The sequence below is a fragment of the Micromys minutus genome, assembly GCF_963924665.1.
Source record: "Micromys minutus genome assembly, chromosome: 15".
Lineage (NCBI taxonomy): Eukaryota > Metazoa > Chordata > Mammalia > Rodentia > Muridae > Micromys > Micromys minutus.
Window position 1 is genome coordinate 20,130,147 of NC_137984.1, and position 288,358 is coordinate 20,418,504.

Below are 288,358 nucleotides of genomic sequence, written 5' to 3' on the forward strand. Positions count from 1 at the left end.
CCCTTTAATCCCAGCACTTGGAAGGCAGAAGCAGGCAATTATTCTGTGAATTAAAGGCTGGCCTTGTCCATATATTGAGGTCCAGGCCAGTTGGAACTCCATAATAAGACCCCATCTCACAAACAAGAAAGCAAGCAAACTGCAACAAAGCAACAACAAAACAAACCCCACTCCCCACAAACAAAATGCTGTTAATCACAGGGTTTCACTGAAAGCTGGAACTCAATTACTAAGCAGTCTATCATATCCCTCTCAAGCATTCCAATAGACCAGTCCCAGAAATCTGAATTAGACAGAAGCATAAATAGAAAGAAAAAAATCAAACACAAATTATACTTGGAGGAATGAATGAAACAGTTTCAAGAGGTAAAGTTTCAAAGAATATGGGCTCAGTGGTTAAGCCACCAGAAGAGGCTGGGAAAGGAGGACTATGGAATCAGACCCATAAAACAGGAGTAGGTTGATGATGCTGGGCTCAGAATACAAACCATGCTTAACATGTTTAAAGGGATGTAAACGGATAGCGAGGGTACATTATTATAAAATATGAACAGGTAGAAATAAAGAACAGTGAATTATCAAACTGAAAAATGCAATAACTGAACTTGGAAATGCCAGCAGGAAGAAAATGTGATGCTGGAGGCTCAAACTCAGCTCCAGAGACTCAGAAGGAAAAGGGTCAGAGCCCTTTGGGGATGGGATGTAACAATTTGCTTTGTTTTCTGAGAATGAAGGGTGTCATGGAATTGTAAGGAGGAGGTAGGGTGGGTAGAGACAGGAGATTTCAACAAAGACCATGTGGTATATTCATAGGATGGAGTCTTGCTTAGTCTAAAAGAATAAATTCTGTCCTTTGAAACAACAAAGATTTAGAGAACATTAAGTGAAGAGTAGCCTTGTCTAGTCTGATACTCTACACTCTACCCTGTGTATTAGCTTTTATTCTTAAACTGGCACAACCCAGAGTACCTGGGAAAAGGGAGCCTCAACTGAACAGTTGCTTTTATCAGATGCCATGGTCATGTCTGTAAGACAATGGCCTAATTAATGGTCAATGTGGCACAGTCCAGCTCCTAGAGGCAGCATCATTTCCTGGGCTGGTGGGCCTGGACTGCATAAGAAAGCTAGTTGAGCAGGAAAGAGTGAGCAAGCCAGTACGCAGCTTTTCCTTGTGGTTCCTGTATCAGATTCCTGCCTGTGTATTAGCTCTGACTTTCCCCAATGATGGATCATGATTAAGAAATGTGAGCCCCCCAATAAATTCCTTTCTCCACAGGTTACTGTTGGTCACAACATTCTTATCATAGCAACAGAAAATCAAACTAGAATGTATGTGAAATCTAAAATAATCCAGCTTAGCAAAGCACAGAGTTAAAGGTGATTACAAAGGCCGAGGAAAGCGTAGGAGAAATGATCAAAAGGTGGCTAAAGATGGTCCATTGGAGGTGTGTGTGGGAAGAGGTTTTAGTACATTGCTTTGTGACTACAGTTAACAATAGAGCATTGTACGGTGAAAAGTTGCTAGGCTGACATATTCCAAATGTTCTAATAGCAAAAGTGGTTTGATTCAATAATCTGAATTGCTTTAATCAATTTGCATCTTTTTCATGAGTCATAACCTTCCTTTGTATTCTGTGAATTTATATAATTACAAATGGTCATTTTGCATTTCTTTTTATAAAAAAGGAATGAGATGGAGAATAAAAACCACTTCATTAAAGCAAAACCAGAGTTTATGCCAGTATCTCTTCATGCAGAAGGCAAAAAGAACCTATGCTCTAGGAAGGGGAAAGAAAAGCTAACATGTTATATTGCCTAGTATGATAAGCATTTTAGAATGCTGTTCTGAATCAATCTCCTTCATAATAACAATAAAATATTTTCAAATATTAGAATTTCAAATTAATACAGCATGAATTAATTTGGTTTAATCATTTATCCTGTGAGTTTACATTTTGTACCACCATTTAGGTCAAATGTCAATCACTGGGATATTTGATAATAGAAATCTTTTACTAATCCATGCAGGCTGTGTGGTGTCATATAAAATTATTTTGTATAGTTCGATTTGACAGTTTAAAAATAAGAAACTAAACTTCAAATCTAAAAGGCTGTGGATAAATAATGCTACCTAGTTTCTCCGTTTATATAAATGGAAACATTTGGTTCATCACAGTATCAGATAACACAGTTTATACTACAGATCAGTTCTATAGTCAATTCTATTATAACTTCAACATTTACATCTAGAGTAAGTGCTGACTGCTTAACAGGCTCTGTGTTTTCTTATACATTAAAATTAACAATAGCAAACTTGAATATGAGCAGTCTTACATAACAATTAATTGTGTTCCATTGAGCTGTAGAATACAAAGGTATAAAGAACATTTATGAATGATTAAATGTTGAAGGGAACTTGGGACATTTAATCTTTTGCAAAACTCATTTAATGCAAAGGTACCGTGGTGATGCAGGCATCATCGATATTATACTTGAAGAGAACAATTTCATACAGCATAACTCGTGGGATTTAATTTCCCCTTCTCTGGAGAACTGGAAGTTGTTAGACTGTCCATAGCTGGCACACTTTTCTGGCACTACATAAAACCATATTAGAGGATTTCAGTAACTTAAAAAAAAATCACCCTGGGGCAAATTTATTACTGGGAAAGCACATTCACTACAAATGATAAAAATAGTAGTAAGTACAACTTGAAAACGCTATTTTACCTTATCCTGAAATGAATGCCATGACATTTTTTACACCACCACGATGCTTTATTTTATGACAGATTTTGTGACCCAAAACAAACTGGATTGATCGCAATCAAACATAAATTTGCCATTTTCAAACAAACAAGAATAGTGGTTGCATTTGTGTGGCTATAACAAATCACAAGGCTCAGCATGTGCAGCCTTACTCTGCTAAGCTTCTCTGCCACCCTCTCAGCTTCTCCAAGATTTTGCCTTGTACCTAAATGAGACGTCAGATTTCGGATGCTGAATGCCTAAACACATACGACTGTAGTTTAGCCCTATAGGCTTGGTTTCAATTATTTCTAAATCAAAATAAGTTAAAAATATAATCAGTAGTAGCTTTATTTCATTAACTGCAAAATATCTGCCCGGACATTTGCTTACTCCGAGTCCAAATGGCATAATGTAAGTCTTCAGCTTTTTCCCTCCTTTGAAAAACGTTGTTTTCCTCTTACCATCTTCTAAGAAGCGATCAAACCTAAATTCCTAGAAGGAACAACAGATATTGTTAAAATTAAAGTTTTACTACTTTGAGTGAAGTTCACAGGATAGTTTTTTTTTCCTAAAATACATACACCAGGAAGTAAAACATGAATTTATGAAAGTCATACTCAAACTCTCAAAATATTTAAATGTTAATAGGAACATCTATATCCAAATACCTACAGCACTTGCTCTTCTTGGCTCACAATTTTTTTTTTGTCTTTTCTTATCTGGTATTCTATGCTGTTAAGAAGTACTGAAATCTTGATAATTAGTAAAGAAAAACATTTCTTTTGGCTCATGATTCTGGAGTCCCAAAAGTCTAAGAACCTAATGATGGCACCTTGCGCTGTTCATCAACACAGAAAAACACAAGACATACAACGCTCAAATTACAGTGACTTCACTAAGTTTTCTAAGCACAGAGAGGTTACATCTATTTCCATCTCTGTCTTTTATTATATATATATAATGGGTAGAAGGGTTCTCCTATACTGATGCTGCAATTTCTACTATGAATTAATGAATCCTAGCAGCCATGGTTTGCTATTCATTGATCCTCTCAACTAGCTACTGATGGATGAGTACCATGAATTTAGGATTCTGTGTTTATATTTGGATTAAAGAAACAGGAAATAATAAGATTCAACAAAGCCCAAGTAAAACCCTAATCTGCAAAGCAGATTTTGCTTTTTTTTATGTTAATTCAAATTCCTCCTATATCATTTCTATTAGAGTATACTCTGCTTGGGTTAATTCTATGTATCAGAAATTTCTGACATATATTTATAAAGAAGTTAAACTATTTACTAAAGAAAATTACAAACCTCATTTATTTAGGGTAGATGATCTGCACTCTTAATTTTGCTATGCTGTGAAAATGGTCCTGTTCAACTCTTATTTGAGTGTTAAAGGGTTTTAGTGACCTTATTTTAGTCCATTGTGAATTAAACTTTCAATTAAATTAATGCTCATGGTTTGAGTTTAAATGACCAATTATTTTCAATGGAGCTCATTAGATCTGTTTAACCACCACTTTGATATAAACTACATGAAGTCAAATGTAGAAAGTAAGTAGGTCAGACCTAACACATTGACAGTTATGGCAAAACTCTATAATGTGAATAAATTATGATCACATTACAAATGTTCAAATCATTTTAATGGCAAACTTGGTAAGTTTGGGACAGTCATTTATCTTATCAGCATTTGGTTTACCACCATTTATCCAGAATATTTAGCATTTAGTTTCAGTATTTGAGCTTTAAGACTGCACAGTTCCTACTCCATCCCATCTTTCAAGTCTATAAAATAATGTTGGCAAAATTATTTAGCACGTGATAGTTGTTTTTTTAATTTCTTAACAAGTGTTACTTTAAAGAGATTAGAGTAGATGTGTATTTTATCACTGTTGTGGAATGTATCTGAACAAAAGCAACCAATGCAGAACTGAAAGTATCTGTTCATTCCTGCAGTTAATACCATGATAGTCTCTGGAGACATACAGTAGTGTGTCTAGTAGCACATGGAGTTCTCTGCTGATGAACATCTTTCATCTCTGTGGCCCATCCCTGCCTCCTGAACTGAGTGCTAAGCCTTCCTGTTTGCACTCTTAGCACTTCTTAGCACTCTTCTCTCGATGACCAGTCTAAGAAGGCTAGTGTTCTTCCCTAGACCTTTCTGCTTAATAGCTTTCTATCAAATAGCTTGAAGAAAATTGAACATGAAACACAGCACTAGAAAAAGTTTCACCATAGTTCTGGGTTTTGCTCCAGAAACAGCAAAATGGGAAACTTAACATGATTTGTAGCTTCATTGTATTGAAATAATGTAAAATAAGCCCCAAACTTCCATGGCTGACCAGGCGCTCCTAAGTGACCTCAATGGTTGTCCTGTGAGAGGCAATGGCATCTCCCTCAAAATTGTATCCTTCTTTACTTTGCTCAGAAGAAATATCTCAAAAATTCGTATTTTATGCTTTATTTAGTAAAACTAAAAGGAAAAGTATCAGTAGCCTTTGTTCTGCGACCATTGTCATGGAAACATAATTTCAAATAATGTTTGGAAGTAAATTTGAATAAAAGTTATTTCCAGTTTGTTCCACTGCATATGCAAAACCTGGACAGGTCCTCCTTAAGAAAGCCTACTGTCTCCACCAGGGATTTGGTTTAGTCTTGCCCCTAAAGGGATGCGTGTGATGATCTCACCTGAGCTTTTTGGGATAGCAAAGATAAGCAATCTCCACTTAAACTTGGTATTGATCACAATCAATTAAGTCCTCTAAGAGACTTTAGGGTGTTGGAAACAGGACTGGTTGTGGAAGACACTAAACGTGCCTGGTGTCTGATACTTACTAGGTATTCACCAAATTGCACCGGGGACAGGAATTTGAAGCAATCTGGCCAGTGTCACAAAGGACCTCGAAAAGTCCTTTGCTTGGAAAGAAAGCCAAACAGAAAACAATGGTTTGTTATCAGTCTTTCCCTGCACCATCCTGCAGAGGGGATAACAACTAGAACCCTCTCACAGAAGATGGTGGAGCAAGAGGGGATTCACTTCTCACAGCCTGCAGTACAATGGAACTCTCTTAGCAGGGTTCCACATATGCTTGTGGTACTAATGAGAAAATAAGACAAACGTCTATTTTTAAACAATATTCATGTTCTTGAAGAAAGGCTAGGCTCTGAGCGTGAGTGTGAGCACACCCAGAATGCCAAGTCGCTGGATATTTAGGGTGTACTAACAGCAGAGATGGTACAACGCTGAAGCCCTTGATGCCCAGTTCGGATAAGAGAGACACTTTTCTAGGCTGGCTCCAAACATACAGAGATCTGCTGGTCTTTGGTCCACCATGCCTGGCCCTAACACTTGTAGTGAATACTTTTGGCTGTTAAATTCTTAAGGTTATAAATCAGATTTAAACACAAAAGAGCCATGGGGTCGAAAGGGTGGGAGGGAAAGCACAAAGCAAGGTGCCTGTAGAAATGGTGGCAATTCTGGTAAACAATTTTTATTTGATGACAACACCAATTCCTATTTAGCTCTCAGGACATAAATAATAAGCTCTGCCACTGATTGAATAATCACCAAGAAAACCATAAGCAGAAGTGAGAAACTGCAGGGAGAAGCGGCGGCGTCTTAGCAAAGATTTTTCAGATTTAGCTTCAGGTGTTTCGTTTATTGCTCCTATACTAATAACTCTGATTTTTGTTAGTCACCAGTTTAGTAATGAAGCTTGCCCTCTGGAGAATGCTGAAGCTCTGCTCCCTCTCGGCTGTCATTGTTTGCGCAATCCTTCTCCTAAGAAACCATGGAACACTTTCCTCTCCCAGCAAGACATTGGCTTTTCTGGTTAAATACATACAAATTATGTCATCGTTTTTGAAGTCTGTCCTCTCATTAATTTTCTAATATTATAACTCGGGCTGGCTGCAGAACTTGTGCCTTAAAAGCTGTATATTTAAAAGTGGTTCGTCGATGAGACATTTAAGAAGTGCACAGAAGTTTCCTTTTCCAAAGGTGATCAGTAAATATTAGAAGTCGCAGCTTCCCTTTATACCAAGCAGAAGCAGAACGTGACTGCACTCAATTTGCATGCAGGGGGTGACTCTCTGAAGAGGTATTAAGGGATGAACCTGGGTGGATTAATTTCCAGTCTTTGATATTCATTAACTCCAGCTTCAGAAAAAAAAAATGCAAGGAGATGACACAATTACCCTGGGAGCTTCACCCGGCGCAGCAGCTATACAATGTGGAGTCCACAGTACTGTGCTGACTGATCAAACAGGGCACACACCTTTAGCTAAAAGGGATTAACTACTATTTTGTCCTAACTATAGTGGTGAGGGCACATGACTTCTGGAGTCGGCTTCACTTTGGAAGTACTTAGCAAACTAGTCACCATTATTTAACCTTTAGGTCACATATCAATAGCTGGCTCCCTATGGGTTTTAGAAATCCCTAGTCAAAAAGATTCTAACTCAGTGGTTAAAGGTAATGGTGACCAAGCAAAAAATGTCCATTTTTTTTTAAATTAAATGAAGCAACATTTAGATTTATTTGAATTTTTGTGCACAGATCACATAACTTGTCAAAGTCGGATTCTTATGGAAAAATAAAATAAACTTCTGTGGAGGCAAAAGCCTTCTTATTAGAGAGAGAGAGAGAGAGAGAGAGAGAGAGAGAGAGAGAGAGAAAACCAACCCACAAGTCATTACCAAGCTGCCTCAAATCTCCAGTGGGAATGAGTGAAGGGTGAATAGGGTGAGCTAGCTTATTCATCAGCAGTGACTTTTTAAAAAATCATTGTTTTATTTCATTTTTGTTCAGCTTTTGCCTCACTGTAAGTACTCAAGGTCACTTATAATAATAAACACAGACTTTAAATTAGTAACCTATAAATCAGGCCCAGAGCAATAAGATCCCGTGTAGAAAGTCGTGGCCAGGCATAAAAGTAGAACTTAAGTGAACTCCTAGAATTGTTTCTTTTTTTTTATTGGATAGCTTATGTATTTATATTTCAGATGTTATCCCCTTTCCCTGTCCTCCTTCTCCCATCCCTCCTCAATGCTCCTCCTTCCACCCACCAGCTCTCACCTTCACACCGTGGCATTCCCTTACACTGTGGAAACAAGGCTTCATAGGACCAAGGGAAAACCATCCATTGGGGGAAAAACCCCAGCATTTTCAACAAATGGTGCTGGTTCAACTGGCAGCCAGCATGCAGAAGAATGGAAATCAATTCCAAGTGAATTAAGGACCTCCACATAAAACCAGGCACACAGAAATTAGTAGAAGAGAAGAAAGTGGGGAAGAACCTAAGACACATAGGCACAGAGGAAATTTTCCTGAACAGAACACCAATGGCTCATGCTCTAAGATCAAGAATCAACAAATGGGGCCTCATGAAATTGCAAAGCTTCTGTAAAGCCATGACTTTCAAGATGCTTATTTACCTTTGGAGCCTCAAAGACTTCCGGGTCATTGTGTATTATTGGAGGAAAGACTGCTACGAGGTCTCCTTTCCGCAGATAGTAACTAGTGCTCTCTAAGCTGAAATCCATATCCTCTTGCACTTCACGGATGACACTGGAGTATGAACATAGCCTCAGAACCTCAAGAATAGTGCTTTCTGAAAGAAACAAGCAGGAGTTTCCATCAGGTGAGGGAGTGCTCTGTGTGAAAGACCAGGATAAATCCTGACCCCCTAACAGGTAAAGTAGAAGACCCCTAGCAGATAGAGTAGAACCAAAAATGTAGGATAGCAGGATCAGTGACTCTGTTTCAGAAACTGACTAAACATAAAAACATAGAAGTTAAATAACACATCATAAACAATCTTGAGAAACAGGATGTTCCCCTTGCGATTCATCACTGGTAATTTTCACCTTATAAACCATCTTGAGAAACCAGGTATTTCCCTTATGATTCTTCACTGGTATTTTTGGTATTGTCCAATGATGTGTCCCCCCCTCCCCCAGGTTGTGGTTTTCTTCCTTTAAAACCCCCTTCTCCCAATCACTAATGGTCAGACTCCTCTACTCCTGCACAGAATATGAGTCTCGACCCCAGTGCACTGGCTAATAAAAAAAGAAAAACCTCATGTAATTGCAGCAAGGACGGTCTCTTGTGAGTTCTTTGGGGATCTTGTGAGTTCTTGGGGGATCGTGTTATCCTGAGACTTGACTGAGGGTCTCCCCTCTGCGGGGAAGGGGGTCTTTCATGTGAAGGTTCGCAGTTACCTGTTAGAACTCATGACCAACAACCTCACCAGGAAGTGAACTAATTTCTTCACATTCATTGCAAAGTAAGAGAAATTCAATGAGGCTGTGGGTGCTGAGGGGAAAGAACCTGGTGGTTTTGACGCAGCATCTTTGGGGATTTACAGGCAGGGGTAGGTACACTGTTTACGGACAGAGAAAAGAAAGATTGGTCTCCAGGAAAGGACTGGTCTCTCAGGGACACAAACATAACAATAAAGTGAAACTATATCCCTTCACAGCACACTACTGGACAGTTACTTCACCGGTCTGTAGAGCAATGTTGCCTTTAAAGCCACGTTTAGCTAATTAAAAGCTCCTAGACTGTAAGGTAATTATAGTAGGTGCATTTGGAGACAGCTTAACTCTTAATTTTTCTTATGCTAGTTGTAAATAAAATGAGTCAGCATTTGTTGGAAATTTTCCAAAGGGGAAAAAATTTTATATGATTTAAAAGAAAAGCACATTTTTCTCAGGATCCAGGGAGAATAACATTTGCCATCATATCCTGGAAGATTCCAGAAGCCGAATGTCCTTTCTTTCCCAGTGGCCTTCACCTTTTGCTCCTAGCATGGCAGATTTTATGGCTAATTTCCGGCGATTTATCCTGGCAGTTTGAGGAGGAATTCCTTTGGGAATAATATGCATAATTTGCATAAATCATTCTGATAGCGTGCATATCAGTGTGTAGCTCCTGTCTAGAGCTGCATCTCTCCCTTCATAATCAAAACTGACTATGTTTCCACCAGCGTGAATGGGTCCTGGAATATAAAGCCTGATTCTTTCTAATCAGCAATGTGAAAGAACGCCAAATGGAGCTTCCCCCCTTTCACACGATAATAAATGATTGTGTTTATGACTTACAATTTAGAAACCTCACACACATACACACGTTCAGAGGCTAGTTTCTGGGTGCTGAGCACAGGTTTGGCACAGCCCGTCCGTAGTTATTTGATTATTAAAGGCAGGCCCATTAGAGTGGGCTTGTATACAGTAAAACATAGAAATCAATATTATTTTAGTAAGATTTAAACCTAGGAACAGCTTGCAGAGGGACAGGGAGGAGCTTTGGGTGCCTTCTCCCAGGAGGGTTTTCCTTGAGCACACATTTGTCTAAAGAAATGAGGCTTCGGTCAACTCCGTGTGGGCAGTGCGGTGATTCAATGTGACGTACAGTGAGACTGTGCATATTCTCTTAGACTGCCTTCGTTATTATAATCAGGCAGAGTCAAATCGGTTTGCTGGTGATGAGGCCAGAAAAGAACTTGGGTTGTGGAACATGGACTTTGTCGCGGATAGCCACAAGGCACCTTACGAGACAGATTTCAGCTGGCCGGACACCAACAACCAACATTGCTATGGTGAAAATCAAGGCCAGGCTTCCCATGTCCTGCTGCTGGTCCTGTTGGACCAACAATAGCATCACATCATTTTAACATGTGGTATGAAATAGTAGCTGACATATGTAGTTGTTCTGTTCACACAGCAAGTCCAGTAGGGGTGTGGGAAGAGAAAACACAAAAGCAAAATCATGCTTGGGGTGGCTGCTGTGTCAGGGTAGGCATTTAACAGTCCGAATGACACGGTCATATCCGATTGGCTGGTGTGCTCTCGGGAAGCATGGCAGCTTGTGCTACTGCAGTATCACAAATGACAATTGGGCAAGCATATCTTATGCAGAAGTTAATCACAATAATGGAGCTGAAAGTGTGGCTCAGCAGTCAGATCGTAAGTGACAAATCTGTTTTACCTTCCAGTACCAGTTATGTGTGCAAGACGAGGTTGGCTCTTGCTCTGAGCGATCATGCCGATAATCATTAGGCGACAAAAGGAATGACTTGTGTTATTATCACCAATGGAGAGGCGAGCTTATGGGGTCTGCAGTACAGCCTAAAGACAGAAAAGCCAGCAGCACTTCCAGCAGCCCCAGAATGAATGTGGGCAGAGCTATATGTTGAGAAGGACGACAAGGGCACAATGAAAAAGCTGCAGTTTCTCCTTGTAGTTGTCATAGTTGAGCAGACACCAGCCAATGCCACTGACAGACCAGCTGGGCCCTGGGAGGACTTCCATGCTACACCAGGAGGTACAGTAAATTATCCTGCGCGGTAGAGCAACATCTGTTTCCATGCTAGTGCCGAACAAACAAGGCAGTTTAAAACATACCAAGGGATAACCAAGCAACAAATGAACATGACCCTCATTTTTCCCTCCCTTCTCACACTTGAGGTGCTAAACCTCATTGTGCAAGCATTCCACGAAAGAGACGCCAGGTTTTTTATTGGATAAGGTGTTGTCAGAGAGATTTTTACATATTTCCAAAATGGAAGGGGGGGAAAGCTTATAGTATTTTTATTCTTAGAATTGTCTCCTTTCTATCTTCATTTCCTTTATACTAAAGCTAGCACTTGGTTCTCAATTCGCTCTAGAATTTAAAAAAAAAAAAAAAAAAAAACAACAACTTTCCATATACTTATAAATATTCAGTCTTTAAACCTAATTTGCTATACTTAGTTCACATGCCTTCAAGCATTTGTCTTCCAATTCCCACTGAATAAATGCGTACTAATGAGAACTGAGCAAGCTGCTGAAGCCAAGCTGGGTGACTGGGGTCTGGCCTGCCACCAGCTTGTGATAGGCGGGCAAATTGAGTTAAAATGAAAAGTCTTGTCAGCTAAAATTCAACATGGTAGCCAAACAGCAAGCTGTCAATCATCCATCCAAAACAAGGGACTATAGGTAATAAAAGGTCACTGTGGATCATTAGTGCACACTTGGCTTACATACGGAAGTTAATTTTAATTAAACATGATCTCTATCTGTAAATGTTTTATAAAACTTATTGTGCATAATGGATTGCTAATTTATGTAAGCATTTAGCAGGTAATGGGACCCTCTAATTATTAGACTATAGTGTAAGAAATGGCTATAGAGAATGCAAATATTTGGGGGATAAATCTACACCAGGCATTGCAAGGTGCCAGCAGTCTTAGCTGTGCTTCAGACTAGGCTGCTTGTATGCTGTCAAGAACTGAGTTTTACTGACGACCATCTACAAGACAATTGGGTCCCAAAATTTTCATGATGAACTCACAATTATGAGCCTGCAGTGCCTTCTTTACCTGGTCAGGAGGGGGGGAAAAGTGTCTTTTTTAAGATAGGAAATTAATATGGTTAAAAGTTCCATCCAAATAAGGAAATGGGCATGTTTCAAGCTGTGATGCTTTACAATCCAACTGGCTGAAAATGAAAAATTAAGGGAAATGCTTGTAGGAAAAGGCACATCCGCTTTGTCTTTGGAATAATTCACAGATGATGCCCATTCGTAAATTGTGAGTGCCAAAGCAGATCATGATAATCAATAAAGCCGGCTGCAGTGCAAACACAGATAAGCCTACGCACATTTCTGCCTCATACTTAAGCCATGTCTGTATATGTGGAATGAATACACTGTGACATGCCTGGGCTGTTAATTTGGGTCACTTTAATGATTGGTGCAGGCTGGCGTGCCACCTGATTAGCCATGGTGATCAGGGGATAGTGGCGGTGGCAATGGCAGCAGTGAAAAGAACAGCCAGCCCCGCTGTGGTCACTGGCGCTGAACACACGAATGGTCTTAAAAAGAAAATGGCCAGGAACAGGGAAGAGGTGGACGTAACAATCCTGTTTTTTTCCAAGGTCTGATGAAATGTAGCCTGAGTTGCACACACACACATACACACACTCTTGGTTGTCTAAGACAGATAAGAAAGTTAAAAAAAGAAAGACATTGTGATAATTAATATATAATTCAAAGGAAAATCATAAGTTTTTGGATCAACAATTGTATATTTGAATAAAGTTAAAAATAAATCCGAGTCAGTACAAATGCCTACCTTCACGCTGCATTGCAGAAACAGGCTTCAGTTCCTGCTATTTATGGTTTCTGCTATATATTTATATACGTGTAAGTTAAACATTCATATGCTCGACAGAATTTTGTTCAGGTCTTAGTCTGCTCAAAGCACTGGGACCGAGTGGCCGGAGGAGAGTGAAATGTAGTGTGTGGATTTGACCTGTACGTATGCAGCAAGCTGAGGAATCAACACATAGAAGCAAGTGGCTTCTAAGACAGTACTTTAAGATGGTTCTTTATTAATCTGTTTAGTGTGTGTGCATGGGAGGGTGGTGTGTATGAGAGAATGCACACACGCACACACAAACACTGTGCACAGGTGACCAAATGTGTGTATGTTCAAAGGTCAACCTCATGGAAGTTAGGTTGTCAGGCTTGCTGGCAGGTGCCTGTTACAGCTGAGCCCACTCTCTAGACCCAAATCTATAACTCTGGAGATTGTATACCTCACTTCTTAAATTGACAGAGACCATAAGTTTTGATATATATATATATATATATATATATGTATGTATGTATGTATGTATGTTTTGTATGTTTTTTTTTTTTTTTTTTTTTTTTTTTTTGGCTCCATGGAACAGCTCTAGCAGCTAAACCAGCACATGCATTATTGCCTATTTTCTGAGGAAATCTCAGAACTATTAGTTTACCATTTTGACTTTCCAGTTTTCTTTTCAGTGTATTTTTTGAGGCATAAGGGGCAGGACACAGAACCTCATACATGATGGGCAAATACTCAACCCCTTTTTTATTTTGCTTTATCTTGTCTTTTTAAAAAAAATGATTCTGGGGATTGACCCCAAGGCATTACAGATACTATATAACTTCTCTAGCACTGAGCTATAATTTGTCATTTTTATCCTTCCCTCTCCCCTCCCTCCTTTGCTCCCTTCCACCCACACTCCCACCCTTTCTTCTCTTTGACAGGGTCTGGCTTTTTAGCCCAGGCAGGCCTTGAACTCATGATTCTCTTGCCTTTCTCTCAAGCTCAGGCATTACACCTCATGTCATTCCCTTGACTGATATGCACAGTTTCTGAGTTATTAACTCACAAAAAGCTATTTCTCACATTGAAAAGTTTTCTTCCCTTTAAATTCTTAACCTTTGAAAAGAAATCAAATTCTGCTTCCAATCCATTTATAACCCCTAAAGTACATATGGATATTTTATCATTTCTTTAGGTGTAGGGGCAGTGCTTTTGTGTATGCTAGCAAGATCTCTAGCCCTGAGATACACCCCAGCCTTTATTAACCATTTTGTATTCCTCTGTCAGGGACAATATGACATATTTGGTAGTCCTCTCACAATGTGTCACAACTACAAGCACTGCTTGAGTTGGAAAAGAGAGAAGTGGTTCTGTTTTCTGTGTCCCAGACAGCACACTTCCACTGGTGTGTCACATGGGGAGCAGATGAGCAGTCGGTATTTGAAATCACTTAGCCACGTCTCCTTTTGAGGCACTCCAATATCTCAGAGATTACCAGCTACTCTGGCTGCCTGTTAGAATCATGGGGGATTAGTAAAAAGAATAATAAGAAGTGTAACATCTTCATCCTAGATCAGTGAAATCAGAACCACAACATTAACCAAAACCTTGAAATGAGAGGTGCTGAACCTTAGCCACATAATAAAATCACCTGGGGGGCTCTTAAAGCCTTCAACCCTCACTACAGAATGATAAAACCAGCCTCCCTAAGGACCAGACCAGGGCTGAGTATTTTAAAGCTCTCCAGATGATTTCAGGGAACAACCAAGTGGAGAGCTGTGGCTTGGAGCTGGGTTCTGCCAAAAATCCTCAAAAATTCCTTTCTGTCCGAGTTTACTTTTTAACATTCATGTGATGAATTTACTTTAATTTTCATTAATGTTACCTTCCAATCAGCTTGTATTTCCTTCATGAACCCCTTAGCTTTGTATTAAAATGCAAAATTGATAGTGAAGTTAGTACTCTTCAAAGATGTTTCCCTATATTATACATAAAACCTTATTGCCTATTGTACCTTTTTCTTCAGTTGAGATTTTTCTCACAGGAGACTCATGATACAGTATAATCAGAAAGCATTTGCCTAGCAAATGCAGAGGTCCTGGGTTCAATCACCAATATGGCAAAAAAGAGAGGAAATAATTCTAACACGAAGTGAAATTCATACCTTCTGTATTTCCTCATGAGAATAGTTTGGTAAGGTTCACAACCACCTCACTAATCTAAATGCCTATTTTTCACCCTAAACAATTATTTTATAATACTGAATCCTGTACATGTTGTATAAAACATAGTGGCTGTTTCTTGAACAATTTTGCTTGAGGTTAACAGTGATTTCCATCAAGCATTAAAGCCAACAGCCTGCCTCTGAGTTTGCTACTGTATCACTGCATGGTTTGTATTTAATTCGTACTGACCCTGCCTATGCAGTAATCAAATGAAAATACTAACTAAGCTAAGATACACAAATCATTAACACAATGTTTAGTATTTGGCGAAATAGTTGGTAGGAATATAGATCGGAAATAGAGTGCTTAGTTAGTACTGGTTTAATCCCTTGCATCATTACAACTGAACAAAACACACTCTTGTCCTAGGATCTTATCCGGAGGTTAAAATCTCTATCACAACCTCAAAACTTGCCTAACCTTTCCCAAGCTTGTCAACATAGACACGGTGGTAGATGGCTTGGAAAAGTTTAAATATAAAACTTTCTATTAGTATGGTCAATTAAAAAATAACCTGAGATAGTGATATCTCATGAGAAAAATACAGGTATGGCTATCAGAATCCAAGTGAAAATTCCTTCCCTCTCATGGGAACATTTTCATTTGTAAAAAGACTGATAAGATTTAATGGCAGCTACAGTCCCTGTGAGCACCTTGGTAAAAATCATATGGAGTAACTAAAGCTACTTTGAAATATTTAACAACTAATATGTATAGCATGACCTATACTTATTATTGTTTATTATTAGACATTTAATTTTGCAGCTTACCATTCTATTTTTGGGTTAAATAAATATCAGATAACTAAGCTAAACAGGCCTATAACCCCTACTGAAATAGCAGTTACCAAAAGTCTCCAAACAATAAAAAGCCCAGCCTCAAATGATTTTAGTTCAGAATTCTACCAGATTTTCAAAGAAAAGTTAAGGCCAATACCCCTCAAATTATCCCACAAAATAGAAATAGAAGACTCATTGTCTAATTCATTTTAAGATAGCATAGTTAACCTTAAAACAAAAACACATAAAGACCCTCATAAGAAAGAGAATTACAGACCAATTTCCCTTATGAATGCAGATGCAAAAATTCTCAGTAAAATACTTGTAAAACAAATTCAAGAATACATAAAAAACATCATCAGCACATGATCATATAGACTTCAGTCTGGAAATACATGAATGGTTCAGCATATGAAATCTATTCTATGATCAGTCAATGTAATCCATCATAAAAACAAATTGAATGAAAAACACCCACATGGTCATCTTATTAGATTCTGAAAAAGGATTTGACAAAATCAAACATCCTTTCATGATAAAATTTTGGGGAGATCAGTGATACAAGGGACATACTTAAATTATAAAGGAAATTTACAGCAAACCCATATCCAACATCAAATTAAATGGAGAGAGTAATTACACTAAATTCAGGAACAAGGCATGGCTGTCCACTCTCTCTAGATCCATTCAATATAGTACTTGAAGTTATATCTAGAGCAATAAGATAACTGAAGGAGTTCAAGGGGGATACATTGGAAAGGAAAAAAAAGTATTTTTATTTGCAGATGATATGATAGTATACATGAGTGACTCCAAAAATACTATCAGGGAACAACTATTAGCAAAAACCACATCCAGTGATGTGGCTGGATACAAGATTCACTCAAAAAATCAGTAGCCCTCTTATATACAAATAACAAATGGACTGAGAAAGAAATCAGGGAAACAACACCGTTTGCAATAGTCACAAACTATATAAAATATCTAGGGTCAATCAATCCTAACATAGCAAGTGAAAGGTTTGTCTGTGACATCAGAAGATGGAAAGGTCTCCCAAACCCAGGATCAGTAGAAATAGCACAACAAAAATGGTCATTTTAACAAAAGCAACACTGCCATGTTTTTGTGTTTGGGACACAAAACCAGCCCACAGGGAGCTGATCTCCCAGGAGTACTATTGCACCTAAGCCAACAGGTGAGACCCAACTTTCTCTTCACTGACTGTAGAAAGAGAGACCCACCAGGAACTCACAGGGCACAGAACTCATGGGAATGCTTGGGACTGGACCCTTCCTGTCTCCATCAGCACCCAGAGCTAGGGCCATCTCACGCCCATCAGGACCCAAAACCTGCCTGAAGAGAGCTGTTCACCCAGGAGCACTCTCACTCCTATGCACAGTGGCTCACAGGTCCACAGGAGGGACAAGCTCCAGTCAGAGACAGCAACACCAACTCACATTGCACATATCAAGATGGTGAGAGGCAAGCACAGGAACCTAAGCAACAAAAATGAAGACAACCTGGTAACATCAGAACCTAGTTCTCCCATAACAGCAAGTAGTGGATATCCCAATACACTGAAAAAGCATGATTTGGATTTAAAATCATATCTCACAATGCTGACAGAGGACTTTAAGAATAACATGAATAACTCCCTTAAAGAAATACAGGAGAACACAGGTAAACAAGTACAAGCCCTTAAAGAGGAAAAAAAAAAATCCCTTAAAGAGCTACAGGAAAACTCAACCAAGCAGGTGAAGGTATTAAGCAAAACCATGGAGGATCTAAAAAATGAAAATAGAAACAATAAAGAAATCACAAAAAGACATAATCCTGGAGATAGAAAACCTAGGACAGAGATCAGGAGTTATAGATACAAGCATCACCAACAGAATACAAGAGATAGAAAAGAGAATCTTAGGTGCAGAAGATACCATAGAAAACATGAACACAATGGTCAAAGAATATGGCAAAAGCAAAAAGTTCCTAACCCAAAACATACAAGAAATCCAGGACACATGAGAAGACCAAACCCAAGGATAATAGGAGTGAAGGAGAGTGAAGATTGCTAACTTAAAGGAACAGTAAATATCTTCAACAAAATTATAGGAGAAAACTTACCTAACCTAAAGAAAGAGATGTCCATGGACATGCAAGAAACCTACAGAACTCCAAATGTATTGGACCAGAATAGAAATTCCTCACATCACATAATAGTCAAAACACCAAATGCAAAAAACACAAAAGAATATTAAAAGCAGTAAGAAAAGTGGTCAAGTAACATATAAAGGCAAACCTATAAGAATTACGCCAGACTTCTTAACAGAGACGATGGAAGCTAGATGATCCTGAACATGTCATACAAACACTATGTGAACATAAATGCCAGCACAGATTACTATATCCAGCAAAACGCGCAGTTACCACAAATGGAGAAACCAAGATATTCCATGACAAAAACAAATTTACACAATATCTGTTCACAAATACAGCTCAAAAAGAACAATAGATGGAAAACTCCAACACAAGAAAAAAAAACACACACACACACATTAGAAAAAGCAAGAAAGTAATCCTGCAACAAAGCCAAAAGTAGATATCCAAACAAACACAATTCTACCTGTAACAACAAAAGTAACAGGATACAGAATCATCATTCCTTAACATCTCTTAACATCAATAGATTCAATTCCCCAATAAAAAGATATAGACTCACTGATTGGATGTGTAAACAGTACCCATCATTTTGCTGCATACATAAAACTCATCTCAGTGACAAAGACAGATACTATCTCAGAGTAAAAGCCTGGGGAAAAAAAATCTTCCAAGCAAATGGTCCCAAGAAACAAGCTGGAGTTGCCATTCTAGTATCAAATAAACTTGTCTTAAAACCAAAAGTTGTCAAAAAAGATAAGGAAGGACACTTCATACTCATCAAAGGAAAAATCAATCAAGAACTCTCAATCCTGAACATCTATTCTCATTTTGAATAACAAAACTCACACACCTATGATCACTTGATCTTTGACAAAGTAGCTAAAAACATTCAATAGAAAAAAGACAACACTTTCAACAAATGGTGCTGGATCAACTGGCAGTTAGCAAGGGCAATAATGCAAAATGATCCTTTCTTATCTCTTTTTTCCAAGCTCAAGTCCAAGTGGATCAAAGACCTTCACATAAAACCAGGTACACTGAAACTTATAGTAAAGAAAGTGGGGAAGGGCTTAGAACATATAAGCTCAAGGGAAAACTTCCTGAAGAGAATACCATTGGCTTATGCTCTAATATCAAGAATCGACAAATGGGACCTCATAAAATTCCGAACTTTCTGTAAGGCAAAGGACATTGTCAAAAGGACAAAATGGCAAACAATAGATTGGGAAAAGATCTTTACCAATCCCACATCTGATAGAGGGTTAGTATCCAATATATACAATGAATTCAAAAAGTTAAACTCTAGAGAATTAAATAATTCTATTATATAGCTATACAAAGAATTCCCAACTAAGGAATATTGAATGCCTATGAAGCACCTAAAGAAATGTTAAACATCCCTAGTCATCAGGAAAATGCTAATCAAAACAACCCTGAAATTCCACATCACACCAGTCAGAATGTCTAAGATTAAAAACTCAGGTGAGAGCAGATGCTGGTGAGGATGTGGAGAAAGAGGACTACCCCTCAATTGTTGGTGGGATTGCAAGGTAGTACAACCACTCTGGAAATCTTTCTGGTTGTTCCTCAGAAAACTGTACAGAAAACTGAGGATCCAGGTCTACCACTACTGGGTATATTCCCAAAAGCCGCTCCAACATACAAGGACACACACAGCACTGCGTTCTTCGCAGCCTTATTCATAATAGCCAGAACCTGGAAAGAATCTAGATGTCCTTCAACAGAAGAATTGATACAGAAAATGTGGTACATGTACACAATGGAGTACTACTCAGCTATTAAAAAAATGACTTCATGAAATTCTTAGGCAAATGGATGGAACTAGAATATATCATCCTGAGTGAGGTAACCCAGTCCCATGGTATGTACTCACTGATAAGTGGATACTTGCCCAAAGCTTTGAATATCCAAAAAACAATTCACAGACCATATGAAGTTCACAAGAAGGAAGGCAAGAATGCAGATGCTTCAGTCCTTTCTAGAAGGAAGAACAAAATACAGTAGGAAATACAAGAAGCAATAGAGAAGAGATTGAAGAAGAGATCATCCAGAGACTGCCTCTCCTGGGGATCCATCCCATATGCAGCTAGCAAACCCAATCACTTTTGCTGATGCCAAGAATTACTTACTGGCAGGGGCCTGATACCAATGTATCCTCAGAAGCTCTACCAGAGTCATAATGATACAGCTAAGCATCAGATTGAGCATGGGGACCCCAATGGAGGAGCTAGAGAAAGGACTGAAAGATCTGAAAGGGTTCTTCCCATGGGAAGAATAATATCAACCACCACCCTCCCCCAGAGCTCCCAGAGACCTCAACAGCAACCAATTAGTATACCTGAAGAGACCCATGGCTCCAGGAGCATATTTAGGAGAAGATAGCATTGTCTGGCATCAATGGGAGGAGAGGCCTTTGGTCAAGTAAAGGCTGGTTTTCCCAGTATAGGGGAATGCTAAGGCAATGTGGTGAGAGTGGGCTTTTGGGAGTTGGAGCATCTTCATGTAAGCAAGAGGAGAGGAGAGCAGTTATGGAAGAGAGTGTGAAAAGGAATAACATTTGAAATGCAAATACATAGAATATCCAATAAAATGAAAAAACAATAACAAAAAAACAAAACAAAACAAACAAACAAAAATCCAAAAGCAATCTATGGACTCAATGATTTTTCTACCAAAAGTCCACCACAATTTTTTAGACCTTAAAATGACAATATTCAACTTGATCTGGAAAAACAAAATAATCCAGGACAGCTAAAACAATTCTGAACAATAAAAGAGCATTTGGAGTTATCAGTGTTATAGTGTTTATGGTACTTACATAACAGCAGACATGCTCATCAAGTTGATCAATTGAATTGATTCAAAGATCCAGACATAACTCTACATACTTATGGACACCAGATTTTTGATAAAGAATTGAGAAAGCCCCAATGGAAAAAAGAAAGCATGTTCAACAAATGGTAGTCTAAGTCGATGTTTGGATGTAGAAGAATGCAAATCCATCTTTATCAACCTGCACAAATCTCAGATCCAATTTTATCAAAGCCCTCAGCATAGAAACAGATAATCTGAACCTGATAGATGTCAATGTAGGGATGATCCTTTAATATATTTGCACAGGAGACATTTTTATAAACAGAACACCAATTGTGCAAGCACTGTAATCAACTGTTAATAAATGGGACTTCATGAGATGGAAAAGCTTCTGTAAGGACACCAACCATTAATAGAACAAGACATCAGCGTACAAAATGGGAAAAGATTTGTTTTATCAACTCCACATATCATAGAGAGTTAATATCTACAATACATAAAGAACTCAAGAAACTAGGCATTACCAAGCGAAATAATCCAATTAAGAAACTGGGTATAGACCTAAACAGAGAATTTTCATTAGAACAATCTCAAATAGCTGAGGAACACTTAAAGAAGTGTTCAATATCTTTACCCATGAGGGAGATGAAAATTAAAATTACTTTGAAATTTCATCTTACAGCTGTCAGAATAGATAAGATCAGTAACATAAGTGACAGCTCATGCCTGTGAGAACGTGGAGCAAGGGAAACACTCCATTACTGCTGGTGGGAGTGCAAACTTGTACAGCAACTATGGAAATACATATTGTGTTTCCTCAAAAAAATGAGAATCGATCTACCTCAAGATCTAGCTATACTACTACTCTTGTGCATATATCTAAGAAATAGCCCATCTTACCCCAAGGACACTTGCTCAACTACGTTCACAGTGGATTTATTCATAATGGTAAGAAATGGGGGTAGGTCATGACACAAATTTCGCCCAGAAGGGAAAGTTGAATAGATTTTGTCGGTTGATTGGGTCAGATAGGAATGGCAACAGGAAGGATCAGGTAGCAGATGAGGGATGAAGGGAGACAGTTTGAGTAAAGAAGACTGGGATAGGTGGGCATTTAGATAGTGATGTGCAAGCCTAGTGCAGTGGAAACTTGCTGGAAACTGTGAGGGTGACCCTTGTGAGGACTCCTAGTATTGGTTCATTTGGAGCCAGAATCAGCCATCTTCTGTAATCAGGCAAGGCTTTCAGTGGTGGGACTGGGACACAAACCCAGCCACAAAGTCCTTTGACTTGTCTTGCCTGAATGGTGTACTGGGGCAAAGGTGGCTCTGAGCTTCTGGGGGTAGCTAAGCCAAAAGAGATCCCATGCCTAACCCGGCGTGATTGGCCAGGATTTAGAAACTGGATGGCTCAGTGACCTAGGGCAGAACCAAACACAACTGACAATGGAATAAAATAAAATAAGATAAAAGTCAATGAAATAATTCCCTGTGATGTTCTGCTATGCTCACAGATTGATGCCTAGCTCAGTTCTCATCAGAGAGGATAGATACCTTCAGCACCTGACTGAACACATACAGAAACCCACAGCTAAATCTTAGCACTCAGGGAAGCCCACAGAAGATGAGAAAAGGATTGTGGCAGGTAGAGGTGTGGAGGACTCCCGGAGAACACAGCTCACAGAATCACCTAAACAGGGCTTATGGGGCTCACAGAGACTAAAATATCGGCCATGGAGCTGTAAGGGTTTGTGCTAGGCTCTCTGAGTAGATGCTGTGGTTGTGTAGCTTGGTATTTCTGTGGTACTCATACCAATGGGATTGTAGTGTCACTGGTTCTTTTGTCAGCTCCTTCAGGACCCCTTTCCCTCCTACTGGGTTACCTGACTCAGCCTTGACGTGAGGGTTTGTCTAGTATCATTCAATCTTGTTATGACATGTTTGGCTGATATCACTGGAAGCCTGGTCTTTTTTGAAGGGAAAAGAAGCAGGAGTAAATCTCAGGGAGAGGGATAATGGCGGAGGGGGTGGACTAGGAAGAGGGGAAGGAGGGGAAGCCCAGGGTTGGACGTATTTTGTGACAGAAGAATAGACCAAACAATAACAACAACAAATGTGACAATACAATGACTGATGATGACACTGTGCTATTTTCATAGATCAATAGCTTATTCAGCCAGCATCAGAGAAACTTCCTTCTGCAAGCAGATTGGAGCACAGAAATTCACTGCCTGACATTATTCAAATAGAGGCCTAGGAATACTCAGTCCTAAGTGGCATGACTCTAGTAAGCCTTTCCCTTAGAGGCCAGGGTACCTTGGAAAAGAGGAGACAGAAAGAATGTAAGAGGCAAAGGGGATAGAGGACACTAAGAAACCTAAGATCTCTAAATCAACAGGATCGACACCTAGGACCTCTAACTCAACAGGATCCACGCAGATCTGAAGCCATAGAGGCTGAAGCAGCATGCCAGGGCCTGCGTGAGTCTGTAACAGGCCTTGCAGATGTATCATGGTTTTCAATTTAGTGGTTTTTGTATAGGGTTCCGAGTGTGTGAATAAGTGGGTTCCTGTTTCCTCTATCTTGAGCTCTTTTTGTTCTTCTTTAATTTTGTTTTGTCAAATGTGTTAAGCCTTGATTTATCTTATGCTACTGTCTTATTTTATTATTATCATCCCTTAGACACCTCTTTGTTTTCTAATGAGAAACCTAAGAAGATTGTATCCACATGGAAGGGAAGGTGGGAAGTAACTGGGAGGAGTTAAGGGAGGGGAAACTGTCTTCAAGATATACTGTGTGAGAAAACAATCCACTTTCCATTAAAAAAAAAGGAAAAGATTTAGGTGAAAATAAATACATATTAATAATCTGTAAAAATAAGTGATTGTAAACAAATAATTATAGTTATCTGTTTACTACAAGAAGATTTTATACTTTACAGGACCCACCAAGCATTAATAACACAATAAACATTTTGCCTTGTTTTTAGCTATTATTAAAAATAACTTTATTATAACAAAATAGGATATGTAGCCAACTTATTTTTAACTTGTGCCTACCTACAATTATTTCTGCAACTACATAAACCAATTAGAAATTGTCAACAAAAAATAGGCTTAAAAATTACCTAGTAAATTTGGTAGGTAAGCACTGCAGGGTCATCAGGCTAGAGTTATTATCGTGTATGATTTTCTCATTTAAAAAAGGATGACAGAGTTTATCCAATTTCAGTTCCATAACTCTTTCTATCACCATGTCCACAACGTGCTCAATTTTAGGCCATGCCACTGAACAAAATTAGGTACCTGCAGTTTTCCTGACCTGTTTTGAGTTACAGTACATCTGTCTTGTGTTTTTAATGGGTGGCATTGTACGTGGTAATGTGTAGAGTTACTATTGCTGAAGGGCGAGTCTGATTGCCACGTTCATTCATTCATACTACAAAAGTAAGAAAATACCATGAAGTTTGTAGAGATGCTATGCAGGTCAAACATTTTGATGACATCACAAGATACTATTTATTGAGTCTTCTATATTACCATATTCATATACTTCTAGTAAATTATAGGTAGTATCCAGGAAGACAATTTTTTATCAGGTTGTCAAATTTTCAGTAGTGAGCTTTTATCTTTCTCTGCTTTAATATTTTCTTAATTGTCTCCCTATTTGCATTATATTTATGAAGTCACTTTAAATTAGTCCATCAGCCTATGACAGCCTCCCTTTCTTTCCCATATTCCCTTCTCAACTCTGTTTCATAATTTCTTTGCTCATAAGCAACAGAACCTCTACAAAATAAAAATCTTTTTCTGTACTTTTTAAAAACTTCCCTTCCTAGGTATAAAGCACAGCATTTGTTTAATTCCCTTTATTCTAGTAATGATAAAACAAAAATATCCTTTAAAAATGAATTGTGTTCAAAACACATTGAACTTACAGAAGCCTGCCTGTCATAACTGTTGTCTTAGAGACTCCCAACAGCAGCTGAAACAAGTGTAGAGACCCACATGCAAACATTGGACAGGGTTTTGGGAGTCTTATGGAAGAGTTAGGGGGAAGTTTTGGGGGCATAGGAAGGGATTGAGACTCCACAGAAAGGCCAATAGAGTCAACCAACCTGAACAGTTGGGGGCTCTCACAGACTCAACTACCAATCAAAGAACATACACAGGCTGGACCTAATCCCCTCCCCCCAGCACAGGTGTGCTGTTCTGTTTTCATGTGGGTCCCCCCAACAACTGGAGGTGGGGGCTGTCTTTAACCCTGTTGCCTGTCTGTGGATCCTGTTCCCCTATCTGAGCTGCCTTGCCTGGCCTCAGGGTGATAGGATGTACCTACCTCTGCAGAGCCTTGGACCAGTGTGGGAGGAAACCAAGGGAGAAAAAGAGGGGATGTTGGGGGAGGGACTGTGTGTGGGGGGACCAGGAGAGGGGGACAGTGATTGGAATATATAGTGAATAAATAAATTAATCAGTGGAAAAAAGAATTATTTCTTTCAAAAAAGAATGCAAAAGTACAAGCAGTATATTTAATGTGGTATATGGAGGCATGGTATGGTATATATTAGTCATGTTATTTTTTTCTTTTTAGTGTACATTATGTTCTTCTGACACAGAGATTATTGCTTGAACTATAAATGCAAAGGTTACATGGTGTGTGAAAGTTTACTCCAGTCTGACTAATCCTTTTATCTCATGATAGAAAAAAAATACACTTATTTCCTCAAAGTATAGACCTGTATCATATATTTTTGCAATAAATGACACTGATTCTTCTGGCTACTGGACTGCCAGGAATATGGCTGGCTATTGATGGTGCTGCTTTGGCGAAGTTTTTTAGGATTTTTTTTTCCTGATATTAGTCAGAGAGAGCCCAAATTAAAGATCTCTGTCCTTAGGTCCCTGTCCTTGGAGCTCAGGTAACCCTTGGTTAAGAGGCAGAGGAAGAATTGCATTTTCCAGAGGAGTAGAGGATACCAGGAGGATATTGTCCACAGAATCAACTCATCAGGGCTCATACAAGCTCAGAGAGAGGAGGCTGCATGGATGGATGTCCTGCACTACGGCCTCTGTGTACATGCTGGGTTTGCTTAGCTTGGTGTTTTTTTGTGGAACTTGTAATAGGAACGGAGTGTCTCTGACTATCTTGCCTGACTGTGGGACTATTTTCCTATTGGTGGGTTATCTAATGCAGCCTTGACTTGAGAGTTTGTGCCTAGTCTTACTGTATCTTTCTGAGCCATATTTGGTTGATACCCATAGGAGGCCAACTCTTTTCTGAAGAGAAATGGGGGAGAGAGAAACTTGTGGGGGTGGAGAGATTGTGAGGAATGGAGGGAGATGTAATGTATAAATGTCGAATTAAAAATAAAAGATTTGTTGTTTCTATACATTGGGTAAGCATGAGAGAGCTATGAATTTATGAGGTCTCCAAGATAAGAGTCCCTAAGTCTAGCTGTCGACTTGAATAAAATGGAATTACAAGTTCAGAACTTGCCATTTCTTCTTGTCCAATAAAACTGTACTGTCTTGTTTTGTGTGCCAACTTGACACAAGCTGGAGTTATCACAGAAAAAGATGCTCTGTTGAGGAAATTGCATCATGAGATCCAGCTGCAAGGCATTTTCTCAATTAGTGATCCACAAGGGATGGCTCATTGTGAGTGCTCTCATCCCTGGGCTAGTTGTGGATTCTTTAAGAAAGCAAGCTGAGCAATCCAGGAGAGGAATCCAGTAAGCAGCATCTCTCCATGACCTCTGCATCAGCTCCTGTCTCCAGGATCCTGACTTGCTTGAGTTACTGTCCTGATTTCCTTGGATGATGAACAATAACGTGGGAATGCGAGCTAAATAAACTCTTTCCTCCCCAACTTGCCTTTTGGTTATGATATTTTGTTCGGGAATACAAATCCTGACTAAGATAAAAATCTAAGCATTTCTCTCTTAACAATGCCACTTTAAAAACAACCTTTTATTTCAGTAACAAACAGTTGCTCTCTAGCAATAAACAGAGAGCCGATGAATTTCAAGCAAATTGTTAAGAGCAATAATTATGTACAGATTATGAACACAGTCTTTGGAGTTCCTTTGCATTATTTTTTGATCTTCTTGTTCTTAAAATGAAAGGGTAATTACCTGGACATATGAAAAACTCCATAGATAGTAAATTAACTCAGAAATACTACTCACCCAAAGAATAGAGGACTACCCATATTTTACAGAAATTTTGTGTATTAGGTCCTTCTGCCCCTGCCCCCAAAGAATACTAGCGTTTTGATAATGTAGGGAGCATCTTTTTTCCAAACATGTATTTCTTTTGTAATTCTTTCAGGAACATGAGAGGTGATGCAGTAATGTAGAAGTGATGACTACAGTATAAGTCCGAGTGGCTGCGGTTGCCCTTTTGATAGGTCTCTGCCTGCCCAGTGAGAACCACCTCTGAGATACTTGGGGCAGTCCTATTAGTGCTGAGAAGCATTCAGTGTGATTGAGACTATTGGGACCTGATATCTCTGAATCTTCTGAGAGAAGGGGCAATCTATTTTATGTGTAACGAATTCGAGGCCAACACAGGCTAAAATATTAGTCTTACTGAGCCAAATTGCTGAGAAATAGAAAACATAAAAACAATGCAGTTGTTCAAGGGAACTGAGAGTATTATATTTTCAAGAATCACATAAGATGACTCAGACTACAGAGGGAACCAACATGTATTGGTACAGATTTTATCTTGAATGGTTTAAGTTCCCCACACAATAGTAAGAAGCAGCCTGAGCAAACTGGCAGGAAAGGAAGAGTACACCTTTAGCAGATCCAGGGCTCGAATCACGTGTAAAGCTGATGAGTAAAAACAAAAGGCAAACCGTGGGAGGAACTGAACAGCCAACCAGTATAGGCCACTGGTATATTTACCACAGTGTTCCCTTCATTTCCTAAAACAGTGAGAATTTTGTGAACATACAGATCTTTGAAGGAAGCAGTGTGCAGCTCTTCTGCTTGCCCCTCCCTCTACCTTCCTCTCCTTCCTTACACAGCTCCTCACCATTCATCCCTCCCTTCCTTCCTCTCTTTCTTTGCTTTGCCCGTTTCTGCCTGAGTGTTTAAACCACTAATCTACAAAGAAAAGTATTTTAACTAAGATGATAAGAACCGTATGCCCCAAGCTATATGAAACACCTCTACCTGTGCATGAAATGCAGGAACCATTTTAAGGAAGACTAAGTATTTGTGCACGTTGCCTCTCTGAAACACTGTTCTGTTCAGCCATGGAATTCTTCTGTGTCAAGACAGAACAGCAGTGTTTGGGAGGCATCCACAGACCAACAGATGCTCAGAATCAATTGACATAATAGGCACACACATTTTTTCCCCCAAATAATTGCAGGGCTTTGGTTTAGCCCTTTGCATACCTTGCATAGTTAATTAGCTAGGCCTTAATGTTTACATGCAATGAGAGTATCTACAGCTATAAACTATATAATTTATAATTGATGTAAATGGGGTGTTATTATGTCAATTAGGCAGCTGTGTCCTCCACCTCTTGGTAAACAGCTATGAGTGATAAACTGAGTTTGCAGAGAGCTACCTTCTTCTCTTCATAACAGATAAAAATAAATTACCCAGGCAGACCAAGCTGTCCAATTGTTCTCTGGTGAAGTGGACAGAAATTCCAGGTCCTTTCTTTTGACCTGTTGACTGCAGGAAGCTGTCAATTTCGTCACGCAGGGCTTCCATAGCTTCTGGATGCCGAAGAAGATAATACATTGCCCAGAACATAGTTGGAATGGTGTTTGATAGAGAGGCCCAGAGTAAGCCAAGATGATGTGCTGGGAGAGAATAAGTGAAAAGGAAGATTAATAGCGTTTATTACACTGATTAGATTTGCAGTGTGCTAATTAAAAGATGTTAGGACACGGACCCAGCCAAGGATCAGTGCATGCTAATGAGAACCAATAGGCTTCTGAAGTCTAATTTTCTGCTTAATGAGAATAGTTTAAAATGTAATGCATGTTGCAGAGGGGGAGGGGAGTTCAGGAAGGTGGGGATGAAATAAGAGTAAATGCTGCTTAGTTATACTCTTTCTCATTATCATCATTAAATATCTTGTTTTACCACCTCAGCAAAAAAAAAAAAAAAAAATCAATTATCACAGAAGGTTGTTTCAGAATAAAACATTTTATCATTAGCCAATTAGAAAGAGCATAAAAATTTTTCAAGGACGTCATTTTATCTTTTTTTTTCTCAAAGGTCTCCTGTAAATTATTTCATTTTAGCGAGTGAGCCTTTGGTGCTTTCTTACCTCCTATTTCAAAATCTTCACAATAGTATTTTTTCAGCATAACTTGCCTCTCCTGAACAATTTCTGACTGTCTTTGCAGATGAGCTAGTTTCTCTGGTGTGAAGCATCTTATAATTTTCTTCTGCATAGATACTGCATTTCTCAGAAGCTGAATAGGTATGTCTGATACTAAGTATGGGAAAAGGTCGTCGAACTTTAAAAAGTCATCCCTCAGCTCACTGATAATTTGCTTTGTGTTCGCAGTAAGACTTTTTCCATATAGAGTTGTGAACGTGATCTCAAATACCAGTGAGCTGCAGAATGCAAATATTCCTGCCGTATTCCAATCTGTGGATTTCAGCAGTGGGGACTCAAATACTTCTTTTACTTCTTGGATCATGGTTTCCAGAAGACCATCCAAAGATTTGCCTTGTAAAAGCAGATAGCCTCTGTGAATGTCATCGTTGAGGTCATCATTAGTTAGCAGCTTCTTGACAGAGAAGGCTTTCACTGATAATCTTCTGCTGAACTTCTCAAAGCTCAGCTGTTTGGGGTTTTTCATTACGTATTGATACTGGAAAGGGTTCAGAACAAATGTTATATACTTCCCTAAAAAAGAAAAGAAAAGAAAAGAAAAAGAATGTAGTTTATTTGATAGCAAAATCAAATGTATACCTGAAGTCTGCAAATATGTAAATCAAAATTAAAGACATTATTAAGAAGTTAACAGTTTGATTAAAGAATATTAATGAGATCCATCTTACTCAAAGGGCTACTAAGTCCCCTTTGAAAACAAAGAGGTAACATGAAATTTCTCTGGAAGCTTTAATTTCTAAACCTCACTGTTCACTATGGCCAGTCTCTCAAAGGTGGCAAAAATGTCAGGGTTCCGAGTGGAACCGTGCATCTTCTGCTGAGAGAGCTGGAGAACGGAGAGAGCCGAGAAGCCAAGAGTGGACACAGGCTAATCCCTGGCTCCTTGCCCAGCCTCACTCAGTTCTGGCTTCTTTACTTCAGTACTGCTTTAAGGTGCATTTTATTTGATTAGAAATATCATATCAGTGGCATGCAATGGGGGCAGTTAGTAAGTCTTTCCTTTCTAAAAACACACACTACAGACATTTAAATAATTCTCAGTGTCCATGTTTAGCTATTTCTGCCAGTACTTCATTCTCCCTGTCTCTGTCTCTCTTCTCTCTCTCTCTCTCTCCCCGTGTGTGTGTGTGTGTGTGTGTGTGTGTGTGTGTGTGTGTGTGTGTGTGTGTGTGTGGTGAGCTTATAGTTTTCCTAGATGAACACTCCCCCTCATGATTACTGGTAATTCCAAATACATTACAAAAATTAATCAATGTAGTACAAGAAAAAAAGATTCAGAATCATTTTCAACAAAATCCTAGAGACAGGAAAAATGTGTTTTTATTTGAGTATTTTTAAAAACACAGTTTAAATGTTAAGTATATATGAGAATATCTGTTTGTTGTGATTAATTTTTCTCCAACTGAATTTTATCCAACCCATTTTCCTCGATTCATTTAACAGGGCAAGGCCATGCAGAAGGGAGGGAGGTCTAGAACAGCCACTCTTCCTAGTTGGATACTGGCTCTGCCTTCTCCTACTGGAGCAAAGTTTGTTGTCACTTATTCTTTGCGTAGCCTCAGGGAGGGACACAAAAAGGACCACACTGTAATTGGGCACTTTGAACCACTCTCTTTACCATTACAACTTTATTAAAATTCCTAGCATCTGCTCAACAAAGAGTTAATGTGAGTATTCAAATTAACAAAATCAGAAATTAAAGTGGAGACATAACAACTGAAACTGAGGAAATTAAAGAAATCCTCAGATCCTACTAAAAAAGCCTATACAAAACAAAGCTGGAAAATCTGGAAAAAAATGAATGAATTCTTAGACAGACACCAGATACTAAAGCTAAACCAGGACCAGATAAGCAATCCAAATAATCCCATAACACCTAAGAAATAGAAATAGTCATCAAAAGCCTCCCAATCAAGAAGAGCCCAGGTCCAGGTGGGTTCAGTGCAGAATTCTATCAGACATTTATTGATGACCTAATACCAATACTCTCCAAACTATTCCACAAAATGGAGTCAGATGGAACACTACATAACTCATATTTCAAGGCCACAATAAGCCTCGTTCCTAAACTACACAAAGACCCTACAAGGAAAAAGAACTTCAGACCAAGCTCACTTTTGAACATTGATGTAAAAGTACTCAACAAAATCCTTGCAAACCGAATCCAAGAACACAACAAAATGATCATTCACCATGATCAAGTAGGCTTCATCCCTGGGATGCATGGATGGTTTAATATATGGAAATCCAGCAACGAAATCCACCTTATAAACAAACTTAAAGAAAAAAAATCACATGGTCATCTCACTAGATGCTGAGAAAGCATTTGACAAAATTCAACACCTCTTCATGTTAAAAGTCTTGGAAAGAACAGGAATCCAAGGCCCATACCTAAAAATAATACAAGCAATATACAGCAAACCAACAGCCAACATCAAACTTAATGGTGGGAAACTTGAAGCAATCCCACTAAAATCAGGGATAAGACAAGGCTGCCCACTCTCCCCATACCTATTCAAAATAGTACTGGAATTCCTGGCTGGAGAAACTAGAGAGGAAAAGGAGATCTAGGAGATACAAATCAGAAAGGAAGAAGTAAAAACATCACTCCTTGCAGATGACATGATAGTGTACATAAGTTATGCCAAAAATTTCACCAGAGAACTTCTACAGCTTATAAACAAGTTCAGCAAAGTGGCTGGATATAACATTAAATCAAAGAAATCAGTAACCTTCCTCTACTCAAAGGACAAACATGCGGAGAAAGAAATTAAGGAAAACATACCCTTCACAATTGTCACAAACAATATGAAATACCTTGGGGTGACTCTAACTAAGCAAGTGAAGTACCCATATGACAAGGACTTCAAATCTCTGAAGAAGGAAATTGAGGAAGATCTCAGAAAATGGAAAGATCTCCCATGCTTATAAATTGGAAGAATCAACATTGTAAAAATGGCCATCTTACCAAAAGCAATCTACAGATTGAATGAAATCCCCATCAAAATTGTAACCCAACTCTTCATAGAGTTGGAAAGAGCAATGTGAAATTTCACCTGGAATAACAAAAAACCTAGAATAGAGAAAGCCATCATCAACAAGAAAACATCTGCAGGAATCACCATTCCTGACCTCAAGCTATATTACAAGACTATTGTGCTAAAAACTGCATGATACTTGTACAGAGATAGACACATTGATTAATGGAATAGAATAGAAGATCCAGAAATGAGCCAGCACAGATATAGTCACTTAATTTTTGAAAAAATAACTGTAAATATTCAATGGAAGAAGGACAGACTCTTTGACAAATGGTGTTGGTCCAACTGACACTCAGCAAGCAGAAGAATGAAAATAGACCCTTTCTTATCTCCTTGTACAAAGCTCAAGTGTAAGTGGATCAAAGATCTCCACATTAAACCAGGAACACTGAAACTATTAGAAGAGAAAGTAGGGAAAACCTTAGAACTCATAGGCACAGGAGAAAAATTTCTGAACAGAACACCAATTGCTAGTGCTCTAAGGTCAAATATAGACAAATGGAACTTAATGAGAGTGAAAAGTTTCTGTAAGGCTTAGGACACTGTCAAGAAAACAAAATGGCAGCCAACAGATTGGTTAAAGATCTTTATCAACCCCACATCTGTTAGAGGCCTAGTATCCAAGGTATACAAAGAACTCAAGAAGTTAAACACTAGAGAATCAAACAATCCTATTAAAAATGGGGTACAGAGCTATACAAAAAGTTCTCAACTGAGGAATATTGAATGGCTGAGAAGCATATAAGGAAGTGCTCCACATCCCTAGTCATCAGGGAAATGCAAATCAAAACAACCCTGAGATGTCACCTCCCACCATCCAGAACAGCTAAGATAAAAAATTCAGATGACAACAGATGCTGATGAGTATTCAGAGAAAGAGGAACACTTCTTCACTATTGGTGGGGTTGTAAACTGGTAAGACCACTCTGGAAATCAGTCTGCCATTTCCTCAAAAAATTGGACATAGTACTACCTGAAGACCCAGTTATTCCACCTCTGGGCATTTACCCCAGAGATGCTCCAACATACAGCAAAGTCACATGTACCACAACGTTCATAGCAGCCCTATTTATAATAGCCATAAGCTGGAAAGAACCCAGATGTCCTTTAGTAGGTGGATGGAAACAAAAATTGTGGTACATTTACACAATGGAGTACTACTCAGCTACCAGAATCAATGACTTTATGAAACTCCTTGTAAAATTGATACATCTAGTGAATATCATCTTGAGTATGGTAACCCAGTCACAAAACAACAGACATAATATGCAGTCACTGATCACCGTATACTAACCCCAGAAAGCTCTGAGCACCCTACAAACAACTTACAGACTATAAAAATTTTAAGAAAAACGAAGGCCAAAAAAAAAAAATATATATATATGCTTAGTCTTTACACACCAAGAAAACTTTGACTATTCCCAGGTACATATTGTTTTACATGTACTTTATTCTCATCGTAACGAGTAAGACTTTAATGCACTCTATCAAGCCTTTAAAATAATAAGGAATGACAAAAATATATTCATATACTTTTATGCAAACATTCTTTTAAAATCTGTACCTTTACCTGTTTTTTAAAATAAAGTTGTTCCAAGAAAACATCTGTGGGAATCACGAACCTCAAGCTATATTACAAGGAAATTGTGCTGAAAACTGCATGGTACTGTTACAGAAATAGGCATGTGGATCAATGGCATAGAATAGAAGTTCCAGAAATGAGCCCTCGCGTATATGGTCACCTGAATTTTGACAAAGGAGCTGTAAACATTCAATGGTAAAAGGACAGACTATTCAACAAATGGCGTTGGTCCAACTGGCACTCAGCCTGCAGAAGAATGAAAATAGACCCTTCCTTATCTCCTTGTACAAAGCTCAAGTGTAAATGGATCAAAGATCTCCACATTAAAAAAGATACACTGAAACTATTAGATGAGTAAGTAGGGAAATCCTTAGAACACATATGTACAGGAGAAAATTTCCTGAACAAAACACCAATGGCTCAAGCTCTAAGGTCAAAGATTAGCAAATGGTACTTAATGTGATTGCAAAGTTTCTGTAAGGCTAAGGACACTGTCAAGAAAACAAAACAGCAGCCAACAGAATAGGAAAAGATCTTTACCAACTCCACATCAGATAGAGGCCTAATATCCAAGGTATACAAAGAACTCAAAAAGCTAGATACCAGAGAATCAAACAACCCTATTAAAAATGGGGTACAGAGCTAAACAAAAAAAAATTCTTAATTGAGGAATATCAAATGGCTGAGAAACATCTAAGGAAGTGCTCGACATCCTTAGCCATCAGGGAAATGCAAATCAAAACAACCCTGAGAGTCCACCTCACACCAGTCATATTGACCAAGATCCAAAACTCAGATGACAGCAGATGCTGGCGAGGTTGTGGAGAAAGAACACTTCTCCACTGTTGGTGGGGTTGAAAACTGATACAACCACTCTGGAAATCAGTCTGGCGATTCCTCAGAAAATTGGACATAATACTACCTGAAGATCCAGCTATTCCACTTCTGGGCATATACCCCAGAGACACTCCAATATATAACAAAGATACATGCACCACAATGTTCATAGCAGCTCTATTTATAATAGCCAGAAGCTGGAAAGAACCCAGATGTCCTTCAGTAGATGAATGGATACAAAACTTGTGGTACATTTACACAATGGAGTACTACTCAGCTATCAGAAACAATGACTTAACCAAATTCTTAAGAAAATGGTTGCATCTAGAGAATATCATCCTGAGTCAGATAACCCAGTCACAAAAGAACAGACATAATATGCAGTCACTGATAGTGGAATGCTAACCCCAGAGGCTTGGACTGCCCCAGAAAAAACTCACAAACTGTGTGAAGTTCAAGATAAAAAAGATTATGCTCAATCCTTACACACTAAGAAAATGTTGACTAATTCCAGGTTACATCCTGTTTTACATGTAATTTTTGCTCATTGTGACTAGTAAGGCCTTAATGCAGAGTATCAAACCTTAAAAAAAAGCTTAACAATTTGTACATTTATGTTTGTTTTTTTTAAATAAAATTTTTCAATTAAAAAAAGACTATAACATGTAAAATAAAAATAAGTTTTTCCTTCCAAAAAAAAAATAAAGTTGTTCAATTGGAAAAAGAAGAAACAGTGATTGGGTACATCTAGATTTCTGTTGTCTATAAATCATTAGAAATGGACATTCTTTTTAGTGTTCTTTCTCTCCTTTTCTACCTTTTCCTCCTCCTTCTCTCCCTATCTTTATTCCCCTTATCAGAAGAAAATATAAAATTTTGAGCAAAACTAAAAATGGGAAATAATTGGTTCAAATAACAAACCAAAGTAACATCTTGTAAACACTGGTTAGTTGACTTGGTCTGTGTGCTGTAGGGTGTGCAGGTAGGGTGTGTGTGTACCACACTGTGCCTGTACAATTTGGTTCTCAGCTTTCACCTTGTTACTTCTGCTTTGTAGGGCAGGCTGATTGACCAGTTAGCTTCCTGGAGATTTTCTTTGCCTCTCTCACTGTCTCTGTCTCTGTCTCTGTCTCTGTCTCTGTCTCTCTCTTTCTCTCTCTCTCTCTCTGTGTGTGTGTGTGTGTATGTGTGTGTTTGTATATGTGTGTGTGCCTGTGTGTTGTAGATACATTTGTAGTATGTGCACCTACATTTTCAACTACATGTGCACATGGAAAACAGAAATCAACACCAGCTGTCTTCTTCAATCACTGGACATCTTACTTTTGAAGACAAGATCTCTCACTGGATCTGGGGCTCATTAATTCATGTAGGATGGCTACCCAGTGAACTCCAGGAAATCCACTGTGTCCACACACTTACAGACACACTTTTCACACCTTCTTCTTTATAGAGGTGTAGAGGATCTGAAACCAGGTTATTGGCTTGTGTTTTTGGCATGGTACCAACCGGGCATCTGCCAAGCCTACTAAGTTCTTTGAAAGGACCATCACTGAGAAGTTCAAAGTCGCTTCTCAGTCTAGGACCTCCACCTTTCTCCCTTCTTCTAATGCTAATTTTCTCCTCTAATAAGATGCTACCTTCCTGCCTTCTGCCTTCAATCTTTCTGAAGGAAATGTGTATCACTTTAGAACTAGCTATGTTTTCTGGATTTTACTTTTCAAGTTGGTTTGGAAGTACCAATAACCCTGTAGATTTTAGCTGGCTTTCCAACTTTTAATCTTCAGTATAAACAATTTAAGCTAAGTTTTCCAAAATTAATATTAATTTAAACCATCTGTCCACCATCTGCTAATGTGAGATGTAAAACCAGAGTTTCTTTGTGTTCCCTAATCAGACAGTTAGGAAAATACATATACATTTATAAAATGAATTTAAATTTCCAAACAAAGGGATTTCTTTGAAAAGTTATCTTGAAGGCTATGAATGCTCAAAGAGAAATTTACTTTTTCTTCGTGCGATATTATGAAAATGAATACTAAGTGTCAACAGGCATGCTGCCTCTTACACAGAGATACTAATGTACAAACAATATTCTTTGCAATGTTTTCAACGGAGAGAAGAATGCTGTCAGAAATGAATATAAAATATTGATTTTAAAAATTGCAAAGTTTGCATTTGCCTAAAATGCAAATGTCAAATGAGTTCCATGTCTGAAAAGATACAGTATAAAATAATTTTCTGCCCGTTAATTTTGAAATCGGACCAATAAGTTTAATATCTTCCTTGCCAACTATTTTGTTTTTCTTCCGTGTTGTGGAACTGACTGGGACTACTAACTCCAGCCTCCTTAGATAAAACATATATTCTGATATCATTTCTTTAGGAAGCCAATGCTACAAAATTTAAAATAATTTTATAAATGTGCTTGACATCTTATACCAAGATGTCTGGCTTTTAGATGGTAAGTGAGCTTGGCTGTTTTCATGTTAAAATTGGCAATAAGTAAACATGGGTCTAAGAATTCAAGTCAGTTCCTTAATCAGTGTGTGTGTGTGTGTGTGTGTGTGTGTGTGTGTGTGTGTGTGTGTGTGTAAAAAGATATTTTAAATAAATTTTCTAAAATTGTAACGTGTAAGTAAGGTAATGTAGCAGATTTGAATGTTGACCTATTAGCATTAGTTGGGCAGCTAACTTACTTGTTAGGAATGATCATCATCCTATACTTAACCCCTTCATTAGTGAGATTTCTCTAGCAGTTGACAATGGTGTATAGAAGAGCTTCTCTGGTGTGACATTTAGGGAAAATGATTCCATTGCACTAACACAAAACCAATTAGAGAACTATTTTCTGTGGAAAATTACATATTTATGTGGTTCCTCATGGAAAGCCATAACTTTTTTTTTTAAATTAAGGTGACAATTGTGTCCCTTGAGACTTTTGGAGAAAACAATCATTATCTTGACCTGCAAAAACCATACACTCACTAATGTCACATGACAAGTGCAAGGGTAGACAACTTTACCCTTCATTTTTAAAATAAGTTATATCACAAACTGAGCATCAAAACTGTATATTCACAGGGCTTCTCAACAGGGATGTATTCACGGTCATATAAAGCATAGGGGGGGCCATCAGAGCCTCTTCACTGGTGGATCTTTACTTCCTAATTATCAACATAAAGATGACTAAATTATTTAGGCAATCAGTATTAGGTTTCTTAGAATTTAGGGTTTACAGTCATTGGTAAGCATGGGTTGACTGCTTTTGTTTGCTTGATTTTTACATGTGGTCATGTGTTTATGTGCACATCTATATGCCGTGTGCTTATAAAGAATAGAGGTTAACCTCAGTCATTGTTGCTCAGATGCTGCCCACCATGCTATTTGAAAATGGTTCTCACCAGGATGGGAACTGGCAGATGGGGTTCAGCTAAATGGACAAGGAACCCCATAGATCTGTTTCTCTGTCACTTCTTCCCATATGTTGGGATAAGTACATCGCATCATGCAGCATGTACTTTTCCAACTGACCTATTTTCTCGAGGCCCCTCTTTTGGAGAATAATATGTTGTTATTGATGGTTTATCTCTTTCTTTGTTTGTTTTTGTTTTTGATTGCTGTTTGTTGGTTTAGCAGATTTTTGCTGGCTGACCTCAAACTTGAGACCTCTTGCTTAAATATCCCAAGTGCTGAGAAACACACACACACACACACACACACACACACACACACTGATTAAGGAACTGACTTGAATTCCTAGACCTATGTTTTTTTATTACATAGGTAATGTAACCAATGCCCATCCACTTGTTTGAGTAGGGTAAAAGGAATGCTTACAATGATAAGACTTTGCCAAATAGCTCAGCCAATGCCCTCAGCAGCTGGCTGGTCCATGAAGTCAGTCCTGCCCTTCACCATGTCAGAAATTCTAAGAACCCCTTTGGAAGATGTTCACCACCATCCTGAGGAGGATCCCACAGCTTCTCTTACAAAGGTGTAATGCCAACTAGGCTTACCTCAGAAAGGCATAATTCCTGCGCTTTATCACATTCATGTACACTAACAGTATCAACAGGGTCCTTCTCAATTCCTCAGAAGGTTATTAACGACCCTAGGAGAATTCCCTTAGCAGATAGGGTCTCTTCTCCTAATAGGGCACTTCGTCTTCAAAACAGAAGGCAAGGCCTTGAGGCTATAGGTACCTTACTGCTGTTTTAAGGAACTTATACTTTACAAATCACTTCCCAGGTAGATACAAGGAAAGAAATATCAGAAACATAGAGAGAGGGAAGGAAGAAAATAATGTGGTTTGGAGAACATCTTGAGACTATTCCTCTCCCTCACCCATGTGGATTAGCGTGAGCACAACCGGAACCTGTGAAGCTTTTGTCCTTCCATATTCAGTTCTTCCTGGATCCTGGGAGGGCTATATGTATCCCTTTTCTTCCCTTTGGTCTTTCTTCCAGCATATCCAAAACACAGTATAGATTGCAGAAGGGATGCTTAGGAGACAGGAGGGTCAAGGCAGTATGGTTTTATGAAGTGTGTTTCTTTAGCTTGAGAAATCCCAGTTTCCTTCTGCCACTCCCTTTCCACCCCAAGGTCAATTAGTCAAGATTTGATATAATTTAAAATATAATAAAAGTGTTGATGATAATATCAATATATGCAGGAGATAATGTTTCATATAATTCCACTCCTATTATAAGAAAAAAAAACTGACAAAGAGATGGTAAACACACTGCAGGGTGGGGTCAAGATGGGAGTGAACTGGACGGGGGTCTTGGGAAGATCATATTACAATGCTTTAAAGTTGTATGATTGTTTTCATTTCTATCTTTTTAAAATTATAGTTGATGCAATTATCATGGGAAAAGATTTGTCAGCTGTAAGGGGAAAGAATAAGTTGTAATAAAACTAATCTTGCCTGTTCAAGAATGAATTAAAATTAACCATGTGGATGAGCCAATCAAGTTGGAGCTCTATCTTTTTATTACTTGAATGGTACATTTATATGGTAGTCATGATGTACTGAAGGTTGCTGCTGATCTTCAGGACATTAATTACTGGCAGAAGACTGCCCAATTCTCTAGGAATAGAATAGGGCAGATGTACAGAAAGACATACTGGTATGGAAAGACATGCATCCATAAGGTTCATGAAAGATACTCAGAGTCAATAGAGGAACCTGAGGGTCCACATGTAAGAGAGTTGGAAGCAATTGGAAATTTTAGGAAGACAGGACTTCAGCAAGGCACTAAGAGAAAGGGGCTAGTTATGCTCACCCTGACTGTGAATGAGAGAACAAAAGGCTGGTTACCATTAGGGGGACTCTGGAAAATAAGGTCCTAGAGACAACAAAGGCAAGTCACTCTCTGAAAATATCTAGGAGACAGAGATAAAGATAGATAAAAAGTATAGAAGAGAGACAGAAGGAAGAAGACAATAATGAAGGGGGAAAGAACATGGAGAGGGGAGGATTAGGGAATGAAGAAGTAAGGAATGGAGGGAGGGTGGGACAAGGGAAAGGGGGAAAAGTGGGGAATAAAGGTAGAAAATAATAAACGTGAGATTGAGAGTGAAAGAGGGAATGTGTGTGTTGAACATACAGAATGAAAGTAGGAGACTTTTAATGATTTAATGTGGTTTTAAGCTAAGGACAAAGATCCCAAACAGAAGAAATAAAAGCATGAGAGGAAGAACTTGTGATGTGACAAGAACAGTCATGGAGACAGGTATGTCTTCCTTTTAAAAGCGTTATGAAAAGTGTGAACTACTCTGAAATTTACTCCAGACCAGTGTTTGCAAAGCAGGGAAAGAGAAAGGATGATGTGGAAAATTCAGACATTCAGATTTGTGAAACCGTCCTTTATGACCCTGTACTGGCATGCATGTGACATCATGCTTCTATGAAAAGCCAAAAAACATAAGAAGCAGATTAGAATGCAGATGGGGGACTGTGAATGATGCACCCCCATGAGCACATCAGCTGGTATTGATTACCATACTCAGATGAGATGTGATTAGCTGGGGATCTGTGACAGGAAGATCATGGACATGAGAACTCTGAGCTGTCTGCTGAACTACCTTTTACTTCTAAAATTGTTCCATAAGGGAAACACACACACACACACACACACACACACACACACACACACACACAGACCTCACATTCTAGCTCTTAAAATAATTCTCAGATAACCTAAAGTAATCCAGAATAAATCCACATGAGGTCCAGAGAGTGGCTTCTTTAGGACTTGTTGGAGGCTTGTGTAACCAGGTCCTCCCTGCGCTACACACTGGCCATTCTTTGTATTTGCTCTGCAGTGCTGGACGGATGCTTCACATCTTCCCCATGAACAAATGTGAAGACAGCAAAGTGCAAGCAAGAGTATGACACATGCAGAGTACTCAGAGCTTCTTACCCCCAAGCAAGACAGTGAAAGTGTCACCGTGTTGCTTTTGAAGAGTTTTCAAGAAAGTTATCGGATCCTTCCGGAATTTCAGGGCCACGCCAAGATAAGGAAGCCAACCTTTTATCAAGGGAGGTTCACGAGGGCGCCTATGAAGAGAAAGGAAGAAAACTGAAATCATTCTCACTTTATTACCTCCAGGTTATTAATGCAGTCTAAGTGAATCATAAATTGTGCAGCCTCCGTCGGTTCACCTCATCACTGATTCTTACATCACCACACTCCATGCTTACGAAGCCCTTTCAGCTTGTGTGGATATGTGTATGTCCTCCAGTTCCTTTTCTGTTGAGCCTTTTTTCTCATAAGGATTCAATAGCTGCTTGAGAGCTGAGACACTCTGATGTGTTTACCACATGTTCAGTTTTCTATCAGAATGCCACTGTACACCTGATGGGTCTGTGGCTAAGAGGAACAATAGGAAACCACATTAACTCTTGGAATTTATTTGGAAAATTGTCAGTTTGATAAAATGCTCATTTTTTTAAGGCCACTGTCTGACGTTTTGGTCCTTCACAAGTCATTCTATAAATGTTACCTACTAAATCTAATAAGAACTAAATTTGGCTCTATTATTTATTTTTTTTGTCGGTATATGGGTGTTTTGTGTGCATGAATGTTTATGTACTAAGTGACTGAGGAAGTAAAACGATGGCATTAGACATCCTGGAAGTAGAGTTAAGGACAGTTGTGAGCCAGTCTGTGGGTACTGGAAATTCAACTGGGGTCCTGTGAAAGAGCACAAGTCCTTGAGCTTTCTCTTGCAATCTTCATCCAACTAAGTTTTAAGTAACATTTATTCTTGATGGTTATGCATTTGGAGAGTGGGATGGATGTTCTGGATTGTCCACTTGACACACCTGGGATGACGAAAACTTAGTTGAGTAACTGCCACCATGAGATTAGCCTGTGGGCTTATATGGGGGGGGTGTTTATTGATAAATGATGGAAGAGGGCCTAGCCCCCAGCTGCGAACTGTGTTACCCCTGGGTAAGTGTTCTTGGATATTGTAAGACGACTAGCTGAATCTCTGCCCTAATCAGCAGGGTGGTGGGCAAGCTATAGTCTTCTTAAATTCCTACTTGAATTCCTGCCTGATTTCCCTGGGTGGACTATGACATGGAATTTTAAACCCTAAAACCTCTTCTCAGCCAAGTTGGTTTGGGTTAGAATTTTATCTCAGCAACAGAAAGCAAACAAAAAAAGGTACTATGGAATAGGTCAACTTTAGGCTAGAATTAAACTGCTTATTAAAAATGTATTGCAATTTCTGATGACTATTTCATAGTAGCATGGTATGTACAGTTATGAGAACTCAGTCATTTAAACCCCAATGTATGTTGAAACACATCTTCCTACAAATATATGGTATGCTTTCATCCAATCTTAATAAGACTCTATTACATTTTTGTATGATGAGGCATTAGGAAAACGGTGCACTGTGGAACCTGAAGGTTTTCGAAATACCTTAGTGCATTTTATACATTACATGGAAGTTTGTTCTTTACAGTGAACATGCCATATGATTCATTGTTGGTGTTTTCTATTAATTTAATTGGTCAAAGTGTTTAGAACCTGATGGAGGCTTTAGTGTACTTTCTCCTTTATGTAGCCTCTCTTGGGTTTTAGATGTTAAGCAATTTGCCTAAAGGTGTGTGTCTGCTCAAGAACTTCATGTAAGTTAAGGAGCTGCTCAGCTATACTTTCAACCATCTAAGAAAATTAGTCAATCCATGAACCCAATTAAACATCCCAACAATGCAGCTCTCTGGATGAGGAGTGAATGGACACACAGTAACCACAGTGCAGTGCAAATCCCAGAGCTCCTGCCGTGCTCTGGGTGTTAGATGTCACGAAGTTTAGCTGCCAACGTTTACCAGCTATTAGCCTGACTAAAATTACATATGCAGAAGAGTGACAATAACTTAACTTAAAAAATATTTTCACTGAGAACAATAAAGGTGCCAGTATAGAGTTTAGGGTATAACTTGGAACTCGAGCACTTGCTTGGTTTTTATGCACGAGACTCTGTATTTGATTCCTTACACCCCACAAAGAAAAAGAAACCCACGTTTCCTCAGCATGCTTTTCCTGACTTTTATGCTTTGTTATTATTTTTATGAATTTTATTGAAATAATGAATATGAATAGAATTCTCTTATATGTTTTACTAATAAAGAAACTTTTAAATATGTGAAGCATCCCTTAAAACACTATGGCTTAAACACTTTCTTCTTTTTGATTTCTGATATTAGCAAACTTGTATTTCAAATTTTCTTTTAGTCACTTATCTGGTGAATGCAATATGATAAGATAAAAAATAAGGCAAGCAGAATAATCCTTTCTTTGTTTTTATTCTGGAAAGGTTCAAAACAAATATTCTACTTTCTTTTGGTCCTTTGATCCATCTGGGAGACTATATGCTTCATTTTGATCAATCTCAGGTATGACTAGCTTAGATCTAATTAAAGGTCAGAATTATGGCCATTTCAGCAACGGTAGCTGTAGTTCCCATATAAAAATCTTAGTCTCCCACACACCGATACACAGTAGACTTAAACAAAATATAAACAGAAGATCTTCCCAGCATGCTTTTGTGGGGGGGGGCATAGGATCAAAGTAAAATCTGAGTTGATTTTGCTTTCACTACATGAAAGGCATTTTATTTTATATGTAATTATGCCACTGTTTAAGTCCATATGCAAAGACGTGACGTGAAAATGTGACGTGAAAACAAGTCACACTGCAGAAAACATGGATCATATTATTCACATGTTTACACTGTTCTCTCTCTTTGAAAATTTTTAAATTATATGTTTGAGATGGGCTGGTCGAAGTCAGTGTGATCTTACCTCTGCTTTCTGATATCTGTTCTGCAATTACAGGCATATAACACCAACTCCTGGATAACTTTTGATTTTCCTGAATACAGTCATTATCAACAATGATTGATTTTTAAAATCTTATGAAATATAAGGTAATTTTAAAGAACACTGTTCCCATTGACTTCATATTCAATTTATATGTGTACATGCACAGTCATAGTTCAGTGGTTGGTGTCTTCTGTTCTCCACCATATTTTTTGAGATAAGGTCCATCCTTGATCCCAGAGATTACTCACTTTCTAGACTAGCTGGTGAGTAATTTTGAGGGGGGACATCTGATTGGCTAGAGTACATTGATTAGCTGGTCAAAAAATATGGTCCACCATAGTTTTTGAGATAAGGTCCACCCTTGATCCCAGAGATTACTCACTTCCTAGACTAGCTGGTGAGTAATTTTGAGGGGGGACATCTGATTGGCTAGGACATTGATTAGCTGGTCAGTAACTTCCTGAGGGCCAACTGCCATCCCCACACACTATGCATTCAGGGCTTGGGTTTATATAGAAGCCACCATGCCTAGGTTTTTACATGGATGTGGGGTTCCAAACTCAAGTCCCATGATTGTTGGGCAAACACTTTATCTACTAAAGTATCGTCCCAGCCAGTTTCCCCCAAATTTTACACAAGAAGAAACCACACATTTGAGTGAAGAATGAGACTTCTGTTTGTTCACTACTGCTCCGGGACCATTTAAAGTTTATCAGCATTATAGTTCAAAGCATTTCCTTTGACAATACTATCTTGTTTCCTTGATCTACTTTTACTGTGTCTGGTTTAATATCATATTATAAAAAGGATTTAGTAAGGCTTTTTGTCATATTCTAATTTAGTACAGCTAATGTCATCTTCTATGCTGTCATTCAACAAAAAGCTGTAGTCTTCATTGGGCTTGCACAAGATAGACGATGGGAAGCAGAAATCCAAGTCAATATTAGCATTGTTCAGAATTAGGGAGCCACATTTGCCATGTTATTGTTACAGACATGGCAGGGTCATCATTTCTCACAGCTGTATTTATTCTGGCAGCAGTAAGCTTAAGATTATTAAGCACCTTGTCACAACTGTACACAGTTACAAGCAAAAAGATAGACAACCTATTCAAGGCAGATAATAGAATCTATCTTTATCAGTACATTTGTAAAAATTATGTAAGGAGGAAAAATATCACCATAGTGGTCCAGAAAGGCCCACTAACTCATGGCAGAGGGCAAGTATTGCTATCTTTCTTACTCATGCTCCATGACTTTGAACATGAATTACTCATTGCTCCCTGATAAATGAGGATGTAGGATGCTCAGTGCCATGTGTGGCTAATAAAATTCTAAAGCTGGAGTGAACCTGGACCTGATGTTCTGAGATGTAGTTTAAAAGTCGATAGTTCATACTATTTCTTGATCTCACTTTAATAGTACATACAATTTCCAATCAGGATTTATAGTAAGAAAAGAATATAGGAATCCTAATGACTTGAGATTTTAAAGTCTCCCCCAGGATCAAATTCAAGTCACAATTATGCACACACAATTTTATCAGCTCTTGGGATTACTTCTTTAGGTGTTAAGCCCATCTTAAGATCTGTCACAAAAAATGTCAAGTTCAAAGTTATCTGAAAATAAATATTGGAGAATAATACAAATACAGCATACAAAATGTTTCAGCCTTGTCTTTTTAAATTTAAAGTCAAACATACTTACACATAATATTTGAAGTTCATCTTTATTTTACATATACAGTCGAGTACAGCGACTAAAATATTTGGTTACTACTGTTAGGGCTGAAAAGATGGCTCAGTAGTTAAGAGAACTTGGTGTTCTAAAAGGGTATTCAGATTAATTTTTCATTACCCAAATTTAACTCATACCCATCCGGAGTTCTAGATCCAGGGGATCCAAGCATTCTCTTCTTGCTTTCACATATGTGTGTGTGCACATATATAAAACACTAATCCACATAACAGTAAATAATATTTTTGAAATATTTTGGCTACTAAATGTATATTGTTTTCTTAAAATCTAGTTATTTTATAACAATCTATTCTCATCAAAGCAATTTCTTAATCTGGTATCTTGCTATAGTCATCGAAGGTTAGGTGTCAGAGTCATTGTAACAACTTTCTAAGTTTATAAAGCACCTTTTAACATCAACTCAAAGTAGAAAAGATTTTATGTTGATTAAAAATCATTAAGAATTCTTTGGATTAGGTGACCTAGTATTTATATCAGTATCTTAACATTTTCTGTTCAAAGTTAAGAAGTGTGTGTGTGTGTGTGTGTGTGTGTGTGTGTGTGTGTGTGTTCCATAGATCAGAGACAAAGGACTAATAAGCAAGGAGGTTCTCTTTGACATGATCTTGGGGATGAGATGGCAGTGGAAATTCTAGATTCATTGAGAAACAAACGATTAAAAATGGCATGTATTCTAACAATTTGTTCCGGTGTTTCTCAACTTTAGCATCCTTTTTTTTTCTTTTCCAGTGGCTGCCATGGTTACCCAAGTTGGTTTACTTGAAACTCTTTGTACCTCACTGTTCTTATTCCCTACTTTATCACATTTCTTCAGTGTTGCAGAGGTTTCGGCAATGATGGCTCCAAGGCTGAGAGCTATTGCTAACTTTGAACCAAATTATTGGTGAACAAGGCACCCTTAAAGGTGCTTCATTTTATCTTATCTTTGCTTAGGGGTTTTTGAAAGCAAGTTTATTGGCTGAGGTTTTCTTGCTCATGAAATTTATAACTGAATTCTTATATTTTTGGTTGTGAGCCTAGCCTTTAACTGTTGAACTCTCTCTACAGACCTAGAATGGAATTCTTAAAACACTCTCCTCATGGATTTCTTCTAGGCAAAGGTACCTCAACACATTCAAACAATTTCTGATCATCAAGATAAGAGATTCCAAAGATGAAGTGAAGAAAGGGTGCAGCCAATCCCATGTATACCTCGAGTCTAGGCAGAACTGAAAAAAACAAGAACAGCAGTGCATTGCTTTGGCTGAAAAAAAATGAGGTTGGTGTTTGGACACTTTAGTAACTGATACACTGATATAAAGTTCAAAGGGTTCAAAGATCTTGCCATAAAGGTACCTTAAAGAATCCAAAGAAATAAGTATATACACAACTGAACTCAGACAGTAGAATGGAAGAGGGTGACAGATATCTCTAAATTATAATTCCTATTTATACAAAACAGATTAAATTTGAAACCATAGGGAGTGACCTTCTATCACTGAAAACTGAGTCATTCCCACTTTTAGAAACAATAGTGGCTCTTGTGAAATGGAGAAGCAAAGATCCATTTTATTTTGTATATCTGACTTATATTAAGTCTAGTACGCAACGTAAAGTCTCAGTTTCTTTCCCAATAGAGTATTAACTTTAACTTCTTAGCAGCACACATGGACTAAGAGAGAGGGGTACATAAAGCAGAGCTGGTTCCACTGCTGTTCCTCTGCTTGCAGTTGATTGTGAGTGTGGTGTCCGCCCACTCTTTCTGTAAGCAGTTTAGCTCTTAGCCCTTCCGCCTTATTCTCACCCATTCTGGAGATGCCCCATCATTGAAGAACCTTTCCATCCTTTGAATCATTGGCTAACTGAAACTGTTGAGAGTTTGGGTACCCATGAACTTAAGAAGTTCATATGAGTAAGTAAAAAGGACACTACATAGAAAGCTGACCTCAGGAAAGGGCTATAAATCTTTAGAAACTTTCCAGTGTGTATTTGATTATTGTGATGACAATCTCTGATATGTGGTCTAAGAGACAGTGATTGCTTTAAAAGAAAGTGAATAAGAAGCTGGGTACCTGCCTATTAAGTGGAAAACAGAAAAAGAACCTAGCAGGAAGGTCTCCCAATGGAAACCTGAGGCTCCCTAAGGAGAGTGGACTAACAGACAATCTGCAGGAGAGAAATGAGCAATCTTCAATTCTGACAAGTTGTTCATTGGTTTAGGGAGTCATATGTCTTTTAATCCGAGGTCACTCAATAAACGTATGATAGCATAGAAAGCTCTGCCAATGGTGGTCTGGAACATGAAATTAAAGCGGTGTCTAGTATTCAGTGGTGTTTGGAACAAAGCCAGATTACACATATGGGGCACAGAATACAAGTGAGACTTAGAATTCCATAGACTGTGAGCAAGAGAAGGCCTTCTCATTACCTCATAAAGAGTCTTCTGGCCTTCCATGTCCTATCAGGGGGCTCGTCCCTAAAGAATTTCCTCATTCTCATCAGTCATTACTGTCATGTTCTCAATTCTCAGAATGTATGAGCCTCACTTCAGCACTTGGCAAATCACAGATTCTCAAATAAGGTCTGTTGATTGAGAAAGAGCATGCACATTCTGATGTATTTACAACCAGTCTACTTCACTGTTCTAATGAGTCATTAGTTGATTATTACCCAACTTAGCAAACACTTATTGGAAAATATGAAAACAATTATTATAAAAGCTGTCTTTGGTACTTCTAGTTTCAGGTGTAGTATGTAAAAATACAGGGAGATGGTATACCCATCTTCACAAAAAGAACACGGAACAAGCTCACAGGCATGTCATAAAGAAGACTAAGAATAAGCTAGATTAAAGGAGGAAGAAAAAAAAACAAAGTTCTGAGGGGCACAACACTAAGGAGGTATTCATAGTTCTATCCAACTATTAGTAGATACGAATGATATTGTATATGAAATAGCTAAGAATAAGGAATTAGCTACCAAGACATTGAACTAATAGTTTATAGCCTTCTAATACAGAAAGTACTACTCTAGAAAGCATTACTAGTGAGTTCTAATTATCTGAGGAGGAAATGATTGATTTTCTCTATACTTGATGCTAAATAATAGATGGAATATCAAAACAATACAAAGAAATTATGAACATCACAGCAATCAATACCTTATAAATGAGTATGATAATGTTCTCAACAAAACAACTGTCAAATAAATTCAACAAGTATTAGCCATCCTGAGCAGGTTGGACTCCAAGCCTTCAAGCTTGGCTCAACATTCAAAGTCGTCACTGCATCCTATTACATCAACAAGTTAAAGCAACTAATTCAGTGGTCAAATCGATATGTAGAGACAAAAAGCTGTTTGGCAACATCTAATACCAGTCTCTGTCCGTTCACATGTAAAAAATCAACTGCAAGTGGATAAAATACTTAAAAAAAAAGTTTCTTGAGATTTGTCTTGTCATTTGTTCCAGAGATTTGACACTAAAAGCACAGGCAACAAAACCAAGAAGTAAACAGAGCACAGAAAACCAAAAAGCTTCTACATGTCCAAGAGCAAAATCAGAATGGAAAAAAGCATTTACAAATTATGCACCTGATACAGAGCTTGTCTTCAGAAGCTATATGGAATTCTTACAATTTAAAGTGAAACTTAATTATCCTGTTTAAAAAATCCACTGGGGACTTGTAGAGGCATTTGTCCAAAGAAGACATACAAATGGCCAACATGCATTTAAAGAAAGGAATTAAAAAATGTAAAACAAAACAAACAAAAGCAAGCAAGTGAGCAAGCAAACAAATAAAAACAAACCTAACTTATTATAAAATGTCGCTTCATCTGTTAATGAAAGATAACCATTGCTGTGACTTTGGAGAAATTAAAATCTTTTCATATTAATGTTACAAATGCAAAAAAATTGAAAATTCCTCAAGGTAAAAAGACATTTACCAAATGATCCAACAATCCAAAATGTTTATTGAAAACAATAAAATTAGAATCTTGAAGAGATATTAACACCTCTATGTTCATTCAAAGGCTAGTTACAATAGCTAAAAGATGAAAACAAGTTCAATACACACTGACAGATGAATAAAGAAAATGTAGAATGTGCATGTGGATCTTATACAAGACTGCTTACCCTGTAGAAGGAAGGCAACTGCAGTATGGGACAATGGGGATAAACCTTGAGATCATTGTGTTAAATGAAATAAGCCAGTTACTGCAAGAAAAACCATTGCATGGCACTCTGTATGTGAGCTATCAAAAATGGCCAAATTCACATAAGCAAAGCTAATAATTTTGGTTATTATTACTGAGATAGGGGAAAACAAGGAAGTTATAAATGAGCAAAAGTAAAATTCAAGTCAAACAAAACTATCACAACCATTTTTAATTCTAGTTCCAGGGGATATGTTGACCACTTATGGTCTACATAGACACCAGAGATACATGTGACATACATATATACATACAAGCAAAGCTCATACATGAAATAAAATCAATAAAATATAAAAGGTAATGTTATAAAAACTAGTTGATTTTTTATAAACATGAAACAAGTAACTGATATTTGAATTTAAAAATATAGTATCATTTATATTAGTACAAAATGAAATATTATGCTTAATTTACTACAAATATTCAGACTTAGGTATATGTCAAATACATATAAAGACTATATGAGAAAAGCTCAGATCTGGATTAGAAACATCCTTAAGTCCCCAGTGAATTATCCTGTAAATATCAACAAATAGACTTTCAATTTTGCCTGGAAAAACAAATCACCCCAAATAGTCAATGCAATCTCGAAAGAGAACAGAATAGGATGACCAGGACCACCTGGTTTCATGACAACCTAACACTGCAGTAACTGAGACAGTGAAAGAACAGTAACAGATAAGAAAAGAGTAGGAAATCCAGACATAGACACACAAACAGAATCAAGTAGCAAACATGGATCAATGGAGAGAGGGTAGTTTTTCAACACAGCATATAACAGCTGTGATTTTATGTGAAATATGAGTGGAAGACATTTTCTATACCAATGAACTCAAACAAATGAGAGCCACAATTGCAAACTGAAAAAATTTTTAGAGAATAACATTAAAGAAATGGAGGTGACCCCAGGTTTGTTGGTAGGCTTTAGATATAACACTAAACATTAAGAAGTTGGAAATATTTTGAGGACAGTTATTTATAACTTAAAAAGAACTGACTACTTTATTTATAGTCATTATGAGTTCCTTAAAAGCCAATTACTACAGCTTTTCTAACTCAAAATGAAAAGGTCAGTGAAGCATTCTGTAGGGTTTAGTATCAAATGAGGTTGATATTAATAGCTGTAACCTACATATTGTTTTTTAAATAATGGTCAGAAAAACTAAACAGAGGAAAGGACTGTGTATCATCGCTGTCCTTGGCAAGACCACTTTACTTTCTTCTCATAGGGAGTTTCAGCTTCAAACGTGAGACTGGACTGGGCCGAGGTTTTCCACTTTTAGTTCAGAATGCTGGTTTCAGCCACCCAAGAATATCTAACCAAAATCATAATATTTCTTGAGTTACAGTTCTAATATATTATTTCTCAGATGTCTTCATTTATGAGTGTATATGCATATATATCTATCATCTATCTATCTATCTGTCTGTCTGTCTGTCTGTCTGTCTGTCTGTCTATCTACCTACCTACCTACCTACCTATCTACCTACCTACCTACCTACCTATCTATCTATCTATCTATCTACTATCTATCTACTATCTATCTATCTATCTATCTATCTATCATCTATATCTATTTTCTATCTCAGTTCACATCAGTGCTGGAGCTATAAGTACATACACCAACTCTCAAGATACTTTTGTAATGTTGGTTCTATGTGGTGAACTCAGGTTCGTTAACAATTGAGCTATATCTCAAAATAATAATTTTTAGTATTTTTCTCATTTTTTTGTATTTTCCTTATTTTTCATCCATGTGTATATGCACACACACATAGTGAAGAATTCTGTAGGGATTAGTATCAAATATATAAACACTGTACATAGTATACATATGTACATATATATAGTATATGTGTGTGTGTGCTCATGTGCATGTGTATCAGGCATGTATGTATTTGTCTCTGTATATGTCCATGTGGGTGAACAGACACAATATAGTGGCCAAAGGTTGACATCATGTTTCTTCGTCACTTGCTGTCCCTCCCATTATTTAAGTCTTGTTTTCTAAGTGAGCACAGAAATGGCTCAATCAGTGAATCAGTGAGCTCTAGGGTCTCCCCACCATCCGCTGGAGTTACATAGAAACACTCTGTATTGATTTTTACGTCCTTTGGCATTCCCAACATTAATTAGCAAGTCTCAAATTTCTCCACAGAGGTGTTTTCTTCTCAGTTCTTCTCAGTGCTGGGGCTATAAGTACATATGCAACTCAGACATTTTTGTAAAAATGTTGGTTCTAGAAGGTGAACTCAGGTTCTTTAACAACTGAGCTATATCCCCAGACAATATTTTTTATTATTCTCCTCATTTTTCTTGATTTTCCCTTATTTAACATTACTGTTACTTTTTGTTTTTCCATTTTCTTATTTATTTTCTTTTCTCTTTTTTATTAGATACTCTGTATTTATATTTGGGATGTTATCCCTTTACCCCACCTGGCTCCCATCTCCCCTCCCCCTTCAGTTGCCTTCACAAAAGTGAACTCCCTTCTGATCTGCCTCTCCACCCCATTGCCTTGTTATTCTCCTACATTGGAAAAATGTTCCCTCTCTGGAACAAAAGCCTCTTCTCACAATGATGCCAGACACTGCTATCTTTAGCTACATACTCAACTGGACCAATAGGTCTTTCAAAGTGCACACAAAGGTTTGTGTTTTACTCCATGGGAATTTTAAAGGGTTTGTTTGGTTGATAGTGTTATCTTCCCATGAGGTTGCAAACCCTTTCAGCTCCTTAGGTCCTTTCTTTATCAACCTCACTGGGATCCCGAGTACAGACCGATGGTTAGCTGCAAGCATGCTCAGCTGTATCTATATGACTCTAGCTCAGTACCTGAGGCGCATCTCTGTCTGGTTCCTGCCAGTAAGTACTTTTTGGGACCAGCTATCATTCTTGGATTTGGTGACTGCATATGTGGTGTATCCCCAGGTGAGGCAGCTTCTGAGTGATCTTTTCTTCAATCCCTGTTCCTCTATTTGACCTTGCATTTCCTCCCATGATAGTTTTGTAAGTTAATAGAATTTGTTGTCATTAATTTTCCTATGGAATTTTGACTAGATTCTATTATGGTACAGAGGTTTTAAAGGTAGTATTTGAAAATGATTTTAATTTCCAGATGATTTCTTCTTTCCTTCCTTTCTTTTTATTATTGGATATTGTCTTTTCTTACATTTCAAATGTTATATCCTTTTCCAATTTCCCCTCTGGAATCCCCTATCCCATACTCATTCCCCTGTCTCTATGAGAGTGTTCCCCTATCCACCAACTCTGTCCCTTCTCCCTGCCCTGGCACTCCCCTACACTGGGGTACTGAGCCTCCACAGGGCCAAGGACCTCTCCTTTTGGTGATACCTGATAAGGCCATCCTCTGCTACCTATGTTGCTGGAACCATGGGTTCCTTCATGTGTACTCTTTGGTTGGTGGTTTAGTCTCTGAGAACTCTGAGCTGGGGGTGTGGGGGGAGATCTGGTTGATTGATATTGTTGTTCAGATGATTTCAATCTTATCACTAGATTTTCTGTTGGTTTGCATCTAACAAGACCATTTTTCTCTATAAGTAAAGACACTACTGGACTTGGTGTTGTTGCTAAAGAGAAACACTGCCCCAAACTAGTGCCTCTAGCCTACTAGTAATAATACCTTTGCCAAGGTGAAGTTATCCCAGGATACCCTGACTATAAAGATCAGTATCACGGGTTTGCAGAATTTTCCATTCCCTAAAGACTATCATGTAAAGTTGATAATCATTCAATACTGTGACTGAAGAGGCATGATATTGTTTCACAGAAGATGCTAGAAAAGCAGATGTATTTAATAGGAACATAAGTCAAAAAGGAAGAAAAGACCCCAAAGAATGTCTACATGTAATGTTTTCTATGCACTACAACCAGAGACCCTGAGCCTTGAATGCGTTATTCAACACTAACTTTGTAAAGTGGGTATGTAGAACCTGAGGTCTTCCATTTAGTCAGGCCATGGGATGCTTGCTTTTTGATGGGCAGAACTTTAAAAGCAGAGGCAGAAACAGCGGGTAAATGGATATAGCATCTTCCTTTCTCTTCATACATGGAGATTGAAAGTCTACTATAAAAGCTACTCATCTGCAATCCCAGCCAGAATGACACTTAAAAGCAAATCACCACAGAGATTATTTGCAAGGTATAGTAGTTTCTAAATACACACCACTAATGTCTTACTAGAGCCATCCCCTGACTTGATAATCACCATAGTCAATGGTGTTCATGGATGTTGGTGTGATGCAGAGTAAGGAGAAGAAATATGCCATGCAGAATGAGGGTGGTGGTGGTCCACCCTGAATCCATATCCACACATGAGGCAAAATTTCTCAGACATTTAGGGTCTGTCAATATTCTTAAATTTTTGTGTGTTTTATCTGCATTTGTAAGTATATATTCCTTATGTGGGTCTGGTGCCTGCAGGGGTTGAAAGAGGGTATTTAAACCACTGGAAATATATTGGTGTTTGGAATCAAAACTAAGTCTTCAGTAAGATCAAATGCTCCTAACTACCAAGCCTAACCCCACACTACACTCCTGAGTGAACTAACTGAAGCACTAACTCCAGAAACCACAAACTAAAGACACTCTCCTAAATACATACTTGCCAACAAAAGTCTGATATCCTCCTTGAGAACTGAATAGCCTTTAGTTTTAGGTGGTGAAGTTAAGGGACATATTCACTGACATGTTCTAATCTGCAGATGTCAAAAAAAGTGCCTCTGAAGAGTAGATGCTACTTCAAAGGACTCCCTCAGCTTGAAGGTTCTTATGGTTCCTCAATACATTAAAGTTACAATATTTGGGAAAGAATCATACAGGACTGTTACTTTCTTTTTAGTCCAATGTTATTTTATGTAACATGAAAATGATAATATAGTTTAGAGTGAAATTCATGTTAAAAATAAATACACTTTACTAGTAAATTAAAGATTGATTCCAAAGAAGCCTTGTCCATTTCTAAAGTGGATGAACCAAGAATCAATCTAAAACTTGTAGTAAGGAACATCAAAATCAACTGAACTCTGAGAATAGAAGGCAGATGCTGAGGCTAGAGGCTGTAACTCAGGGTGGATCCAGGTGATATGTTAATGGGTCTGGAAATGTCACATTAAACAAAAGCCATGGAAGGAGGCATTGATTCATCCTGTCTCTTTAAGGCTTTACTCAGAGAATGAAACCTCGGATGCAGAACACCCAGTCTCCCCTCCTTCCTAAACCTCACGCTATCTCACCTGTACTGGTAGGGAATGGTTTGTTTTGTCCTTCAATATGCGTTCATCACATATTCTTTAGGACTTGTTACTCATATAAACACAAATAAACTGCTAAATACCTGTTTACCTCAAGAATAAGATCAATAATCCCTTTTCACAATGAACATTATTCCAACTCTGTCTTGAAAATTGTACGATTCATTAACATAAATAATCTCAATTGCTCAATTGTGTCCCATGGTTAGCATTCATCTCCTCTGCCCAGTCCCATAATCTTACAAATTCACTTGTGTTATGTCATCAACATCTGGTATTCACACAATCTCTGCTTCATAGCAAATACATGGAAAATTCCTCTATAATACACATCACTTTCCAGGCTGTTTAGATTATTTGACTCTGTTCTTTGGTGATATCCACATACTCTTCTAGAAAGATCTGTTCTGATGCAAAGGCCTTCACTGTGGAAAGGTTTTGGTGATGACTTGAATTACTGGATGTAATGGCCCAATGGCAAAGATGCCCACAAAGTAAGTGCATCTCATAAAAGCATTCTGTGTGAGGCAAGTAAGCAATGCTGAATAGTCAGACACCTCCGTCATTGGCGTGCTGTCTGAGCAAGTCCATCTTCACATGCCAGACTGCAGCTTCCACTGCCTATGTACTAACTGGAACCTCAGTCATCAGTCTATGTGTGCAACCCTGTGATCTAAATAACACTCTATGTAGTGCATGCTTTGTAAAGTTGACACCACTGGCAGCTTTATACTACTGCCTCAACAGAGTGAGGAATTTGCAAGTGCTTCTTTGCATAAGAACCTGGACCTCATCAGTATCAGATTTCACTGAGAAATCTTATTGAGGTCAGATTTTTGTTTGCTTTTGCCAAGGAGGAGTTCCTAGAAGGACATATGAAAAAATTCAAGTCTTTTCCTCTGTCTCTGTCAGTCTCTCTCTGTCCTCCTCTATAAATAAATACATGAGTAAATATATAGTTTCATAAATATATATATTTGGTGCTAGATATATGCAGAAAATTTTACTTAAAACTGGACCCATAAGCTATAAGGTAGTGAATAAACATACCACTAAGGTGTAACTCTTACTTCAGTTTGTTTTTTGACACAGTGCCATGCTATATATCTTTGACTGGCATTGAAAACAAGATCCCCTTTCTTCTGCATCTGAGCCATAGTTCAAGCCTTCATGCTTTTCCCTTGTCTATCACTACGAAAGTCCATCGGCCTCCTGATTATTTACCACACTAATGTAGACTATTGCATGGTTTAGTACACAGACTCTTCCTAAAAGCTAAGTGATTGACTAATCTTTGCTTCTGTCTCCTAGTTTGTGAAACTGATCTGCCGTAGTACTTTCTTTGTGAGAATCAAATATGCTGGTGCATGTAAAGAATAAAATAAAATGACGTGACCACAGTACAAATTCTGAGTGTTAGCTGTTGCATTAACACTGTCCTCGTGTGAACATACCATCTCACCTCTCTGACTTCTTCCCAAACGTCACTAGTACAATACCTGTATTCAGCATCTTTCCGCCTCATTCACAGAGACATGTCTTCTTTTGAATAATTTAGATTTTGATTTATAGACCCCATTTATGATTGGCTGGGCAGAGCATGTCAGGCATAGAATCAACTACTCTTTTGAAGGATGTTTAATGTGAAAAGTAATTTTTTTTGGTATTCTTTCAGCAAATTATACCCTGAAAGAAGTAGCTCAAAGAGCACCAGATCTTAGAAACACAGCAACCAAGACAGCCAACTTCAACCAATCCGAAGAGGAGGAATCGATTCATAATTGAAAGTTATTTTAACACTTTAATAAAAACAGAAAACCATGCAGCTGACTTTATAATTTCTGAGATGATCAGAAATTTCTCTTACAGATGAGATTTGATTGAACTCCATAGCAAAGATATCAATTACATTAACTCATCACCTCTTATATTTGATTAAATTATCTGATTAAAATATTTAACATAAAAGTAGAAATTAGAATTTTGTGAAAACTAAATTATAACAAGACTAGTTTAGAGAGTCTGAGCAATGGCAGCAAAAAGATAAATGTTGTTTTTAATACAATAAAGGGAACTGTATAAATGCAGGGTCAAGCAATCAAATGACATTTTTTTGACCTATGTCAATGAGGACATAAAGTCCCTGTGCTTCAAGACAGCACTCAAAACAACAGAATCACAGGTTTCCGCATTTGCTGTGGTGGCAACTAAAGACAAGCCTAGTTCTGATCAATCTGACCTTACAACTTAAAGAAATCATTTCTTCAGGTCTCTAGTTGGAAGGGAATTTAGCTCCTTGTGGCTTCGAAGGCTTTTTGGCAGGAGTGTAACAGGGCTGGTGACATCCTGTCATATTTAGAAAGCAGGGACAAAGATAGAGTAGAGATTGAGGAAATGACCAACTAATGACTGCCCCAAACTTAGACCTATTTCATGTGCAAGAACCAATTCCTGGCACTATTATTGATACTCTTTTGTGCTTGTTGACAGGGACCTATCATAGCCATCCTCTGTGATGCTCCACTCAGCATCCAATGGAAAGAGATTCAGAGATTTATCCCCAAACATTAGATAGAGCTTGGGGAATCTTACAGAAGAGTTAGAAGGATTAAGGTACCCGAACAGGACGGGGATTCCACAGCAATGCAACCAACCTGGACCCTTGGGGGTTTGCAGAGCCGGAATCACCAACCAAAGAGTAAGCATGGACTGGAAATAGGCCTCATGTTGCTTGCCTGCCTGAGAATGCCCTCCCCTAAAAGAACATCTCTGGCCTCACTGGGAGAGGATTCACCTAGTGACCTGATGTGCAAGGGTGAAAGTGGGTGCTTTGTATTAAAATGTGTGTGGGTGGGGGGGATGGCACCAGATGAGGCTTACTTTTTTTTAAAAAACAAATGAGGAAGGTGAAATTAGGAGAGAAAGGGGGTTGATATTGGGTTGTAACATGAATAAAGAAGTATATAAATAAATAAGATGGATAAAGAGAATAAACAGGCTTCTTAACTCATAATCAAAGGTTTTGCTTCTGCTGCAACAAGGAAAGAGAGGCGTGTGTCAGCGTCGTAGGAATCTTGTCATTCAGAAATGTGATTTTTTTCCTTATATGCTTTGCACTTGCAGTCAGCCCAGAAGTGATAATTCTATAAAGTAAATAAACATAAGATGTTATCTCCCATAGGGCAACTTCTGTGTGTGGCTAAATGAGCCAAGATGAAGAGACACTTCAAATAAAGACTCAGCTGGAATAGCATGGCAAAGAGGCCACTTAGCTTTAAAGGGAGTCTGGCACATAGCCACTGTGATTCATAAACCATAATATAATAAAATTGTATGAACGAGATTCTAATTTTCATATTCAACTCAGGTTACCTGAATGAGCCATATGAGAGCTAATTTTTGGAAACAGCATTAATTCTCTGGGAACAAAATGAACTACTTTGTACCAGTCAGGATGCAGTGACTAAAGAGCTTCCACACTCTACAGTACGTTAATTCCTTTCTTCCATTGCTGTACTCAGAGAGGGATCTCTAGATACATTGTTAGTTGTGTCTTAGTTGAGCTAAAAAACACCTTTAAACCATCTGTGAACAATGAAAAATAACACAAAGATTAGGCATTTAGAGGAAAAAAAGAGAAGAAAGATTGAGTCAAAAACTTTAAAAATATGCAATACCACCCACTCAGAGACCCAGGTTTTTATGCTGTAGCAAAATAAAGAAGAGCTTGAAGGTTTTGAAGCATCAATGTTGATGAAGATTAGAAACTGCAGTGTTTACACAAATGATTCATACAAACTACATCTATGTAAAAACTCTGTTCAGTCTGCAAGTAACAAAGATGAAAACTTGACACAAATCAGATGTTCTACCTGAGGGAACTCACATATTCCAAGCTTAGTCACGTGATTTTCCTTCACCTATGCATGCACTGCAAGGAATAATGGCATGCCAGTAAAGACACTCCAATGTTTGTGTTGTTTTTACAAATCAAGATCGTCCTTTCTGGAAGGTTTTCCATACATCTAGTATGTGGGATGAACATAGTGACTCACAGTGAACACAAAGTGTGAGTAAAAAACACATTTTCAGCTACACCCACGGAGTTGTATTTTAGGTTTGGTTCTTTTGCATGTCTCACCTTAAGAATCAATGTTTTCCAATCCAATATACACACTACAATAAAAAAGTTAGAATTCTCTAACTTTTGTAAGTTAGATAATACTTTACGTATATACCAGCATCTACTTTATCTAGTCACCTATTTATGGAATCCTCAGATTACTCTGCCTCATGGTTGTTGTAAACAATGATAAAAGGAAAAAAGGTGTTCATTTATCTTTTTGAGAGAATATGGTAGAAGCAGAAAAAACATATCAAGACTCCAGAATCTAAAGTATACGTGACAAATTCTTTTGAGGGATTATGTGAACAACCTTGGAAAGTGAGGAACACAGAATCAAGAGCCAGATTCTGCTTTTTGATTCACTCTTACTATAGAATTTTGAGATAGGCCTCCCTCTACATTTGGCTACTACTATAGACTGAATTGAATTCTATCACTCCCCCATTTCTAGCTAAAATTCAAATCTCAATGTGATGGTAATTGATGTTGGGGCATTCACCAGTTAATTAGGGCTTATGCATAAAGCCTATTTCATGATGCTGTTAGGGGGAAACCTAGATTTTGTTGGAGATTACAAGATGTTGCAGATGCCAGAGTCATGGGATATCTGATAAGAAGAGCTGCTAACAGGGAACAGAAACAATATGAGAGAGAGTGTTGCAGTCATCAAAGCTGAATGGAGTTGGAGAATTGAAGAGTGTTTTGATGTCAGAAATGGTAATCCAGAATTTGCAGTTTATTCAGCTAGTTTATCATCTTTCTTTGGTCCAGTGTTTCCTCATGGTATCCTCTCTTACTATTTTGGAATGGTAATGTATATTCTCTGCCATTGTATGTTGCAAGTCTGTAGTATAGTTTTTGATTCTGATTTCAGAAGAGCTTACAATTAAGAGATCACAGTAAATCTCAGATGAGACTTTGAACTTTTGAACAACATTGAGACAGATAGACTATTTAGACTTTTAAAGATGAAATAAATGAATTTTACATTATGTCATGGTTACAAGCCTATGTGGGCCGGTAAATGAAATGTGAGGTACATTGAAAGAAAATGGTCCCCATAGGTTAATAAGTGACATTATTTAATGTGTAGTTTTATTGGATAGGTATGGCTTTATTGGAAGAAGTGTCTCAGTGAGATTTGGCCTTCAGAGTTTCATGAGTTCAAGTGATACCCAGTGTCCCACTTTTTTCATGCTGCATGCTACTACTTATGCTATGGTTCCTTCTCCAGCACCATGTCTGCCTGAATGATGCCATATTTCTTATCATGATGATATTGATTAAACCTCTCAACCTGTAAGCCAGACCCAAATAAATGTTTTCCTTTATAAGAGTTGCCATGGTCAATGAGAGCTCCATCCTCCGTCTGGACTACATATATGCCAGTAATTGCTGATCAATGCATGGTACCATACCCCACCATTTCACCTGCCTTCCAGGAGGTCTGCTCTAACATGAGATGCACAGCAGAGAACCAGGCCACTCCGTCCCCAATCACCCCCTCTGCTACTCCACCAAGTCTAATAGTTCTGAACTCTGCCCTATCCTGCTGGAGCTCTATCTTCCTTCTGGTCTGCACCTACACAGGCAGTCTTGCATTGGTAAACTGCACCCCAACCCATAGTCCCTGCCTCCCAGGAGACTTGCTCAAACACTGGACACACAGATCCACTTGCTTCTCAAGAGCCCTGCTTCAACCCAATACACCCAGGCCAGCCAACACCAGAGACAACCAAATGTAAACAGACAAGGTAAAGAACACAATCAACAGAAGCCAAATAGTAGGGCACCATCAGAACCCAGCTCTCCTACTACACCAAGACTTGGATATTTTTACACACCTGAAAAGCAAGACTGTCATCTTAAACCAGATCTTATAAGAGCATAGGTCTTTAAAGAGGATTCAGAAAATTTAAAGAAATACAGGAAAACACAATCAAACAGATAGAAGCCCTTAAAGAAATACAGGGAAATATAATCAAGCAGGCAAAAGAAATGAATAAAATGGACCAAGACCTCCACAGAAGAGATGAGATGGGAGAAAGATTTTTGGGCATAAAAATTACCAGAGAAGAAATTGGTGCATTTTTCAAAGAAAATGCCAAATATAAAAAGTTACTAATTCAAAACATCTAGGAAATTTGAGACACTGTGAAAAGACCAAACCTACAAATAATAGGAATTGAAGAGGGTGAAAATTCCCAGTACAAAGGGCCAGAAAACATCTTCAACAAAATCATAGAGAAAACATCCTGACCCCAAAAAAGTAGATGACTATAAACATACAAACTTTCAGAACACCAAATATATTGGACCAGAAAAGAAAGTCCAACCCCAAAATAATAATAAAAAAATTTACAGAACAAAGAAAGAATATTAAAAGCTGCAAGAAAAAAAAAAAAAAAAAGGTCACATAAAATATCCAGGCAGACCTTACAAAATTATACCTGACTTCTCAACAGAGACTCTAGTAGTCAGAAGATCCTGGACAGATGTCATACAGACCCTAAGAGAACAAAAATGTCAGCCTAGACTTCTATACCCAGCAAAACTTTCAATCATTATAGATAGAGAAACCAAGATACTTCAAGACAAAACAATACAGAGGAAACCTCCAAAAAAGGAGAGAAACTACAACTCCAAAAACAGAAAAAATTAATCAGCTCACAGCAAATCCAAAAGAGGACACACAAACACACACACACACACACACACACACACACACACACACACACACACACACAGAGCACAAACAACAACATCAAAATAATAGGAACTAAGAATTATTGGTCATTAATATCTCTCAATATTAATGGACTCAGTTCATCAAAAAAAAAAGACACAGGCTAAAAGACTATGTGAGTAAACAGGATCCATAATTCTGATGTATGCAAGAAACTCACCTCAGCAACAGATAAGATACTGCTTCAGAGGAAAAGACTAGAAAAAGGATTTTCAAGCAAATGGACCTAAGAAACATGCAGGTGTAGCCATTATTTTTTTCTTAAATTAAATACTCTCTGTATTTACATTTCAAATGTTATCCCCCCCCCATCCCATTCCCATCACCTCTCTCCCTCCACATGTCTCCACAATGGTAGGTATACCCTTTCCCAATCACCATCTCTACCTCAGTGCCTTGGCATCTCCCTACATTGGGAAAACTCTCCCTCACTGGACCAAAGGCCTCTTCTCACATTGATGACAGACATTGCTATTTTCTGCTACATATGCAACGGTTGCCATTGATCTCTCTCTCCATGTGTGCTCAATGGTTGGTGTTTTAGTCTATGGGAGCTGTGGAGGGATTGGTTGGTTGATAACATTGTTCTTCTCATGAGGTTGCAAACCCTTTTAGCTCCTTCAGTTATTTCTCTAGCACCTTCTTTGGGGTCCCGGTGTTCAGTCTGATGGTTAGCTGCAAGCATGCTCAGATGTATTTGTATGACTCTGGCAGAGCCCCTGAGGAGGCAGCCATATCTGTTTGTTGCCAGAAAGTACTTCTTGGCATCAGCAATAGTGCTTGGGTTTGATGGCTGCATATGGGGTGGATCCTCAGGTGAGGCAGTCTCTGAATGATCTTTTCTTCAATCCCTAGTCCTCTATTTGACCTTTTATTTTCTCTTGTGTTTTGTTCTCCCTTCAAAGAAGAACTGAGGCATTCAGTTTGGCCTTTTTTCTTTTTGAGCCTCATAAGGTCTGTGAATTGTTTCTTGGGTATTCAGAGCTTTCTGTAGCTAGTATCTGCTTATCAGTGAGTGCATACCATGTGTGTTCTTTTGTGATTGGGTTGCCTCACTCAAGATGATAGTTTCTAGTTCCATCCATTTTCCTAGGAATTTTATAAAGTCGTCGTTTCTAATAGCTGAGTAGTACTTCATTGTGTAAATGTTCTACTATTTCTGTATTTATCCTTCTGTTGAAGGACATCTGGGTTCTTTCTAGCTTCTGGCTATTATAAACAAGACTCCTATGAACTTGGTGGAGCATGTTTCCTTGTTATCTGTTAGAGTCACCTTTGAGTATATGCCCAGGAGTGGAATATGGCAATTCCAGAGTCTTCGGGTAGTAATATGTCCAATTTTCTGAGGAATCACCAGAATACTATAAACTTGGCAGAGCATGTGTCCTTTGTTATATGTTGGAACATCCTTTTGGTATATGCCCAGACGTGGAATATGGTACTACCAGGCTCTTCAGATAGTACTATGTCCAGTTTTCTGAGGAATCACCAGACTGATAGGTGTAGCCATTCCAATGTTTAATAAAATAGACTTTCAACCAAAAGTTATCAAATGAAATGGGAAAGAACACTTCATATTCATCAAAGGAAACTTCACCAGGATGATGTCTCAATTCTGAACATCTATGCCACAAAGGCAAGAGCAATCACATTTGTAAAAGAAAGATCATTAAATCATAAGTTGAACCCCCACATGTTAAAGTTTGTGGACGTCACCAACCTGCTCCACTTATGGACAGGTCATCAAAATACAGAAACTAAACAGAGAAACAATGATACTAATATTTGTTATGAAGCAAATGGATCTAATATATATCTACAGAACATTTACCTAAAAACAAAAGAACATACCTTCTCAACACCTCACAGGACCTTCTTTAAATTGGTCAGGTACAAAGTCAGCCTCAACTGATACAAAAAGATCGAGCAGAAAGTGCTGGTGAGGATAGTGGTGTGAGAGAGCTGAACCTTGGATATTGGTAAAAATGTAAATTTGCCCAAATTTTATGAAAATCATTACAAATGTTGCTTAAAAAACTAAAAAGCAGTATTCTGCTATCCTATTCCCAATGTATACTAGAAAGAAAGTTGGCATACAATAGTGACATGACCTTTATCACACTCTATTTAATGTGACCAAGCGATAGAATCAGCCTAGTGCTGACAATAGATTAATAAACCCAGAAAATACAGTGTGTGTGTGTATGCATTCATAAACGTGTGTGTACATAACATGGAGTGTTGTTCAACAATGAAGATTTAAACCAAAAAGAAAAAAAATTATTTGCAGGAAAATAGAGAGAATCAAAGATTATGCTGAGTCAAGCCAGATGCAAAAGGACTAACGTTACATTCTCTCTCTCTTACGTATGGAAATTAGAGCATAACCTAGGAACTACTGGGAAAGATAGAGTTATCAGTGGGAGAGAAAAGAAGGGGCTGCAATCATAATATGCGCATGTGTGCAAAATTTCTACCTTCTGTTCAATGGACCAAACTGGTAAGACAACACACGCCCACAGGATGAACATGTCATGGCAAGACTTCCAGTGGACAGGCAGAGCACGGTCTACCATATCACTGAGAAAGACAAGAGGGAGTTCTAGAGCCATGTGTGAATGCCTCACAGTGCTGAGCAACACTGTAGAATCTAGTTAGGGTTTCAATTTGGCTTTGTCTCTGCTCTGAGATCTTAACATGGGGAACTCACAGAGCTAATTAATAAGGTATTAGAAAAACACCCCGGAACTTTCCCAAAATTGAGTTGAATGTTTACAGAAGCTGAATGAGAGAGAAAGAATGAGGTAATGACCTAGGACTTGCAGTTAGCTCTTCATCTATACAAGCATGCTGTGACCTTAAACTGGGATCTTCAATGTCTCAGTTAAAAGCTGCAAAACAACAGTTTGTCACCCAGATTCAGCCTTAAGTGAGTTATAGGAATCCTCTTTCCTAAACACGAAGGGTTTACAGATGCCACTCACTGTTTTGTATATTAAAAGGCTGAAGAATATTAAAGTTTGTATAAATGTTTGGAAAAGGTCCGCCAAGTCTTCTTTATAAGGACATTTTAGTCTCTTTTAAAGTTGCTGTAATCCACTGAACCCTGGAGTCACTCACTTGAAACTAAGCCAGTTTCCACTTCCCTTCCATGTTTTTGAAGATCAGAGATGATCTGTCCAATTGCTGCTGAAGAGGCAGGGCCCTGACTGGCACTATGTAGGCCAATTTCTCTCCAAGTGCTTCACATTGCTAACAATCATTTTAAAGCATTTAAAACTGTACAAAGGGTTCAGAGGGACAGTCCTTGGGGACAGGCCTGATACAGACTGGAAGCCACAGGTCCCTCAAGATGTCTGCTCATCTATTAAGCCAACTCTCAGTTCTCCCACCCACTTTAGTTCTGTTGACTTCACAGAAACCTCTTCTTTAAGCTGGCTCACTCAGCTATAATGGTTCACTCAGAATGTGGATCCTGATGTTCTGGAGATATATGCTTTCAGTTGACATGCTTACGCTGGAACAATCTATTTAAACATAGTCTAAAACTTTATGAGAAAATGGCATACTGTGAAGGACAGGGCCCCAACAAAATTCTTTTTCACACAAAACGTACCCTATAAATGAATTTATTTTGTGTGTGTGTGTTGTTTTCTTTGTTTGTTTGTTTTAGTTTTTTTGAGACATGGCTTTAATTGTTGTACTACCAAGCTGCTCTGTGACCTCTGGGTTAAAAAGGTCCTCCTGCCTCAGCCTTCTTTGAAGTGAGAATTACCTGCACAGGCCAAAGTGCCTGTCTTTGATTTTCACTCTTAAATATTGAATGTGTACTTGCTGTCTCCTAAGAATTAAGGGGCTGGGGTCATGGAATGCTGATTCAAAGGATAATCAAAAGGAAACCCAAAGTAAATGACTTAATTGATATGTACAATAAAAGACAGGCTTATGATCTACAAAAGATTATCTACAGAGAATTCTTTTAGAATAGCAAGAAAGAACTGCTTGGAGAACTGTCTCAAGTAGAACACAGAAAGCTGTCTGGAGCGCTCCAGAGAAAGCAAATCCAAGAGAAAGAAAGCACAGCAGAGAGAACGAAGGCTAGAAAGCTGTCTCAGGCAAAACATTGGCTGTCAGTTTTGACCCATGATTTGTGCTCAGTCCAAGTGGAGACTGGTCCCTTGGAGGATGCACCCTATAGTTATCTATATTTTCCCAGCTCTTAGCATAGGGATTGACATTAGATGCTCAAAAACATGGCAGTATGAATAGATGACTAAGCAAATAGATACTTCCCTGGGGAGCAGGAAAGGCTGAATCAACAGTAGTCATTTCTGAATGAGACGCTCCTGAAATGTACTAAGCCATGACTCACTCTCTTTTGTCATTTATGACAAGGGCATGCTTGATCTAAACAATATTTCAGAAAGTGTAGTAAATAACTTGTCAGGTTCTTTCAACAGAGGACTCCCTAGATCCTGTTCTCATGCTTGCCTCTGTCTCTGCCCCTCCCACACACTTAGACGTGCACCATTCCTTATCTAGTACCAATCCAAACGCAAACTACTCAACGTGCAGAAATAACAGGGGATGTAACTGAGCTGCCTGCTCACTCCATTTTGTCTTTAAGAACCAGGCATGCCATTTTAGCCACGTATGACTATTCCCCATCCCATGAGATACAGAGATTGTCAAGCTTCCCAGCACCCCTGTGCAGTCAGCAACAGTGCTTCTGTTCAGAACCCCTCATCCTTCTAGGAAGAATTAGAAACAAAAATGTCAGCTAGGAATTTTAAGGATCTACTCGAACAAGAAAGAAAAGGAGCTACAGGAACTTTCCCTTGCTCTCTTTCACATTGCACACTGCCTGAAGGGGTTGGGTGTGCATGCGTGTACACACCTCTGCATGTGTGCTTTGTGGGGCCAAGGTAGCATTTAAGATTAGATACATTGATTATATTGCAGTTTGAATAGACTTATTTTTTATTTCATACAGTATATATTATCTATTTATCTATCTATCATCTCTTTTTTTTTCTATCTTACAAAGAGACAAACATGCTGCTCTTATATTTAGATCTATTTTAATAATGCTAGCTATTATTTATAGAATCATTTATGTCAGACTTTGTGTTAAGTTTTTTGAATGGATTATTTGACTTAATTTTTATAGTCCCTAAAAGATTTTAACATCATTCTCTTTTAAACATACATAATCTTACACATACACACACACACACACACACACACACACACACAGAGAGAGAGAGAGAGAGAGAGAGAGAGAGAGAGAGAGAGAGAGAGAGAGAGGGAGAGAGAGACAGAGACAGAGACAGAGACAGAGAGACAGAGACAGACACACAGAGACTAATGTATCTCAGCTCAGAGAATCTGGAATGGGTCTTTACAGCAAAAAAAAAAAAAAAAAAAAAAAAAAAGGTAGTGTTTGGCTCCAACATCTGCAGGCTCAATTGCTAGACCCTGAAGCCTCACCCTAAGTAACAAGTTTGAACTGATGCCTTTTCTTAAGTTACTATTAGGTCTTTGTGAATTTCACATCATGTACTCTAATCCCACTCATCTACTTTCCTCTCTCCTGCCCACCACACTTGCAACCTGACCGACTCCCTAAGAGAGAAAAACATTCACATTGTGGAAGCTGTACTGTGTCACAGCATGTCATACAGTATACCCATCTCCCCAAACTTCTTTTCTTGCAAATGTTTCTTGCAATGACTCGATAGTCTGGTATAAGGCCTTTGGTTTTTGCTACTTAATCAATATTAAAACCACACTTGGACTCCTCTTGGATTTCCTGATGTTGCCTTGTGTCATGGAGATCTTGTAGTTTTAAATTTATAGGACCAGCCCTTCATGTACTTTAGCAGTTCATCAATGGTATAGAAGTTGTGGTGGGCAAATTTAAAGCCCTGGATTTACAGCTAAGAGGTCAGGTTATTGCCCCTCCCCAGTCTTATTCTTAGGGATTGGCTCACCAGGGTGGGACTCCCTTTTCACAAGGGCAACAGGAACAGAAGCAGTAAGCAGAATTAGGAGAACTATGAGTATGCCGGAAAAAACTTCTGAAAGTCAACTTCAGAGCGGCAGCTTGGAGAGCTCCCTTGACATGTCTGAAGTGGATCTTAATAGTAGAGTTCTCCAACACTCCAGCAATCCCTGCAACAGGGGCCATGAGCTGATGTTGAACATCACTGTTACTCACCAGTATAGTTAGTTGCTTTGCTAAAGAAATGATAAACACAACTGTGAACAGCAAATGTTGTTAGTTAGTCCCTGCCCCCCCCCCCACATACCCTTTAGGTTATGCAGATGTAGCATTCATTTCTAGTCTTAAAAGTTTCAAATGAAATGTGTGCACCCTAGCATGTGAATTAATTTCATTTACTAACTTAAAGCTCTATGAGTGGGTCCTAATTCCCTCATTGTCATAGGCTTCTCCCTTAGCTTCAGTGTTATCAGCACTTCTAGAAAGAAGTCATCTTTTCACATGATCGGAGGTTTCTTCCCAATGTGGAATTCCTAGCTGATCTGTGTGCTGGCTGGTCTAGGTCAACTTGACACACAAACTAGAGTTATATGCAAGGAAGAAACCTCAACTGAGAAAATGCCTTCATAAGATCTAGCTGTTAAAAAATCTCTCTCTGTGGAGGACCACATCCAAAGACTGGCCAGGCACCACACCTTGCTACAGGAACAGAAAAAGACACCCAGAGGCCAGCCTGCCTTCATGTCACCCAGCTTGAGCAATGCAGGGGGCAGAGTACACCCTGAGACTTACCAGCCAAGTAGCCAGCTCACAGCAGGAGTCACTATGATGTGCAAGTAGATAGTAGGAAGATGGGAGAGAAAGAGAAGTAGATCTGTTTGAATGTTAAAAAGGGGGTGGAACTAGAGACTCAAGGGTGAAGAGGAATAGCCATGGTCTCTCTGCTGCTGAGGGCTAGGTCTGGGTTTGTGACCATGCAGTAACCAGGATCTGTATCAATGATTGTGGCTCTTATAACCACTAAAAAGCATGCAGACATCTCTGGTCTAGGCTGCCTCCAGGGAACATGTAGATGTAGGGCTGTGCAGGACCGATCCTGGCCTGGTGAGTACCCAGTATTAATTGTGTAGCAAAAGTCAGATGTCTCTAACCAGACCAAAGACTTATTGGATTGAACATATGCAAGTAATGACCTGTGGGCTGAAGGATAAACTGTGAGACACACAATGAAACACTGAAGCTTCCACAGTAAGATGTTTTTTATATTTTGTTTAATTTTGTGTGTGTGTGTGTGTGTGTGTGTGTGTGTGTGTGTGTATGTAATTTTATTTTGCAGGGCAGGTTGCAAGGGCAGAAGGTGGATAGGAAGGGAAAGGAAGGTGAAGGATGTGAAACTCACAAAGAATCAATAAGACACCACCAAGGACTTAAAGAAGAAGAAGAAAATTGTGAAGGAGGCAGAGAATGTAAGAGATGCACCTGGCAATGGGAACTCTCAAAATGAGAAAAAAATGAGGAGCAGGAGACTGACAATGAAGTAGATTAAGAAGAGGAAGAAGGTGGGGAGGAAGAGGATGAGGAGAAAGAGGAAGAGGAGGAAGAGGGTGATGGTGAGGAAGGGGATGGAGATGAAGATGAAGAAGCTGAGGTTCTTACAGGCAAGCGGGTAGCTGAGGATGATGAGGATGATGCTGTCGACACCAAGGAGCAGAAGATGGATAAGGATGACTAGACAGCACGAGGAAAAGCTAACCTTTCACACTGTGACCTATTCACCCTCCACCTCCGGTCTCAGAATTTAAATGTGGTCACCTTCAAGAGAAGTGGTCCCTGCCCACCCTCAGCGGGCAGTGCCACCCACAGTGCACCCACATGTGTTCTCCACCACAACATGAATTGGCAACATGGGTGGAAAAAAGAACAAGAACTTCCCAGGCCCTGCTTTTTTTCTTGAAAGTATCTTAAAAAGAAATTTTGTTTATATTTTATTTCCATTTTATATTTTTGTACATACTGTTAGGGGTCAGTCATTTTTAATGATAACAGGTGACCAAACCAGTCTTCAGAGCGTTGTCTGTCCTACTTCAGACTTTACTTGTGGTGTGACCATGTTCATTATAATCTGTGTGTAAGTACCTAGCTGTCCTATAAGTAGTTAGTGTGAGATGGATAAAAGGGCCAAAGATTTTATTTCTTTACTCTTATTTTTTTTTGTCTGTGAAGTTGCTGTTTATTCTTTTGGCCTGTTTGATGTATGTGTGAAACAATGTCCAACAATAAACCAGAATTTTACTTTGTTGAGTTATTCCAAAAATATAAAGTAGGAACAGTTGTAAGGCATTTTTTAAAGTCAGTGATTGATGGAAGAGTACCTAACCCACTATGGGTGGTACCAGCCCTGGGGTGGTTGTCCTGGATCCTATAATAAAGCTAAGCAACCTACACGGAAACAAACCACCAAGCAGCATACCTTCATGGCCTCAGCATCAGCTCCTGCTCCCAAGATCTTGTTCTATTTGAGTTCCTGTTCTGACTTTCTTCAGTGATGAACAGCAATGTGGACGTGTAAGCCAAATGAACCCTTTCCTCCCCAACGTGCTTTTTGGTTATGGTGTTTCCTTGCAGCAATAGAAACCTTAACTAAGACAATCTGGAAGATATTTTCTTTCATTTATTGATTATATATTTATTTTCAAAAGATTTCTTCTATATCAGTGGCTAGAGGAGAAAGCATACAAACCGTCAGACAGGAAAACCAACTTCTACCACTATAAATCAAATTATTTAAATGGAATTGTGGAGAACAAACAAACCAAAAGTGACTTTGAAGTTTGGAATATTGCCATAATAATTAGGTAATTTGAAGTTGAGCAGAATTATATAGTCCCTAATGATCACCCTGCTAACCACTTAGAGCAGATGTGCTAGTGTGTAACACATTAGTGCAAGAAGCCGAACAGCAGTAAGAAATGATGAAGCGTCCAGATTCAACACAGACAGACTTTGAAAGAGCACCCCTGTCCTGTGCAAGGAAACAACTTCAGTGTTTCAGCATCCAATGGCAACAGCAATCTTTAAAATCTTTTAGGCTATGAAGCCTAAAAGTAGATTATCTATGGATCCACTGCACTAACATATCATTTTACTGATCAAGTGCTAAAGGTAAAAGACTCGCCCTTAGGTGTGCATCAAGTAAGTTCTTGCCTTCACAGTATGGGAGAGAGCTGAGTGTGTTTCTTATCCCGGCTTGTCAAATCTCGGCGACGGAAGAAACCACTCACTTTTGGTTATTTGAGATTGATAGAGAAATGCAAATCTGCTCCTTTTCTTATATATGAAAGGAGTTTTATTGTATCTTCCTTATAAATACTAAACAGCACAGCATGCAGTAGTTGGTTTCAAGCTCTTACTTAACTTTCTTAAATAAGAATTTATCTTGACCTAGTCACAATCAAAGTCTCTATCTGTCTGAGCCTAGTGGACTCAGATCATTGTTTAATCTTCCCGGGAACTCTTACACTCTGGGAGCAGCTTCAGAGGGTAGTTTTTTTTTTTTTCTTTTTTCTTTTCTATTTTTTTCCCAAGCAGAAACAGCTATCCTGTCATCCACGGCACTTGAGATGTTTTGAGGCTTTACCTTTGATGAATACATGGCACGCCACACTCTATGAGCCTACAGATTCATCACTCTCCAAGTTTATAGGGATGTATGCAGTGTGATTTGATAAATTGTTTTGTTTTGCCTTTCATCACTCACAGGATATTGGAAGGAAGCTCCCTGTATATCTTAGGCATCATCTATCAAAAATAAGGCTTTGGGGAGAACAAATAAAACGCAGTAAAAACTTGTTGAGCTGATAACTATATAATATGAATGTGTCATCTCTGAATATGAAGGGCCACGGTATGAGGCTCATATTTTATTTTTCGGCAACTTTACATATCTGTCTCCCAGTAGTTTACACTTCATTTTAGCTCAAATGTTTGGAAAGCTGTGCAAGTGACTCTGGAAGAGTACTATAAATTAAAATGATGATTAATCTTACTATGTTTCTTCCTTTTTACTGGCATTTATTTAGGAATTTCTTACCTCCTTATGATGGATTGGTTTGGCAACTTACTTGACAAAACATTGTGTAAAAGAAGAAGCTGGAAGACCCTGATTCTCAGCTTTGCTTTGTGTTGTTTGCATAGGCAAAGAAAAAAAAAAGTCCCCATTAAATAATATGTGAATTAAAAGCAGATGCTAAAAAGAGAAATCTGTGGCATTATGGCTTCTGGATGGGGCAGTTTAAATTCAGGTGAGAATGATAATTATTGCGCTTTTGTATTAAAACTCTACTTATGCTTCATCAGAAAAATGAAAGCTTCTGGTAATATAACAATTTTTATCCAAGGTGACTAATAAGTATGAGTCCATGGAAATACATTTGAACCACAGAGAAGTCTTTTATAACGTATACAGTCTTACTTTTTACCAGACACCCAAAGCAACTAAATAGATCCAGGAGCAAATAGATCAGATGCTACTTACCATACCAAGATGGAAAAGAATTTTTAAAAAATGCATTAAAACAGCAAAGGAAGTATCATCATTTTCAGGATTGCTTATAACACGAACAACAAAACTTGTCATACACTATTCACACTGTTAAGCTCTGGAAGGATTAGGCATTTCATATCACGTTGGGAAGATGCTGGTAACTGACAACACGGGTTATGGAATGAAGTTACAATATGGTCGAGCTTATGGAAAAGTCTCTACCTTCCGTATACATGGCAAAAGTTGAAGGTGTGTTCAGCTGTGGAACTCTGTGTCCAGCGGGATAGTGTGAGGGACAGGAAGGCTGATGAAGGTCATATAAGTTTCATATAAACTCAGGGCAGTTAAAGGGTTCATGCCGCTACCTGTAAACTACCGTTTGCACCTTCATCTGAGGAGTTTCCCTAAGCTTCATGAGGACATCTAACTAAAACTTCAAGTTAATGCGTTTCTGATATGGATGTGTCTGAGTGTGTAAGCACACATTTCTCTGTCTATCCTCTAGCTCTAATGATTTTCAAACATGCACGTGTATGAGTGCGTAAGAACACATATATGTGTGTATAAGCACACACTTCTCTATCTTTAATGAGTTTCAGAGTGTGCAAGCACACGTTTCTCTCTACACTAGCCTCTAGCCTCGCCTTTCTTTGTTGTTGCAAATGAGTAGTAACCACAAGATTTTGTGCAAGCAACATTTTAAGGATTAAAAGTGTTTAAAGGCTAGTCCAACCCCACTTCAAATTGCAAATTTATCCTTTCAATAACAAAATGATTGGCCTAAGGCCATATTCAGTGTGCTGGGTTAAGAGAACTAAGAACGTTGTCTGCCAAGTGACTTGCAGCATGTTGCTCTCCTCTAAACTTAGGAACCTTTCGTTGTGTGTGTATACTCTTTTCTTGAAGACCAAGACCAGCCAGCAGGTACAGCAAAACTATGAGAAAGTATGTGCTATCCATTCGTTCTTATATACTGTGTTTTTAGTATTGAATGTCATATATGCATGTGTGCATGTGTGTATGCATTTGGGCAATCACATAAAGTACTCTGAGTTCCTTAAGAGTAATGGTTATGGTTGATGATTGAAGCACACAGAAAAGGTAGAGAATTCTCTGACACTGTTGCAGTCAGTGAAATATAATGCTGAATACAAAGTAGCTTAAACAAGTCATGTCCCCACTCAATTGGTAGCTAAGGACAGTGACCAACCCGAAGGAGGTAGGTCTATCACTTACTATACAGAAATGTGGGTACAACAGGGACTAAAGATTCCCCCAGAATGCCATCCTCAACAGCAAATATGAACTGAACTGTGAAGTTATAAATTGAAAAGGGGAAAGAGAAAGTGCCTAGCTGGGGTGTGGCGGCCATCCAGTGAAGAGCTTCAGCAAAATAGCAACATGCATTGGCAGACATCCCCCAACACACACATGCAAAAGGGATCTTCTCATTCATTGCACTCACAAGACTCTTCCATCCTCTGGATTCCTCTTTGTCTGTTTAATTGATATTATGATGCTTATTTTAGGTCTGAATCATATACTGCTCAGTTCTGGAGCTTAATTGTTTTTTTTTTTCAAGGGATGCATCACCCTCCTGCCCCTGAACACAACATAAGAATGTCAGTCTTGCTGTGTGGGGGTGTTTGTATGGACTATACAATAAGGTAACTAGCAGGGATCTGACAGTACTGATGTGGTACCATGCAACTCTCCTAAACGACAGAGGGAGAGTAGTGATGCTAGTTAACATATCAGTGTGGCTACAGGACCAAGTCAATTAGCCAGCTAGAAATCCACGTTTCTCTGAAAGCACTTTGTAGACAATATGAACAGCTACAATAGGTTCACTATAAGTAAAAGAGATTATCCTTGAGAATGTGGGTGAGTGCTCTCTAATAAACAAAAAACCTTAAGATTAATTTTTTTTTCAGAGGAGAGAGAGAGCTCATTTAGGAAACTGCAAGCAAGAAGACTTGGAGTGGATCCTTAGGACCCATGTATAAAAAGTAGGGCATGGCGGGAAATATTTCAATTCTAGCAACAGGCACGAGAGGTCATGCAGGCTGGCCATGACACTTGGGAGGCCACCATAGGTTGTTCTTTCACCTCCACATACACACAGCAACTGTACACATGAACATTCATGTAATACACACACATATAGGAGGGAGAAGGAGGGAGAGAGGGAGGTAAGGAGGACGGAGAGGGAAGCAGAGGGAGTGAGAGGAAGTGAGTGGGAGTGAGAGGGAGGGAGAAAAAAGTGAGGGAAGGATGAAGAGAGGGAAAGAAAGAAGAGAGGGAGAGAGAGAAGAGAGAGAGAACAGTGGAGAAAGACAGGGAGGGAGAGAATGTTTGGTACTGGTCAATGTATACTAAGATACAGCTAAGCAGAAGAGAGAAGTTTTGATGTGCTGGGGTAGCAGCAGGTGATGTGAGATGTTGATACTGTGGTGGATGTTTAAAAACATGGTTACAAGAGCAGGCCTTTAGAAAGTTCTCATCCTAAAGATGTGATAAATACCTGAGACTATAGGTTTGCTTTGATATAAATATTATTATGCATATCATAGAAAAAGCTCCTGTGGTCTTCTACAAATATAGAGTCGTTTCATCATGTCAGTTAAAAAGACATTTAGAAGAGCAAAATTGAAGAATTTGAAATGTAAGCAAATAAAATAACCAGCAAAAAAAGAGCAAAATTGAAAAAAAAAATAAAATTTACTGGAAAAGTAAAATTTTGTCTCAAGACTTCCTATGAATTCCTTTCAGACCGCTGGCCTATGGAGGGTGGATGTGAAACTTCCTGCTGTCTCTTAAACTAGTACCTTATGGCAAATCATATAAGAAAATATGAGACATGCACACACCCATTACATGTGTATATTCTATCTCCTACTAGTTGTATTCTCTATGAAACCCAGTCAGTAGGAGATGTGCAGAATCATGACGCTGATATTCTCCTAGGGGACAGTAAATACTTCTTAGACAAATCACTAACCCAGAGAAACACGTTGACCAGGCTGTACAGTGGCAGAGTGCGTCAGATCTGATCTGATGGCCTGTGGTCAGTGAGCTACACAGACCTGGAGGTCAGGGAAGTTCTCTTTAAAGCGCTGACACTCAAACTGGAAGAGGAATGGCATTCTCATTACTGTGTTCCTTCCCCCATACATCTTTTATAAAGAAATTTACATAGTATGAGCATAATAGATTATTTGGAATAAATAATGAATATATTAATAATGTGATCTTAAGGGAAACTGGCTATTCCAATTTCAGGTTCTAAGAAACAAGCTAAGTTTGGTACCTTAATAAGAAAGAGTCTTTGCTCCAAGCTGAAATTACACCAATCCAGAGCTGGAAGATCTCGTTTCTAACTTGATTAATGAATGGAGGAGACTGATTAAGTCATGTTAAGTATGCAATTGCTCTAACCTGCACTAATTGCAGAACAGTGTAGACACAACATAGTGGTGAACAATGTACACGGAGGACACTTTGTGCCCTATTTTGTCTCCTGCCCATCTAGTTGTCTTTTCTTTCAAAGCATAAACGTATAAAACTCCCACAAGAAACTTACCAGACTGGAAGGTTAATATTCGAAGAGAAAAGACTTAATTCTGCATTTTCTGTGTTTTTCCATAACTCCCAAACACATGACCGTTCAACCCACTAACTTGTTTCTTTTTCCTTTTTGTTGTTATTGTTGCTTTGTTTTTTTGTTTGTTTGTTTTTTATGAAAAGGAAGGGGAACAGCTGGAAATCACAGGCTTAACATGTACAATCAGACTATTGAAAATGGACCAAACAGGTACTTTCGATGCTTTTCCTTCATTACTACGATGATAATCTTAAACACATATTTTTTTTTCCTCAAAAAGACCCACATTTTCATACCAGGAGCAGGTATTCTATTCTTCAAGTAGAAGCTACCTAAGCTGGTCAATCAACTTTTAAGAGAAAGCTGTTTCTTCAGAGTTTGGCCTATGGCACTGTATCCTAAGTATACACAGGAATGATGCTATTTTTTTTTTTTTTTTACATTGAATGTGTCATTCTTCAGTGGTCTCGTCTAATCACGGCACCTTGAGCTGTATATACTACTATAATATTACCAACATCAAGCAACACATTTATAACAGATAATAATATGCTAAGGATTGTGGTAAAGATTTACAGGGTGTAGTTGGGGAGATATACTTCAGGCAGCATATGGGTGGTTTCTTTCATGAAGCCAAGTTTAGATGACTCACTGTGTGCAGAAGACTACATATAAAGTATCGTATCTCCTCTCTGCCAAGCACATTCACCCTCTTTGAAGGTTCAAGCCCCCACCTTGCCCACATACTGCCAATGAAGACAAGTTTCACGGGGTAGCCCTCTCATCGCCTTTGAGGAAAAATCCTTAGCGTGCCTATTTTCTCCCCGTGTACCTTCTTTATCCAATGCTAAACGTTGACTTCATTTCCTCTGGCCTTCAACTGCTCAGAAAGGAGTTGGCTTTGAACGTGACTGCAAATGGCCTCTATCACCTTCACTTGGCCTCAGCATCTTCCCCGTTATGGGCTTTCTGCCGTTAATTGCTAATGGGTCAAGACTGCAGCCTGGGTTACTTCACTCTGGTTATGGTTCCCTTCTCTCTGTGTGGCTGCCACATGAGCACCACAGCCACTGCATGGGATCAGATCATAACAGGAAGTATACATTTTAGCTGGTTTTTTTTTTTTTTTTTTGTATTGTAAGTTAGGTATGGGAGCCAAGGCAGACATCATAATTCACACACACCATCACTTTAAAGCAGAATTATGACCTGTGAGTAATTCACGACTCTATTAATTGTTTATTCTTTCCCCTTCTGAGTGAGATATTAGCCACCATTGAGTCCTTAGGCATAATAAACAGTTGGATGGGGTGACGGTAGAAACAGTTCCTTGATTAAAAATCTATGTCCGGCAAAGCTGCAAATTTGATAATCAGAGTAGAAGGGAAGAGATTCTCAGAGGGTAACCACTGCCAGAGACCACTCAGAGAATAAACAGCCACAGGTCTGAAAGATGTACGTGTCTACAAAAGAACAAAATACACTTTAAACTGAAGCTGATAGCTGGTGACCGCTGGAGGCCGTAGAGAGCAGAGAGCAAGCACCTGGTTCTAAAAAACATGCCAAGCAGCACACGGACTGTTCCTTCTGCTCCTTCCCCGGCCTGCCCCTCTGGAGCAGAGCAGGGTTTACTACCCTGTTGACAGAGCTAGGAAGTGAATGATCGACACTAATGGGATTTTTAATCTTCAACCTAATTAACTTTGTTAAAATTAAGGCTTACCAGGAAGAATCAGCACAAAGAAATTAATTAAAGCAATGGAGGTGTTGCAGGGTTTAACAGCTGAGTACCAAGTATATCTCTGATGCACGAGGAGACAACTACTGTAAAAAAAAATTCATTTTCATTTTGCTGTTGTTGTATTATTGTTTCTGTTTTCAAGACAGCCTCTGATCCCCAGGCTGAGAGGGTGCCCACCTCTCACTGGTGCGGACCATGCTGCAGTAACCAGGAAGATTTCTGATGTCTGTGTCTGGTATATTTTGACTGCCTGGTGCCTGGCAACGTGTCTGACATACATGATTGATATGTATGTGTTGCATGTATGCATGAAAGAGCAAACAGGAGCGCCTTTGCTTTTCAATAGCTGATGTCACTAAGTCCTGGCACCAATGCTACAGCTGACTTTCCTTTCACCTTGTACTCAATTCCTGAAAACAAAACAAAACAAAAATCAACAACAAAAAAGGAAGTGAAGAAGAAAAGGGGGGGGAGGAGGAGAAAGGGGGAGGGAGGGGCAGGGAGAGAGGAAGGACAGAGGGGACAGATAAAGAAAATGGGGCGTTTTCTTCCTTGCAGAAATGAGGCAAAAGGATGTTTTCAACCTTGTGTAGTCTAAAAAGGTATCTTGCAGAGGAACCTGGCTTTTAGAAGCCCACTGCTAATTGAAATTCATGTCCACCTAAACCCAGCAGTTCCACTAATTGAAAATACGGCAGTAGCTTTCTTTTGTTTTGGAACATGGATATACGTCAAGTTTTCAATGAGTCAGCTTTGTACAGCCGTCACTCTCACAAAATCTTCTGCATAGCAATATTTATAAATCTTGACTGGTTTGATTTTATTGCACAATGGTAACAATTTAAATGTTTGCTTAATGACCACAGGTCACCTTCATGGATAATCAGTTATCACAGGAGATATTACAAGACAGTGATACTATTATTCCCGGTTTGACATTCGGGGTCACTTACCCAGTTCACTCCAAATACCAGACTTACAGAAAAACTTCTCTAACAAACAGCCAACAACAACAACAACAAAAAGAATACAAAGTTCACCATAGTGTATGAAGAACAGAAGTTAGGGATCCGGGGTCTGGAGGTAGCTTGTCTGGACAATGGTGTACTGTAATCAAGTTTTTAGCTGCTGCAAAATGGCTGTGAGATAAATACAATTTCAAGAGAAGGAGTTAAAGACAATAGGAACTAGTTGGAATGAAAATGGGAGCGAGAACATTTTGTTATCTCAAAACACGATGAAAGTTGGTTGTGGCGGCAATGCCTTCCATTAATCTCGGCATTCAGTGGGGCACACGGAGGCCGTTCTCTGAGTTTGAGGGGAGCCTGATCTACACCATGAATTCCAGGCCTGCCAGGGCTGCAGAGTAAGAATCCTCATGTTAAAAAAAAAATCCCTGTTCCAAATGTGAAAAATATACAAATGTTAGGAAAGACTAGAAATGCCAAGGGCAAGCTGGAAGCTTAGTCTAAGCATATTCCACTAAAGGCAGACATGCAGAGACTCTGCAGAGAGGATGATGAGAAGGCAAGTTCAGCAGCTCCCCAACACCTACCTTCCCTTTTAGCCTCCTCTCACACCTGTTCCAGCCATGCTCCCCATCCTGTGGCCTGGCTAATCTGGCTCCTGAACCCCGTGCCCACATGTGGGACACCGAGGCTACTGTGAGGATGAATTTCCACCGAGTTCTCCTGCTTGGACAGTGAGCAATCACTGTTGCGTTTTACATTGAGCGGTTTCTGTTTGCTGACTCCTGGCAGCTTGATCCTCAGCCTTCTTAATTTCTGTTTGTTTGTTTGTTTTTGTTTTTAGATTTATGCAGTCAGTGCTCCAGGCTGATTCCTCGTCCCAGTTCTTTCTAGTTCTGCCCGTTTTCAATGCAGACTCAACCTTGGGTATAAAATTTGACACGAGATTTGTGGTCTGACTCAAGGTGAGATCACCTGTCGAATTGTGAAGAAGTGATGTCAGGTCCCATGCTGAGAGATTACCATTCAACTGCCTGACATGAGACAATCACAGGAGCTCTAAGACTCAGATGACCCGATTCCAAGGGTTGAGGATCACTTTTCATACCTTGCCTTGCCCATAACAGAATCTGTTCAGATATGAAATCTATGTCATATACAACACTTCCTGGTGGAATGAGACATTGGTTAAGTTGGCTTGACCATTGACAGTTTAGACATAGACAGTTCTCTGTTTCAGGCTCCTGTTTGGTGGGAGTCCTAATAGTCTCAGCTGTTTATAGCAATGATATACCCCACCCTTACCCAAGCCTATCAAAATATCAGTCCCTCATCACTTCCCTATTGCTTTACTGTCTGAGTTTCAAACCCAAGTAAATAGATTGCATCCTGATGAGGATGAGTCTAGAACAGCAAACATGCCAAGTAGGCACAGAAACAAAGCAAAAGGCAGAAACTGATGGCACCGTAAAGTCAGATCAGTGGCAATAAAGACAAAGAGGGGAAGGAGGGGAAGGAGGGGAAGGTGCTATCCTTTCAGGAGGAGGATGTAAATAAGTCAAGGTATCACACCAGCCAGACAGAGACACTTACTGTGGCAACACATGGTTCAGCCCAGACAAGCAGGCTGTGAACGGAGACTGTCATCTGCACAGGGGCTGTGTAAGGACTGCCTGAACAACATCCCATTTCTATGGTTAGACGGGTTTAAATCCACATGTCAAAGCCCAGGTTTGAGTACAATGGTATATCAAGGGAAGCAATGTGTATGTGGTCCATTTACTATGGATGTAGGGGATAATATGGGCAGTGTCTACAGAGACCTTCACGACAGTGACAAAACTACTAAAAGTCAGTTTTATGTTTTATCATTATGTACCAATGTTTCCAAGTTGTGTTACAGAGAGAAAAAAAAAAAGCTCTACATTAAAATCTTACATTGACCTGAGATCTAAACAATTGCTGGGGATATGCAAAATAAGACAAAAATTCTTACATTTTCATTCATGAACACAGAATTCTGCATGCAGTTTAATTTTGGATGTCACCAGTTACACAGCCAACTCTTCTGATATAGCCAGGCTCAGCTAAAGAAATTCATTTAAAGGGTGGGCATTTAGCTGTTTGAGAATGGGCTAGTGGCATGTGCCTCTCTCTGGAAGGCTTTCTCCTCTCTCTTATCACCACCCCCCATTTTTTCTCTTACTTTCTATTTCTCTCTATCTCCCTCCCTCTTCCCCCCCACACTGTGTGTGTGTGAGAAAGGGAGAGACAGAGAGAGACAGAAAGACAGAGAGACAGGGCAGAGAATAGGTAGGGAAATAGGAGGCAGTAGAGAAGAGATCTTAAGGAGCAGGAAGATAGTAAAGGAATAACAGAAAAAGGACGATGGAGAGATGGGTAGGGTGAAGTAGGGAAGGGGCAGCAGCATAGGGAAATAAGGAATAAGGTCAAGTTTATGATGCATATATCCATACAGTGCCATAATGAACCTCACTGATAGGTATGCAGACTTGTTAAGCTAAAACGTAAGTGGGTATACACGTTGTGATTGTAATTCATTTTGCTAGCCCAGCAGTTTCCTTTAGACCTTTCATAGAGAGTGGATTCTAGATAAGTCTACACGCCAGGATGGCAATGTGAGATCACAGATCTGAGCTTCGGTAAAAATCTACAACTTTGAAACTCAAATTGGTGAGCACCAAAACTGCAAAATGAATTGAAAAATTGGAACTCAAAATGATGAAAATTAAAACTGCAGTATGACTTATTTTTGTTTGATTCAACCAGAATATCTGTTCAAGTATGGCCAATTTAATCTCGCATATTATCCATAATACTGAATTTTCCGTTTAAAAGACTAAGATACTAAAAATAGTTACTACCGATTTCTACTTAATAATCAAGCTGATGTTACCATATAGAAAGAGGACTAAGAACGTTTCTGAGTGTGACGTTCATGAACACTGGCAGGGAGAGCAGTGCGCTGGGCAGTACCTCAGAGCATGCACTTTGTGTTTCCTGGGCATCCTTATAGGGATGCACATAGCATCACACCATCAGGTCCTGAGCAAGGACCTATGCACTTTCCCTGAAGAGGTTTACAGAAAGTCTCCTGTGCACATTCCAGAACCAGCCTTAGGGCTGCTGGGCACTTTCCTGCAGAGATCTGTCATTGGAGTCACTAGGCTCCGTCAGGACTGCTAAACTCGGAGCTCTTGAAGAGTTCAGGCATAGTATATCACTTTTCTATCCTTGCTCCCCTAAAGCTCACAGAACGGCAAAGACACAACCTTCACAGAGCCCATCCCAGCTGGTGGCACAGGTAGCCTGAATGTACCAGTTCCTGTGGTGTAGAGAGTGCAGACTCACTCAGCTTGTCTGTGATTTCTGCCGCTTTCATGGCATTGGGAAGGTCCTGCTTATGGCAAACACCAAGAGAACGGCATCCAGGAGTTCATCTTCAGCTAGGATCCTCTTGAGCTCTTTTCGGGCCTCCTTCACACTCTGTCATTGATGTCCACTACGAAGCTCAAGCCTTGGGTGCTCTGGAAGTAGTGGCGCCAACAGTGGCAGGATCTTGTCCTGGCCGCCCACATCCCAGAGGGTGAAGCTGATACTCTTATATTCAACACTCTCCACATTGAAACCAATGGTGGGAAAGGTGGTTACAATTTCTCCCAGCTTCAGTTTGTATAGAAATGTTGTCTTCCCTGCAGCTTCCCGGTCCACCATGAGAATGCGCATTTCTTTCTTTTCTTCCTTCCTTCTTTCCTTCCTTCCTTCCTTCCTTCCTTCCTTCCTCCCCCCTCCTTCCTTCCTTCCTTTTTGTTTTTTTTTTTTTTTTTTTTGCTTAAAATGCCCTTGAAGAGTTTTGCAAAGATATCCCCCATGCTTGTGGACAGGTGGAAGCGATACTGGCCAGAGACTTACCAGCCAGAAGTGGTACAGGAAGTGAACCAGACTCCTCCCTCCCCCTTACTTCCTCTTCGGATTTGCAATCAAAAGACCTCTACTCTTTTCTTTTGTATTTTGATAAACACTGAAGAAGCTGGAGCTGTTAAATTTATCTTGGGGAAATCTCAGAACTGGTTTATTTGGTGTCCTGGAACCTCTTACTGCCTTCAATGCACAATTAGTAATCAATTGCTTTGTATGCTTGTTTTCCATTCTCATTTCGACAAGCACCGTAATTACAGCTATTCGAATAAAGTTTCTTAACTATGAAGGAGAAGAGGAAGAAGAAGAATAGGAAGAAGTCAGAGAGCTCAAAAGAAACCAATTCCCCATTCCTGCTGACAGAAAAGTTTCTTCTAAGTTGTGTACCAGACTCTTAGACTCTTGCTGTTTTCAGCTGCAGTGGACACTTGTCAACCACCAATAAACAAATATTTCACAGGCACTCTTGTATGGAAGTACAGTTTTAAGGACTGGGATTATAATTGGGGAGAGGGACAAAGAACCACAGTCTCTTCAAAGAGCACTTTCTAGCATTTCAGGACCCGGCATTACAGGTGTGTGATGCTCGAATACAACTTCATGTCTGTATTTGTTGAGCTAGGCAGCTGCTCTGGAAATGTCAACTCAGTGACATCCTCCTTTGAATGGTCCTACATGACCTAATACAAAACCTCTGGAGGACATTTCCAAATGCTCATGACTGGACTGAAATTTCATTCTTCTGAAGACATGGAACAAGCATATTGTGTCTGGACTATGGCTTATACATTCTCTCCACTTATGGTTTGGCACACAGTAGACCCTCAATAAATATTTATTAAATAAATTAATCCTAGAATGCCTATAATGTCTCATTTGTGATATTTTAATGGTATATAAAAAGTACAGTAGTATATATTCAATTTCAGCCTGATTCTTTTGCATTCTTAATTCAGTTCATGGTTGTCTGTTGCCATTTCTTTTGACTACTGCACTGCATTAAAGCAGTGCTTTCGTCCCTCAAGCTTCCAATTTAAATGTGCTAGCTGAATTCCTATTAATTCCATTCCAAGTATTTGCACAGAACTGATTCACCATAGCTGCCTGCTAATGATGCATCTGTCATTTTATTGACACCCCTAAACAGCTTTATTCTCTTTTCTAATTAAGAGACAAAACTGGTATTGTCAGTTGATGAACCGACACGTGGGGGCTTTTGTTCCAATGTAGAAGCAACACATAATGATGCTAAAACAAAAAAACTCAGGAATCCTAAACCAAAAGCTCACTAGACAAAATATATTTACACGTATTTTGAATTAAGCTTGTTATTAACCTAGTGGGCATGTATACTGTGAGTTATAGGGAAAAGAATACATGATGACAACATGTATGCTGAACAATACGCCTAGCCTAAATGCCCATTAAACTCCTAACTAAGTACTTTCAGATTTTCACTGGATAATCACAAGTCCTAAGAGAGGGAGAGGAAGCCTAAATTCTAAAGCTGACCAACATGCAATGTTAGGATATAAGTGGTCATTAGGGTTCTAGTAATATTTAAATAACTATGAACTGGTATTTTTTTCACTCAAACCACAGAAATGAGATAAAAAGACTATATTAAGGAGAGAGAGAGAGAGAGAGAGAGAGAGAGAGAGAGAGAGAGAGAGAGAGTCAATGATGTCCTGATAATTATATTAGCCATTTTCCAGGCAAATGACAATTACGACCAAGGCACTTGCAGTCACCAGAACATTCTCAAACAACTGAGGAAGACAGGCCATAAAAGCTCAATCACTGTCACATTAAAAATCTAATTTAAAGTCTTCACACGTCAGAAAATTAAGTATTAATCAAAATATCTCCCAAAGGTTATGTGATGAGAGGGACATACAAAAAGAAGCATGCATTCTTTCCTTCATTCCTTTATATAAAAAAATATTGCTTAAGATCAATGTGTTCATATAAACCAAATACAAAATCTGGTCTGCCAAATGAGATCTCTGTTATAAAGCAGTTAGCATGCTGTCTGGCTTTTGAAGATGCTAATTGCTATAATTTTTATTACTCTTATATGACAATGTTCAAATCTCATTGTTTGTCATGGTCATTTCCCAAGGTTAACGACAGAACTACTATGATTGAGTCATAATTTCACTTTTTTATTCATGTGTATGTGTAAGAGTTTGGGGGAGCCTTCATAAACCAGCTTGAGGAAACAGAATTCAGATCTCCAGAAATCCAGCCAATCTCCTTAACTGCTGAGCCATGTCTCCAGCCCCCTTGTAATAGTGATTTCAATAATGTTGTATCTACCCTTGTTTCATACATTTTTCTCTAATGTAGTTCACCTACCTTTGATCTGAATTCTAAGTCTGCCTAGAAAAAGGCTTCAGTCCTAAGCCCTTGCTGGAATGCTTTGCTTTTACTACTCATTCCTCAACTCTCAGGGGCTATATGTGGATTTTACCACACTTGTATCCTGAGGCTCTGCTCAAATTTTTGTCTGTTGAAAAGTATAGTTTGGGTGACGTCTGCATTACCTTTCACATGCCCACTGTCTGCATATTTTAAGATTGAGTCTACCGAGGCCCTCAGCCAATGAGAAAGTTCCATTGAAAAGGGCATGTGGAGTTCTCATGGTCACTAGGCTAACAAGGTTGATTCATAGTACAGAAACATTTTCCTTCTTGCCATAGGGGGCATCAAACATTGTCGTGTGCATGTAAATCTAGCACTATGCCATGGAACCCCGTCTCCAGCTCTTTAACCCAGAAAATTGTGGTTCAAAGAAATCACCTCTAGATCAAAACAACAAAACTTATTAGTTCCCAGGAGGAGGATGCCTCCTCATCTGTCAGAATGTCATGTGCACTCAGAGATGTTACGGAAATACTCTTTTCCTCATCCTCCTAAGGGATGATATTTGTTTTTGGTACCTTGCCTGGGGAGTTTTAAGTCACCCCTAATAGAGAGGACAAAGGTACACCAAAAGAAGGAGTCAATCCATGTCCACATTAGCAGGCAGGTACATTGATGATTGGGTTACTTACAGAAGCATGGTGTCTGCACCACTCTCAAGCCCTGCCTATCATGGACTACAAGTTGCACCCTTGTCATGCCTGCACAACTTGTAGGGATCATTGAAGTATGGGCCTTCTCCCATAGTTACTGCTTACACAAAGCCCTACATGATTCTTGTGACCTCATAAGTCTTCCTCAAATAGGACCCATATTTCAAGCGTAGATCCAACAGCCTCCCAAACATGTACAACACAATTAGTCTATCTATAGCCATTCCATGCCCCAGGATAACACAGAAGCTGGGCCTTTGTGTTAGCATACTTTGAAAGAATAAAGCTATTGTTGTTATAAGGCCATGAAGTTGCTACAGGAGTTGACCATTCTAAGCATAGGAAATGAGAGGAAAACTCCTGTTTCAGGTACAGGTTACATATGCCAAGCACATGTGTGAGCACAGGCAGGTGATGCTACAGAAAACCCTATCACACTGTGATGGAGACTGCATAAGCTGTCTTATTCCTCAGTGATGGAGCTCTTACAAGATGGCTTTATAGATATGACATTTCTTGTGTGTTCTTAGTTTCTAAAAGGCAGGTGCAGTACATTTTATGATTCACTGATATAAACTCTGTTAAACTTGAAATTCAAAAAAATAACCCAAGATTCATAGTTACACTTTTTTCTACATTCACATATTCATTCTTTGATTTATTACATTCATTCATCTAAGAGCATGAGAGATAAAGATTTGATTTCAGTCTCTACTCATTCCACTTACTTGCAGAAGTGGATTTCTACCATCAATTGTGTGTGTGTATGTGTGTGTGTGTGAGAGAGGGGAACTGGGAGACAGAGAGACAGAGACAGAGAGACAGAGATACACATGTGTGTGTACACATACCTGTATTATGTGAGCATACAAAGAGACCAGAGAATGATCCTCCTATCTCTGACTCCCTACAGTGAAGGAATTATAGGCATGTGGCCATGCCCATCTTTATCTGCAGGTGCTCTGGGTTCAAATTCAGATTCTCATGTGTGCATAACAATCACTCTTAGTTGATGAACCATCTCTCTAGCAGTTCATCATCAATTCATGATTGGCCAGACTCTGACAAATAGGGCACAATGGAGCAGGACTGCATAAGGAGGTCATATGCACCTGAACAGAACACCAATGGCTTATGTTCTATGATCAAGAATTGACAAATGGGACCTCATGAAATTGCAAGGCTTCTATAAGGCAAAGGACATTGTCAAATGACGAAATGGCAACCAACAGATTGGGAAAAGATCTTTACCAGTCCTACATCTGATAGAGGGCTAGTATCCAATATATACAAGGAACAAAAGAAGTTCCACTCTAGAGAATCAAATGATCCTATTACAAAATGGGGTACAGAGCTAAACAAAGAGTTCTCAACTGAGGAATACCAAATGGCTAAGATGCACCTAAAAAATTGTTCAACATCCCTAGTCATCAAGGAAATGCAAATCAAAACAACCCTGAGATTCCACCTCACAGCAGTCAAAATGGCTGTCAAAAGATCAATAACTCAGGTGACAGGAGATGCTAGTGAAGATATGGAGAAAGAGGAACACTCTTCCACTGTTGGTGGGACTGTAAACTGGTACAATCACTCTGGAGATTAGTCTGGTGGTTTCTCAGAATATTGGATATATTACCACCTGAGGACCCACCTATACCACTCCTGAACATATACTCAAAAGAAGCTCCAACGTCTAACAAGGACACATGTTCAACCATGCTCATAGCAGCCTTATTTATAATAGCCAGAAGCTGTAAAGAACCCAGATTTCCTTCAACAGAGGAATGGATACAGAAATTATGGTACATTTACACAATGGAGTACTACTCAGCTACTAAAAAACAATGACTTCATGAAATTCCTAGGCAAATGGATGGAACTTAAAGCTATTATCCTGAATGAGGTAACCCAGTCACAAAAGAACACTCATGGGATGTACTCACTGATAAGCAGATACTAGCTCAAAAGACTCAGAATATTCAAGTAACAATTCATAGAAATGATGAAGCTCACAGAGAAGGAAGGCCAGAAGGTGGATGGCTCAGTCCTTCTTAGAAGAGAGAACAAAAGAAAATAATAGGACAAATAGAGGAGCAGGGATTGGAGAAAAGACCATCCAGAGATTGCCTCACTTGGGGATCCATCCCATATATAGCTATTAAACCCACACACTATTGCTGATGCCAAGAAGTACTTACTGGCAGGAACATGATATGGATGCCTCCTCAGAGGCTGTGCCAGAGCCATACTGATACAGCTGAGCATGCTTGCAGCTAACTATCAGTCTGAACATGGGGACCCCAATGAAGGAGCTAAAGAAAGCACTGAAGAAGCTGAAAGGGTTTGTAACTCCATGGGAAGAACAAAATTATCAACTAACCAAACTGGTCAGAACTCCCAGGGACTAAAACATGAACCAATGAGTTTGCATGGGGAGACCCATGGCTCCAGATGCATATGTAGCAGAGGATAGCATTCTCTGACATCAATGGGAGGAGAGGCCTTTGGTCCAGTGAAGGTTTGTTTTCCCAGTGTAGTGGAATGCCTTGGTACTGAGGTGGGAGAGGGTAGTTGGGAGAGGCAGCACCTTCATGGAGGCAATGGGAGGGGGAGGAGGAGGGGAATTAAGGGAAAGGGGATAACATCTGAAATGGAAATACAGAGAATTTCAAAAAAACAAAAATGAAACAAAAACAAAAAACCAAAAATATCCTCATGACTTGAAGAAAAAAAAAATAAGTGTGTTCAACATTTAACAAACACCTTTTAAACTTGAGCAGATATTGAGGTCCCCTGAGCCTCAACGCTTCTCATGAATCCCTCCTTGGGGAATTTATTACTCTGGTAAGTAGAGAAAATCTTCAAAATCATTTCCTTGATGCATAAGTAGATTTTGCTGCTTTGAGAGAAACAAAATTCTTTAGAAGACAGAGCCCATCTTAGTGAATCCACACAGATGGCTCATCTTAGGTTTTTGTTGGTTGGTTTTTTGCTTGTTTGCTTGCTTGCTTGCTTGTTGTTTTGACACATGTTCTAAGTAGACTTGACCTCCTGGTCCTCCTGTATATGCTTGCTCCTGACAAAGATTATCGACCTGTGTTACAACATGTATGCTTTTCAAATTAGAAATTACCATGTTTTCCAAAATTTAGTGTGTTTTCTAATTTTTAATTTGGTTTATAGTTTTATTTATTTAGTAGCTTGTGTAACTTTTACAGAGTGAGGAAAACAGCTCTTTTCCTTCACTTTCCAATCAAAATGTCTCCAGTAGGAAGCCTAACTCTTTTCTCTAGGCCCCTCTGTGACCTGCTTTTCTGACCTCTTCTAAGCAGTGTCTCAGACATCCTATACCAGAACTTCACAATCTGGCTCTCCCTCTTCTGAGCACACTCATTCACTCCACTGCTGCCCTGGCTCTCTCAGTCCACCCAACCGCCAGGCTTCCTCCCCAACCAATCTTTGTATTCAGTTCTGCTTTTTCATCCATAAGCTCTATTGTTCTCAGTCTTCTCTTGAAAAGGAGCACAATGACCTCTTCCTTACCCCTTTCTTTGATATTTCTGTGTCCTTTTGAATACAGAATCAGAGACCCAACATACCAGGTTTTGTTTATGCAGGTAGTAAAAATTGTCGAGAGTGCTGGAAAATTCACAGGAAACCACTACAGAAGCCCTTTGACAACTCCAAACAGGTGGTAAGATGGTGGCAGTATTTGAATGAAGCGCATATATCACACTGGAAAGGCGCAGATGATCTTCTTGCATGCTTTTACTCTTTCCCAGATTTTTAGATTGAAATTAAATTTTGAAACATTTAACTGTTGAGTTTTGTGAATGGTAAGTTGCTTTTTAAAGTTATCCTTCCCTTCACGTATTCCACAAGGATTTTGGCAGCAAACACTGATGTCATTTAGGCTCATTACCTACTGATAGTTCTGTCTTTGATGTCAGTAAGGTCACCACCTCCCCTATGAACAAACAAATAGGGGATGGAAGGCATATGATGTTGGCATGAGCTAAGTATCTACATTTCAGCCAACACTGTTTTACATATGTCAGTAGTCTCTTGGTACTGTCTCATGTAGTAAGGAAATAGCACTCATGGTTATGTAAATACACTCCATGAAGCTGAGACAATGACGCAATCACTAGCATCACATATAACAATATGTGATGATTATCATGTTGTTCTCTCAAGAGAAGATGATTCTATGCTCATGGATTGACAGGATTAATACAGTAAAAATGGCCATCTTGCCAAAAGCAATCTACAGATTCAATGCGATCCCCATCAAAATTCCAACTCAATTCTTCAGAGAGTAAGAAAGAGCAAGATGTTGCCAGTGTTAGTAGACATTAACAAGCATTGGCAAGGATGTGGGGAAGCATTTGCCGATTTGACTGGTAATTCTTTTTGAATTGATGAAAACATCCCATAGTCACATAGGGATGACTATTACACAGCCTGGTAATGCGGCTTATATACAATTGAAAGACTTGAGTTTACACTTGATGTTTTTAATCATTTGAAAAACTTTAAAATCTTGCAAATAGAGCAAAAGATAGGATAGCACTTCAAGGCACACGGTTGTTAACAGACACACTCAAAACTTAAGTTTTCCTCTGACCAAACATGTGGACAACTATAAGCTTCTGAGTATTTGTCAACACTCCTCTATATTGCTAGAAAAGAGCACCATCTGCTTTCAACACTGTGAAAGAAGAAGGAAGCATGAAGACCTTCTGACTCTACCTCTAATTGCTCTCATATTCTACTCTTCACTCAAGGTTATTGGCAGGATATTTGTTTGTTTCTTTGCTTGTTTTTGTCTGAGGCAGTGGCTAACTGAGGCCAGCCATTTCAGATTGGAGACAGAGTGATAGTCCATCTTCCCTTAGCATCTTTCATGTCCTGTTTCCTCCTAGTCCATGTCCTGGGCTTGCAGATTCCTTTTAGATTGTTTCACAACTGGTATAAAGACACCGGAAATGAAGATAATGCTTAGCCATAAGCCCTGGTAGCTAGCAGAAAATCCATTTCCTGACTCAGCATGCACCTAGTAATGCCTTCAGCAAACAGCTACACAGGAAACCCCATGTGCAGCCTGGACCATCGTCTCTGCTCTTTAGTCATCTTTCTATGTGGATGCAGGGGCTACAGTTACTACATAAAGCACTGAAACTATCTTTGGAAGGGATTCCATCACCAGCTCCCTCTTCCCTCTTCCCCCCTTTTCATCTTCCTTTTGTATTTTCTTAATTAGGCATTCTTGGAAACTTAGGAGCCAAGTCTGATGCTAGACCTTGAAGATACATTGATAGCTGAAACCCCTGGCAGAGGTTCACCTCAGTGCACCCCTTCGTGGCTCTGAAGAGCCCACTTTAGGTACCAGCCAGGTCCTGAGATTCTGGTCTCAGAGCCAGTGGAAAATACTTGGAAAAATAAGCTCCACGGTTCACGATTTGTGCATCCATCCCTTAATGCTAATTTTATAAAAATATTAGCTGTAATCATTTGCCTTTCAAGAACAATGTTACCAAGTACAAAACATCTTTGTTTGAAAAAGGATTTATTGTTAATTTATGTGTGTGACTCTTTGCCTGCACGTAAGTAAAATTGTGTGCCTGGGGCCTACATGGGACACAGGAGCGTGCCAGGTCCATGAAGCTGGAGTTATAAACAGTTATTAGCTGCTATGTTGGTGCTGGGAACTGAACACAGGTAGTCTGCAAAAACAGCCTGAGCCACCTCTCCTCCCCTATAACATTCCCATTGAACTAATTCATTTTAAAACTAAAAAGAAAACTATATTCACAATGTCATCTGCATATGCTTATTGAAAGTTACCCCCAATCACAAATACCACAGTGATCTTTCGCCATGTTGGGTTTTTTTTCTTTTTTGGTTGTTGTTTTGCTTTTTTTTTTTTTTTTGTTTTTTGTTTTTTAACTGGATCAGTTCATATTGAACTACCTATTGCTTCTGTGGATTATTTCTAATTCCTAACTAGCCAAGAGTCCAGCTTAGTAATTACTGTATAGGACTCTAAGTCCCAGATGACAATCCTGCTCCTTGGAAAAGGCTTTAAGTAGAACATGGCTGTGCTCATTCCTGTGAAACTATGTGCACACATAAAAGGAAAATCACATCGTGAACTTTTCAAATCCTTAAAGAAGTTCTGAGTGCTTGACACCCTGCAGAATGAGCCAGCAAGCAGCTGGTAAGGTACTTCCTGTCTATCTTCCCAGTACCTGTGAGGTGGGGGCAAGATCCATGTGTCTGGAACACAGAACAAAACCTGCTTTAAAGAGTCCAGACCTGGGGCTGGGGCTCATTAGCAGAATGTTTGTTTGGTTTGTACGAAGTCCTGGGTGTGAACCCCAGCAATGTAGAACCAAATGAAAAGCAAGTATTCGATACCAGTACAGTCTTATGCTTGTGAGAAAACATTCAATGAGAAATATTGAACAAAGCCAGGTTGTCGAATATTTTGGTAGAAAATAATCTTAAATTATTGTTTCCTGTCATGCTTCCAAAATACTGTTGAAAACAAATGGCATGAATTAGTGTTTCCTAGATTTGAAAGAGGTCAGAGGACTGTAAGTTTCAGACCAGCTCTGAACACCCCAGAAACAACTCACAAGCCATATGAAGGTCAATAAAAACAAATGCCAAAGAATGAAAGCCTCAGTCCTTCTTAGGAAAAAATAAATAAATGTATAGCACCCTCTCAGAGTGTGGTACACCTGGACCTTAAATCATTAATAACCCAAGAGCTAAGAATATAGCCTTGTGGCAATTTTTGGTATTCAAAATCATTATGCTTAATCTATACTCACCAAGAAAACTGACTGTTTCCATGTTACGTTCTGTCCTACATGTACTTTATGCTTATGGTAACTAGTGGGATTTCAATGCATGCTATCAAACCTCTAAAAGAATTAAGTACTGACAAAAATATATTCATTTAGTGTTATGCTAAAATGCCTTTAAAAATCTGTACATGTATCCCTCATTTTTAGAAAGTAAAGGCGTAAGAGAAAAAAAAAGTTTCAGACCAGTCTGTGTTATGTATCCTGACCCTGTCTAAATAGAGGATAGTAGAGGGAGAAACAAAGGAGCATGGAAAGGGGGCAGCGTGTAGGAATTTGGGAAATGCAGTATATTTGTGTTTGAAATTCTCAAATAAATTAAAAATAAAGTAGGAAGGTCAAGTAAACCCCCAGGGGGGCACCAGAGCAATGGGTGTGGAAACAGACACTTCCAGACATTTCTTTTCTGCCCAGACATTTTTTTTCTATGCTAAATACAAACATAAGCATTAGTATTGGGCTTTCAAGTAAGAATTATAATGAAATTCCCATGCATAAAGTAACATATACATGTTAAGGAACTCACTGCCTCTCCTCCTATGAATGTACCTATTCTGGATCCATTCTGGATGCAACAGGCCCAAGATGGACTGGTCCATTTGTGGCTGCAGAGGTAGCCTAACAGTGGCAGTAAAACAGTTTGACCAATGCTGGTATTATTTTAACACAGAGATAGTATCCATAGCTGCTAGAGTTTTAACTAGCCTAAACTGATAGAAACATTTATCAAATCTGTATACTTGACCAAAATACGTATGATTTCTCATTTCCTTACATAAATACAGCCACAAAATAAATAATGTCGTTTTGGGATATTTAAGTAGCTTAATAACAGAACTTCAAATGATCTGAAAGAGAAGAGAAGGAGGAGAGGTCCTTTGCCCAGTTAAAAGGCAGGCTATCAGAGAAAGAAGCGTCTTTGCACACACATTCAACTCATTTAAGGGTGGCCATGAGGCAGTGGTGGCTGTCATGCAATATGGCTGCCCCAGTCAACCCTGAATGTAATAGGTTTATTCAGGCCCTCCCTTGCCTTCTACTCCACTTGGGACACAAGGTAAGACTGCCTCCTATACACCATCAGTCACGTGATCGTCAGTGTTGAGTTTGGGATGAACCTTTCTTTTCCTCTGTTTAACCTCACAAATAAGCAGGGTGGGGAGAATCTAAGCAAAGCTTATGTGATGATTTGTACGAGTTTGGCCTAGGGAATAGCAATACTTAGAGATGTAGCCTTGTTGGAGTAGGTGTGTCACTGTGGTTATCTGCTTAAGAACCTCATTCTTGCTGCCTGAAAGCCAGTCTTCTAACAGCCTTCAGATAGAGATGTAGAAGAACTTCCATCTCCTCCTGAACCATGCCTGCCTAAATGCTGCCATGCTCCTGTCTTGATGATAATGGACTGAATCTCTGAACTTGTAAGCCAGCCCCAATTAAATGTTGTCCTTATAAGAGTTGCCTTGGTCATGGTGTCTGTTCACAGCAGTAAAAACCTAACTAAGACAGCATATATTCTATGGTTCTTGGGTCAGTGTATCTTTCCTGATCAAGACTTCCTGTGCTTACCATGGAGATACAGAGAATGCCCAGAGGTCTACACTGTCTGTCTTTCAGCTTGATTTTCGAAATCATGGAGTACAGATATACAAATTCAATCTTAAAAGATTAGAGCAAATTACCTAGGACCCTTGTAGGCAAAACACAACAAAAAATTAATGGAGATGATTCCACAGTGCTTTGGCAGTATAGGCCTGCCTCAAAGGACCACAAGACTGTGCACTCTGCATTGCTTCTGAGTGATTCCCATGAAGCAGCCTCTGGAAGACCTATGTGATGTCCAACTTCTCTCTACAATACATATGAAATATATGAAAGCTTTTACCTCTCGAGTAATTCATCCTCTACTGTAAATGATTAAGTGGGCAGCGTCATTTGCCAGTCTCTCCTGTGATATTATACATACACCCTTTTCATTGTTTTGTGAGTGGTTGATGTCCACTTACAGGTTAACTCAGTTGCTGAGACTACAGCAAGTTAGCTCAGACCCTGAGGCATGAAAATGAAGCCTGGGTTGCACTTCATTCTGCTACACATTTCCTCAACAACACTAGCTGGTCATCACCAAAAAAAAAAAAAAAAAAAAAAAAAAAAAAAAACAGAAAATGAGGCATGTCTGAGTGTCTGAGAAGGTTTTAGTGGAGAAGTCAGATCACAGTGAGCAGAGACACTCATAGCTCTAATTGTGTAAAGATAAAGGAGAATTCTGAATGGTATTTTTCTTTTATTGCTGACTTTTTCATACTAGATATAAGATGAAACACAACAGAAGAAAAAATGTCCTTTGATACCATCTCTACATCTTTAATTATCATCTACATTTTTTCATGAAAGACTTATATTTTGGGTTTTGTTGTTGTTAGTTAGTTTGTTTGTTTGTTTTGCCTACGTATAGCCAGTACTAAGCACACCTTGAAACAGTACTCAGTACGTGGTTGAATGTGCCTATTGGGTAAATGGAGGCGACACCATGCTGTCCCAAAGGTTCCCAAGCCACACAATACTCTCTAGGGATTAAAATAAAAGATCCTAATTTGCCAGGGAGAGAGGCATACTTCTATTTCAGTTTCCAGAGTTTCATTTTTGAAGTCAAACTGTTCAAATCTGTCTCCTCGGGGACAGAAGAGGCTGGAGAAGATGAAGTGCTGCCAAGTGCCACAGCACAAAGACCTCCTGCTCCTTTGCTCTCAGGGCAATGACCTTGTGATCTCATTTGCAATCTGTTTTACAAAGAAAGCTCCATTATGTTCATTTCTGGGGTGAAGGGACTGTCATGCAGAACCTGAAGGCCTGGCTGTGGCCAATCAAGTGCCAGAAATTTAGGACACTTTTATGCATTAGAGTACACATGTATGCACATGAACATGTGCAGTCGTCACATACATGTATGCATATATATACATACATGCAGCCATGTGTTTGTGAACTCATGCATATACTTATATCTATATGTGCATGTTCGTGATCTTGTGAAAATAGGCATATCTATATGTGTGATACCCAGGAGGAAGAGCAGAGGGGAATTGAATCCTCAGGGGCCAGACTCCTTTTATCCTGAACTGCAAGCTGAGCCCCACAGTCCAGAGAAATCTCACTGAGAAAATGGCACTATCTTTAGACATGGCATTTAAAATATTGTCCCCTCTTAAAAATTTTTGATTGTGTTTTATCATCTACGTTTTCAAAGAAGAATGAAAATAATCTTGTAAGTAAAATTAGAGATGGAGTGGAGATGAAATAAAAAAGGATCATAAAAACATATACCTAATCAGTTAACAATGAGCTGAGAATATATACTTCAAGAGAATTCAAGAAAAAATCAATGTCATTCTTAGTGCCATGCACATATACAGATATTTGTGAGAATGTCGCATGCCTGTGGTATCTAAGGTCTACTGACTAATGTCATGTAACCAATGACCAACTTTTTGATGAAGGCAGAGAGATCAATGTGTTCCTAAGTGAAGCTAACTGAGGTCTACCAAGAGTCACGTAGGCATGTGTCTAGTAAGTGGGGTAGCATAATCGCTTGGCTTCCTGGATCTGAGACCACTGTAGAGACTTCTGATCTGGATATTGGGAGACCAGATTGCCAGCACCTCTATTTCAAAGGAGCAATTGAAAAGAAAGAATAGTAAAGTCACATGTTTAGAATATTATTTTACTAAGCTGTCTGGATTCTTTCCTATCTAATATCTCCTAAGTATGAAAAATATCTTTCATCGCTTCTTTTTCACCCGAAACTCATTTAAAAAATACAGTAAAACAACGTTTTGCAGTGTAAAGTGGATAAAATACCACCAGAGGAAACAAAAGCCGTCAACTATAAGCACAGAGTCAAACGTTTGCCATCGTATGTTTTTATTATGTAGATGCTGGCACAGTGGGTGCTGGTGAAGTTTTGGGTTCTTTTTTTTTTTTTTTTTTAAGCAAAGAAAGTCACAAATCCTTTATCCAAAATGTCCTGGGCAGAAAGGTTTGGGATTGCTTTCAGGTGTTGGAATATTCATATACGAACAAGTTTTCCCTCAAGTTTCACGTGTGCTTTATAGGCAGAGTCCAAACATGAATTCAAACAACACATGTCGTTTTGATGTCATCAGTGGCATGGGACCAGGTGTGGCAGTGTTTTATCCCTGTGAAGTCTCCCTTTCAACACGTGAGAGAAATCTGACATCTAGGAATACTCAAACGCTGGAATTTCAGATCATGGATGCTTACCCTGCCTCAGCTCAGTGTCACTGTAGTGCAACAGAAACCTGTAGCCGGGCCAGGCCAATTCAAAATCACAACTGTGCAGTGTGTGCAGCTCCGTAGTGAGACTCGGGGCTGGAGGAGGGCGTGCATAAAATCTCCCAGCAATTCAGTCGTTTTATGTTGGCTTCTATAATAACATTAGATAGTATGTCAAGTGCTTTTATTTTACTTTTCTACTCATTTGATTTTATCGTTAAGTTAAGAAAATACTGATCTCCAATAAATTGGAAAAAGAAATAAGGGGACGGATTCATTACCCGCAGGCAGTTTGGGAAGCACTGTATGTATGAGCTGCATGTATGACTATACCACCAGGCCTGCCGAGTGAAGTTCTATTCCAGAATAATGGAACAGCCTTCCAGAATTTCAAAGAAACCAGCATCTAAAGACAAGCATAAGAGTTAAATATATGTATGTTTCTGTATTTGCTAATGTGAGTTTTTGATTTCCTAGTGTTTTGTGGCACTCTGGCTGATTTCCAAGATCAAGGTCAATTAGAAACAACCCAGAAGTGAATGAAATCAAGTGTAATGATGAGTAAGGCAAGACATTCCAGGCAACCACCAATGGACAAATCTAACATGCGAGCTTTTTGTTGTTCAACCTCAGACTGAAGCCAGGCACATCGGGGCAGGAATGGTGGCTCCTACCCTTTCTGCTTCCTCGACGCTGAGGTGAACTGAACAGGTGTTTTCAGTCGGGCTTCTCATTTATAAACGGGCTCCGTGATCAAACACACACAAAGCTACTTGTTCAGCAGTCTCAGAAGAGGGGCCAAGGACTGACCAGACATGAGACATGATTACCCTCTCACCCTGGAATTCCCTGAGGGTTCAGGGTGATGCCACAGCAGGTCAGGATGCAGGAGGCACAGCTGCTGCCTACTCCGCAGGGCGCAGGGAGGTTTCTGTTTCCAGATGACAAGCCAGTTCTAAAACCGAGCAGTCAGGTAGCATTAATTTCCCTCTTTTCGCCTCTCTCCTTGTGAAGTCTTGATTTTTAAGGCAGTGTTTTAAGTTTGTAGCATCCTTTGAAAGTTGTACATTTTTTAAGACAACAACAACAAAACATGTCATTAAATTTCTTTTAAAAAGCAATGTGCCTGATACAGTTAAGCATCATTACCACGGCACATGATGTTGTGGGACAGACAATGAATATGTCACCGATGCTCTCTAACAGTTCAAAGTCATTTTCCCTTGGGTTTCTGGCTTTAGTGACAATAAAGACTCCCTCTAGTGGTTAAAGAAATAAATGTAAAAACTCTCCATGAACAAAAATAAAGGTGATTTTTTTTTCCTAATCAGGATGTTTTCTAAAGAAAAAAACCTTTTTGAGTACCTATTTTTATAGAACTGTAAATAACAATTATAAATATTAAATGTAAATTTAATATTATTATTCTATTTATACTATATAATTATATCTATATTCTTAACTTAAGAAAATGTATACAGTAAATGAAAGTTATAATCCTGATAGTCTTAGTATGACATAATAAAAATGATGTGTATTCAGGAAAGGAAGATGCACTATCTATTTCATTAATAGGGGCATGACTAGTGGCTGTTGGACAAACTGATGCTGTCCAGAGCAGGTTATGTGGTCCTTCTACGGGAGCTTTAATCTGACGACTGACTGTGAGGAACGCATTATTCAACATAATAAACATTTAGTCTGGTTAAAACCATCGGACTGAGCACGGGGACCCCAGTGGAGGAGTTAAGGAAAGAACTGAAGGAGCTGAAGGGGTTTGCAACCTCACAGGAAGAACAATGATATCAACCAACCAGACCCCCAGAGCTCCCAGGGATTAAATCACTAACCAAAGAGCACACATGGAGGAACCCATGGCTCCAGCCACATATGTAGCAGAGGATGGCCTTGTCTGGCACCAATAGGAGGAGAAGCCCTTGGTCTGGTGAAAGCTTGTTTCCCCAGTGTAAGGGAATGCCAGGGTGTTAAGGTGGGAATGGGAGCATCTTCATAGAAGCAGGGGGAGGGGGAATGGAAGCGGGGGGGGGGGGACCATCAGGAAAGGGGATAACATTTGAATTGTAAATACATAAATATCCAATAAAATGCAAAAAATAAATATATTTTCTAATAAAAGACAATGATATGTGAAAATTCTTAATTGCAAAGAAAAAGGTGGCAACTGTATATAGATGATTTATTTTCACTGTCTGATTTTCCAACCCTTTTCTGCTGACAACAAAAAACTGAGAACCACAGAGCTCCAAGGCCTAAGCTCCAAGCCAGAGAATTAAAGAAAAAGACCGGAAGAAGCCAGGAGCCCCAGCTGTAGCCTCTTCTACTCACAGGAGGGGCTCCACCTTTGCCGCCTTCCTCTTCTTTATTTTCTGCGACACAAGATCTGTGGCTGTCTAGATCCCAAATATAAAGCTTCCCATTCTCTTGGGATTTATATACTTTAACATTCTGTTCATTGTCTAGAATACCCAGAGAAGCAGTCATCTCCCAGAGAATTATTTTACATCACGAAAAGAGAAGTTAAAAATTAGTAATTACCTACATCCCAGTGACTGTCCGGTCCTGAGACTTTCCCAGTTACTGTGGACTTCAGAGCTCAGCAACCCCCGGTTTATTGTATACTTATGGAGATGGGTGAAGAGAAAATAAATCAACTTAGTAGAAAGTGCTTTGAAAGTTGTGACGAATGCTATAAAATAAATTTCTGTTTTAGTTAGTCAGAGTTAAATTGCACTGGGGGAAAAAGCTGTTTCATCCACAGCTTTAGTTTCTTTGAAGGAGAGGAAAAGAAAAGGAAAGTGCCCATCCCATCGTTTGGTAGAATAATTGGTACAGAAGACAACCGCAGCCTTCCCATAGGAACGGGCACTGCATGGCGGGTTCTGGGGTTGGTACTGGGGAATGTGATGGTCCAACATCTTTCCTGAAAGATTTGACACCTGGTTTGTAGTGAAGTGAAAATATTTACAATCATACCTATGAGTTACTGAAGTTAAACTTACATATAAACACTACCATACATTGCCAACACCTAGAGAATACCAAACACAGTCTGAAAATTGAGGTTTTATAACCTAAAAACTTCATTTCCCTTCTTATCAATCCAGATGGCCAACTCTGAGATGTCCATTTCTCCCCATTCTGTAAGATGGTGCTGGGAACAGAAGACACGTTCCTATTCCTGGAATCTAAACTCCACCTTGCAGGATATAGGGCAGAAGAGCTACAGAGGATGTGAGCTGACAATATCCAGAGATGCTTTGCCATCTTATGAAGATAGGCTGCCTGACTCCTGCTTCATTCCACGATCCCAGCTGGGTGAAAGCACCTTATTATTTTTTCCAACACATGTCTGAAATTATGCAACATTCCCTAACTGCCCTGTATCTTCCAAGCTCGATTAAAAGAAGCTGTGTGAAATCTCTGCCTTTGATTTGCATGTCAGAAAAAGAGGCAACAGCAGCCCGGACTCTCGAGTAAACATAAAGCCAGCAAAACACCAAGAACAGTTGGTGTCTCTTGTTAACTCTTTTGGCCAAGAAAGACAGGCCTGCGTTTTCCAGGCTAGATGTGTCTACATATTACATACATAGAATCTCTCTCTCTTCTCTTCTCCTCTCTCTCTCTCTGTCTGTCTCTGTCTCTCTCTCTCTCTCTCTCTCTCTTTCTGTGTGTGTGTGTGTGTGTGTGTGTGTGTGTGTGTGTCTGTGCCAAATATAGGATGTTCCACTTAAATAATTAAAATGGAGAAGAAAGGAATTGTGCCAGTATCAGTTCCAACATGCTTTTGAAATAGTATGTTTTTTAAATCCCAAACATGGGATAAAAGAAGGCTTTTCTTTTTAACTGTCATACACATCAAAAAGAGTTAGACAAAACCTTCACAGCAAACACTGCCCAGCAAGGAGCCAGAAAGTAGCAGATAGTGGGGCCAGATGTTGGGGTGATATGGGTCAGAAGAGCACAGGACCATGGTGTTGATTTCAATGGCTGTTGGCAGAAGCTTTGCTCCAGCAGCAGGGGAAAACCCTGAACTAATGGAATTCTTCCCTGCTCTTCCTTTCTCTTGCTAAGAAACCCCAAACCACTAGTCAGTGGTGCTGATGGCTGTCAAAGACGCTGAATTCACTGCCCAACCCTGCCAGCAGGGATCACATCAGAAGGGAGCTGACTGAGTGAGCAAGGACGTCTCCAGGCTGAGCCATTTTATATCCCACTCAACTTTCAACAGCTGTTTCTTGAGCGAATGCAGGCTTCAAATAATTATCTGAAAAGAACAACAAGATGGAGACAATATTTATCTGTGTTTCTTGGCCCTCTACAGGGCCCACAAAGGGGGACAAGCAATGTCATGTCTAAAGGATGAGGGCTTGTAACCAGGTGGAATTAGAACCAACAAAGTTTTTCTTCTTGGCACTCCCATCCACTGTCTCAAAAGAGAGAAGAAAGTGGTTTCAGATCAATCGGAATTTCTCACGCAGAAAACGGAGAATGGTGTGATATAGTTTTAGGGGGACCTATTGCACTGCGAGATCATGGCCGCCAGTCATTGGGTACAAATTTAAAGGGCTTTCCCATCAGCTCTGAGTTCTCAGTGCCACGGCCACTGGTAAATTAGGCAAAGGCCTTCTCCTACCAAGTTCTGACAGAATTTTCAATCTCAGCCAGTCCACCACGCTGAAACCCAGAATGTAAACAGAGGCTTCCTTTAGAATATGAGATGTGACTGTAGCCTGCTCAGCTCCTTTGACACTTTCAGACATTTTGACACTTCACCTGGAGAAACGTACACGGCTTGTTCGGAAGTGCTGCCAGAGTCCAGCACCTGTCAAAACCTCTCTCTGTCAAGGCTTTCACAGAGAGTTTTAAAATGACAGATCAGGATGTCTGAGTTGATGGAGCCCCGGGAAAAATGGAACAGATAGAAAATTCATGACTCTAAACTAGATCAAAGTGACTTCTGTCAACATCACGTCAGAAGAACTGTTCATTTTTAGAGGTCTTTAAAAAATTATATAAACACTTTTTTTGAGTATGAGCTAAGTGTAATGAAAAAGATTTTTTTTTTGTTCTACAGTATGATCATCCAAATGTTCAAAAATATATTTTATATAATCTAGAAAAAAGGAAAATTCTAATAGTCATTACTGTCTGCCAGTTAAAACCACTGACATTCAAGAAAGAATTATGAAGATACTATCTGCCCAAAATAGGACAAACCATCTGGCTATCACAGAACAAAAGGGCTTTTAATATTTTTTATTTTTTTTTTTATTTTTCACACATCAAATCCTACAACTGGATCCGTTATTTCTTATTCTGCTACACTCAGCGCTGATTTTCCCTCCATTTGCTCAGTGTGGTGATTTGAAACGTCAATTCAGCATTAGTTTCCTAAAATATTTGCTATTATTTTAATTTTAAAAACAAATGGAAAATCCTTATGATGCACAATTTTCTGAAACCGTTGCTTTCAGAAGGAAGAAAAAGAAAAGCCACAAGACATGGCATAATACATGGCTCACAGCATGAGGTACTGCTCTCTCAGAAACCCTCCACAATTGCATTCCAAGTCGCTCACCAGAAGAAATGTGTAGGGAAGAATCTGGGAGTGCCTGCTTTCCTGCCTAATTTCTAACACCCTTGAGAGAGGAAGACAGGCACCTGGTGCAAGAACCCAGGTAACCTGCCTCCTGCTGCTTCTGTGCCTATAGATAAACAGGACATATGACCCTGTGAGGACAATACTGGGGTTTCACTCGGCTTCTAAACAGGGAACAGACATCAAAAGAATATATACCAGACACGCACACTCATGTGCATAAGCAACCCACACACGTGTGCACATGCATGCACACGGGGACAGTTTCCGAAATCACCACGACTGACCCCGATAAAGTGACAGCGTCACTTTGCAATATCCCATTGGCATTTTGACATCAGCCCTTTCAGCCACAATCTCACAGAAGCCAGCTGGTTCAAAACCTTCTGTGACCAGGAGGGGCTGCTTACCTCTAGAAGGTTAAAGTATTTAAAAGATAACAACCACATCTGGCTCAGAGAGAGGAAATGTGTTTGACAATGGCCCCGCTGCAGTGCATGTGTCGTCTGCAGGAAGTGCCATCTAGGACTTATGAAATTAGGACAGGATCACCAAGCCTTCCTGGAAGGAGAACCGAATGCATTTTCTTTCCTACTTATAAAAGGATGTTTACTACCTGTAAGTGCACAGAGGTGTGGGCCTCACGGCCACCGGTGATTGGCAATAAGCCCCCTTTCCTCGTTTACATTGATAGCCAGCATTAGTGAAGATATACGAATTTCATTTCATGGTTCAGAAAGAACAAAGTATATGTGTATGTGATAGCAGTGGGTGGTTAATGAAATGGTCTGACAAACATAAGCTAATACATAATCATACCAGAATGTGACTGCAACACCTGTTCTTGCTTCACAGACTTCCAATTCTTAAGAAAAAGTTACCACTCACGAGAAGTGAAGCCACTCCTATTTAGACGTCAATATGCTCCAAGGAAATTTTAGTCGCTGTTTTTGGTGGTGGTGTTGCAATCACTAAAGGGTGGTTATTCTAATGATATCAAATCTCTTTTGCTTCTGTCCTAAGAGTAATGAAAACTTCACACATGCATGAAGCTCCAGTAATTATTTTAAACTGCCTTCTGTTGTCCCCCTGAGGAACACGGTGGTATTTGTTTGATGCAGTTTAATTAGTGTCAGGGTAATTAATGCTATGCTATCTACATGAGATCAAAACCCTTTCTTTGTAACATTCTGGTAACTCAGAACTAAGAAAAGGAAGCGGTTTGAAAAATGTTGTGGCATGGTGTTAACCCGAGATCACTGGTGAACTGAACGGCTCGTCTCTTCCTCCCAGCCTCACCCAAATGCCAAATCCCGTCTCTCCCAGGACAAGATCAGGCCTTTAATACATTGCAGCCACTCTGCCAGACATAAGATTCCGTGGCTGCTATGGAATTAAATTCTTTTTTTTTATGGGCATAATCAAATTAACTAAAGCATTCACAGTCACCAGACACCTTTTGCAATAGTTTAATCCTTTAATAATGAAATAGTAAACTTCTATGCTGACAGAGAACTGGAGTCCCTTGTAAGCAGGGCGTCACATTGCCGTGTGCTCATATATTTTTTCAAATAAAGGAATCATTTGGTTTAATGAATGAATGTGATTCTGCTTAAATGCCTGAATAAAATTTGCATTTAATTGTAAGTATAGATAGTCTCTCTGTTTGACAATAATGTTAAGAGAGGGGAGGGGAGAAACAGAGATAGGAAAGGAGAGAAGTTCAACACACAAAAATTCCAGACACATACATAATGTGTACTGCCATAAATCCCTTTTAACTGTTTCTTTGGTAATAAGCAACGGCAGTATAAATCTCCCCACACACAAACTCAAGCTGATCACAGGCTTACGGAAATAGCTCCAGTTATCTTGACTGGATAAATTATTATACACTAAAAAGGTTATTCCAGTTTCTAATAAAGCACTGTAGCTAACAAACAAAAAGAAGAAGAAAAAAAAACCTAACTGTTCTTTTATTTTGTTAAGGATGAAATTACAGGATGCATGGGATCAACTCAAGGATGTTGCATTTATTTCAAACCTTAAAAGTGCAGGATGCAATGCTCATTTTGGGAAAAGGCTAGTCCTTTAGCACAAGGAGGAGGGCCAGCATTAGCCTAACAGCATTTTTATAGTAAGGGAGGGGGGCTGATGGCACATTTCTCAAAATTAGACGTGATTGTCTGGAAGTCAAGCCAAATGCATCTTGTCCATTGCAAAAGTACAAAGCACAAAAATAAGCTGTGTACAGCACAAGACATGAGCAAACAGCAGCAGCTCTAAGGATTAAATGCTCAGTCGACCACTGTTATGAAACTGTGTCTGTAGCCATCAGTGGTGGGAATTAACGTTAATGTTGTAAAAAAATGAAACATCACTAGGAATTTTTACTTAAGCCATCAGCAGCTGACCCCCCCTACCAGGGCTGGTGCTGAAGGCATCTCCTTTAGGTTCTTGATTGTGGAATGCCTTCTGGGATCAGCTGATTAGCCAAATATGTTTTTTTTTTTTTTTCTCACATGTTTGGTTCTGCTTTCTATGAGTTAGTCGTTTATCAATTAAGGTGATAAATACCAGGGAGTCTGGTTGCAGCAGAAATACAGTAAAGTAACCTCTAGGAGCCCTGCAGGAAGAGCTGTGTGCAAAGTTCAACAACTGTGAAGGAACTATTAAGAAGGACATACACACAAGTGACCTTGACTGACACGCGCACTTCATTCTTGCAATAAACAGCAGTGGTGCTGATAACTGCTCATTGGCGCAGAGAGTAATTACCTATCTGTCAGCGCTGGTGGTGTGTTCGAAATAGTATAAATGAAACATTCATAATGCGTGGTAATAATATCGGGCATGCAGAACCTAATGCATTGTCATTATTCTCGGGACCCAGGTTTATGTGGCTGCCACCCCTGAGTAAATGCCTCCTAGCCATGATAATTTCATTCTAATCTCTCTTCCATATTATAATTTTCATTGCCAAAAGATACTAAGGAGCAATACGTTTCAATCAAGGCTAAATAGAACACGACCTGTAACTAGCTATTTTATACACCTATGTATTTTTTTTCTTTCAAAAATTTTAGTCAATTTATGAAGAGATGGGAATAAGCTATAAATTTCTGTCATGACAATCCCTGTCTGTGCCAATGTCACCGTGTCTAGAGATCGGGTGGAGGAGGCCTAGGGAAGGGTCAGCGGCTTTACCTCCCATTTTTCCAGCAACAAAAACATCAGCTTTTAAGCTCCCATTCTGTTCTGAAACAGCAGGTTAGAATGCATTTTGGACAAAATAGCATCAACTAGAAAAAAGAGAAAAATCAAGTTGCTAAGATAAATTATCTTCATTTACTCGAGTCCTGTAATGGCACAAGAGAAGCGCAGGCATCTGACCAGGCACGCACTCTGCTCTGATAAAGCAGTCCAGTGCATGAGTCATTGTTTTATTCTCCAGTGACATCCTGCTTTTAGTTAGAGGAATCAACAATACACAGGTAGCCCAGAGGCCACCATGACTGGCACCTCTCTGCTAGATAGACACTGAATACCTGGAAACATAGTATCCCAAACTAGATACAGCAGCAGCAGCAGCTAGATCACCAGCTCCATCCAAAAAGGAAGTAAACAAATCTAATCAGCACTGGCATCCTTTTAACTGATCTAGTTCTTTTCTTTATAGCAAAAGAATTTATTTTGCACTCTCCAAGTAATCATGAATAACTATCACAATGTCTATTTCTTCCGGGGTGGGGGGGGGGAGATTTTATTGACTGAATAACATCACCTGTCAAAAAATTAAGAGGTGAATGATACAGGGCATGATTACAATGACCTTTTCAGTTTCTGTTCTTTTGTGCACTAATTTCTCAAAGGGGTTTTCTTCACATAAAATTGTGAGCAATATGTGACCTAGAGGTGCATCAAATCAAACACGGGGCTCAAGGCTTTGTGATGTTCTTCTTTACATTTCAGAAGCTCCTCTTTCTATACTTCTGGGCAAGAAGAAAAGTAAGAAATAAGCAGTAATAAGCTGCATAGAGATGTGATTCGTTATATCTCAAAGATACACTTCTATTTAAAAGAAGAAATCCACAGAATGTTAAAGACATTCTTTTTTACCATTAAGAAATAAAGCTTATTCAAGTTTGTCACATGACATTAAACAGCTTATCTACCTGAGTGTGCCATAGCCAATTTGATTGTATTGCCAGAGTGATCTGGAAAAGATTTTAGCCAAGTTGTAAGCCACTCGACCAAAGCTATTATTTCAGCATATTAATTGATACTGATAAATCAATAATGCCTAATCAATAATGCCTCCAAGCTACAAAGATCTTTCTCACTTACTTCATTTGATCCACACGATACTATTTGTCTGAGTCATTTAAGTCTTTTTCTGATGTGTATCATTACATGGGCTTTTGAGGACTGTTTAAGAGTATTAAGAATACAGTATTTCCCTGAAGAGAGAGAGAGAGAGAGAGAGAGAGAGAGAGAGAGAGGGAGGGAGGGAGGGAGGGAAGAGAGAGAGGGGGCGAGGGAGGGAGGGAGGAGAGAGAGGGGGGGGGAGAGAGAGAGAGAGAGAGAGAGAGAGAGAGAGAGAGAGAGAGAGAGAGAGAACCTTACTAAAGGCCTAGACTTTTTCTTTTCTTTTCTTTTTTAACATCTATAGTGGCTATTCCTGGTTGTCAATTTGACTATATCTGGAATGAACCACAATCCAGAATTAGAAGGCTCAATTGTGAAACTGATCTTGAGGCTGGGAGATACTGGACCTTGGCATGAAGATCTTGATACATAGTAGCTATGAATCCCAGGACACTAATCAAGGAGCTCAAGGTCATCTGGGACAAAGCAAGTCCCAGATCCAGGCATAGTGGCACACACCATTAATCTGTGACACACCTTCAGTTGGAGATCTACCTAAGGACATTGGAAGAAGGAAGGCTCCCTCTCTCTTTGCCTTCTTGTCTTATGTGACTGAGCATCTGCTAGATCCTTGGACTTCCATTCAGAGCTGCTGCTGACCATTGTTGGAGAGTTGTACTACAGACTGTGAGTCACCTACAAATTCTCTGAATATATAGAGACTACCCATAAGTGCTGTGACTCTAGAGAACCCTGACTAATACAGCAACATGATCTAGTTGAAAAAAGCTTCTTAGGATTCCAAGTAGTAAGATATGGAGGGTCCCAGCATTGCATCACCAAAGTATCTTAAACAGATCTTACACTCAAGGAAGCACAGTATCTCAACCACTTTTACCTATGAGGATCTAATGCATACCTCATCTTCAAGTGTTCGGAACGGCAGCAATCACATCTTAATAAAGTCTCCAACCAAATTATATATTCATTTTATGCTATTCAGTTAATGTATGTATGCAATAAAACCTCTAGTTAACTGATTAAATCAACAGTTAGTTGACTCTGTACATGTGTGTGATCAACTACTTAGGACTATATTAGGACAATTAAATAACTTGCATTTGAATAACTATAACATGTTTTTCAGGTCCTAATCAATAATAGAGTATATATATATATATATATATATATATATATATATATATATATATATACACATATATATATATATTCTATATTCTCTCTCTATGTATCCTATACATTCTCTGTATATGTCCATATATAAATATATACATATATATTCTAATTTAATGTTTTAATGTCCATGTCAAAATTAGGCACAATGCACTCTCTTCAACAAGATATTTTGAGGAAAGAGTTAATAAACTTATTTAGAATTGATGGTTTTACAGTTAAATACATTTTTAAATTAGAAATTAACTTTTAATATATGACTTGGTGAAGGTAAGAGTGAGACATGTAAAGCACAGTTGCTTTTGGTGTAGGCAATATATTTGATTAATTTGGAACAATTTAACAGTGAAAGATTAATTAAGAATTTCATCCAGTACAGGCCATCTTTCTTTTCCAATTACATCCTTTTAGAGCCATCATAACTGTTTTAATAATTGCACAGAAAAATGCTAGACAGTATCAAGGTGATACAGCAATTCATTCAGAACAGCCAAAGTCAGGAACGTAGCATTTTAATATTTTGCAAACTTAACTATGAGATGTGTAGGTAAAGTCTGTATTTAACAACATCTTACTATCACCAAGCAAGTCTACACTGGGCCCGATATTTTTATTTACATAAGATCACTTTTATTAGGTATTCACTATAATACTTTGCTGAAAAGATTTGAAAACAGCATTAGTAAACTTGCCTTTAATACTTACAAATTTAAACAGAGTTAAAACAAAGCCACTTAGGTGAAACCTAACCAAAAACAAAAATAAAAGTGAAAAACAACTCCAACAACAACCACAAAAAGCGCTGTCTTCTTTCTGAATTTCTAAATTATGTGTGTATGTGGGGTGTGTGTGTGTGTGTGTGTGTGTGTGTGTGTGTGTGTGTGTGTGTGTATCCACGGTATCAAACTCATATCACATTCTGCCTTTTGAGTAAACAAAGACCTTATATACTTTATTGACTACTGTCACTGTCAAACTTAATAAACTCAGCTGCAAACATGATTTATAATCAAGGTTTACATGGGGGGATGGAAGTCATCTGTCATCTCCTGAGTTGGCAGGCTCTGTTGGAGAGTCACTTAACTAATATTTTATTAACTTACTGAAATTACATTGTTCTAGGTCTTACTTTTTTTCTAAAGATTTTTCAAAATCAAGATTAAACTTAAAAGAGAAAGAAATTATATGATTTTCCTCTCTCTATTTTGTCTTCTTTGCAAATACTAGCCAACCTACCCTACATGACACTGTTGTTATACTTCCCTATCTAGACAGCATCTTACTGCTTTATTTTGGTATTCTGTAGAAGCAAAAACACTTTTGTTTGTACATGAAACCCTTACAGACAGATGTCTCCCATGAAATTCAATCAATATAGTATTAAAATATCATACATAAGCACACACACACATACACACACACAAAATGTTGGTATCTGTGGTGGCTATTCATGGTTGTCAAGTTGACTACATCTGGAATGAACTACAATACAAAGTTAGAGGGCACACCTGTGATCCAGATCTTGAGGCTGGAAGACTCAAGTTTCTGACCTAGATCTTGGCATGGAGATATTGAGGTATAGTGGCCATGAAAAGCTTAGGCCAATGCAAGGTAGTATACACCATTAGTTCCAGGACATGGAGGCAAGGAGATCTCTAAGTTCAAGGTCAGCCCAGGCAAAGCAAGTCCCAGATCCAAGCATGGTAGGTCACACCTTTAGTCTGGGCCACACTTTCTGCCAGAGGCCTACATAAGCATGTTGGAAGCTGGTAGACACACTCTTCTTCTACTGCTTGCACTTAATTGCCAGCACATCTGTTGAAAACCACTTTCAACATATACAGAAGGCCAATTTAAACTACTCGTCTCGTGGTGCTGAGCAATTACTTCATTCTTGGGCTTCCCATTCACAGCTGCCCATTGTTGGGTTAGTTGTACTATGGACTGTAAATCCTCACAATAAATTCCCTTAATATAAAGAGACATTCCATAAGTTCCGTAACTCTGAAGAATCCTGACTAGTATAGTATCAGATTCCTGATCATTTGAGTTCATCATTTCTACTCTATAAAGTCCTTCCTGTTAGCCACCGAATGATGCATAAGGAATGTGGAGAGCTGCAACATAGTAAACTAATAGTTCATTGACAAAGCTGCCATGAAAGAAAGAAATATAATAATATATACGGAGACAAAGTCAAAAGGTCTGACTTACTTTGTGGTTATTGTGAACCATTAAAACAATTCCTTTATACTGATAATTACAAGCTTAGCTAGAGTATCTGAAACAACCCAACTACAATTTGACATTTGATATCGAAATAAGGATTTTCCTTTGCTTGTGTGTGGCTGTAAGAATGTGACTGTGTGATTGTGTCATTTAAATTATGCACTTCTTTCATTAATTAATGTTCTATTAGAAATTCATAGTTTCGAAATAAGAAATATAGTCTTTATTATTGGATACTGAACATAGTCTTTATTATTGAAGGTACATATCTAGTACATATATACTACATCAAATATATTAATTTGCTTTCTGTTGCTGTAATAAAATATTGTGACCCAAATTGCAGCAACTTATATAACAGGATATTTAGCTTTTAGATCCAGAAAAGAATCCATAAGGTCAGAGGAAACAAGACATGATCGTTGGAACATGAAACTGAATCTGAGAGAGCTCACTGTCAAACATAAAGTAAGAGAAGATGCACCTAACCCTCAAGAGACTGGAGGCTCCACGGGGTGGGGACATCCTCTTTGTGATGGGGGAGGGGCAATAAGATGAGGAACTGTAAAAGGGCGGACTGGGAGGGGGATAACAACTGAACTGTAAAAAAGAAAAAAAAAGATTAAAGATATTAAAAAAAATAGGAAAAAGAGACCAGCATTACTGAGGTGAAATCTTCTGGGAAGTGTTTCTGAGAGCACAAAGAAACTGTGTTCCAGCGATAGCCAAGGTTGTACCTCGTGCTGCAGCTGTACTTAATAATGTGTAAGAGTCACCAGGTGGTTCTGGTTCTGAAGCAAGAAGGGGTCATGGAGAACAGCTGAGGCTTGGCACTGGGAGAGGCCATAGAAGGCCACCAGTGGAGGTGCAGCCTTAGTTGTAGTTAATGGTCCAGGACTGAAAGTGTCATGCAAAATATTTGAGGTTAAAAATTAATGATAATAATAATAGTGTGGCCATAAATTGTCAAAGTCCTCCTCCAGTAATCTACTTCCTCTTGGAAGACTCCACCCCCAAAAGACTCAACCTCCCCAAATAGTATCACTAACCTAGGAAAAATGGTTCAAATGCATAAGACTATGGCAAACATTTTCATCTCAGTGCACCACATACTATGTGCATTCAGAGTCTATTCAGGGTTAAAATACCAAAATTACTAGTATAAGTCTTAATGGTAAATACTAAATTATAGTAAAAAATATCTTGTCTTTCAATGAATTCTGGAGCTATATATCTGCTCCACATAACTGGTCTCTTTCTTCTCTGTCCATCCCTTACTATTCCACAGAAGAAATGTGAGATAATCTACTCACAACTTTGATGGTCATTTATATTTGTTAGGACAATTACTAATTTATTTCCAGAAACCTAGTGAATATATTACTGTATATCTATAGTGAATGGCCATAGTATTAACTCAGTAAGTTTTATCAGTGATTGAACCAATGATGAGTAAGTGATCAATAATGGGAAAAAAAGTACTGAGTGAGATAACCCAGTCACAAAAGAACAGATATAATATGCTGTCACTGATAATAGGATACTAACCCCAGAAAGCTCTAAACACTCCAGAAACAACCCACAGACTGTGTGAAGATCAAGAAAAAAGAAAAAAAAAGAATATATTTTAATGAAAATAGAACTGTATCACATCCCCATTTCCTTCCTACAGCCCCTCCCAGATTCTCTCCTATCTCCTCAAATTCATAACCTCTTTTCCTATATTATTGTTACATATATACATATGTGTATGTATATGTACCCACAAATACTTAATTATAACCTTATAAAAATGTATTTGTATACTTTTATGCAAAAATGCTTAGAAATCTGTACATTTATCTTTGTTTTATAAATAAAGTTAAAAAAAGCTTGGGATTATGTTTTAATTGATATAAATATATATTACATTTTTATGTATTATAATTTATAATACATAAAGAGCACTATAAAATGATGGAATCTTACTGTCATATTTAAAGTTATTTAAATTACTGGGGGAGACCACCTAGAAGGGGATATTTAATTTCTAGCAGTTTTTAACAGGAGAGCACCTTGACGAACAAATCTGCATCATTGTTTCTGCCATTGTCACAGCAAGTTCTCCAGCATTAGAACAAGCTGCACAGAGAGGGAGGGGAGTACATAGCAGAGGCCTCATTCCTGCTTCATTCTGTTAGAAGGGTGAAGTACTTTTGTGGGTGAATGAAGGCAAAAGAGGGAGGCAAAGAACCACTGTGGAAGTGCTCAAAGTTTGTTCTACCCCAGGACAATTATAGAGAAGCTACCAGTCCCAATCTCTTCTATCAGCTCAGCACAGAGATCTCTAGGACATTTGGGTTAACAACCATGGCACACTCCTCTCTGTCCACACAACTCACTCTGTTGGAAAGGATCTTACAGCACAAACGACCTGACATGGTTCTATGCTGTCCCCCTCTGTCTGGGACTAGTTAGTCCCTGCAGTTCCCCACCACAGCACTACAAGAAGACAAGAGACTGAGGAAGAGCTATCTGGTCAGTGATGCTTTTGCTCTCTGTCTCTTTCTGAAAGGAAAGAAGATCAAGGCTTGCAGAAAAAGATTCCTCCAGCCATAAATAGCTACATTGAGACCTGCCTCTGCAAGATACAGCTCTCCTCTCAAAGGGTATAAGAAACAGCATATGCAGGAGCCAAATGCGAGTCTCCATTGCCCGTCACATGATTCAAATTCTTCCAATTATAGGTTCTAATGCGGTAACAGTTTTACGAAGCTTTAACAATAACTGAACGATGACCATCACAATTCAAGGCATTTTTCCAATGTGTTGGTGGAGGCATCAGGCTCATGGACTACAACAAAGCGAGTATATCTCTTTTCCAGGCTTTAGACGCTACTCAAATACATTCTTAGCTTTTTGGCTGATGGACAGTAGGGGTCTATCAAATCAATACATTCCAAAAACAGTTCACCTGTTAGGAAAAAGGGTGTTAGGTAGACACAACGGTCAAGGAAAGTGACTCTTAAAGGGCTAAAGATAGTAAATGGTAAATTGTCCCTAGACTCCAGACATGTAGTGTTTGAGTTATGCCATGCTCCAGTTTTGTCACCTATGCAGCCTTACACACGGTTGAGCAGAAGCTGAGGTCCCCCATGGTAGCTTTTGTCTCAGCCCAGCATATCTCTGAGCTCAGCTTGAATTCTTCATTGTGATTCAGTAAGCCAGTGAGGCACTGCAGAGCTACTCCTGAGAGCGACTTTCTACATCCTAAATATTCTTCGGATAAGCTTTTCCTTGCAGCAAACTATGTCGATATTGGATCTGAATTTTTTTTAAAGTAAGTCTTTCTTAGAAGAGTATCTATTCAGTCATCAAATCAACAATGCTAATTGCAATTTACAACGTGCACTGTAGCATGCGCTAATTGCCTTATTGTAACACGTTCAATACAGCAGATTAAGAATTATTTCTGTATTGGTGACTATGTTAAATTTTTTCATGAATACTTTAAAAATGATTTCATGGCCAGTTCTTCCTTTTCTCTTCTGGGCTGTTACTGTCTTTCGCATCTCTGTTCTTTCATGAATTGGAAGAGATAAAGAGCAAAGCAGAGCCTGTAGCCCAGCACAGGCGTGTGGTGACAATTAACAAAATCGTAGCCGGAAGCAGCCAGAGGCATCAGAGATAGTAGGAGCATGTGTAGTTGCTCAAGCCTGGCTCCTCTTTAGCAATTTAGAATCTTCTTGAAATTCAAACCCTAAAACTCCAAAAATAGGAATTCATGTTGTTCCTACAGAAATAGTAGCAAATGGACAAAAATATCAATACACCAGTAGTCCTTTCAAAAAGAAAACACTTATCTGGAACTTGCAATATTAGCAGTTACAATCTAGATCTCGGAACACAAACAAGCTGCCTGGGGCAAGTTTTCTACCATTAGCACGATGCACATGTCATCACTTCACTTGCGGGAAGATAAATGCAGTCTTCTCTGATAATGTCTATTGCGTTAGTGCTGCTTCATTTTCTCCTTTCCAATTTCCGTTCTGTTCCTGGCTCCAGTTACAGAATGGGCACACAGCAACCTATCATACATATTGGTTGAACAAATATGTGACTGCTTTTAAAAGTAGATGTATTATTCTTTTTTGTTCATATGTAATTACACATGCACGTGTACATGTCTACATAAATATTTCCATATATCTATATACATACACATATTTATTTTATATATCATTCTGTATATATGCATAATCTTACTAAGGTAAAATTTTACATAAATAATTTTCTAGACTGTAGGCTTAAAAGAGAAGGTTAAACAAAAAGTAAAATTGCATGTGTACACTTGACCTATGCTCACGGGGAAGCAGGGTGCTGACTCATCCAGAGCACTTTGCCCATCATTCTATAACACATATTCTCTGATGACATTTTATGCTTCTGCCCATCGAGCTTTCTAAACTGCAAGTTCCTTGGGGGGTTTTATTTATCTTTATTTGATCAAACCCAAGAAGTTTGATAATGTATAGGTAGTAAAAATAAGTTAACACTTCTGGACAAACTGCCAGGGTAGAATTTGAGACTGGTCCAATGACCCATGGACAAATCTAGCTTATCTAAGTTTAAATGAAATTTCAGATGAGCCACATTAATACCAAGAAGTTTTAAGTGATTACTAGAACACAGTGCAGTACTGTGAAAAGGAATATGATGAACTACAACATGGCCAAACCTAAAATTCTTCCTATCCAGCATGCAATCAAAATGTATCAGGTACTCAAGGAAATGGTTAGCAAACATACCTACAAATGATAAAGTATAAAATTAGAATGTTGAGATGTTTATACCATAGTTGTTTAGATATTTTCAACCTATTCCAAAAAGGAGGAGACACAAAGAAGAAGAAAATTTTAAACATGAATGCTGATCTAACTGCAGCAAGAAAGGTCCCGGGTGAGATGCTGGACAGATCAGATCAGATGCTGCAGAAAAGAAATGGGCTCGTTGAATAGTCACAGAAATTACGGAAGAGAAGATGATTTTAAAACATTTAAAAAGAACAAGAGTCACACTATTCTGTGGGATAACTGGACAATCTAAGCAATGCAAGCAACTCGAAGCCCAAAAGGAGAGAAAGGAATCACAAAAGTTTCAGAGCATAATGGCCCAAGTGTTTTCAAATGTGGTTAGAGTTATAATAAACTCACATATCCTCTTTTCATGGACTGTGTTATCACATGAAAGCTGCATTTGGGAGCTATAAAACGTCAGGAACCAGCAAGATGTCACAGCCGGAAAGAGCAGCTGCCACCAAGTGTGATGACCGGAGCTCCATTTCCAGTCCCCACAAGGCGCAGGAAGAAAACTGAAGTCTGCAAGCAGTTCCCTCATCTCTACACATGGTCTGAAGCAATGCCTACTTGATACAGTGTTCAACATACTAATCATATAAGCATATCGCAGAAAGAGCTCTTCTTACACACATTTTACATATAAGGATGCTTATTTCCAGAGATATTAGATGTTGCTGTGCTGGCCTCCATCAGAGTCTTATAACGAACACAAACTCAAGTCCACGAGGCATGGCTTCAGCATCCACACTTCTCAACAATCATGCCACATGTTCAGTGCTTACCACGTGTGTTTAAGGACATTAGTTTGATTCCCAGCCCCCACTTAGAAAAGTCTGAGTATGTGAGCTGAGAAGGTAATGGTCCCTGGAGTTCACTGACCAGACATCCTAGCCTTATTAGCAAGGCCAGGTACCAATAATACCAGAAAGAGTGAGAAACCCTGTCTCTAAAGACAAGGTGGACAGTTTCTGAGAAATGATACTAAGGTTTACCTCTAGCCTCTACATAAGCATCCATACACATACATGTGGATATATGTGCACATACATCTACACAAACATAACGAATAATACCACTGACTTCTCATCATTCAGGATCTAGGATGACATAAGTACATGTGAAAACTGCATAGCTCTCCCGGAAGGAAGATGAAGAACATGCTGGCATTCAAATCCGCATGACCTGCTACAGCGCCGTGGACTAATCACTAGGAACAAGGCATTGCATCTACAGAGGACTGTATGCATGGGATTTTCAGAAGTTTTATTTCAAATAAAGATCAAATGTACCCACAAACCCGAATTGTCAGCAATCTGAGTCCTATTTGGGACTGGAGGGTTTGTGCTGACACATGAAACCCTGCTTGTCCTTTGTCACATATGTGCGTCCCCTGAAAGCTGCCAGTGACTTGTCAGAATTGATCAGGAAGTCTTAGGTCATCCCTCAGTGACAGACTGATCTGGACACCACCGTGTCCCATTTCTGGTTCTGTGTCACATACCGTATGAAAACTGATGTCCCTCTCGCCCTCCTCTCAGGATGGATGGCTGCACATGAAGATGATGTTAGTTTTTAAATGCAAGAAACAAATCAGTAGGACAAACCCAACACTTAATCATTTAAAGCAGTTGTTTCGACTAATGTTGCAGAGAGAATGGATGCTGTAAAATGACACAGGATCCCTTCTCATTGCCTTATAAACATCACACTCCCAGTTGACAATTAAAACCCCAAATCCAGGAATAGAGAATGGAAGCATTTTGGTAAATGACCTGAGGCTCTGATGCTCTGAAGACTTCCAGCCAATGATTTTAAGGCTGAAAATCTGGATGCCTCTTTGTTGAAATGTGTTAGAAGTTAGGATTGGTGTAACATTCCAAAGACCTCTTGTGGTTAACGTATTGGGCATCTTACTCCATTACCCTCTCCTCCAGCTTCATAATTTCCATTGTTTTGGCCACCAGTGGTCAAATAGGGTCACAGAATTACAGGAATAACTCATGGAGTATATACTTTTCTAAGAAACTTGTTGTAATCTCACAGCACAGAACTCTGCACGCAGCTCTACCCAGCTCAAGAATCATCCTTTCAAAGTGAGTATTCTTGGTGTATATTCTACCAACCTGCCCATTAATTACCTCGGTTTTCAGATCAACTTTGGAATTACGATGTTTGTGCTCAAGGAGCCCCTTGGTAGCTTAACACTCCATCACAATGGACCACCTCACTTCTTCATCTCAGGGGCTAGTGTATCATCTCCAGAAAGGCTAGTGATAGATGTTATGAGAGAGACAGACCACATTCACATAACTTTCATTATAATACATCATTATAGTGATCCTGTTTTTTTGCTACTGTTATTTTTCTCACCATTTGTAATTCAGGAGTTGAACATTATTGCAAATGTGCACATAGAAGATCAAACATATTATATTCAAGGTGCAGTACTGCTTATAGTTTCAGAGATCTATGGGGGTCTTGGAATATATTCCTAATGGATAGAGAGAGACTACCGTATTTGTTTATTTACATGTATATTTTCTTTGTGGATTGCACTTTTTAATGTTAGAGATAGAACCCAGGACTGCACATACCAAGTAAGTATTCTTTTCCTGAACTATACTTGCTAGCTGCTCAGTGTTTTAATTTAATTTTGAAATTTATGATATCTAACACAATATAAATATGATATAGACACCCATTAGAGAAAACAGTGATAAACTGTGCACATTCAGCACAGACACAGTTAACCCACTTGCCTTCCCTTCCCCAAGTCACTGACGGATCTCTCCCTCCCCAGCTAGTCTTCCCTCTGCTCTTTCGTACAGCATGCATTCCAGGCCCAGCTCTTTCCTTGAGGCCCCTTTCTTCCATCTCTTGGGTCCCTTGCTAGCTTCCTATCTCTACCCCATTCTTGTTTCCACACTTCAGAAGTAAGTACTTGTACATTACGGGAGAGCAGGGATATCTGTCTTTCTGAGCCCATTATCTCCATTAACATAACAGTTTCCAGTTCCATCCATTTTCCTGTGCTTTTCATCATCCTATTTTCCTTCACAACTAAATAAAATGTATTATGTACCCCAACTCCCTTATCCACTCATCTGCTGATGCCCACTGAGGCTGATGTCATTTCCTTGTTCTCAAGAAAGGGCCAGCAATGGACATGGTATTCTCAGATGACAAGTGATGTGTTGTTGGCTGCAGAAGTTTGGGGGTATATGCCAGGAACAGTACTGCTGAGTCATTTTTTTTTTTTTTTTTTTTTTTTTTTTTTGTTTGAGAAGAGTCCATGTTGATTTCTAACTGATTTATTCCCTGACCAACAGTGGCGAAAGGATTCTGTCTCCCCAGATTTTTATCAGCATTTGTTGACATTTGTTTTTTCAGCTGATTACGTTTAAATTATCATTCTAGGAGCTGGAGAGGTGGCTTATCACTTAAGTGTGCTTGCAGTTCTTCCTGAGGACCCTTGTTTTGTTTCCTTACCCTATATAAAGTAACTCTCGCCTGCCTAGAACTTCAACTTCACAGAATCTGTGTCTTCTTCCTGACACATTTGGTAGATACACGTGCAATTAACTAATTTAATTATCCTCAAATGTATACGTTTAGCTAATTTTGTTTAAGTGGTGCATATGTGTATGTGGGGCAGCAGGCTGTGAAAGGTATCCTGGTCCCTGGTGGAGATAAGGTTGAAGCCTCAGTGGCCCTAAGGCATGGTAGGTACGTCCCTAAACTCCCAAGAGGCCAGGCCCCTCTCACATAGCAATGGCCTGCAGCCTACCCACAACTCCCTGTAGAGAGATGTGTGGCCATCAGTCACCTAGAAACAGGACCAAACCCTCCCATATGTAGATGAGTTATTCCCAAGCTCTCAGTCCAAGCCAATAGGAAACTCCTGCTGTCAGACCCTGACCCACCCCAAAACTGTATATAAGAATCCTATCCAGAAGGAATAAGGGTGCGCGAGAATTACTGAGAGCTTGTGCCAAGAGAGCTGCAACACTGCCGCTTGGGGAAGAGATCTGCTCTCCTGAAATTGCCACCAGAAGCTCCACTGCATCTCCCGCCAGCTAGTCAGACACCCCAGAACAACTGAAGCAGCTAAGAAGAAACGAAGGTGGAGCAGCGCCTGCAATGAAGGCAGCAGAGACAGTTCTCCATCCCTGCCCCAGTTCTCTTCCCTTCGCCTGAACCCGCGCAACTAGCCGGACCATAGATGTCCGTGGGAAGCCTCCAGTGCGCAGGCCCACACGTGTAGATATGTTCGTGTGAGTACAGCTGCCATAGAAAACCAGAGGCATTACGTCACCTTGAACTGGAGTTCCACATGTTTGTGAGCAACTGCGCATAGGTACTAGAAACTGAAAGTGTATCCTCTGAAAGAGCAGGCCAAACTTAACGGATTCATCTTCAGCCCCAGTTCTTAGTAATCTTAAAAGTTGATATATGTATGCACAGACATATACATACCAACGGACTATAAAATAACTGGAATCTTTCTGAGGAATGTGAGAAATATTACTGAGAACATGGGTTCAAACTATTTTATGGTGTTTAGAAGGGGTTGAGGAGTATCATGTTATTACTAAGCAGTGTGTATAATTTGGAACCATACTAAACGACTAATTTAGAATGTTGTGCAAGCTGCACAACTTGCTGCCGTTGCACTTGTGAAGAACACAAAGATACACTTACATAATGGAGCAAAACTTTAACGGCCCCTCAAGTCATATTAATTTTTTCTACCTTTAGGAAGTCTGCAAGGATGAATAACGTTTTGGTGCGTAACCATTTTATCACATTCAGCTTGACTCACATCTCTTTAGAATAAATAATTTAGAATGTTCTAGCAAATCACTGCAATGCTGTATCACAATGGAGTAATACCAAATGAATCATATTATAACACTATAGATTTGGGAAACAACTAACATTAATAGGTATTGGTGTAAATACAGACAATATATTCACTTATTTTCTGCCATGGCTGTGTAAGAGCATTAACAATATAACTCAGGGCATTTATATGGTAAAGGTCAGTATTTTAAAATAGAGAATTTCTAAGTCTGAGATAAAGAATAAGTCACTGACTTCAGTTGTATGTTGTGCTACCCACAGGTATACATGACTTCATATATGTAAAGTGAACTTTTACCCCACAGTGGGAAGATGACTGCTTCCTTCCACTGCTGGAAATTCAAAGGCAGCATGATTAACAGAGTATTTATTTATCATGGGTCAAAGTGTAAGATGTGTTAATGGTGTTTAAGGTTCCCTCAAGAGTCCTCTGTAAAGATGAATGGTTAGACTTCTGCCCTAAACCATCCATTTAGACTCCTAACATGAAGCTCAGCAGCCAGAGGGTATGCTGCCTGTTCCTTCCACCATAGTGTTCATGACTTAGGTACTCATATATCAGCTTTGGTTGCCTCAACTATAGAGAGCTCACTTCTGGGGGGGAAATGTGGGTCTTTTTATATCCTTCTTGCAAGGTTCACTCATCAATCTGTCACCTTCCCTTGAACACCTGAGGCTACCCAGCAGTTATTACTGGGATGAAAGTCTAAGAAGAAAACATCCTGGAGATAGAAAGACTCACTCTAGGCATGCAAGATAAAATGGAATTGTAGACCAGCTAAAGCAATATGTTGGCTGAGGGCTGCATTTGCTTCTGTATCCACAGTGATCAAAGTAGATCTTTGTCTGGATAACTGGAGAGGTGAACATAGGGGAATGTGTCAGTGTAATGTGGTTATGGGGATAAGGTCACCTCCCTAATGCCATCTATTAAAGTTGGACACAGCCTGCTGGGACAACCATGACTTAAATTGTCATGTGACACAGCAGCTTCTAAACTCTTACAGAATAACCAGGAAGTCACTACAACCCATTTTTATAAAATCTCAACTAAAGACAAGAAATTCTGGCATATTTTAGGATAAATGTCAGTATAACAATAATCACTCCTTCTAAATTAAGTTGATGGGATGTTAAACAATGAAAAACCTATTAGAGAGCTTGTCAATATAACATGAGTAGAGAAACTGTACTTATACTTAGGTTCTGTAGCCTAATAGATTCATAAAATCACTTTCTCCTTTCCTTTACACACACTCAAATATTGACTACTTAACGCATGGCAAAACTACTAATTCTAAAGTGAGAGCCCCAGAATGCAAAGCACGAATCACTTCCTCTTAGAACCACCTTTTGTTTTTACATCAGTAAAAAGTGTAGCAGATTCGCATGTCACCAACTGCCTGTCAAGATAGTTCCAGCGCTGGTTTTTGAATTAACAATAAATATTTCAGAATTATGTAAAGTGCCCTGAGCTTATCCAGTGAGACAGACTGCTACTGTCTGAGCGACAGAGCTACATGCTGCCTTTGGGTTCACAAGTCCTTCAAAAGCAGAGATCCATGCTAATGGAAACCTTTCAGCATGAGGCACCCAACAATCAGAGTTAAAGGTTTATTTATTGGCTTTGACCATCTATTTCTGTTATCAAGCATAAGGGCCCACACACTTCATCAACCCCTGACAATAGCCGCAAGCTTGGACAATCTGTCTTGCATCTTCATCGGGTAAGACTTCAATGGAACAGCCTCCATTACAGAGCAACCCACGCATAAAATGGCAACTCATTAAAATAAACTTTCTCAAAGGGAAAACTTCGGTTCCAATTGAACCACGCTGTTTTTATTTCAAAGATGAAAGGCCCATTACCCAGCCATACATTCATGTGTTCTTGGCCTCACTGCTTTCTCTTTGAGTACTTTAGCTCTGGTGCCTTCCCATGTCTTTTTGGAAGCTTTAGAAACATAATAGGAATTCAGTCCTTATTGAACCTGATTGGAACATAGTATCTGCGAACCTCTTAATAATACTTCAGACTTTTATGGTTTAATTTGCAATGGTGTCCCCTTTGTCTGCCTTACTGGCCTTTATCTAAAGCACAATGCACCCACTTTACATTTATTTGAAGAAACGCACTGACTAGCTAAGTATTATTTAATGTGCCCATTAGAAATAAAGATTAAAAAAAAAACACAGGTATGATTATTTACATAAGAGAATGCAAAGCTGGCTAAGGAAAGAGTGAAATGAAGAACAATTATTGCCAGTTGTTTACATGAAAGTTGTCTTATAGCTTTCAGGCTGAAAACTTCAACTTGAACTTATTGGAGGGCAATATCAGTGAAAGGAAAAACTCATTAAAATGAAAAAGTCAGGAGACTGGGAAAAATCCGTACTCTGTGAAAATATCAGCCAGCCAACCTATAAAAGAGTAATATAAACGACATTAGCTGAAGCAAATAATAATATTTTAGGCTTCAATTTTATATGAATGACCATTAAGTGAAATGAGCCACAGTTATGGCTACTTAGAGCATGGAACATTCAGAGAAATTGTTAATATTCAAAGTAAGACAAAAACATCCTTCTAATAGCTGTGTACACATGCCATCAAAAGCTAGTTAAGCTCTTTAAGATGGGAGATGTCACTGTAGAACTGTAATACATGTGTCTTTGTCTGAGACCCACTTGTGTCATGTGCAAATTTTAAAACAGACATCAGTTAAACAAATTGTGTTAAAAACTTTTTTAAAGAGGATTTGTCTGTTTTCGCTTCATGTGCACTGACTGGTGTTTTGTCTGCATGTTTTTCTGGGAGATAGTGTTAAACCCCTTGGAACCTGAGTTAGAAACAGTTGTGAGCTGTCTATATGTCCTGGGAACTGAACCCAGGTCTTCTAGAAGAGCATTCTTAACTGCTAAGCTATTTCCTTAGCCCATATACGTCTCCTTAAAATATGTAATTATAAAAGTGTATGTGAATGCATTTTAAGTTTTATCATAATTAGTAGCTAGAATAATGGTCTCTGTGCAATGAAAACACTAAATTTTCAGTAGAGTTCACTAAAAGTTTCTCAATGATATTTTGAATTTAATCTATTTCTAAATTGCTTCCAAAAGTTATTTTTGTTCATCCAAAAATCTATCAAAAACTGAATACATAAAGCATTTTTCTCACTAAACAAAATCTATTATGTAAAACAAAACTGAAGGACACAATCTAAGTCTTTACAAAATCAAACATAATGACTAATAATAAACAATAGAAACTCTTGATCCTTACCTAATTGTTATCAATAAAAATCAAACAACTTTCTTCTTCATTTTTGTCCCATTTTAAGGGATTTTTTTATCAATTATTTAATATGAATGTCGACATTAATTTAACCCAAAAATCAATGAAGGAACGAGAATTCTTCATCATTGACAATGACAATTCTGTCACGCATCAAATTACACAGCAGCCAAAGCTCTCACAGACAAAAAGGACCCACTGGATTCTAGAATTCCATAACATAGAAGTTTTTCCCATTTCCTTTTTTAATGCCTTAATTATTTTTTGAGGTTTCAGTATTTTATTCAAGTTTTATCTTAGGTGATGTTAATTTCAGCATTAACTGAAATTATTGAGGAGCTAATTCCACTCAAAGTTAAAGACTCTTATAATGTTACCCATTAAGGACAGCAGTATCAACAGACAGGACACAGAGGTGGAGAGAGTGGTTGGAAGAGGGAGCGCCTTCATGGAAGCAAGTTAAGGAGGAAGGGTATAACATTTGAAATGCAAATACAGAGAATATCCAATAAAATTGAAAAAAATAATGTTACTCATTAAACTGATTAAAAAAAATAGTGGTGAGGCAACAGCAAGAGTCAGTTGAGATCCCTAGTGTCGTCAGGGTGTGAGCACAAGCACCCCCCCCCCACCCCCAGTTCAGAGCTAGAGAACCGCAGAGCTATTTCATAATCCGGTGCCATGGCCAAAAAAAAAAAAAAAAAAAAAAAAAAAAAAGAAGAAGAAGAAGGAGGAGGAGGAGCAGGAGGAGGAAGAGGAGGAGGAGGAGGAGGAGGAGGATTAGGAGGAGGAGGAGGAGGAGGAGGAGGAGGAGGAGAAAACCACAACACAAGGAAGAATTAAGTTCTGAATAACTGACTCCATCATGCCCACACTCTCCACCCTAAATTGGCCACACCCTAAAGACTACTTTGGTGTAAAACAGGTAACTGATGGGCTAGGATGGGAATAGGGCATGACGGGGAACAGGGTGTGACGATCTGTCTAGAAACGTCCCTTTCACATAGGTGTGCACATGCTTCTCAGCAGATTGGATCGGGACACCAGGGTTCGATGCTTGGAAAGTCACAATTTCATCTGGGGAAGGGTACAGATTTACAAAGAATCCACACGTTCCCAGCTTCCATTTGCAGCCTGGCGTCTCTAGAGGGGCTCCTTCCTGACCCACGCCTACAGCTAAAAGGACCCTTCCTGGAATGGGGGCTCTGCTCTACCTCTGAAATGGGAAACACCCTAAAGCCCGGCCATCCTTAGCCTATAGGTCTAACGTGGTATTTATCAACTCTCGCATCCCCAACATGAAACATTAAAAGGTGCACTAAATTCTGAAGGTAGCTATGCTGCTAAATAGTTTAAAATTAACAATTATACCATATTCATTTATGCTTGAAATTCCAGTCCTAAACCAAACATGTGGCTGCCCGCATTAATGTGCTTGTCATCCAGCAGGGCTGACAGTGTGATACCTGGTTTTAGGGTCTGAGTGTGCCCTAAGCCAATCAGGCTGGAGTTGTTCACTTTGACTGAGAAGCAGTCATCAAGGTCAACTTGATATGGTATTTGATATTGGTTTGGTCTTGGCACACCTATTACTGAAGTATGCTATATGAAAATAGAATAAGAACTGTTTAGGGAAAATTAAGGTAGCTCTATCTCGTTTTCAGTGAAACTAACATACAAAGTAGGCGAAGAACAACAAAAATCTTAAAGTATGTGGTACAATGCCTACCTTGTGCTTACAGTGGGGATTTCATCACTCAACCGCAGAGCAGGAAGACTGAGTTCTAGGCCAGCCTGAACTACATAGGAATTCCAGGTCCACCTGCACTACAGTGTGGAAGCCTTATTCAAAGAAACGAGCAAACACATACCAGCAAAACACCCTAATCTATAATACTAACCGATGACTTCTGCAATAATGAGTAGCTTTCCTACTGAAATGTACAGTTTTTGAAATTGTATGTATAACTGTGCCAGATAATATCTGTCATATGAAATGGAACTCTATAAACAGAAAACACTTTCATATGCAGATTCAACATACATTTTAAAACACTAAAACCATGTTATTATCATACTATAATTTAAAATAACAGGCTTACTTACATGTATATTCAACTTTTATCAATTGCAAATATTTGCACTGAAACAAGTGCACAGAATCCATTCGCCTCTCTATTCCACCATGAATATCATTCATAAACTTATGATCACTGTTCATTCTTATAGTGGTATCTTTGGAACTTCACACTATTTGGAAACCGTTAATAACTTTAGAAAACAAAATCATGGCAAGCTAAAGTGGTTTTCTTGTTCTCAGAAGGTTGAGCCAGTGAAATTCAGAAATCATAATGAGTGTGGCACTTGACAAAGTTAACCAGTGTCGCTGTGTAGAAGCCATTGGTTTAAGATGGCTAGGGGCAGTTGTGTTCCTGCAGCTGAAGGGCCCTCTTTATGGTAGCACCATGGTAAGTGTGTAATTACAGTGGTAAGTGTGTAATTGCAAGATGGGACCAAGCACAGCCTAAACCTGGCTGGACTCTGTTTTCCACCAGAGAACTCTCCTGGACACCAATGTAGCTTCGAATATTAATCACAAAAACTATTCATATAAGCTTTGTTTTTATAACATAAATCATCCCCACATGGAATATTTCTTTTAAAAGCATTGGGTTCTAAGTATTTTCTACATTCAGACATAAAACATTATCTTCTAAGAAAATAGCCTAACATGATTTTACTGCTATTACTTTTCATTGAAACTGTTATAGCCACAAAATGTGGTAACACAGAGACTTTCCCTGTCCCTGACATGTTCTGAGTTGTGAGGGTCCTGTGTGATTTTTCCCTTGTGTAACTTGTTTTCCATGCTATTCTTTCACAGAGACTGGAATCACATAGTAGTGAATTCAGCATCAGCATAAAGACTTAAATAGTTTGTAGTGTAGAATAGTTGGTTTTCTTGGGGGGGGGTGTGCTTTTTTTGGCCTTTTTTTTCTTTTTTGCCTTAATCCTCTCATTTGGTTTAGAAACATACGGCCCTGTTCACTTCATTTAAGCCTCACAATGACTAGAAGCCTGATCAATCTGTCTTGTGTCTTCTTGGGGTGAAACTGCAATTGAGCGGAAGCAACAGATGAATAAAGCCCACATTCAAATCTGCAGCTCATTAAAATAACGTTAAAACGGAGTAAAATCTCAATTGTAAGTGAATTGTAGCTGGCTTTTTTTCCTGCTCAACACATTTGATTAATAAACTATACAAGCATTAAGCCTGAATCAGTGGTCATTAGACTTAAATAACTGTCTCCTTTTTAAAAATATGAATGTTGTGAAAACCATTTGGAAACAAATTTTGAACAGAGCCCCAAACCAAACACCTTTACACCATACTCTAGGAACACAGCCCAACAAGACAATGATGCACAGAGATTCAGGAGAAGTCACTATGTTTTCTGCTGTTGTAGGGAGTAGTCATGATTTGGGTAGAATCAGGATCAGCCAGTGGAAATCAAATTTAATTAGAACAATGATACACATCAGAGGTTCTATTTTAAAAAAGAAAATAAAAGGGCCCAGTCTAGGAAAAGCCTGTAGCGACTCCTCAAGTGTATTATGGATAAACATTTTAAATCTCCAGTGAATTCTAAACAGCACAGAATTTTAGTGGGCATATTCCCAAATAAGCCTTTTAATACTATCTCTGGCAATTTGTTTACTACCCAGTTCTGTAAATTTAGCTTGTACTTAATCCAGGTGTTAAATGTCTATAACAGAGAGAAAAAAAAAAAAAAGGAATCTGTGGGTTGGAGAAATGGTTCAGTGGTTAAGAGCACTATCTGCTCTTCCAGAGGTCCTGAATTCAATTCCCAGCAATCACATGGTGGCTCACAACCATCTGTGATGAGATCTGATGCCCTCTTCTGGCTTGCAGGCATACATGCAAGCAGAATGCTGTATACATAATAAACCTTATAAAAACAACAACAACAACAACAGAAAAGAATTTGTAAAACTTGGATGTTGATTGGAGATCAGTTTCTTCGTCTTTCTTTGTTTCATGCTTACAACTTTGGTTTGTCTGGTGACTAGTTTGCTGAATGGTTGGTTTCTCTTTTTGTAGTTGTTTGTTTCACTTTATGACCCTTGCTACTCTTGGAAGTCATGATTCTTATACCTCAACCTCTGAGCGCTGGGGATTACAAGAGTCCCACTAAACCTGGGTTGGGACCTTTAATGTCCTGCAAATACTGCGTACTCAGTAAGGCTTGATCCTAAGCTTGTGAAGCTCTTGGAAGCTGGTGGTGTGTTTAGGAGGTGAGGCTTCCAGGATGGACTTTAGGTAGGTAGAGATGTGCCTTCAAAGAGATTTTAGGATCACACCCTCTTGTGTGTATGACTTTGTTTCTCCTTTCTTCTCTTCTTCCCTCCCTCGTTCTTTGTCCACCCCCCCTTCCTCTTGGCTGTTGTAACACTCTGTTTTTCTCTACTATGGGTCTTTTCAAGACAAGTTCTATCTAAGCAGTCATGAACTCTCAGAAACCATGAGCCAAAACAAATATTTCCCAAAATAGCTAAGAGCAGCTTTTGATAAAGGTACAATTATGCAAATTCCTTAGGCAATCTTATTTATTTAAAAATATGCATACTCTTTAATAACCGTAATTTTTTACCAACCTCACATAAAAAAACAGCAATATAAAATCATATGGAACAAAAGGCAGATCAGAATTGTTCTATCACCATGAAACAAAAGAAATAAAACCTGGGAAAAAAACTAGGGAAAACTGTGGGCCATTGAAAGTGAAGAAGCTTACACAACACAAGTTGGCTGCAAATTTTTAGAGATAATATGCTAGGGAAGACTGTTTTCAAGAATTAAAAATAGCAAAACACCTATATATACAGGTGTGCAAACTACCAGGTAAATAGTCATCTCGTACTCAGGGAGAAAAAGCCAAAGTCTGCACAGCAAGCATGTGAGAAATAATGGCAGGCTAGCAGGGCTAGAGGGAGAACATGGGCTGACAATCAAGAGATATTTTCCCACCCAAAGGCATCAGATTAGAAAGTATCATATTATCTGTCATTTCTGAATTTGTTAACAAATATTTCATATTTGCATAGAGACTAAAACCATAAAGCTAGTTTCAGAAATAAAAAAGATGAGATAGAAGCTGCCCTAGCTATGTGTAGCTTTGTAGGTCAGTATTAAACCTCTATTGTGTTTTCTTTCTAATCTCCTTGATACATCTGAATTTCTCCCAGCCTCTGGATGTAAAATAAGAGAATGAACCCTCAAAACATGGAAATTCTTAACCACTTCCCTAAGCTTTCCTGTCTTTACTTGAAGTCTCCAGAAAGTAGCTACTAAAAGAAATATATATATATATATATAATTGTCAGGAAAATATATATATATTATTGTCAGGAATATATATATACATATATATATATATATATGTATATATATATTGTCAGGGAAGAGAGATATGTGGACAGCGGAAGGAAGTTAAAAGGGAGAAGGCATGAAACACTTCTTCAGCATCTTCTTGGTTATGAGGCTAACAGAAATGACAGGAATCCCTTGGTGAAGATAGTTTAGAAAAGACAGTACTGATTCAAAATCTGTGTTCTAATGGTCTATTCAATATCACCTTCACTGTTAGTCTAGAGAAGGCCTATGCTTTCTTCAGCAGGCACAGGGCATGTGGGAAGCCTGTGGCCACTAATTTTACCCAGCTCTGGTATGAAAAGGGTCTGAGATACAGAGTCAGTCAGAGGAGAAGCAGAAGGCATGCTTCCTGGGTACTGGGTTCCCCTGTGAGAATCTGAGTGACACATTTTAATTAAACTGGCCCACTGGAGTTTAATTAAGGTGTTATCTTCTTGAGGTGAAACTAATAGAAAAATGGGACCCTTTTATGGAACAAACACAAAGCATGTAGGTTAAGGACCCTTTGCTCTCAATTCCTGATAAATTAAAATAACTTGATAATTGTTTTCTGAAAATGTTTTCCTATTTGTACTGAGAAAGTTGCGTCAGGGATAATTTTAAATGACCTGCAGGCCAGCCCCATGAAGTTGTATGCATCTAAGAAACTGAAGCATTGCAGTAGATCAGAAAGCCCTTCGTTCTCATTCAATGTGCTAGAACTCAGCTTAGAAACTGAATTTAGTCCCCCAGTGGACACCTGTGACTTCAGAGAATAGTAAATACACATACACATCAAACAGGATGCTTTTCTTGTGCATATATTTCAAAGATAAATCTTAATTTATAAGTTAGGAATAGCAGGAGATGAACAATTAGTAAAAACAAGCTAAAACCATTGTAATACTACATTGTGATAATAGAGTACCCAGAACAGCAATCATTTCTGGGATTTTCCACTTAATGCTTTTAGGTCAGACTTGATCACAGGTAACCAAAATGACAGATCACAAAACCTACTGCCTGAGAAGCTATTACTGATACAAATTCTAGAATATATTGTGAATAACACTTTTAAGATTAAGTTTCATGTGCATCAGAGTTGCATTAAATTGAAATATATATATATATACATATATATATATACATACATACATACATACATACATACATACATACACACACAAACACACACACACACACACATATAGATAGATAGATAGATAGATAGATAGATAGATAGATAGATAGATATTTCCAGGATAACCTTAAACCTTATCCTCCCATCTTCACCTCATGAGTACTAGGATCACAATCATGTAGTACCACCCTCAAATATTACAGCACTAGGGAATCAAACCCAGGGTTTTGTGTATGTGAGGTAAAAACTCTTCCAACTGAGGTACACTACCAGTCCAGGACTCCACTGTTTTAGGCTTGATGTCTTTGGGCAAGCCATGCTCTTAACAGTAGCTCCCTAATCTGTAAGTCTGATTGATATGCACTCTTAGACTATGGTAAGGACTAAGAGGCAGGATGCATGTGAGAAGCCAGTGTGAACTGTGGTGACAACAGTCTGTTATCAGTACTATTCAGGCCTCAAGGACAAATGCTCAAAGTAGTTTTCTTTTGGAATGCCATTAAACAGAAATCAGCTAAAGCATCTGGGTTCTAGAGTTATACAGATATAACCTGGTTTATCGAGCACATCATTTACAAACAGCAACACATATTTCTTATTTCATCATTTGTGCAATATAATCATTTACTCTATGTTTTTTGCTACATTTCCAAACAACATAATTCTAAGCATTGATGCTTTAATTGATATTTCTTTGAAACTAATTGTTACTCACCAAAATTCTTTAAAACTATATATAGCAAGAAAGCCAAATTATCTTGATAATTCTCATGAATTAGATATTCACAAGATATAAACATTATTCAAAATAATTACAGAACCTAAGTCCTGTATAGAATAATTATTTGTAGGTTTCAGTTCAAAGTAACTACATCTACCTCTTCTAAACTGAAAAGGACTACAGATGAGCAGGTGGAAATCTTTAAGCAAAGATTATTCTAATATAGAAAGCCAGACTAGAAAAGATAATAAAAATAATCAAATTAGATTCAAAGATTTAAAGCGAGTACTCATTGTTTGTAGCTTTGGCAATGTGTTTTACCAGTTCTGACAGAATTCCAGATATATCTCCCATTGCAAAGCAGAGAACTAAGAAAATTCAGTTAAGCAAAGAAGATAATGCTTCAGCCACACCCTGATTCTAGTCTATGAAGAAGCATGGTTAATTTGAAACAATATGAATAGTCAACCACATGCTGGTGCACAAACATTTAGAGCCACCCTTTCGCCCTTCTCATCAGAGTTCTTCATACTCTCATTCACCACAAAGGAAAAGTGGTACTCCCCACTCCTGCAGTGTGCTACATCTTGGGCTTAGCATGAAGCACCTGATCTGTTCGTATTCTGTTCATGAGCACGCACACGTCTTCATCCCTCACAGACTTCACTCCACATATAAGAGGATACATAATTTTTATACTGCCATGGAGAAAGTACATGAAGCCCATTTGAGTTTTCTATGGGAATATTTGAATCGTTTAATTACCAGCCACTGTCAGTGTCTCCAGATCCAGTTGGTTCATTTTCATACTTAAGATCTTTGCATCACATGACTAAACAACAACTACCTGTCTGTTTCCATTGCTGAAGACCATGTTCAGCTTACAGAGCTTTCTAGGAGAACATCTCAGGGTACCCAAGCCCCGTGCTTGCAGGGACTGAGCAATAGAGTTAAGTCACTGCCTAATCATCTCCTGGCCTCTGCCTTAGCTTTGTGTCAATGAGGAGACTATCTAAGGAATAAATTATATTTGCATGAGTTAAAGTGAAAAGTGTTTTCTCCTGGATATTCTCAAAGTTTAAGTTATTACTTTTGTTGAGTAGGGGACAATTATAAATAGAATGTCCCATGAAAGAGTAGGCATGGCATAGATGTGCAATCAAAGTTAGCTGCTGCAATTGTCATGATGAGAAGCACCTCTCTAAAACATTCAGGGGGATAGCTAAAACTGAATTTGGAGATGTTTAGAGAACCCCATACTTCTTCCATTTTTTATGTAATTATGTAGCTAAGGACATTCCACAAAAGAGAATGCTGCTCAATAGATAGAGGCTGAGGAAACAAAAGTTGGCCAGAAAATAAAAGAAAAAAGCTGAAGAGCAGCTGCAAGTGTGAAGACATATGTTTAGCTAGTTCTGCTATTTGTTGCATCAAAGCATTAATTCAGGACTTACTGTCATCTTTACTTGATTTGAGGACTTACAGAAACACACACACACACACACACACACACACACACACACACACACACACACACACACCACATACTCACATGCTCACACAAACATCATACAAACAGACATTGCAAACCCACTGAAGCTGTTTAAGCTGATGCCATGTACTTAACGAAAACTATTATGATGGATTTATGACGTGTGTATGTGTGTGTGTTTCTTGTGTTTTCTTTTTCCTTTTTTTAAGTTCTGGTTTGTTTGGTTCATGTTTGCCTGCTGACTTTCCTATGACAGAGAGAAAGAAAGAAAATGTAATAGGATGGGTGAGGACAAGGAAAGGATTTAGGAGGAGTCCAAGGAGATAAAAATCATGATCAGAATATACTATATGCAGAATTTTTCAATTAAAAACAACACAGAAACTCCTTAATTCCACTTAAAAATATGAGGGGAATTAAAAGTGAATGAAAAACTACTATTTACTTAGTACACAGTAAAGTTTTCCTATTTTCTAAAGTTTTTTCATTTTATATATTTATTTAAAGGATAACTTGAATAAACTTTTCCTTTATGGATGGCTGCATACCCATGTTTTCAAATGGTCAGAACTAATTAGACTTAGTAGGTTAATTAATAAAACCTTTCTTGTTAATAAAAGAAGATATGAAGTTTAGAGGGCTATGTTTTAGTGGGTATAATGGGCATTGGGTGAACAAGGGGTGAATATAATCACATTTGCACATATTTGCAAGTCTCAACAGAGGCCAGAAGATGGCATTGGATCTGTGCAGCTGGGGTCACAAGTAGTCACGAGCACTGAATGCTGGGAACTGAACTCCTAACCACTCAGCTGTCTCTCCAGTGCCCAGAGGGACCTTTGATACCTGCTAATGACACATACACATAAACAGGAAGAGATGACCTTCTGACCCACTATTTGAGGACCTCAGAGTATGTTAAGAGCACTCTCACCACAATGCCACAGAAACAAGCTATATTTGCAATGAAGAGTTTCATTTCCAGCAGTCCTACATGTGTGCATGCCTAGTTCTCACCTATCAACGTGGCTGTCCAACGCTTTAGATCTAAAAGCTAGCCAGTCTGAAAATGACTTAAGGCTTGGCAGTTACAGAGATACTTGAAAGTTTCTAATCAGCTTGAGGTCAAGAGTTAAAAGTCACTCCCTCAACAAAGCTTTAACTAAGTAAACATCACTTTCCTTTGAAGGATAAATGTCCATGATTCACAAAGAACAATGCCCCAGACTCAAATACTATACAACAGCAAAGACAGATTATTCTTCAGAGATTCTGCATGCAAGGGTCCACCATATAACAGGTTGGAAGACAGACATGTAGGTTTTGCAGAGTCAGTTCAAGGCTTCTTGGGGTTAGGAGTGGGTGACTTTTACCTTTCTTTCTTTTGCTTTATTGGTTCTATCTCCAGGGGCATTGCTAAAGGGGAAGAAGCTATCTGTAGGGAATGCACATGTCTTTAACTCCAGCAGTCGGAAGGCACAGGCAGGTTCAAAGCTGGCCTAGTCTACATAGTGAGTCAGCCAGGGCTACATAGAAAGAACATTGTCCCAAAAAAAAAAAAAAAAAAAAAAAAAAAAAAAAAAAAAAAAAAAAGCACATGAGTTTGCTGTGCTTTCTGTGGCTGATACTGAAAATGCTACTAATAAGCCAAAAAGTTATGATTGTATTGCTTGTGCTCAGTTATCTCAAGATTCTGGAACTCCCGTGTTCATCACCTTCCACCTTAATCTTGATCAATCATATTCAAGGTTAGCTGTTAATACTTTGCCAACTGCTCCCCTCCTTGAACCTTTAATTTTGAACCTGTGCACTCTGAGAGTACATTCATAAAGCAATTAGACTTCCTTTTTCCTTCTGCTGTCCAGTGCTAGATGTCCAGTATTATGATGTGCAGTCAATAAACTATTCTTGCTTAGCTGAGATGGTACACGTAAGGTTTGAGTGCCGATTTCCTATATCCCAACACTACCTCTGACTCACTCTGTCAAATCTGTCTCTAATTCATCAATTTCTCTCCCCTTCAGTGAGACATCACTTTCAAACATGACTGTTTCCTTCTACAAACGAGCCTCACTTTCATGGTTTGGGACTAATCGCTTGTGCTAAGGGCATGTCTGTATTCCAGCCAGAGGGATTAACGGTGTGTGATGTATGGATATAATTCCTTGTCAGAGCAGCCATGTTGCTTTATAGGATTCATGGCCCACTCTATAGGAAATCATTCATGCCTGGTTTTATAAACCTAAGCAAAAATATATGGCTGGGTTATCATAAGTCTTAGTAGGGGAGCATAGTACTGTTGTTTAGCTAATTTAACATAGTATCTAACTGCTTTTTATAGATCTATATGTATACCCATATACAAATGCTATTCTCAACTTTCTACCCATTTCAAAGTTTTTAACCCAGAAATGTTCCTGTCCAAAGGAAGAAAAGAGATAAAACATGGAGCATGGAGCAGAGACTGAAGGAAGCGCCCTCCATAGACTGCCCCACCTGGGGATCCTTCCTGTCTGCAGACACCAAATCCTACACTGTTGCTGTGGTCAAGAGGTGCTTGATGACAGGAACCTGGTATGACTGCTCCTTGGGAGGTCTGGCCAGCAACTGACCAATGCAGGTGTGGATGCTTGGAACCAACCACCAGCCTGAGTTCAGGGATCCTGTCGGGGAGCTTCAGAAGAACTAGAAGAGCAGAGGTGGGGACAATAGAAAGAACATTGGCTGGTCAGACCACCCAGTGCTCCCAGCGACAAGACCACCAACCAATGAGTGCACAGGGAGGGATCCATGACTCCACATACAAATGTAGCAGAGAATGGACTTGCCTGACAGCAATGGAAGGGGAGCCGCTTGGTCTTGTGGCATGTCCCAGCACAAGGGGATGCTGGAATGGTGGGGTAGGAGAGGGCGGGTTCATAGGGGAGTATCCTCATAGAGGCAAAGGGGAGCAGAAAAAGGTGGATTTGGGATGGGGAGTTTGTGTAGGAGTAACTGGGAAGTGGGATATCATGAGATGTAAACAAAATATAAGGATAATAATGATGATTATGATGATGATGATGACGATGGTGGTGATGATAATGACTTTCTATGTGGTTAGTAGCAGTGAATTTAAAGTCATGGCTACTCCAGGAGTTGAGAATTAGTGAGAATTGAATGCTCAACACTAAATAGGACCTTAAAATCATGGTCTCTAAGTATCAGAGAATATCATGAAACACAGGAGTAAGGAATGTATAAGCTCAATGAATGAAATGACAATTGCAAGAATAAACTTATGGAAACTCTAGTTGTCTGTATTGAACATTCACAAGTCTACTATCACGTCTGGGGGAAGAGTTCATGGGACCTTACACCCCTTGCCGAGATATTGATAGATTATTCTCTGGGAGAGGAAGAATCATCACCTTCAATTTTAAATCCACTGGTGAGCCCAGAATATTCTAATGGATATTTATAAACCCATGTTCACACAGTCCTGGTGACATTCCCTGTATTAACTGGGTTTCTGGGTCTGGAAGTCAGCAAATGAGGGAGCAGACAAGATCCAGTCAGTGACAGTGATGGGCATTTTTGTGGTCAATATTACTGATGAAAAACAATTTAATTATCTGGGGCTGGCAAGAATACCCAGTGAGAAACTCAGAACTCTTATGTGTACATACATATAGACAAATAAATATAGATTGGATAGATGGGACACAGCCCACAAAGCCAACATTTATTTCTTTTCTTTCTGTACTTTTTATATCTTCTTTGACAAAAGAGATTCCAAAATTACCTCACTGATAAAATTGGAGTTACAAAAGGATGTCATTTGTTGAGTTCAAAGCAATGTTTCATTCTATATGCTCATTATAAGTTCAAAGCCACAGTTTCACATGATCTCACTTTGTCCTAGTGCATACCTTTGACATCATCCTTGAACCTGAATGTTTTTCCATGAATACAAATGAGTCCCAAGCCTATCTCTCCTTTTAGTGTAATTAAGAAGGCTAATTGCATTTCTTACAATGCAACCTTTATTTACTATTATGAGGAATGGAAACATTCTACTCTTGATTCTAACTTTATTGCATCTTTTTAGGAAAACAACTAAACCCTCTCCTAAAATTATTTGAATCAGGAGCTCTATAAAATCATTAAAACATTGAAGCAGCATTAATTCTTGAAAGGTAATATTTATGTTGATCTGTAGGAGATCTGTTTGATAGGGTGGACTAATGTTCATCGATTATTATGCTAACTTGATTATGACAGGAAAGGCCTATCAACTACAGTAAGCAATCCTGAGATGAAGTCTCTTTCGGACCTTGCCTCTCAGAGCTCACCCATCTTAGTCCTTTTTTTAAAAAGTAGGCTACGTCTAGGAAGGCCACCTGCCAGCCTGACCAGTTCCTATATGGCTTTTGACAACACTGATAATCCTGGTTAAACTTAGTGGGTCACAAAACAAACAAGAAGGTGTAAATATGGGAAAATGGTTTATTAGAAGGAGACATAATTGAGGGTATAGGGAAGAAATAAGAGAGGTTAGAGTGAGAGTAACTGAATGCTTTATGTACTAAAATAAAGTCATCACTGAACAAGCATCATCTGATGGAATAAAACACTTGACAAAACTCAATGTCCATCATGATAAAACTTCATGATGTCAGGAATGAAGGATAACTTTGAGGAAGTCACGAATATAAAGAAAGCCCAGAAAACTGAATAAAAATCTCTTGATGCATGTAACAAATTATGGATACAGCATTAATATGTAAAAGTCAACTACTTTTTAACAAATAAATGAAAATTGAAATTTTAATTGAAAAACATAATAAAGTGGTATCCCAAATAGGACATTTGATAATCCTAACAAAATATTCATAGAAGCTATTTGCAAATCTATAAAACTTTTAAATGAAGAGATATAGTTCATGTTCCATTAAGATGTCGGTTCTCTACAATCCTCCAAAAAAATCCCCAACTAAAACTCAGCAAGGTTTTAAAAAGGGGGGTAATTAATAGAAATGTCTCCATCTTTATAGATTTCTTGATCAGGTGGATTACCATTGATATCACATAAGAGCTGTATGTTCAGTTTAACTACATTATAACTCTACTAATTTGTTACAAAAAATATAATTGACATGTACTATGTTACTTGAAGTTTCTAAGAACATTAATAACTTTCAGATCTTCAAATGGTTGCTCTAAATTTGTTTATGATATTTGAAAGTTTAGGTATTTGAAAATGAAATGATACATTTATATTAGTCATGTTTTTCATGTTTCCTATTTACTTCCTATTTTATACCTTAAAATAGTTCTTCCTTTGGGTTTGTGTAGTAAATATGATCCCCAACAAAAAGATACATGTGAACATACTGCATTCCAAAACAAAATTTAGCAGGGCCTGGTGGATCATGCCTTTAACACCAACATTCTGGATGTATAGGCCAGTGGGTCTTTGGTAGTTCAAGACTAGTATGATTTACATACAGAGCTCCAGGATAGCCAGAATTGCATTAGAGAAAGACCTGTCTCAGAAAATAAAGGAAGGAAGGAAGGAAGGAAGGAAGGAAGGAAGGAAGGAAGGAAGAGGAAAACAGGATCCATATTTCTGCTGCCTCCAAGAAACACACCTCACTATTAAGAACAGATACCACCTTCAAGTAAAATAATGGTAAAAGGTGTTCCAAGCACATTGAATCAAGATGCAAACAAACATAGATATGTTAATATTTTAATACATAAAGTAAATTCCCAAACTAATGAGCCGAGTTGGGGAAAAACACTATATACTCATTAAATCCACCAACTGAATGTTACAATTCTAAGTACTTACACACTGTTATTTTGAGACACTAAATATTTGGTCTTGCAAAAATGGCATATTATATACATTTACAAAATGTACTAGCCTTTTAATATAGCTCTACGCTCATGATGACAGATTACTTTTACAATTTTTAAAGTGTTTTTTCATATAAAATATTCTGTAATATTTTTTTACCCTTTTTATTTATGAGATTACTCCTTTTCTTTCTTCCAGAAGAGACCTCTCCTATACCCTAGCCCTTCCATGCTCCCCTTCAAATTCATGGCCTCTTTTGCATTAATTGTTTATATATATGCATACAAACACACACATAATATATATATATGCATATATATACATATATATATATATATATGTATGTACATATAGCCATATAGCTTGCTCACATCTATATAATGTTATTTGTATGTACATTTTCAGGTTGACTATTTGGCACCGGGCAACCAATTGGTTTGTTCTAGTCAGGGAAACATCACCTCTCCAGGTTCCAGTTAGCATTAGTTGCCTATAGTTCTTTGTGTAGAATTCTCAGATTAGGCTTTGGATACTTTGAGGAGAGAATGAAAACTTCAAGATGCATACCTAGTTGGAGGAAGTTGGAAGCCTAGTTGGGAGGCAAAAGGTGTATAGAATTCTAAGACCTTTCTCCTGTTTCCTGCAGTAGAGATGACTTAATGTGAGTAGCTTAGCTTCTCTATGAAATTCTTGTCATATATTCTGAATTACCAGTATCATAGTTATTGTTTCAAACTTAGACTCCTAACTACAACCTGAACCATATAGCTAAATATATTATAGATATACATACCTATGTGTGTGCAAATTATAGATATCCATACATGTATATATATATGCATATGGGTAAATAAACTTTTAATACATATATATATATATATTTCATATTATTACAATTAAATAATAAGTTATTTCTTTCCATATAATAGATTAAGCTTTTCTATTATTACATTTAGTATGTTAAAATAACATCATTAATTGCCTAAATAATTTTAACAGTCTACCATGCTTTCTTTAGAATCTTATTTTTTTTCAATTAACACTTAGAGAAATATAAACAACTGACTATGCTAAAGATCAGTACTTTTTTTCCCCAATAAATTAACTCAGAGAAGACATTACTAAAATTGAGCCATTTATATGTAATATTAACCCAAATTAACAAAGTTATTTGTTGCCTTTTCTGTTAACTGGCTTTCCCCACCTCACCATCTCTAATTCGTAGACAGGTTCTTACAATCTAACCCAAAGTATAATGCTCTCTTCCACAGGCTCTGCCCCACACTGTGATCACAGTGGCACTCAGGAAACTGTATATTCAAACAAAGAGACTCAGGCGGCTAATTAAACTGGGGTTCAGAGAGAATTACTGAAGCCATGGAAATAAGCTAAGCTAGATATCTTCTTTAAAAGCACACAACTTGAAATCTTATCTTGGCCCCTAAATGCTTGTCAGAAGCAGTAGGCCTCCTCGTGTTTACAATCAGCCTTTTTCTACAGCTACAGTCCAAGCCTACGATTTGTGTCACCTCCACTTATCCCTGAATCTCACAAAATTCCATCTACAGCAAAATCCTTCTTCTACTAGAGATGGTTTTTATTTTCTAAACTGAACCATGAAGGACATGAAATGCCCATAAACAATAAATGACTGCTTTTTTGTAAGCAAAGAAAATGTTTTAAATACATTTTTATTAATGCACTATAGTGTAAGGACTAAGTTGAGATATAATAATACCCCAAGAAACACAAAACATATGCATAACGGGGTGATCATACAAGTAATTGTTAAATATAAACACATATGCTTTTGTAGATTTGTTGGAAAGATTCGTTAATTGCTTAATGAAAGATGTCTTTCAGATACTAATTCCTTCATTTAGTTCAACAGATTAAATTTTATATGAGAAGATATTAGCATGCACGCTGGGAAGTGACAGGACAGCCAAAAGTCTGAAATGTTAATGGGTAGAACACTGCGTTCCGATTGTATAAAAACTAAAACTGCATAATTTTCATTTTGTCTGCTTCCATTTTCTCTCTGCATAGGCGAAAATGTCCCTTTTCATAAGCACACAACTAGTGCAATCTCATGATTGTTCCTCCATCTTCGGAGTTGTACATAAATTGCAAAACTTTATGCTTTTATTTCAAATAAACTGAGATTGTGCGTTCTCTAATGTGTAAATATAGTCAGGCCTTAACATTTGAAACTAAAACAAATTACTACTTTGTGATAGATTTAGGTCATTAATTTTATAGGAAGTCTGTAACGATAGTTCACCGAAAGCTTTTCTATGAAAAAAAGCTTAGCAGCCATAGAGCAAAGATTGACATTTTGTGTGTGTGTGTGTGTGTGTGTGTGTGTGTGTGTGAGAAAGAAAATTGCCACTAATACCAACAGACCTGTGTCTTCACTCCCTCCAGTCCTTTGAACTGCGGTTCAATCTGCTATAATCTTTTTTCCTCCCTCAGTAGGGTGCAGAGAGCCCTCCAGCTTCCGAGCCCCTGTCCTACTGAGGTACATATTGGCCAGCATACAGCTGCTCAGAACAGCTATGTGCTTCTACAATGGGGTCATCCCACCACGTTCTTTTCAGATCAATATGATTGGTACAAACAATAGTTTGATTTTGATTGCTCTGTAGTACGCTTGGGTAGAGCCTCTGAATGCAAGTGAATTGCTTAGAAACAATGGCCTGGTTCATCATCCAAAGCATCCCTTTGCAAACAGCTGCCTCTGCCACACTCACCCTGACAACGTCCAGGAAAACAGATGGTTTCAGCATCCATGGCCAGTTTAGTGAAAGCCCCTGAGTCAACTACTGAATGCATCTTTTTCTAATCTATATGATAGCAAGAGGTACTTCTCTCTACTAAAAAGTCAAGATATATATAAATTTGGAAGTGAGAATAAAATGTATGTAATAAACATGTATGGTTAGGTCTTTTGTTAAATCTCCAGTATAGATCCTCTTGTATGATATATGTGGCATTCCTGCAACACAAATCTGAAAGGAAAATATGGCTGAATTCTCAGAGTGTTAGCTTTCCAATTAATAGAAGAGTATTTTTCTCCTTGTTTTCTATAGTCAAAAAAAAAAAAAAAAATCATTTCAAGAGGTTGCATGAAAATCAGGAAAGAGATCCTGTCAGTTCCTTAATCCTCTTTAATAAAATATATTAAATACATTTTATAATCGCCTGCTTCTAGTGGCTGTGAACATTCAAGGGCTGATGCGGAATATATTTGTATTTGATAATTGAGAGTAAACAAGTGACGTTTGGATTACCACTCCACTTACACTGCAATTCCAGAGTCAGTATAAAGAGCAAGGACTTACCACCTGTGACCCAGGGGAAATGTTTGTACCTCATAAACACTCTCAGAGAAAAAGGAGAGCAAGCAAGTTACGATTATTTATTTTGTTAATATTACTTAATGCATAAGAATTCAGAAATGGGTTCCCGAAAGAAGCAATGTTATGTATTTCTGTAAATTATCTTTGTGTTTACCACAACTCTCTAGGGACATAGACAGGACATGAGTGTGCCTACAAGCGTGCGTTAATAATGTCCTTTTGCATGCCTTTAGCCCCAATCTGTATTTAGAAATCTACATTAAAATCTGATTTTCCGGTAAGTTTATGAAAATACTATTGTCATAGTTTTCCATAATTAATTTACTCTTACAAATCAATGTAAACTATTCTAAGTTAAGTTAATACAACTGTCCATTATTTACTACAAATATATTTATATAACAAGTATTTATGGATTACATTATGTGCTGTACAATTTGTTATAAGTATATGCTGTTTGTGGTAATATAACACTATACTAACATGACTGACCTGTAAAATGTGAACACAAATTTTATTTGTTTTAATTGTCATATTAAATGAACTAGCTATTGTTTACAAAGGCACTTAAAGGGTTAATATATTCTTATTATATACTAGAAAAATATGAAATAATACAGAACACAAGGGCATACATATGACACCACCCAAAGGGTTAGGCTATAAAGTTGCTAGAGGATGAATGGAAGTCATGGTCTATCCCTTGCAGGTACCTTAGACCTTTACATTTAGGATGCATGGCTGCTATTCTCACCTGAACTCTTCTGGGCACCTATAGATGAGTCTTATACTAACAAGCCCCTTGCTGACACAGTTTTCATCTCCATATCATCAAGTACTGGAGCTTTTAAAGTCAGGTCTGGTAAAGATCTGTGTTTATAGGACATGAAATTTGCCCACTTCTTTCCTCTTGCCCAGGACCAAAGCATCTAATGAGGAGCTTGTAGATAGATGCAGGTAGACAGCAAAAGCAGGAGGTGAGGTATTTATCCGAGAGAGAATGATCTTTATATAACTCTCACTCCAAGTACGACGTGCCTTCCTCTTTATTTACATCTTATATGCATTCTTCTCCTTCTGAGGATGGTCTATACTCCTCGTCTCTTCTCTGAGTTTATTTCTACAAAACTTTCCATTGAAATTGACACTCCATTGACCACCACAAAATCTGACAAGCTGAATCTGTGAGATTTTCTTAGTGTCTTGGATATTTGACTTTGCTAAAGAATTTGAACCTTCTGACTGCCAACTGTGCCATGGTTCTTATAACCCAGGTACTGGGTCCTGGGGATCCTTCTAAGACCACACCCTTCTTTGTTGCATATAATTTTAAAACCCCATGCAATCATCTTCTGGAACCTTGCGCTCAGCTCAGCTCTGAGAACAGGCTGCCACTGTTCCCACTCCAGACAGAGCTGCCCACAGCCAGCTGATTCTCTGATCCCTGGGAGCTGTGATGGCTTCCAACCCCTCACTGCTAGGTCCACTAAACCTCTAACAACCACCCAGGCTGTGCCCTTTCTCTTGTCCACCTGAGCCACCACCAGGGATGAAAAACAACAGGCAATCTTCATATTTTAAAATTCGACAGATAACTCAATAGTTGGGAGAAGAATATCCTGCCCCATTTTCCTTAGCCTCCAGCAGAGGCTACAAACTATTGGGTGCCCAGAGACCTGCATGCCTTCTGATCCTTTTCTCAAAGCCTGGCCAAAAAGCCCCTCCTCTCTCTTTTTCCCTCCTCTTCCTCCTAGGACCCAGAAATACCACCTCTATACCTTCTCCCCGAGTTTGGCTTCTGCCATCTTTATAGACATAATGGAGCAACAATTAGGGAACTGGATTTTAGTTATCAGCAATTCCCCCACCCCACCCTATATCTCCTAGCTTTCCTTTCTAGACATACAAATTTATCTTCCCCATCAACAAGTAAAATACAAGTTTTCACCAATGTTATTTACTTCTGTTCTGCCTACATGTATTTTGTTATCTATCCACTCAGTAAATCCCTCACTAAGCATCTATTACACCTAAAGTTACTGTGTGACTAGCACTTCAACTAATATGACCTCCAATTTAACAGCATCCACTTTCCCAATACATGCTATTGAAAACCCACTCATCATTAGCCCTACTGCTAATCTTATTTGTTGATGAGTATAATGCAGACTGTGCTAAAGTCATAAGGAAAGATGATTACATGGACAATTACAATGCTGAATTACATGAATTTGGAGGCATGGAGAAGACAGATCTAACTCAATTTAGTCAGATATTAGGTATACAAATGCAAACAAAAGACATTCTCCAACTTGAATGTTAAGTAGATCACTGGTTTTAGTGCCAAAAACCACAAGAAGGCAATAAAAAATGTACTATAGTTATTCGTGTAAATAATGTTGGCAAACTAGATTAAAGTGGAGGCCCTGGCAATAGAACTTACCAGTCCAGTGGTTTCCAGTATTTCTAACACACACACACACACACACACACACAATCACCTTACGTCACAGTACTTTTCCTTAAGAGCAAAGAGGAAGGCAAAGGCAAATAAGAAATATAGCCTAGAGAGATAAAATAGGATGCACTTCAAAGTTCTCAGACAGAAGGGAGTCCTAAATTTTATTCGTCCGAGGCTTTGAAAAATGTCAAGTACAAAAAGTCCCTATTTAATGGTTCTTGAGTGAATGTGGTAGATAAAAAGTCGCTAACCTTCCCCCTAGACGCTTGAGCATACAATCTGGACAGAGGCCAGGGCATTACAGAATTGACTGGTTCTCACCCACTGGTCTGTTCTCCCCAAGCTTTCCAACCTCAAATGGCTTTGCAAGGTTCAAAACACCTATACATTGCAAATAATCTCAGTTCAAGGAGAAGTCTGATGTCCCGGCAGTGAGCTCTCGGCTCTGCAGCTAGGAAAGGAGGAGATTCGTGACAGGCTCAGCAGATGAAGACCTTCATGGAAGCTGTGTGCAGATAATAAACACAGGACCCTATTCTCCTGGATATGGCTACTAGGCAGGAGATTCGACCAAGCACACATCAGTGCACTTGCAACACATAGATACATGTAGAGATAGTCATAGACCAGCACAGAGGCCACACAGAGGCACACAGGCCAACAAGCAGACAAACATGTGAAGGCTGACAAAGGAAAAGGCCGTATTGATAAAAACCCTCGAATAGTGTCATTCTGCCAGAAATAGTTACATATTAGATTCTGTCACCACTTGCCCCAGGTTTCCCAGATGTCCAGCGTCTGTCATGCTTTGGCTGATTTATGCCAGAGATCCTTATCAGCGCCACACTGTCTAAACATAAACTGGCCAGTATGCCCTTCTGTTCCCTTCAACAGTCTTTTGCTTCCTGAAGGAAAATTAGGTAAATAAGATCTCTGTTCCATCTGTTGGGTTAGTTTTGTTTGTTCTCTTGTTCCAAGTACATGAGTAGCCTTAAGCAATGCTTAATAGACTAGAGACGGTGCTTTGACTGTTAGACAAATAGTTCTCTAACTTTCAGTGCAGTGGTAGGTGTCATCAAAGAAGAAGGAAGAATCCAGAGGCTCAGAGACACCCTAGTGATTAAACCTGATCTTGTCTCTTCCCCAGAACAGCATACATTCCTTAGAACCAAACCTAATTTCTGTTCGGTGCTCTCTTCTGGCTTCTTGAGTACAAAAGTGATTTAAATCCTGGTGCTGATCTTGAGATAGCATGGCTTAGCCTTTCATTCACACATGTCCGATCAGACTACGGATCCTTTTACAGGCCTTCCTGACAATTTTTATACAGCATGCCAGCACTGCTCCCTTATAGCAATGACTTCATGTTCTTGTTCCCCTCCTGGTTTTGTCTGTTCGGTTTGTTGTTTGTTTTCCCTGAAAGGTCTCTTTGCATTCAGATTCCCTGGTGGCGGTTACTTCAAGGTATCTTTTTTTCCTGAAAGGCTATCTTAGTTTGAGGGCTAACAGGGTGACTCAACAATTAGGAGCACTTACTACTGAGTTCAGCTCTCCAGCACCCACACGTCAGCTCACAACCATCTGTAACCACAGTCCTAGTAGATCCAGGGCTGACTTCTGGCCTCCATGAGCAAGGCATGTACAATATTGCACAGGTATTGCACAGGCATACATGTAGGGAAAACATTCATACATGTAAAACAAAAATAAACAAATCTTTAACATATACAAATTGGTTTCAATTTTAACAGTAGTGTATTTTTACTGCAGAAAGTTATAAGAATAAAGGAGTGGAAAGAAGTCACTATGAGATAATCATGTGGGTAAATCAGTAAGTATATGTCCTATGTAACCACAGAGTATGGACATATGTGTATATAAAGTGTTACCCCTCACAAAGACATCATACAGAATCATTAACTCATCTTTTCCTTAATTATGGAACATAACCATTTATTCATACTATCAAATGTTGCTGTATTTTCAGTGGGTGAATATAATTTTATTTTAAGGCGATAACATAATAAGTTGAAAACTCCTTACCAGTTTTTTTTCACAGTGTACTTTTCACTATAAATACTATAATAGATATCATCTAGGTATACAGAGATAAAATAACTGTATTTTAATACATCTTTAAGCATACCTCTGATTATTTTCTAGGCATGAGTTACTAACTTTGGCACTGCTAAATCAAACAGCATATGTTTTTAAATTGGTTTTGTTTCATGCAGTTTCTCACTGATCGTGACCATCTGAAATAGCTTTACATCACCCAGACCGTCCTTGAACTCATGACCCTCTAGCTTCGGTCTCATGAGTTCTAGGATGATTGATCTTTGTTAACTATACTCAGTTCTTTTATGACTTCTGATCAATATAGGAAAATTTGTCTTCAGAAAACCTGAAGCTGTGTACATGTAGCAGTATATGAAAATATTTCATTGCCATTTAAGTTCCTTTCTAAGTAGTTTATATTTGTCAAACACCAAGCCTATCTAGTTTCTGGGATTGGGACTTTCTTTGAGGCTCACCTACACCAATGCCGGGGCCTGGCATGTGTGTGAGCCTCCCTGACCTCCCTGACGTCACTATTGATGGTATGTGAAAAACAAAACGACAGAGATGCTTATAATCATTTCAAGTTTATCTCCTCCTCTCCTCATGTGCCATTCCACACAACACCATTGCCACACATATTGTTATTCATTGTTTTGTGTGTACATTTGTTTTGGGAGAAAAAAAATCTGCTACACAGGGATGAATCATGATGAACAGCCAATTCACCTATAGAATTAGAAGGCAATATCATTCATTGCCAGCAGATGCCACTACCTGATCCATGATGTATACTAGACAGGAGAGAGGGAGGCATAAAATCTAAGTTTCCAGATACTTTAAGGAAAATCAGTGTTCTAGTTAGATCATTAACAGAAGACACCTAAAATTATGCAACAATTACAGAGAGGAAGTTTTAGCACTGTGGCTGCATACTTTGAAATGTGCTTTCATAGTTAAATGCTGTGTGTGTGTATGTGTGTGTGAGTGTGTGTGTGTGTAAATCAAGTTAAATCCTAAAATTTTCCCCAAGAGGTTTATATTAATTATGAGCTGCTCTCCAATGCATCTCGACTTCCCACTGAGTTCTAATGATTTTAAGATATGCTTCTAATGAGGGAAGACATATGGGCTATGATGTGGGTGGAAGAGATACAGAATGAGATTCAAAAAGTGGATATTTTTCTAATATTCTCTGTGAGCATTTGCATGCTATAGCATTTAACATTGCAAAATATTATGCCTTTTTTTTCTGTATGTGTAAGTATATGTATATGTCTAAAACACCGAGCCTTTGAGAAAACATGCAGTCTAAAAGCTAGGTGTAGTGGTATAAGTCTACAATTTCAGCGCTGGCGAAGTAGAGACAGGTGAAGCCCTGGGCCTTGTTGGGCAACCAGACCCTTTAACTTTAGAGAGAGTGAGAGAAGATGCCCTCTCAAAAAAGTAATGTGGAGACCTACTGAGGGAGATACATGACATGGATTTCTATCCCTCACACATGTGCGCGCGCACACACACACACACACACACACACACACACAAAGAGATATAAGTCCTGGGTTCATTTCCTAGCATTGTATAAAGTTAGACTGGTAACATGTACCTATAGTATCAAACAAAAAGTGAAGAAAGGAAGATTAAAAATGTAAATTGTCTATGACTATGTAGGGAGTCTGTGGCTTGCCTAGGCTAAAGAACCTGTCTTAAAAATGAATGAATAAATAGGATATATAGTACACATACAATTAAAAGTCTTCAATTTAGAGGTGAGTACAAAAAGTTAAAGTCCAAATATTATCAATGCCATCTAGCATTAAAAAAAACTCAAATTTCATTGAGATTTTAAGAAGAATTTTTTATTGAAATATATCATTAGTTATAAATCATTACTACACTTTAAAATATGAAGATGATAGTCTTATTTAGAAATCTTAATAGAAATTTTTCCTAATAATAATGATTTTAGGAGAAAACATTGTCTCAGTATCACTGTGAGGGGATTTGTTAAATTTCTATTTCATCTACAACACAAGATTATTTGTTAAATTTCTATTTCATCTACAACACAAGATTACTTGTTTGCTCTGATCCAGTCTGAAACACAATGATAATAGTGTTTAATATCATCTCAGCTCCTGTTGTTTCAAAAACAAAATGGCTTCCTCTTCATGTTAACCAAATGAGCACCAGATTTCTCTGAAACCCAAGTATACAAAAGCTCTTCACTTAAAGGGAAAGAGACCATGCCCTACATAAAATAAACCAGGGCCTTCATGGTGACATTTGTTCATTTATTCAAAATGAACAGTGTCTGTACAGCTTAGAGCATGATGATTGTTGCCTTCTTAATGTCACTTTATAGTCACTAGAAACAGACAAAAGCCAACACAAAAACACAAATTCCAGAAAGCTAAATTCTAAAAAAATTGAGATGGGTTCATTTTCAGAAAAACAGAGGAGAGAATTTGAGGAAGTGTGATGAATAATCATGGTGACAATTTCTTTCTGGATTCCAAGTAAAAGACGTAGAAGATGTAAAAGACACATGTAAAAGACGATGATGTCAGCTAGTCAGTATGTTCTTCCAAGGAAGAAAGAGGTCATTATAGTCAGAACCCTATCCACAGAGAGGGTAAAGGAAGAACTGAGGCTTCTGAAAGCAATCCATGTCCCAGTCCAGGGTGAGCACTCTCTTCTAAGACCAACACTTGAAGTCATATATTGAATCAGCTACATAACTTGTGTAAATGCAGGGGTGTCTTGAGTATGTTTTAAACATTGTGACAACTGTGCTAACTCAATGAACTCCATCCATAAATTTGGGGTTTGGTTTGGTTGTTCAGATGGTCTGAGAGTTTGGGAATGCTTTAATACTAAAATGGTTTACCTGACAGTAATGTGAATTGTTGAAAAACAGAGCAATTAAATTTCTAAGCATGTTTAAACACTTAAGATAAACTGACTAGTAGGTAAGAAATCTATTCAGTCCTGAAGAACTGGAGGATGCAAGACCAGTTATAGCACAGACAGAGAATGGTATGGTAAGAAGAGGGTGATGTGGACTACTACTCAGCTATTCAAAACAACGACTTCATGAAATTCCTAGGCAAATGGATGGAACTAGAAACTATCATCCTGAGTGAAGTAACCCAGTCAGAAAGAACACACATGGTATGCACACACTGATATGCAGATGCTACCCCAAAAGCTCAGAATACCCAAGAAACAATTCACAGACCATATGGGGCTCAAAAAGAAGGAAGGCCAGAATGTGGATGCCTTAGTTCTTCTTAGAAGGGAGAACAAAACACTCATGGGAGGAAATACAGGGACAAGTAGAGGGACAGTGATTGAAGAAAAGATTATTCAGAGACTGCCTCACCTGGGGATTCATATGCAGCCACAAAACCCAAGTACTATTGCTGATGCCAAGAAGTACTTACTGGCAGGAGCCAGATATTGATGCCTCCTCAGTGGCTCTGCGAGAGTCATAGAGATACAGTTGAGGATGCTGCAGCTGACTATTGGACTGAATATGGGGACCCCAGTGAAGGACCTACAGAAAGGACTGAAGGAGCTGAAAGGGTTTGCAACCTCATAGGAAGAACAGCATTATCAATCACACTAACCCTCCAGAACTCCCAGAAAGTAAAACACCAACAAATGAATACAAATGGAGTGACCCATGGCTCCCATTGCATATGTAGCAGAGGACAGTATTGCTTGGCATCAATTGGAGAAAAGTCCTTTGGTCCAGTGAAGGCACATTTTCCCAGTGTAGAGAGTGCCAAGGTGGGAGAGGGTGGTAAGAAGAGGGAGCACCTTCATGGAAGCAAGAGGAGGGGGTGGAGGATGGGAGTGAGGGGAAAAGGGGATAACATTTGAAATGTAATACAGAAAATATCCAATTTAAAAGAAGAAGAAGATGATGATGATGAAGTTGACAGTCACTGGTGATGAAGGTGCCAGAGCCCAGGTCCAGTATATCTACACTTGTCTAAGCTTTGTCACACTTTTATGACATCCTATATAAGCAGAAGAGCAAAGAAGTACAACCAGATTCCAGAAATCAAATTTTCTACCTAACTTTAGGGAAAACAAAACAAACAAACAGAGAGACCCCCAAAATGAGCATTGGTAATGCTTCTCTTTCTTCAGAGGATTTTAGAACAAAGAAGGGTCTAGAAAGAACCATGAAAGGGACATGGAAGAGGACAGTGGAGTTTCTAGGAGAATAAGGAATGGAACTCACGAGATTTCTACATGGAGCATTTCAGCAGAATTTCTAGGGAACAGTCAGCAGTACAGGGACAACGTCCAGGAATCAGACGGTTATCTCACAGCCTAGGATTTGGACTCAGACATGTCTCCCTTATAGCAGGCCAGCTGGCAGGTGTATGCTTATGTTGTGTTCATGCCTGTCTATATGCACATATTTGCCACGTTTTAGAACATTATAACATTTTTTGCTTTATTTGAACAAAAATGACATTTTTTTTCCTGAGGGACAGGAGAACTGGCCACTTCTGAAGTATTCCATGGCTAGTGAAAGAACATTGTTTCTTTCCCTTATTAGTAAGAGCATATAATGTTTCCTTAGCTCTCTTTACCATCTTTTCCTTTAAGCCCCACTACTGTTTGATAGCTTTTCCTCTTAAACAGGGCACAGCAAACATTTGGATTTTTTTTTTTTTTTTTTTTTTTTTTTTTGGTTTATGAGCCAAACCCCAAAAGTAATCATAGTATGTTTATATTTGCATATGATGGAAGGAATGACATCTCCACATATCTGTCATTGATGACATTTAAAGTACAATAATTTTGGAAAACTTTATCTGATGCAGGCTTAATTAAAATACCTGAAATTAAGGAGATTTAAAGAATGAAATTCTTTCAGTGGATTATTTAACTTACACTTCACTGCCTTCAGCCATCACATTATAGTTATATATAAGAACAAAAACATCCCTGGACTCTGGACTGCCCACTGAACATGGGCACAGAAGATGGCCCTGCTGATCCAAAGGTCACAGTTTGCTAACTAGAAGGTGCGAACTTTGAATCTAAGAGAAAGTCAGGGTCAGGGGAAGCTGTGAAGTTGAAGACAAAGTGAGGAGTCACAGGCAGGTAAGACATATTAACCATCAGGGGCAAAGTCTCAGGCAGGCAGTCTCCTGCAGACACGCAGGTACATGCTGGTACAAGCAGCCCACATAGAACAGGGTACAAGCACACGCACAGACAGGCACAATGGGCTACAGGCAGACTGACAAAGGAAAAGCTCTGTGACCTAAAAACACACACACAAGGTGGCCAGAAATGATATATAATGAGTAATATGACTATTGAGGTTTTTCTCTATGTCCAATATCAGTCATTAGTTGATCATTAGCTGACTCTGGTCTGATGGGTGTCTTTTGTCAATCATGCTTAGGCTGACTCCTCTCGGTTATCCATATCAGTGTCTGTTGTGGCCCTCTGCTCTCTACACTGGCTCCAGCTCTGCCCAACTATGCCATTCGCCACACCGTATACGCTTGATACCTAGCAATTTCAAAGCAGGCAACTAGGAAAAGGCTGTCTGCCTTCCATGCCATCTCATTAGTGAATTATACTTCCCTAAGTGTCCAAATTTCCTAATCTCCTTTTTAAAAACCCAAATGGAAAGCCCCCTTTTTTCGTTAGGTGCAGGTAAATTCAGCTTTGCGTCCAAGTAGAATTTCCAGTGGAACATGCTGTGTCCTTAAAAAATAAGGCAGGATCCAGAATGGTATTTATACTGTGTCTACCCAAGAATAGACCCACCAACAGCCAGGCACAGATGGAAGAAGGGCCCAGGGACCCCTAAAGAGTGTAGTCATTTTCAGTTGTGCAGGCACTGGTGACCCCACTGGACTTTAACTGATACTCCAAATCTATGGTTATGTAGATATCTCTGGTACAACTACATGGGAGGAAAAAAAGAGGGTGGGATAGAGAATAACCAGAACTTGTTATATACCTGTATTAAACTGCCAAGTACTAATTCAATAAAATAAAGCTGAAAGTGTTTTTCACACTCATATAGAGTTCACGGTAGAATAGGTGTGTGATATTTATTGTAGAGCTTAAGCATGAAATATGGTCAAATCTGTGTTTGTTATAATCTTGACAACGTACAACTGACTTACTTCTGTTTATATTTCCCCTGAAACTCTCAATTGTATACAGACTATTATAATACCAGGACAATAAACACAGCGTCCACATGCCATAAAGTACCGTGAGGAAATTACTTGTTCAATAGCGGGACACATCTTTAAATGTCACAGTTAAAGAGAAATTTCAACATAGAAATACAATGAAGGAAAAATATTCTGACTTAAGGTTCATCATCCAAGCGTAGAATCAACTTTCATGTAAACATAGGATGAACATCCAGCCGCTGTTTAGATCACGACTTGTTTTGGAAGCAGAATAAATCTACGAAGGAACGAAGCACAACAGCGCAGGATGGATACTTGGGACCCTGTACTCCACCATCAAGTGAACACAGAGCTCAAGTACTGAATGATCAGAAATGTGCGAAGCCCCGCCCCGTCCCCGCCCCCGCCACTGGCATCTCATCATCTGTTTCCCGTGGGCTCTACATAATAAGACTCAGCTGGGAAAGGTTTACAAAGACCACAAAACGCACAGCCATCTTTCATAAATATGAACGCTGCAATACAGAGATCCCCACGCTCATTTTCTTTGTGCCTTTGAAGATGTTTATTTATGTTTCTGGAGACTAAAGAAAATGCGGCTTCCTGGCCCTTGCTGAGGTAGAGGGCAGCACAGTTTCTAAGAACTTTCAGTTCTGCTGACGCTATGTTTAAAAATTCATGGGTTCAGAAATGCAGCTCTGACTCAGAAATGCCACGGGGATTTCCAGCAGCGTCTGTGGACACCCGCCAGGGTTCCAGCTCTTGCCAGATGTCGACAAGCCTGAGACCCAGAAGTGAGCACATTTTATAGAGTTCCAGGCTGAGTGCCGAAGCACTGGCCCAACAAGAGCCAAGCCATTCCGTCTGTACCAGCCAAACAACCCGAAATATGTAAAGAGTACACGTTTGCAAATAATGTTGGAGACATTGGTTCCCAGCTCAGCTGCTCATTGACAGTGGCCTTCAGGACCATAGACTGGCTCCCCAGACAAGCCCACTTTGTCAGGGCAACAGAAGGAACCCAACTTCCCAGAGTATGTTCAACTGAGAGTGGGCCCCAGTACATAGTCTGACACATAGTTGGTACCCCATAAAATGGTGCTATTAATATTCAGTGGGCTTATGTTCCCACAGATTCGTAACTTACAAGCCCAACCTTTTAATGAAAATTCGACCAGTGATAAGGAGGTGGAGATTTTTCAATAAGTGAAGCACTTGCACAAGCTTGAGAGCCTGAGTCTGGATCTCCCTAGCTGTGGAAAAAAAGCTGAGTGGCAGGGTGAACCTATAATCCCAGCACTAGAAGATGGCAGCATTATTGGGTTTGTAGGTCAACTAGACAGTCAGTTAGCTCCAGATTCTGCGAGAAACCCTGTCTCAAAACTAAAGTGGAGAACAGTTTTATAAGACAAGATGCTAACCTCTGGCTCCACATATGCCTGTGTGCTTGCCCACATTATCACACACACACACACACACACACACACACACACACACACACCACCACCACCACCACCACCACCACCAACAACAACAACAACAACAACAACAACAACAATACCAACAAAGAAAAAAATGAGAAACCAATGATTGTTTTCATATATCTTTTCTTGTTTTCTTCTTTTTTTTCTATTTTTTTCTTCTTTGTAGAGAGAAAGAACATAAGGTTGGGAAGGAGATGAGAAGATCTGGGAGGATTGTGGGGGATGGGAAAGAAGATCTTCAGAATATTCTGTATTAAACATTGAAGTCAATAAATACAAAACAACAAAAGCATGAACAGGTGCCCTCCCTCTCCGCAACACAGTTCCCAATGGACAATTTAAGCAACCAGGAAAATAGCCATCTTTTATAAAGAAGGAATTCATGTGTGCATCACATAAATGAATGTGGAGAACATGAGGCTAAGTGCAAACACACATAGCTACAGAAAGACAATCGCACAGCACTGCAGTGTGTGACATTTCAATAGCTGTGTGCAGAGAGAAGGTGGACTGCAGATTGCCCACGCTGGAAGGTGGGGAAAGAGCTTTCAGTCACAAAATGGGTGATTCTACAAGCCTAACATTATTTACAATATTTAATAATAGTGAATTACATATACTGGAAACTTACTTGGTGAATCCTAAACGTTAAGTTCATGAGCATGGTTGTCAAAATGATTACACAAATGTAGCATCGTTGTGTGACATCAAATACAGTTTTTAGTTATCCATTTGTTTTTATTTTACATATATGAGTATGTGTCTACCTGTATGTGCATCACATGTATACCTCATTCCAAGGACCAGAAGGGTGCATATTCACAAACAGCTGAGGTTCCAGATGGCTATGAGCTATGAGCGGCCCTAAGGCTGCTGGGAACTGAACCCAGGTCCTCTGCAAGAACAGAACGTGCTATAAATCATTGATCTATCTTCCCAAGTCTAAAACTAATTTATATTTCAAGAAAACAATACAAAATATAAAGGTAACCATAAACGGAATCCCAGATTGTAAAGGCTGCCATGTGCATGCTTAAAACCAAACCTGGGTCCTCTTTAAGAGCACTCGGCCATTGCAACCATCAAATGACCATTTCTGCTCCCACATGGACATTCTTTATTCATCAATGATAAATGAAAGGTTGGCTGTCTTAAAATAAATGTTTATTTCCTCAAGGGATTAAAAATATAAATTGGCAACTTGGGGTAGAAAAGATTTGAAGTTCTCAAACTATGAAAAGTCTGATAATTTTCCTGAATGGAGGACCCATTCTCTGGAGACACATGCCGTGCTCTGCTGACCCCTAAAGCCTTAGTGGCATCTGCTGTGCACCAGAATGCACACATAGCAGAATATTTTTAGGACATGGTCTACTTCTACTCACACAAGTTGTGTTTCCTAAATAAGATTTTGGGATTAACATTTTGGTTTTTTCCCCCAAATTTCAGCATTCCATATGGTTGAAGATGTAAGTCCCATCCTCTTAGCAAGACCTTGTATGAACTACATCCAGCGCTGTCTCTGAATGTTCCTTTATGCTGCTGAAGATTGCAGGGCATATGAGAAAGCAAGAAATCAGAAAGGTAGGCCTGTTCCAGAGTCAAGATTTTGAGCTGCTTTTCACATTCTCAAATGTGAAGGAAAATGTCTTTTGCTTACTAAAACTAATGATAACATAGAACATGCACATTTGGTTTATGCAAAGTCTTCCAGGATGGTAGTTATCATAATTGGGACTCTGGAACCCACCATGTGGTTTATTGTTGTTGTTCTTGTTGTTTTAATCCACTGATAACAATATCATAATTGTAATTTTATCTTATCTAGGATAACGACTTACTGAACTCCTACATGTAAATGGGAAAAAGAAATTGTTTTTATGTGACAAGAAATAAATCTACCTGACACTGAGAGCGTGTATCGAATTTCTTTTGACTTAACTTTTCTCCAATTTTAGGTCTAGTGATCAATTTTATTTACTCTGAGCAAACTCTTGCCACTCCTGCTCCAACTTCCAGAATTTCTGCAACACTAGTAATAACTTACAGGCAAGAAAAATTAAAAGAGAAACTCATTGCTGTGTAAATCAAATTAGTTTAAGACAATAAAGTACACATGGGTAAGACAATAAGTTACTTCAACAAGTTTCCGTGCACTTTTTATGGTTAATTTATGAAGTGAGCCCATGTTTTCTAAAGCACCATGCTGCAGATTAGAAGCAGATATTACAGTAGTTCGTATTAGCTTTTTGGAAGAGGCCACTTCTCATGGTATAATATTTGCACATTCAGCTTCAGCAGATACTTTTTAGATAACTCTTTTATGCATCAATCTTACAAACAAAAGTAACCCAAGACTCTGTAGTGTTTCTGTTCCCCAAACATCTTCTTTGCTCTGTTGTACTATTCCTTGTTAGAATTATTGATGAATAATTCTTTATACATGTCTTTTGTGTTAGCTATAAGTCAAACAGTTAAATAAAGGAGGTCATATAACACTGCATTATTTATTTTGAAAGAGCAATTCTTTGGTAATTTGCTTTTCTGATTATTACTTTTTTTTCTTTTTTCTTTCTTTTCCTTTCTCTTTTCTTTTGTTCTTGTTCTCATTTTTATTTTGGCTTTGTGATTTGGTTTTCTTGGGGGAGTGTTTTTTGGGTTTTTGGCTTTGTTTATTTGTTTTGTTTCTTGACACAGGGTTTTTCTGTGTAACAACCTGTGCTTTCCTGGAACCCATTTCGTTGACCAGGCTATCCTCAAACAAGCAGTGATCTGCCAGTCTCTGCCTCCCAAGTTCTGGGATTAAAGGTATGCACCACCACTGCTGTGGTTCCGATGGATTTCTAAAATTTGGCTTATGAAAATCGTTTTTTCACATTTTTATTTCTCAAATAAAATCGTCACCTTCCTAGTCCCATACTTCTGCCCGCTTTTACTGTCGTTCCTGATCTCAGGCCATGCATGCACTTGCTGGGCCATCCTCTGTTCCCAGAAGGTTCACCCTGTAAACACTTGGTCAGGCATCATGGCCTCCCTCAGGCTCCCCAGGAAACCCAGCCAGCTGACATGCTCCAGTGTTCTTAACATTCACTGTTGCCTGGCATTTTTTGCTCAGTATTCTCAATTAATTAACTAGGAGCATAATCTCCTTCCTTCTCTATTTTCTTCCCTTCCCCCCTCTCTCTTTTCCTTTTTCTCCCTCCCTGCTTGCCTCCTCCCTCCCTCTCTCCCTCCCTCCCTCCCTCCCTCCCTCCCTTCCTTACTTTCCCTTTTTTTCAGTTAGAAAAGGCATTCAGGAAGCAGCTTATTATCAAAGCTATCAATGTTTCCATCCATTACCATGCATGCAATATTTTGTAATAAGGGTTAATACCTAAACCATAAATAATTTTTAAAACTTCGCAAATCTGAAAGATAATTGGGCAGAAAAACTGTCTTGAACTTGTAGTGTTTGGAAGTTGTTGTGGGTCTTAAACTTCAGTACAATGCCCCCCACCCAGCCCCTGCCCCAGGCCGTTCACTGGAGATGCAAAGCATAAAGACAGTGATGAACTGATTTTCATATCAGAGCTAGGAACTGGGGAAAGGGGCTTTAATACATGGAGCAAAGTTCTATGCAGTACAGTCTACCGCCAGGCTATGAATGCCTACTAAGGGGGTCATACTTTACACACATCATTGTAGGAACCTTAATTTGCAATAAAATGGTTGTCTACTATAAAGCATAAAGCCATTGAACCATAAACTAAAAACCAATAATATACCACCAATAATAAACATGAAACAATGAAAATAAAAGGCCTGCAGCCTTCCAAGGTGGCAGCCACACTGTGTGGTGTGCTCATGGTGGCCTGCAAGCCAGGGTGAAGACCTGCACAGCCTGTAACAGTCTGCAGGAGAGCTGCCTGCGTCTCCTTACACTTCCTGCTTGTACTGCCTACTTCTACTCTGCAGAAGGATTAGCCCTGGAGCTAAAAAGAAACCCTGGGAAAAGGTGAATATCTCATCCTTCCCCCAGGAGCATGCAGTGCTGATCTGAACACTCACTGGCCACTTAGTTCAGTGTTTCTAAGTAATTTGAGAGGGGCTAATAATTTTTGTTGACGCATTCTCTCTGCTCCTCTCAACTCAGCTAAAAATCTGAAAGTAAAACCATATTTTCCACAAACTAGATAACAACCTTAGATTGGGATACAGGCAGTATTTAGAAAATTAGATATGCTTTAATAATAGCCATGACCCGTTGTAAGAACTGAAAATATCATGTTTAGAGACTGTCATTAGTTCTCCACCTTTAGTTTTCTTGTATCATCTACACTAATTAGCATAATTCTTTCAGTCCTAAACAACTAAGACCCCACTGGAAATGGCATAAACATGAAGGAGATGTTCTTGGCACCTCAGACTCAGAACTCCAGTAGATGGCCCCAGGAACTTAGATATTTCTGGCCTTTTCTGAATCCCCCTCCCATTGCTCTCTCCTCCTGATTTCTCACCTTAATTTCCATGTCTATTATTATCCTCCATGGTCCCCCTCAGCCATCTTGCTACTCTCACTATACATTGGTTCATAGACAAAACTAATATAACTCCACTAGCATCGTGCTCGGTCTAGAAACTTACATATAGCCTGACAGTAGATATTGGATGGAGAAAAATATTGAAACCTGGTGGGACAGCTTACTTTAATGCAATGGCCACAAACTTGGGGTATAATTGCAACTTTTCTTTGCCAGATGTAATTGTCATCTCAAAGGCTTACTGCTGAATAAGCTCACCCTTTCTAGTTCTTTTTGAACCTTGGCTGGCTGCTTCAACTCAGATTCTCTGGCTCAAACTCTTCTCCAAGCTGATTGCTTCAGATAGGCTTTGCTTAGCTTCTGATTTCTGGATCCTTGTCATTCTCTGGCTTGGTCTGTCTTCATCAGCAACTTTCTGTAAAACTGTTCTGGTGAAACTGCCTTCTCTCTCTCTCTCTCTCTCTCTCTCTCTCTCTCTCTCTCTCTCTCTCTCTCTCTCTCCACTGCTCTCTTCTGTTACCTCTCTTTCCTGTGCTATTCTCATGAAAGTTGGGCATATCCTATCTCTGACTCATTCTTTCAAATCTTTCTCTGATTCATCACTTTTTTGGTCCCTCAATTAAGTGCCATTGTTTGGAATTAGAATTGGGTACTAAAGGCATGTCAGCATTCCAGGAGAAGGATTAAAGGTGTGTGGTGTGTCTGCATTTCTGCTAGATCATACCTTTGGATGTGATTCCTTGACAGAGCAGCCATTTTTCCAGATTAAAATTGCTCTATACTGGGGTAATGATGAAGTAAGCCCAGAATCAGGCAATTTTTATCTAGAATCTTACAGTTGCTCACATTCCCATTTCCCTCAAGACAGAGCCAACAGATACTAGATTGTTTAAAGGCCTGAATCCTTTTACCTTCTCACTCCTAAAAGAAAAAGAACTTTTCTAAGAACAGCAGTTTGGGAAATACCCAAACGAAAGACTCCAATGTGGTGGGCTCTCTATTAGCCAATTATTGTGATCCTGAGGACATATTTTGAGGGAGAATGGTGGATAGATAACATTTTATGTGGTAGAGGGAAGATATGGTTCCTGAGAGAACTGGTCAGTCTCTACTCCAAAATCACCAAGACAGAATTGAGTATAAAAGTTAATGTTCATACATTACATTTCCAAAGAGAATACAAAGATATATATCTCATTAACACTGCACATGAAACATGTCCAATAAAGTAGGCTCATCCCTTGAACAGACACCTAACCTTTTATTTAAACAGAAACTTAAGCCTCTCCTATCTTTAGTTGCTTCCTCCTACATCATCCAATACTTACTACTCCAACTTAGTCCTGCTAGTATTGTTTTTTTGAGGTGTGACTATATCCCAACAACATACCCTTTTGTGTGGTGGAATTGCTAAGTTATTTATATCTTATGGGTTTGAGTTTTTTGTGACTTTCGTTGTTACATAATCAGTAGCTAACAATATACCCACATATTAGTCAGCCAATAAGTATTATATTTTATTTAGAATGGGAAGACCAACGTTGAGAGATATATAAATAGGACAGAATTTCCTGTAGTCACAGGTGCTAAGAGTCTCAATTCTCCTCTCAATACAAAGTAGGACCTTAGGAGATTGTGTGAATGAAACAAAGTGTATAAAACTGAGAAACACTGGCAATAAGCAACCTTGAATTCATAGAGAAGGAAGTTTGAACTTTGAAGATCTTATTTACTATATGTGTTTCTAACTCTATTGTGATGTCCTGAGAGATGAACCCGGAACATATTCTATTTGGGATTGACCTCAGTATTTCCCAATTTCATGGAGAACAGTAAGTATTGCTGTATTGCCTGAGAAGTTTGTGTTTGCCTCCCTCTTAAGGGAAGCCATGGGATCCTATCAAAATTATCCGTGCTCCACAACTCCTGTCTTTGGAGGTAAACTATCTTACTGAAGGCTTTACTTCCAGGTAGTAGACGGGCAAGTATTAGAATCCCTTTTGTTTCTGATGGGAGTGCCCCATTCTCACTCAGTCTGACAATGACTTTCCAGTTTATTCTTAGCAAGTGAAAGTGAGAAAGTCAAATATCTCACCCTCTGCTTCCTTTTTATAACAAGTGCTCCATCTAATTTATATGTTATATTACTAAAATATGGTACTAGATTTGTTTGTTTTGTTTTTCAGGACAGGATTTTGTGATGTTGGCAAGCTGACCTGAACTTCAGGTCTCCCTCCTTCACCTTCATACATGCTGAAATTACAGGTGTGAACTCCCACACCTGTCGATGTAATTTTATAAATGATCTTCCTGTTGCAAGTCTGAATTCTGGGCTGTCTTTATTCCAAGAGGAATTTATTCAAATCTGAGTTCTTGTTCCTGCTTTTAAGTTTTGAACATCTATAGCCAATCCCATCAAAGAGCAGCAATAAAACACTGCTTGCCATCAAAACCAGATACTTCTCATGGTCCTACATTCACTATGGGATCTGGAACCTTCTGTTGCTAATAAACAGAATCTCGAAACAATTGTCAAAAATCATCTAAAGAAATTCCCAATAACTGACCTCCATTAACATGTGGGGCCATGAGTCATATTCTTGGTAGTGAATGATGTATATCAGGTTTCTCAGCACTTTTTTAAAACCAACAATGACTGTGCAACAAATTATCCAAAGGCTTAGATACCATATTCTCCTTGATAACTAGACTTTTCTACTCATATATTATTTGTCAGTGAGTTACATGGTGCCAGGTATGTCTCTAAATGTTCCAGGCATAGCAATGAATAAAGAACCAGATTCTGATTCACTTCAAACTGCAGTCATAATAGCTGGGTGGGTATGGGTATTAAATAAATTAGGGTAACTTGGTGTGAATTTTAAGGTTCTGAGGAAAAGATAGTCAAGTTTGCCTAGAAGAACTGGGAAAATCCCACAGATCTGGAACATTTGTGCTGACTCTAGAAGTACAGAAAAAATACTGCCAGAGTCAGAAAGAGGGATGTTCAACTTGCTGGCTGGGAAAATCCACATTGTTAAACCCATGTGTCTATTGTTAAATCAAGGTCATCTTGAGAATAGCAGTATCTTAGGATTCAAAACCGATTCATCAGTACAGCTCCCTAATTCATAGAGGAGAAAATTAAAGGTCAGAGTGACAAGCATCATCACATCTTTCTCACGCCTGTGGAAGTTTTACTAGTATTAGTCCTTGTACAGCATGACTCTCATTATTTTCTTTAAGCAGGAACAAGTATTCTCAGCCTGGTTATTCATAGTATCTCAGTGAAGGTTTGCAAACAGACGGGGGAGAGAAAAAACCCACTTCCAATCCCATCTCCTGCTTCATTTAATCCTACTTAGGTGCTGAGGCCTAGTATTAAGTATGCTCTAGCCATAGCCAGAACCCATTCTTTTTTAAAAGTGATCCTATGACAAAGCAATGTTAGCACATTTCCTTGCTCTTTCAATAAGAGATAATTACCTGTTCTGAGGAAGGAGGCAAATTTGCAAATAAATGTATGCATATCCCAATAAAACAAAAAGTTTACAGAGAAGTAAAAAATTTTGGTGCAGCTGACAAAGAACAGGGTCAGAAAACTTAACCAACTCTATAATCTTATTACATAACTCAAGACATCCTATAGATTTGAACATGTAATTTTCTTTGATGCATGCTTTCGTTTTAGTAAGCAAATAATATTTTCAGTGAACTCCAGACAGGTACTGGCTTTGGGTTTTATTTTCGTCTAAGCATTTGTTGACCATTTTTCTTTTTAAGAAAGACTTTATTAAAAGAAACCAAGTACAGAATTAAAAAAAAAAAAAAAACCCAAAAAACAAAACAAAGCAGCAACAAGAAACAAAAAAGTAACAAACAAAAACCATAGACTTGATTACCCCCATTGAGGCAGATTTATAAAAATGAGATGATTTGTCATTGCAGCACCTAAACAAAATGGACTAGCAACTTAAACATATTAGCGTATTACATGAAATATATAGAGAGAGCACATCTATGTTCTTTATATAGAGAGAACATTTATGTGCACTACATATAAGATAGAACACACTTCATACATGCCTTTTTTATACATGTAATTAAAGGGATTTTTAAGTTTCAACTTAAATTTGTTAATTACATTTGGGGTCAAACAAATTGTTATGTGCTGCATATTATAATCAAAAGAAAATTGAAGGAAAAGAAATGCTTCTAGAGTGACACCACAGCCTGGACAGCCTTTAGTTCTATATGAATCTCAAGATGTAGCAACCACTGCTTTAACATAAACTGTAAAAGGAGAATTTGAATGCACCAGAATTCAATCATGTAATGAGAAAGACATTAAAAAAATATACCATACAAGATAAGAAGGTTCAGGGGGCACCATTCCCTAATTTTTAGTATCTGAGTAGAAAATTAACTATTTATGTTTCTCACATGCATGAACTCTTGTTTAATTAAGTAGTTGAACATGACATTCAGTATACCACAACGAAACACAGATCTATTCATTTAAGATTTAAAATGAAGAAATTCTGAGAAGCAATGACAAACCACAGATGAACTTAGGCCTCTTATTCCACACAAACAGGAAAAGACAGATCCAAGGAATGCTGTAAAATTTCATCATGTATGGTCATTGTACATGGATTACATAACATAAGAACCTCTCCATGCACATCCATATTGTACACTGAGCTTTGGGACTATTATTTACTAGCTGAAACATCTCACCCCTAGAATAAGTTGGAAAAACTTCGATGCCCATGACATTAACTATATATAACTATCTGCAGTGAGGTTCATGTATAGCCCCTGCTTCTGAAACTGGACAGAAGTGTGTATTACCTCTAGAGACCGAAGGAAAAGAGGAAGTTCAACATGTGTCTATAGAAGACTTTGATTCAGAAAGAAATACTAACTTTAGTCAACTTCTCTACAAAAATACAAGGACTTCACATTTGGATTCTCTTTCTTAGACCACACTGCATTCTAAGTTTAAAATATGTTTCTCTTAGAATTGTGGGTATTAAAAACTAGGTAGATATAAGCTGCAAATGCCTTGGTCAAAAATCATTACCCTTCTTCAGGAGACTGAGGATTTCATATGTTCTGAGAATAGTTTTATGTTTTAGCGCAATGGTAGACCACATGGTAGAACACACTGACAAACAAAAATGGTAGAAAGTAGTCTGAGATACATACACATATTTATACATGCATACATATGCATATGTATTACATATGTGGTGAACGATGTACCAGATTTGAAACAAAGATATGTGAACAAAGTTATGGCTTCTTTTATGTAATACAGACCTGTGGATCTTTGTGTAAATGTTATGAAAACCCCAAAACAAATTTAAAAACTCACTCTTCACCTCAGGGCTTTCTATAGATATCTCATTAGCTACAATGCTCTGTTACATCAATATGTGAACTGTCTATCACTTTCTCACTCAGTATATAATACTATTCTTCATGTGCTATAGTCACGAGCAATGTCACATGCATTATCTTTCACAGCCCACTTTAGGAAGGATGTGTAGAAAAGACTGAACTGTCTTTGATGAGCTTCAGAAGATTAAAATGCCCTTCTCCTTTTGGCTCTAGGTTCCTTTGAGGTGTATTTTCACTGGAAACCAGTGGTCTAGAAGAAAATTCCCACACGTTTTCAAATGGTACAGTTGTGATTCTCAGTCTGGACATTTCTGCCGTGTTATAGATTCTAGCATCATGAGTCCTGTTCTCTACTGCATCTGGGTATGGAGAAGCCTGAACACATGGAGAACCCCAAATGTTCTGCTGAGCCTATATGGCACTGTGAGAAGAAAGGACAGTCCCACATTTCCCATCCTAGCCCTCACATGCATAGACAGCATATTGCAAACAGGAATGGCAAGCCATTGACACCGGCTTTCTTTTTTGAACAATATACTGTTTGTTCTAAAAATTCAAATCCATATATGCATATCATCATTACATTTCTAGTAGAAATGCTTTTACATTGTATCAGGTCTTAATTTGTTCATTTTTAATAAAGAGAAGTGCCTATGTCAGAGACACAAGAGTATATAAAGAATATAATACAAGCCCTAGAAAGAAAAAGAAAAAAACATAATGATGTTAAAAGATGGGCATTAAGGAAACAGTGTCTTTATTTTTATTTTATTAATAACTTATGTGTGTGTGCACTTATGCATGTGTGTAGAGTCCAAAGGTCATCAGAGCTGCTGTTTCATTTTTTTGAGCCTAGTCTAGCACTGAACTTTAAGCTCAAATTTAGGTATTGTGAGAGCAAGCCTCAAGGATCTCCCTGTCTCCTTCCACCTCTTCCACCCCAACAGTGCTGGAGTTACCAGATCATAATATCATGTTTGTTTGAGACAAGGTTTCTTTGTGCAGCCCTGGCTGACCTAGTTCTCACTATGTAGAACCGGCTGGTCTCAAACACTGAAATCTATCTTCCTCTGCCTCCTGTGAGTTGGGATTAAAGGTGAGCACTGACACCTGCTTGACTTTTATGTAGGCAGTGGGGCTTTGAACTCATTATCAACTGAGCTATCTCCCTAGCTACTCAAACAATGTGAGTTAGAGTCTTCTATGCTAACTTCATAGCTACGAACTTATGAAGTTGTATGTTGGAAGTATTATCTAAATGAGACATATTTTATGCCAGTATGAGATGAAGAATGTTCTTGGAGGATTTAAAAAAAATGCAGTGTAATAAGAAATACAAGTGCCTTATGACTGGCAGGCAAAAAGCTTCTGCTGACATCACTCTATTTCAGAAACAGTTATACAATATCCCAATTCATATGTGATGTCTAACATCTAAAGTAGATTCTTCCTTCGTATCCTATCCTCAAAGACCAGCATTACCAATATACAATTCAACAGCCCTTTGCCCTTGAACATGATCAAACAATAAGCAACTTGCTTTCTACCCTTTGGTTTGAGTCCTATCTTACAGTGAACACAAAACTTTGCTTTCACTAAGACAACTTTGATTTTCAATCATGAAGCCATCGCTTTAACATTCTATCCATTTATCCTGCTATGCTTTTTAAATGATTGTAGAGCCAAATGTTTATAAATAATTGAGTATGGTTACCAAAAATAGGCTCAGCCTTTTCACAGAGTTTTGTTTTGTTAAAGAATTCTTCTGTCCATCTATGTGGAAGAGGAATTGATATAAAAATCCAGAACCTAAACGTGAAAAAGAACTAGACATGTTTTAAAACTGTAAATTGTAAGGAGTGGGAATTTTAGGTGTTGACTGCACTCCAATTACTGTGTTTTCAGTTAGATTTCTCCTGAAGAATAATTATCCCACAAATATATTCTCTTTTATAAACATTCTTGATAGATAAGAACTTGCTGAAGAGACCTTTACTTTTTTAGTAAGAAGTGACATGTATGACATTGAATATCAATTTGTATGTATTTTATATATTGTGATGTTGAGACACCCTAAAATATTCATAATGAAAGAAAAATAACTAGGGCTGCACCAAATAGTTCATTTATTCATTCATTCTCCATTGGTACTCAGTGCCCCACATTGCATTAGGCACTTAATCCAGTAAAACTTGTAAATTTTTCTTCATTAATTATTTAAGATGAAATTGCAAGAAGAAATGACAATGAATTTAAATCATATTATCATTATACTTTTCTTTAAAATTCTATTAATTTTTATATTCAGCAATTATAGAATTAATTAATCCTTTCTACTTTTCTATAGACAAAAATATCCATTCTGCATACTTCTGTATTTTTTTTAAAAAAGGCAAGCCATAAAGTGAGCACTTGAGCTATAAAATGCAGGCTGTAATTGATGTCCCCTTCTCTTATTCATTAGATAGCGTCACAGTTTTGTCCTTTGCCTTTCACAGAACAGTAACCTGGAGCAGTTTCAACAGGATTTTACTTTGGATGAAGTACAGAGCCACTCTCCTACAAGAAGCTGTCAATTCTTTCTCCATAGACTGCACCCTGCCTCCCTATTATTTTTGGAGAGACAGTGCAATGTAATTTCCAGTAGCCCAGATCCCTTCATTCCAGTCCTTCATTATCTAGCTGGAGGCAGACATCATAGGTGTGCATGAAGACTAGGATATATGAAGCTTCCAGATTGAATCATATCTGCGACCAAAGTCGATAACTTTTATGCCATTTTCAGACATTTGGAAAATGCATTGAAATGCTGATATAGAACAAACACTCAAAACTTACTATGAATTAGTGGATAAGGAAGAGACAGATGATTCGTCACAACCTATAAGGCCTGAGAGGAAGAGTTCTCAAACCACCATATTAGCATGGAAAAATGAATGGAATTTTTGAGTATCTAATGCTTCTTCTCAAGGGCAACCAGTTCAGTCAACAACTATCCAGCACTGCTCTTCCTTCAGAACCTTCTTTAGTCAGGAGTTACAATTCAATAGATGAAATGAGAAATATGATTATTTCCTTATGAATGTTGGAGCAAATTACCACAAATTTATTGTCTGACAGATTTAGAGCCCAGAAGACCAATATAGGTCTTTATGGGTATCATCATGGTGTTCACAGGGCAGATAAGTCAGGTCACCTTCAGGAGCCTCTAAGAAAAATGTTTCCCTGTCTGTCCCAACTTGTAGAGGCTGTCTGTGGTCTCTGATCATGGATTCCTTCATTCATGAAGCATCTGCAAAGCCTGTAGCAAGACCCCGGGTTCAAACAGCAAACATTACTAACCCCATAAGTTGAAAATACAAAACAAACAAAACAAAACAGCAACAGTGATGTCATTCTTACTTCTTATATCTCATCCCATCTATCACTATTTTATTTTTGCCTGCCTTCTCCAGAATGTACCTACATGCATATGGTATAGAAGCATTAAATATATTCAGAAACACACACACACATATATGTATATATATATACACGTATATATATGTATGTATATATGTATGTGTATATATATATATATATATATATATATATATATATATATATATATATATAGTCACATGTGTGTAAAGTTTAGAAACAAATATCCAGGTGGGCATAGTCATGCATGTGTGTCATGTGTGTCAGTGTTGAGGTCAGGGACTGAGGATTCTTTTCTGTCACTCTCTGTTTTAGTAACTGTTCCATAGCCATAAGAAAATTGCTACAACCAAGACAATTTAAAGAAAAACCATTTATTTGGGATCTTACAAGTTACTCCATGATCATTATGGTGGGAGGCATGTTGGCAGGAAGGCAGACATGGAACAGCAGCAGTAACTGAGAGCTCACATCTGATCTACAAGTTGGGGTGGGGGGGGCAGAAAGCGAAAAAGAGAGAGAGGGACCGAGACAGAGAGACAGAGACAGGCAGAGAGGCACGAGACAGAGACAGAAATTGGGCCTCGCCTGGCCTTTTGAAACTACAAAGTTCACACCCAGTGACGGACCTCCTCCAACAAGGCTACCCTTACTTCAAAAAAGGCACACCTCCCAATCCTTTCCAAATCATGGCACTAAATAGAGATTAACAATTCAAACATATGAGCTTACGAAGACCAATTTTATTCAAACCACCACACTGCCCATTTTATGTTTGAGCCAAGATCTGTCACTAAAACGGGGGGTGGGGTGGGGTGGGGGGGCTCTTGGTCTAGCTAGCCAGGTTTCTCCAGGGATTCCCTATCTCTTCATCCCAAGGCTCAGACTCTAGACAAGCCATCAAGCTTGTCTGGCTTATGCATGGATATTTAGGATCCAAACTTCAGTCATCAAGCTGGTACTAAAAGTACTGTACCTCTAGCCTTTCTAATCCCAGAAATTTGTTTTGAATTGTAGTGAGAACCATCCCAAGTCTGGATTTAAGAAGAGGAACTACGCAAAGTATACACAGTGCTCAGCTGTTTAACCAAGAGCCTCTGACAGGTCTGTAGAGCTCCTTGTCCTCTCTCATGTATTATGAAACATAAAATTCTGCCTGAGAACCTTGGTAAACTACCTTGTGGCACATGAATTTTCCCTGGGTAACCCATATCCTTTTCCTATTTTCATAAATATTGGAAAAAGAATAAAAACAACCACTGTTGGTGGCAACATAGTTTTTTTCATTCACAGGGCAGTAGCAGCAATGGATGAATCTCTAGCTCTCATTTGGGAGTCACTGAGCATGGCTGGTATTTTATATTTCCTGATTTCTTATCTAAATACTCAACCATCTGTAGATTGAGAATACTCAAGGAAAAAATGGCAACTGCTCTGAATAAACTTCTCTTATCATGATCCCTAGGAAATACAGCACAGTAGCATCAGCTATTAAAGTAATCTAGAGACAGTTAAAATTTACATTATTTTGTAGATGGTACTTGAACACTGAAGATTTTGTGATTGGAAGGAGCGTCTGTAATAAAACATCCTTCAGATACAAAAGGATAAATTTCGTTGAAAGGAAAAACAACCTCTTTGTATGGAATGACACTATCAGCCAAATTCTTGTAAAGATTTTTTTAAATTACATGTCATTTTGTACTTTGTCTCTTGGTTTTTTTCTGTCTTTTTCTGTCTTTGTCTCTGTCTCTTCTCTGTTTCTGTCTCTCTCTCTCTCTCTCTCTCTCTCTCTCTCTCTCTCTCTCTCTCTCGCTGTGTGTGTGGGGGGGAGGGATAGTGAGAGAGAGAGGGAGAGAGATGCAATTTTTGGAAGTTTGTCACCAACTTAGTTCTCATCTACAAAGAAATAATTACAAAATCTCAACATTTTGTCAGAACCATCTCATTTGTACTGAATTAAGTATTAAAGAATCATTACCTTGGGTTTATGTGTCTTGGGATTAAGTGTCATTTACACTTTATTCTATGAAAAAAAATTATTTACTTTCCATGTAATCTGTTTTTAACAAACATAAATATGAAGAAAAGGTTAAAAATGTAAAATTAGCTCTTTGCTAATGCTGCCTAAGAAGTCCTGCAATACAAAGTTCCACACCGGCAGAACCGATGTACCTCCAAGGCTGGTAGAAATAGCTTATTACTGTGTAAGATTACCTTTACATTATGACAGGTAATGTCTAATAATATAGGCATGTAGGCACAACAGGACTCAGAAGAAAACAAATAGATTCAGAAACTGAAAAGGCACAAATAATGAGCCAGTTCCTTGAAATTCTGTAATGTATATAGGGAGGAAATGTAACCTACAATAACAACATTTTTCAGGAGCTGGTATTGACAGAAAGTATTTTCAAGATGTTGGAGAGATGGCTCAGCTATTAAAAGCTCTTCCAAATGGTCCTGATTAGATTTATGGCACTTACATGGCCTCTCATAACCCTCTGTAACTCCAGTTCCAGGAGGTTCTAATGCCCTTCTCTGACCTCTGTGGGCATTTCATGCACATAGTGTATACACATGCATGTAGGTAAAATATATATACACATAAAATAAGAACAAATAAAGAAATATTGCTAGTTTACTTTCTTGCCATTAGGTACCTAGACTAAGCTGTTGACTAAAACTCCAGTGACCACTGAATGACAGTCTTTCAGATTTATCTGAATATCTCAGGTTCCCAGTGAGATAAATATTCAATATACACATAGTACAATGGCAGGTCCTTGACATATTATGGTTCAAGATAGGAAATATATTCACTGAGGATCTCAAAAGGAGTAAGAGAAGAAACCTGGATTAACTCAGGAATTTTAGGGGAATAAAGTTATATAAAAACTGCCTCTTCTTACAAAATCCACAAGTGTAACTTGAAAATAGTCACATTCATTCCTTTGGGTAGTTTATAACTTCACTTGTTAATGTGAATGTTTGCAGGAAGCAGAAAAAAACACTTTGAAAAAGAAGGAATATATATATATATATATATATATATATATATATATATATATATATATATCTTCATCAAAATAGTCCAACTCTCTAAGTGTGCATCATAGATGTGGAACTGCAGGCTGAGCAAAGTTCAGGAGCTGCCCACATTTAAAGGACATTTAGAGTTGCATCTCATCTGCGTTAGTGCTTATGGGTTACCGTAAGAACATATCACACATTTTATAACCGCCTGTTCTATAAACAGCTATTTTCTTGCTGTGGCCTACCAAGAAGCTTTTACTATATGTTGGTGATGCTATTAAACAAGGAGAATGTGGAACTGATTGTTTAGACAAGTACAGAGAACAACAGAGAAAAAAAATTAAGGAAAAACGTAAACTTTATCGGTGATTCTTCTCTCTCTCTCTCGTCTGCCATTAGGAAATCCTGCTGATGCAAACCATGTCCCATCCTTCCCAGAATGATAACCTTAAGCTAAGCACTGTTATCCCCCTTTCCCTTGGAATGCCATGATGGTCACCATGTTAACAATCTCACAGGGCCATCTTCCTACTAGGGAAAAAGAATCCTTATCCTCCAGATCAAAGTGTCCTAAAAGCAGTGATCTGCCCCTCTAGTTGCAGTTACTAAGGTGAAAGCGGCACTTGATCCCACCAGTTTGGTTGAATCTCTGGTTCAGTCTCATGAAGAAAAAGAGATGGAAAGGTGCCGGGGTGGCTTGGGGGACCAAGGAGAATCAGGAGACACAGTGGTAGACAGGCAAGGGCAATAAACAGCCCCTGGATTGTCTTCTTCTCCCTGAGCTTTAGCAGTTTTGTGGGTAAGACAAGCAATGTGCTTTGCAACATGCATTCCTATAAAACAATACACTACAAGCATTCTAGATAAAAGTATTTAAAGGATAAAAACTGGATGTAACCACTGTGTGTACCATCTCCTTATGCATTAACGTGGTGAAAACACCATTGGGTGTTTTTATTATGTCAGGACATAAAAGTTTTCTACATAAAGAGATCTGGTTTTTTTCATTGTTTTCTTTTTCTCTCCCTCCCTCTTTTTTTACTTCTCTCTCTCCCTCTCTCCCTCTCCCTCTCTCCCTCTCTCCCTCTCTCCCTCTCTCTCCCTCTCTCCCCCTCCCTCCCTCCCTCCCTCCCTCCCTCCCTCCCTCTCTCTCTCTCTCTCTCTCTCCCTCTCTCTCTCTCTCTCTCTCTCCTTTTCCCAAGACAGGTTTTCTCTGTATAGCCTTGATTGCTCTAGAACTCAGGCTGTAGACCAGGCTGGCCTTGAACTCACAGAAATTGGCCTTCCTCTGCCTCCTGAGTCCTGGAATTAAAGACATTTGACACCATGTCCAGCGAGAAACTCTTAAATACCAGGTAAAATAGCAGACTAATTGCTGCAGATGTGAAGAGTTCTGACGTTCTACCAAAACTAAAAGAAAGGGCTGAGGATATGGCAGTGGTACAGTGCTTGCCTAGAACATACAGTGCTGGGGTAAATTCCAACCCTGTTGGGGGATGGGGGAGAAATAACTAAAAAGAAAACAAATTAGTAAAGAAGCTTTCAGAGTTACCTACATCAAAAGTTTATAGAAGTTGGATTTTTTTTTCTTTTTCAGTGAATCTTTTGTTGTGGAAGTAGTTCAGTGATAAAGTCCTGGGTTTGACCCTCAGCAGCACCCCACTCTCTCCTTCTCCATACAACTCCAATATCCACAACAGTCCAAGGGTGTGTGTGTGTGTGTGTGTGTTATTCTCTATGTTCATCATCAGTGTCACCTAAAGCATACTATAAAGTGAGAAAAAGCAAGTTGTAATAGTATCGTTTCCAGTTATTTATATACTTGTTTGACTAGTCACTCCGACATGTAACTATACATAAAGCATTGGAACTATTTTGTTCTAGCCACATTTTTCCTTTTACACATTCCATCAGACAGGACTTTCTGTCCAGGCACAGAAACCAGAAGCCATTAGTCACGGGGCCTCTCTGAACTAGAACACACTCCTACCTTTCCACAGTGAATGGCAGTGTGTCACCTGCTTTAGAATTCAGTTCCCTACAAACCTGTATTAGAGTCTTCCTGGTATGAAGGAATTGGCAACTGAAGGCATAAATTTCAGTGAACAATATCTAGTGATTGGAAGGAAAAAATGGCCTATTCAAAGTGTCTCATGGAAAGACTGCCTTGCCTTTTTTACTTCCCAGGGATCATCATCCTGAGTGTCACATGCTGACCTGACCACCCTCGGTGGTCTAGAACAAACTCCTTAGCTCCTTCTGTTCCTGCCCTGCATGCAAACCAACTGGGACAAATAGCCTTCTTGTCTGCTTACCCAGAAGCGCAACTTAACTAGCATGGTGAGAAGCTGGAGCTGGTCTGGGATCACATGAGCCTGAAGTTAAAGACCCAATCACCTCACTTGCTGACGTCACAGAGGGACCGGAAAGCTCTAGAAAGTCCCCTGAACACTCAGCGTGAGAAAATGGAAATCCTATTATCTTGAATATTTTTCGACTGACAGTTCAGAAATGTGCAGATATGTGTATGCACCACAGTTGTGCCACTGTCCCTAAAGCCCATAGAGAGATTACGACACACTCTGATACATGTTCATATTGGTAGACATTTAAATTGTAATTACTATCCTCCCCAAATCAATCTGCTCGGTTTTCAAAAGCCATGAAAACTGGGCGTGAAAAAGATAAGACACCGGTGGAAAAAGAAAATTAATTTGAAGTGAACAATTTTAGATGAGTTTCTCTACTTTCACATTTCAAGCAGGATCCCTTAAGCACGTCGAAGTTTTGCTGTTACTGTTGTCCTGAGACAAATAACAGAGCAAAGACGTAAATATTATCACCTTTGCTCCTCACAAAACCTTGTGATAGTAAATGCTGTTGTTTCTATTTTTTTTTCCAAGTAAGGTATAATCAGGTAAACTGAGGCACAGAGCAGCACTTATACTCCGCACCAGCGTTTTCTTAAAACATTTCTCTTTGAGCTAAATGAAACTTGGTAATTTTTCTTCCTGAAATGCAGGAAATTCGGAGCTGCAGCATATCCACGGGTCCAGGTGAAGGGCATACATGATGCTTAATGCAAACCTGAGTAGCTTCAGCCTGCAAGTCCATTCGGGCCTCTCAACCTGTAACCTGTGTGTGAGTGTGCGGAGGGGTGAAAGAAATCTTTGTTAGGACACCCCGCCCCCCCCCCCCCCCCCCCGCTGCAGCCTGTGCCAGCGTCCAGCAGGAAGGTCTGCCGGCACCCGCCATCCCTGCGGGACACTGGTGGCCACAAGGTCGCGTGGCGGCGATCCCACGCATGCGTGGCCAGCCTAGGCGCTTACCTGGTGCGTCGGGTGAGGAGGAACAGGGCCGGGAGCAGCAAAGTGACAGCAAAGATAAGGCCTAGGAGGGCGAGAGGCCCTGGCGAGGCGGCATCTGGGGTCGTGTCTCCCTCCATCGGACGCTCTGGCTCTGGCGGCTCTGTTGGGAGCGATGGCTTCTGCACAGCGTCCTCTCTTCTAGACCGGAGGCTCTGGCCTGCCTGCAGCGCAGAGCAGAATGTCACAACAGCCCCCAAAGCTGAACTACAAAGTTAGTGGAGTCCCCTCCCCCCTCCCGCCTCCCCCTGACCCAAGCGTTCCGCCTCGCACCGCCTCCTGCTCCGGTGACAGGAACCCTGCCAAGGAAGAGGGAAAGGATTAGGATTTCCCCAGATGGAGCCACAGAGGCCTGGAGGAGGGGGGTTTTGTTTTTGAGTCAGTCGGCAGTGAGCTCACAGAAGAGACCCTGCCCGACGCCTCTCCCCCGCCCACCAGCCTAGGAAAGTGGCCTTGTGGCACAGGTCATCCTAAAGTGCGATCTATTGTGAGGCTGAGGGCATAATGTATGCGAAGGTTCACACCGGAGCCAAGTGTAGGAAGGCAGGCCCTCTTTCAAAAGGGCTCCCGGGGGCGCACAGAAAGAAGCCACAGGTAGCAGCAAGCTATGGCACCAAGCCCAAGGCGAGCTGTGGTGTACAGCACCCTGGACAGGCAGAGAATGAAGACATTTGCAAAGTATCTTCTCATGGGAGCTGGGATGATGGCTCAGCAGATACACCTGAAGAGTGAAGCCAGGAGTCAAACCCTGCCTTAATGAAGTGAAAGTAGTCAAGGAAGAGACCTGATGCTAATTCTTCATGAGAGTCCCCTCCCCCCACCACCACATCGGTTTTTTTTTTCCCCCTGCTTAATGAGTACCCAGCAAATATTTTACATGTTAATAAACTGGCTTAAGTTTAAGCAGTATTTCTTAGGAAAATATCGCTATGTTCATGTTGTCCTCTGGACTTAGTTGATGAATATTCGCACTTCTAATTCAATCCTTTTCCAAATCCTCTTTTATGTTCTGCACTGGTCAGGATACAGTTTCCACCCTCACCTGTCCCCGAGCAGTTACTGCTAACAGCTTCAAAACTGGTCTTTATGCCTCTCACTCTTTCACACAGACCCACGTTTACCCTGTCCCAATCTCAGAAAAAAAAAAAGTGACAAATAGTCCATGTGCAAGGAGAAGTGTTAATCCCAAAGATCTGCGAAAAAGAGCACTGAACCACAGTAATTAAAGCAAGCCTTTTATATTTGTGCCCATGGGCTCCTTCTTCCTGAGGTTGGGGGTTCAAGAGGTCAGCACTGGACATAAGGAAGGCAAAGGTTTTATAGCCCAGTGGGAGGGGGTTTCCAAATGGGAGTGATGGAAGCAGAATATGACAGGGTGCTGACAGCCAACGACCCTTTGAAACAAAACCATGGGTTGCCATTTTCTGGAACAGGGAGCAGAGAGCCGATTGTACTTAATGTTACAGGTTAGGCATCGCTCAATCCGTAGGAAACAGCCATTAGATCGTACACAGAAATAAACTGTCTTTATTGTAATATGAGATTCAAGCCTAAAAGCGAGGCAGGCTGGTTTAATAGAAGCCCCCAACATTTGTTTGACACAAGTTACCCAGCTATGACAGCTCCTGCGAACAGCCATGCCTGAGCCTTTTTGTTTCTACATCCCACACACATTCTCCTATGTTTAGGAGTTCTTTCTTCCTGAAAATAACAAGTGCTCTCTGCTCTAAATGTTCACTTCATCCCCGCCTGTCAGGGTCCAGCTCTGTTTCTGCTGTTTAAAGGGTTTGTTTGTGTTTCACCTTCTTGAGACCGAGTCTTGTGCAGCCCAAGTTGTCTTGGAACTCTCTAATTAGACCAGGCTAGCCTCAAACTAGATGACCCCCCTGTCCCTGCTTTCTATGTGTTTGTTTTGTTTAAATCCCACTTTCCCCATGACATTATCCAAACTCTAATTGTTAGCCGTTCCTGCCACGGCTTCTAGGACAGTGTTGCCACATCACCTATCGATCCCCATGATGTCTGCTATTTCTATGTCTGTTTCTCCTTCTGTAGGAGGCAAATACTCTGCCTGAAGCAAAGGAATCATTTTAGGACCACTAGCAACATCCAGGAACAAACCAGATACCAGATATTGCTTCCAATATTATTTGGTGTCTAGTCACAATTTAGCTGAGAAACCTACAAATCTTGTTGGTTACATCTGGAAGACCGAGTTTAATTCCAATGTTGGTTCACACTGGGAAGAGCTATTGCATACTTCAGACATTTTCACTGAACCACACTCAATAGTCAAATCCACTGAAGCCATTGCTGCTGGTGTTCTGCCCACCTTTCTTTCTTTAACAACTTTTCTTTTGATTCTCAGACATTTACCCGAACTTGAATAATGGATGGTTCCACCTACTTCTAAGAATGGTGTTGCTAGTTTTCCTGTTTAGACTCTGAGATTCCATTACACTGGACTAAGCCTATTTTGGTAGGTAACTTCTTAAGTGTAAGCCAGATCCATGGATAACATTTGGTTTGTCATAGCTGTAAAAAAATAAATGTCTTCTTTCAAAGAGACTGAGATGAAGTGAACAGAAAATAGTAGTAGATAAAAGAGAAGAAACTAGTCGGCATGGAAATATGGAGTATCAATGAGAGACTTTAATAGGGCCTCCATACGGTTCCAATCTTTTGAGTTTTCCTCAAAGCAAATGATAGCCTAGGGGTTTGGTATATGACAGATTCAGGGTTGATGTGAAAACCTAGTTCAATGGAAACTCAAATCTCTAATGGTGACAATAGCAAAGACTCCTAGCAATGGGGGATATGGATCTAAATTAACCCTCTTCTGTAACCAGATAAGGTTTCAAGGGGTGGGACTAATGTATCAACCCAGCCACAAATCCCTCAACCTACAACCTGAAACCTGTACTGCCTGCAAGATGTATGGGGTAATTGTGGCACGGAATTTATGGAAGTGGCCAAGAATGACTAGTACAACGTGAGACCCACAGCACAAGAGGGTGCCTATGTCCTCTACTGCCTGGATGGCCAGGGAGCAGAGATTAGATAGCCCAGAGACCTAGAATAGAACCTGACATGACTAGCCAAAACACAAACAAACAATAAAACCAATTATATCTGCTGTACTCAGTGCCTTGCCCAGTCATCAACAGGGAGGCTATCCCCAGCAACTGATGGGAACAGATGCAGAGACCCATGGGCAAACATTAGATAGAATTCAGGTAACCCTGAATAAGAAGGGGGAAGGATAGTAGGAGCTAGAGGGGTCAAGGACACCAGGAGAACATGTTCCATAGAACCAACTATGCAGGGTTCACAGGGGTTCACAGAGACTAAAACTGCAACCACAATGGCTGTACATGTCTGATTTAGGTCCTCTGCATATATGTTATGGTTATTAGCTTGTTGTTCTTGTAAGACTCCTAGCAGGAGAGTGAGGGCTGTCTCTCTCTCTCTCTCTCTCTTGCCTGCTCTTGGGACCCTTTTCCTCATACTGGTTGCCATGTCCAACCTTAATATTAGGGTTTGTGCCTCCTTATTCTAATTAGCTGCAGTGTTTAGTTGATATCCCTGGGAAGCCTGCTCTTTTCTGAAGAGACATAGAGGAGGAGGACATCCCGGGAGAGAGAGGAGGGAGGAAGAACTGGGAAGAGTGGACGGAGGGAAAATTGCAGTCCAGATGAAATATATGAGAGAAGAAAAGAGAAGACTCTAAAAATCCCAGACATTTAAAGGCATAACTGTGGGAAAGAACATAGTGGAATTCACCTGATCTTTTGTTAATATAATAAAGCATCTGAGATAAGGGTTGAATGCTCAAGCCTGAAAAGTCCACTCCGGCAAACCATGGGTTCTTATGATTATGATATATGACTTTCCCCTCTTTCTTTTTCTTTTTACACTAAGTTTTGATTACTGTTTCCAGTTAAAAATTTGTACCATTATTGCGAAAAAATTGTGAAGAAGGGAAAGAGAAGAAAAGATGAGTTGCTTGTTTCACATACACATCTGCTTCTGAAAGTGAATGTCTGATTTAGAAGCTGTTATTACAAGATGGTTCTCCCTTACCTGAAACTACTGGGTAAGACAAGATGTGTTCTACAGTTTAGGCTTTATCATATTTTATAATATTTACATTATATAATAAGCTATATATATATATATTCATATCCTAAGGGTAACATGAAAATATACCACAGTAAATTTAGTAAGCCTGAAAACAGGTTTCCTTTAGGTTGTGACTTCTCACAAGAGAAAAAAAAATGTGGAATATTCCATTGTAGCCTGTCTTAATGTTCAAAAGTTCCAATTTTTCATATTAAGGAGAGCCAATAAAAAATCTCTTTAACATAACTAGAAATCAGTACTCTGGAAGTTTCAGGATACCCTTGCTTGTTCAGCTTGTGTTTCTGAATGTCAAGCTGTCAGTGACTGGTCCATTCTTCCCTCAGAGCTTCAGCAGATGCTTTACTAAATTAATGTAGCGATTCTTACCTGTGTGTATGCCCCAGTCCTTACCTTGTGTTGTTCATAGCTGAGACTGTCCATGGGAACCCCAACTTCTCCTCTCCAGCTGGCTTTCCTTGGCCTTTAAAAAGCAAGGAGGCTGGTATGACCTCTTTATTCTGAAAACAAAATAAGAAAAGGTATGAAGCTACACTTCTTGTAGGTATATGAAAACTAAGTTGTGAGTGGTGACCTGGAACTGTGGAAATGATGAAGCATTTTCTGCATCACTGGACAAGGGTTGAAATGAGTACTCCAAATGCAGTCAATCCCACTGAGGCATCAGCACTTACTACTTTTGGCCCATAAAATGTTAAATTCTGCTGCTCTCTTCTTTCCTGACAGTGACTGTTCAGGTTCTAACCTCAGCTGAGTTAGTTATCCACCAACGTGAATCCTACAGTTGTTAAGCCTGAGTGTATTGCACAGCAAATGGTGAAAATTGTAAATGCATAAACCAAATTACTAAACATATATTAAGTTATAGCCCTATTTCTCATCCTGTTCTTTATAACTTTAGTAGTATCCTCTATTTTCTTTTGTTTCGCTATTTTCCCCTTATAAAGCCAGACCTTATAAACTACAGGTTAATCTTAGTACAGGACACGAAGAGTCAGGACAGGAAGAAATCTTCAGGCCTTGGGTGGCAGAGGCTGGAGCGTCATGAGTTCAAGACAAGAAAACTGAATTCTTGTCTTTAAATAAATCAATGCTCTAACAGGTAAAAGACTGAGGCACAAGCAAAGGACACAAAAATAGCAAGTGTAGTTCAATTTAAACCTGTTTTTAATATAAAGTACAATTGTGCATAAGTCTTGAATATATTATTTTGAAACAGCTTTTTAAAATGGTAGAACAGATGGCTCTGATTGTCTCCAAAGGAAGAGAAGGCTTGGAGAGCTTTGCTTTCTTGTTTAACTGTTTGACATTGATTGTGCACAGCTGAGGCTTGAATACCCTGGTTTATAGATTCATAATCCCAGACTAACCGTCCATTCTCTTGATCTGACCCGACTTTCCCTGCCAAGTCATCAGATTCATGCTCTCTGATCCCAACTTACACAGGAATATTCAACATTCCATGTCCCAGTTCTTTTCTGAACCCGGATTTCTGAGGAAAGTTCAAAGTTCTTTCTACATGTGTTACTCAGTGAGAACCACCCCCTTCCATGCTGCTCCACCTCTGTTAACCAATAAAAAGTCACTCTGTGAGAACCACTCACTGCCACCTCTGTTCACCAATGGAACATTTTACAGGTTGCATATATTTTCTTACTGGCTTTTGCAATATTTCATGTTCTAATTATTTTTGGAACCTGGATTTCTGAGAAGAGAAAGTGTGAATTTCTTTCTACACACACCATTCCATGAGAGCCATGCCCTTCCACCCCGCTACCTGCATGTAGGATCGACTGCTTATCAATAGCACAATTTAGTCTTTCTGAGTTTCCTCTTCTACTAGATTTTCATCTTCACATATCATATTTCCCTTGGCTTTTAAATGAAGAACAATTGAACTCACATATTTTGACCCAGCAATTATCATGTTGATAACAATAGTTACTAATAAATTCTTCTGAATAATTTTCCTATGATATTTTCAAACTATAATAATAGAAACTGTAATCATGTAAAGAACAATCTGGTTATATGTGTTACATATATAATTAAAACATTTTGTAATAATATGAGCTTACAATGTTAAACAAATGATATCGATCATTTTCCCTTTCACAAATGTGAATAGATGCCAAGAAAATAAGAAAGAATGGAAGGATGTTGTACTCACAATGTGTGGTTAATCAAAACATTCAACAGTGACAGGTGTCAGTCAGCATGTGTTTTTCCTCCATCAAGAGATGTTTCTCCAGCCTTGCTGTGTTTTTCTATGACTTTGCCCTTCATATTACTGGCTGGCTTCTCAGCCATGACAAGTAAAAACTCTTAACTGGAGCTCCTCAGAATTCCTTCTTTTCTCCTTTGAAGTGTTCTAAGACCTCAAATGGATTTCTCCCTCTTTCTGTCTTTATGTTTTATTTCTCCTTATTTGATTCTGAAACATCTAGAAATCAGCTCCATGTCTAGCTTCTCAGTGACAGGCTTAAGTGTGAGCCCTCTAGCCTTAACCTCCTAGACATCATGACCTACTCCTGTCCCACCTGCCACTCTGGCTGCCCATGCCAGAAGTAACATACTAAGACTATGCTACGGAGGAATTACTTCAGGTAACATCGACTGTATTCACCAAGAAGCAGAATAAGAGATTTACTGTGGAAATTGTAATGTTCTATTCTGGGTAGGAGCTAGGAAAGTGACCACTGAAGGACAATCTGAAGGATCACAGAAAGAAATGTCAGCAGACCTCTGAAGCATCACTGCTGGTAGGCGTGTAGGTCTCTTGTAGTGACCTACACAGAAAGTAAGAAGCTGTGCATATCCAATAGCTAAGCTGGGCTGTGAATAGGAGAGATTTATAGGTCTGCGAATTTGAAGCTAAGTAAATGGTATTGGTATGGGGAAGCTATAGATCAGCTGACAAACAGGAAAAGGAGCTAGACATGATGAGCAGAAGGAACAGGTGTGGTGGCTAGTTTTATCTCAGTTTGATGCAAGTGGTTTGCAAAGAACAAAATTCAATTAAGATTGTACCAAGTAGATTGTCCTGTGGCCAAGACCTTGATGTATTTTCTCTATTAGTATTAATGGGGAGGTTACTGATGACTGTGGTTGGAGCCTTTCCTAGGCTAATGGCCTTGAGTGATGTTATTAGAAAGCAGAGTGAATGAACCACAAGGAACAAGCCAGTAAGCAGTTCCCCTACACAGACAGCCTCAGGACCACTTGTTGTCTAACGGTTCCTGCCTTGAGTTCCTGCACTGACTCTTCTGGTTAATTGTTCACTTCTTTTCCTAACAGGAAGACTTTTGTCATTGAGTTTTATCATTGCTATAGAAACCTTAACTGAGACACTGGGCAAGTCGGGACTCAGAGGGAAGTTTTTATGTCATGTTTATACAATTAGAGCCAAACAATCTTCCAGTTTCATCACTGGCTTCATTAATTCATCTCATGGATGTGCTATTATTTAGGTATGAACACAGTTGAGAGACCCATCTTTAGGAACTATTTACTTACCTTGAATTTTAAGAAGAGATCTGTACTCTTATCTATTCTTAACTGACAATGAAAATTATAATCCAAAAATAGGTTCAAAAGATAAGATGACTGGGATATTTTAGCTGTTGATGGTGTGTAATAGAATTGTACTTTTATGATTTTTCATGTATCCATGCAATGTGCTCTAAACACAATGGCAATTTCCTGCCCACCATTATTAATTTTAAGATACAGGAGTAAGCTCTTAGCAACCAGAAATTTTATATCGTTCCATTTTCTCCTTGAACTCATATTTCCATCCCATTTCTCCCACAACACTTTATCCTACCAACATATACTTGTATGCTTGGCGAGTTTTATTGATAACATTTTATATCTTTCTGTAATAAAATTTTGTATATAAATTGAAATTAATTTTATATTTTCTCTGTTACCATATGACCCATTATCATTTTATCTGGTTAAAGGTATTTTTATAATCACAATCAACGCATAATCAAGCAAAGACATATTATAAAGATTGATAAGTAAACCTCAAGGCCTAAGCTCAGTAAGAAATGCAGGTTTTGATAATATATATACATATGCATGTGCACTTATAAGTGGAATTCTTCTCTGATGAGGAGGGAATGGATTCCTTCATCAATGTCTTTTCATTTGGTTAGTTACATCTCTATATGTTCAGCTTCCCATTCTCACAACCTGCTACCAAGTGAGTCTCACACTCTTCACAGTGCAAATATGTAGGTGCCCTCTCCCACTGTTTAGGCCTCTTCTTATGGGCTTTTTTCCTACTTTCTGTGTACTTTGCTCTCTACTGTCTATAAACTCCTGGGGGAAAATTATACAAAAAGGAAGTGAGGGAGAAGAAAGGGAAAATGAAATATTTTGAATGTCTTTTATTAATGCAAATGAATGATTTATACTGGCATGATAGAAAAAGCTACCATAATTTTCAGAATTATAAAAAAAACTGTTTTTCACATTTACATATAAACAGGCATTATTTACACTCTGGCACATATTTAAGTGATACTCTCCCTGTAATATTATGTAGGAAAGCATTCAATTACTTATCATGTTTTGTACTGGCTGGTTTTGTGTCAAGTTGACACAAGCTGAAGTTATCACAGAGAAAGAAGCCTCAGTTGAGGAAATGCCTCCATGAGATCCAGCTATAAGGCATTTTCTCAACTAGTGATCAAGGGGGAAAGGCCCAGCCCATTGTGGGTGGTGCCATCCCTGGGCTGGTAGACCTGGGTTCTATGAGAAAGCAGCTGAGCAAGGCATGAGAAACATACAAGTAACATCCCTCCATGGCCTCTGCATCAGCTCCTGCTTCCTGACCTGCTTGTGTTCCAGTCCTGACTTCCTTTGAGGATGAACAACAATGTGGAAATATAAACTGAATAAACCCTTTCCTCCCCAACTTGTTTCTTGGTCATGATGTTTGTGCAGGGATAGAAACCCTGACTAAGACAGGTACGGTAACTTATAGCATCTACCATTGTGTCCTAAAAGTGTCTAAGGTGAATAAAATGGTAGGGAATAACTGGGCATGTTTAAAAGAGAGCAGGGGTCCAAGTAATTAGTGAGAACCATTAGTTTATTGTGCCCTGTGGTATGTAGTGTCTTATATTTTGATGTCCTTTGTCAGATACTTTGTTTTCAGGTTTTGTCTATGGATTTTGGTGGGATTGGGCAAGGGCTTCTCTCAGTAACCAGTCATTCTGGGGATGCAGAGATTGATTTTAAAAGGAAGCTGTGTGCTCCTTCTGTACTTTCCCTGTTCACCAGTCACAATAAACAGTAAGTGTCAGACATTGAACTAATACCACATTTCTTAATTTGAATCTCACTTTTGAAACTATGCTTTGTTTTCTCTGTTCTTGGCATTTTATGGTACATGCTATTTCACTTCTGACCAATAGGCAAGGACACTGCAGGTTGACACTTTACCTTTTGTGTTAGTCTGTCCAGACAGACAGTCAAATAGGCATCTTGGCCAGAAATCCTTCCCGCTGCTCCAGAACATGCCTGGTTCTTGGTGGAACCCTTTTCCATGACGCATCTTCTCAGGCAGTGCCTGTCTCCTCTCTCTGGAGGCCAGCAATGCTTTTGAGGAGATCTTTGAGTTCAGAATTCTCACCTATTATTTTTAGGCTTTTTATGACGTAGTGCTGCAGATTTTAGTATCTGAACTTGCTGATTTTTAGTATATTTACTGTGACTATGGGGTAGCAATTTGGAAATTACTCATTTTAGAAAAACCAATGAGCATCAAGAACCTCTAACTGTCCACAAATAAATCCCCCCCCTCTCTTTTCCTCTCTCTCTCTCAGGGAAGGAATTCTTACAACATGAACATTTGTCAAGTAACTAGATTACATCATGTTTATGTCACAGTTAACATAGACTATCAGGTCTGTGAAATGGTGATCATATGATGATTTGGTCATCTGCACATCCCTTTATCAGACTTTGTCTCTATCATTAAATTACACATGATAGCATTCTAATGGATTTATAAGTATTTTTTTAGTTAAAGTATTTACTCACAAGTACTAATTGAACATATTAATCAGGTTTAGCATGGTATTTCCAGGTATTCTTGCAGTACATTATGATCAAATCTAAACAGCCTTTTAAAATTAGAAGTTAATAAAAGTTAATAAAATTTAAATGCTAATGTCTACAGTCCAATTTTCCCTGTTAAAACTGCTTCTATTGTGTATATCCATTATGCAAAGTGATGGGTTTTATAACAGCATTTCATTAAATTTATCATGTACCTTGGCCATATTTTCTTCTCATAACCCTCTTCTGTCCTTTCTACACTTCTCCAAGTTGCCTTTCTTTTCCTATTTGTGTGTGTGTGTGTGTGTGTGTGTGTGTGTGTGAGTGTGTGTGTACATGCTCACATGTATGTTTGCATGCATATCATTTGTGGGTGGTTGAGTGAAAACTCTGTGACTGCAGGTGCCAAAATGTGGGTGCTAGAAACTAAAATCTGGTTTCTGGAAGAGTTGCAAGAACACTTAACTTCTGAGCCATCTCTCTAGCCCATTTGTTTATGTTTGCTCCTTTCTTTGTTTGTTAACAGTCATAATTCTGACAGAGGTGTGATGATCTCAGCATTAATTTTGATTTGCATTTCCCTACTAGCTAAGTATGTTGGGTACTTTTCTCTTTTGTTATTGTTGTTTTTTCACGTGTGTAGTTTCATATTTACTTTCTTTTTGAAAAACTACCTTTTCTTTTCATTTCCCAATTACTGATTGAATTATTTTGATACTTAATTTTTTGAGTTCTTTCTATATTACAGATGTTAATCCTCTGTTTCATATGTGTGACATATATATATATATGTATATATAATGTATATACACATACTCATATATATACACATTATATATATATATATATATATAATTTTTACCAGTCTCCCTGTTTTTAGTCTTCGCTGTGTAAAAGAACAGAAGATAATTTCATGGATTATCAATAATCATTTTTGTCTATTTTTGAAATGTTTTATCTACTGAAGACTTTTTAAAAAGAATTAATTTCTATTGCTATATATTGAAATGTTTTCTCCTATAAAGTTTTGAAGTTTTGGGTCATTGACTTATTTTGAATAGATTGTTGTATAATGTGAAAAATGAGGCTTTGCCAGAAAGATAAATCACAGAAAACAAATTAAAAGGTTGTTATAGAAAAAGAAGATGTCTGATTGTTTTCTATTTATTTTAGGTGGTACCAGAGGGAAGAAAGTAAGGTTTCCTTACTATATATCAGAATTATGTTTGCCATGTGATTGTTGCACTCTAAGTGATTCTTGAAAGGTTTGTTCCTTCAGTATGTTTTGCTGCTTTCAATTATACTCAGCGAGCTTGTATTCCTAAGATTAATTTTAAAGAGAACTTTTAAATTATGTGTGTAGATAGAAATTATATATGTGTATACACACACACACACACACACACACACACACACACATATATATATATATATATATATATATATATATATATAATTTAATTTTGCTTGTATCAGTTAAAGGGGAGAATGAATTTTAAGGATCCACATGTTGGGAATAAGGAATACTAGATGAAAACATTCTAAATACATAAATGGCTGGTCATGTATAGTTTAACATAAATGGTTAATATAGTTTATATATGTGTGCATTTTCCAAATCTCTATTGTTGGCATGCATTGCATCTGTTATTAGACAAAAGGATCCTACATTATTTGCTCTTGAATTGCTGATATAAATCCTCATGACTTTGACTATTCCCATGTTGCGTTTTGTTTTGCATGTACTTTACGCTCATTGTAACTATTAGGTTTTCAATGCATACTGTCAAGCCCTTGAAAAAAATCAAGTACTGACTAAAAAATATATTCACAGAGTTTTATGTAAAAATTATTTTAATATCTGAAAAAACAGTACTGACAAAAATGTATAATTTTAAGCAAAAAATGTTTAAAATCTGTACATTTATCTTTGTTTTGTAAAATAAAGTCATTTAAAAAAATAAAAAAATAAAAATTAAAATCTCTACCACTTACAAAAAAAAAATCATCATGACCAAGGCAGGTTATGTAGGAAAATATTTAATTGGGCTTAAGGTTCTAGATGAATGAATCTATTATGGTGGGGGTGCTTGTCAGCAAGCTGGACATGGCCTGGAGCAGGATACTCAGTACTCAATCTTGGACTCCATATACCCAGCAGAGAGACATACCTGAAAGGAGAGGAGGATTTTCTCTCTGCAAACCTGTGCTTGTAACATAAGTATCCTCTAGGAAGACTACACATCTCCTAAGCCTTCCCAAACAGCACCAAGAACTGAGAATCAACCAATTAAATTCAGGAGTGGATGGGAGATATTCTCATTCAAGCAACTATAAATCCTTAGTGGAATTTTGAAAGATATTTCACATCTCTCGGTCCATGCTTCTGATTTTTATCAACCCCACTCTTCCTTCTTACACCAAAGGAATAAACACACTGAGGCTGGGATGAAGGTAGAAGAGGGTTTACTTAGTATATCTGAGGGTCTGTGTTAGATCCCCATCGTTGGGAGGGGGAGGGGGAGGGGGAGGGAGAGGGGGAGGGGGAGGGAGAGGGGGAAGAGAACAACAACAACCCAAACGTCCAGTTTAGAAATAAGTAAGACGCCTGAACCTGTTACTATACAAAATCAAAATGCTGAGGAAAAAAATAGCATTACACACACTGTTTAAGAATGTAGCAAGACTTGTGTAAAGTTTCTCACGCCAGGGAAAGATCTTGCCAACCCGCCTATTCATCCCACTCCTTCTCTAGAAACAAAATTCTCTCCTCCAAGCCTAGAATTTCACAACATTTCAAATTCAGTTGTAAAATTGGAAATGCCCATCAGTTCTTTGAATGAGATTAATCATTGTGTTTTTCTTCTCTAGCACTCAAAACATGCCCGTGTGCTGTAAATGTGAGGGGGTGATGTGGCAGCTAGTTCAGCGCCTGAGATTTGTTAAGGAGGGTGGAACAAATCTGGAGGGAGCTCTGGCTTTTTTAGGGTTACTCCAATATATGGTTTTTTTCCCTTTAGTTTTGAATCCAGCCACACAGCTGAAGGTATTTAATCAACTGTAACAGGTTCCTAGGAAAATTTTTAGTATTACTTTATAATGTCACTTGCAAATATAAACACTTTGACTTCTTCCTTTCCAGTTTGTATCCTCTTGATCTCTTTCTGTTCTCCCATGGTCCTGGCTAAAACGTCGAGTACTATGTTAAATAGGGAAAGAGAGAGTGAACAACCCTGGTTTGTTTCTGATTTTATTGTAACTGCTTTGCATTTCTCTCCGCGTAATTTAATGTTGGCTGTTGGCTTGCTCAACATTGCCTTTAATAAGTTAGGTGTATCCTTTATATCCCTGATCTCTCCAAGACTTTTATCCTGAGAGAGAGAGTTAGATTTTGTCATAGGGTTTTTTTCCTTCAGTTTGTTTACATAGTGTGTACTGGCTGTTTTGTGTGTGTGTTTGTGTCAACTTGACACAAATTAGAGTTATCACAGAGAAAGAAGCCTCCCTTGAGGAAATACCTCTATGAGAACTAGCTATAAGGAATTTTCTCAATTAGTGATCAAGGGGGTTGGCCCAGCCCATTGTGGGTGGTGCCATCGCTGGCCTGGTAGTCCTGAATTCTATAGGAAAGCAAGCTGAGAAAGCCAAGGAAAAGCAAGCCAGGAAGCAGCACTCCTCCATGGCCTTGGCATCAGCTTCTGCCTCCAAGTTCCTACCCTGTGTGAGTTCCTGTCTTGACTTTCTTTTTTCTCTTTTTCTCTCTTTCTATTTTTTTAGTGTAGAATAGAGTTTATTTAGGTCATGAGGGAGTTAAGAGGGTAGTAGAGGCAGAAAGAGAGAGAAGAGAGGAATACAGAAGTAGAGGAGTAGAGGCTGCCCATGAGCATGTGGAGGGAGAGGGGGGAAGGGAAAGGAAGGGGAAGAGGAGGGGTGTGGAGGGAGAGCAAGAGAGAGAGCAAGAGTGAAAGAGCAAGAGCTTGCTCTGACTTCATTTGATGAAGAACAGCCTTGTGGAAATATGAGTTGAACAAACCCTTTCCTCCCCAACTTGCTTCTTGGTCATAGTGTTTTGTACAGGAATAGAAACCCTGACTAAGACACAGTTTATTACATTGACTGATTTTTGTGTTAAATTATCCCTGCATCTCTGGAACAAAGCCTACTTGATCATGGTAGATGATCTTTTTATTGTGTTCTTGGATTTTATGCAAGTGTTTTATTGAAGATTTTTGCATTTATGTGCATAAAGAAATTGGTCTGTAATTCTCTCTCTTTGTGGAATCTTTATGTGGTTTGAGTATCCGGGTGACTGTGACTTCATAAATAAATTTGGCAATCTATTTCTATATAGAATACTTTAAGGAGTACTGGCTCAAACTCTTCTTTGAAAGTCTGATAGAGTTCTGGATTAAATCTGCCTGGCCTTGGTCTTCTTTTGGTTGGAAGTTTCTTAACAACTACTTCTATTTCTTTAGGGGTTATAACTCTATTTAAGTTATCTATTTGATCTCAATTTAACTTTGGCAATTGTTATCTATTGAGAAAATTAGTCATTTCTTTTAAATATTCCAGTTGTGTGGAATAAAATTTTTAAAAATATAACAAAATTATTCCTTAGATTTCCTCAGTGTCATTTTTATGTCCCCATTTTCACTTCTAATTTTGTTTATTTGGTTATTCTCTCCATTGGCTAGTTAGTTTAGATAAAAGTTTATTTACTTATTTGGTCTATGGTTGAGCAGGGGTCTCCATCTGAACTGGGAGCTGGAATTTTAGTGGGTGGCATGCTTTTTTTTGAGTAGAGAGTCTCTGCTCTAGTTGGGGGCATGAGTTCCAGAGATTTGTGTGGCTTCTTATTTGTCCAAGAAGAGAAGGGGAGAGGGGATTGGAGATGGTGTTTAGTGGGGGTCAGGAAGAGTGGACACATAGAGAATGGAGGATGACTGTGAGCTGGCAGTCTACCTGTAGTTCTGTTTGCTCATGTGGATTCTCATCCAGCAGGGTGTCTCTTTGAGATGTAGGCTATGATATGGTAAAGATGAAGGGAGGGGGATTGGGAATAGAGACATGTGGCAGGGCAGCAAGTAAATAGAGGAGGTTTGAAGGGCAGGCAGCCTACTTGATCTTCTGACAGCTGAGGCTTGTGTTTGGGCAGGGGTAATGTCTGCTGGAATTATGGCTGGGACACAGTAAGAACAAGGGGGGTGGGATCTATTCAGGACTGAGTCTATTAGAAGCTAGAAATTGAGGAAGGTACTTGGGTAAAAGACCTACCAGAAAACTCCTCCTTATGGGAGGCATGGTCTGTATTTGGGACTAGGATGTCTCTTCTAGAAACAAATGTCTATTGAGCTTGTATAGCTATTTTCTGTTCTAGAGAATATATTGCTTCTTTACCTATGAATGCTTATTTAGCTACTACCTAGCTGTGGATTGCATGATTTAGTTTACAAACACTAAACTACTCCAGAATTCCTGTCATAAACTCATTGCATGTAGCTTAGACTTTTTATGTATATCTGAATTCTATTTGCTACAATAGTGTTCAAGTTCTTATGGCTGCATTTGTGAAGTTCTTGTGTCTTCCATATAAAAATTGTTTGTATTTACAGGGAGCAGTATATACATAAGGTAAACTTATATATAACAGTGTGTATATAAGACATGTGTCAGAGTAATTAACATATTCATAAACTCAATTTTTTTATTTTTTTGTATTGGAAGCTTTATTCTTTTAGGTATTTTGAAGTATTTGATGTTAACTATACTTAACCTCCTGCGATAGATTACAACATATTGTTTCTAAGTAAGTGTGGTTTTGGTTTGGGGGTTTGTTTGTTTTCCCTTTTTCGGTTCAGTCTTGCTGTGTGCCCCAGGAGAGCCTCAAACTTGCATTAATCTTGTTTGCATCTTTAGTGCCAAGATCACAGGTGGACTTTACTCTGTCTGGCTTTTACATTCATTTCTGACCATTCAACAAAACTCTGTCTCTAAGCCTGCAGTCTGACAAGCAATCTCTTATGTTTTTGTTTTTGAGATGGCTGCTAATAACATTCCAAACAACCTGCTGACTTGTAACTTTACTGTTATGGTATGAAAATACATTCAATACTATGGTACAGGATATGGTATATTTTGGTGTTTGTATATTCTTGGAAGAATGTGCTGAACTGCTTCAGTATGGTGGCCTATACATTTTAGTTTTCTCCTCTGTGGTGTTGTCAAGTTCTAATGTACTTCTCGGCTGATAGTGCAGTTGCTCAGTCAGTTGTTGAGAGGATTGTAGATGTGTTATTTCTCCCTCAATCCTGTCAGTTTTTCATTGTAGTTGTGGTCTGGCTACACTTATCATGGCTGTGCTCTCTTGGTTGGCTAGGTCTTTTATTGTTTTATGACACTCATGTCTCTCAGGGCTAGTTTTTAACTTTCTTTTATCTCCCATCTAAGTTAAAATACAACATTTCTATGTTACATGCTATATTGCCATATTTAAAATTTTCTAGAGTTAGGGTTAAGGTTAGGGTTAGTTTCCTAAATTTAATTTGGTGATTGTTTATGCCTGTAAATGATTAATTGAACATGTCAGTGTGACTGAATTGAGGACTACCCAGAAATAGTCCTGTGCTTGTGAGGATGTTTCCAGAGACAACTACCATCTCTCTGGTGAGGAAGATCTTTGGTGTGGTTGAACCACAAGTAGTTGGCTGGAAGAGAGAAGAGAATGCTAATGAAAGTACATTAATTTTCCCCATCTGAGAGCTTCGTGGCTCCAGCCTTCAAAGACAGAACTGTAAGCTTGCTTGCTTTTGTACCCTGAGACTTCCACCAGTACCACTCCACCCACCTTCCTCAGGAACCCGGGCTTGTGGCCTCATATTGAAATCTTCTCTCTGGCTTCTGTGGTTCTGAGGTCTTTAGACTCAGCGGAAGGAAGCCATACTACTGGCCTCCCAGCATCTCCAGGCAGGGGACAGCTTGTCGCACTTCTGTGACAATGTGAGCCTTTTGCATAGTTCTTCCTATGGGTTGTTATTGTTTGTCCTTTGAACAGAACCCAATGCAACAATTTAAGTTCAGAATTCCACCCTTTCCTTTGCCTTTACCCTCCACCACTGACTTATTTACTTTATTTCCCAAGCTTACATTTACTTTAAAATATTGTTATTATAATTTTTATTTAAAACAACTTTAAAAACTCAATTTTATATTGAATATACTCACTCACTCCCTCCCCCAAATATTTCGAGATCCTCTCTAGTCTCCGGTCCTTACCCACCCAAATGTTTAAGTTCTTTTTCAAACAGCAAACGAAAACCCAATAAAACAACAACCTCCCCCACCCCAAACAAGAAAACAAAATAACCCCCAAATATATGAACAACCACACCAAAAACTTCTGGGAGTTCTCTTTAGCCTTCAGAAATCATTTTGCAAAGCAGTTTACTGTATGTATCATATGCAGTTTCTTGGGTCACTCTGTGCTCAACTGACAGCCCAGCTGCCTTCCACAGTACAGTACTATGTCTTCCACAGTACTATGCCTTCCACAGTACAGTACTATGTCTTCCACAGTACTATGTCTTCCACAGTACTATGTCTTCCACAGTACAGTACTATGTCTTCCACAGTACTATGCCTTCCACAGTACAGTACTATGTCTTCCACAGTACTATGTCTTCCACAGTACAGTACTATGTCTTCCACAGTACTATGCCTTCCACAGTACAGTACTATGTCTTCCACAGTACTATGCCTTCCACAGTACAGTACTATGTCTTCCACAGTACTATGCCTTCCACAGTACAGTACTATGTCTTCCACAGTACTATGCCTTTCACAGTGCAGTACTATGTCTTCCACAGTACTATGCCTTCCACAGTACAGTACTATGTCTTCCACAGTACTATGCTTTCCACAGTACAGTACTATGTCTTCCACAGTACTATGCCTTCCACAGTACAGTACTATGTCTTCCACAGTACTATGCCTTCCACAGTACAGTACTATGTCTTCCACAGTACTATGCCTTCCACAGTACAGTACTATGTCTTCCACAGTACTATGCCTTTCACAGTGCAGTACTATGTCTTCCACAGTACTATGCCTTCCACAGTACAGTACTATGTCTTCCACAGTACTATGCTTTCCACAGTACAGTACTATGTCTTCCACAGTACTATGCCTTCCACAGTACAGTACTATGTCTTCCACAGTACTATGCCTTCCACAGTACAGTACTATGTCTTCCACAGTACTATGCCTTCCACAGTACAGTACTATGTCTTCCACAGTACTATGCCTTCCACAGTACAGTACTATGTCTTCCACAGTACTATGCCTTCCACAGTACAGTACTATGTCTTCCACAGTACTATGCCTTTCACAGTGCAGTACTATGTCTTCCACAGTACTATGCCTTCCACAGTACAGTACTATGTCTTCCACAGTACTATGCTTTCCACAGTACAGTACTATGTCTTCCACAGTACTATGCCTTCCACAGTACAGTACTATGTCTTCCACAGTACTATGCCTTCCACAGTACAGTACTATGTCTTCCACAGTACTATGCCTTCCACAGTACAGTACTATGTCTTCCACAGTACTATGCCTTCCACAGTACAGTACTATGTCTTCCACAGTACTATGTCTTCCACAGTACAGTACTATGTCTTCCACAGTACAGTACTATGTCTTCCACAGTACTATGTCTTCCACAGTACAGTACTATGTCTTCCACAGTACTATGTCTTTCACAGTACTATGTCTTTCACAGTGCTGTGTCTTTGGAGAACTTCTGTAAGTTTGTTTCGGAAATAAACATTTGTTGTTTCTTATCCTTTATCTGATTTCTTCCCTTTCTGAGAGATACTTGGGATAGCTCTAAAATTCTGGGTTAAAAATTGCTTGTTTCTCAGTACCTGAAATCTCTGCCACTTGCTTCTGATCCTGGGGTGGCTTCTGAGAGTGTTTCCTGTCATTCTAGTTGTTTTTTTTTTTTTTTTTTTTTTTTTTTTTTTTTTCCCTTGTAAATACATTGTGTTCGGTTTCAGGCAGCTTTGAAATTTGGTGTTTTCTTCATCCCTAGTTTTTCTAAATCAATGCTGATGTGTCCTGATTCTGGTCTTCAGTACACTACAGCTCTATTGGGGTTCTCATTCTGAAGATTCTAGCCCCACTGCAGGTACTCATTCTGAAGATTCCTGTCCTTTGCCATTTGAAAGAGTTGTGAGTTAGGACTTGGATGCTTTTCATCTTATTTCTCACCTTCGTGGTTTGCAATGACACCGATGTCACACTCTCTCTTATTATATAGTTCCATAAGTCTAGCAAACTTTGCTTTAATTACCATTTTCTCTGTTGTTTAGAATCAGTGATTTTGTGTTGTTGTTCTTTCTTCTGCTCCACTAACTTTGTCTCGGTCCCATTGGTTGATTTATAAGTATTTTGTTTACTGAGTTTCAAAGTTCTAAACTTTTCATTTAATTTTCCACTTTATTATGAGAATACTCTTGTTTTTATACTTTTTAAGGGTATTTTTATTGCTCATCAAAGTAGTTGCACAATGGCTGATAGTTCTCTTGTTTTTCTTATTTTAGTCCTGGGTTTTGTTGATTCCTCTTGACATCATTATAATTATTGGAATGATGAATGTTTTCCAGTAAAAACTTGGATGTTTTCAGTGCCTTGCATCAGATGGTCCTGGATGGAGGAAGCTCTAAGTTTTCAGTTGCCTTCCATTGATACTTGAAGGTCTGGAAATCCTTATTACTGGTGCTCAAGGGTGGCTATTCTGGTCCTAGAACCTCTCTGGGAGAAATAAAGAGAAAGAGATTACAGTGACTCTTCTCAGACACTGATATTACTGTACTTGCCTCAGCAGAGTAGATAGTTGAAAGAACCCTTCTTAAACCTAATGAAGAGGAACACCTTGGCTTCTTTGGTGTTTTATGATGCCTTAATATGGAAATGTTGGTGCGTTTTTCTAGAGCTATGTCATAGCTCTGTCATTTCTTGGCTTTTGGAAACATGAGCAGGGGTAGAACATGCTTTTTCTGTAACCATGAATAGTACAGCTGTTGTTGCAGAAAGGTGTTTTGTACACTGATTTTCCCTCTTGTTCTAGTCATTTGGCTAGAGATAGGAGGTTTTTTTTTTTTTTTTTTTTTTTTTTTTTTTTTTTTTTTTTTTGGTTTGTTTGTTTGTCTTTGTTCTTTATATCCTTGTCTAATCCCTAATCCTTCCACATCTCCCTCTCCCCTTCTTCTTTCTCCTGTCTTGTTTTTTTCTCCTCACTGGGAATGGCACTTATCTGTTGAAACTTCAAAGTTTGACCCCAGTGACATACTTTCTAACAAAGGCTACATTCCCAGTCCTTCTTAAAGAGTTCTACCAACTGGTAACCAGTAATCAAGCATGACTCCATGGGGGCCATTATCATTCAAACTACCACAACTGATTTTAGTTTAACACCAGAAAAAACAGTCAAATGCCAGTGTTCTGTAGTGTATGTTCAAAGCACCATTTGTTAATTCCATTGTGATACCTCCAACGTATATTTTGACCTCTTTCTTGCATTCATTTCTGGCATATATGTCCTATCTCTTGGTCTGTATTTTTGTAATAAGATCATGCTGGTTTGGTTACTATGACTCTTTATCTATTGGGTATTACCTGAACCAAGGTGAACCTTTTTTTTCCTTTAACTTTTTCTATCAGGCATCTTAGCATCAGCTTTGAGAAGTCAACTACTACACAAAGTTTGTATCAGAGTACTAGGGATTTTGTCTGACACAAAGCTTGGCTATACAGTTATTAAATTTTGGGGACTCTGTAAAGGAGTAATTAGAAAATTTTAGTGAAAGGGCTACAGAAAGCCTGTGGTGCTTTAGGCAAAGCTTAATGGTCAATTCTAGTGAGAAACAAAAGATTCTATCAGAAGACCAGGCTCACGAGGTTTCAGAAAAGAATTACAATTATGTTCGGAATTCAACTAAAGGCAATTTATGTTGTAATGTGCCAAAGAACAGTCTATATCTTGTTGATGCTCTAGAACTTAATGAGAAGCTAAATTTCAATGTGATATACTGATCAATCTGACAGAAAAAATTTAAAGCAATGGCGTATTCAAACTATTTCATATTTATTCTTGCCTACTGCTAGCCAGAATTAGGAGTCCAAAACAGAAAAGTTTATAAACTTGTGCTTTAGTCAGAGAAAAAAAAATATGCATGTAAAGTTGAGGCTACAGAAGGAGGGGTTGTTGAAGAGATTAGTCTCACTAAAAGGAATTGAAATGTTTTGAATGGGAAAGAGGAAAGATGCTTTGAGGGCATTTCAGGAATTGTTCAGATGCCACTCACCATAGACTCAAGAGAGTAAAAGAAGAAACTTGTTTGAAATACTTTCCCATAATGAAACAGAAAGTACAAGCCGCCTTGCTTGCATAGGGTGACCTAGAAGGTGTTTCCTTAGGATTCATTTAACTGTGCTCAGCTACTCTAGTCAACTAGAGAATAGAAGAGCCAATGTAGCTCTGCTCAAGCTGAAGGAAGGTCATGGGATCCACTATATGATGATGGTACTTGTGGGCAAGAAAAATACAAGAGTTGTAGGGTCATTGAGATTTCTACACAGATTTCAAAAAGCTGTACTGAAGACTGTGGGAGCCTGCGTAAGAATGCTGTGAACTTACAGTGAACTATGAATGGGAACAAGTCCAGATTGCTCTTCTCACAAGATGGCCTTCTAGAAAGAATTATATAAACAATGATATGTGAATGACATTGAAAGCAAGAACATGGAGGGAACATGTTTATACCATTTCTTTGGAAAAGACAAAGGCCTGGTGTACTGGCTGCTTTTGTATCAACTTGACAAAAGCTGGAGTTATCACAAAGGAAGGAGCCTCAGATAAGGAAATGCCTCCATGAGATCCAGCTGTAAGGCATTTTCTCAACTAGTGATCAAGGGGGGGATGGCCCAGCCCATTGTGGGTGGTGTTATCCCTGGGCTGGTAGACCTGGGTTCTATAAGAAAGCAGGCTGAGCAAGCCAGGGGAAGCAAGCCAGTAAGCAACATCCTTCCATGACCTCTGCATGAGCTCCTGCTTCCTGACCTGCTTGAGTTCCAGTCCTGACTTCCTTTGGTGATGAACACCGATGTGGAAGTGTAACCTGAATAAACCCTTTCCTTCCCAACTTGCTTCTTGGTCATGGTATTTTGTGCAGGATTAGAAACCCTGACTAAGACACCTGGTAAGAATATTCTTGGCTTTTTTATATGACCAAAAATAAGACTTAACAGCAGTTGTATTCCCTTGGTGCACTTGTATTTGCTTAAGCTAATGTTACTTTATGATATTAAAATGCTTGCCTTAACAGTAAAAATAAGACGTGATTTGTTTACACTCATATTGAGTTCAAATGCCTGGAGTTCCCTGGTACCTCCTTCGTGCCTTTGGAATATCTTTTAATCCAAGGAAAGTGAGACTTGCTGGCTACAGGCTGGGTTAACAGGAGATCAGGAAATTTTTAGACAGGGTTAGAGTCTCTGCAGATGAACTCTGAGAGACACGTGAATGATGCTATAGACATGATAACTGAGTCAGTGGATATTAGAGATTCCCAGGACATCTGCTAAAGGAAGATGCAGGCAATGAATGTAGTCAGACAAGTGAGGGGCATTATGACTGCACCTACAGAGCCATGGAGGTGAGTCTGCCCAAGGCTTTGGAGCTCACATCTACTAAGTGCTCTTGATGCCTGATATGAGACACAGAACTTAATGTTTTCCAGATACATTTTAGCCTTATTTGGTTCCTACCCTACCTTTCTATTCTTCCAGATCACCAAGGAAACCAGGAATGTTAAGTATACAATATTGTCTTTCAAAAGGAAATATGTATAACCTGTTTTTCCACATAGAAGGATGGGAATAGGAAGTGACAAATAGCCTGGCGATCTGTGTTATCTGAAAGGGTAGGTTATATCAAGTTCCCATAACCAGGACCTGTAATAATAAAAATGACCTAATGTAGATATTCTCTGTATGACCAGATCCTTCCCTAGGCTCCTAAGCTAATGCATACAGCTTATGTCCAGGAACCATCTTGTTGGAGGAAATGACATGTACTTCAAGTTAAGGCAATGTAATAATGCCTTCTTGAGCACCAGTAATTTTATTACATCAGGAATCCCCCCACAACAAGTGTCCTATTTAAATATACTTATAGTAAACCACATGGTGTCAGACTCTCTAGAAGTCTGAACCAGCACCAACTAAGTCAGGCTGAACTGAATTTTCATTCTTGCCTCTCAAGACTCACTTCCCTGATGACAGTTGTAAAGCTGAAAGGAACTCCCATATATAACCTGAAAAGTTGCTCTTTAAATGAGAGGCTGGTCTCTGTTTAGTGATGGGGTTCCCTTAGACACTCTGGGGAGGAAGGGGTATGAAATGAATGTCTCATTTAGAGAGTAGCACTCTACAATCTCTCATTCTCTGTAGGCGGTAGGTTGACCAATTGTAGGGCTCTGCATTAATCACCATTTACTAAAAATAAAATTAAAAAAAAAAATCCTTTTCTGAGGAAGGTTGTCATTTAGATAATTTAGTATTATATCAATGTAGCAAAATAATAACATGTTTTGTTCTAGAGATTGTGATCTATCCAGACAATGGTTTTGTTGTTGTTGTTTGTTTGTTTGTTTGTTTGTTTGTTTTTGGTTCAGTTAAGAGCACCAGGCATGAATTTCCTATTATGTAGTGAAACTTAACCCAGAAAGTTGCTGGTTACTAACATATCATTTATGTTTCTTGCTCTAATCCTTCCATAGCATGCTTAACACTCCTCACAACTATGAGAACTAGCTAATAGGGTTGAGGCTTCTAAGCTGGCACCAGCTTAATTTCTCCAGTGTTAATGATTCAAGTATATAGTGTCTTCATCTTCCCATCAAGTTCTTGAGAGTAACCGAAAATAATAGCAATAGTTTGTAATGTTTATGCATCTGTGAGATGGAACTGACCAACAGCTTAAAAAGAGGTAACATGTACCTGACAGAAGGCTTTTAATGTGGTACCCTATGCTGTCTCGAGTTGGATATTGTTCTCCCGTTATAAAGTAACTCCATCTAAAATTTTGTATATTTATATATGTAGCTATATTAGAAAACTTCTTAAAAAGTAGACTTCTATATAGCATTTTCAAAGATCATTTATGCTATAACTCACCCTATTCTCTCCCTTGTCCTGTCCTGTTCTACCCTGCTCTACCCTGCCCTGCCCTAACCTGCCCTGCTCTGCCCTGCCCTGCCCTGCCCTGCCCTGCCCTGCCCTGAGCTGACCTGGCCTCTTATCCTCCACTCAACTCAACCTTTCTTGGCTTCTTCTATCTTCTCTTCACACAATCTAGCTTCTATGTCCTCTCCCTTGAAAGCTACCTTTTAGTAGTTTCTTGGCTTCAGTGGATTCTTGAAGTTAAGCACTCCTATCAAAAGATTCTTTTTTCTTTTCTTACAACTTTATTTAAAGAAGAGAGATACATGTACAGATTTTTAAAAGCATTTTGGCAATTCTTTTAGAGGTTTGATAGTATGCATTGAAATCCCACTAGTTACCATAAGCATAAAGTACATTTAGAACAGAATGTATCATGGAGACAGTTTTCTTTGTGTGTATAGATTAAACATAATGATCTTTGAATACCAAAAAGTGCCACAAGGCTATATTCCTAGCTCTTGGATTATTAATGATTTAAGGTCTAGGTGTACCACACTCTGAGAGGGTGCTATACACTTTTTTTTTTCCTAAGAAGGACTGAGGCTTTCACTATTTGGCCTTTGTTATTCTTGAGCTTCATATGGCCTGCAAGTTGTTTCTGGCGTGTTCAGAGCTTTCTGGGATTAGTACCCAATTATCAGTGACTGCATATTATGTCTGCTCTTTTGTGACTGGGTTACCTCACTCAGGATGATATTCTCTAGATGCATCTATTTTCCTAGGAATTTCATAAATTCATTGTTTTTAATAGCTGGGTACTACTCCATTGTGTAAATATGCCACAATTTTTGTATCCATTCATCTACTGAAGGACATCTGGATTCTTTCTAGCTTCTGGCTATTATAAATAAGGCTGCTATGAATATGGTGGAGCAGGTGTCCTTATTATATGTTAGAGCATCTTTGGTGTATATGCCCAGAAGTGGGTCTTCAGGTACAGATACTTTCTGAAAACATGCAGTATCTTTCAAGTCTGAAAGTCCTGTTTGTATCTTGAGCTAAGGTGATGAGATTAGTGTAAATGAATTTGTGCTGATTTAAGACACTGGCTTTATGGTAAATTGTGCAGAAACAACAGGAAACTGATGAAGGTTACTGTTATCTACAACAACAAAAAATAACTTTTGTGATGCTAAACATGTATTTCCCCTCTCTCAGTTCTTTTCTGTTTGTCTCTGCGTCACCTTCTGTTTGGCTTTGACTCAAATGCCCTGAGCCAAGATTTGTCATGATTATTTTCTATCTACTTCCCATTGGAGCTTCCTAAATTCTAAATACTGCTGATGTATGTGGTCTGTATTGCCATAAAAAATGAGGTCTGTGGCGTGTACCAACTGGAGACCATGTGTATTTCTCTGGTCTGTGCTGTCACAAGAAACCATGTAGAAGTCAATGACCATGCTTGCACTAACTATAAAGGGCAAAGAAGTTACTTTGGCATTGTATTGATGACTGCAGACTCAGAATTGAGAAGGAGGGACATAGCTTTTGTGACAACTCCTATCCCAACTCCCAACGAAATCACCACCAAATCTTTTAGAATAGCGTCTCCATCATATACAGAAAGAAAAGACTCTATGGGGCAATGGTTGCCTTTGAACCTGCTGTAGAAACAATATGTATCTTTTGATTTAACATTAACTTGTCTATTCTGTCTTCTAGATACACGTAGGCGCCCAGGTTCTGGCATGGTCACACGTTAGAACAGCAGTCAATGGTCGATGTTTGAAAACGAGGGTAATTGTGAAATAATAAAGGGAGCAGGTTCAAACATGGTATGGGCTTGAGAAATGCTGGGTGACTAAGTAGGCAGAGGGAATATTTGGAAATGTGACCTACTGAAGGTTAATTAATGTGAGTGATATTCAGGAAAGTTCTATAAAATAAGGCATCAGAAAACTGATGCCTGATGCTGCTAGGAAACAGGGACAAGAGCCTGTACACTGTACACTATAAAATGTACATTACACACTGCACACTATACAGAGTCTTCACGGTGAAGGACAATAAAAGGTGATTTAGCCCATTGAATATAGTCCTTATACACTTTGGTCAGAGGCAGAAAACAAAATCTCTTCAGTGACTGTGTCTTTCATTGATTATAATTTTATCTGAAAGTATTTTTCTTTTTTCTCCAGAGTCTATTTTCATATATTAAGAGAATTTCTAAGGATTAACTAGAAATCCTAATTCTTTAATCATAACTCAATAAAAAGAAAGCATTGCCATTTGTCATGAAAACATTCTGAAACTACTGCCTGTTAGTAAGCACAGGGAGTCTGAAGAAAGATAATTGAATGAGGTAGCAGCAGTAAAGGGGCTAATTTCTTCCAATTGCTTGCTAAAGCTGTTCTGCTTTAAAACCCCTTTCAGTTCTTCAGCCAGCATTTCTCACAACCCTAATAGGCCATTTGTTACTTTTAGGCATAGAACTTTCAGCTGACTTAATCCAGTTTAAACCTTTGTTTACATCAGGTTTACATTCCCCTTCTCACCTCTTACCCTGCACCCACTAAGCTTCTGTTGAGGGACATGAACAGGGAGAGAGAAGTCCATGCCCATAGAACAACCCTTTTTACTTTCTTTATCTCAATGCTTTGCAAGTTCTTTATCCTACAGTGTTGAGAATGCAACAATGCTAGACAGGAAACTGTAATTCAGCTGCAACATACATACATAAACACACACATACACACACACACACACATACACACACATACATGCACATACACACATATGCACACACACACACATGCACATACACACACATGCACACACACACACACACACACACACACACACACACACACACACACACTGTGGGACCTGAAATGTCTCTGCATGGGAAATGATTAAATGTCCACAGGACAGGATTTGCCTATTGTGTCTTCCTTGATGCAGAATGTGTATTTTAATAAGGTCTCTGCTCAGAGACCCCTTTCCAGACAGTTTATTTAGTAAATTTCCCTCCAGTAGTTGCCCCTTTAAGTGAACAAGTATGGTCAAAGAGTTACACCCACCTAACTTTTGAACTATAATTCAAGCTGCTCTGTATCTCTTCTTTTTCCATTTTCATAAACAAAAGCAACAACAGATTAGTTTGAGAATACGTTGTAATTATTATCTTGTTAAAACAAAATTTCAAACCTCTATAAATAGTTATTTTGGTTCCAGGCTTGGTTTAGGATAGGGGTGGACCTCACTCTATCACTGAAAAGGAGAAACATGGTCCTGCTATATCCTTTCTGTCTCTGGCACCTGGACTGGTAGGGAATAGAAGGCTAGTTTGATAAGAAATAAAAGAAGAGGAAATCATTTGTTCTAATAGTGGATTGATAACCGGTTGATTCTTGACATTGGTCCCAATCTATAGATTTGAGGCTGCAGGAAAAGTCATTTTTTCTATATGGAGAGTGATCCATGGTAGCTACATTTTCCATTTTGAATAAGTGAATTTATTAAACATATAGGAAGAGCTGCTACAACCTATAAAGTGGCTGGTCCTAGATATTCAAAGCTGCAGAATCTCCACGATACAGACCAACAACAGTATATCCCAGGAGTGCACATGAGGATCCAGTATTGATAGTGTACCAGAGCCAGAGCTATTGAACCAGACGAATGAACATTTGTAACTGAAGTGCGGACTCACTGTCACACACTACAGCTTCCGCAATGATGCTTTTTTCCATTTGTGGTGAAGGTTGCAAGGGCAAAGTGTGGGTCCAAAGGGATGGGGAGATGAGCAGGGTTGGGGTGAATGCTGTGAAATTCACACACACACTAAAATGTTAAATACATGAAAGAATTCCAGGTGGATCAGAGCACCATTTTTAATAAGGCAAGACAACATCAACTAATACGTCACCACGTGAGTACTGAGAAACATGCTGGTGTGCCTAGCTCAGACCTGTGGCCATAGAGGTTTCCCCATAGGTGGCTTTTACTCCCACCACAGGCATTCCAACAGCCCTGGAAATGCTTCACCCTCTACTTGTTTTCAAGAGCAAAGGGGTTTGAAATCCTCTACTGTTTCCTATCTTTCAATCTTTCTGTTACAGAAGCAAAAAGCAAGCTGATCCAGAGAGTTTGGGATGACACATGGCACATGGGTGACACTCTCCTCTTCTGCTCAGAGTCAACTTTCAACATTTGAAAATGGCATGTGGCAATTTATCAATATAATTTATGTTGCAACCCTGTCAAAGTCTTTTCCACAGGACTGTAGAAAGAGATAAACCATAGCCCGACTCTGTAGATGCTGGTTCTAAGACTCTGGGACACAGGATATTTTGCAGGAATTAAGAAATGTAAAAAGGGAAGCTTCGGCTGAAAGTTTGTCTGCCATCTAAGACCAACTGTCTAAGGCAACCCACTGGGAATGCTGGATAAAGATATCTGTCAGAGTACTGTCCTAGAATGACATCAGCCAAGTCTTTACATTCTTACTTCATGGCATCACTGTGTGCTGCCTACCAATCCTGTGCTCAGGAGACTATCCTATAAAACCAGGACCAGCTTTGGAAGAATTGAGAACTGGAGTTGACATCTGATATGACCACGAGCAGCCAGGCAACAGGGTCTTCCTATGCTTGGAGAGAGGTGGTGCTTCTCCAAATCTGCCACAAAAGCATATCAGAGATCCTCTTGTCCTGTTCCATATTTTACTGATATATTTATATATGAATGACAAAAGGCAAAAATAATCACTAAGAATAATTATTGCAATAACCTTGACACCCCTGACCCCTGTTTACGGAGAAAATGGCGCACATGTTTAGCACGGGTAGTAAGTTGTTTGGAAAGATGCAAAATGTTCAGAATAAGGGAGGAATTCTCAGCAAAGTGTGCCTCCATTTAAACAGACTTTGCACAGTGCATTTCTTTGGGGTTTCCTGGAAACAGCTTTTCCCAGTCTTCCAGGTCATAATTAGTAATCATGAAAAGAAACCCAACCCCACACTGGACTTCCAGAGTGGCCCATAGGGAATACAATGAGCTGCTTTCCCAGCTAGGCAACTCATCTTGATGAACTGGAATGCAGATCCTTGCCAAGGGCCATGGAGAATAAGTTATAAAGACTTGTTTGTTTATATTGTACAGTTGATCACTGCAAAGGGGGCTATGTGATTTATGGAAGAACAGCAGTTAATTTATATGTAGTTTTCTCAGGGCTTCCCCCTAATTTTCACAAAGCACTGGCTATTCTGTAGAAAACATTTTCCTTTTTAGAACAAAGAAAATGAAATCCCTTCCAGTGAGCTTTGAACAACAGTCATTCTGTATGTATTTGGATAGGTTAAATATAGACGGTTTGGGCTTTCCTTCTCATAATTTGAGTCCAAACTGTTTTGATAGTCACTCGTGTAAATACTCCTTGTATCTCCCTGGCAAAGTGAAATATATGTCATAGTAAACGGTCTCCTACTGAGGAGTCTTGTTATGTCTGTGTCTGAGCATCTTCACGCAATCCTTGTAAGTAAAAAGCAGTGAGTTTTTTAAAAAAAAATAGACTAACTTTCATTTGAGGAAAGGATGTGAAGACAGATCTAATTTATAGGTGCTAATTACTCAGTCTATGAAGTGTATGCTAGATCTGGCAGGTTAGGGGAAGTAAATGAAAGAAAATTAAAGAGAAAAGGCTAGTGCCTCGTTTAGGGAGCTCCATATAAAAGTGATGCCATACGGTTAATTGCTGGACAGTCGCAGGAGGAAAAGTTCCCACTCAGAAGTGAGCTATGTCTGACAAATGTATGTAAGCTTGTATGTATGCCTTACTTCAGCCTTCAGGAAATGGAGCTTCTACTAAAATAGTGTTATTTATGGGACACATTTACAATCTAATTAAATACAAGAGATAAAGTAGGTAATGAGAGTATTCCTGTAAGTTTACATGAGATGCCCAGAAGAGACTTGTTAGCAATTGATGACCATTGTGGATCTATAGATATTAAGATTCCACATGCTTCTTTTAATTTCAATAAAATTGTATTTTCATAAACTTTACTTTGTAATGACCTAAGAAATATGTGTGTGTGTGTGTGTGTGTGTGTGTGTGTCCACTTCTATATATAAATTTAGGCATGAATATAACATCTTACGTGTTGAGTTCAGATAGCATCCTTTGGGTGTTGGTTTTAACCTTTCTTTGAAACTGGGTTTGTTTACTCTGGAATTAGAAAAGACTATTAGCCTGGAAGCTAGGGTATATTTTTTCTCTCTCTCTAGCCGATCTCCCTGCAAAGGCTGAGATTACAGAGCCGGAATTACCAAGTACAGCTTCTACACGGGTTCCCAGAATTCTGAGATGATCAGAACTCTGGAGGAAGCATACTTTACTATTTGGGATGTTTCCCAGCTTGTAAATCTTTTAAAATAAACTATTCACAGAACACTAAATAGTCATATGAACAATGAATCATTTTATGACTTGGTATGTGCCATCCAGGAAATCTGTACTCCTTACCACCCTAACTATTGAACACCTAGACCACGAGGTAAATTCTAACAGCTTCTTAATAACATACAGTTTGCTTGTCTGACTCCTTCCCAGCACCAGTAGGTCAAGTCTTAAAATAAACACTAGCCTTACCTGAGCCATGATTCTATTTCAGTGCATCTAAGTAAACATAAAGCAATGTCTGCCAACTTAAATTGTTACAAAACCACTGCTTTCTAGGCTCATACTAGCAGAGTATAGGACAAATAGATTCAACAAGTGCTTTTAACTTTACCTGAAAGCATTGGCCTCAATGAGAACATAGCACCTTTTTTTCCTATTTAATGTTCTTTTGTAAATAACAAAAGGCAAATTTGAATTTATAATTAGTTTTTTAATTTGGTTATTAGTAACAGTTTTGGGCTTCAAAGGTATATGTGTTACAACATAAGTTACATTGCAGTAAATAAAATGAGTTCTTGACCCAGCTGTTACTCTTCTACCCAGTCCTGGATGGTCTTACTCTGCCAGAGCAGCTCTAGTGTGGAGCTGGGCTCCCAAGTCTCTTTCTCTGCATCATGGTTCACTTCGTCTGCCCTGGCTCCTTTTGATCTGGGTGGTCCACAACTGCTCCAGTGTGTCTTTGTCACTCACATTCCTTTGGCAGGTTGTTGCCATGCCTTGCACACACATCCCAACTCTACAGCAGGCTTTGTGCATCCTGTCACCACGCCCTCTTTGATGTAAATTAAGACGCCACATGAAAGAACACACCAAAATACTGTGATCCAATTGGTATGATATAATTTGCTCACCTAGATAAGTCAAATCATCCTGTACAATTCCATCTCTTATAAAATATTCATAACAATCTTTATCCAAATAGAGATCCTCTGAGAGAAACGTCTACATCTGCCTCCATATTGCTTCTTGAATCTCCCGCTTTCTCCTCCCCTGCCTTACCAAAACTTTGTTCCTGCCCCACTCTCTACTGTCCAATAATGTATTGCCTTGACATAAACCTACAGTAAGATAACTTTAGGTATGAAATGAAAGCTACAGTCATTTCTTACACCTGATTTGTCAAAGAAAATATTTGTAACCAGTTTCTTTTTTCTTTGACTTTTTAAAATAGGTTTAATTCCATCCAGAGTAGGCATCTGTCAATAGCTCTGAAATTAGGATTATGAACATGTACCAACACTTCTCAGTACTTGTTTTCTTGTGCATTGGATAGTAAAATTTCAAACTATAAGAGATATAAAGTGAAATAATATACTACTAACTGCATGAACATTTTAGAAAATCATTAGCTTTCTTGTGGCTTAATTTTCATTGTCTGTAAGAGGTCATTTTGTGAGAAAACACACATAGAATATACTATAATGTATATGTTATATATTAACTTGTGACAAATCAAGAGATTGCCTACTGGTCTACCGTATTACAGTATAGTAGTCATTGTGGTCTCTAGGTTCTGGCTTTGAATGTGGAAAATGCAATCCTATGAAACTTAGAATAGATTAGATTGTCTAGAATAGATTCACACTGAATAAAGTTATAAGATACAAATATGTAAATCAAGATGCCAATGTGTTAATTTGACTTCTCAAGTACTGAAATATTTGAATTCACCACTGAGAGAAACAAGGGTAAGTCAGACATGAAATTTGGTAAGAGGAAGAGAGAAGGCATTCAGAGATCAGTTAGTTTTTAGTGGGTATGTGTCACATCTGAGACTAGGTTGAAAAATATCAGAACTTCTTAGTAGCAGAAAAACCTAAAAAATTAACGGAGCACCATTTCTGACTAGTGTCAGGTCTTCTTTATGCAAGAGGCATGGATATTGCTCATCTGGTGCTTCTCTATTCCAGAGACTCAGTAGAGATCATTGTTACAGATTTTCTTTCAAAGATCATTCTACTCTAGATAGACCTCTATTAAGATACAGAGCCAAGGACCCTTCCTTCTACTAAGTAAGCAGTTCATGGTTGTTTTACCCAAAGCTACTTTGCCTGTTTTAGGTGTAGACTTTTTTTTTTTTTTTTTTTTTTTTTTTTTTGGCTTGATAGCTTCTCTCTGATTCCTGGAACACTAGCATTTAGTTCACTTTCTCAGAGCCAGCCAGCATTAACTACCAGCCTCGTTCCTAAACCACTATGAATTCTTAGCCCTTATTGAATTAATATCATCCCAGCTCTAACTTAACTTCACTACTAAAAGATACCTACTAAGCTATGTTTATTGGAAGGCAGTCAAGATATAGAACTATATGAAATAATAAATTGGTTTAGGTGGCAAAATTTAGGGACAATGTATTCTGGAGAGTAGATTCTAAAACAATTATCTGCTATCCATCATTTAGTCTTTTGCTTCAGCTGATTGGGACATTGGGTAAGGTTTTCAGTAATTTTTTGATTACTTTCACAGCTCCATTTACCTGTTGACGTATCATGCACTTGTTCCCATTATATACTATGTATTGTCCTACACTTGACAAATTTCCTCCTTCATGTACTAGTGAGGGGGATAGATCATGAGTAATATAAGTTGCAAGGACTAAAGAAAAAACAATTAAGAAATAAATGCACCATGGCTTTTCATATATTTAGCTTTACATTATTTGGGATATTTTAATATAATTACAACGTTTCTCTCTTCCCTCTTTCTCTCTCCACACCTTGTCATAGACCTCTCCATGCTCTCCCTCAAACTCATAGCCTCTTATTTCTCTAATCATTGTTGCATGCCTATATTCCTAAGTATGACCTTCTCAGTCAGTATAATGTCACATGAATGTATGTTTTCAGGACCGACTGCTTGACACTGCACCACCAATTGCTGTTCCTTTTCTGGGAATGATTATCTGTCCCATTCCCAGCTTTTCTTGGTTATCTCTAGTTCTGTGTGTAGGGTTAAGGGTGCAGTAGTGGCACATGTACCTTGGCAGTAACCAACAGCATTTTATTTTAAACTGATGAGAGACTTGAGGTTAAGATAATCCAAAAATCAATGGCTGGATACTGGCTGTAGCAGGAAAGCTATTATGTGTGTTTTAAAGTCAGTACAGAAACCACATCTCTAGTTCAAACTATAGTTACTCTCTGTGCCTCTTAATCCCTATACATATTCAGTCAGGGTATTTAATTTTTCTAGGCCCTATGGGGAGAAAGATCATCAAAATGGGAATGAGACCTCTCACTTCATAGAAGTGTTATAATTATTAAGTTAATCTCCATAGAGTGCTTAATGTATTGTAAGAGCTAAATAAACGTTGACTATTCTCATTAAGAAATTGCCCTGACCAGAGCTGATAGTGATGAAAATTTCAGTTTCTGTGGTAAAGTTTGATCACATCACCTCCACAACTAATAACACCAATTTATAAAAGTGACACATTCCATTATGTGAGAGATGAAATGCAATCCTTTTGTCATAGAACATTTTCTCTTGCCCCTACTTCAAGCAAATGAAAATTCTGTTTGCTCTTTTGTGTTATATATGTCTTTGTACTATCACAAAGGTACCATGTACTATATGTTTGCTAGCCATACAGACAGCAAATAATCCTATAGTTACATTTGAGTCTGTACTAAACATCTGGTGTCAACAGAAGAGATAAGAAGAAAATGATTGTACTGTCAGAGTTAATAATTCAGAAATATTAATCAGTTCTTGTAATCACCTATAGTATATCATGCATAATTGGCCCTTATGACTTTTTCTCCCTTGTGTCACTTAGTGAATTTTATAGATAGCATTTTAACCAATCCAAATGTTTAGTCAAGTGCGGGATTTTCACTTTCTTATGATGTTGCTCTGTATAAATTATTTTGAATACCCAAGAAATAGATTATCATCATCTTCACTGAACCAGGGTTGAATATCAGTTCGGTGGTAAATGGCCCATGATCCTAGATAATGTCTTCATAGGTAAGATATTTCCAGTGAATATTTGAATATAAACTATCAAAAGGGATATCCAGTGCAGGCTCAGCACTTCAGAGAAGAGACATTTTTATATCTCTGGGTAAAGGGCTTTTGCCAAATGGAGACAGTGATTAAAAAAGAGAGAGAGAGAGAGAAAACCACACCAAGATACCATAGCAGCCTGAAAATGTACCACTCTGAACCCTAATGAGTGCTGAAATAACTTTGAAGTTTTAAAGGCTTTCAGATACACAGTCAACCTTTGTGTTTAAATCATTTTCCAAGGTCCAGCTTCTACACAGTAGAGTGTTTTACAGAATACCATCAGCATGGTCACATTTGACTGTGTGTTATTTATCTGCTGTCAGACTCAATAGCACAGAAAGCAGGATGGTACTGTCAATACTTCAGGAATTTTAAATGGCTCTCATAATTATCAGCAATTCTCCACATATAGTTGGCTCATGAGGTATATTTTGTATGTCTGTATAATGCCATACATACGCCTACAAGGTACTAGGTTCCAATCTTTCATATAAACTAACAGTGAATATAGCTAAATGAAATCAGTTAATCAGTGATAGTTCCTTGCTTCAATTTTTTAACACAAACACACACACACACACACACACACACACACACACACACACACACAAACACACCACCTTTTAAAATAATAAAACAGGTATATAGTAACAAACAATCCCTTGTTTTATTTAAAGCTACTTTGCCTTGAGCAAGCTTGGGGAAGTAAGTCATGACTTCTTTGGCCTTGACTGTGTTACTCATACCTGGAACTTGGGTTAAATCTGAGACTCAGTTTGAGATCATTGACTCCTGTGCTTAATCAAAACTTGTTTGTCATTTGCTGTGACTCTTCACCTGTGATACAGCAGATCTGTTTAAATCTATTTCATACTGGGTTTGAACAGGTTAATTTCCATAGAGACAGCATTTGTTATGGGCAGAAGGCTAGTATTCTGGGTCCTAAGCTAAAGCAATCAAAGCTTGTTCCCAGCTCATCCTAGCATTTCAAGTTGAAATTCAAGTTCTACTATGGCGATCTGATGATATGAACTCTCTTCAATCATCCCATTAGTTGATATTATTTTTGCTATCTCTGTGGTCCTCCTCTGGTCCTATCTACACTCTTGTGCTTGTCTTGGTCTATCTGAGAGGTATAACTGTTTCTCTCTGTGACTTTCTGATTCTATGAAATAGGCCTTGAAACAATACAAACTCATACACAGAGGCTGTCTTAGGGTTTTACTACTGTGAACAGACACCATGACTAAGGCAATTATTTTTCGGGACAACTTTTAACTAGGGCTGGCTTACAGGTTCAGATGTTTGGTCCACAATCATCAAGGTGAGAGCGTGGCAGCATAATGTAGGAGGAGCTGACAGTTTTATATCTTTATCTGAAGACTACTTGGAGAAGACTGGCTTCCAGGCAGCTAGGAAAAGGGCATTAAAACCATGCCCACGGTGACACACCTACTCCAACAAGGCCACATGGCCTAATGTTGCCAGTCCCTGGGCCAAGCATATACAAAACATCACAGAGGCCTAGTAGGAGTAAATGGGTTATAAATGAGAAAAGGAGTTCTGGAAAACGATAGGTGAGTAGACCTTTCAACAAAGCCCTTCCTTTGTTTGTTTGTTTATTTTAAGTGTGCTAGGTTTCAGGTGGATACAGGTTACTACTGTCATTATTCATAACTGGCTACAGAGATGTGATTTGCTTGTAGTTATAAATTATATTTATATGTTGATAGGAAAGATCTGTGACATTTTCTAAGACAGATTGCTTTTATGACCTTAAAAAGTTGTAGAATTATAGCTGCTGTTCGTGGACATCCACATACAATGATGAATATGTGTGTTCCCTGCTGTGATGTCTCAATAACTGGTTGTGCATGTTTGTTTCTTTTTCTTCATTTTTTATCTGTGATTAGGTTACTAGTGAAAAGAGAAGGAAGTGTAGAATGTTTTGGCTTTAAAAGAATGAGGAAGTAGAATGTGCTTATAAAAAAATTGTTCATGTGACAAATCATCCTATAGACCAGTGTTTCTTAATCTTCCTAATGTTGAGACCCTTAAATACAGTTCCACATATTGTGGTGACTCCCACCCATAAAATTATTCTCATTGCTCTGTCATAACTATACTTTTGCTGCTGTTAAGAATTATAATGCAAGTATCTGATATTTTTGATGGTCTTAGGCAACCCAAGGGAACATGGTTGCTACCCACAGGTTGAGAACTACTACTCTATGTGGAAGTAAAAATAAATTCTATTAAGAAGATTACTTAATCTCTATACAGCTGTTTCCAATTTGTAGAAAGAAATAATAGGGATTTTTTTGAGGAGCAAGTGAAATCTGAAAACCATTCCGCACAGTACTTGCTGATCACGGCCAAACTAAGCTCTAGCATATTGCTGCCCAAATTAAGTTTAGTTATTTTCATATTAGCATGGTTCTACTTTTGTTTCTTCTAATATGATGAAGCACCCTGACCACTTAGGGAGGAAAGATTTTATTTTAGCTCACATTTGCAGATTATAGTTCACATGGATGGGAAGAGAAGGCAAGAATTGCAGCGTCCCACTATGTCACATCTATAGTCAACATTACAGAGGACCGGATGCTTGCTTGTCTGCCTCTCGGTTGTGCTCATTTAACTTTCTTCACTGTGACTCACATCAGGGTCTTCCCACCTCAAGTAACAATCAAGACAGTCCCCCACAAGTCAATATGATCAGGAAAATCCCATTTTCTGGTCTTTTCTCAGCAATTCTAGGTTGTAGCAAATTGATGTTTAAATATATTATAAATATGGAGCTCAAGAAATATTCTTCCATTTTATTAAAAATTATTTGATTATCACTTCTAATACTCAATATTTTTTCAAAGAATCTCACCAACAACCTACCCTAATTGTTATAAAAAAAAGAGGCCTTAAGTCCCCCCAGATACTTGGTATATAGATGGTAAAAGAACTTTCAAAAAGAGAATATTGACCTGTATGTTTTGTTTTACTTTAGATTGATTTAGCTTAGTTTTAGAAACACGTTCTTCACCACGTGGCATGGGATTGCCCAACTGAGCCTCACACCAGCAAGTGTTTGGATACTTTATGCCATTGAACAACTTTTTGTTTTAATTTTTTGAAGATTTCATAATATATTTTGATTGTATCCCTTCCTCTCTCCCTAGAGAGATCCCACTTTCTTAACTAGCCAATGCTGTGTTCTCTCTCTTTCTCTTAAAATAAAAAAAAAAGAAAAAAGAAAAAGAAAGTGTGTGTAGTCCAATTTGTGTTGGCTGTCTCTTCTTAGACATAAGACCTGCCCCATAGTGTCGTTGATATGTGAAGTATCACTCCATCGAGGGAAAATGATTTTCTTTCTCCCAGTGGGTATGAATTGTAAGTATATTGTTGTTATTTTTACTACTCTATTTCTGCAGTGCAACTTGAAAACAGGGATGGTGATAGTTCCACATTTCTTTTACTATATAAGTTTTTTTTTTCTAGTTTTAGTTTGTGTGTGTGTGTGTGTGTGTGTGTGTGTGTGTGTGTACAGGGGCAGAAGGAGGAGGTTGTCTTTCTATATAAAGTTTAAGATTATTTTTCAAGTTCTGTTTAGAACTGTTTTTACTTTGGTTGGAGTTATATTGAATCTGGAGGTTGCTTTAGGTAAGATGGAAATTTTTACAATACTAAGCATACTGGCTCATGAGCATGTGAGAGTTTCCCATCTTTTGACATCTTCCTCATTCTTTTTTGTGTCTTAAAATTTTACTGTGCAAGTCTTTCACCTTCTTGGTTAGAGTGATCATTACCAAATGGTCCTATCAAATCTACCATATTGGAGTCTCCATTGCAATTTAGGCTTTATGTTTATAGCTTTGTGCCATAGTCTCCCTGGATCTTTATGCAGGGACTCTGAACCTACCATAAATTTTCTGCCCTTATTCTCTCTCTGGAGCTGTACTTGAAGACTCCATCATCTCTTCCGTCCTTCATTTTAATGACTGAAAAGCAAGTATCATGTTCATACAGCTCCCAAGTCTGTTGCAGCTCCAGATCCATTCCCTCCAACTAAAATTGTAGCAGCTTGTGTGCACTGATTTCTGGCAAATACAGTTGCTTTCCAACAGTAACGGACCTCTTAGACATTCTTCCTCTAAGGTTTTCTCAGCAAAATAAATTTGCATTCTTACAAATTGGAGCCTCCTGTGATTGGTGTCTTACTTTCTGCACATCTTTCCTGTTTTCCCAATGCATGGGATGGGAGGGGCTTTAATTTGTTCACTTTAGTCTCTTTTTCAGCATGAACCTTGCTATAATGTTGCTATAATATATGAATGTGTGTGTGTGTGTGTGTGTGTGTGTGTCACTGTTCAGCCTGTTTATTTTTATGCACTTCAGTTCTCTACTGAAGTAGTAAGCAACGAACATGACATGAACTACCTTGAAAAGTCCTCCACAAAGCATATTAATATAATATTTTGAAATTCCATTTCACTCAGACTCTCTGAACCGAGGCATGAGTAACCATATTCCTTGCATTGTTAGAACCTTAATGGCTTCTAGCCTAGTTTCTGAGAGGATATCTGCTCCTGTCTGAAACAATGAAAGATGAACTTACAAAATCCATATTTTTTTAAGGTTTTGGTTTTCCAAACTTTTATCAGAATAGTCTATTAATGTTATTGATGGCATTTAAAGACATTTAGTCTTTGTTATGGTGTTATTGCTGCAGAGAGACACTATGACCAAGGCAACTCTTACAAAGGAAAGCATTCAATTGGGTCTGTCTCACAGTTTCAGAAGTTTACTCCATTATTATCATGATGGGAAACATGGATATAGCCAGGCAGACATGGTCCTGGAGAAGGAGCTCAGAGTTTTACATCATAAACCACAGGCAGTGAGGAGACTCATTGTACCATATTCAACATAGCTTGAGCATAAATAAGGCCTTAAATCCTGCCTCCAAAGTGATGTACTTTCTCCAATAAGGCCACTCCTCTTAATAGTGCCTATGGGCCAAGCATTAAAAAAAACAAAACAAAAAAAAACCCAAAAAACAAACAAACAAACAAACAAACAACAAAAAAAAAACCATGAGTTCATGGGGGCCATACCTATTCAAACCACCATACCTTTCTAACCCCAGGTTCCATCCTTTTCCACTTTTCCTCCTAAATAAGTTCTAAAAGCCTAAGAAATAGATGTTCAAGTTCATATCATTAGCAGCCATTCCTGGTACCAATATTTTGTATTAATTAATTTTCTCATGCCATGATCCAATACCTGACAATAGATACTTAAGGAATGGGTTTGCTTAGACTCACAGTTTGAAGGTATCATGCCAGGGAAGTCGTAGCAAGAATTCTGACTCCTGAAGGCTGGGATTGCAGGCACCAGCTACAGCTACAGTGACTGACAAACTTTTGTTTCATAGACACTACTATTCAGAGACTTTTGCCAGCCACATTTTCTAATTTGTCTTGTCTATGTTTATCTTTGTTGCTGACTCTACCAATTAGAAAGCTTGTTGGGACAATTTAAGTGGCTTTCATATGGAAGCTAATTACATGGTTGTGGGTTAGCTACAGAGTGACAAGACAGGTCAGTGTAATCATCAGACTTTCAGGACCTGAAATTCTGATCAAGAAGAAGGAGGAAAGGGCACCTGAGAAAGTTATGTAGTGATGGCTGCTTGACTGTCAGATGGAAAAAGTAAGGCAGACCCAGAAGCCTTTGCAGAAAGTGCTGAAAGGTGTTGAACCATCACTCTAACCTGCTTCACTCATCATAAACTTCTCTTGAAAAAAACAGACAGAAAATGGAGGGCATTCTGTCCCATTCCTGAATATCTGGGAAAGACCTTAAAATCTTTCCAGAGAATCAGATACTATAAAATGTTTTTTTTTTCTCCTCTAATGCATATTTTTGACTTCTTTATCAAAACAAAGGTGGCTGTTGTGTGAACTTATATTTGGGTCCTTGGGTCCATTCTGTCCTCCCGTGTGTGTTTTCATGGCAGTTTCATGAGATTTCTTATTGTGGCTATCTAATGTAGCTTGAAACCAGATATGATCTGACCCCCAGTCAGTGCTTTTACCAGGCAGGCTTTCTCTGGCTTTTGTACTTCCTTGTGAATCTTAAGAATTATATTTACTTCTGTGGAAAAAAATAGAATTACCATATTGATTACTATTACATTTTAATTATACATTGCTTTCAGTAAGATGGCCATTTTAATGATATTGATCTTAGGCCCACATTTTTTCTTTCATGTTTTAACTTTTTTATCACAGAGATTGGTGAAATGACTCAGCTCTTAAGAGCACACACTGCTCTTGCAAAGGACCTAAGTTCAATTTCCAGCATCCACAATTGGTGACTCAAAACAGTCTGTAACTCCAGATCTAGGGGATCTGAAAGCCTCTTCTGGACTCCATTTACATGCACAAAGTCTTTAAAATAAACAAAAAGGTTTCATTGTAGAGATTTTCTACTTCCTTTTATATGTTTAATACAAGGTTTCTTTGTTTCATTCTGTTTACTGTGTGAGATTAATTTCTTGACTATTTTGTCTGAGTATTTAGGAAAACTACTGATTTTGTTTTAGGACATTACCTTTGTATTCTTACCCTTTGCTGACAGTTTTTATTAGTTCTAGGTGTTTCTTCATGCAGGTACTGCGGTCTTCCTTCCCATTATAGAATTTCTTTATCTGTAAAGTAGGATTACTTTGAATTCTTTTCTTATCTGTATCCCTTTAATTCTTTCTCTTCTTCTATTACTTTAGCTGCAACTTCAAGCACTTGCTGAATAAGAGAGGGAGAGTGTCATCCTTTTCCTTTTCCTGATCTTAGTGAAAGTAACCTGAGTACTCCATTTTACCTGATAGTGGCTATAAACTTGCCATATAGCCTTTATTATGTTAAGATGTGCTCCTTCCAGCTGCACTATGACTGAGCTTTTCTCATGAAGTGGTGTTGAATGTTGTTCAAACACTCTTCTACATCTAATGAGCCAATTATGTGATTTCTCTGCTAATGTCCATCTATAGAAAGAATTGTATTTGTTGATGTATGTTTGTTGAACCATCCGTACAAAGTCTGGAAAGGAATCCAGTTTGATCATGAACTTTTTTGTTTGTTTTTTAGAACAATGTTTAGTAATATAAAATTGTCACATTATGGTTGGGCCATAAGCCTAACATTTTCTCATGCTTAGAAAATTTCTGACTTTTATAAAAGGTGTCCTCAAACAAAAATCTATAAGGTGCTTTTAAATTACAATAAACACTTATGCATGGCTAATTTTGCTTAGTCAGTCCAATATTCATGTAAAATATTATTCTGGAAATTGAAACTCCTGGGAAATTAGGGAGCCATCCAATTCACTTGCTCTTTTATTTAACATATATACTTATCATATGTACAAATATGTAAGTGTCATAATTAACAGCTATTTATAAAAATATCATAAAAATATAACTCCGCCAAACATGGATTAATCTCAAGGGAAATATGCTATGATGGGTGAATAGGGAATGTATGATCTTATACCATGACATCTATCAGAGGAGGGTCATCATTTCTTAGGATCCTGGAGATAAATGTTTCCATGATAGGAATAGAAGTATCTACTTTCCTGGGGTTTTGTGGTATTTTCAGAACCACAAAATATGTGGATGATGATGGCTAGAGGGCAATGGCAAATCTAGAAATTTTCATCTTTATATATATATAAATATATTCTTTTTGATTAAAGTTCCATGTAGGTGCAACTTAAAGTTTTTTGTTTTGATGAAAAAGCTGATAATCTGGGAGAACCCACTTGAAAATTCTCTCAAGATTTTCATACTATTGCCACATGACTAATATTTTTCAAGCTTGCAGATTGTGAAGGACTGAAATGAAATAGAGAATTAACATAAGGGACAACTCATAATAAAAATGTCAGTTGAGAAGGAAAAATGGCCTTAAAAATAGATTCCTGACATGATTCATTTTCTCCATGGAAAATAGTTTGTTCATTTGGGAAACATATTCATGATCCATCTCTAAACATAACTTTGAAGTGATATCGACTTATTGTAGGTTATTAACTAGAATTTTCACTTGAGACTTTATAAGACACTTTGTCAATGAGAAAAAAAAGGGGACAACTTCTAATACAGTTCTTGTATTAATAATTTTAGGATGTAGAAAGCTAGGGTCAATTATCAATCCCTGTACCCAGAGAATGGCACATGTTGTTTTACTTGAATCTGAATCATAGGAATTATGAGATTCCTTTCCTATGTAAGTACTTAAAAGAAAGCCTAAAGAAGATAAAAGTCAAACCTAGAACTGTAAGGTTTAAGACACTTGAATAGGATTTGAATTAATAGTTTTTCTTTTCTTTTTTTAATGTAGTCATTAGGATCATAGATTCTGGTATCAGAATGTCTGCCTCTGAGTCTTGCTTCTCCCCTCTGAGGTTATCCAGAGGGGTGAAAAAAAATCCATCATTTCTAGTATGTGTTTCTTATCTATAAACACAAAGTAGTAAATTGAACCTCAAAAGTTATTGACAGGATTAAATTAGTCATACCATGCAGTAAGAGACCCTTACAATCAGCAAGCACTTAGTAGCTTCTTTTTGACATACATCATCCTTATTACTATTACATAGTTGTTCAAATTATTTATCAGACTCTGCAAAAATAAAAGTGCCACCACCTTCTCCCACAGTTGCCTGTATTTGTGTAATTCAGACTGGCCAGGGGTCCTTAAACAGGATTCTACAGTAGGCACCAATTAAGTTACATAGATTTCATAGATATATTTGAAGAAATTTTTTTTTCAATTTTGTACAAAAATTTGGATTAAATGTATGTCCTAATTTTGTGTATCATCAAATTATCTTGGGACCAATGATCTTAAAGATATAATATACCACATATCTTCAGGTTCTTTGTGATAGATTATAAGCCTCCACCCAGATCCAAATGAAGGAAGCAGATGGTTGACCTCAGCTTTCAGAGAAAATTGGGGGCTCTTTAGAGCCCAAGGACTCATTTGGCACAAAATACTTTCATTTCTCCAATTCTCTTAAGAAATTCCCCATCATAGTTCCTTTCCAGGTGCCCATGAATTATAATATCTATACCCAGAACAGAGGGTTTACTGTGAAAACTTCAACAAGGATGTTCCCTTGGATAGGAAATGAGCATTTTAAATCATCCACATAGCATCAGTTCATGCTCTGGACATGACTGGCTGATGGCTCATTGAAGATCTGCTATCAGACTGAGTTTCTGAAATACAGGGATGGGATATGATCCTTTAAACCTCAACACATAGCACAGGGTTTTTTCAACCCCAACCTGGGTGTGTGTGTGTGTGTGTGTGTGTGTGTGTGTGTGTGTGTGTATGTGTGTGTGTGGTGTGTGTGTGTGTGTGTGTGTGTGTGTTCACATGTGCACGCATACTCATGTGTGCACTTATGCAGAAGCAGAAGGTCAATACTAGGTACCTTTATCAATTGCTTTTTATTTTGTACTTTTAGACAGGATCTCTCACAGAACATGGAACTCACTGAATCAGATAGATGAGCTAGTCAGCAGTCTCTATTGTCTGTCTCCCAGTGCTGAGATTTCAGATGCAATCAACTATGTAGGTGCTGCGGATCAGACTCATGCCTTCATGCTTATGAGGAAAACAATTTACTGAAGATGTAGTCCCCTAGTCCAAGGTACTTGATTCTGAACCATAAATTTCACTAAATTCACACAAATACAGATATGTATATTTATGAGATAATATGATTCAATCTATGAAATTTTTTTTTAAATATTCTGTTTTGTCAGAAGCAATCTCTTGAGACATGCTTACTTTAAAAGGATTCATTAGCTGTCACTTTATTAAAGCATTTTTTAAAAAGATCCAAGTTGGGCTATGTGTAACATAAAAATAACAAAGACAGAGATGACTGTGCCAATGTGTCAAGAGAAAGAGGAAGGGGTCCAAGCTGCACAGGAAGAGGAAGGCAATCAGAGGGACAGGAAGAAAGGGAAAGAACTTTTGCTTGAGAATCTGTACTGCTGTTCTCAGTTGCAAGTCACAGAGAGAATTTTCAACACTCAATGATTTCATTATAATTCTGGTATTGGAGTGAGGCACTGGCTCATGAGAGTGATTAGTAAGCACGCTGCTGGTCCTCCAGTGCATCCAGTATTGCTTTATGGAACGGACTGATAATGTATCTTACAGTTGTAGTTCCAAAGAACAGCTGTCCTTCTAGAAAATGTCCTTCAAGTAGTCACTGCCAAACTTACTGCTCCTAATTTCTGGGTGCTTTAAATAACTTGGGACAATATGTTTCTTTTTAAATACTTGATCAAAGGCTGAGATAGAAGAGATGAATAACTGGGAGCATTATATAACACTGGGAAGGAGTTGAGCATAAAAGAAGGCCCTTCGTTCTTTTGTATAATTATTTTGGGATACTAGAGGGGAGGGGAGAGGTGAGGCAAGAGGGAGAAGAGAGGAGAAGAGATGAGAAGAGAAGAGAGGAGAAGAGAAGAGAGGAGAAGAGGAGAGGAGAAGAAAAGCATAGAAGCAGAGGTTGGCTATGGGTACCTGGAGACAGGGTGGGGGTGGGAAGGGAATGGGAAGAGGACAGGAAAGGTGGTGATTGCAAGAAGTTAAAAGGCCAATAGAAAGAGAGAGAGGAGGGGGCAAGCAGCCCCTTTTATAGTGTCAGGAAATTGTGGGGTGGAGTTTACAGAATCCTAGCCATTTTCATCTCTTGAAAGATTATTCTTTTCTGAAGAGGAAATGGAGGGCAAGTAGACTTGGGAAAGAAGAGAAGTGTTTGAGGGGACCTAGGAAGAGTGGAGGAAGGAAAAACTGTGGTAAGGATGTATTGTATTAGAAGAATCTCTTCTCAACAAAAATTCAAATAGTAATAAAAAACAGATAGGGGAGATTTATTCTACATGGCTGTATTGGAGAAATGATATAAATGAAGTCCTATGAAAGCCCCCTCTCCCCAGTCTGTTTCCTGGGACTTTACATGAGCTTTAGGTTTAAATCGAGAGTGACAAGCTAAGCGGTCCTGATCCAGGTGTGGTCCAATTGTCATTGTCTCTGTTCTAATCTCTTTTACAAAGTGATTGAGCAAGGTGTCAAAACTTTATGAAATCTCTCCCTGGAAGATAACTTACCCTCTAGCTGGTACCTGGGCACCAGCCTTGAGATTTCATGGGGAAAATTCTTTAGAATTAACAGGCAACATTGTATGGTTTTAAAGATTGAAATGTCTGGGAACTAATACTCTTTTTGTTGCATCTAAAAGTAAAAATAGCCACCTGCCACTTGGGAGTTCCCTGGAGTTTCTGTGGTCTGACATTTTCACTGTTACTTCCTGGATTATCTGTCTGCTATCTCTTGCCTGGCATATGTGTCAGTGTCAGGCTCCAAATTGCTCTCCCTCACCACATAGGCATTTGCAATGTCTCTCCCCTTTCCTTCACTGCTCTGTTGGCCTTGCCCCGGGTATGAGCAACTGCATTATTTAGTCTTCTTAAATTATTCAGCCTGCAGGGATTAACTTGCACATTGTTCTTTTTCCTACAAATACTAATCTTCTTCCTCTTGCCGACTCAGAGCCTATACAGATAAGATATGATTTGTCCTTTCACCCAGATTCCATTTCACCCTTAAGGTTTTGCCTTTCCAGAAAACCATTCCCCATCCTCCTCACCACATGCTTGGGTTCTGATGCCCCTTTTATGGAATCCTAGGGACCACAAACTATATAACGCATCCTGTAGCCATATCCCTACTTTCCATTTGGTTGCCATGTAGATTCATGTGACAGTGTATTCTGGGTTAAAGTTGTCAACACATCCTGAATCCACCAAGGTCTCAAAACTGATCCTTTAGATGACTATATTAAGAGGGAATAATGTTTACACTAAACACTCATGGAGCTTCTGGACATAATTCATTCTTGTTTTTTTTTTTTTTTTTTTTTTTTCAAAAAAAATGGAGAGAAAAAAACATCTAATTCCATCAAAAGAGCCTCCCAAAAGTGCTCTTAAAACATTTTCTGCCTTACAGTAAGAAAAAGTTAAAGTACTTTATAAAATAACATTATAGGTACTATTGTGGAGATGGCTCAAAAATTAGAAGAACATTTGGACAATCTCCCGTAACTCTGGTTCCAGGAAGTTAACATACTCGTCTGATCTCCACTGACACCTACACTCTTGTGTATATATCTACACACACACACACACACACACACACACATTTTTCTGGAGGCACAGCACTCATGTGCTAAGCTAATACACATATAGGCAATAACATTCAAAATTACAAAAAGAATATAGCTGTTTAACATGCAGAAACAATATTACCCAAGCCACATTCTTACCCAAGGCTCTATAGGAAGATTAATTCAGTCAAGAACTAAGAGCTTCAACATATTAGAAACCAGAAAAGACATAAAGGTGTAGCTTCTGTTGACTCCTATGTGCCCACTGTCGCTTCTGCCATCTTTAATTTAGAGGTATTCACTTATTTGCTTTATAACTTGAGAAAATGTGCTCTGAGTTTTAGGCAGTTTTTATTTCTTTTCGAAGAGATGTAAAATGTACTATATCTTGAGTTGTTAGGATCAAAATCAAGGCTCCGACAGCTATAACAAAGTAGGCTTGCTCAGGAGTCCTCAGTGTGCCAACCCAAGAGTGAAGGTGATGGTGAAATTTAGAGAAAGGAGATTTATTCAACACAGGCACATTAGCCAGAGCGATGATCTGAAGTGGCATTCAATTTAAAATAGAAAGCCAGGAATATGTCAAATCATAGTCATAGTCAGGGTGTGGCCCGACACAGTCTTTACTCAGCTGCCTCTCACCCCTCAGGAAAGGTGTCAACGCTGAAAAATCCTTTAAGAAACAAATTCTCTATTGGATTTGTCCCCTTCCTTCCACAGCATGAGTTTCCTCAGGGAATTTTAGTTCCTTGATGTCTGTTGTCTCATAGTCTAAGAAGATACACACCCCCATTTAAGATACTCCTGCCAGGACAGTTACAGTTCAATGGGTGTGTTCAGTTGAGTAAAATCCCCAGAGGGAAGGAAGTGAAGGACTGTGTTTTATCTTGTTTGGACTACACCTTAATTGTGAAATTGCTCAGTACAACTTGGCACTTGAGATCAGGACATCCTTCAATTTTTCTTCCACAGTTAAGCCATAATGTAAGCAATTTCATCCTCTAAACCCTGGCTGCTCTCTGCACGCCTTGTTGAGGGTTTCCTACTAGTCTTTTTTCATATTGGATTCATTGGAAAAAGGAATCCTACTACTGTTTCAGTGAATTCAGAAATTCAGTTAATAAGTTATCCTATGTTTGACATCATGTTAGCATTTCTGGTAACCTGCCTTATTTCAAGAATTATTTGTCTCTTACATTCCCTAAGGAAGGGGCATGCCTCAACTCTGTACTACCGAAATGAGCTCACAGTCATGACCCTCTAGGTGACACTGGATGGATCTGTATGAACATGTAACGTCCCCTAAATCAACCGGATTGGGAATTGGGATCAGTGCCCTTCCAATATGGAAGTAAAGCTATCTCCTGCCAAGTTACTGTGTTTGGGATATGGAACCTTCTCCATGAAGAAGCTTACCTACAATAAAATAAAATAAAATAAAATAAAGACTTAAATCTGATTACCAAATAGTTCAGAGAGATTTTGTTGGTAACTTAGTAAAAGTGAAGTTCTTTGAATACAACTCAAAACTACAACCTCAGGTTTCCAGAGAGGAGGGAACAAGGGAGGAGAGAGGAGAAGAGGAGAGGGGAGGAGAGGGGAGGGGAGGGGAGAGGAGGGGAAGGGAGAGGAAGAAGAGAAGGAGCTCAGCTATAGTGATGATAAAGATAAGATGATACATTTAGCCTTCTGTGCCAGGCAAACAAGGGTTTCACTTTGGAAAGAAGTAATTCAGTAGAGTAGAAGGGAAATAAAATCAAGGATTAGAATGGCCTGTTCAGTCTAATAACTCATCTTATTATTGCTTTTAAATCATATGATTACTTAAAATTTATGGATGGAAAATGAGAAAATCTTCATAATTTGAGAGTCTCTTATTCATGGTTTAGCTTAGTTGTTCCAGAGTCAACATGAAGAAAAAGGATCACTAGAGTGACCTACTTTATACTTTTAATGAAAATAAGATTAGAAGATTTTAAACAGGTCTGTTTAAGAAGTTCTTGATGTTCTGGCTTCCTGACTGATTTTGTCTCTAAGAACATTCTTTGGGCACTGCAACAGAATCAAAGTAATACTAACAATATAAATATACTCCTTCCCCTGAGGATAATAAAAAGAAATAAATGTTTTTTTCACAATCACTATGAGCTTCTGTAAAAATCTCAGAACTTGCAAAATGTTTTAGAGACAAGCAGATAAATGTCTACTCATTGGAATAGAACAAACGTGAAGAACCAAGGCAAGAAATTTATACTCTCTGTAGATTTTTTCTAGCTGCAAATGATCAATGCCACTAAACTATTTCCCAGTTTTCACAGAGCACACAAAAGAGTTTTCGTTTGTTTGTTTGTTTTTTGTTTTTTATATTTGAAGACTCTAAAGTCGGAGATGGATATTTTAAAGGCAATATGCACTTAAATTTTGTCTTTAAGTCTTTCATATTTTCTTTCTAAAAAACAGAATGACTAATGAAAAGCATGGGGGTTCAGATATCAATGAAAAGAACTTTGTAATAAAGGAAGATAGTTGGTGCTCTTTTGTCCTCCCATAGGCCAGACATTATTCAGGGTGTTAGCCTGGCATGCATTAGCAGTGGTTAACATGAACTGGCATTTTAACTGGATGCTATATGTGCAGCATCATCTTTTGCTGCTACTTCTAGCACCAGCATATACCACAAAATAACATTTTTAACTGTTCTGCAAACAAACTTTCTTCCAATTAATAATTAAACAGAGGAACAGCTTGTAGTGTGTGCTTGGAACCAATTTTACTATATATAGTGGGAAATAACAAACACATATGAAGATGCCACTGAAGCCTGGTAACATTTAAATATTCAGTTTTTCCTCTGTTACCTTGACTAGAGCAAAGTTGGTTCCCAAGGTAAAAACTAAGTGGTCTGCCGGCATATGGTCGGACGTCCATTTGAGTGCTAAAAGCTGGATACTGTTTTTGTGAAACAGATGTTGTTGAGTGCAGCAATGCACAACTGACTCTAGCTAACAGCTGGGAATCCTTCGTGACCCATATAGCGAGAAATAAACATGGTCCTATGCTTGGCAAAAGTGTAAGAAAGCAAATTTCCATTTGTTAAGAGCTTATCAAAATGAAGAATAAATGTTTTTAGCCATAAACTGATTTTATTCACTAGAGTAATCTTTCCAGCTTCTGTGATGGCCTCATAATATTACAGGGACCCTTTGCCAGATGAAGGCTACAGTTGCACTGACATATAGTACAGATGGAAAATAAACATCTGCCTCAATCAGAAGAGAAGACCAAGGACAAGGTTGACGAATATTGTCTGGCACGACTCTCTTTGTGGGGAAGCATATAAATGCTGCAGAACCAAAACCACTGGCATCGTCTGGTGTTGTCCTTATGTGGTTACTGACCATGAAGAGAGATGATTAGTATGCACTCTCTGAGGAGAAGGGCTGCAGATGCTCGGGATGAGGTGATTCCAGCTCGCTAGGATCTGCCATACTCCAGCCACACCATGTGCAGCTCAGAGTGATTCTGTTCGATTTTATTTTATTTTTTCATGGTTCAGCTGCATTTATTATCCTCAAAGTTTCCCTTCTTGCAATTGAATGTGACAAACTAGGGGAGAAAGGAAAAAAGAAACGAAGCTAATTTGGAGAGGACAAAAACAACAGCAAGGGCAAGTCCACATTCAAGTAAATGCCCTCCACTCAAACCCCAACATTTCAATGGTAAAGCATGGCACTTGAGAATATGCCCAGCCTTACCACTGGCATGGCTGAATGGAGTGTATGTTCTGTAAGCAGAACACACACACAGACACACACACACACACACACACACACACACACACACACACACACACACAGATACACCCCCCCACACAGATACACACACACACACACACACACACACACACACACACACACGGCAGTCTTAACACTAAGTTCCTTTTGTCCCCACTTCAACCAAATGATTCACGAGGCACAAATAATATGACAGATGTAGTTTTTAAAATTCAGCTTTATGACAAGTATCATTTGGATTGAACCTTCTTCCATTTTTCTGGTGTCTCTTGTGACCATATGGAGTTTAGATGGCAGTGAATTCCCTTCCACTAACCCAAACCCTTTCTGCACCTGGCTGCAATTTTGGAAAAGGAAGTAAAGAAAACAGAAAACAAAAGGCTCAGGCTTAATTCAGAGGACAGTGTAAAGAGAACTCAAATATGTTATGAGCAAAAGAGCTCTCGATTCTTTCTGTAAAACAAAACAGCCCAAAACAGCAAAAAATTAAAACAAAATAACAAGAAAACCCAACACAGCTTTGTTAGAGTTTCATTTCTAACAGAGATGAGGTAGAAAATTCTTGAGTGGATTTGTGAGCGCCTGTAATCCTGGAAAGGTAAAGAAAGGAGTCCCTGTAGATCCTTAGATTATCATAATTTAGCTGAAGCAACTGGGATCATAATATTTTTTACACTTCAGAGTTTAGAAGGAGTTGAATAATCAGACTTCACTCATTACACCAGCTTCTTGTCTCTCAAGTGCTCTATGTTGCTTTCTATGACATTTACTGTTCTTAAAATCTTTCTGCCCCTACCTTCCCTCCCTTCATGTCTCCCCAACGCTTCATTTGCCTCATTGTCACCTCATTAGTCTGTCCTCAAAGTCTGACCTCAGCATGAAGATGCAGGGACTAGAAGTGTGCACCTACCACGTTCTACAGCAGATGATGATTCATAGTTGATTAGACAGAATGAGCTCGTTCAAGAGTTCATGCGCTTAACCATAATGCCAAAAATAGCTCAGAAAATTTAAATTTGTAGAGAGATGTTACTGTTGCTTATATGATGATTTTCTATCTCAGTGTTGTGCTGAAATTGTTTAAGATCCAAGAGGTTTTTGGTAAAGTTTTTAAGGTCTCACATATAGGATTGTATTATCTGCAAGTAAGGATGATTTAATATTTTTTCTTTTATTATTTTGTTTCTTCTCTTATTGTTCTAGCTATGAACTGTAAGAATGACATTGAACCAAGCATGAGGAAACAATACCTGGCTTCTTTTGAAATTTTAGAGAAAGCACATTATCTCCAATTAAGTATAATGTTAGATACATGTTGATGTATACAATATTTAAAAGTAATTTTCTTCTATTTCTAGATGCTTCATTCTTGCTCATGGTTTCAGAAAAAGATGTGATTCCTTGCAAAAGACTTTTGCTGTATTTATTAAGATCTTCATGAGATTTCTGACACTGAACCTCTTTATATACTATATTGCATTTAATGCTTTGTTTATGTGGATACTTCTTTATATTTCTGCAAGGAAGCCAACTTGACTGTAGTCAGTTATCTTCTCTCTGTGATGAATCTACTTCATAAGAATTTTATTGATGCTTTTAACATACCTATTCATTGGAAGAATTCTCTATAATTTTATTTATAGTTGTATCCTTATTTTATTTTCAATCATGTTAATACTGATATTGTAAAATGAACATGATACATAGTTGTCTTTTCAATTTAATGGAGTAGCTTGAGCAGTGTTAGTATTAGAACTTAAAGATCTGATGGGACTCAGTAGTAAATATATTGGGCCTGAATTTCATCTAAATAGATTTAATTTCATTTACCATAGACCAATTGAAGTTGTTTACATTCTCTTGATTTAATTTTGGTAAAATATATGAGTCTAGAAATTTCTATTTCTCACAGATTTTAAAATTTGATGAAATCTACATTTTCTTTTTTTGAACAACTTTATTTTAAAAAACAAAGACAAATAAGATAAATTTACAAATTTTAAGGATTTTTGCATAAAAGTATACGAATACATTTTTGTCAATGTTTAGCTTTTTTTCCCCCAAAGGTTTGATAGTGTGCATTAAGGTCTTACTAGTTACAATGAGCATAAAGTACATGTAAATCAGGATGTAACCCGGAATTAGTCAACATTTTCTTGGTGTGTAAGGATTGAGCATAATGATTTTTTTCTTTTCTTTCTTTTCTTTCTTTCTTTTTTTTTTCTTTCTTGAGCTTCACACAGTCTGTGAGTTGATTCTGGAGTGTTCAGAGTTTTCTGGGATTAGTATCCCATTATCAGTGACTGCATATTATGTCTGTTCTATTGTGACTAGGTTATCTCACTCAGGATGATATTCTCGAGATGCAGCCATTTTCTTAAGAATTTCGTTAAGTCATTGTTTCTGATAGCTTAGTAGTACTCCATTGTGTAAATGTACCACAATTTTTGTATCCATTCATCTTCTGAGGGACATCTGGGTTCTTTCCAGCTTCTGGCTATTATAAATAAAGCTATGACCATTGTGGTGCATATATCTTTGTTGTGTACTAAAGTGTCTCTGGGGTATATGCCCAGAAGTGGAATAGCTGGGTCTTCAGGTAGTACTATATCCAATTTTCTGAGGTATCGCCAGACAGATTTCCAGAGTGGTTGTATTAGCTTGCAACCCCACCAACAGTGGAGAAGTGTTCCTCTTTCTCCGCAGCCTCGCCAGCATCTGCTGTCATCTGAGTTTTGGACCTTGGCCAATCTGACTGGTGTGAGGTAGAATCTCAGGGTTGTTTTGATTTGCATTTCCCTGATGGCTAAGGATGTTGAGCACTTCCTCAGATATTTCTCAGCCATTTGATATTCCTCAGCTGAGAACGTTTTGTTTAGCTCTGTACTCCATTATTTATTAGGGTTATTTGATTCTCTGGTGTCTAGCTTTTTGAGTTCTTTGTATACCTTGGATATTAGGCCTCTATCTGATGTGGAGTTGGAAAAGATCTTTTCCCATTCTGTTGGCTGCCATTTTGTTTTCTTGACAATGTCCTTAGCCTTACAGAAACTTTGCAATCTCATTAAGTCCCATTTGTTAATCTTTGACCTTAGAGCTTGAGCCATTGGTGTTTTGTTCAGAAAATTTTCTCCTGTGCCTATTTGTTCTAAGGTTTTCCCTACTTTCTCATCTAATAGTTTCAGTGTATCTGGTTTAATGTGGAGATTTTTGATCCACTTACACTTGAGCTTTGTACAAGGAGATAAGAAAGGGTCTATTTTCATTCTTTTGCATGCTGAGTGCCAGTTGGACCAGCACCATTTGTTGAATAGGCTGTCCTTTTTCCATTGAATGTTTATGGCTCCTTTGTCAAAAATCAGGTGACCATATACCTGAGGGCTCATTTCTGGATCTTCTATTCTATTCCATTGATCTACATGCCTATTTCTGTACCAGTACCATGCAGTTTTCAGCACAATTGCCTTGTAATATGGCTTGAGGTCAGGGATAGTGATTCCCACAGATATTTTCTTGTTGTTGAGGATGGATTTCTCTATTCTAGGTCTTTTGTTATTCCATAAGAAATTGCACATTGATATTTCCAAGTCTATGAAGAATTGGGTTGGAATTTTGATTGGGATTGCATTGAATCTGCAGATTGCTTTTGGTAGGATGGCCATTTTTAAGATGTTGATCTTTCCAATCCATGAGCATGGGAGATCTTTCCATTTTCTGAGATCCTCCTCAATTTCTTTCTTTAGAGGTTTGAAGTTCTTGTCATACAGATACTTCACTTGCTTAGTTAGTGTCACACCAAGGTATTTCATAGTTTTTGTGACGATTGTGAAGGGTACCTTTTCCCTAATTTCTTTCTCCACATGTTTGTCCTTTAAGTATAAGAAGGCTACTGATTTGTTTGAGTTAATTTTGTATCCAGCCACTTTGCTGAACTTGTTTATCAGCTGTAGGAGTTCTCTGGTGGAATTTTTGGGGTCACTATCATGTCATCGGCAAAGACTGATGTTTTTATCTCTTCCATTCTGATTTGTATCCCTTGATCTCCTTTTGCTGTCTAATTGCTCCAGCCAGGATTTCCAGTACTATGTTGAATAGGTACGGGGAGAGTGGGCAGCCTTGTTGGGTCCCTGATTTTAGTGGGATTGCTTCAAGTTTTCCACCATTAAGTTTGATGTTGGCTGTTGGTTTGCTGTATATTGCTTTTATTATGTTTAAGTATGGACCTTGTATTCCTGTTCTTTCAAGGACTTTTAACATGAAGGGGTGTTAAATTTTGTCAAATGCTTTCTCAGCATCTAGTGAGATGACCATGTGATTTTGTTCTTTGAGTATGTTTATATGGTGGATTACATTGATGGGTTTCCTTATATTAAACCATCCCTGCATCCCAGGGATGAAGCCTACTTGGTCATGATGAATGATTGTTTTGATGTGTTCTTGGATTCGGTTTCCAAGGATTTTGTAGAGTATTTTTGTATCAATGTTCATAAGTGAGATTGGTCTGAAATTCTCTTTCCTTGTAGGGTCTTTTTGTGGTTTAGGTAGGAGGGTTATTGTAGCCTCAAAATATGAGTTAGGTAGTATTCTATCTGATTCTATCTTTTGGAATAGTTTGGAGAGTATTGGTGTTATATCCGCAATAAATGTCTGATAATATTCTGCATTGAACCCTACTGGACCTGGGCTTTTTTTGGTTGGGAGGCTTTTGATGATTTCTTCTATTTCTTTAGGTGTTATAGGATTATTCAGATGGTTTACTTGGTCCTGGTTTAACTTTAGGATCTTGTATCTGTCTAGTAATTCATCCATTTCCTCCAGATTTTCCAATTTTGTGGAGTATAAGTTTTTGTAGTAGGATCTGATGATTTCTTGAATTTCCTCAGTTTCAGTTGTTATGTCTCTACTTTCCTTTCTGATTTTGTTAATTTGTATACTCTCTCTTTGCCCTCTAGTTAGTCTGGCTAGAGGTTTATCAATCTTGTTGATTTTCTCAAAGAAGCAACTCTTGGTATTGTTGATTTTTTTTAAAGGTTCTTTTTGTTTCTATTTGGTCTATTTCTGCCCTAATTTTGATTATTTCGTGCAGTCTACTCTTCTTGGGTATATCTGCTTCCTTTTGTTCTAGGGCTTTTAGCTGTGCTGTCAGGTTGCTGATGTAAGCTTTCTCCAGTTTCTTTTTGGAAGCACTTAAGGTTATGAGCTTTCCTCTCAATACTGCTTTCATTGCGTCCCATAGGATTGGGTATGTTGTGTTCTTGTTTTCGTTGAATTCTAGAAAATCTTTAATTTCTTTCTTTATTTCTTCTTTGACCCTGCTATTGTTTAATAGAGCCTTGTTTAGTTTCCATGTGTATGTGGGCTTTTTGTTGTCTTTGTTGTTGTTAAAGACCAGCCGTAGACCATGGTGATCTGAGATGATGCATGGGAGTATTTCAATCTTCTTATATCGATGGAGGCTCGTTCTGTGTCCAATTATGTGGTTAATTTTCGAGAAGGTGCCATGGGGTGGTGAGAAGAAGGTGTATTATTTTACTTTAGGATGATATGTTCTGTAGATATCTATTAATTCCAGTTGGTTCAAAGTCTCTGCTAGTTTTACAGTGTCCTTGTTCAGTTTCTGTTTCCATGATATGTCCATTGGAGAGAGTGGGGTATTAAAGTCTCCCACTATTATTGTGTGGGGTGAAATGTATTTTTTGAGCTTTAGTAGAGTTTCTTTTATGAATGTGGGTGCTTTTTCATTTGGAGCATTTATGTTAAGGATTGAGTGTTCCTCCTGACAGATTTCCCGGTAATGAGTAAAAAGTGTCCTTCTTTATCTTTTTTGATAACTTTTGGTTGGAAATTTACTCTATTCGATATTAGAATAGCCACTCCAGCTTTCTTCTTGGGGCTGTTTGCTTGGAAGTTTTATTTTCCACCCTTTTACTCTGAGATAGTGTCTGTCTTTGTCTCTGAGATGAGTTTCTTGTATGCAGCAAAAGGCTGGATTTTGTTTATGTATCCAGTCTGATAGCCTATGTCTCTTTATTGGGGAGTTGAGTCCATTTATGTTAATAGATATCAAGGAATAGTTATTTCTGTTTCCTGCTATTATTGCTTTTGTGGGTTGAGTTGTGTCTGTGTCTTTTTCTTCTTTTGGTTTTCTTGTTTAGTTTTCTTGTTTTCACTAGGCTGTATTTTCCCTCATTGTATTGGGTTTTCCACCTAAAATTCGTTGTAGTTCTGGGTTTGTGTTCAGATATTGTGTAAATTTTGATTTGTCTTGAAATATCTTCATCTCTCCATCTATGGTGATTGATAGTTTTACTGGGTATAGCAGCTTGGGCTGGCACTTGTGCTCTCTTAGGGTCTGCATGATGTCCGTCCAGGCTGTTCTAGCTCTCATAGTCTTTGTTGAGAAATCGGGTGTGATTCTGATTCGTCTGCCTTTATATGTTACTTGACCTTTTTCCCTCACTGCTTTTAGTATTCTTTCTTTGCTCTGGGCACTTGGTGTTTTGACTATTATGTGTTGGGCGGTATTTCTTTTCTGGTTCAACCTATTTGGAGTTCTGAAGGTTTCTTTTATGCTCGTGGTCATCTCATTCTTGAAGGTAGGGAAGTTTTCTTCTACGATTTTGTTGAAGATATTTACTGTGCCTCTTAGTTGATACTCTTCTCCCTCTTCTATTCCTATTATCCTTAGGTTCGGTCTTCTCATTGTGCCTTGATTTTGTTGGACATTTTGGGTTAGGAGCTTTTTGTTTTTTGCATCTTTGGCTGTTTTGTCTATGTTTACAATGTTGTCTTCTGCCCCCGAGATTCTCTCTTCCATTTCTTGTAATCTATTGGAAATGCTTGCTTCCGTGACTCCTGATTTCTTTTTTTGGTGTTCTCCCTCTAGGGTTATCTCTTTTAATGTTTTCTTTATTGTGTCAATTTCCGTTTTAATTTTCCTCTTCCATTCCTTCATTTCTTTGGTTCTGTTTTCCTCTAGTTCTTTTAGTTCTTTGAGTGTTTTTCTTGTTTCCTCTTTAAAATCTTCTGAATCTTTTTGCTTTTCCTCCCGTTCTTGTTTAAGTATCTCTATCAGCATCTTGAGGTATGATTTCAGGTTTGTGTCTTCTTTTTCTGGAATGTTTGGCATTCCGATGTTTTCTGTTATGGGAGAGGTGGGTTCTGGTGTTTCCAGGTTGTCTTGGTTTCCTTGGGATATACTCTTTCACTTTCCTCTTGCCATTTTGTTGTCAGTAATATGTTCTCACCTTTCCCTTGTATCTATCTGGTCTGTGTCCCTGGATCTCCACTGGTCCAGATGGCAGATATGCCGAGCCCTGTTCTGTGCCTCAGAGTCGCCGGTTGGGAACAGAAGTTCCAATGTTGTGTCCCTGGTCCCTGGATCAGGCAGGGCAGGGGGGGGGGTGTCCTTTCTGTGCGCACTCTGCAAAGATCTCTCTGCTCTCTGGCTGCCTAGATCTCCTACTCACCAGTTTTTAAACCTTTAGTGCCTGCCGGACTGGGTGGCAGATGGGCCTGGCTCTGTTCTGTGCTGAAATCTACATTTTCAATGTATGTTCTAATGATCCTCAAATTCTTTGGGATCTGGTGTAATGTTTCCCTTTTTACCAATAGCTATATTAATTTTGTTTTTCTCTCTTTTTTTATTTGACCAAATTCCCGTCAATATTGTTTCCCTTTTAGAACAATCAACTATTTAACTGATTCTTTATGGTTTTTTTGCTTCTTTATTTTATTAATTTTTAAGCTCAGTACTCTTTTCATTTACTGATTAATGTTTGGCTTATTAGTGTTGGTCTAAGACCTTGAGGTGTATTATTTATTTTGAAAGTTCTCTATGTTAGACCTCAGGAATTGGTGACTGTAAGTTTCCCTCCAACACATACTTTAAATGCCAAAATGCTACAAACATTTTGGTATGCTGCTTTCCATCTCCAATCAATTATAGGATTTTGGTTTTAGTCTCCATCTGAATTTTTTAATGGCGTACCCATTATTCAACACTATATTGTTAAATCTCTATGTGTTTGTGTGTGTGTGTGTGTGTGTGTGTGTGTGCGTGTGTTTGTGTATATATGTATATATATACTTTTCTTGCTGTTTCTTTTATATTTTTATTCCATTATGATCAGGTTGAATACAAGATATTTAAAAATGTTAAGGCTTGCCTTGTGTCCTCAAATATAATCGATTTTAGAAAAGGTAACATTAGCTGCTAAGAAAAATACTAATTTTGTAGTATTATGGCATATTCTATATATGTCTGATAAGTTCACTTGATCTTTAAGGTCTTTCAATTGTGGTCTTTCTGTTTTGTATTTTCATTCTGGATAACTTTTTTTTAATATTAAAAGTGGACAAGTCCCTCCTCTTCTCTTGGTGTGTCTGGACACTGCTGTTACGCTAGCTTGGAGAGGACTGGATGAAGTCCAGAGTCGGTAGTGTCTTTTCCCTGGCATTCCCTCTGGAGCCTCAGGTGCTGTTGAGCACCAGGGCCAGAGGAGTGAAGCAGACTCTGGGGCAAATACGGTCTGCAGAACTCCAGTCTGAGCAGCAATGCTGAAATAGTGTTACAGCTTTTAGAAAAGAGATAAAGAGGTTCAGTCAGCAGGTACAGGGTCAGGTAGCCTAGGATCCCAGGTCCTGCAGCAGCAGTAATGCCAGGAGCCCATACTCTGATGACAGCCTCTGTGAGCTATGGAAGCCTGGCCAGCCAGGCAGGTCCATTGTCCAAGGATGCTTGCTTTGGGGGAAGTGTCACAGCTCAATAAAACAGCAGGTCTTAGATAATCCTTGGTGAAAAACAGCCTGTGTGTATGCCTTTAGTCTGGGCAGGTTTGAATGCATATGCTTGTTTCAGCATCAACCAAGGGTGATATCGTTAAGAATATCCAGGGTGGGAAAAGGTGGTTGGCTGAAAGTTAAGGTACTGAGATACTTGATTACCATGGGGAAGCATTCCACCTGAGCTTTACGACTGAATACCTGTGATCACCTGGTTGTGGGTGGCCAGGTTACTTGTGTGCTACAGGAAAACAGGGAGAGAGTTAGTCCTACTCCTACTAGATTTCCAGGACCTGAACATGCTTCACCATGCTAGTTTCACTCCAGGTTCTCTGATGGCACAGTCTACATGCCTCACGTGTGGATTATTGAAGTCGCCTGTTATTGTGTTGAGGTCAAAATGTTCCTTTATATACAGTAGCCTTTTAAGTGAAACTGTGTGCATGAGTGTTTGTTGAACACCTGTTTAGAATTGTAATATCCTTTGGATGAATTGTAACACTTAATCAATATGAAGAAATCCCATTTATCTGTTCAAATTTAAGTGTGAAATATAATTTTTATATACTAGTGTAGCTTTGCTTGCCTGTTTTATTGATTTAATTGACTTGTAATGCTTTTTTCATTGTTTTCCCTGACCTTGTGCTTGCCTTTGTTAGTGAATAGATGTGTCCTACTTGGTTATGTTTTGTGTTAATCCCTCTGCTAGTCAGTATCTTCGGTTGGACAGCTGAGACCAATACTATTCAGAGTTAGGACTGAAAGTTGTGGGTTCCTGTTGGTGTTTTCCTAGTCCTCATCTGTTGACTGTTCTAATGAACTGTACTCTCATGAGTCGGCTTTATCTTCCATGTATAGAATTTCATCGAGTACTTACTGGAGCACCGATGGTCATGAATTTCTTTAGTTTACTTTTCACATACTGCATGGCTCCAAGAATTAACCTGACTGGGGCAGCAAGGAAATGAAAACAAGACAAACACAGAGATACAGGACAAACTGGGTGACTTGCCAGAGCTCTCTGATGGAGACTCCACTGCACCCTGAAAGCTCAGCAAGTTGTTTTTTTTTTTTTTTTTTTTTTTTGTTGTTGTTTTGTTTTGATTTTTGCTTTTGTTTTATTTTACATGTATGGTGGAACATAGAGATGGAGTCATTGCATTCAGCTGTACAATTATTCTATGAAATCAAGGTCTCTGTTAAGAATTCTATTGTCCCAAAGAGATTGTCTTTGGACATAATTTGATGCTTCTCTTGCCACTTTTCAATAATGTTTTTTGTTCCATATACTCAGTGTTTTGGTTATACTATGATATGAGGGAGTCTTTTCTGGCTTTGACTTTTTGACATTTTAAGGGTCTCTGTGTCTGGGTGACCATATTTTCCTCCAGAATATGACAACCTTCTGCTTCACTTTCATCAAAGATATTTTATATGGTTTTAGCTTATACTCATCTATATCAATGATTCAGATATCCAAGCTATGGCAGCCCATAAATCTCAGCTATTCTATTCATACTGTATTATATTATTTCCCTTGTTATATAGATATCAAAGTCATCTCTCTTATCTCTGAGCACTGCTATCCTGTCTTTGACATCACCCATTCTGTCAGTGAAGCATCATACTGGAGAGTCTACTAGACTCATTCATGCTTTATTTCTAAATAGTTAACTTAATACTTTTCAGTTAGTATTTCTATTTCTTTACTGAACTTGTTTTTTTTTTAATTTATCTATAGTCTCTGATTTCATTCAGGATCTGTTTTTTTTTTTAAAGTTTCATTAAACATTCTTTACAGTAATTATTTTGAAATTTCATTTTTAATTTCATCTAATTCATTCACATTGAAATTGATAAATATTTCCAGTTGTGCTGCCTTGAGTTTTTAGGTTCCTTGGTTTCTGCAGTGGTACTTATCCATCTGCATTCTTGACACTGGGTGGAGTTAGCCTCCTTATTTTAGCTGAAATATTTGCAATGTTCAAGTGGGATTACTTTTCACCCTATTTTCATGAGTGTGTATCTCACCAGATAATCTCTCCACCCATATGCTCATAGGACCAAAACTGATCTACAGATGCACTCTGAGAGTAGAATACTAACTGCAGAAATAACCACAACTGTTGGACAGGTCTACCTTTAAAATACAATAGTAGTCAAGTAAGGAAAAGCAACCTGTTCAATTCTAGGAACTTTTGAAAGATAAAGGAATAAGACACCACAATGTCTTCAACAATACTAATTATAAATAATAGGAATGGAACAAAAAAACTTAGTGATTCTGGTGGTTAGTATTGAGACTACAGAAGGAAAATTTAAGAGGGATCAATTAAGAAAAGAGGGTATATGGGAACTTTGGACAAAGATAGAATTAAAAACAATAGTAAAAAATGCAAATCGGACAACCTAAAGTATTATTCTTGTCTGTATGCACCAACTCACATAAAGACAGTAAAAAACTGTCTATATAGTTAGTTATCTAAGGTCTTCTAATTATGTGTACATAATTTTTTTATGTTATTACCCAACTAATCATTGGTGCAGTTTCTCTGTTTATACTTACCTGAGCACAGCTGTGTAGATCTTGTCTCTGCTCCTGTCTTCATACTCTAGGATGACAAGTCCTGCATTCTAAAGGTTTATAGGGAAGCTTATCTTTCTTGAGACTTCAGAATATTTTAAAATTTTGTGAACTTAAGAATGTAATTAAACTTCTTGTTGTCATTATTGTTTTGTGTATTATTCTTTGCCTTAGCTTGTTTTATGCTATTAAAACAGAACATAAAGGAAAGTAATATTTTGTGCACAGTTTTTCACTCTGGAAAATCTAAGATCAAAGAGCTTGTATGCAAAGACCTTCTGGATGTGTGGGAGACACTACCACATGGATGCAGAAGAGACTAAATGGGAAGGAAGGAGAAAGAAAAAAAACCCAAACTCACAACTTTGAGCTCTTCTTTTGTTGGCTCGCTATGGAAACAGTCTTTGTGGCTTTTTAAGATATATTTATTTTGTATGTTTGAATGTTTTGCTGTGCTTATATATGGGCTCCATGTGTGTGATTTGTGTCCACAGAGGTCAAAAAAGGGCATTACAATCCATGAACTGGAGATACAGATGTTACTAAACTACCACATTGGTCCTTTGCAACAGCACCAAGGGCTCTTAACTCTGGAGCCATCTCTCCATCCCTTCTTTATGGCTGTTCTGACTTCTCAAATTCTCACTTAAGACAATGGAGGAGGATAATTTTTTTTTCTACAAGTTGTTTTGAAGGGATATCTTCAAGTGATTTTTTTTTCAGTTATTGGCACACTACAAAGATGCTAAAAGTCTTGTCTACATTTTGAAACTTACTTTTACTGGGTATAAAATTCTTGTTTTTTTTTTTAAAAAAAAGCTATAGCTGTTTTATAATACAAATTCTATTTGTTTCTTTTGTTACCTTGTAAATACTGTCTATCTCTCACTACCAAGAGCTTCTGCCAGATTTTTTCGTTATGCCTTTATTTTATAATTTTGATAGATATTTTAGAAAGTTTTATAATTATTCATTTTACCTGATATTTATTGATGTATAAGATTCATAAAGTTAATAATTTTCACCAAATTTAGAAAAATTGAAACTTATTTTTTGTTCTTTTCTTTTTTCTCTTTTTCTTCTAGTGTTTTCTTAGCCATTGAGGTTCTCAAAACTTCCTGGAATTTTCCATAGTTTTATAATGTTTAGTTTTGTGTTCTTCACTTTGATCAGTATTAGTTTCTTTTGACTCTTATTTTGAAATATTTCCATTGCTGTATCTTATAACAAACACCCAATCAATTTTTCTGCAACATTAGATGTTAATCTCGATGCATTTTAAGTTTTATATGACCAGTAAAATGATTTCTTCTCAGTCTTAAATCATATGAGATTTATTTTTGATTTAACACTATTTTTAGAGTACATAGATAATTCTCTCCACCTGTTGTCCTCCTTATATTGCTTTATGTGCCTTCTGGCTTGGGGTATGAATGTCCTGCTATTTTGCTAAAGAGGATTTTGTTTTTCAATATTAATAATTATAAGTTGCATAATTTTTATTACTTAAGATATTATCAAGCTTGATTAGGATGGAATATATTATTTGAAATTAGTTTTCTTAGGTTCATTTTAAGTGGACTTCAATAATGGATATCCCATTTAGACGCCAGTTTTCATGCCCTTCCAATCTGATTAGAGTTACATAGACTTCTGGTACTTTTCTCTTTCCATGTATCTACAGATGAATCAATTGTCACATGCTCAGGTGAAATCCTCTGCAGACCCCAGCAGCCATCTTGTAGGGTTATTTATGTTACCATAAGCTTTGGCTTCGTTGGCATCTCAGAACTCCCAACTGCCACTGTGCTCAGCCAGGCCTCTGGGACTGTGTTTACCCTTCCACCAAGATAGAGGCACATATGAGCTGCGAGCTTGAGCAACTGGAGGTCTTGCCTCATTAGTTTCAGTCTCTCAGGGATCACTGTTTTAGATTCCTGGTGGCAAATATCTAAATATATTTTGTCTACCTTTGTAATTATCTAAGTCATGAAAGATGAGTTTTACCTTTGATTGCATATTTCAACCCAGGCCTATTGATGCTGCACTGAGTTCAGAAACTCAGGTTACTCCAAACATCTGCCCTTTCTACTCTGATTTCTGAGATGCTAGGGGACTGCTAGAGAAAGTCACATAAATGTGAGCAATGGTGACACTATATTTTTATGGTCCTCAATTTCAGCTGCCTTCTCAGCTCCATTTCCCATTACAGCTATTTCAAATGTTTGCCAATCGCCTCAAGTCCCTGTTTCCAACTCTAGAATCCTTCTCTAAGCAAATTAACCTTTTTATATGTTCCAGGGGAGATTAAGGGTATCGGGATGGAAATTCCTAACTCTAGCATCAGTATGAGAACAAGCACATCGCTTGGCAAGTCTTTCCCGTGTACTCAAGAAAAATTCCCTTTCTCTCTTTCTGTGATGTTGATAATAGATTGCTTCACTGCTATGTAGTATTTCTCTCCTTTTTTTCTACAATTGGCTGCCACTAAACTACTAATTCTTCTGATAATACAGTTGTTGCAAACAAAGCTTTATGAAAGAGTGAGATCCATTCCTCATATACATAAAATTAATAGCTTAATTTTACAGGCAACTACTGATGATATAGGCCACTGTGCAGACAATTGCTAGCCTCTGAATAGCTAATTCATCAGTTAGCCCCAGCCAAGGCTACTTTTGCTCAAAATCTTCCAGTGACCCCCTGTCATTCAAAGAAAAAGCCCAAATCCTAGAAGGGCATTGAAGGCCACTCGCAGCCTGACCTTTCACCATCTCTCATGTCTAATTTTTCTCTGAAAACACACATTCTTTGGCATTTTCCTGATCCTTATAAAAAACATGTGTGTGGCTTGTCCCTGCTCCCTGGAGTCATCTTTCCCTGTGGCCTGTTTCTGGCTTCCTGTAGGGTATCTTTTCAAATTCTACCTTATCAGGGCTTCATTAACTAATTCTGTATAAAGCAGTAATATTCTGATTTTACCTAGTACTCCTTAGTAATATTCTATTCCATAGTTCTGATATTACATTTTCTAAAATATCTTTTTTTAAATCCCATGTTACCAGACTTGCTGTAACTAATTCAGTATAAAGCAGTAATGGTCTGATCCCTAGTAATATATTTATACTTATAAAATATTTGTAGTATATAAATGTTTTGTTTCTTGATTTTTTTTCCTTTACAATAGACTGGAAGTTCCATGAAGAAAAGATATTTGAAATTTTTGTTTACTGTTCCTTTACAGAGCTGGAAAATAGTTTCCACCAACACAGCACTTATAAAACATTTATTGATAAATGATGTGAGTATAAAGGATTTGAGTCCTTCTTCTGGCTATTTGCTGTGATTTTAAAGAACATAGACACTGTATCTGAACTTGTTTTCAGCCATTCTGATAATAGTTCTACTGGAACGCCTGTCTCCCCAAAGCTCTAGGATTTCTGCTTCAAGGCCTAGTTTTAAGTCTATCTTCACTGCTCTTTTGAAGTAGTCACATTTTGGGTTTTCTCTGACATGGGCTTTGGTGAGACAGTTCTGATACACCTTACTCTGGTTAAGTTCATAGATATGAGGAAGCTAAAATTGATATTGTCTCATTTCCAGGAAACTGCTCATCTAAGACAGCTTTGCTCCTAAGAGATGACACTTTACGTGAATCATAGAACCTCCATATTGTCTAAGAGAAACATTTAAGTAACATTGCAAGTAGAAGTACATTTTATTGATCACTTTATTTATTTACATTTCAAATGTTGTGCCCCTTCCTGGTTTCTGCTCTGCAAACTCCCCCAGTTCTTCCCCCTTCTCCTTTGCCTTTATGAAGGCACTGTTCCATCCATCCACCCACCTATTCTCCCCTTACCACTCTAGCATCCCCTTATACCAAAGTATCTAGCCTCCCTTCCCATTGATACCAGATAAGTCAATCCTCTACTACATATCTAGCTGGAGACATGGGTCCCCTACGTGAGTACTCTTTGATTAGTGGTATAGTCCCTGAAAAATCTGAGCAGTTAGTTTATATTGTTGTTCTTCCTATGGGATTGCAATTCCCTTTAACCCCTTTGGTTCTTCCTCTAACTCTTCCATTGGGGTCCCTGGGCTCAGTCTGGCTATGAGTATCTGCATATATATTGCTCAGATGCTGTCAGAGCCTCTCAGGAGATAGTTTATACCAGGCTTCTGTCAGCAAGGGCTTCTTGGCATCAGCAATGGTGTCTGGCTTTGGTGTCAGCAGATGGGATGGATCCCTAGGTGGAGTGGTCTCTGGATAGCCTTTCCTCTAGTCTCTGTTCCCCCCTTTGTCCCCATCTTTCCTTTAGACAGGAATAATTCTGGGTAAAAATTTTAGAGATGGGTAGGTTGCCTCATCCCTCAACTGGGGGCCTTGCCTATCTACTGGATATGGTCTCTACAAGTTCTATATCACCTTTGTTGGGTATTTCGGGCAAAGTCACCCCTGTTGGGTTCTGGGAACCAATTGCTTCCTGGCATCTGAAACTTTCTAGTGGCTATCCCTGTTCCCCATTTGCCAATGCTACATACACCCACAATACAACTCACAGACCATATGAAGCTTACAAAGAAGGAAGATCTGAATGTGGATGTTTCAGTCCTACTTAGTAGTAACAATCACAGGAGGAAGATGGAGTGAGAGACCTGGAATGGAGACAGGAGGTGGGGAAGAGGGTCCAGGATCAGATGTGGGAAGAGAGAGGACAGAAGTACATTGGGTTAGGAAATTAAACAGAGGTACATTTTTTAAATCAAGAAAATGCACCTATTGTCTGTTAAACAGGACGTTTCAATATGCATGAGTGAACTGTAATTTGTTCACTATTCTTTACAAAGCCTACTTTCCCTGTATTTAATGTGTTGCACTGAAGATTGGAAAGTGTTTTGTTTTGTTTGTTGTTTGTTTGTTTGTTTGTTTGCCTGGAAAGTTGAAGCACATTTCCTGTACTTCTTTTAGACAAGATTTTGTTAAGTCACACCAGCAAGTTTGACAGGTTGTCTGTCATGCTCTGAGAAGATGGCAATCCAGGTGTGGACCAGCAGACTCGCTGTGCTTTGCTTTCCGTAGTCACTAACCAGTCAGAATGTGTCACAACAGGAAGATTTGCCCTTTTCTCCTCAATCTTTGTGAACCTATCTTTTATTTTTAAATTCAAACATTGATTTCAATTTACACTTCTTTGGACATCTCTACAGAGACCATCCTTGTGCAAATAGTATGAAATTGCTATAGCTCCAACATCTAACAAGGACACATGCTCAACCTTATTTATAAGCAGCCTTATTTATAAGAGGCAGAAGCTGGAAAGAACCCAGATATCCTTCAACAGAGGAATGGATACAGAAATTGTGGTACCATTTACTCAATGGTACATTTACTACTCAGCTATTAAAAACAAGGAGTTCATGAAATTCCTAGGCAAATGGGTAGAACTTGAAACTATCATCCTGAGTGAGGTAATCAAGTCACAAAAGAACAGTCATGGGATGCACTCACTGATAAGCAGATACTAGCTCAAAAGACTCAGAATACCCAAGAAATTATCCAAAGAACTCATGAATCTCAAATAGAAAGCAGGCTAGAAAGTGGATGTTTTGGTCTTTTTTAGAAGAATGAACAAAATGTTCATGGGAGAAAATAAAGAGACAAATAGAGGAGCAAGGATTGGAGAAAAGATCATCCAGAGACTGCCTCACCTGGGGATACACCCATATGCACCCAATAAATTTAAGCACTATTGCTGATGCCAAGTAGTGCTTACTGGCAGGAATCTGTTATGGATGCCTCCTCAGAGGCTCTGCCAGAGGCATACTGATACAGAGGAGGATGCTTGCAGCTAACCATCAGACTGAACACTAGGACCCCAATGAAGGAGCTAGAAAAAGGACTGAAGGGGCTCAAAGGGTCTGCAACCTCATGGGAAGAACAAAATTATCAACTAACCAAAGTCACCACAGCTCACAGCGACTAAAACACCAACCAATGAGTTCGCATGGAAAGACCCATGGTCCCAGATGCATATGCAGCAGAGGATAGCATTTTCTGACATCAATGGGAAGAGAGGACTTTGGTTCAGTGAAGGCTTGTTTTCCCACTGTAGTAGAATGCCTTGGTACTAAAGAGGGAGAGGGTGTTTGGGAGAAGGAACATCTTCATGGAGGCAATGGAAGAGGGTGGGGAGATGGGATTGTGGAAAGAGAGATAACATCTGAAATGTAAATGCAGAGAATATCCAATTTAAAAAGTTGGAAAAAAAGGAAATTGCTATAGAATTTCTTAATCAAAAACCTAGCTATTTAAAACTTGGTATTCTTTCTAAACTATTTCCTGTAAACTGTTCTAGTTTATATGTATATCAGTAATGAAAATAGGTTTATAATTTTCTCTATGCTCATAATCATTGTGGATTTTCTTTAATTCCACTCCCCCTGGACTAGTTCTTACCTTGAAGCCCTTTCTTACCTTAAACACAGTTACCATACCCCAGCCTCCCAAACAGGGGAAGGGGTAGGGATGACAGATCTAGACAACTAAATTTGGCTTTCTGTACTCTTTCATTTTCTATGTGATCTAATAGTGAGTGAAATTATGGTACGTTTCTTTGATTAATTATAAAAGTTAACATCTTTTAAAGAGTGTTTTAATACATGTGTTTAAAAAATCACTTTATTATATTGATTTATATTACCTGTATGTATTTCTTCTATGAATTTTCTTCTCATTAGTCTCTCATTTTTCTGATATAATGGCTCTCTCCTTATTATACAATTCCTCTCAGAAATACGTCATAGATGTATTCAAGCCAGGTAATCAAGCCTTATCATTTTATTTCAAAGTCCATAAAAATTTTTATGTATTTCGTTATCACTGTGGCCTTGTTGAATTATTCTTGCATATCGATTTTATTAGTAGTAGCGTATAGGCACGCCTATGGTTGGAGCATGAGTGTAAGCTGGAGAACACTTTGTGAGTTGTTTGGAACCTTCTACTCTTAAATAGGTTCCAAGACTTAAGTTTAGGTCATTAGGATTGTGGATAAGAGGGTTTCCCAGCCATCTTCCTGGCCACCATCATCATTATCATCACCATCATCATCATTCTTTTTTCCTTTCTGTATGTATGAATGCATGCATGGTGGTATATTTTTAATATTTTTATTTTTGCGAATTTTATGTGTTGTTCCAATTAGTTTTGATCAAATATAATCCTCATTGCTTCCCTTCTAACTCCCTCCCAGCCTCCTCTACATTTCAATTCCTTCTTTATGTGCTTTGTTAAAAACACACTGAATTTACTTAAGGATGCCAATATAGGCATGGACCATCTTCTGGAGCATGTGGGGCCTCTCAGAAGATGCCTGTCTGAAGACAGCTGATTCTTTTTCTCTAGCAACCATCAGTTGCCAATAGTGCCTCAGCTGTGGGTAAGATTACATGAGCCTCTTTTCCATACATGATGGAATTTTCTAAGTGTTCAGGTCTTATGCACGCAGTCAATAGTCATTGTGAGTTTGTGCAATGACTCTGTCATATCTAGCAAATACTGCTTGGCTACTAACATCAAAGCCCTCTTAAACTCATGATTTTTTTATGCAGTGATCCCTAAGACTTGGGAGGAGAGGGTTTAATATACATCTCCTGATCTAAGCTGATCATTTTCCTCTCTGTTATTCTCGGAACACTGGACAGTTATGGGAATCTTTGTTAATCACCTCTACTGCAAATTGAAGTTCCTCTGATAAAGGATGAGAAAAAAAATGAATCTGGAGTTATAACAGTAAGTCATTACTGTTGGCAATGTGATGTGCCAGGGTTGGTGGCACACAACACTAATTCTAGCAGTTATAAAGTAGAGGCAAGCAGAACTTTGTGATTTTGAGGCTAGCCTGGTCTATATTGTGAGCTCCTGGACAACCAGGGCTATGTAGAAAAATACTGTCTCAAAACAAACAATCAAACAAACAAAAATCAATAAATCAAACAAACACATGAAAATCCCTAAACCAAATCCATAGTCTCCTCATCTGTTCTTGACCCAGATTTCTAAAGGGAACACTTACTATTCTTCACATGGGAAGGTTAAAGCAATGCTAAAGGGCCATGGGGATTTTATTGCTGATGAATTCCTTATCAGTTGTGTCTCAAAGGATAGGATGGAAAGATGGGGGATTTAAGATTCACCGTTTCTTAGATTTTTATGGTTATACTTTCATACTGAAACACATTCTTGCAATATTTTCTTTTTATGATGAATATTAATCTAGAGATTTAATGCTTTAAGAATATAAGTCCTTGAGAACATACCTTAAGTGTTATGAGAACTAGATCAAATGGTAGGAAATAGAGATAAACACTTTACATAGATCATATTAATTCTAAGCCATAGGACACTAATTTTTTTATAGAAATTTTAAAAAATTCATGATAGATTTGTATTGGTATTGGATAAAAATCTTAAAATTAAAGATATGCATGGTTATAGTTCTTTGTAATTTTATTTTGTAGAACAATCATATTAATTGGCACATTTATCTTGTATATATATCAAGTTTGTTATTGGCATGAAAAATCATTTCTTCTTTGACCTTAAGCTTTCTGATTCCTCTTCAAACAGTAGTGATTCTTTTATTGAATGCTCTGAAAGGTTCTGCCAGTTTTAAACCCAGGAGACTGGTACCCCATCTGTTTAACGTGAAACCGTCTAATGCAATCATACACTCCTGTCCTAAGAGGTAACTCTGGTGCACTGAGAAACCAAATCTTCCATTTGGAACTGCACATATATCTCTTATTTTGACAGCAACATGGTAAAACACATTGGTGTAATGGCACACATGTCCTCTCCACTGTGAAAATTTGCTAAATTCTGTCCAAGTCCCAACAATAAAACAAAAAAAATAGAGAAGGCAGAAAGTTATCTGAAAAGAAAAAAAAAAAAAAAAAAAAAAAAAAAAAAAAAAAAAAAAAAAAAAAAAAAAAACTCCCTTATCACAAAATGTTTGAAAGCTCACAACTTTGTTCTCCTTTATTTTGAAGGTGAAAGAACCATTTATGTTTGGAACAGACACAGTCTAACTTACATTATGGAAACAATGAAGAATTGTCTAAGAATCCTAAGCTACAACGAAGAATGTATTTTCAAGACTATGAGGTTGGAATTTAGATTAATGGAAGAGCACATGCCTAGCCTGTATAATGCCTGAAGTTTAAATGCCACAAAAAGTACAAACAAACAGCCAAATGTTAAAGTAGAACTGGATTAAGTTTTCAGCATATAATTACACCTATAGAATTCTTAATATGTGAAACTTTCAGCTGTAGAAGTTCTTTGGTAGAATTTTTGGGGTCATTTATATATGATATCATATCATCTACAAGTGTGATACCTTGACTATTTCATTGCCAATTTGTATCCCCTTGATCTCTTTTTGTTATCTTATTGCTTTAGCTAGCACTGCAAGTACTATACTGAATAGATATGGGGAGAGTGGGTGGCCTTGTCTTGTCCCTAAGTTTAATGGGATGGCTTCAAGTATCTCTCCATTTAATTTAATATTGACTGCTGACTTGCTGTATTTTTTCAAAATTATGTTTAGGTATAGACCTTGAATTCCTGATCTTTCTAATACTTTTAACATAAAGAGGTGTTGTATTTTGTCAAATTCTTTTTCAGCATCTAAGATGATATGGGTTTTTTTTTTTTGAGTTTGTTTATATAGTGAATTATGTTAATGGGTTTTTAATATTGAATCATCCTTGCATCCCTAGGATGAAGCCTACTGGATCCTGGTGAATGATGATTTTGATGTGTTCTTAGATTTGGTTTGGTAGAATTGTATTATTTTTGCATTGATATTCATAATAGAGATTGGTCTGAAGTTCTCTCTCTCTTTGGGTTAGGTCTTTGTGTGGTTTAAGGGAAAGAGAGTTTAAGAGAAATTTTGGCTTCATACAATCCATTAGGTAGTGTTCCTTCTGTTTCTATTTTATGGAACAGTATGAGGAATGTTGATATTAGCTCTTCTTCGAAGGTCTGGTAGAATTCTGCACTAAAGCCATTAGGCCCTGGACTCTTTTGGCTGGGAAGTTTTTAATGACTTCTATTTCCTTAGGAGATATGGGCCTATTTAGATAATTTGACTGCTCTTGATTTAATTTTAGTATGTGAAATCTGTCTAGAAAATCATCCATTTCATCTAGATTTTTCAGTTTTGTTGAATATAGGCTTTTGTGGTAGGAACTGATGATATTTTAAATTTCCTCAGTTTTCATTTTTATGTCTCACTTTTAATTTCTGATTTTGATAATTTGGATACTGTCTCTGTGTCCTTTAATTAGTGTGACTAGGAGTTTTATCATTTTGATTTTCTCAAGGAACCAGCTTTTGATTTTGTTGATTCATTGTATCAACAATGAAATCAAATCTCTTTCTTTTTATTTGGTTGATTTCTCTTAGCTCAAAAACTACAGCATATCCAAGAATACAATTCACAGAACTCAAGAAGGTTATCAAGCAGAAAGGCCTAAGTTAGAATGCTTCAATCTCATTTGGGAGAGAGCAATCAATCTTGGGAGGCAGAGGGAAGGGATCTGGGTGGGAGAGGGCAAAAGGAGGGGAAAGGGGAAACATGATCAGGTATGGGGGAGGGGAACAGGAGTGAAGCTCTGAGGGCCAGCAGAATGATTGGAAACAGGCAACCTCAGAAAGTGGGAGATGGGGGTACCTTCTATATAATGTACCAGAGCTCTGGGAGGTGAGAGTCTTTCAGGACTCAAAGGGACAGATTTTAAATGAAATGCCCAACAGTGAGGAGGCAGAAATTATAGAATCCACTTCCAGTAGAAAGACAGGGCAAAGTGGAAGGATGTCATCCAATAGTCAAAAACTCTGACCCGGAATTGTTCCTGCCTAGAAAAAGACATTGCAAGAACAAAAATAGCAAAAAGACTGAGAGAAAGGAGGTCCAGTAGTTGGCAAAATTGGGATTCTGCTCAAGGGGAAGCTTGAAGGACTAACACTATTACTGATGCAATGCTGGGCTTATAGACAGGAGCCTAAGAGGCCCAACTAGCAACTGACTGAGACAGACACAGATACTTAAACCCAACCAACAGAATAAAGTCAGGGACACCTGTGGTTCAATTAGGGAAAGGCTGAAAGAAGTTGAGGAGGAGGGCAATCCCACAGGAAGGCCAGCAGTCTCAATTAACCTGGACCCCCAGGATCTTTCAGACACTGAGCCATCTACCAGGCAGTATACAGTAGCTGGTAAGGGAGGGGCCTTGGACACATATACAGCAGAAGACTGCCTGGTCTGTCCTTAGTGAGTGAAGACACACTTAAGTATCGAGAGATTTGAGGCCTCAGGCAGTAGGGAGACCTGGCAAGGTGGAGTGGGTTGGAAGGGGCATTGTCTTGGAGATGGGGAGAGGAGGAATGAGATGAAGAAATGTCTGCGGACAGACTGGGAAGGAGACAAGGACTGGACTATAAAAAAAAGATTAAAGATAATATTCATACACACATATATGTATATATATACACATATAAATTTATGAATTTATTGTTAACTAGAATGACTCATGTCTTAGTCTGGATATTCAGTAAACTTTTGAGTGTGCTTGCATTTAAAAGTTTTTTTTTAATTAAAAAATAATATGTTAAACTAAAGAATTTCTATGTTCATACTACCAAAATATCTGCGTTCTGTTTAGGTAATAATGATTACATGAAAAATTTCTACATGTATCCTTTTATTACTGATGTAGCTGTTTTTAGATATGTCAGCTATATTCTAGATAGGAGTTATTTGTTTAGGCCCTTAGTACTATTCAATATCTTGACTTGTGATTTGTAGCAGAAGTGACAAGATGAGAATCTAGTCATTACTCCTCCCAACTAGTGCTGCAGTGCCTCACTGCTGAGCATCCTAAATCCTGCTCATTTTTATCGACCTTCAACATTACATTAATCTTCCTCTGTGAAGAAGAATAATTGCTTTGTATAAACAAAGGGATTCTTCAAACACAACTTATTCTTCTCTTTCCAATTACTAATAACTATTGTGTCCCCTATTTTTTCTTATAGTCTGCATATGATATCCCATCCTCTTTCAAATTGATTATTTTTCAAGCAGTGCTCCATGAATACACTTCCTAAATATTCCTAGTATAAAAGTTATATTTCGTTCTTTGATGTTTACCTTATTATAGTTTTATAATTTCAATAAATTATTCTATTGGTGTCTGTAACTATACAGATGTTACATGTTTGTTTTCTTTCTCAAGTATGATTTGAAAATTCCAGTAGTTCCCTTCCCTCTCTACCTCCCATGATTATTTTGTTCCCCTTTCTACATGAGATTAAAGCATTCTCACTTGGGCCGTCCTTCTTAGGGTCTATGATGTGTATCATGGTTATTTTGTACTTTTGGCTAATATCCACTTATCAGTTAATACATATGTGCTTTGGGGTCTGTGTTACCTCACTCAGGATATTTTCTAGTTCCATCAACTTGCCTTCAAAATTCATAATCCTTTATTTTGAGTATCCAAGTAGTATGACATTGTATAAATGAAGGAGAGTAAAGGAGAGGTGAAGTGGGGGCAGGATTAGGGATGGAGGGAGACATGAGGGAGACTCAGAGGGCCAAGAGAATGTATGGAAATATGCTACTTCCAGGGTGGGAGTAGTGGTTGGGGAGAACCTCTAGGAAGTACTAGAGGCCTAGGATGGGGAGGCTCCCAGGACTCAGTGTGGATGACCTTAGATGAAATGCCTCATAATGGGAATATGAAATCTGAAGAGAACACCTTTAGTAGTTAGTCAGGATTCACAATGGACAGATAGGAACATCAACCTACATACAAAACTTTGCTTTAAAATTGCTTGTGTCTAAAAGAAATTCAGAAACAAAACTGGAGCAGAATCTGAAGTAATGGCCAATCAGTGACTGGCCTAAATTTAGATACATCCCATGGGTTGAAACCTAACCCTGACACTATTACTGGATGGTATGTTGTGCTTGCAGACAGGAGTCTAGCATGGCCTCTGAGAGGGTCTACCTGCAGCTGACTGAGACAAATTCAGATACTTATAGACAAGCATTGGACAGAGAGAGGTCAGACACCTATATCAAAAATGTAGGGAAGGGTACAGGCTGAGCAACTGGTGAGTGGGAGACCTAGGCTGCGGGGGAGCAGAGGGATCTCTGCGGAGTACACACGGAAAGGGCACCCCCTACCCTGACCTGCCCTGTCCTCCCCGATCCAGTGACCGGGAACAGATCTTAGGAACTTCTGTTCCCACCCGGAGACGACTTCAGGACACAGAGCGGAGCCTGGCCCAACAGCCAGCCGGAAAGGCGGCTCGAACAGGCTGAGCAACTGTGACCGGGAACAGATCTTAGGAACTTCTGTTCCCACCCGGAGACGACTTCAGGACGCAGAGCGGAGCCTGGCCCAACAGCCAGCCGGAAAGGCGGCTCGAACAGGCTGAGCAACTGTGACCGGGAACAGATCTTAGGAACTTCTGTTCCCACCCGGAGACGACTTCAGGACGCAGAGCGGAGCCTGGCCCAACTGCCAGCCGGAAAGGCAGCTCATACAGGCTGAGAAACTGCGACCTGGAACAGATCTTAGGAACTTCTGTTCCCACCCGGAGACGACTTCAGGACGCAGAGCAGAGCCTGGCCCAACTGCCAGCCGAAAAGGTGGCTCAAACAGGCTGAGCAACTGGTGAGTGGGAGACCCAGGCTGCGGGGGAGCAGAGGGATCTCTGCGGAGTGCACACGGAAAGGGCACCCCCTGCCCTGACCTGCCCTGTCCTCCCCGATCCAGTGACCGAGAACAGATCTTAGGAACTTCTGTTCCCACCCGGAGACGACTTCAGGACACAGAGCAGAGCCTGGTCCACCAGCCAGCCGGAAAGGTGGCTCGGAGAGGCTGAGCATCTGTGACCAGGAACAGATCTTAGGAACGTCTGTTCCCACCCGGACGCAACTTCAGTACGCAGAGTGGAGCCTGGCCCAGCTGCCACCCGGAACCTGGGCTGCCGGGGAGTAGAGAGATCTCTGCGGAGTGCACAAGGAAAGTGTACCAGGGACACAGACCAGATACAAGGGAAAGGCAAGAACATATCACTGACAACACAATGGCAAGAGGAAAGAGAAAGAGTATATCCCAAGGAAACCAAGACAATCTAGCAACACCAGAACCCAGCTCTCCTATAGTAGCAAACATCAGAATTCCAAACACTCCAGAGAAAGAAGACACAGACCTGAAATCATGCCTCAAGACGCTGATAGAGTTACTTAAACAAGAAAGGGAGGAAAAGCAAAAAGATTCAGAAGCTTTTAAAGAAGAAACAAGAAAAACACTCAAAGAACTCAAAGAACGAGACGAAAACAGAACCAAAGAAATAAAGGAATGGAAGAGGGAAATTAAAACAGAAATTGACACAATAAAGAAAGCACTAAAAGAGATAACCCTAGAGTCAGAACACCAAAAAAAGAAATCAGGAGTCACAGAAGCAAGCATTTCCAACAGATTACAAGAGATCAAGGAGAGAATCTCGGGGGCAGAAGACAACATTGCAAACATAGACAAAACAGCCAGAGAAGATGCAAAAAACAAAAAGCTCCTAACCCAAAATGTCCAGGAAATACAAGACACAATGAGAAGACCGAACCTAAGGATAATAGGAATAGTAGAGGGAGAAGAATATCAACTAATAGGCACAGTAAATATCTTCAACAAAATCATAGAAGAAAACCTCCCTACCCTCAAGAATGAGATGACCACGAGCATAAAAGAAGCCTTCAGAACTCCAAATAGGTTGGACCAGAAAAGAAATACCTCCCGACACATAATAGTAAAAACATCAAGTGCCCAAAGTAAAGAAAGAATACTAAAAGCAGTAAGGGAAAAAGGTCAGGTTACATATAAAGGCAGACCAATCAGACTCACACCCGATTTCTCAACAGAGACTATGAAAGCTAGAAGAGCCTGGACAGACATCATGCACTCCTTAAGAGAGCACAAGTGCCAGCCCAAGCTGCTATACCCAGCAAAACTATCAATCACCATCGATGGAGAGACAAAGATATTTCAAGACAAATCAAAATTCACACAATATCTGACCACAAACCCAGCACTACAACTAATTATAGGTGGAAAACCCAATACAAGGAGGGAAAATACAGCCTAGTAAAAACAAGAAAACTCCTAAACAAGAAAACTAAAAGAAGAAAAAAATACAGACACAATTCAACCCAAAAAAGCAAAAATGGCAGGAAACAGAAACAATTATTCCTTGATATCTATTAACATAAATGGTCTCAACTCCCCAATAAAGAGACATAGACTATCAGACTGGATACATAAACAAAATCCAGCCTTTTGCTGTATACAGGAAACTCATCTCAGAGACAGAGACAGACACTATCTCAGAGTAAAAGGGTGGGAAAAAAACTTCCAAGCAAACATCCCCAAGAAGCAAGCTGGAGTGGCTATTCTAATATCGAATAAAGTAAATTTCCAACCAAAAGTTATCAAAAAAGATAAAGAAGGACACTTTTTACTCATTACCGGGGAAATCTGTCAGGAGGAACTCTCAATCCTTAACATATATGCTCCAAATAAAAAATCACCCACATTCATAAAAGAAACTCTACTAAAGCTCAAAAAATACATTTCACCCCACACAATAATAGTGGGAGACTTTAACACCCCACTCTCACCAATGGACAGATCAGGGAAACAGAAACTGAACAAGGACACTGCAAAACTAGCAGAGACTTTGAACCAACTAGAATTAATAGATATATACAGAACATACTATCCTAAAGTAAAAGAATACACCTTCTTCTCACCACCCCATGGCAAATTCTCGAAAATTGACCACATAATTGGACACAGAACGAGCCTTCATCGATATAAGAAGATTGAAATACTCCCATGCATCCTCTCAGATCACCATGGTCTACGGCTGGTCTTTAACAACAACAAAGACAACAAAATGCCCACATACACATGGAAACAAAACAACGCTCTGTAAAAGGATAGCAGGGTCAAAGAAGAAATAAAGAAATTAAGGACTTTCTAGAATTCAACGAAAACAATAACACAACATACCCAAACCTATGGGATGCAATGAAAGCAGTATTGAGAGGAAAACTCATAGCCCTAAGTGCTTCCAAAAAGAAATTGGAGAGAGCTCACATCAGCAACCTGACAGCACAGCTAAAAGCCCTAGACAAAAGGAAGCAGATATACCCAAAAAGAGTAGACGGCAAGAAATAATCAAAATTAGGGCAGAAATAGACCAAATAGAAACAAAAATACCATTGAAAAAATCAACAAAACAAAGAGTTGGTTCTTTGAGAAAATCAACAAGATTGATAAACCCCTAGCCAGACTAACTAAAGGGCAAAGAGAGAGTATCCAAATTAACAAAATCAGAAAGGAAAGTAGTGACATAACAACTGAAACTAAGGAAATTCAAGAAATCATCAGATCTTACTACAAAAACTTATACTCCACAAAATTGGAAAATCTGGAGGAAATGGACGAATTCCTAGACAGATACAAGGTCCCAAAGTTTAACCAGGACCAAGTAAACCATCTAAATAACCCTAAAGCACCTAAAGAAATAGAAAAAATCATCAAAAGACTTCCAACCAAAAAAAGCCCAGGTCCAGACGGGTTCAGTGCAGAATTTTATCAGACATTTATTGGGGATATAACACCAATATTCGCCAAACTATTCCAAAAGATAGAATCAGATGGAATATTACCCAACTCATTTTTTGAGGCTACAATAACCCTCGTACCTAAGCCACACAAAGGCCCTCCAAGGAAAGAGAACTTCAGACCAATCTCACTTATGAACATTGATGCAAAAATACTCAACAAAATCCTTGCAAACCGAATCCAAGAACACATCAAAACGATCATTCATCATGACCAAGTAGACTTCATCCCTGGGATGCAGGAATGGTTTAACATAAGGAAATCCATCAATGTAATCCACCATATAAAGAAACTTAAAGACCAAAATCACATGGTCATCTCACTAGACGCTGAGAAAGCATTCGACAAAATCCAACACCCCTTCATGTTAAAAGTCCTGGAAAGAACAGGAATCCAATGCCCATACTTAAACATAATAAAAGCAATATACAGCAAACCAACAGCCAACATCAAACTTAATGGCGAGAAACTTGAAGCAATCCCACTAAAATCAGGGACTCGACAAGGCTGCCCACTCTCCCCCTACCTATTCAACATAGTACTAGAAGTCCTGGCTGGAGCAATTAGACAGCAAAAGGAGATCAAGTGGATACAAATCGGAAAGGAAGAGATAAAAACATCACTCTTTGCCGATGACATGATAGTGTACTTGAGTGACTCCAAAAATTCCACCAGAGAACTTCTACAGCTGATAAACAAGTTCAGCAAAGTGGCCAGATACAAAATTAACTCAAACAAATCAGTAGCCTTCCTATACTCAAAGGACAAACATGTGGAGAAAGAAATTAGGGAAAAGGTACCCTGCACAATAGTTACAAAAACTATGAAATACCTTGGTGTGACTCTAACTAAGGAAGTGAAGGACCTGTATGTCAAGAACTTCAAACCTCTAAAGAAAGAAATTGAGGAGGATCTCAGAAAATGGAAAGATCTCCCATGCTCATGGATTGGAAAGATCAACATCTTAAAAATGGCCATCCTACCAAAAGCAATCTACAGATTCAATGCAATCCCCATCAAAATTCCAACCCAGTTCTTCATGGAATTGGAAAGATCAATGTGCAATTTCATATGGAATAACAAAAGACCTAGAATAGCGAAATCCAACCTCAACAACAAAAAAACATCTGCGGGAATCACTATCCCTGACCTCAAGCTATATTACTAGGCAATTGTGCTGAAAACTGCATGGTACTGGTACAGAAATAGGCAAGTGGATCAATGGAATAGAATAGAAGATCCAGAAATGAGCCCTCATGTATATGGTCACCTGATTTTTGACAAAGGAGCAGTAAACATTCAATGGAAAAAGGACAGCCTATTCAACAAATGGTGCTGGTCCAACTGGCACTCAACATGCAAAAGAATGAAAATAGACCCTTTCTTATCTCCTTGTACAAAGCTCGAGTGTAAGTGGATTAAAGATCTCCACATTAAACCAGATACACTGGAACTATTAGATGAGAAAGTAGGGAAAACCTTAGAACACATAGGCACAGAAGAAAATTTCCTGAACAAAACACCAATGGCTCAAGCTCTAAGGTCAAAGATTAACAAATGGGACTTAATGAGATTGCAAAGTTTCTGTAAGGCTAAGGACATTGTCAAGAAAACAAAACGGCAACCAACAGAATGGGAAAAGATCTTTACCAACACCACATCAGATAGAGGCCTAATATCTAAGGTGTACAAGGAACTCAAAAAGCTAGACACCAGAGAATCAAATAACCCTATTAAAAAATGGGGTACAGAGCTAAACAAATCATTTTCCGTTAAGGAACACCGAATGGCCGAAAAACATCTGAGGAAGTGCTTGACATCCTTAGCCATCAGGGAAATGCAAATCAAAACAACCCTGAGATTCTACCTCACACCAGTCAGATTGGCCAAGGTCCAAAACTCAGATGACAGCAGATGCTGGCGAGGCTGCGGAGAAAGAGGAACACTTCTCCACTGTTGGTGGGGTTGCAAGCTAATACAACCACTCTGGAAATCTGTCTGGCGATACCTCAGAAAATTGGATATAGTACTACCTGAAGACCCAGCTATTCCACTTCTGGGCATATACCCCAGAGACACTTTAATACACAACAAAGATATATGCACCACAATGTTCATAGCGGCTCTATTTATAATAGCCAGAAGCTGGAAGGAACCCAGATGTCCTTCAGAAGACGAATGAATACAAAAATTGTGGTACACATACACAATGGAATACTACTCAGCCACCAGAAACAATGACTTAACCAAATTCTTAAGAAAATGGCTGCATCTAGAGAAGATCATCCAGTCACAAAAGAACAGACATAATATGCAGTCACTGATAGTGGGATGCTAACCCCAGAGGCTTGCACTCCCCCAGAAACAACTCACAGACTGTATGAAGTCCAAGAAATAAAGAAAACAAAAAATATACATATATTCACAAAACAAGAAGACTTTGACTATTTCCATGTTGCGTTTTGTTTTGCATGTACTTTACGCTTATTGCAACTAGTACGTTTTCAATGCATACTGTCAAGCCCTTGAAAAAAATCAAGTACTGACTAAAAAACATATTCACATGGTTTTACGTAAAATTTATTTTAATGTCTGAAAAAACAGTACTGACGAAAATGTATAATTTTAAGCAAAAAATGTTTAAAATCTTTACATTTATCCTTGTTTTGCAAAATAAAGTCGTTTAAAAAAAAAAAAGTAGGGAAGGATTTAGGGAACTTAAGGGGATGGAAATCCCATAGGAAGACCAACAGTGTCAACTAACCTGGACCCATGGGAGCTCCCTGCAACTGAGCCACCAACCAGCAACCGCACATAGGTGGGGCTTGAGGAGAGGGCTGCTTTGTCTGGTCTCAGTGGGAGAAGATGCACCTAGTCTTGTAGAGACATGATGCCTTGGGGGTGGGAGTTTATTAGGGGGGAGCACCCTGTGAGATTCAAAAGAAGGGGATGATGGGGTAAAGAACTCTGTGAGGGAGGACTGGGAGGAGGTACAACATTTGGGATATAAACAACTAAATAAATAATAAAATTATAGTAGTTTGGGCAACTTAGCAAAGAATTAGAAATCTCTAGATATGTAGATGATAGCAGGGGTGTGTGTTTGTGCTAACATGAATGGAGACAGTTGTCAAGTCTTAGACCTTAGAGATTATTGAATGGAGCCATAGGAGATTGACTGAAACAGAATCACTGTGTGAACTGGCCTCTACCACCCCACGAGCACACTACTACTCTATAACATTTGTTTGCTATGTCATTAGACAGGCATGTCTTTTGTGTCTACCATCAATGATTTCTAAAAACAGTGATGATCTTATTTTCTTATTTTTCTTTTGCCAAATGCTACAATCGTAGTTTGGATCTGGAGGGTCCCGGAAATGCCCCTGCACAAAGCTTTCTCCTACAGCACAGCTACTAGCAGGAGCTAGCAGAACCTGGAAGAGACCGTGCAGTGTCTTAAATTCACTTGAAATGTGTTCTTGAACAGGATCTGGGACCCGGTGATCTTCTCTCTTCATGTTCTAGCCATGACGTTAATGGTTTGGCTCCACCATAAAATCCTCAGAAGCCTAATAGCAAAAGGTTCTCCTGATAAATGCATCGTTTCTCTTTTTAAGTTGATTTATTGGGTATTTGCTACAGAAACAGCTGACTAACAAATGAACCACTTTCATGACCTCATTAACCTTTAAAATGTAGTTTTTAATTCTGATAATGTAATCAGTGTTATTTACTATTGTTAAATGGTAAATAACATGGCTGATAAAGGAACTGGAAAAAAATTAAGCATAAAAAGAACAATACCTGTCTCCCACCAAAACCCAACTCCACATAGGCAAATGTACAGCCAGTAAAAATTTCAAGTATTTTTAATCATATAGTCCTTATCTATTAGTTCTTCAACAATGAGCATTTCTACCTAACAAAGCTGTTCATACATTGGCACATGGGGAAAATATGAGAAAGAATAGAAAAACTACTGTGTTTTGTTTTGTTTTGTTTATTGAAATAGGGATTATTCTATATATTCATGGATGTTCTGGAATTTATTCTATAGACTAGGCAGGACTTGAACTCAAAGATCTAACTGCCTCTGCCTCCTGAGTGCTGGCATTAAAGGCATGTGCCATTAATGCCTGGCTAAAGAATTATCTATCCAAATATTTCTTAAATTTCAAAAAATGTATTCAATGACATGACTTGTAATAATTCTTCTTAATTATTTTGAAAAAAATGACTACCATAAACAAAATATGAAAACAGGTACGGGGCTGGATAAACGACTCAATAAAGTGCTTTCTAAGAAAACAGGAGGAGCTGAGTTCAATCTCGTGCCTCCTCCAAAATAGCTGGACTTGGCAGTGTGATCTTAGGATCCTAATACTGGGGAGGGGCCACAAAAAGCCCACAGAGCTCAACAGGAAGGCAGCCTAGCTTAGTCATTAAGCCAAAGATCCCAGTGAAACGTCCCATTTGGGTTTTCGTAATGTTATTTTTAAATAAGATTGATGGCTGAAATTTTCTTATGTACTCCACATGCACACACACACACACACACACACACACACACACACACACACACAAACATACATGCATACACATAAGATACTTGCCTGAAAATCAAACACGTTTGTAGCCCAAAAACAAATACTAATAATTAGTGATATAAATAGGAAAGTGAAGTGTTCCTTGCTGCACAGAGAATCGTCAGTGTTTTCCCACAGTATCACTGCTATCAATTACCTTCTTTTAAACTGGAAATGATGCTTTGTTATTTACTAATTAAAGGAGTAATTTTTTCAAACGTATTATAAAATTATATGATTTCCTGAATTTGTTACCTTCTTATTCTACGACAACACTCATTTGCTCGCGCAGGTTCGAAAGGCTTAGAGCTTTACAGTGTATCCTTGGGCAGCTGAATCTTGACTGTCTCTTTGTCAGAAGTTTGAATAAGACTTTAATTCACAAGAAATAATTTAAGGTTTATTTAGTCATTGTAGTAAAGCTCTAATCCCCCAAACCTTCCTCCAATTGTACTTTTTGTGTTCAAACTCCAAACTGCTGAACTTGAGGCTTTGTTTTCATACAACCCAATGTTGGCCTTTCTAAAAATTATATACTGGTGTAATTAGTCATTCAGACCTGACTTCCTCATTAAGGGAAAGAACTGGATCTGTCCTTTAATCCCCATCAATCTTGCTCGGCATGTTTATTGAAAATAATTATCTAATGACTGAAGTACATAGCTATAACTTCTTGTATCAAGTATTAAATGTGAAAGCAAAAGGCCAGCTCTGAACAGAAAGATTGTACCAGGCGCTTCTCAGTCTCGGGCAAGTTATGGAAAGAGATTGGGAGTTTTCCTCTACCAGCTTCCTTTCATTTCAGTCAGCTCATCCACTGAATCGTGATGGAAGACCATCTCTTAGGCACTCTTTTAGAAGTGGCGAGTGAATGACAAGAAGTTGTCTTTGTGCAGCTTAAATCTTTTCAAGTTCCTTTTTGTTGTCCCAACAGGTTTTTTTTTTTTTTTACACGGTATAAACATCACTATCTTGCTACGGATTCAAGCCCTTTACCACGACTCTTCTCTGCATGTCTCACCCTTTGCTATGTGGCCTCATCTTCTCTCCTAGTTACAGCAGCCCTGTAGCAAGCAAGCCACACGCTCCACACACATTTTAGGACTGTTATTTAAGTACAAAATGTGGAATAAAATACTTCCTGTACTTTATTCTGCAGACTGTGTTAGGAGTTTCCCAGACTTTCTTTCTGCTTTGTTTATTCTATGCTACCTTCATGCTGTACCTCAGGCTACTGGCAAACATCAGCATCGCTTTAAAAGTAATTTAGGAAATAAGTGTTCTTTCTCTAGGGTGCAAATAAAAGGAAAAGCTGCAGTAAATAGCTAATGCAAGCAAAAGGTGCCTTGGGGAAACCCTAAGAGTCATTTCTTTCAAACCAGCAATAACTTCTGGTACTATTGGTCCTGAGGCAGCAGCCGTCAACATTGTTTAAAAAAACTCCCTCATGGTGCTCTCATTAATTAACCGCACTGTTTGTTGATTCTAGATTGATTCAGTTTGTTCTCTGGAGAGCATTCGTGGAAGCTCAGTAATACTTGATGCAGAATTTCATCTTCAGGCCCTAAATTCCCAGGATGGAGGTTTACTGGGACGTATAGAAGACGAAGTGAAAACGAGAATTTGTTAGATAAAAATGGTAATCAAAATATTTTAAATTCAGATGTAATTTTTGAAGACTTTTCCCTATAGAGCTAAGACATTACCTGAAGCAAAGTTTGACTGACAGGCAGGCTTAACAAACACAAGACAACCGGTATGCAAAGCACATAGGGAAGTATTTGTTGCTAATGACTTGAGAAAGCATTTTAATTAAGTTGTTTGCCAATTAATGCCTCACTTCTAACATTCCATAAATATTTAAACATTTCCTAAACTTACTTTCTTACAGAAACACTTGCAAATGTTACTAGGGACCTTCTTTGAGAATCTCCCAGAACAATAAATGAATGAATAAGTAAGTAAATAAATAAATAAATGTACCATTTGTAAGAGACTACCTGTTATACTCTCATCCTGGTAGCCATTATACTTTAAAATGTCCAAAATGCCTACACACTTCTTACACCCAATTCCACAAAGAGGAAATACCAATAGGTTGCTTGCTGTTTTGAACCTGCCATAGAAATTGAAGATACTTTGGAACACAGAAAATAATATATTTAAATACAATTTACTAGATCAAAAAAAAAAAAAAACTCATTTTCAGATGATGGGCTAAAATCCAGAAAATAACTATTGTGAATGAACCATCCCACTTAGAAATCCCCAACTGCTACCTACCTAACTGTAGAGAAGCGTGGAATATCACGTGAGTCTGAACATCTTCACTGTACCAGATTTGAATTTAACTTGTAGGCTAGCTATTATTAACTCCAAATTAAAAAATAGCCCCTCTCTTCTCCTGATCATTTCTTCTTCGAACGAGCATCCTTATGGTTATTGTTTACTTTCTATAGTTTTCATGAAATTAAGGAATGGGAATGGTTCGTGATTAGAATTTAGCCAGACTACTAAGGACACTTGTCCTTTCATCAGTACATGGCATTTTCTTGTATGACACGGTGACCATATCATCCATCACCATGCTGAGAGGCCTGACCTGCCTGGCACAGAAGCCATCAGCACATCTGCTACCTGACCTGCTGTGCAGGTGTTAGGCAGCAGCAGAGAAAGCATCCACTTACCCTGAGTCATTTATATGGGAAATCAAAGGGGAGGGGAAGAAGACACAAGGGAGGTTTTCTGATAATGAACTGTTTATTCTGCTAGAGACTGTGGGAGCGAGTGGGGCTGGCAGTGGAGGGTGGGTAGGAGGCATTACTGGGCACCCATGAGGAAACCCACATCTGTGCATATTTGAGAATAGTAGAACAGCATCCTCCAGGGGCCGATAGCAAGTGTCTCCAGCCACTCAACCCAGTGAACAGATCGCCGTCCCAAAATCAGGAAAGCCAAACCATTTGTGTTCTGATTGGAAGAGTTGAACAGTAATAACAAAATAACTGTTACTGCAGGAACTTAGTTAGCTATGAAATGACCTAACTTAATTCAGAGAGAACATGGTAACTTTTGTTTCAACATAGATGACATGTAGACATTATAAAGACAGCCTCAAAGAAGTTATCATTTGCAGAAAGATCTCCCACGTAAAAATGTTTTGAGTTTTCAGAAGACATCATTTGATGGTATAAGAGAGTAGTTAGGAACCCACTTTACCTGGTCTTGATTTCCCTAAATTGTCCACATTATCTCTTGGTGATCATGGAAGTCACAGGAGTCATATGCATGCCAAACATCCTGCATTTGCATGAAATGAGCTGAATGGTATTATCCCCTAAGTCCAGATGCAAACACTTAGAAGTGAGGAACACAGAGAAAGAAATCTTAGCCTTCTGGAGTCTGCTGCAGGACAACACCAACCTCATACGAGTGGACTTCCACCTGACTGCCAAATGACTACAAGTGTAGCAAAGACCATGATTCACAAAGCTCTCATAACAGAAACCAGAGAGGAACCCAGCTAGATGGCAGGGCATAAGGTTGATCACAGAGGTCCAAAACAAAAACTCAAGATAGTTAGGGTCTCAGTGAAATCATTTAATTTTCATGTGATAGTCTGACAGATCTGAGTTTCTGAAAATTTTACTGTGATTTCCTGACCCCTTCCTGACCCCCCTTCTACCATTCCAGTTTTCTCGACCAGCTTTAGTTTATAACAAGTGAAGTGAAAAGATATATTTATTATATAATTTCATTATTTTTAAATTTTGTTATATCCTAGTCTCTGGATCCTAGTCTCTGACCCACCTTCTGTAACAAATACCAGCTTGTGTAGAAGCTTGTGTAGAAGTCTATCTTAGTTTATTATATTCAGTAGTATCTTTTGAAAAATGCCCTGGGAGAGAGTTATTATATAGATTCTTCAAACCTACATCCATACATAATACCACTGTAGTGTTAGATGTTTAGATTTTTTCCTTTGGATTTTTTTTTTTTTATGTAGACGAGTCAAGCTTGCAGTAAATATAGGTTATGATTGTCATAGTTTCTTGATGAACCATCATGTCAGGGCTCAGTAAATAACACCTCAAAATATAGCACTTTGGCATGTGGGTATGTTAATCTTTGTTTTAATTGGCATGTGACATTTGTGCACATTTATGCAGTGCAGTATTTTTTCAATGCATGTAGATTATGTGTGATAACAAATTGATGCTTTCTAGAGTTGCAGAATGATTTCATTTTCCCTACCAATTAAAGAATCAAAGGGCAGGAAAGAAATGTTACTGGAAATTTTGGTTTCCTGTGTCTAGGGTCTACACCAAGAAAGGTTGAGAACTAGTTGGAAGGAAGCCACTTTGGAACACTTTTATCCTGCTATGTTGCTTACCATTGTTCTCTGTTTCTTTTAGGGCAATACAAGGAAAATGTGAAGCACAGAACATGTTCCCCATGCCAGCATGCTAACTATCATATTACCATTATTAGAACTATACTAGGCTACCACTCGTATTTTCAGATGGAGCCCTTTTGTGTTACACCTTGGACTCCGGCTTCAGCACTCTCGGTGCTAGAACTATGGGCAGGGGTCACCACACCCAGCATTGCCATCTCTTGAAGATGCACTAACATTTAGAAAGATATAAGCCAAACAAACTCACCATTGCTAGACCATTTGGATGGTGATGCCAGGGCTGTTTGTTTCTTGCTTGTCTAGTGGCATATGCAACTTAATGTACTGTTCATATTTCTTTTTATGATGAACTAGGTTATTTTCTTAAGTGAGTGGTTTCTTCTGGGAGAGCAGGACTAACAGGGAGAGGAAATCAACATTTTTAAAAAGGAAGACAAAGGTTTAGACTCTGTTGGGCCCAACTTCAGACTCAACTGTGAGAAGTAGACTGCCTGGGAGCAATAGGGCTGTAGCTTCACACAGGAAGGGTTTTGCCATGCCTTTGTGGCAGCCTAGCTTTTGACACAGGTGTCAGAATGAGACGGGCTTCTTGTTCTTCCTTTGTTCTTGTCCTTTTGTTCTTGTTCTACTGGTTCCTGTTCATGCTCCTGTTCATGTTCTTTTCCTTGTTCTTTGTGTTCATTTTAGTGCTTGTTCACATTCTTCTTGTTCCTGTTGTTTCTGTTCATATTAGTTTTCTTGTTTCCAGTCTTGTTCTTGTTCACATTTCTGTTCTTCTTGATCTTGGCCTTGTTGTTCTTGTTCGTGTTCTTGTGTGGGTTTGTTTTTGTTACTATATGTTACTTTTTTTTATGGATTCATACATGTACATATATTTCCACCTAAAACATCCAATATAAAATTTTTACATTTTTTTTCAATTTGTCTCCCTTTGCCTAATCCATGTGGCTCTTCATAAATTAGTGTGATATTCAGCAACTCACCATGTTTCTCAGCTTTGATTTCACAGTACCGTTGAAGACTATGTGGGAAAAGGCAATAAATACAAAGGGGAAGGCTATGTAGCAAGTGTAACAGGCAGAAACATAACTCTGAAACACAGAATTGGTGAGTCACTATGGGGACACTAGTTAAAGACTTTGGAGACTAAAGTTATCCAGGCGGACCCAATGACTATATGGTAATTACTTGTCATAAGTGATAGAGGAGAGAAAAGTCAGAGGTGGAGCCCAGCACTAGGACTACTGTTTGACAGGCTCTCTATATAGGCCTGAGGACAGGAGGAAATCTGAGCCTCAGACTCATTTAAAAAGGAAGAAAGGATGGAAGGAAGGAAGGAAGGAAGGAATGAAGGAAGGAAGGAAGGAAGGAAGAAAAAAAGAAAGAAAGAAAACAATAAAAACCCCACAGAGATATCTTATATGCACTTATCCTAAGATTACAGTGTGAACCACCACACTCTATTTATACATGCAAAAATTATAAATACCATGAACTCACAAGAAATAAAGAAAAAAAGGAAGGAAGGAAGGAAGGAAGGAAGGAAGGAATGAAGGAAGGAATAAAGTAAAGATTATTGCGACAGCGGAGGAAGTACCATAAACTATCATTCATGTTAGAAAAACCAAGGGTCAAGTACTATGCAAGAACCTCCACAAGTCTGATAGCTGCTGAAACTTTCACTTTTTTTATGTCAGTGAGGATCATTCTGACGTAGAACTGTAAATTGATAAATGTGCCTTGCTTTCAGTCACTAAATTTGTGGTTACTTGTGTCAACAATAAAAGCGGTAAGAATTAGGAATTGGCCTGAATTAACAGAGAGACAGAAGTCACTGCATAGCAATTTTGGTGTTTCTGGTGAATTCCTATTTTAGGGAGAGACTCCAGGAACAGGCAAATTTGCATGGCTGCCCTGGAGCTCACCTCTGCCAGCATATCTTCCAGAACATTGCTGCTTTTCTCTATTGGCTGGAAGACACCCTTACACTCAGCAGTTTCCCTAACACCACCTCCCTATCATTCAGGCCTGTTAGAACTCACCTCACATAAATTTCCCATGCTGAGCCAGCATTAGCCACCAAACACCTGAGAGCCAATTACAACAAATGATTCTGGGGAGTTGCAGTCTCCCAGATGCATGGGGTGATTTTGCTTGTAGGAGCATGTTCGGAATTGTTAGTTCCAGGAGTGTGTTCCCAAAGTTGACTTAGCTGTGTGTCTCAGCATTCATTAGATAGCAGTGACAGCAGCTACACTGTTGTTCCTTAAAGTGCTTGGTACAAAAGCTTGTTTTGCCAGCTGTGTTGGGTTCTCAGAGTTATTTGGCCACCATGAAAATCTCAAAAGCTTAGGGTCGCCAATGTCACTAAGGACGTTTTAATTTATTTTAGAGATTTTTTATAATTATGGCATCTCTCCCTTCCCTTGCCATTCTCCACCACCCCTCATTTCTTGCTGTCTTCTCTCACATTCATCATTTCTTGCTGTCTTTCACATTCATGGCCTCTTTTATCTATATCTATATCTATATCTATATCTATATCTATATCTATATCTATATCTATATCTATATCTATATCTATATCTATATCTATATCTATCTATCTATCTATCTATCTATCTATCTATCTATCTATCTATCTATCTAATAGCCAGCTCAGTCTGTATAATGTTAGTCATATGTCAGGTACATTTTCAGGGCTAACCCTTCAGTGTTGGGTAAACAAATGGTGTGCTCTTCCCTGGGGAAAGCTACTTCTCCCACTGACTTTAGATGGCAGTTTTGCCTCAAAGGAAGTAGAAATATACAGCCATACATAACATGAATATTATGAGAACTAGATCCAGGTATTCTTAATCAACCGAGGACCAGCTGCAGGAGCCTTACATGCATGATCACATAGTACAAAAGGATGCAATGTTTGAAATGTTATTATACCAAGTTTCTCCTTTCTCCCTGAGTGATGAAAAGACTGCTTGTGACCTTTAACCTCCAAGATCCAGTTGTGTCAAAAGAGCAGAAGAGCAGTTTCTCAATTGTAGAGAAGAAATTAAAGCCAAGCCTGTGATGACTTGTGGGGCTTGGGTTCCTTGGCAGATAGTCATTGACCTTACATTGTTGAGCAGCTTCTCAGATAGAATGAAAATGATAAACATTTTAGCCAAGGGACAAACACTATCAGTTATTCCCTGTGTGACCAAGGAGGTGTGACTGGGTGATTGGAAGAACTGTAGCTAACAAGCAACTTTTCAGGTAAGATCATTGAATTAACCGTCATTCAGAAGTAGGTCTACATCCTAAGTCCTACCCAAACCTGTAGGGTAAAGACTTGAGGTGGAGAGACTAGATTGTGCATCACATAATGCAAAGCAGTCAGTACTCATGAGACATTATAATTCGTCTCCTGAAATTTTTAAGAGAGGAGTATAGTGAGTTAACTGAAAAGAATAGATACAGAAATTAACTCCTGGCACATCCTTTGTTTAGGGGCTGTTTTACTCTGTATTAAAATCAGCCCTATTGAATGGCTTCTGAAAGAAATTCTTGCATAATGACATTTTAGTAATTACTGTAATGTCAACAAACAAGGCAGATTAATGCCCCCAGTCCCAAGCTGTCTTGCGCACTGCTTATTAGGATTGTAGTCAGATCTTCATTAGAATGAATGGCATCTGATTCCATAAGGTGGTCACAACAGAGGCACCTTCTTGCTATGGTGTCACCCTGTAGATGACAATGTAGGCCATTATGAATGACACTCCCCAACTCGTTACTTCCTGCCTCAAATTGTAGTTAATCTTTCACCCAAACTGTACACATGTGCAGCTTTAAGTGGCCTATCACAGCAAGACCCAGCAAAGCTGTGAGCACATGGAGAATGACAGAAGGTAAATTGCTTGTCAGGAGGTCTGTATTTCAATTCACAGCATATTCCAAACATGTCGCGGTGAATGCATGCCACAACAGCTGCTTTCATTGCTAACTATTTTTGATGTAAATGTCAATAAAGCCCCAGGCCCTTTCATATTTTTGGCCAAGAGTGTCCATCTTTCCCTATGCAGGCTGGCAGGTGGAGCTCCATTTATCTACTCTTAGGAGCATGTCCTATAATAAGGGTTGTCTCTAGGGGCCGTTTAGAGTGATTGAGAGTAGTGATTGGGACAACAGGCTGCTGAATTTCATTGCTGCAGTGGGTTGACAGGTGACTGCTTTTATGCACGTGTCTGCTAGACATGAAATAAAATAAACTCCCATTTAGTCCACGGGCTATCGCCTCCAGGTAGAAGATTCCCCACCTATAGTTCACTCCATTCATAGGGAAAAATATAGTCAGACTTATTAAACACACTTAGATCCCACAGCCTGTCTGGGGCTTTTAAAAAGCCGATGGTTTAATGTTTTTTTTTTTTTCTCTCTGAGATCCTGAATCAGAGAATTAGGCAAAACGATTTGAAAGGGATGTATAAGCCTTGTAGACTTTCTTCTTTTACCTGCAATCCTCTCTTTTAAGAAACCAGCTGTTTACACCACATAATAAACACACATTTACCTACTTGTTTTGAGGAAGGTAAGTGCAGCTTGACCTTTCACACCTGAAAGCAAGCAGGTAAATTAAAAATCAACTCAATGACTCAACTTTGAATATATTTGCATTCAGATGTTATTGTAACAGAGGTGGCCAAGATTTTTGTTCAGCCCAGAATAAAGCCCCGGAACTGTTTTCTAAAAAGTAGTGACTTATTATTGTTACTTTGCCTCTAGAGGTAATCCTTGATATGTTAACAAATAACCTAAGGGGCTGGAGAGATGACTCAGTGGTTAAGAGTACTTGATGCTTTTACTTTTTTCCCCCGAATAAAAGTAAATTAATATTCAACTTATTCAGCTTGTAACAAAATTTTAGGACATAGTAAACACGATTTTGAGTGTAAAAGCTTTATTAGATGTGACAGCATGTGGGACTTTGAGCAGGGCTGGGTTGCCGGAGGCCCCACACACAGATCTCTGGTCAGGGACAGGAGTGGCTTCCTCCACCTCTGGCTAGGCACACTGGTTTAGGTGAAGGGAGAAGCATCAGCAGGGAAGGGGAAATACAGCTTTCACTGCTTCTGCTGCTAGTGTTGCTCCATTCCACCGCTGAAGCAAGGGCCAGGCTGAGCAGGCATGGGTGGGTGCAGGAGAGCTTCAGAACTTTGGGAGAGGAAATCTCTCTACAAACAATGATGTTAACGGCTCTTATGACAGAAGCTCTCAGAAGATTCTTGCACACCTTTACTTTTGAACCGTCCCCATATGTGTGTGTGTGTGTGTGTGTGTGTGTGTGTGTGTGTGTGTGTATACAGTTTTTGGGATGGTTCAGAGTCTGACAACAGGTGCTTCTTAGTGGCTTGGCCTGAGGGCTTGGGAAAGCCTTGTCTACATGTTTGGGATTGGTCCTGCTTTTGTCCTGATTGTGGTCATGTCCAATAGAGGAGGAACTTGGGGTGTGACTTATGCCACTTTACGGGGGGGGGGGGGGTGGTGCTGTGGTGTGGGCGGCATAAAGAAGCCTGTTTTCTCTGGAAACTAGGAAGTGCCTGCCATCTCACCTTAAGTTCCAGGGGCTTCACTTGATTTGATAGAGAACCAGGGTACCCTTCGAGGGCTAATTGTCCCACAACATCAAAAGTATAAGACACAGAAAAATAAATAAATTATATTTCATCATAAATTTTGTAACTTGTACTTTAGAAGATACCATCATAAGATGTAAAAAAAGGCACACCACATGGAAAAAGATATCTACAAAGTGAATGTTTTATACTACATGTTATGTTTCATCTGTCTGTCTACCTAAGAACACTTTCTTTTCTACCCCCTTTTATTGACATATTTTATTGACATATATTTTATGCAATATATCTTAGTTAAAGTTTCCTCTACTCCTCCTAGCTCCTCTCTAACGCTCCTCCCATCTAGAACCACTCTCTGTTTCTCACTAGAAAATAACAAGGTTCTAAGATAAACAAGCAAGATAAAATTAAAGATAAAATAATAACAACAAACTTCACATAGAAGCTGAGCAAGGAAAACCGGCAGGACAAAAAAAAAGCCTAAGCGAAGCCACAAGAATCAGCAACCCACTAGTTCACACTCAGGAATCCCATAAAAACATTTAATTGAAAGCAGTGATTACCCATTTTATTGATCTTAGCCATTTTCCCAGATATAGGATGGGATTTGAAAGTATGTTTGATTTGTATTTCCCTGATGACTAAGTGGGTACACATTTCTTTAAGTGTTTATCAGATGTTTGAAATTCCTCTACTGAGAATTCAGTATATCTGTAACCCACTTTTGAACTGGATTGTTTATTCATTGCTTGGCCTTGATATCTATTATTGTGATATTGGTCCTGTAATGGATGTGGCTGGTACTGTGTAGGCTGCCGTTTGTCCCACTGACTGCCTTTGATTTACAGAGGCATTTTGGTTTCATGAGGTCCCATCTATTAATTGTTGATTTTAATTCCTGCACCATCAGTAATCTCTTCAGAAAGTCTTCTCTTGTGCCAACGAGTTTAGGGCTATTTTTAAATTTTGTTCTATCAGATTTAGGGTATCTCGTTTTATGTTGAATTCTTTGATCCAGTTAGAATTGAGTTTTATGCATTGTGACAAATAAGGATTTGTACCCTTCTGCATATAAGCATCCAGCTTCACCAGCACAGTTTGTTAAAGATACTGTCCTTTTCCCAGTTCATATTTCTGGCTTCTTTATCATAAACTAGGAATTCAAACAGTGTGGATTTGTGTCCTTAGTTTGTCTATTTTATGCCAATATTGTGCAATTTTTATTACTATTTCCTTGTAGTACAGCTATTAATTAGGAATCGCGATAACTCCAGCAGTTCTTTTATTGTTCAGGATTATTTTAGCTAGCCTGGGTTTCTTGTTTTTCCATATAAAGGTCACAGTTGTCCTTTCCAAGGAAACCTCTCCTGATCATAATTCTATGGTCCTTTGACGGGGTGTCCTAGAAGTGTTATGGCAGAATGGGCCCCTCATGTGGTTGCACCAGGCCTACTCTCCTTTATCTAGGACTACCTCCAAGTTTCACATTGCCTTCTGACTTGCCCTTAAGGCATAAGGATTAGCAAGGAGAACTTATAACAGGGAACCAGATAAAATAATTCTACCATTCTCCTGACAATATTCTCATTCATTATAAGCAGATTTCATCCTTTTTCAAGACAACAACATATTGACTTATTGGCAGAAAAGTTGGACATGTCTCCATTGGCATGCAACCCAATCAATCTGCCTAACCCCTTACCAGTTACATAATGCCACTGAAGCCTGAAAACAGTTGGCTCAATATCTTGAAGGTACCTGGTCAGACAAATTCCACAACTATTCTGTGCTACTTAGGGAGAACATAGCCAACAATGTGACCAGGGTATCTATGCTCTCCCTAGATGCTGGATTCTTGGGGAAAGTGTGGGACAATATGAAGAGGCTGTTTGATCTGTTGTGGATAGCCACTTAATGTTATGATGGGAGGAACTGTCACACTAATAATTATTTTAAGGGTCTCATACAGCATATCTCCCGGCAGTTTTCAATAAATAAGGCAACCTACCAGGTGCTGATGGTTTTCAAAAATCTCAATGTGGCCCTGATAATGAAGTGATCAAAGCATCAACGGCAGAGATCCTCTGTAAGACTGCCATGTAGGCTATTCCTTGGTTCCCCCATGACATGCTTCAAGTGATAAATTTTTGAAGGCTGGTAGTCAATGATGGGTAAGATCCTGGAAGACAGGAAAACCTAAGACATGCACAGTCCAGTATATTGGAAATCCTTCTAAAGGTCACTTACGCATACTATTATAATAGCAAATAAAGATACTTTGACTTCTCCATTTTCAATTTGTTTTCCCTTGATATCTTTCAGTTATTACCCCAGGTAAGACTTCAAGTACTATATTGAATATGTACAGATAGTGTGGACATTTCCTGATTTTAGTGTAATTGGGTTGAGTCTCTTTTCATTTGACTGATGTTTGTTATGGGTTTGCTATTAAAAAATGCCTTTATTAGGTATGCACCACTATGACTGGTACAAAGATGTGTTTGTAGAAGAGTAAGAAATTGAACTATGGAAATGTACTTCAGGGAATGCTGATGGGAGAAGTGATCTCTTTGATTCAAAAGCTGGGAGATAACGGTCTACTCTGAGCAGTATGACAATGACTCCTGTTCTATGCAGAGCTAGGACACTGTGACAGTATCTGCAGTGTTTGATTCAAGTTAAAGGATTTTAAGATTATTTTGGCAGTGACATATTCATTATATATCATAAACCATTAGAGTTAGGTTAGAAAATATACCTCATGTACAATGTCAGAAAGTTTTCATAATATAGGCTTGGTTCAGGGGAAATGAAAAATAAAGCCAGGGTCTTAGCATAGATTTTTTTCCCTCAAAAATGATAATGTCAAGGGAATTTTAACATGTGTCTTTCCAAAATAAAATAAACATTACCTTTGGTGCTATAAAAATGCCTTTATTATGTTGAGGTATGTTTATGGTATCATTAGTCTTCAAGGACTTTTATCATGAAGGGGTCTTAGATTTTTATCAAAGGCTTTTTCTACTTCTAATGAGATGATCATGTTTTGTTTGTTTTAGTTGGTTTATATGATTGGTTTCCTTTATTGATTGTCATATTTTGAATCACCCTACATCTCTGGGATAAAGCCACTTGATTATCCTGGATGATCTCTTTGATGTGTTCCTGGATTCAGTGTATAAATGTGTAATTTAGTATGTTTGCATCTATGTTCAAAGGGCAAATTGGTTTGCAATTTTCTTTCCTTTTTGGGTCATTATGTTGTTTGGATGTCAGGGTAAAGTTACCTCATATGAATTGAGCAACATTCTTTCTGTTTCTATTTTATGGACTAATTTGAAGAGTATTGGCATTACCACTTCTTAGAATGTTTGGTTGAGTTCTATACTAAAACTGTCTGGCCCTGTAGTCTCTGATTCTTATTTACAACTTTTTGAGCATCATCATTGGGATTGGCATAATATTACATTATACATGAAGAGAAGACATACAAATGAGAATTAAACAAAAATATATGTAGCCTTTTACAATAATGTAGAGATAGAAAATTTTACTATGAATCATGTAAGTTCAACTAATTTTATTCTATTACTCTTAGTTTTTATCATATATGAAATGCAGCATTACAAATAAAATGTATAATAAGTATTAGGGCTATTTATCCCTCTATTGATATTAGTGAGAAATTTAAATGTTAGGGTATAAGGTTCTCATTAAAAGTATGTAGGTATGCTTGGCTAATAAAGGAGCCAGATTAAGACACATGAAGACTATTCTTTGCAACTCTATCCTAAGCTACTACTCTAGATAATTGTTAATAATAACTTAATAGTATTGTGTTTCTAAACCAGAGTAATTAATTCTCAATCAAATTTATTCTCTCCTTGAAATTGAACCCATGAGAAAGATTTTTAAAATACTCAGAAAACTAGGAAGATAGCAACCAACTGTTGCTTTAGCTGGAGTTTTCCATAGTCACACATCAGTGGTAAGCAAGAATTAGGAATTGCAGGGATTGTAAACTAAGGACCTAAGAGTATGGAACTATGGGAAAGCCTAGCTGCTCTGAGACCTATGAGCTATCTAAGCTCACACAAAAAGGTGCTTGCATTCTTCTGTGATTTGGGGTTGAAAGTTTGACAGTTCAATTCAAACTTAAATTTCTTTGCTGTTAGCCATGTGACTTATCCTGACACCCACCTAACTTGGAAAATAAAGATATTGGAGTGAGATCAGTATTAATATTAGCAATAAATATAATAACTTGATATAACATTCAATGAGTACAACTCCATTTCAAAAGTGTAATGTATATATAAAATAAATATGTATCTTATCAACTTTGTTCAAATGTCAAATTCTAGAGGGCAATATCAATTCAATTTTAGTATTTATCTCACAGACCCTTCTAAATTGACTTTCTTATACTCAACAGTGACAAGGAATTGTATATTGAGTGGTAAATGGTGGGGTAAATCATCCACTTTATAATCTTTTTTCTAGATTATAGAAAACATACACAATTTGTTTAAGGACATAATTTCAATATAATGATTTGTTTGTTTTCATATACACTTCTCTACACTATTTTGCAAAGCATCCTGTGTTAGAGGTTTTGTACTTCATTACCTTATCAGTGACCTTGTGATACAGGTATCACCTGAACATATTCCTCTGAGTTCAGGGAACAAAGCCTAGCTTCTGGCAGTTTTCTGAGTCAGATGTCAGAGCAGTTCTGGAGTTAGGGCTAGCCACTGAAGAAGCCAAATAACCACATGTATTGTACTCTTTAATTGTTAGAAACTATCATGTGCTACTAATATTTAATCACAAAATCTAGAATTTAATCATAAAGTACTACATACACTGGACACAGTTTTCAAAATGACAGAGTAATTGAAACAGAGAATTTCTATAGAATAAAAGCCATAGGCATAGAGATGTGCAACTTGTATGTTTGCTCTTATGCTATCAGCCAACTTCACTCCAACTATTGTGTTCTTTACTGTGCAGAGGCTTTGTATGGAATTCTACTTGTGTAGTGTTTAAATTTGTTACCTATGATTTTGACATCATATAAATAACTACTATGCCAATGTCATATATTTCTCCCCTCTGTCTTTTTCCAGTAGATTTTACAGTGTCAGGTTTCCCATGTAAGGGAAGGCTCTTATGTATACCTATATCTACTTTCCCCAATACTATGTATTGAAACCCATCCTTCTCCCATAGTGTTTGATTACCATCTTTATCAACACAAAGTGAGTATAAAGTATAGTATACTGTGTTTTCTTCTTCCTCACTGAACCCAAGTATTTAGACCCTGATACCATCTTATAGTTTTGTTTTTGACTTTGTTTGAGGTGGTATGATACCTCCAGTTTTGATAGATTTTCCATGAGATTTGTTGGGGGTGGAGTGTTCTACTAGATCTGTTGTTTATACAAGTTTTAGCCTTTCTTTTCCAATTTCTGCAGAGAAAATAGTCATTAGAATCTGATGAAGATCACACTGAAACTGACTTCAGGAAATATGGACATTGAAACCATGATAGTTCTTTCTATCTATGAACATGGGGTACTTTGCCACCTTTGATTATGTATAGCACACCTCCTTAATGTACTGCTACATCTGCAGCCAGAGACAGTTCACTTTTTCCCTTTCCCACTGGATGCTTTTTTTCTTCCTTCTTTTTTCCTTCCTTTCTTTTTCTTTCCCACCCACTATATCTTCCTTCCCTTTCTTGAATTTTCCTGTCTTATCTACTACTTATGATCTACAGATTTATACATGTATACATCATTCCTTTGTACATGTTCTTTTGTTTTCTTTCCTCTTGGAAGAGTTGGAGGAGGGAAATCATATTTAGCATATATTGCATGAAGAATTTTTTCAATAATAGATAAAATACTTTATTTTTCTTTTTAAATTTTCTTTGAGGAATTCACGTATATGTGCAATGAAATATAATCAACTTCACCTACCTCTTCCTCCTAATTTTGTAAGTTTCTTTTTTTAAAAAAAAAAAATAACCTAACAAGTCCAATAAGTGGTATCTATAATTGCATAAGTATGGAGTCATCCACTGGGACAAGCTCTCAGTGGCCCTGCCCTTAAAGAACAATGATTCTACTTCCTCCATCAGCTAACAACTACCAATAACCCCCTCCTGAAAGCTATGAGTGCTGGGGCCTGTAGAGCATCTCTCCCATCTATGCTGGAGTTTAGATTGTTTTGATATTATTTAGGTCTTGTGTAGGTACCCTCATGAAAGATCTAAATTGGATTGCTGAGCATGTCAATTCCAAAAGACAACATCAAACAACACTGCTCCCATCCTTCAGCTCTTACATTCTTTGTTTCCCCTCCTGCATCATGTTCTTTAAGCCATTACAAGCATTGGGGAGATGAAAGAGATACCCAGTTTATGTTTTAACAGACAGTCTCGTTCTATCAGTACCTTGTCCAGTTCTATACTGACTGATGCCCACAACAAGTAGTAGTTCCTCTGGCTTGAAAGCAGCCATGATCTTTGAGAATAAACATAAATATTTAAAAGGCAATTTCACAGCATGGACTTTACTGGAATAAAACTGTAACTTTCTATCCCAAATTGCTCCTACTTTCCTGTCTTACCTTAATATCCAGAATGTTTGGAATGCTATAGAATATGATACATATTGTATTTTATTTATTTATAGTGCTGTCAAAGTTTTAATATTATTGGTCTTCCATTATTTATAGTTTAACCTGATGATCCTTCAGTATATTTGCTGGAACTTTCCAATAAGCACTATATCTTAATTATTCTTTTTATACTTTAGTCTAGTTTTTCTTATTATCCACCACTGAGTAATTTTCATGATTATCTCTTTTTTACTATTCCCAAGGAAGACTAATTGATATTACTGGTAAATTTTGAGGTTTCATTTAAAATGTTTGTCTTATTTCTATTTTTTAACTTTTAGATATCTAATTATAGTATATTTTAGGAGCTTTTGTACATTTAAACTTTTTTATTTAACAATCATTTATTTTATCCAAATGTCAAAGGTCTTATTTATTTGGACTATCTTTTGAAGCATGAATTTTTGAAATTTTGAATTATTTTACCACTAAGGGAATTCCTTCCCAGCATAACCTCTGTTTTGTTATTGCTGTTGTTTTGTTCTGTTTTGTTTTGAGACAGGACTTCTGTGTAGCCCTGTCTGTCCTGCAGCTTGAACTCAGAGATCTACCCGCCTCTGCTTCCAGAGTGCTGGGATTAAAACTGTGCACCACCATGGCCTAGTCTCATTGCAATTTGGCATTCTATGTCTGGCCAAATTTGTGAAAGAATTCAGAAAAGAAATGGATCTGGGGAAGAGGGGAGGTTGGGGCTAGAGACTGGAAAGGAAAACTGTGATCAAACTCTAGTATATGAGAGAATACATTTTTAAAATTTGAATTATTAGAATTTTTATTGCATAGGGTACCTCTTATATAAGTATTTCTCATGTATATTTCTTGGACAAACTAATGTATTTCATAACATTTTCATCCAAGTATATTAGCTTCTTCAACAATATAAACGCTACATCAACCTTTCCTGTCTTTCCTAGTAGTCTCAATTGTGTGTGAATAATTTTGTCCAAATTTGGGTTGTTTCCTTAATATGATGATCTATGTTTTTTATCAGTTTTACTGAAAATGTGATGGAGGAAAACATTATTATATATATTTACCAAATTTTTACCTACTTATCCATTCTTACTCATTATTATGATTACAGTCATCAACATATTATATTTTACGATATTTGTACTTGTCTTCTAAGACCTTACTTCATGTCTCTATGATGGTCTGGAGTTTATATTTTGTCAGTATTAAATGCATCAGTATATAGTACGCAGCATAGGTTATTTGCTGGTATCAGTGCAGTCAAGCATTGAAGTTTCCTGTAGAAACAACATCTCTAAGTAACTGTCAGTTCCACATTCCTCACACCTGTCTTCTCACACCTGCTTGTAAAAGCATCCTAACTGTTGTCACATGGTGCGCTATAACTCCTTATTCAATAAAAAATAAAACAAAATCATTGATTATATAACCTTTTGTTTTAAAAATATTGTCCTTAAAAATTCCTCGTTGCAAACACACTTGCTTTTTGTTGTTGTTTTGTTCCACTCTGTGTTGTCTTATTTTAAGATCTGTAGTTTAAAAGACTTTGTCATTTTGTTTCAGTCTAATACTGAAAACTTAGATGGTGACAGGGATAAAGAATGGTGGCTGCTGAAGAAGGGGAAAGTAGCTTTTCCTTGAGTAGGTCACTGGTCGGTTGCCCCTGACCCAGAAGATAGTCTCACTCCCAGGCGAATATGGAGAAGCCTAACTACACTTGACTGGGTATTGAAATAATGAAGGATGTCAACTTCAGAAGGAAGTATGCTGGCAGACAGGAAGGAGTGAAAGGGACGAATCTAATCAAGGTACATTGTATCTATGTATCAAATATTTGAAGGACACAAACATTTACTTGGCACTTACAGTTTTAGCAGTTTTATGGAGGTATGACTTATATAGCTAGAAATTCATAAATGTTATGTATACATTTGATGAGTTTTTGGTAAACTTATTATACCCATGTCCAGTTAACAGCATTAACGGATTCTGTAACATTTCTATCATCTTCCAAGCTGGTCTGATATCTCTTTATATTACTCCCTATTCCTCTCTATGTAACAATTGACTTAACCCCTACCCCCACTAACACCACCTTTGGATGTTAGATGACAATGGAATTGAGAATCTTTTGAATATATGGTGCTTATATATCTTCTTGAATTACCCATTCAACCCTTAACCTTTTGAAGATTGGATTGCTAATTTTAAAGAATAAAGTCACCTTACCTGAGAGTCTCCTGGTACTTTTTAAAGATGTTGTTCTCATTTTAATTTTAAATGCTGTTTTCTTCATGATAAGTTGATTTTTACTTCCTTCTCCATGAGTTCTATCCTGTTTCAAAGGCAAATACATTCACTGAAACCACTGAATGACTGACCTAGGATCTGAGTGTGTTTATTCTATATGGCACGATATTTTACCTATATGTTTTTGTAAGAAGATTCTTATATTATATTCATTTTTGGAGGCAGAATATTAGATAGTGCACAATTTTTAAGGAAAAATCTGAGCCAGTTTAAATTTTTTCTTATCCACATGGTAAGTTAATCAGTTATGTAGCTAAAGTAACTTCAAGCTACAGTAATCATTTAGATGAGATAATAATTGTAGTAACAATACAGTAAAAGGACCTTAGTTAATACTAACATCATATGGGAAAAAATAGTGTTATCCAATGTTCACTTGATTTAAATTATTTCAGTTTGCATATAATTTGAGAGCATCATTACTGGAATTTTCAAGACAGCTTCTTTACTTGAACATTTTCCTATCTTTTCTTTTACTTGTTCAAAAGCTTCCAGCATAGGTCGGAGTTCTAAATCATCTATCACAATCAACTTCAAAACATTTTAGTCATTTCTAAAAGGAACACTGGTATTGGGAATATGGTCACCCATGGCTGCTCCATTCTCTACAGCCAAGGAAACTAGTAACGTCTTTGTTTCTTGGGTTTTTTATTTATTTATAAATTTGTCTATTCTTGGCATTTCATATAAATGGGACTAAACAATATGTGGTCATTGGTACTTGCTAATAACTTGATAAATTGATTTCAAAGGTTTCTGACACTTTGGCAGATCTAGACATTTTTGAGTAGCTTATCTTGTCAATAACCATGGTAAAGGGCATGTGCCTCTCTCTCTCTCTCTCTCTCTCTCTCTCTCTCTCTCTCTCTCTCTCTCTGTGTGTGTGTGTGTGTATACATGTACCTCTTCTCTTCAGTATCTATCCCTGGGACCTATAGTAACTATGAACAGAATCACTGGAAAAACTGCCAATTTATGTTCCAAGGTATCATGCTGTGCTTAACATCTTCATTAGCATATATTTTATATTTTATGGAGCCCTTATTAAATAGACAATGCATTTCTCAGGGTTTTCTGGATTATGCTTATACATTCTTAAAGGTATATTCTTAGAATTGAACATATTCTTAATGATGTACAGCTTTCCAATTTTCTTTAGTTATTTACACTTTTAGCATCATATGTAAAATATAATTGCCCAATCCAAGATCACAAAACATATGCCCTGATTTTCTTTAAGGAGTTTTATGATTTTAATTCTTTAAGTAGCTATTTTTAGTTAATTTCTCTATATAGTATAAGATGGAGGTTCAAATTTATTATTTTCATCTCAATATCCATTTATCCCACTCAACGTTTGTTGATAAGCAATATTCTTTGCCATTCAGGATGTTTTAGTTCATATGTTGAAAAGTGACAGCTATAATATATTTGGCAATGTTTGATACTATTTCATAGATATATATGTCTGATTCTTAGTCACAATGTACTGCTTGTTTATCAAGTTTATAATAATTTTGAGAACAAGAAGTGTGACCCCAAAAAATGTGCTACTGTAAGGAACAATTCTCCAGGTTCTGGGTTCAAATATTAGGTCCATTATTGATTTCCCCAAATTAATGAGTTGGGACTTGGGTGAAGATCATGTTGATCCTGTGGATTCATTTAGGTAGTGCATCCAGTCAGCAGTATTGTGTCTTCTCATCTATGACTTGATGAGATAGGTGGAGCTCATTTAAGTCTTTCTCCTTTCAGTCCTTAAGTAATATATTTTTTCCATGGGCTTATACTTTTCCATTTCAGTCTATCTTCTTTATATAGAAACATAACTTATAAAATACTGTTGCAATATCTTATAATGTACAACATTGGTGTATTCCTAACGTTGTATTTTCACGTATAATTAAAATGAGTTTATTAAACACAAATAAGGCAAGGTTTAAGGCTACATGTGAAACATTGCTAACTTGGGTCTCAATGTTTTTTCTGATGGAGTCTTCAACTTAATTTACTTAATAGCTAATGATTGTAGCCTAGCTAGCTCATTTGACACAATAGGAGAGGTTTGCTTTTCTTTTCTATTTTGGGCAGAGTTGCTGTTAGTTCCAAAGCCAGCCCCCAAATGGCAGTGTCATAAATTACAGTGTGGACTCAGCTCGGGCTGGGCTCCAACTGGGAAAACAGGACAACTACTAGCACATAAATAAGAACTTTAAATCAACACTCCTCAGGAACCTTGTAAAGTAAGTCTGCAATGGGGCATCTAGTTCCCTATAAACTCAAAGGGGCCATCAACCAATCACAGCTCCAAAGCTTGCTTCCAGGCCGGTCTAACCCTGTGAGCCTTGCTCCCACTACTCTGAATCCCAGGTTGCTCTGGTTCTGACTTACAGCTGCCCCTCATCTCAACATACCCCCCCCCTTGAAACTGACAAGGCTCTTCCTGCCTTTTCTATTATCTCTGCAGCATCACTTACAGTAGCACTACACAGCTTGGGTGGCCTGGAACTCACTTTGTACACCAGGCTGTCCCGTGAGCTGTGTGTGTGTGTGTGTGTGTGTGTGTTTCTTACATACGTATGTATATATGTTTATATATGTGTCTTACACCATGATGACAGGGATTCTTCCCTTTTTATCCCAATGCCTCTGCCCTATCTACTCCTCCTCCAGTTGTCCTCAGAACAGGACAGTCCTGACCTCCATGGATATCAACTCTCCATGGCAGATCAAGTTTCATTAAAAGTAGGCACTTCCTCTCCTCTTAAGGAGAGACAAGGCAATCCAGTGGTAAGGAAGGGTACTAGAGGAAGAGAACAGAGTCAGAGACAGTGCTACTCTCCAGTGTCTCACATAAAGATTAAGCTGCACAACTTAACATATGTGCAGAGGGTTTAGGTCTGTCCCATGCCCATTCCCTGGTTCAGTCTTTGGAAGCCCCTGTGAGCACAGGTTAGTTGATTTGGTGTTTTTTTTTTTTTTTTTTTTTTTTTTTGTTTTGTTTTGTTTTGTTTTGTTTTGTTTTGTCCCCCCGCCCCCCGGTATTCTTGACCAATCTGGCTCCTACACTCATTTCTCCCTCTCTTGCTTAGAATTCTCCAAGCTTCACCTAAGGAATAACTGTGAGTGTCTGCATATGTTTCTCTCAATTTCTGGGTAATGCCTCTCTGATAACAGTTGGGCTACTCACCAATTTATGAGTATAGCAGAATATAATTAGGAATCATTTTCTATTCTACATCATTGGGCTATCCATCCTCTGGGTCCTGGTTTTCCAGGTACTATCGGGGCGGGCTACCTTTTGTGGCATGGGTCTCAGGTTGGACCAGTCACTGGTTGACCACTCTTATAAATTTTGTGCCACCTTTACACTAGTACATATTGCAAGCAGGACAAATTGTGGATAGGTTTATTCTCAATTTTCTTAGAAACCACCGTATTAATTTCTAAAGTGGCTGTACATGTGTGCACTCACACCAGCAACAGAAGGGTGTTCCCCTTGTTCCACATCCTGGCCAACATGAACTGTTACTTGTGTTTTGTATCTTAGCCATTCTGCATCTTGTCGTTGGTGGCTAGGAATCTTGGACATTTCTGTAAGTGCTTCTTAGCCATCTGGAATACCTCTGGTGCAAAGTTTCTCTTTAGATCTCTATCCCATTTTTAAAATTTAGATTATGTAGTTTGTCAATGTCTATTTTTTGAGCCCTTCATATATTTTGGATATTGATTCTTTGTCAGATATGGGGTTCATAAATTCATTCTCTATGCTGCCATTGTGTCTTTTTGGTGGTGTCCTTTACCTTACAGAAGCATTTTAGTTATGGAAGTTCCCATTTATTAATTGTTGACCTTAGTACCTGCACATTAGTATTCTGTTAAGGACATTTTCTCCTGTGACAATGAGTTCAAGGCTATTCCCCACTTTCTCTTCTATCAGGTTTAGTGGATCTGGTTTATGCTGAGATCTTTGATCCACTTGTACTTATTTTTGTGCAGGATGATGGATATAGATCCATTTGCATTCTTCTATACGCAGACAACCAGTTAGACCAGAACCATTTGTTGAAGATGCTCTTTTTTTTTCCCTTAGGTTCTTTGTCAAAAACCAAGTGTGTATAGGTGTGTGGGTTTATTTCTATCAATTTAATTCTATTGATGAATCTATCTGTTTTATGTCAATATTATGTGGTTTTAATTATTATTGCTCTGTAAACAGCTTCAAATTAGGGATGGTAATACCTCTGAATGTACTTTTATTGTATGGATCATTTTAACTATTGTGGGATTTTTATTTTTCTAAATGAATTTGAGTATTGTTCTTTTAAGGCCTGTAAAGAATTTTGATGGTAATTGCATTGAATCTCTAGATGCTTTTGGGAAGATGGCCATTTTTACTATGTTAGTCCTACTGATACATAGAAGGTCTTTCCATCTTGTGATAATCTTCTCTGATAGCTTTCTTTAAAGACTTGTCAGATACATCTTTCACTTTCTTTATCAGAGTTACATCAATATTTCATATTGTTTGTGGCTAATTTGAAGAGTATTGTTGAGAAAACTTTCTTAGTCCATTCATTGTTTGTATATTAGAAGGGTACTGTTTTTCCTTTTTCTTTTTTTTCTTTTCTTTTCTTTTTTCTTTTACTTGTATCCACTTCACTGAAGGATACCACCCGAAGGAGTTCCCTCGTAGAATTTTTGAGGTTGCTTATACATACTCTCATATTATATACAAATAAAGATACATTTATTTCTTCCTACCTAATTTATATTCCCTTGCTCTCCTTCAGTTGTCTTATTGTGGCAGCTAAAATTTCATTACTGTATGGAGAGGGTACAGACTGTCCTATCCCTGATTTTAGTGAGATTGCTTTAAGTTTTTATCCATTTAGTTTGATGTCTGTTATTGGTTTGTTGTATTTTGCCTTTATTATGTATAAATATGTCTTTGTATTGCTGATCTCTCCAAAACTTTTATCATAGAGAAATTTTTTATTTTTTCGAAGTTTTTTTTCAGTATTTAAAAAGATTATCTTGGATTTTTAATGTTATTTTTTGTTTATATAGTGTGTTTCATTGACAAGTACTCACATGTTGAACCATGAATTTATGAATCTCTGGGATGATTTCTAAACGATCATGGTGAATGATCTTTTAGGAGTGTTTTTGAATTGGATTTGTGAGTATTTTATTGATTATTTTTGTATCTATGCTCAAAAAGCAAATTTGTTTGTAATCTCTCTGTTCATTGAATCTTTGTGTGGTTTGTGTATTAGTGTAATGGTGGGTTCATTAAATGAATCTGCAAAGTTCCTTCTGTTTCTACTTTTGTAGGAAAATGTGGGGAGTATTAGTATTATCTTTTCTTTGAAAGTAGGTAGAATTCTGTGCTAAAACCACATGGCCCTGCACTTGCTTGCTTGTTTATTTTGTTTAGGTTTGGTAAGGTTTGTTTTGTTTGGAGAGGTTAAATGTCTGCTTCTATTTCCTTGATAATTATGAGTTTATTTAAATTCTTTATCTGATCTTGACTTAACTTTGGTAAGTGATATCTATTGAAAGAAATATCCATTGTTTTAGACTTTTCTAATTTTGTAAAGTACTGGTTTTTGATATTTGGATTTTTTGTTGTCTGTTGTTGTGTCCTCATTTTCATATTGACCTTGTTAATGTGGGTATTTTCTTTCTCTGCCTTTTAGTTAGTTTGGCTAAGGGTTTGTCTATCTTGCTCATTTTCTGTAAGAACCAAACTTTTCTTTCCTATTAGTTGGGCTTTAAGTGCAAGTAGTTAGTTTTGGGTTGTTCCAAAGATATAATTGGCATGATGGTATTTGGGGGCATATATCTTGTCATTGGGGTTTTCATGCATTATACCTGAGTGGAACCAATGACTGCTTTTTTTTTTTTTCGACAGATTGTATAACATCTTCCAATATCATGAGAGCTAGTCCTTAGGGAAGAGGTTGCCAGGTCAGTATCAGATTGATTTCTCCAAGTCATATGTCTTAACATGTGCTACAATCAATAATAGACTCTTACCTTTATGTACTGTCAGATATCCATGAACAATGCCAATAGCTATTTATTGGCTATCTCTGACTCCCCTGACCAACAACTTGAAGGAAGATTTTCAGTACCTACCACTTGGGGGGAGGGGTTGTTTCAAAACTGATGATTCTGGAAGGATGCATTATCATCCCAAGTAGTATCATACTTGAAGGTAAAAATATTGTATGTGTGTGTATGTACATATGCATGCCCCTGTGTATTTTAATGTTTTCTTATGTTCACTATATTTTTCAAACTTCTTTTAGTCTTATTTATTCCTTATTCATAACTCCCCTTTTATATTGTACTCCCCTTTTCCAGTTACCACTAAATTATTATGTAATTATATAATTATAGTTTATATTAATCTCTTTGAAATGTATGGATATCTATAGCTGTTTCTCTTTTAATATTTGGTGCCTTTCAAGTTGTTTGGTTAGCAAATGTCTTACTTAGGGCTTCTGTTGCTGTGAAGAGACACCATGACTTTACTGAGGGACAAGCTTCTTGGTGGACAAGTGTCTTAGTTTGGATGTTATTGCTGTGAAGACACCATGACCAAGCCAACTCTCATAGAGAAAATCATTTCATTGGAATTTGCTCACAGTTTCAGAGCTTTAATACATTATTATGATAGGAGACATGGCAACATGCAGGCAGATATGGTGCTGGTAATGTGCTGAGAGGTCTACATCTGGAGATCTAAAAGAAGACAGTGAGCTACTGAGCTTGACTTTGAGCTTCTGAGAAATCAGCACACAGTGATGCACTTCATCCAGTATGGCCACACCTCCTAATAGTGACTCTTGCTATGGACCTAGCATTCAAATACACCAGTCTATGGGGTCCATTCCCATTCAAACTACCACCTTCTACTCCCCAACCTCCACAGACTTGTCACCATGTTGTAATGCAATTCACATTCAGTCCAACTTCAAAAATCCCCAAAGTCTATTACAGTTCTACCACTGTTTAAATGTCCAAAGTTCAAAGTCTATTCTGTGACTCATACAATCTTTTAAATGCAGTTCTCTGTAAAATCAAAATGAAAAGCAGATTGCATACTTCCAACATACAATGGCCTAGGATGTACATTACAATTTCAAAAGGAAGGAAAGAAAGCATGGTAAGGAAATACTAGACCAAACAAGACCGAAAACCAACTGGGCAAACTCCAAACTCTGTATCTCCATATCTAATGTCAAAGAGCTCTTCAGGTCTCCAATTCCTTTCACCTTTGTTGATGGCAAAACATTTCTTCCCCTTTATCCCTCATCTCTTGGGATGATTTGACTCACTCTATCTATGGAGTGATATAGCTGAGTCGTATGGTACCTCTGTTTTCAGTTTTATGAGGATTGTCTACATTAATTTCCAGAACAGCTTGAGAGTCCTACCAACTGTAAATAAGGGTTCCCTTTCTCCCATATATTCTCCAGCATTTGTTGTCAGTTGTTTTGCTGATTACCATTCTGAAGGGGACAAGACAAAATCATAAAGTTGTTTTCATTATATTGCCATAATTTCTAGGAATTGTAAACATTTTTAGATATTTCTTAGCCATTTTATTTCTTATTCTGAGAACTTCAAGTTGATGTTTGTATCCCTCTTTATATATTCTGATTATTAACCCTTTGCTTGATATGCTGATTTTAAACATATTTTCTCATTTAGTGGGCTTCCACTTCAGGCAGCTGACTGTTTACTTAGCTATAAGAAGCTTCTTTATTGTAGGAGTTCCTACTTATCATTTGTTGGACTCAATTCTCTGCAAAGGGAGTTTTACTCAAAATGTCCTTTACTACCTACATTTATTTTCTAGCAACATCAGTCTTTCAGATTTCACGTTTAGGTATTTGGTCCATTTGGAGTTAGTCTGTGTGTGAGGTAATAGACGTGAGTTTAATTTTGTTGTTCTGTATGTGGACATCTTGTTGTCACAGAACTGGTTGGTGTTTCTCCAGTGCATATTTTGGAAAAGATTGTCAAATATTCAATGGCCACAATTACACATACTTCTATTTAGGTCTTTTATTTGTTCAATTGTTCTGCATGTAGGATTTTATCAAAGGCTTTCCTGAATTTATTAATATGATAATTGATGTTTGTCTTTAAGCCAATTTACATAATTTGTTACACTTATTTACTTGCATATGTGGAATCATCTGTAGGATAAAGGAAACTTAGTTACAGTGGAAAATATTTTTATTCATATTTATAATTCAGTATGGATTTTTTTCTTGAGCATTTTTGAATCTACATTCATAAGTCATATTAGCCTGTAGTTTTCTTTTATTATGGGTCTTTACATGGATTTTGTATCAGAATAATACTGGCTTTGTATGAATTTTGGGGTGCAGCATTTCTTTATTTCTTTTTTAGAATTTTATTAATTTAAGAAGAATTTGAAGTATGCTAGAATTCTTCTGTAAGATTATCTGAGGATGGGCTTTTTATGCAGAAAGGTTTTTTATTACTGTTTACCTCTCTTATCATGGGTATGTTTTTCCATCTCTTCTTGGTATAATTTTGGAGATTTAGATGATTATAGAAATTTTTTAATTTCTTTTAGACTTTCCAATGCTATGAATACAGAATTTTAAACACATCCTGAGTTTCTTTGATGTCTGTTGTAATGTTTTCTTATACATTTTTTGGTTCTGTTAAATTAGGATTCTTTTATTCTTTCAACTATGGTGATCAGTTTTTTCTGGATATGGTATATACTATTATACAATTGTCATATCTTACAAACCTTGGAATGTGCTGCTTTAGATACTCTGGCTTTTAAAATTTAAATGGAGAAATCTATTGTTATTCTGAGGTTTTCCTTTATATTTGGCTTAGAAAATATACATTTTCTCTTGTAATATTTTAATGTTTTTTTCTTTGTTAGGTAAACTTAGTGTTTAACTATGACATGCCTTGGAGAGCTTCTTTTCTGGTCTTGTCTATTTGGTTTTCTCTTTCTTTCATCTGCATGCATGAGTATGTCATTTTATAGTTTGGAGACATTGTCTTCTATTTATTGTATTCTATGTTATTGAATATTAGAAACTCACATCAATGGTTTTACAGCATGAAGACAAATCTGTGATAGCAATAAATTAGAAATATATTATAAAAGAACAGATTTATATTGATTTAAATAATAAATTGTATTAATTAAAATTTATTAAAGCTCTAAATGTTTACATGTAATCCCTACTGTAACCTCAAAGATAATGTTTATGAAATAGTATACATGCTAAAAGAAATGTGAAGAGAAAATGAATCATTTAAAAAAGTTGTCCACAAAACTCAAAGGATATGAAACTGGGAACGAAAAGACTCAAAAAACTTAAACAAAGAAAACAGTACTTTTTTTATGTATCATCAGGAGCAATTCATAAAAGTTTGTTGTTCCTCATGTCAGTTTATGTGTAGTTACCTGGGAAAACATAGATGGTACAAGTAAAGAAAAATGAAATGTGTAAGGAAAACTGTCTATGTTTTCTGGTTACCTGAAGAAAGATGGCAAGAAAACCATCAGCAATAAAATGAATCAATATAAAAGGTGATTATAGTAAGGCTTCAATATCTACAATGAATATGTAAAAGTCAATTGCCTCCTTGCGTTCTAGCAACAATCCAGGCAGGATTTGTAGTATAAAAAATTGTAATGTTACCACTCCTGAAAAAATGAAATGCTTCCATGTATATATAACAAAATACACATAACTAAGATTAAGAAGGCAACAAGAATTGGATGTTTTATATTTTTGGATGGGAATACTCTATACCAGCAATGCACTCATTCTTGCTAACTTAATTTATAGTTTCACATAACTCTCAATAAAAGCCTACCAAGTTATTTTGGGCATATCAACAAGAGTATATAGTAAAGCTTATATGGATAGTGTAAAAATTCAGAATATTGGGCACAATGTTTTAAATGAGTAAAAGTAGAGGACTGATACTATTCCACTTCTAGACTTAAAGTATGGAAATCCAAATAGTGTGATATTATGACTACTATGTTATAATATAAAAGCCAGGAAAAGATACATAAAAACTGATGACACTGAGACAGTATAGTGCACTACCAATGCAGTAATAAATGCTGCTAGAATCACTAGAAAGCATAGAAAGATTTTAAAAATATAGTTGCAAAAGTTAAACTTTAAAAATATTAATCAAAAATTAAATGGTACTTTCTCATAGACATTTAAGCTTTAATTTATTACTAATTTAAGAAAAACTACAAAGGTGATTTCTCAAGCAAAGATAATGGGACAGGAAAAATAACAGAAGGAAGAAATAAACAAAACCATTGCCTGTAACTGGTAAAAATCCAGATAACAACCAAACATGAGGTGTTCTGCCCCAGGAGATATATCTACAACACAACCTGTGAAGCTAAGGTTCTGGGGACATCGCGAAAGAAGGAGCAGTTGTCAAAGCCAGAGAATTAGGATGTCTGTTGTGCAACCAGGTCTCCTAAAAATGACAAGAAACTTCACCCATGATACTTCAATTTTATGGCTGCCTAAACAATGACAGCACCAATAGACGTGCTAACATGGAAGGGGAAATCTTAAGGTCCCTGCTGATAGACAATGAACAAAGAAAACTAAGGGGCAAATACAGATAAAAAAGAAAACTAGTCTTATCCGTGCAAGATCCCTAACTGGTAATAAAATGCTGAGTGATCACCCCTGAAACCATGTACATGAATCACTGGACACAACACGTTAATTTATATATTTGAATGTATGTGTGTGTATTTGTGCATGAGACTGTGTGTGTGTGTGTGTGTGTGTGAGAGAGAGAAAGAGAGAGAGAGAGAGAGAGAGAGAGAGAGAGAGAGAGAGAGAGAGAGAGAGAGAAAGAGAGAGAGAATAACAGTTAACAGAAAACCAAGAGCTTGAGTGGGAATGGGAGGTTCAGGGGACATGAGAAGAGCTGGAAGAAGGAAAGAAAATCATAGGATATAATTATATTTTAATAAAAAATATTAGTTAAAATAAAATCCACAAGTGATCCAAAAAAGGCAGTAAACCTATATTGAAAATAAGAAAATATATAGAAAAGTGCAAGTTAAATTAAATTAAACAGAAATAATAAAAGGTTAGAAAGCATTCAGGGTTTTAACAATAAATATGAATGTTTACTAGAGAATCAAAATATAAGGGATGTATAAAAAAACAGAATAAATCATATAGTAATAGGCTTAGAAAGAAAGAGTTGCAGGTATTTACAAGAATAACTTCTGAAAACTTTTTTGAAATTTATGAATAATATACATTTTCACTGAAAAAACTTTAAGACTCAAATATTCATAAAATAGTATCATAAGATTAATGAGGAATGACACAATGTAAGAAAAGCAAGGCTCTTTATTGGCAGTGGTACATCAAACATTAAAGAAAAGGCACAGATGGGATGGATTTAAAAATCAAACTCAAGGCTAAGGAGATTTCCCAGTGGATAGTGTACTTACTGTACGCACACTGACTGAGTTGGGGGTCCTACAACATATTTGTAAGCAGGATAGACATGAAGGCCTCTTTGTCACCTCAGTCTGTAAGACAGAATCACATGGTCTCTGGGGCAAGCTGATTAGCAAGGCTAATTATACCTGAGAACTCTGAGTTTGACTTAGAGAGCCCCATCTTGATTAATAAAATGAAAGAATGAGGATGATTCTTGACATCACCTTAGACTTCTACATGTGTCCACATATACAGATGCACATGTCTACTGCCACATGCATCTACAAACATAAAACACTGCATACACATTGGCACAACAGACCATGTGAAAATAAAGGAAGAAAATCAAGATCAACTTGATTCCCATTTGTATGAAACAGACTGTAAAATTGAAAGTTAAAATGATAAAATGCTTCTTGCATGAATAATAAACCATATAAACAAAAATGTCTAAATTATAAGTATTGGTTAAAAATATTAGAGAGAAAGGAAGGATTCTTTGACTGTAAAAAGAATCCGGTTATTGGTAACAATTATATGTAGCAATTATACTTGTACCAGATGTTTGAGCCCTTACACGTGTGAAGCATGCATTAATCAAATGAAACTGAGAAAAGGGCA

The 288,358-nt window shown here is 38.3% G+C and overlaps 1 protein-coding gene and 1 pseudogene across 2 annotated transcripts; both read right to left on the reverse strand.

Moving 5' to 3' along the window:
• Window positions 1-2,946: 2,946 nt before the first annotated feature.
• Window positions 2,947-173,608, reverse strand: CYP7B1 (cytochrome P450 family 7 subfamily B member 1; the record flags this gene model as incomplete). Its single annotated transcript, XM_080929483.1, has 6 exons — window positions 2,947-3,243; window positions 8,196-8,371; window positions 28,493-28,699; window positions 29,173-29,760; window positions 41,136-41,272; window positions 173,493-173,608. 6 exons carry the CDS (start codon window positions 173,606-173,608, stop codon window positions 2,947-2,949), a joined length of 1,521 nt encoding a protein of 506 aa, XP_080785609.1.
• Window positions 82,281-82,760, reverse strand: LOC308430259 (ADP-ribosylation factor 3-like; annotated as a pseudogene). Its single transcript has one exon. The product of its transcript is annotated as an ADP-ribosylation factor 3-like (transcript).
• Window positions 173,609-288,358: the final 114,750 nt, after the last annotated feature.